The 251,082-nt window shown below is 34.4% G+C and overlaps 1 protein-coding gene across 1 annotated transcript; it reads left to right on the top strand.

Moving 5' to 3' along the window:
* The first annotated feature begins 61,506 nt into the window (after positions 1–61,506).
* On the top strand, positions 61,507–197,279 carry LOC129220858 (B-cell lymphoma/leukemia 11A-like). The gene is made up of 3 exons (XM_054855289.1): positions 61,507–61,927; positions 189,719–190,024; positions 195,109–197,279. Exons 1-3 carry the CDS (start codon positions 61,876–61,878, stop codon positions 197,277–197,279), a joined length of 2,529 nt encoding a protein of 842 aa, XP_054711264.1. The 5' UTR covers positions 61,507–61,875.
* The last annotated feature ends 53,803 nt before the right edge of the window (positions 197,280–251,082 follow it).

The following is a 251,082-nucleotide window of genomic DNA, read 5'->3' as shown; positions in this document are numbered from 1 at the left end:
TGACCACCATTGATTTGGATCAGTTTGATTCATTATCGATGAAAAATTATTGCGCTGCCACTATTATTATAAGACATAAGAACAATTCTAAAAATGTAGTTCATTCTTCCTCACGACCTCTTTTGTCGCAGAAATCGCGATCAGAACTGTGCAGTTCAAAAAACATTGAATGATTTTTAGGGATACTGATTTATCTTGTAAATAGAATTCACACACGCTTTTTAATCAATTCAAGAAAAATGAAAAGAGATTTGATTAGTGATATTTCACATTAATTGTTCACAGCGTGTATCCGCACGCCTAAACCTATCAGCAGCATTTCTGCCCGATCTACGTTCAGATCTTTCACCAACAGGCCCGGCTCCTGGGGTAGGCGACCTAAAAGTGTGTGCTTGGATATGCTAAACCCAGTTTAAAATTTAACTATAAATTCAATTTAATTTTAAGCACTTTACAATTATTTTTATTTTATTAATGTATTATTTTTTTATATTATTATTATTAGTCAATGGGAGGGAGTGACACTTGTCAATATCGCCTAGGACGGCAGAACTACTAGATCTGGCCCTGTTCATCTAAAAACTCCCTAGCCCACTGCTCTCTTCTTCGTAAATTATATTTAAGTGTTCTTAAAACACTTATTCTAAAATCAAAATCTTAATAAATGTGTGAAAATCAAACGCTAGAAGTGAGTGAGCAAAGATTTTATACCACGAAATGGCCGAAGCCGAATGATGACCGATGCCTATACGCTTGATCAAGATTCGCAAATTAGTTGATCGTTACTTCCAACGGAAAAAAACTCAAAACGCTCCTTTTGCGCCACGTATAAGCATTATATATATATATATATATATATATATATATATATATATATATATATAGAGAGAGAGAGAGAGAGAGAGAGAGAGAGAGAGAGAGAGAGAGAGAGAGAGAGAGGAAAAGGGGGGCACATGTGAACAAGTTTTTTCATTTCTTTATTTTTCAAAAAATATTATCAATTTCTCAACGCAAAAGTGTCCTCATGATTGAATAAACTTTTCTTTGTGTCATGCATTTTTTGAGGATTTTTCAAAAAAAGTATTTCTTTACTTTATGTTATTTTTAAAAAAACGTCTGCATTTGTTCACACGTACCCCTAGAGGGGGGGGGGGGCACATGTGAACAGGTCTGGGGCACACATGAACACGGGTAAAAAATGCAGGAGAAACATAATATTTTAAAGGAAAATTCTTCAATACGAAACATATACCTAAATGACAAATATATACGTTGAAGGGTTCGTCAGTTTGAATTGTGCAGTAATTCTTCCACTAAGAAAATATTTTTTCCGAAGCATATAACTGCTGATTGTCAAATTGTAAAGTCTCGCAGCCTGTTCTGATCACTGAATAGACTACAAAAATACTTATATGACTACATAATACAAAGTATTTTTTATTACGTAAGGTTTATTCTATACATATTTTGCCTTTCAGCTTCATACAATGTTTGATAGTGTATTTTAAAATGATTTTGAACTTCAGTTTTTAATTAAATGAAAATATTTTGGGTCTTTTTATTTCTTGTAAGTATCATATAACACTAAATTATTGTTTAACTATTTAGCAACCAAAAATATTGAAAAATAAAAATAATAAACATAAATAAATAAATATTTAATAATATTAACAGCAATTAACAATAAATTTACAAACTGATTATAGAAAAATAATAGTTATAAATATTTACACATTTTTTAACAATATTTTACACTAATAATAATATTACGGAGAGCTGCCATGGGAAATGTTCACTTGTGCACCTAGGTGTTGTGTTCACAAGTGCCCCATCGTCTACTTTAAAGCTAAATCGCAAAAATAAAGAATTTTTAACGCAATAAAAAAATTTAAACATTGTCATAGATTTACTTCAGTGTTCATACAAGGGTTCGTAATACTTAGATTTAGATTAACAATTAGTTTTTAAAATGTTATCACGTGAAGAATATTGCAGTGATAAAATTTTTCAACAACTTATAAAACAAAGAAGTTGCCACCACAGAAACATAAAATGACTCATCGCTCTAAATGTTTGTCCAAGAGGTACGACTGATGAGTGCTGTCCTAATTTGAGAATTTTTCCAGATTTTTTTCTTGAAGTGATCTTAGTAAAACATATACCACCATGTTCACATGTGCGTTGTGTTCACATGAGCCCTCATTTCCCCTGTAGATAAAAATATTTCAAATACGAGAGCATAGGGTTGCCTTAACAAAATTATTATAGGTTTGTCGTGATTTGAAGTTTCAATCATACAGCAATTCTTCATATTTTCTGCAAGTTCTCCAAAATTTCTGCAGAATGATTAAAATTAGTAATATATCTAATGTCCCCCAAATGACGCTCATTCGGCTCAAAACACGGCATTTTCGCACAAAAAAGATTTTGTGATGCTTTTACAAAATCGCTAATACTTCAAGTTTTTTCAACTATCGAAATATGTTGCTAATTTTAAGAAATCTGTTGCGAAAATCCAGTAATATGGGTTGTAAGCACAACAAATTCTTAAATAAGCAAACTTACTGTTTATCACGATAAAAAGTAACGTTTCATTTAAAGAAAATATTGCATCGAAATTTTTAAAAAAGAATTTTAAAAATGTAAATATTCTTTTCGAATCTTTTCTTAATTAAGAATTTGCCCACTCCCTTCTGTTTCAAACACATTTGGCAATTGAGTGAAGTACGGTCACACAAATTCATAATTAAAGCTTTCATAATTAAAGGGTGGTTTTTTAGAGGTATAGAACTTTAAATTGGCAACACTTTGATATGTGTGCCATTTTGATAGCTGTCACTTGTTTTGTGTTCAGTTCGGTTTGCCATTTCATCATGAATAGACAACAAGGCGGTGCAACATGCCACACAGCGCGTGTCACAATCGATTTATTGAAAGAAACGTTCGGTGAACGAATAATTTCGCGTAATGGACCCGTGAATTGGCCTGCAAGATCATGCGATTTAACGACGCTGGACTACTTTTTGTGGGGCTATGTGGAGTCTCTGATCTGCACCGATCAGCCACAGACGATTGACGCCTTGGAAGAGAACATTCGCCACCTAATTACTGACATACGGCCTCTATTGATGCAAAAAGTGAGAAAATTGGACTTTCCGATTAGACTTCCTCCGAGCCAGCCGAGGTGGCCACATGCCAGAAATCATACTTAAATAAAAATGGCAAAGAATCATCTTTCGAATAAAGCAACATTCATGGCAATTAACAACATTTAACTGTGTTTTATTTGAACCTAAAGTTCTCTACCTCTAAAAAAACACCCTTATTATTAGTTCAACTGAAAAGATGTCGGTTTGTCGCTTCAAGTACGCCCTTATGTTAGTTAAATTACCATAATTTATTGTACAATCATTCAGGAGCTGAACATAAAAACAAACTAAAAGTGAATGGTGTTCTTATAGTTACCAATGAATGTAAAACTATTTTTAAAGTGCACAAATTTGATCTGAACTATCCGGAGATCTGGATCAAAGAGGGCCGAATGACCGAGGTTCTACTTACTTAAATTTCTTATACATTAGTAGCTGACCCAGCAAACGTTGTTCGGCAACATACTTTTTGTGATTATTTTGGTTGTTAATTAAAAAATAATGAATGTATTATAAGTTTGTGGGCAGTAGCGAATACAGCCGGCGGGCAACCGGGCATTTGCCCGGTGGACCGGTCGTGCTTGGGGCCGATCAACTAACAGCAAAGTCTTTCGGGCCTGTCTACTAACAGCAAAATGAAAATTTCGCGCATGTGTTTAGAATAACGCAAATTCGCAAAACACAGCATCAGCTCCTCTTTACGCATAGGCTAGAGCTTGCGGGTGGAGGGAGGTAGAGCCGTCACCACAAGAAGGCGAGGGGGGAATTTCTGAAATATAGCTGCCCAGGGCCTGATTACCACACAGGCTAACTAGGCTTAGGCCTGGGGCCCCAGGTTCTTATGGGGGCCCCACATTTTTTAAAGAATTGTGCATAGCATTGCAACGATATGAAAAATACATGTATTTTTAAAAAATAAAAAATTATGACTTATTAATTGGAAAAAAACTTCTTTAAAGGGGAATTTTTAATCATTCCGCCAGGAACGAAGTTACTTGGTCACGATTATGAGGGGGCCCAAAGCGGATTTATAAATGCACATAAGTGATTTATACATAGTTGTGTGATTAGACAAAAAGGCCCCAAAAGTGCATTCGTGCTTTAAAAATTTAAATCAAACACTGCAGTCTTCAGGGGGCCTCCAAATTAATGTGGGCCTCACTTTTAGTTAGTCGGGCTTTGGGGCTGCCAATATATTTTTAGAAGTGTATTAAAAAAAATGAATAAATTAAAAAAAAAAAAAAACAGGGAAACCTTAGCGATCGTAAAAAGTTAAAATACTTTTGGTCTCTTTGACGCTTTTATTTATAATGACAATTCACAATTGCTTTAAAATGCAACCAGCGGCGGATACACCCGGCGGGCAACGGGCCGGTCATGTATCGGGCTGATCAGTTGCCCTGTCTACAAACAGTAAAATGTAAATACCGCTACGTAAATCCTCTAGCTTCAATCCCTCTTTACGCATGGGCTCAAGCCCGCGGATGGAAGGTGCAAGGCCGTCGCTAATGGGGCCGTGGGGGTGCTACCAGATTTTCAGAAATGGGTCGCCAATTTCATTTTAGTAATGCAATAAAAAACAGAAAAACAAGGGCAGTATTTAAAAGTTGCAACACTTTTGTCCATTTTTCAATGTTATCTATGAATTGCAATTCACATTACTTTACTTATGAAAGGCAATTCATATGAATTGTAGTTCATAACAATTGCAATAAAAGTGACAAAAAGTATTTCTTCAATAAAGGTTTAACAGAAAATGCAATCTTAAAACACAATTTGGAGCATCCAAAATTCTGCAATTTAAAGATTATTTAAGTAAAGACCTGCTAAACATTTCTAACATTTTCTTTTGCGAAAAATAAAATATTCAGTTTCTCTCACTCAATATCCCTCGAAGGGTTCAAGCCCACGGTTGAAGACCCTTCAGTTTAAAAATGATTATATAAAAAAAAAATATGATTCTCAGGGGCCGCCGACACACCGACCTTTTCTACCATTTACCTTTAATATTTTTTTAAAATAAAGAATATCATCCTGAAAATCAGAGTTATGTATATAGAAAAACACACAGGTCCCCGAAATATGGTTTAACTAGGAGAAAAATTAAAATATAGCGAGAGAGATTGGAAATATTGAAATTAATAGTCACACCAGTAGTTCCAAGTGTTTGAATGTAAAAATCGTGTATGAATTGAAAATTGAAACAAAACTTGATCAAGAGGTGAAAAAGGAATGATATTTAAAATAAAATAGAGTGAACAAAAGAACAAAGGTTATTAAGGTTATTTAAGGTCACCAAAGCACCAGATTAGTTCAAGAAAAGTTTTCTTTACCTGGTTCCGCAGATAGCTTACATTTCAAGCAAATAAGAATACTAGGCTGAAAATTTAAAATTTTATTATGGAAAATCTAAATGTAAATTTTTTTTGAAGGAGAACATTGTTGGAGGGTGTTTCATATTTTTATCAATAAAATAAATAAAAGAAGATTGGGACGTAGCCAAAAGGGGAGAAGAGAGGGATCTAAAAGCTTATATCTTCCTTTTTAGTCACCAAAGCTTGCCTAAAGTGCGTTTTTAAAACTTAGCTTTTTAAGGAATTCCTGGGAAAAACTCCCGAACTCCATTCCTTAGTTTAACGTCATTAAAGATGACCTACAACAGCGTATTTGGGATTTCAGCTTCGAAAAACTTCGAGGAGAGTATTTCCGTCGCAATCGACCAAGAAACGTTCCCACCCCATCATTAAAGAGCGTCAGAAATCAGTGTCGAAAACATTTCGGAGGCCCCTTAAGCATCTCCTTCCCATAATATCATCTAAGATCGTCTAAAATGATCTTCTTCGGGTTTCAATCTGAAAAAAAAAATGAGGAAAATCCCCAAATCCCTATTTTTCCCATAACATAATGACAGAAGATTTTTTGACCTATTCACAGAAGTTAAATTAAAACCTCAAATTTAAATCTAAACACCACACACCACTCTTCTTAGTAACATTATGAAAGATCGTTTATATCTCCGTTTTCGAATCTACAGCATCGAAAAATTTCAAAGAAAGTCCCCCTCCCCCTTCGTCAACATCAGTAAAGCACGTCACAAATCTCGTTTTTAGTGCTTCAATTTCGAAAAAATTTCAATTAGAGCAGCGCCATAACTCCTCCTCCTAAAATCATCGAAGGTCGGTAAAAGTTTCGTTTTTGAAACTAAACTTTTGAATAACTGTCGATGTCCTAGTTTTTATCAAAAAAAAAAAAAAGCTTACAATCACCTTTTTAAGATTTCAATTTCAAAAAAATTCTCGGTGGATGTTGCTCGATAATCTCTCCTTTCCCTAGCATCACTCAAAATCTTTTAAAACTTCGTTTTCAGAGCTAATATTTTGAAATTTTCCCGGACACCATCTTCTAAACATAATTGAAAATAATATATAAATGCAAGTTCGGAGTTTCACTTCCAAAAAATTGCCGGAGGAGGACCCTCAAACCTCCGCTCTCCCTAACATCACCAGAGATAATCTAATGTTGCGTTTTTAGGACTACAATTTGAAAAATTTTCCGGGAGAGAGACCCCAGGACCCTATATTTCTGACTCAATGTTAAACTTACAATTAGTTTTCTAATGCTAATATTTAATGACTCCCACATGCAAGAAAATCAATCTTCTCCCTATCTCTCTCCTTATTGATACATGTGTTTGACAAAATTAAGGGGTCACCTCCCTAATAACCTCCCTATTCTAACTGAAGTAATGTTAGGAGATATCATTACGGAAATAATCAATACAGCAGCATGCACTTAAAAATACTTAAATAGATTATTACAATAGCCTTTTTTTTTTACAAACAAAGGTTTAGCTTATCTTGTATAAATTGTTCACCATTAAAACACAGAAAAGAATTCCATCTATTACATTTTTTTTAAAGAAAGTATTTAATTTTTTTGAATAATTTCCTCATATTTAAGTGATATCGTTTCCCAATCATTTTTGTAAAAATTAGTATCTATATAAGCTATGGGGCCGCGACATCCCTTTATGCCAGGGCCGATTTCTTTAACCAATCCGCCACTGTGGGGATGAGATTTTTAAGAAAGAGGAATGAACCGCTGTAGGCGATGATCACCGACCATTCATTTTTTTAATACAATAATAGACACACACACAAACGCACACACACGAAAAAAAAAAATTTTGTATCTTTGAAGATTTGGCACGCACTGCTTTGTGATACAAAACAAATGCAATGTCAAAGTGACACAACGCTCCGGCAAAACGTCGGAAAACTCAATAATTTTAAAAAAAATTTGTTGCCATCTTCTGTTTGTCTACAAATAAAATATTTGTAATTAATTCAAGCAAGGCTTTTACAATGATTTTCAACAATAGTTTTTACAATAATTTTCAACAATGGTTTTTGCTATGATTTTCAACAATGGGTTTTACAATGATTTTCAACAATGGTTTTTACAATGATTTTCAAGAAAACAAAATCTCGATAGGGACAACCTGATTACCTAGCAGTATGAAATGTACTTAACGATCTATTCTCGTACCTACCAAATACACAAAAAAAATTCATAAAAATCGGTCGAGCTGTTTCGGAAGAGTTTAGACACTAACACTGTGTGACAGGAGATTTTTATATATTAGATTTATTTGAAAACGAAACGTCCTACATTTGGTTTTAAAATTTTCATTTGTGATGTTTATGTTCATTATTACAGTAGGTAAACTATGAAAACATACTATTCATCTATTTTGAAGTTTTAAAATACAGTAAGGTAGGTGAGTCAAAAGTGGCCAGTGTTCCCAGGATGGGAGGTCACAGGAGATCACTGTGACCTCCCGTATGTTATTCTATGAAATCTATATTATTGTGCACCAAAGGTGGCTGGTGCACCAAAAAAGGGGGAGGGGTCAAAAGAAGTGGGGGTGAGGGGTGTGGTCACTAATACAAATAGCTACCGTAGACTTTCTCCGTACAATTCAAAGTTCCATTTTTAAATGAGGTGTCCATATATTTATATTAGGGAATTTTTAGTTTTTACTTTCGTCAAATAAATCAATCCACTCTATAAAAATAATTTTTCAATCGATCATTTAATTTATAACTCTGAAATGTGAGCAGCCCCCCCCCCCCCCCGGACGAGTCGCCTATGTTGTACATTTTATCCAGGACCGGATTTAGGGGAGGGCAGGCGGGGCTACTGCCCCGGGGCCTCCACAACAAAGGGGCCCCCACAATAAATTTTTTACAAAATATCCTAACTTTCACGGGTTAGCAAATTTTACGTTTTTTCTCCCCCATGAATTATAATAATAATATAAAAAAAAATAAATAGCAGTAACTTCAGGATGTATTTACTATTAAACTGCTGATTGAAAATATCGGATATATACATATATATCAAAATGTTCGGATATAGATCAAAGTATCGGATATTTTCGAAAATATGATGATCTTTTCGAACCCTGATTAGGGGCCTCCACTCCTTCGTTACCCCGGGCCCTCCACACTTCCAAATCCGACCCCGATTTTATCTCATTCTAATAGCGTGACAGTTATGGAATTCGCTAAATTTTAAATGCAAAAAAAAAAAAAAAAAACTACTTGTAAAGCGCTTATTTTTGTGCAGATGGCAGCACTGTAGCAATGAAATTTGCACATTTTGAAATCAAGGGGCAGGGGGAAGAGATTTAATATTTAACATCTAAGATGGCCACCCATCAGTCAAAAAAAATCTATTTGTGATACATAGACAAGGGTTGCCTACGACGAGACTGGGTTCATGGCTCCACTATGCCATAGAAGTCTTTAGGGTGGGGTTAATTTAAAGGGATTTCTCATGATCTCATGTTTGGGGGTTCTCTCTTTCTTTTTTTTTATTTTTTGAGGGGGGCTGTTGCATCTAAGGGGGGTGAATCATTGAAGTTCGGGGGGGACACCTCATTTATTAATACTCAAATTCAGTAAAAATAAATAGAATATGCTTTAAAAGAATTTGTTATTCAAATGCTTTTGGTAGCAAAATAATCCATAATGGTTTGAAATCAAAATGCCAGTATAGAATATGAATGAAACTAAGTTGCTTCCTGGTTCATAGAACCTTCCAATCATTTCTCAAATTTGAATTTCATTTTGTAAAAAAATTTAAATGATCAAAATTTTAACTTAAATAAAATTATTCAAAATATTTTTTTGAAGAATAATTGGGCGATACGACTAACTTTCCATAGGTAGTTGTAAATAATTTACATACAATCAAGTGTGCTAACAGAATTTTTGACAGAAAATAGGCATGATATTCTTAAAAAGAATGAGGAAATACTTTCAAAGTTCAGAAAAAAACTTATTTATTACCAAACAACAATCAATAAAATAATTTTAGAAATCGCTTTTCCTTTTCTCTGTCCTTTTTTTTAACTGTTAATAAAAAATTTTGAAAAAAAAATAGAACCGACTTCAAAATTGCTCTAAAAAGTGAAAAATAATTTTATTCTTTAAACACCATCGATAATACTTTTAAACATAATTTTTGAAGTTGGCGCAAAAACGATCGATAAAATCATTCACAGCCATAACTCAAATACAAGTATAAATTTAACCAGGACCAGTTTCTTCACTATCACATACATTATGCATTGATGACAGCATATTTGAATAGCGATATAAATGTTTCGTTCCTAAGTTTGGATGATTTTTTGATAAAAATATAAACGAAGCATGGTTACAATGGATTTTACTTTTTGTTTTTGCGCCAACTTCAAAAATTATGTTTAAAAGTATTATCGATGGTGTTTAAAGAATAAAATTATTTTTCACTTTTTAGAGCAATTTTGAAGTCGGTTCTATTTTTTTTTTCAAAATTTTTTATTTCATTCTTTTTAGTGTAAATGTAGATATTTCAGTAAAAGTAAGAAGTTACCTAGTAAGAAGTGCGGCTCTATATCACTGTATTGCTTTAGAAAAGCCTTTATTCAAAATTATCATTACAATTACTATTAATGTTACAGTTATATGGCACCAAACTTTTATAACAATGAGTTTCATATTGTCGCGTAGATGAAGATAGCGAAGAAATGTGAAAGCCAAATGAAGCGAATACTAGTTAGTCTCAACTCGAGATCTTAATTCAGAACCACGAATGAACGTTACATCTCCTTATATACAACTTGAAAAAGTGCTGGAACTTTCCAGACTTGAAAAGATACAGAAATTAATAGAACATTCGAGAAAATACGGAAAACAGTAGAAACGAAATTTTAGTAAAATTCACTTTGTCCTAGTCGGGATTTGAACCCAGGTTGCTCGTGTGGGAGACGAGAATTCTACCACTGAGCCACCGTTATCCACGGATGACAAGTGCGAACTTTGCTACAATATCATTTTAATCATTTAATAGGGAAATTTACTGTTTTTTGCCCATAACTTTTTTTCTAAAGAACAAATATGGTCAAACAAAGTAATGGGACCTAAGTTGAGCCATCCTCTATCCATTAAAAAAAGAATCATCAAAATCGGTTCACTAGGTGAGACGCTATGAGTGGACAAACAAAAAAAAAAAACATACATACGGTATGAACTGATAACCGCCTCCTTTTTGAAGTCGGTTAAAAAGTAAAGTAGTAGTGTAAAGTTTTTTTTCTGTTTAAAAGTAAAAATAAACTCTTCATTTTATCTCTTGCAGACGTCAGAGATACATCCTATCTTCATGCATTTCATTAGTGTTTTTAAATTGCGTTGATATTAATTTATCTTTCAAAACATTTCTATTTCCACACTGTTAAAATAACATGTTTAGTTTTGTGTAGTAAGAAAAGATGGCAGCACTGTATGCTTTGGTTTCGTAGGTGTTTCAAGTTTTGCAGAATAGTGGTTTTTAGGGGTTTTTATCTTGGTATCTGGTGTTACAATTTATTTAAATATGTTAGAAAGACAAAAACAATATTTTATATATCAAGTATTTTTGTGCACCAAAAAATATTTAGTTATTATTATGCAATAATACAGTCGAACTCGCGTATCATGAACATTGATTTGTCGAAAAACTCGGATTTAAAGATTAAATCAGAAACACTTGGTTGATACTGTGCGAAGAGTCTATTCTATTTTCAGTCTCAGTCTGTGAGAGCAAAAACTCTTTTTTTTTTTTTTTTTCTTAATTCAAACCCCGGCTACAGCGACCAAATTTTTTGCTATTCATAAACTTACTGTTATCTTTTCAACTCAACGAATGCTTTCTTGAAAAAAAAAATCCTTGACATTCAGGAATAATACACGCAAAAGTTTGAAAAAATAGTCATAAATCTTGAGAGAAAATAATGACATTGACAGTCTTTTTTTTTTTTTTTGTCTTTGAAAAACAAACTAAAATTGTGTATTTTACTGACGCGAATGTTATTAATTCTGAGATACTTAGTACCAGTATCGAAGACATAGTAGCTGAAATTCAAGCTAAAGCAGAGGAAAACAATAGTGTAAGCGACGATGATAGCGAAAAATATGAAGAATTTCCAGTTGAATCACCTCCAACTATGAGCGCCGGCGTCGGCAGAAGGGTGCAAGGGGCAGAAGGGTGCACTTGCATTCGCCTGACTAATGAAAAAAAAATCAATTAAAAAATATTTTATTAAAAAAAATTTAATTTATTAATATGATTGAAAAAATGATTTTTAAAACGTAGGACAAACCACGAAGCACATCACGAAAAATATTAAAGTCTTGTTTATGTCCATGAGTGTCTTCATAAGGTGCAAGAAGATGCACTTTCACCCCCTAACTTTTAAAAATAAAATTGAGTAATTAAAAGGGACTAACTACAAAATACTTTCAAAACTACAAAACACATCATGAAAATTATTAATCTCATACTTACGTTAACTAGCGCTGAATTAAAAACTAAATTAAATTATTTTTAAAAAATAAATTTAAAATTAATTCTACAAATTAATACGATATATTTTATTACAAAACATTAACTTAAAAAAAATAATACTAATGGGGTTGTTTGCTTCAGTCAAAAGTAGTACTTTTAGTCACTGAAATTGATAGAATAAGCAAAGAAAGTAACATGGACCCAGAAAATTCTTTCGTTTTTCCAACAGTTATTTTTTAATTAATTTTTTTAAATGTCTGATTTTGCAAACAAGGCGTGATCTTCATGAAGTCATAAATGATGCACTTTGCCGCATCTTTCGACCGCGATTCCACGTTATGATAATCAAGAAGCGAACTAAAATTACTCTCTACGCTTGCTATTAACCATATCGTTGCCAATACACGTGAGTAAAGATGCGAATTAAATATTTTGCTCTGTGAATCTGAATGGCAACTCAGAATGGCATTTTATCCTTTGTGATGTCATCGGACAGAAGCATAAACAATAAAAGCCCACCGATATAAGTAATTTTTTAAAAATATTAAACTTTAACAAATTGTTTAAAAAATGGTTAGATCCATATGTTTTTAAGCATGTTCTTTCAGAAAAAAATACTTTTAAAATTTTGGAAACGACCCCATTAATAATAAGTAAAATTAAATTCGATCCTAGCAAAACAAAGTTTCAAAATGCTCCAAAATACAAAGTATATTACGAAAATAATTTATCTCCTATTTGTACCGAATTAAATATTTTTTAATATTTAAAAATTTCCTAAATAATTCGATAAAACGTGGAAAAGAAAGAGAATTACAAACCAACAATTGAGTTGTAGTAGTTGTAGTCATTTCTGGATATTGATACTTATTTCATTTGTTTTATCTGTTAGCTAAAAGTTTCTGGCTATTTGGCTCCAGATTTGTGAGATTGTGAATAAGTGTGGTTTTCTATTTCCAGCATTAAGAGATACAATGGGCCATACATGTGAACTTTGCTCGTCGCATGTGGTCCAAAGGCCGTAGGATGAACTTTATACTAATACGACATAATACGAACTGCTCTATAAGTTTGCTAAGTGTGTTGCACACTTGCCCTTCATTTCCGTACTTGTTGAAGACTCAAGTACATTTTTCATTTGAACCTCCATTGATGTAAGTAATTGTATTCAGTCTTAATCCATTATCTTAGTATTTACAAATTACAGACTTGGAAATTATTGAGAATTCAATTGTCACTTTGATGTCAGATTTATTCGCTCTGTGATTGGTAGATAACGAGTCAAGTGATTCATTACGACTTGATCATTGAATAATGAAATTCAAGGAACTCTGGTCTGGTACTTTTGTGATCTGCATATTTCGCATGTACAAATGAGTATTTATTTTTATTTATTTATTTAGTTCCCCCCCCCGCCCTCTAGCGGATAACCTTATTGTCCTTTTTTTTTGGCAATTTCTTTTGGATCGCATATTTGTACTTTATTAGTTTTTTATTTAACTTACAACACTTAGGTACAGTAATTTTGAATAATTATTCCTTAAAGCATATATCTGACTTAATAATAGTAAATGAGTTCATTTAAATATACTTTTCCTTTTCGTTTTGTATCATTCAAAAATAAATAAATTTTATCCATTTCTGGACTATTGTAAAACTTTAACAGAATATTTTATTTAACAACACAATTGAGTTTATTTCTTACTTATTTTTTTTTCATGATTGTTCCGTGTATTATAACAGCTCTTAAAAATTACGATTCATTTTTCCTTTTCTATAATATTTAATGTGAATAAAAATCAGAAAAAAGTAAGAATTTGAAAGATCAAATCGAAAATGTATGAAAAATTTAAAACTTTTAAAAACATTTTTTTTTTTTTTTTTTAAGAAACGAAGTTGAGTTAGTTTTATTACCTTTTCCTTCTAAACATTTTTAATCTGCTATTTTCAACGTTACTAGACAGTCAGTCGCAAGTTTGCAGTGGAATAACTTTAGTTACATATTTCGATCATAGATAGCAGCACTAAATATTCGGTGAACTGCTCTGCGCAGTAAAAAAAAAAAAAAAAAAAAGCCTTTTATGGGCCATCCCCCGAAAAAGTCAATCGCTTGTAAGTATTAAAATGATGTGGATGATTTAAGGGAAATGACGAATTTATTTTGCTTTTTTAGCAGAAACAATTTGCTCATTATTTATTGAAGTATTATTTTTAACTAGAAAGTCGCCCGTCAAGGTATGACGGGTGAAAATTACTTCTACATTCACTCGCACCGACTCCATGCGGCTTGGGTTTGTGTTTGTGTGTGTCATTTTTTAGAGGGGGGCTTGAGGAATGCTTTGCTTGAAAACCAGTTTATTTTTGCTTTACGAGTGTCAATGAGAAAAGTTACATTTTTGAGAAATTTACAGGTTTTTATGAACCTAGAACTATCTTTTCAGCATTTAAGAGGACTGCTTTGTGGTGCGTCAATTATAAGGGGATAGTTTAGTGGGTTTCAAAAGTTGGTTTGAAAAGCCTCAAGCAATGTACGTCCACTGCATGGCTTCAGGGCAGTAATCTGGGGTAGGCATTAGGAAGCAATGCCCTACCGTTTGTGACTGATATTCTACCTATAAAATTACAATTTATAAAAGGCAAATTTCGGGGGGGATTCCCAAAGTCCCTTTTTTGTAACGTCAACAAAGATACTTTGAAACTGCGTTTTAAGAGCTTTTAATTTCTAAAAATTTCAAGAGGAGAGCACCGAACTCCCCCTAAGGTTCTCTAAAGGCGGTCCAAAATTGCATTTTTAGGACTTCCAACTTCGAATAATTTCTTTGATAGGGCTCCGAATCCTACCACTTTCCCTGACGTTATGAAATACAGCCTATGGTAGGATTTAAATATCAAAAAAATTTCAAGAGAAAGCCTTGGAATCTGTCCTCTCTCTAACATCGCTAAGAGGCGCTCTCAAATTGAGTTTTCAGAACTTCAACTTCTAAAAATTTTGGGGAAATGCTTCGCATCCCTTTCTTTCTTCTAACGTCATCATAGATGGCCAACTGAGTTTTTAGGACTGATACTTCAAATTTTCCGGGGGGAGAACCCCCTAACCCTCTTTTACCTAACATCTTTGAAGATCGTCTAAAATTGCGGTTTTAGAAAATCAGTTCCAAAAAATTACTGTGGTAAATTCTTTGAACACCATCATTACCAAAGATGGTATCAAAATGCTATTTTTAGTACTAATGTTTCGAAACATTTCCATGGGAAGACCCCCAAACCTTCCCTCTCCCTACCATCACCAAAAATCGTCTGAAATTGTATTTTGGAACTTATTTCGAAAATTCCAAAGAATTCCGAATCCCATTCCTTCCCCCATCACAGATAGAATGTGTTTTCGAAAATATCATTTTCGAAAAATTTCCTGGCAGAGCCCCCTTTTCTTAATATTGTTGAACATGGTATGAAACTGCATTTTTGAAACTTTAATTTCGAAACATTTCTGGGATAATTTTCTTCAATTCCTATGTTTCTTGTGACGTTACCAAATGTATTCTTGAACCATGTTTGAGACTTCAAATTTGAAAAATTTACCTGGAAGATCATCTGAATCTCCCCTCTCGCAACCTCACCAAAGATCGTGTATGTGTTTTTCGAGCCAGTCTCAATAATTTCCTGAGGGGCCCTTGTTTCTGTGCGATGTTACTATACGTCTAAGATCATGCTGTTAAATGAAGGGCTTGCTGCTAAAAAAAGGTAGCTCCAAACTTCAGTTTTCAAAAGGTCCGCATTAAAGCTTGAAACACCAAATCACATTCTAATCTTTAAAAAAAATGTAAGACTTCTCATGTATAACTGTATTAAGAAGCGTAAAAGGGGAGTTATTAAAATATGCAAAAGAATGAAGAAGATTGGTGTTATGCAAACGTTTTAAAAACATTGAAATTGGAGCTACTCCCTTTTTCCTGTAAAGCCTTAAAATTCCCAAAGATTTTGGGGAGGGATGGGGGTCATTATGCGAACGCATAAAAGTGAAAATGCCATGTTGGCCAGCATCTCTTTATTCACAACCTCCACCAACATGTGGAATGGACACATGAAATATTTATTCCATTATTACACCGAGTTCACTTATTTAGTATCGTACATGCGTTAATAGTCAAAATAAAAATAAATGGAACCCAAAAAATCCAAGCGACGAAACTAATGAGACAAGAAGCGTGTTCCGTGGTATTAAAAAATGAAAATAACTAACCCCAAGCTTTTATCAAAGCAAACAAGCAAAAAAGAAACGAGGAGAGCCATCAAGAAACATTTCGTTTAAGGTGAGGAACTAGAATCATCACATCAGCTGTTCTCAGAAAACTACTGAAGCAGCGCACTACCGGCTGAAAAAATCAGCATCGTGGCCAGTGCACCAGCTTGTTCTAGCTGTCAGATCTCGCAAGCACGGGTAATTGAGTACGTCAAATCAGCCCAAAAGGCAACAAGTTTAATTTCTTTTCTTTTTTTTTCATCTACTATTACATTTTATTGCAGAGTAGAAGGCGGTTGTTATGTATTTTATGTAGGGACAAAATACAAAAGGCTGACCACTGAACCCAAACGATGGCCACCTCGGGCCATGGTCATTGGCCGCTGCGATGGATGGGGCTGACTCTTGAGATGGAATGTACACGAGACCGCTTTCTTATTTGTGATCATTAACATGCTTCGACCGAATTACTGTTTAGATACCAATTCGTTTTCTTGTTAGAAATGGATTCGTTCGTTTCGTTTCCACTGGAAGCGTTTTAAAGGAAAATCGAGAAGCCGGAAAGAAATATCTTCCTGAATTTGAAAATTTGAAGATCCATCCTAATCGTATAACGTAAAACATTTACAAAATATCAATGTAGTCAGGCCCGTCATTTTGGGGGAACAGGCAGGGATGGATGCGGAAGTGGGGGGGGGGGGTCATGGATGTTATAAACCCTCTGAAACCGTGGACAAAATTTGTCAAATATAAGAAATTCTGCCACCAAAGCTTAAGAAAAGAAACGAGCATTTCTTAAGTCGACAGAACCGTCAAGCTTAAGTAAAGATTTAAAGTTTTTTTTTTTTTTTTTTCAATCCAAATTTATCGATTAATTTAAACGATTTTCAAATTGGCAAATTTTCAAAATTGAGAAATTTGATAATAAAATTGATTAAGTTTACGCCTTATTTCTGCTAGATTCGAGGCTTTTCATTTACACTCGAAAAATTTTAGAAAATTTTTTGTACCTCAGTATAAATCTTGACAATGACCCTCCTAAAATGTTGGTCTGTATCCGCCTCTGCCCTTTGTACCACAACGTCCATAGTGAATTATAGAAGTGAATCAGTTAAGTAGTCTGAGGAGCTTTTCATTCTGATGGCGTCGTCCCTTTCTTAGATATCGATGGAATTATGCACCAAAATGTTTATTAAGACATTTAAGAAGATCACTTAGCTGCGTTTTTCCCACTAAAAGATTGCGTGAGGGTGAATGTTTTAGCAGGATAATGATTCTGAGCATTCTTCCAAAATCGTGATTTGTGAGCAGCATTTCTATATTTCTTTCATAGCTGGAACACTTTTTGGTGTCTAATTTTTCGTGGAACCCTTGGTTTTTCTTCAATATGGTAGTTTGAATGCAACATTCTGTGGGAATGATTTATTTGCAGCGAAAATAAACATTATTCCAAATAATGTGTCTTCGGAAAGTAACTTCAACAAAAAGGTATATTAAATTAAGCTCTCCTGACCCTGAGGGCCGACCTCATATTAAATCAAGTGTCGTTTCAATGAAAGTCTCATTCTTGAATGAATGCAAAAGAATGCAGCATTTGACTATTTATGAGTTTTTAATTCGCAATTCAGTTTGATTCTTTCTGTACTGTTCATTCGAAATACATTGACTAACAGCTTCGCACAAACCTTAGTTTTTATTTATTTATTTATTTATTTAAAGTAAACAATTTCATTAAAAGTAAAGAATTCAGACAAGATTCGTGGGTTTCGTGGAACACAATTTAAGAATCGCTGGTTTACAGCTTTAAAAAAAAAATCAGGCTACTGCATTGATTGCTTGTGCCATCGGGTTTCAATCCAACTCAATGGATCGGAAAAAAAGTCAGGACACTGAAGCAGGCCCCCGTCATTTCCAGGTCGGTGTGAGCAAAGAGTTTGTATTCAAAACATTTTGTAGGGGTTAAACAACAAAATGCTTACAAAAATGCAATGTTACTAAAATCAGGGGGTTAACCCTTCCCCCCCGCCCCCGATCGCTCAAATGGCGGGCCTGTATAAGCATTATTCCAGCGGTTCTCAACCTTTTTAAGGCTGTTGCCATAAGGAAGGAAATGTAAAGCATTTACCCCCTAGAGTGTTGATTCGAAAAATAATTTAGGTTTTGGATTTTTTCCTTTAAATTACGAAAAATTAATACTACTTCTAGCGTACTAATTTTAATATTTCAGACTAAGAAAACGTCTGTTATACAATCAAGTAGTAGTTAATGAGACGGTTGAGATTTCTTAGTTAAAACAATTAGTTTAAAACAGTTGTTTCGGCCAATGCAGATCGTAAGTTGAGCTCCAAGTAAATTATTTTTCCTTACCGGAATCGCTGCATTATTGATTGAATCTGTTTCGAGATCTTCAATCGGAATGGGCAAAAATATCCAATGCCACATTACTAGAGAGACTTATTAATTATGCGTCCAGACGAATGTTTTGCACTACTTAAAGCAAAAGGGTCTGCGTAACGCTACTTCAAGACGATTAATTTCAATAAAAGTTAAGAAAAACTGAATCGTGTCAAAACTTTAGTTTTCAAATTTTGTGGATTCCCGAATAATTTTTTATTTGTACAAACGAGTAAGTCTCATTTGTTCTAATCTTCTATTTTGCTAACTTAACAAATTAGTAAAATACTTCCGAAAAAAAATTTGCTTTCGGAAAAAGGTAGGACCAAAAAAACATATCCTAATCCTCTAAAGACTTTTGAGAGCTACTGTACCTATTAGGGGCCATTCATTAATTACATACGGGTCCCGAGGGGGAAGGGGGGTTGAAACAATCTCTACATACCCTTACTTTGCGGGGGGGGGGTCGAACCCATTCTTACGTAATATTTTCCAAGTTAATATACTTTATATTAGAAATTGCGCGGTCAAGTGGTTTGGCAGTGATCATGTTTCATTTGCGTCTGGAAAGTAAAAATCATACTAGAGTGAGCTGTTTTTTATTTGTTTTACAAATAATGAATTAGTGTAAAATATAATAAAAGAATCATACTATTATATGGCATGTTTTATTTTTAACTAGTATCGCATCATATGCAAAGAAATGTCGAAAAAACATTCAGTATAGATTCTAGGAAATATTTTACACAAAAAGGTTTAATTTAATAATATTTAGTGAATTCAACAACGGTTCCCCAGCGATGTAAATTCGTTATTTTTGAAAACCAAAATGGAATTTTACGTAAGGATCGAGGTGGGGGGTTGAGATTCTTACGTACACTTACATAAGGGGAAGGGGGTCAAAAATTGCCAAAATCATACTTACGTAATTAGTGAATGGTCCCTTACAGGCAAGTGGTTTCCTACGATGTCCTCTCGTTATTGAGACATACTGAATATTACTTGTACAAATAAAAAAAATATAATACATTAGTTGCTGACTATTGAAACCCAGGATCTGCAAGTTTTTTTTTTTTTTTTTTAATTGTAAGACGATATGTAATGTCTCAGTTGCAGACAATCAATGACCCTGTTGATGAAACATATGTTTCATACTTTTCAAGGCAACCTCCATGTTTCGGATAGCTTTGTCGACACACTTTAAGACCTTGAACAACACTGCGCATTTTCCGAAAAATTAATAAAATCATCAAAGACCTTTTTTATATTTTTATGCAGTTTGAATGGAACGCATTTTAAATATTAAAAAGTACATTGTTATAACTTCCATCTTACGAAATAAGAGGTTGATCCCGAAATTCGATTGTTCACAGCCTATGAGCCCACAGTTCAATACTACATTTTTCTTTGATTTCAATGTTCAAGTTTCTCGGCTAAACATTACCGAAAGAAAAGAAGTATACAATTTACCCACTGATTTTACCAATGCTTTTTTCTTGATCTATATTCGTACGAAAAATTCAATACAGAACTCAAGGTTGTGAAAATAAGAATTTTGGATTAAACCCCGTTTTTTCTGCCATTGAACAATAGATGCCTCAATTACCAAATCTATTAACTCCACTTTTTAAAAAAATCCTCATTTCTGCTTTAATAGAGCTTTATCAATGCTTAGCATGTTAATTTATATTAAAGTTTCGGTTCAATACATTTCTGACCATGTGATGGCAGAAAATGTAATTCGAGGGCCTATTTACTCCTATGGATAGTACCATCTTCTTCATAACTACTCTTCTTTTTGTTTTATGGAGTTAGTCGATTTGGCAATCCGATTTGACTGAGGCATCCATATATTACTGTACTGCTTTCGTAAGAAAGATAGACTAGATTTAAACAAAGAAGGGCGCCATTTGTAAACATCAGTTGTCAGTTTAGCTTGGACAAGAACATTCTAGTGCCGAGCAGATAGCGAATGAGAATACTATAGGTTTACTTTTGCATTTTATTCCAAAGAAAGTAGCAAACCTACTGGGAACCTGTTTGTTTACTTTCGATCTGTTTTATATTCTAAGTGTCAGGACTGAAAATCGAGCTCCATGCCTGCTCGCAAAACTAAAACATTGTTGATATGAAGAACAAAAATATTTCATTATAAAATAGAAACGAAAACAGGAAAATGAAAAATTATTAAAATAACGAAATTGAAAATTCCTTATTTAATGAGTTTTTCTTTTTCTTTTTTTTTTTTTTTTAATGAACGTAATATTCAACCATATGGCCATCGAACCGCGAGCAGTGCTGAGAAAAAAATTACTCTGTTTATAGCTTTATAGCTATAGAGAAAAAGTCAAAGTAATAACGAAGAATGCAAAGATTAATAAACGATCTTTGTTTTAGTATTTCTTACTGAAATTGGCTGTCGCTTGTTGGAGGTAATTGCACTTGATGGTTTGGTAAGTTTCTTAACTAGTTTTAAACCATTTAGATAAGTGTTTCGAACTATAAGCAGTTTCTGAGAAATGAAAAATAACTAAAAATGGCGCAAACGCAGCATTCTTTGTTACGTTAAATTTCATAATGTAAAAAACTTTTTTTCACCAATCTCAACTGTTGTTGGGAGAAAAAAACAAAGTTGTGCGTTCTCGAATAATTGCTAATTTAATTTAGGTTATTTTAACAAACATTTTCCGCCCTTTTACTGTCAGGAAATACTGAAAATGAAATCAGGGGCTCCCCGAACTTGAATTTTGGAAGGGAAAAAATTCTGTATTTGCCGATCTCCAAGTTTTGCCGAATCCTCATATAAATAATAGCCGATGATTGAGCAATCCGCGTGGTTCAACAATGAAACTCGCACCACGGCATGATAATTTGATAATATATTTTGGTAATGTTTAACATGCAGGGAAAGGCTTTATTGTGACAAGGCTGAACTCGATCCGGTAACTTAACTGTGTTACTGGTAAGATTGTGTCATTTCAGGGGAATGAAGAAACGAAAAAGCAGTCAACTATGAACGCTATCTACTGGAGTTTAGGGTTAATCCACTAGTGTTACCGTTAAAATTTCAACTACCAAAATATCACCAAACAGGCAATTGGCTTGTCCAAATGCAGAACAGTAGTAGCAATTTTCACCCGTCATACCTAGACGGGCGACTTTCTAGTGATAAAATACTAGTAATCGGTAATGCACACATAAGTCTATTCAGTGAAAAAAAAACATTCGGGCGTTTAAAAATTGCAATATTGCAATTATGTCTCTAAATTTGGAGAATCGTTGACTAAATTGGCCGAGTGAGGAGTTTTTCGGAAAGTCACGGTGACCTCTCGTGACCTTCCATCCGGGCGCCCCTGAGTGAAATGATGGCTTGCACTACTGTCGGCCATAATTCCCACCATACGTTCGTGAGTAATTCTGGAAAACTTAATTTTCGCTGTTTTTGGCATGACATAAAACGTTTCCAAACTATTGCAAGTTATTTTGCAAAATCTGTGGTCATGGGAGAGGTTTGCTGCGCTTTTAAAAGTTCCCAAATTTACACGCACGCCACTTTCAAAATTTTTGGTCGTGATTGCTCTGACATACTGGTCAGTCCCGCTTATAATATCAGTTTCAAAATATAATATTCGATTAAGAATAGGCTTATTCAGTAAGTTACCGCCCTATAGCAAGGGCTAAGGCAGAAATACATGAAATACCCCACCAGCTCAGTCAATTCCACCCGAGGACTGCAGTTTCGTGCTTATTAGCACTCATTAGCCTGGCATAGGAGTGACTGAGCTGGAGGTGGAAAACCTCTTAAGGAAACCAAGAGTGCCAAACAAACTGGTAGCTAACACAGAATTAGCACAGATTGGACGAATGACCGAAGCAATGGTTCGGTTCAACTCGAAGATTGAAGGCAAGGCAGGTATATTCAGTAAGTTACCGCCCTATAGCAAGGACTAAGGCAGAAATACATGAAATACACCACCAGCTCAGTCAATTCCAGCCGAGGACTGCAGTTTCGTGCTTATTAGCCAGAGTTTTCAACATAGTTAAGAAGTGCTCATTGCTTTAATTCATCTGATCGTGCTCTAACTCAGTGCTTCTCTACTTCTTTTGACCCACGGGCCGGTAAGAGCAAATGAAAAACATTGCGGACTAGTGAAATTTTAATTCTTTTCTTAAAAATAAATAAATAATAATAATAACTCTGGGGCCGTTAAAAACTTGTGAAAAAAATCTGCGCATTGATGAGTTTTTTTTTTTACAAAGTGGTATTAAAAAAAATAAAACAGTAAATATCTACCCTCTTTACTCGGCATCATAGAGATGGCACAAATATATTTACATTTAAAAACGAGTAATTATTTCAATAACCATCACAGTTAAGTTAATAAACATTTGTGAGAAATTATACATTTACTACAACATGATCCTTATCGAAAGTAAAGTGTAGAGGTACTTATGGATTATTTACATGAAGAGACAAAAATATTCTGGGATATTACAGTTACGGAAAAACATAATCGTTTCATAAACGTTCAAAATTTCAATCGAGAGTAACAATAAAATAAAATGCACATGACAGTTTAAAAACCTAAAATAAATTTCTAACGCTATCAAAATATTAACCGCTAACAGGAAATGATTCAAACTTTTGAATAAAAGAGCAAAAAAAAAAAAAAGACGCAGAGAGAGATCTTTTTTATTTTTTTCGCTTGCCCTCCTGTTATAATCCACGAAGCACAAGAATCATTTTTATTCAGATTCTCACTTGTTGATTATTGATAATCTTACTGTCGGGGTTTTTTTTTTTTTTTTTTGTGATTAAATGCTACTTATAGAGTACTCAAGAAAATAATGATAGATATTTTTAGTAGCGTTTTGAATGATGGAAACTTCACGACAGTAATGATAAACTGAAACTTAACGACAGTAACGGTAACTGGAAAGCACTAAACGTACTTTTAAACTGTGCTTTAAAAGTACGTTTTTACACGTTTTAAAAAGTAAGCGTTTATGTTTTAAAGCCCAAAAGCTACAAAGTGATCAAAAGCTGTACTTACCTGTTGTTTTGGAGATGAATTCTAGAAAAGTTGAGTTTTAATCCAATAGTGTACTTCATTCAATCTGAAAGACATAGATGCAACCTATCATTTGTCCGCCATATTGAAGAGGTTGAATGTATGTCAGTGCAGAAGCGCATGCGCCTGTAGTCATTTGGCGACTGCCTGCTGTTTTGGCACTCCTGCTCTATTTCCTGGACAGCATGGCATCCTTGGGCACCACACTTTCACCTTAGGGGGAAAATATTCACTCGTCTGTAACCCCTGATTATAACAGTGTATATATAAGATACATTCAAACATTTTATTTCCTACATGTTAATATTTTTAGGCATAACTTTGTTGTTAAAATCCTCACTAGCCTGATCCGATGTTAATTTTACAGGCCTATGATGCAAACCTGTACCTCAGTGCCAGACTAAAATATCGCTACTTTTCAGGAGGTAAGAAAAACATTCTGGAAACCAGTGCACCAGAACACACTGGAAAACCAGTGTTAAAAAAGCACGCGTCCTATCTATCAAGGATAGGACGCGCGCTCTTTTAACACTGGTAAATAATTACAAAGGATTTTTAAAATTTATTTAGAATAACGTTTGCATGGTTCGATGGGAATTAAGATTCTACATACAATGCAGTAATAAACAGAAAATCGTATTTTTTAATCGTATTTTCGTCAGTCTGACTCTCGGGTACAGAAGCGTCATAGTTATTATGAGAAATAATCCTTCACAGTTAATTATTTGTAAATTGCTTTAGTCATCTGTAATCATATTTATCTTTTACAGGGACGTGAAGTAAACCGGCCGGGACACCGGGAATTTATCTGAAAACTGGGACTGTCCCGTCTACACCGGGACGTCTGGAAAGTCTAATTCAGAAGAGCATTTGACTATGTGGGAAAATTTTCCTTAGCCAAACTTATAAACGCTTGTCTAAAAGCGCAATAATAAATCAGTAGTCTTTCACAAACGAAGTAACAAAATAATAAAAAAATTAAACGTGCGAAAGTTTTAAAAATGAAAGTAACTTTGAACTTAAATTGCAAAAACTTGTTTTGACACCCCATTCCCTTCCTCAGTGGCATCACTAAGGAAGGGGGGGGGGGCGGTCCGCCTCGAGTGTCACCCGTCTGGGGGTGATACCGAAAGTGGAATTGAAAGTTTTTGGAAAATATGAAGGGGTAAAATACATTTTTATGACGACAAGTTATAAAAATTTCCGGGGTGAACCCCCCGGACCACGCCATTTTCACCCCACATCATGGTGTGAATACTATACTCAGGATCAGGATCATATTGTCAATACTTAAACCAAGTAGTGACCTCTTATACCAACAAACTGGAATCCATTATCTTTCCCTGTATTTGAAATATTCAGAAGGCCATCAGTTTCATACACCCCCCTTACTTTTTTGACCTATCGAAGCCCACATGCTTCTAGGGCAAGTTATATAAAAAGCATTCATAGTTTTTATTTGTCTTTTGTACATTATCCCACTAAAATTTTGTTATAACACAAGTGTAGTTTTTCTGAAAATTGTACGAATTGCATGTTTACGTAGAATATAAAAACTTTTTTTTTTTTTGCGTTTGTAGGGGGTGGGGTGACACCACAAATTACCGCCCCGGGTGTCACCCATGCTAAGTAGGCCACTGCCTCCCTACATTACTTTTTGGAAAAGTCCATATTCGAGTGCTGTTTGCTCAAAGTGTTTTCGAAACTTTTGTATCTTTTTTTTCCAAATTAAAAGGAATTTTATAATTTCCACTGAAATTTTCTACATTATATTTGATTTTTATATCATCGTGAGACTTTTGAATGAGAAATTCAAACTCAAATCTCTAAGAAACCACTTTTAAGTTTTTCCCCTACCAAAAAGTAGAATAAAATCAGCGAAATTGTGAATTTAGTGTAATTTTTTTTTAACAGGAAAAGGTTATTGTTAAGAATTTGATACATTTCTCCCCGTATAGACTTTGCATTCAGCTTTACGGGAAAATTTGAATTCATTATAAATCCTGATCTAAATTTAAATAGAAAGGCGGAATGAGCCGAGAACGGAATGCATTTATCCATGTAAACGTTGAGCTTTTAATTTCAAAACATTCTGAGTGAGATGACCCGAACATTAACATCACCAAATATTGCTTAAAAATTCAGTTTTAAAATTTCAATTTTGAAAACTTTCCGGGAGAATATCCCCGAAAGCAGTCTCTCTTTCCTTTAAATTTAAAGATGGCCTAAATTTGCGTTATAAAGAATCCAGTTTGATGGGGGGGGGGGGGGGGAGACAGGACGAGAATCCTCCTAGGTAGTGTAAAACTGTGTTTTGTAGACTCTAATTTAGAAAAAAAAATATCCGGAGATCTTTTTCTGAAATCTCTAAAGGAATTTCAAGACTGAGTTCTTAGGATTTCATCAGTTCAAAAAAAAAAAAAAAAAAATGGGAGAACCTCCAAACCTTTTCGTTCCTCCTTAAGTCAATCAAAGAGAAGTCTGAAATAACATTTTGAAAACCTTTTACACTTTGACCCCACATCCCTTGCTCTGGGAGAAGCCTTCCTTGCCCTTACATTGCCAAAGACAGTCCAAATTTTTTCGTTTTTTTAATTATGATTATTAATTAGACTTTATTTTTAAAAAAATAATACAGAGGACAACCCTGAAAACTCCTCTCCGTTCTCCCCAAGCGTTGACAAAACTATATTAAAACGGCGTTTATAAAACTACGGTTCCAAAACATTTACGTAGGAGAACATCAGAGCCCCCCCCCCCCCCCTTGTCACTCAAGAAAGCCTTAAATAGTCTTCCACTTCCAAAAACAATTGGCCCTGCACTTATAAGCCCCAGTCGCCGCCTCTAGTTTTTAGTAAAGTTGAGAAGTGCTTTATTTTTCACCCAAAGGAAAAAGTTGCGAACGATTTTTTGATTTAATATACGGCTGAATTCTTTTTCGTTCGAAATGTTAATTATTTTAGATTCTAAATTTTTAGTTTTTTGACTAATGGAAGATCCAAAAATTAAGCGCTTTTATACGCACTTTTAAAACTCGTTTTTGCTTCACTTGTTTAATTGTTTTTTTTTTTTTTTTTACCTACTCAGGTAAGGAATTCTTCCATTCGATCATTCGTTTCCTATACGTTTATACGCTTAAATATTGAAAAAAAAAAAAAAAAAAAAAAAAAACTACTTGAGCTTGAACAGTTCCTGTTGTAACCATCATTTACATACTATAGTATTTATAATTTGAATGTAAATAATTCATAATTAAGTTAATGCTTAACCCCATCATCATATGTTGGAATTGAGAAACATATCACTTCCGAAAGAATGAAGTTCCCTTGAACTGCAATTCCTGCGACACCTAAAACCTAGGCAGGAAAGCCAGTTTTACAGAGTTTGTAAATAGAAAAAATTGTTACTTGTTTAACGTGGATTTTGATGGGATTCTCGACAAATATCGCCAAGCTAATACAACATTTGCACTTTCATTTTCAGCATCACATTTTTGGTAAGAAATTTCCAAATCCGTCGTCAAGCCTAGTAATTTCTCGATTATTTCAGCTCTTCTATCAGAGTCTCCGCCTCTTTCGGACCTCGAAAAATATGTAAAAAGAACAATCAAAAGACATAAGATAAAGTCATCTAATATTACGATTCCTCCTAATATAGGGCACCCGTGGTTTTGCTTATTTATTTATTTACTTATTTATTTTTTTTTTCTTCTGTAGATCGTTCTTTAATTTGAATAGTGTTTTTGCTCTTGCAAAATGCACTGACCAGCACAAGTTCTTTTTAAACAATATGGTGTCATTTTCTTGGAATTTTTGAAAACTGCAGGAGGACTTAAATTGCTCTTTTTGATCCAGGAAAGTTATTTTGTCCGTTTGAGTGCACTATGAAAAGTGCGTAGTTATCAAAAACATTCTGTTATTTTATTCTTTTTAATGTAAACTAGTGATACCCGCACGGCTTTGCCCGTAATAGAAAAATCAAAAGGTCTTTTGGTTCGCCTGTATATTTACAAATAATGTATGGTGAATTTTCTCGCTAGTTGGCTTGTACCCATCTTGCAGTTCCACGTTATGATAATTTCGTATCTCGCCAATTGGCTTGTGCCCATGTTACGGTTCCACGTTATGATAATTTCGTAATTTACTCGTCCATCTAATGGTTTTTTTTTCTTAAAATTGGAATAGAAAAAGAACCACATCGAATTTTCAAAAAATCGCTTCGAGGTGCACACCCCCATGCTACATACTAACTTTGTGCCAAATTTCATGAAAATCGGCTGAACGGTCTAGGCGCTATGCGCGTCACAGACATCCTCCGGACAGAGAGACTTTCAGTTTTATTATTAGTAAAGACGTATTTCAGAAATAAAATACTGTTACCATCACGAAGCTTCATCATTTCCTATAAATGCTCCGTGCTAAAAGGAAAAAACCTATATACGTGTCTTAAAACTTTAAGCAGCTGGCACTAAATATTAATCCTTGTTCCTCTTTAGGATTTATTTGTTTGCTAATTTAATTGCCTTTAATATTAAAACCATTTTAATATTAAAGGTTTCTCAAACTAATTTATGGTTAAAATATAGTTTCTTGTGATAAAGATCCTAATATGTCTGTTTCGCCCCGTTATCGATTATAAACAGCGAACACATTTCGTTCTTACTTCAGAGAAGACTAGGTTCAAAATTTCTATTATGATTACCATTAACATTACAGTTGCAAGGCAACAAAATGTGTAACAATAGGTATAATATTTAAACATTTAATGGGGAAATTACATGAAATTTACTGTTTTCCATCCTAACCGAAATAATAATTTGAACTTAGAATTTTAATTTTTCAACGTTAAGTTGTACCTTAAGATTAAGCAAATCATTTTATGAAATCCCAAAGTCTCCAAGTGGTCCAGTTGCTGAGATATAAGTAAAAGCAGGCCTCAGATTTTTCCGTGACAATCAGGCCAAGTATAATAAAAGTGCTTAAAAAATAAAATAATATAATTATTTACCAGTGCTAAAAGAGCGTGCGTCTAATCTTTTGCATGCGCCAGACAAAAGTTTTCCTCTCTCCTCTGTGATTATGTGACTTACGTTGCTCTGGCTCTGATGCACAGAGCCTTCCCATTAACTGCATTCGAGACATTGCCTTCCATTGAGATGTCTTAATTTAAGTTCATATAACGCAGTGTTTCCCTAATTTCGACCCAATGATATTTATTTTCTGCTTTGTGGTATAATCACAGAAAGTAGGCTGTTTTTCTTTTTTTTCCTCTCTGAAAATTCATATTTTAACTTGTTTTAAAAGCTTGCTCTCGAAAGGTCATTCAGAATTTCTACTGGCTCATTCGACTTGAAAATAACAGGAACAGCTACTGAAAATCGCAGATGGCTGAAAAGCTCTCTATTTAATTGTGGTATCCTTCTTCCTTTAATTCGAAGCTCTTTAACCGTCTACCACCCTAACTTCTTCAAAAATGACTACTATTCTCCCAGAAATGATCTATGACCGGTCCTCGGATTTCAGCCCGTCGAAACCGGTCGGATTTTTAACGGTACTTGCACACTGTTGCAAAAACTCTTCGCACAAATTCTGAAATTTTCCTCCACCCTCTGATTTGTCGGAGCAAGCGTTTCCAACGACCTTCAGCTAATTGGTAAGAAACACTTCCTCTTGCCTTTTCAAAAATGGAGAAACCATACTTTTCGCCATACTTCGTTTCACATGGAATGCCTAATCCCCTGTAACGAAAAGATAACCAGCCAGATATGATGCCCTTCGATGGCTGTATGTTCAAAAATAACCGTTCTCATGGTACATTGGTCAACTTAATTACGAACGAATTTGGGCAAGACTTCTAAATGCAATAGGAGCCATATTTAGGGCAGAAGGGAGATTTCTTGCTGATTTTATCGAAAATGCATCTTACGTTTATTGATGGCATCAGAGATAGTCAACTGATTATGACAATGAACTCAAAAGACATTGTATACAGTTTTGCAATAAGGGCTATCCATTGTCTGCCATTTAAAGCTTGAAATTAAGTGAAATCAATCAGTTTTCAGAAATAGCCACTCTTTGAAGTTTGTCTTTCAAGATGAGATGGAGATCTGTTTTATAAAAGAAGTGTTTTTATTTTTGTATAATCAAATAGTAGCAAGAACTCACTGCAAATAGTTTAGAAGTGGAGGAGACCAGGGCTAATAGTGGCATTTTAGACATTTTTCATATATTACCGTAAGATTTGAACTGAACTGAAACATTTAGTGTATCGTATCGTTAGAATAAATCTTGAGTAATATATTTATAAAACAACATTATTAACGATTCTCATAACGTAAATAAAATTTTGAGTAACCTTGAAGTTTGTTACAACTTGCCCCGTAGTGAGGCTAGCCAGACTTATCCGGCCATAGTGGGCCGGGGCAGATAGTGACACTCACAATATGCCTCCTTGACTTTGTCACAACTAGCCCCAACTTACACCATTTTGAACTTTGTTCATCTTGTATAATTACAAAACTGAGCGTATATACCTATGTATGTATGTATCTATGTATGTATGTATGTCAAAGCTTCTTCTCTTGAACGAAAGTCAACTGACCATCGAACCAGATATCGATGGATTCGTAATCTTCCCGTCTTTATGTTTGGCTATTTAACATAATCTTCCGATAATAATTAGCGGAGATATCAATTAAAAACTATTAATTATGAAACTTCCTCCATGCATTCAATGCTTCATCTCAACTTTCCGCAACAATGCTTTTATTAAAATTTATAGCGTGAAGAAAATCATTGAGACGAAATATCTGTTGCCATTTTTTGTCTCAAGTATGAGCAAATAAAATTCTGGGTTTTTGTTTTAATGGCTTCTCCTGTAATCGGGGATTTCAAAATGTTTACTTTTTGGTTATTTTTCCAAAATCTGCCGCAAAATTTTACTGGTTTTTTTTTTTTCCAAGCCTGATGGTTATTGAACACTCGTCACTTGACGTAACTTTTATTTTCGGGCGACGTAGCTAGTATTATTCAGATTTTCTTCAAGCTAAAATGAATCTCACGCGCAGAAGATGCTGGACTTAAAATCCTTCGGATTTTTTTTTTTTTTTTTTTTTTTACTTCAAACACTTATAACATTTTCCCCATAATCATTTTTCACCCTCCGAGGTTACAAAAACTAAAAAAAAAAAAAATAATAATAATTGGCAGTAGATGTAAATTCAGGTGGGCGTAAAAGTGAGTTTTTAATTAATATCTCCGTAAACTAGCTTTCTAGGCGAATGAGACAAAGATATGCGTGATCCTCGTAAAATTTCCAAAGTTTTTAATACTTTTGTTCGACCTTTAACTCGAGCCCGTTCTCGAGAGTTTTTTTATACGTAAGTGCGCAAAGTTCCTTATCCCATTTCACTCACTTAAAATCGAATTCCAAAAATCCTTTTTTAACACTCGCCTTTACGGTATAAAATAAACCTGTGTTTCAAATTTCAGCTTTCTAGCCTTAGTAGTTTTGACTGTGCACTGATTCTCTGTTAGGACAAACTACTTTGTATATATATATAGATAGATATACATGTGTGTGTGAACTTTCTTTTGTTACTTCACTTGGATGAACAACCAATTAATTACAGGTAACTTTTGGGAAACATTGTTACTTACAGAGTCATGAGTAATTCTTGTTTAGCTTAGCTCCTTAATTTCAGCTTTAGTACTAAAACAACTTAATCAGGCAAGACTGATCCCGGATTAAGAGGACATTTTAGACTTCATCTTGCATTAAAAGCATGAAGTAGCACTGTTCTGAGTATCTTAATTAATGGACTTTCGGGATAACGAGTGACCACTCACACAGTTTTGTATAATATTTTTGGTCAGAATTTTCATCGCACCAGTTAACTGCGGTTCTTAACATTATTCCTGCAGGATTTGATGCGCACTAGTCAACACAGAAATCCCAACTAGCACGAATCCGCTGCCTCTCTGACCATGAAGTTCGAGTTGTCCTCCAACGTTATAAGCATATGATTCCCAGATTCTAGTTTTAAGTTGCCTCTAAAGCAAATTAGTTCAATCTGGCAAAATTAAAAAAAAAGAAAGAAAACCTAGTTATAATTAAAAAATAAATGAATCTAAAGTCAATTCCTGCTTATATCAACAATTTATTTAAATTTTGCTTTAGTTTCTTTGGGGGCCTAAAGCGGGTAGGCATTCGTATGCCGCCGCATGGTGTGCAATCGGCAATACATAGGTATGTCGTGTTTAACCGAATACCCTCGAGTTTCAATCAGTCCCAGCGAAGCAGCAGTAAAGCGGCATTGCGTAGGCCAGGCTTAAAATTGGAAAAATGATACATTTCGAAAAAAAACTGAAGGTTCGTAACTTGTAATTAGTCGAAGATCAGTTTTTTTTTTTTTTTTTTTTGTCAATAATACTACATGATTCTGAAACCATTCACCTATAAACTGCGATGTTCTAATTCTGTCTTTCTTTTTTTTTTAATTTAATTTAAGGTTATAATTACTGAAATAAAAAACGTGCTTTCGGGCAAAGCGCGTGTGCCTGCTTTCTTTCTTTCTTTCTTTTTTTTTTGGCAAATGCACTGACTTAGATTTTCTTTTTAAATAGGACAAGTATAATTTTAAAAAGTTATTTTTATGATGGCAATTAGTTAATCTATTAGTTTAATCAATTATTCCTTTTTGATTTATCAACAAATGTGCTAGTAGTGTAAAAAGGAGAGTTGAACGCCAGGAGGCGCAATGCGCAATATTGCGCCTCCCACTCTTCCTCTTCCTCCCCCTCCCACCCCCTAACGATCTTCCTCCGACCTCCACTTCCTCCGACCTTGGGGTTGACCTTGGGTTGCGCGTGAAACTTGAAGAAGGTGATGAGGGTTTTCCCGCGTTTTTGAATATCTTCCCGCGTTTTTGGATTTCGTTTTAGGGAACGGCAACACTGTGTTGAAGGTAAGTTTTTGGATGGCAACGTCAAAGTTTTGGTTGTTATGACAACCAGAGTTTTTAGTTTTCAGTTGGCAACACTTGTTGCTATGTTTTTACTTTTCGATTTTTACTTTTAAGAACGTTCGTGGCGCCATCTATCGGAACTTTGAATATTTTTTTCCGGACTTAGAATATTTCCGCGAATTTAATTATTTTTATTTTACAGAGTGCCGGGAATCGAACACCCAAACTTTGAGTTAGCAAAAACGTATGCTAACCACTATGCTATATTTTCCATTACACTTTCACTCTTAATGTGAATCTGTACCATGACAACGAATATTACAATTAAATTAATTTTAAAACCATCAGTTAATTCACTCTTTAGTACTAATCATGGCATATCATTAACTGTATTTCAGCTCATAATTGAAACTATCATCATTATTATTATTTTTCATAATAACAAAGTTTTCACTTAAGTAAAGATTTATTTAAATACAACCCATTCGAGATTTTAGATTTGGTTCAATGCTTTGTGGACTTGAAATATATTTTAAACTTTGATTTTCTTTTTCATGCATTTCAAACTTTATCATTTTTATTTTTTCTAACTTGTTAAATTTTCTTAACTAATTTCTTTTTTCTTTGTCAAATTGACAAATATTTTTTCTAACTTGTAAAAATTTCGAAGAAATAATTTTCTTAACTAATTTTTTTTTAACTTTCATACAACAAAATATTTTTTCTTACTTGTTAAATTTTCGAAGAAATAATTAACTTAAATATTCTTTCACACATTTTGAACTTTAACGTTTTTTCCTGTCATTTAGCACTTTGATTTTTTTTTTCTCACTATTTTAGCGTTTTTCAATTATTTTCAGTCTTTAACTATTTTCTTAACTTTTTAGTCTTTAACTAATTTCAAGCATTTCAGACTTAGATTATTTTTTCGTGATTTCGATTTTTTTTTTTTTTTAGTATATTTTAGAGTTTGATCATTTTCTCGCTTGTTTTTACTTTATCGTTTTTTTCCGATATTTTTAAACTTAGAAATTTTTCACAAGTAGTGATAGGAATCGAACCTTCAAATTTTTCAAAACGTTATCATGTCTTCAATTTTTGCAATCATGTCAAACTTGCAATCAATTTACTCGTAGTAGTAATTAACACTTATCATTAACAAATTTTCTCAGATTTTAAAAAATCAACTTAATTAATTTTTTCCAGTAAGCAAATTGCGCACTCAAGTTACATTCCAACACTGCATATACGTTTCAAGAGTTTCATTGAATTTATCACATTCCATTTAATTAACTCTAATAATTACTTTTTCATTAATACTTAACTTAATCATTTTATCATACATTTATTCCAGTTACAAAATTATGCTTAAAAGTTATTTATTTTTCTTAGCACAAGAGATTTTAACATGTTCCTACTAAAATGCTTTTCACTCTAGTTTGAGTTTACTAAAATAGCAACTCATTTACGATTTAGATTCATTTAATCGTCTTTGATTCTTTTTCATTGTTAATATTTCAAATTATCACATACGTTATTATTTTTATACATTTATCCATTTAATTTTCCAAAATCTACAATCAATTTACTTTTCGTATTAATTAACACTTATCACTATCAAATATTTTCATGAATTTTAAAAATTATCTTCTTAAATAATTTTTTACTGTAACCAAATTTCCCACTCAAGTTATATTTTATCACTACATATGCTTTTCATGAGTTTCACTTAATTTATCGCATTTCATTTAATTAACTCTAATAATTATTTTTTATCATCGATATTTAAGTTAATCATATTTTCCTTTCTTTATTTTTTTTTTTTTTTTTTCATGCAAACACTCTTGATGGAATAAAACAAAATTTTCAACTTTCATGAATTAAATCCCCTCTGAATATTTTATTTTACTTTACCATACTTTACTATTTTACTTACTGCGTTTTACTATTTATCATTCATTACAGCTTTTCCAAAATATTACTTTACAACCAACCAATTTCATTAACAGAATTTTCATTACAATTTATAAATTTCACTTTTATTTAATTATTTTTACCTACGGTAAAATAAAACACATAACACAAAAATGTTAAACATCAATGAAGTACCCAAGAAATGTTAAAATTATAAGTCGAGTATCAAAACTTCATGTCAGCAAATTTTAAAAATAGACTTACCGAAAAATAACTTCTACTGAAATTCATTTCAAAACTTGGAATCAATTTACTCTTAGCATTAATAAACACTTATCATTAAGAAATTTTCATGGATTTTAAAAATCAACTTATTTAATTTTTTCCAGTAAGCAAATTTCGCACTCAAGTTACATTTTATCACTACATATGCTTTTCAAGAGTTTTATTGAATTTATCACATTTTATTTAATTATTTTTTGATTAGTATTAAACTTAGTCATTTTATCGCTTAGTATTTAACTTAATCATTTTCTTGCTTATTTTTACTTTATCGTTTTTTTTTCCCCGTTATTTTTAAACTTAGAAATTTTTCACAATTAGTAACAGGAATCGAACACACAAATTTTTCGAAACATTATCAAGTCTACAATTTTCATCCAACTAAGTTAATTTAAAAACTTGCAATCAATTTACTCTTAGTAGTAATTAACACTTATCATTAACAAATTTTCACGATTTTAAAAAAAATCAACTTATTTAATTTTTTTCCAGTAAGCAAATTTCGCACTCAAGTTACATTTCATCACTTTATACGCTTTTCAAGAGTTTCATTTAATTTATCACATTTTATTTAATCAACTCTATTAATTATTTTTTGATTAGTATTTAACTTAGTCATTTTATCGCATAGTGTTTTACTTTATTATTATTATTTTTTTTTTCATACAAGCACTCTTGTTAGAATAAAACAAAATTTTCAACCTTCATGAATTAGAATCACTTTGACTATTTCATTTTCCCAATAATATTTTACATTAACAACTAATTTCTTTAACAAAATCGATATCATTTATTTTAGTCTTTATCCTTTTCGAACGATACATTCAAATGGACAGCTATACGTTAAATTAAGAAACTTAATCTAAATTTTGACAAATTAAGTTATAGCTAAATACTGACTAAAATTAAATACAAAAGACTAACCTTTTTGGGGTGAAATCCCTCAAGTACCAGCTATCGCGAAGTTATTTAAAAACAGTGAATGAAATTGTAATAAGTGGATTGTTAATTATAACTCAATCTCACAAATTACAACTACACGCATGTTTTATTTGAAATCGCTGCATATCGCTGTTTGCCCATCGTCGATTTGCAGAAGGCATGTCGTGAAATCGCAAATCAACGCGGCTGTTGAAAAAAACTACCGTAATCCCAAAGAACTTCGCATCGTCCACACACACCGATGCGAATTGAGAAAATGACTTTATCAATATTGCTATCTACCCCTTTACCGATAACAGATAACAAACCCCACGTGCGAGTATTATTCACCACCTGGCCTAAGCCTTTCAAGTGATGTCACTGTTTCTGACCAATTAAAATTAGTTCACGTTTCTCAAATATCAAGCACATAGATCGACAATAGCCTGATGTAAGGTTTTCCAAACAAAATTTTAGATTTTAATTCGTAGTTTCGAATTAATTTCTTTTTCATTTCAAACTTATATAAAAAATTTCCAGCTTGGAAGAATATTTCTTTCAAAAACAGATTTTTGATTCAAAACAGTATTTTTTCAAACTTGTAATATTTTTCTACTTAGAAAATGAAACCAAAAATTTTTGTTTTCTTTAATCATATAAAATGTTTTTAAGAAATAATTTCTCAAACTTGTAATATTTTTCCACTAATTAAAAAAAATCAATTTTTTTTTTCAATCATATAAAAATAAATTTTTAATCTTACAACAATAAATTTTTCCGCAAAAATATTTTTTTCAAAACTAATAATAATAATAATACTTTTGTAACATTATTTTTTTTCTCTTCAATCTTTTTTTTTTTTTTTCAAAAATTTTCAAACTTACAAAATAAAATTTTTTCAACTGAATCTTCAAACGAAATGATTTAATTAAATTTAAAACTCAATATCACTTTACTCTTAGTATTAATAACCAATAGCACTTAACCATTTACTCTTTGCACTCTAAGTATTAATTAACACACACGCATTACAAATAATAATAATAATGTTTAAGATACTTACAAATCATCCACTCAAGCTTTCAAATATCCATCTAGCATGTTATTGTTCATTCGTGTGAGGGAACTTGTAATAAAACTTTACTTATCAACCGAAATTATAAGCGAAAATATCGCATTTTTTAGCACTTAATATAATCCTACAATTAACAAATTGGTTTTAACTTTGAATTTAAGAAAAATAAAAACTATTACACACTTAGTAACATATCTATCGATGTATATTATTTCATGACAAATCACAAATAGGTGAGGATCTTTTATCGATCATGTGACCAACTAAGTTAAGAAAGAGCGTTCTTATCTCATATGAGAATTTATAAGTCTTTAATATTTCTCTTTAATGTAAGTTTATTGATACGTACGAGTTTGTGTATGTGAATATAACTGTGTATTGTTTTAAAACCATTGTCATGTTTAAGCTTTACGGTTCTAATTTTGACTTTCCACTTAGCATTATTTGAAGTCCTTCGCATGTATTAAACTATAGAAATATCACAAAAATTATATTTTCATTCAGTCTTAATTACAAAACCAAACAATAAGATGAAGACAACACCGATAGTATAAAGATTACTTACAAGAAAGTGCATATAAAAAATATATGTAAGAGTGATTTCAAAGTATAATCCATCAACCATATTCAACAACTCAATAAAAACACAAGTCTCTTTTAAAATGATAAACACAATTTATTCACACACACACAGTAAAAGACAATTAAATAAACTTACATCTTTAAGTAAAACTCTTCAAAACTTTCAAGCATATTTTTAACATCGATTGCATCAAATAAATCAGACACATGACATTTTAAACATGGACTATCAACATTCAAAGTAACGAAGTCACGAGTCAAGTTTTCCCAATTAACATTAAAAAGAGCCTGTTCGAAAAAAGTGTCGAACTTTCGACCCCTTGTTAATGATTCACATTCATGCACTCTCATGTAAAAAATGAATCCATTTTTACAATCCACACATTCTTTTTAGAAAGGTAGTTTATGTTGCATATGAGCTAATCAAATAGTCACTTACGTAGAGAATCAGCCAGTTTACCAACTTCTTGTGATGTATATGTGCTGATTTTATCACATCGACAATCACAGGGATATTTTTTCTCAATTTCCGAAAGGATGTACTCTTTTAGAGTATAAGTCATAAGTTTGTCTTTGACACTACGTGAGATACAAGGGGACGTGTAACACAATTTGTCAATCTGGCTTTCCAAAAGTAGAACTCTATCAGGCATCAACTGGAACACTTCTCGTTTCAGTTTGAACAATCTTTGCACACTAACACAGATGTTACCATTCGCACTCGACTCTCCTTTTTTATAACAAAAGCGAAATCACGGTCTTCGATTAATTTTTGATTTATATTTGTACGTAGGCTTGAAATAAGTGATCTCCACACACCTGGTTCTAAGGAAATACCATCCATAGTTCGTCGAAGAATACCATCTTTCCCACACGTATATCTTCTAATATGCACGCGTGTACGTTTCCGAAAAGTATTAACCTAAAGTGAAAATACAATCACCCAAGTGTATCATATCATCAGGCTGTGGCGTTTGAACCATTCACTTTAACCAATGAGAAGTGTACATACATTGGTTTATAGTGGATGTTTGGAGAATCATTTTCAGGGTGATTCTGAGCTTTGAAAGAGATCGTGAAATTTTATTCTATGTACTTAGGATTTTTCTTCACCAGCTAGTGTTAAAACCTACTTTGATTTATTTTTTAAGTTCATAGGAAGTTGTTTTAGTATTGTGACTCCTAATCTTATGAGAGTTAAGAATGACTAACGCTGGTGAAAATCATTCTGAAACTTTGAAGCCTGAAGATGAACAGATGGGATGCAACGAACATGAAAATGAACATTGAGGCTTCGCCACAGCCTGATGATATGATACACTTGGGTGATTGTATTTTCACTTTAGGTTAATACTTTTCGGAAACGTACACGCGTGCATATTAGAAGATATACGTGTGGGAAAGATGGTATTCTTCGACCAACTATGGATGGTATTTCCTTAGAACCAGGTGTGTGGAGATCACTTATTTCAAGCCTACGTAAAAATATAAATCAAAAATTAATCGAAGACCGTGATTTCGCTTTTGGTATAAAAAAGGAGAGTCGAGTGCGAATGGTAACATCTGTGTTAGTGTGCAAAGATTGTTCAAACTGAAACGAGAAGTGTTCCAGTTGATGCCTGATAGAGTTCTACTTTTGGAAAGCCAGATTGACAAATTGTGTTACACGTCCCCTTGTATCTCACGTAGTGTCAAAGACAAACTTATGACTTATACTCTAAAAGAGTACATCCTTTCGGAAATTGAGAAAAAATATCCCTGTGATTGTCGATGTGATAAAATCAGCACATGTACATCACAAGAAGTTGGTAAACTGGCTGATTCTCTACGTAAGTGACTATTTGATTAGCTCATGCAACATAAACTACCTTTCTAAAAAGAATGTGTGGATTGTAAAAATGGATTCATTTTTTACATGAGAGTGCATGAATGTGAATCATTAACAAGGGGTCGAAAGTTCGACACTTTTTCGAACAGGCTCTTTTTAATGTTAATTGGGAAAACTTGACTCGTGACTTCGTTACTTTGAATGTTGATAGTCCATGTTTAAAATGTCATGTGTCTGATTTATTTGATGCAATCGATGTTAAAAATATGCTTGAAAGTTTTGAAGAGTTTTACTTAAAGATGTAAGTTTATTTAATTGTCTTTTACTGTGTGTGTGTGAATAAATTGTGTTTATCATTTTAAAAGAGACTTGTGTTTTTATTGAGTTGTTGAATATGGTTGATGGATTATACTTTGAAATCACTCTTACATATATTTTTTATATGCACTTTCTTGTAAGTAATCTTTATACTATCGGTGTTGTCTTCATCTTATTGTATGGTTTTGTAATTAAGACTGAATGAAAATATAATTTTTGTGATATTTCTATAGTTTAATACATGCGAAGGACTTCAAATAATGCTAAGTAGAAAGTCAAAATTAGAACCGTAAAGCTTAAACATGACAATGGTTTTAAAACAATACACAGTTATATTCACATACACAAACTCGTACGTATCAATAAACTTACACTAAAGAGAAATATTAAAGACTTATAAATTCTCATATGAGATAAGAACGCTCTTTCTTAACTTAGTTGGTCACATGATCGATAAAAGATCCTTACCTATTTGTGATTTGTCATGAAATAATATACATCGATAGATATGTTACTAAGTGTGTAATAGTTTTTATTTTTCTTAAATTCAAAGTTAAAACCAATTTGTTAATTGTAGGATTATATTAAGTGCTAAAAAATGCGATATTTTCGCTTATAATTTCGGTTGATAAGTAAAGTTTTATTACAAGTTCCCTCACACGAATGAACAATAACATGCTAGATGGATATTTGAAAGCTTGAGTGAATGATTTGTAAGTATCTTAAACATTATTATTATTATTTGTAATGCGTGTGTGTTAATTAATACTTAGAGTGCAAAGAGTAAATGGTTAAGTGCTATTGGTTATTAATACTAAGAGTAAAGTGATATTGAGTTTTAAATTTAATTAAATCATTTCGTTTGAAGATTCAGTTGAAAAAATTTTATTTTGTAAGTTTGAAAATTTTTGAAAAAAAAAAAAAAGATTGAAGAGAAAAAAAATAATGTTACAAAAGTATTATTATTATTATTAGTTTTGAAAAAAATATTTTTGCGGAAAAATTTATTGTTGTAAGATTAAAAATTTATTTTTATATGATTGAAAAAAAAATTGATTTTTTTTAATTAGTGGAAAAATATTACAAGTTTGAGAAATTATTTCTTAAAAACATTTTATATGATTAAAGAAAACAAAAATTTTTGATTTCATTTTCTAAGTAGAAAAATATTACAAGTTTGAAAAAATACTGTTTTGAATCAAAAATCTGTTTTTGAAAGAAATATTCTTCCAAGCTGGAAATTTTTTATATAAGTTTGAAATGAAAAAGAAATTAATTCGAAACTACGAATTAAAATCTAAAATTTTGTTTGGAAAACCTTACATCAGGCTATTGTCGATCTATGTGCTTGATATTTGAGAAACGTGAACTAATTTTAATTGGTCAGAAACAGTGACATCACTTGAAAGGCTTAGGCCAGGTGGTGAATAATACTCGCACGTGGGGTTTGTTATCTGTTATCGGTAAAGGGGTAGATAGCAATATTGATAAAGTCATTTTCTCAATTCGCATCGGTGTGTGTGGACGATGCGAAGTTCTTTGGGATTACGGTAGTTTTTTTCAACAGCCGCGTTGATTTGCGATTTCACGACATGCCTTCTGCAAATCGACGATGGGCAAACAGCGATATGCAGCGATTTCAAATAAAACATGCGTGTAGTTGTAATTTATGAGATTGAGTTATAATTAACAATCCACTTATTACAATTTCATTCACTGTTTTTAAATAACTTCGCGATAGCTGGTACTTGAGGGATTTCACCCCAAAAAGGTTAGTCTTTTGTACTTAATTTTAGTCAGTATTTAGCTATAACTTAATTTGTCAAAATTTAGATTAAGTTTCTTAATTTAACGTATAGCTGTCCATTTGAATGTATCGTTCGAAAAGGATAAAGACTAAAATAAATGATATCGATTTTGTTAAAGAAATTAGTTGTTAATGTAAAATATTATTGGGAAAATGAAATAGTCAAAGTGATTCTAATTCATGAAGGTTGAAAATTTTGTTTTATTCTAACAAGAGTGCTTGTATGAAAAAAAAAATAATAATAAAGTAAAACACTATGCGATAAAATGACTAAGTTAAATACTAATCAAAAAATAATTAATAGAGTTGATTAAATAAAATGTGATAAATTAAATGAAACTCTTGAAAAGCGTATAAAGTGATGAAATGTAACTTGAGTGCGAAATTTGCTTACTGGAAAAAAATTAAATAAGTTGATTTTTTTAAAATCGTAAAAATTTCTTAATGATAAGTGTTTATTAATGCTAAGAGTAAATTGATTCCAAGTTTTGAAATGAATTTCAGTAGAAGTTATTTTTCGGTAAGTCTATTTTTAAAATTTGCTGACATGAAGTTTTGATACTCGACTTATAATTTTAACATTTCTTGGGTACTTCATTGATGTTTAACATTTTTGTGTTATGTGTTTTATTTTACCGTAGGTAAAAATAATTAAATAAAAGTGAAATTTATAAATTGTAATGAAAATTCTGTTAATGAAATTGGTTGGTTGTAAAGTAATATTTTGGAAAAGCTGTAATGAATGATAAATAGTAAAACGCAGTAAGTAAAATAGTAAAGTATGGTAAAGTAAAATAAAATATTCAGAGGGGATTTAATTCATGAAAGTTGAAAATTTTGTTTTATTCCATCAAGAGTGTTTGCATGAAAAAAAAAAATAAAGAAAGGAAAATATGATTAACTTAAATATCGATGAAAAAAAATAATTATTAGAGTTAATTAAATGAAATGCGATAAATTAAGTGAAACTCATGAAAAGCATATGTAGTGATAAAATATAACTTGAGTGGGAAATTTGGTTACAGTAAAAAATTATTTAAGAAGATAATTTTTAAAATTCATGAAAATATTTGATAGTGATAAGTGTTAATTAATACGAAAAGTAAATTGATTGTAGATTTTGGAAAATTAAATGGATAAATGTATAAAAATAATAACGTATGGGATAATTTAAAATATTAACAATGAAAAAGAATCAAAGACGATTAAATGAATCTAAATCGTAAATGAGTTGCTATTTTAGTAAACTCAAACTAGAGTGAAAAGCATTTTAGTAGGAACATGTTAAAATCTCTTGTGCTAAGAAAAATAAATAACTTTTAAGCATAATTTTGTAACTGGAATAAATGTATGATAAAATGATTAAGTTAAGTATTAATGAAAAAGTAATTATTAGAGTTAATTAAATGGAATGTGATAAATTCAATGAAACTCTTGAAACGTATATGCAGTGTTGGAATGTAACTTGAGTGCGCAATTTGCTTACTGGAAAAAATTAATTAAGTTGATTTTTTAAAATCTGAGAAAATTTGTTAATGATAAGTGTTAATTACTACTACGAGTAAATTGATTGCAAGTTTGACATGATTGCAAAAATTGAAGACATGATAACGTTTTGAAAAATTTGAAGGTTCGATTCCTATCACTACTTGTGAAAAATTTCTAAGTTTAAAAATATCGGAAAAAAACGATAAAGTAAAAACAAGCGAGAAAATGATCAAACTCTAAAATATACTAAAAAAAAAAAAAATCGAAATCACGAAAAAATAATCTAAGTCTGAAATGCTTGAAATTAGTTAAAGACTAAAAAGTTAAGAAAATAGTTAAAGACTGAAAATAATTGAAAAACGCTAAAATAGTGAGAAAAAAAAAATCAAAGTGCTAAATGACAGGAAAAAACGTTAAAGTTCAAAATGTGTGAAAGAATATTTAAGTTAATTATTTCTTCGAAAATTTAACAAGTAAGAAAAAATATTTTGTTGTATGAAAGTTAAAAAAAAATTAGTTAAGAAAATTATTTCTTCGAAATTTTTACAAGTTAGAAAAAATATTTGTCAATTTGACAAAGAAAAAAGAAATTAGTTAAGAAAATTTAACAAGTTAGAAAAAATAAAAATGATAAAGTTTGAAATGCATGAAAAAGAAAATCAAAGTTTAAAATATATTTCAAGTCCACAAAGCATTGAACCAAATCTAAAATCTCGAATGGGTTGTATTTAAATAAATCTTTACTTAAGTGAAAACTTTGTTATTATGAAAAATAATAATAATGATGATAGTTTCAATTATGAGCTGAAATACAGTTAATGATATGCCATGATTAGTACTAAAGAGTGAATTAACTGATGGTTTTAAAATTAATTTAATTGTAATATTCGTTGTCATGGTACAGATTCACATTAAGAGTGAAAGTGTAATGGAAAATATAGCATAGTGGTTAGCATACGTTTTTGCTAACTCAAAGTTTGGGTGTTCGATTCCCGACACTCTGTAAAATAAAAATAATTAAATTCGCGGAAATATTCTAAGTCCGGAAAAAAATATTCAAAGTTCCGATAGATGGCGCCACGAACGTTCTTAAAAGTAAAAATCGAAAAGTAAAAACATAGCAACAAGTGTTGCCAACTGAAAACTAAAAACTCTGGTTGTCATAACAACCAAAACTTTGACGTTGCCATCCAAAAACTTACCTTCAACACAGTGTTGCCGTTCCCTAAAACGAAATCCAAAAACGCGGGAAAATATTCAAAACGCGGGAAAACCCTCATCACCTTCTTCAAGTTTCACGCGCAACCCAAGGTCAACCCCAAGGTCGGAGGAAGTGGAGGTCGGAGGAAGATCGTTAGGGGGTGGGAGGGGGAGGAAGAGGAAGAGTGGGAGGCGCAATATTGCGCATTGCGCCTCCTGGCGTTCAACTCTCCTTTTTACACTACTTGTGCTGACTTATGCTCCTCCAATTTAAATTGAAGATCTAACTTTTTTTTTAATTTTTATAATAGCAGTGAACTAGTCAGTTGATTCAATTATTCATTACTTCATACTTGACTGACAGATGTACCAAATCACAATTAGTCAAGCTTACCCGCTTTAGGCTTACTGGTAGAACAAAGCGGGTTTTTCAAGTGTTTATAATATTTGACAATAAATAAATATTGGGTTTGAAAAAATGCAAAAATCACTTCGTATTTTAAAGTTCACGATCCCCCCTAAGAAATAAAACCAAAATCGTTACGATAAAAAGCCAAAAACTATCCTTTTCGACCGTTCTTCGTACCTGTACCCGCTTTGGGCCATCCTTCCCTATACATATGACAGAATCACAATATTAAGTGATAAAATATAATTTTGATTTAATTAATGAATTGATATTTGAAAAAACTGTATTAACTTCAAGTGTCATCCACTACAAGTTTAAAAAAATGTGTTTGAACTTGAGTGGATGAATAAAAAGCATTTTGATAACGATTGAAGATATATATAAGGAGAGTGTGAACCAATAGTAGGAATTGAAAAAAAAAGGGGGGGAGGGGAACTCTATTCAATATAATATGGTACACAGATTTTTTTATATATTTTTTATGCACGTTGGTTGTTAGTGAGTAAGCCTTCGTTATCTTAAACAAACATTTGTAAACAAAATAATAATCATAATAATAATAAATTAACTAACTTGAATTCATTTTTTGACACTTAAATCGCAGTTTTTGTAAAAAAGGGGGGGGGAGAACGAGAGAGGAACCTTTTAGGGAAACAAACAATGAAACAAAAAACTTTCGGAGGCTCCACTCCAAATGTGTAGCACTTCAATACACTATAGGATTTTAAGTGCATGTTTTTTATTTTGTTGAGTCTGGTGATTGCAATACCGGTACACCGAGTGTCGGTATTTCCAACTATATACCGGTATTTGTTGAGGTAAAATCTGTACTTCTGAGCCAGAAGGACGTAAGTCACATTATGATAATTTTACAGGAAAGAGGAAAAACTTTTTTCTGGTCATGAAAAGGATGGGACATGCGCTCTTTTAACCCTGGTAACACATTGAAAAAGTTTTATTGATTTATTTATTTATTTTTAAAGAAATATGTTCACATGGCTCGATGCAGAATAGGCTTCTATACGTACATCAGCTATTGAGTTTATATTTTACAATGAGGGAACAATGGGAACAATGAGACACCATTGATTCTTTGCTCACTGCTCTCTGCTCCCATCATGGCACTTTTATATTAAAAGTAGAGAAATTATGCATCGAATTAAATTTAATTACAACTAGCCTGTTGAAGCAAATAAAAAAAAAAAAGTTTGAATGTCCTCTGCACCAACAAAATAATCTTTTTTTTTTTTTTTTTACTTTCTTCTATATCTAATAAATAGAAGAAAGGATTGGATTCGTGCAAATAAATAATTTAAATTAAAAATAAATTAATAAATAAACTTAAATAAACTTTTTTTTAAATTTAATTTTCCCCTCTTTTTTTATGGCACAACTTGCGCCATAATCCTCCTCCCCCCCCCCCCCCACCTGCAGGCACCCCTAATAGTTGTTTTTCCATAGTTAAGGACACATGTGATCGGCACCATAACGAATGCGAAAATTCGCGTTTTTCAAGTTCGATATTTGCTGTAGTACTCAAAAAAGGACTACTGGTTAAAACTACCTCAAACGATCGGTTTTTTTTTTCTTTTTTTTTCTTTTTTTTTATTTGTAGCACTTTACTTGCTTATTTTCTACTTACTTCTTTAAAGTTACCTATAAATATTAAAACATTGAAACTAGCTAAACGCGTCAGGTGGGAAAAAAAACCCGACAATGTAGTGTCTGCTTCAGGATCTAACATATCGAAAGTAATGTTTCATTCTCTTTCAATTTTCACGATGTCCTAATGCAATCAAAACTCGTTAACCCAAACACGCTTAAAACGGATACATACTGCAAAGACAAACTACATTTGCAATTCCGTCCTGTTGTTTGCTGTTTATTGTTTACCGGACAAGATAAACTACGGTCAGGACGAATTGATTTCAATGGCCGCTTCCAGTGGCACAACTGTAAAATATTTTTATGGGGCAAATTGGAAAAAAAATCATCTGATAGGACGCAGGGTCAGAGAGCCAAGACGGGTCCCTAGTCTGTTTTGTCACAGTCCCCCTGCTCCCCCCCCCTTCTCCCCAAAAAAAGGAAAAAAACGAAAAACAGGACAATTTACTCCATTTTAAATGCCGCAAAATACAAAAAGAGTAAATTTTAAAAACAATCATAATTTTAATTCGGGAATACCGCTTGGTAATTAATTCAAAAAAAAAAAAAAAAAAAAAACACTACAGAAATTCACGCATCAAAACCAAATTTTCATACATTGAAACTATGCACATTCACAATACTGAACTTAATTCGAAGCAAATTTCTTTGCTTTTTGATTTGCGAAATGATTTATAACCTCTACGAAGTTCAAGTTTCTTAAAGGCTTGTTCTCCAGTACTAAAACTTTGAGACTAGTTGCCCGTTGCAATGTGCTTTAGGAGCGCTATTTGAAAATCATCTTAGGATAAGAGTACGTATTTTATCAATGCACGTAGTATTTTCTCAATAATTAATCTTCGTTTATCATATAAGGTGTAAGCTTTAAAAGAAAATGTCTTTTTACAATGCTACATGTCTAACGTCTGAAGACAAGCCTTTGAAGAATCTTCGATCTTGCTTTCTTTTATTAACGATCAAATTTATGAAGAGTTCATTTTTAAGAATATTACATTTTATTTTAAAGTGATGGGGGGTGAGCAAAAATACATTGAGACAGGGCCCCAAAAGGGTAAACGTAACACTGACGTCAGTACTACTATTCGCAAATTTTAATTTAACACGCTCTCGTGATTTCTTATGATTGGTCTTTTTTTGGCAAGGGGGGGGGTGGGGGGACGGATCTAGTATATATATACATACAAAAGATTGCATACACGGAATGTTCGAAGTTTATTTCACCAAACTTTCACCCTCGTTATCATTAGTGAGTACAGAACATTTCTTAATTTGCGAACACTGAGGCTAAAAGAAAATAAAGAAAATTTTATCCTTTATGCTTTCGCTTGTTCAGAGATTTTTTTTTTTTTTGCTTGTTTGTTTTTCCGTCTTTTACTTCCTTTCTATTTTTTTTTCTTTTTCTCTCTTTCCTTCTTTTATTTTCTTTTTTTGTTTTGCGTTCGAGTCACCCCCCCCCCCCCTACGTCCCAGTCCTTAGTTTCCGACTAGGCTGACATGGCTTCTCGTCAGCCCTGATGGGACAAGGGGGGGGGGGGATCCGAAAATTTCGAAAGTTCTTGTTTTAAATACGCAATTTTAGACTTTCTTTGCTGATGTTAGGGGAAAGAAAGGTGCAAGGGGGGAACTCACAGCGGAAATTTATATAAATTGAAGCCCTAAAAACTCGATTATAGGGCATTTTTATTGACGGAGGGATAAGGGATGGAGCTCAGGGAGTGTCCCCGATCTTTTTTTTTTTAATAGATCGAAATCAGTTTCGCCTCCCCCTCCGTTTTTTTGAAATTGAAGTTCGAAAATGCAATTCTAGACAAACATTGAAGATTTTTCGTGAAAGGGGTTCTGGTGCTCTCCCCTGGAAAAGTTGTTAGTTTAAAAGAATTTATTTTCGCGAGTCCGTCGTAATCGCGAAAGTTAAAACCTCGCGAAGTATTTTTATTTCAACTTTTGATTTTGTTCATTAAAAATTCGCGAAATTTTCAGCTCGCAAATTCACCGTTATCTTCATTTTCGCGAAAATTACGGCTCACGAAAACAAGAAGTAGGGGAATGTGGCGCAAAGTGAAATAATTAAGATGACTGAGCTATTTCAAAATTAACCCTAGGGTGGTTCAAAAATACATGTAAAAAAAGAGTTTCTCCTAGATAATGGGACACCCCTCAATGTTTTTAGACTTGTGGAATATATGTATGCTGGAAGAACTTTAGCTTCCTACTTCAACTGAAAAATGGTGTTCAACCCCCTCCCCCAAACTTCATACCTATGGGGAGTGGGGTTAAAAAAATACATTGAACTGAAAAACAATGCTACATATTACAATATACACTATAGTAATATGCATATACATTGCATTAAAGTAATAATTTACAAAAAAAAAAACAGCTGGGGAAATTAAATATTTTTAAATTTGTAGCATTTTCTATACTACGGCTAATGTTAAATCAAGGGGTCATTGAGCACCCTCTTAAAATTTGAGTAAGAAGCTAAAACTTTTACAGCATAATACTATTAGTAAGTCTGAAAAATATGGCATGTCCTGGACTTGAGCTGGAAAAAAAAAATTTGAACCACCCTAATGAACACTAGGACTCGACCGATCATAGGCGGATTTAGGCCGAAAATTTTGGGGGTGCAACAATAAAAAGGATCTGGGGGGGAGGGTATTCTCGGAACAACAAAGCAGTGGCGAAATCAGAAAATATTTTAGGGCGGGGCGCACTTTTGTGTCTAAAAAACGCGATGTAAACCATACTTAGTAACATTAATGGATCGGCAATTCTTAATATTTCAAACTGCAGAAAAAATCTTAAACGAAAGTCGATGTTTTTAGAAGCAAAGGGTGAATAAAGCTTCTGGTTTGGAATGGGATTCACGCCCCAGAAAAAATTTGCAATAGTAGTTTTGAAAACGCAGTTTTACAGTTTTTGGTGATATTTTAGGGGAAAGAAAGGTACGTGGGGGCTCCAAGGCTATCTTTAGAAATTTAAGGGGGTCGAAAGCCCTTGTTCAAATATTTTCCAAAATTAAATTCTTAAACATATGAGTGTAAGACCATATTTGGTAACGTTAGAGATACTGCAGTTTTTCAAAACTGAATCTTCAAAAACGCAATTTTAAACGATTTTCGATGTTTTTAGGCGATTAGAGGATTTTGGAAATTTGGTGAAAGTAAAGCCGAAAAAACGAAATTTGAGATACTCTGTAATAACTTTGGCTGGAGAGAGGGCTTCGGAGAAGAAAAATTTTGGGGACTAATAGAAAAATGAAAACAAAAAGGGGGAAAGCGAATATGAAAGAAAGAGGATTGTGCAAGGAAGGGGGGGAGGCACACAATTCGCCGCCGAAAATCTGAAGCTATTGAAAAGTTTAATTGTCAATATTTTCTTTTTGAAAAAAAACTAAGGTTTTTTTTTTTCAATAATATTTATTTTTTTCTTCTTAAAATAATTGCGTTTTCCCAAAATGAGATCTTTTCTTCCCTTTAATAATAAAGAACTTTAAAAAAAAAACATCAGCTCGGCATTTTGTGGGGAGAATCACCAGTATTGTGCCCCCTCCCCCCTGAATGCACCACTGCAGCAAGAAGTCCGGGACTCCTCCTTCAAAAACTTTTGAAAATTTACTTTAAAAATGTTGGTTTTTAGTTGATTTCGGAGTAGATTTTATTGATAAAGTTTGTTGCAACAGTCATGTTCTTTTTTTTTTTTTTTTTTTTTTTGGACTTGATTAGCCATAGTTGGTTCAAAATAAAAGAAATTGTGTTAATATATACGAATAAATACCGAATTACAGAACATACAATTATACTATACAATAACACAGCACTGAACAATAAATTGTTTGAGAAATATTTTTATTTGCATGACATTTTTTTCTTATCAAATGTATAAAATTACTTCAATTCTTAATATGAGCACAGCTATATTTTTCTCGCACTAGCGATGTGTGGTGATACACTGGATTTGTTTTAAGTAAATTTACTGGTATAGCAGCTATGAAATTTTTTTTACCTCTGCGTTTCTGGGTGATATATACTAAATTATTTTTTTTTTTCAGAACGCAACCAAAATTTTTGGGAGTGCGGCGCACCCCCTGGCACCCCCGTAAATCCGCCTATGCGACCGATGCATCGGCCTGGCCGATGCATCGGCGCCGGTGGTTCAACAATTTAGCCATCGGCATCGGCGGCCGATGCTAACTTGCATGAAACATCGGCCCATCGGCCTTAAAAAACATCGAAAAGCCGATGGAATTGGCCGATGTTTTTGAAAAAAAAAAAAAAAAAAAGGACCTTTGTTTTACTTTTTAATACAAAGTAAAGGGAGTTATTATTTTCATATAAAATTGTTTACTTAAATTTCAGTATGAATTTCTATTTTAGTCACCCCTGAAAGAGTTTTTAACACTGCATTCAGGTACCAAACAAGTTAATTATTGCGCTGTTTCTTGCGGCTGGATGTGCGTATGTATCTCTCATAAGTCATAACTCAAAAATGGTAAGCTGTAGAAGGCAAAACATGCTTTTCGCATGTGGCGTGTGCGTACGTTCCAGTTGTGCACTTCCCTTTTTGTTTTCGATCGGATATTCTAAAAAGCCTATTAACTCATTTTTTGTGGCTATTAATTATTTATTTCAATGCAAAACTAATATAGTGTCTCAAACTGACGATCATTTGATGATATATTGCCCAATTAGAGACCATGGAAACAAATATAAGATGGCGAAACCGGTTTTGTTTCATTTTGTTAGATTCCCGTTGAACCGACGGTAATTTTTAATTTTTCGATATTTGTAATATGAATCACAGTAATGCAGTCTTTTCTGCATCGCTTCGGCGGAGCTACAAGTTTGGGGCCCGTCGAAATACATTTTGGGGCCCTATTTCTCTATCACAGAAGTTGTAAATCATTTATCATAAGCATTTTTGTAACTCCTACGGTGCCCCTATGGTTATGGGGCCTCTCGCGCAGTTGCAATATTTGCTATATTTTAAATCCGCCACTGCACGTCAAAACAAACTCGGGTGTAAGTTTTAAAAGTGTTTTCTGCTCAATGTATATGATTATTTTGAACTCTATTTTTTACGACTATTTTTTGTATTTCCGAGAACACTTGCGTGCCCCTCCTCCCACTCCCTCAATTTCTGAAATTAAACTCTAGCTGTACTTCTGAGTTGTTTAAAACTAACACCGTTTATAAAATTAGATTTTTTTTTCAAGCTTTATCTATTGTTTAGGAAGAATTTAGAGCATTAATGTAAGAAATTGATTAAACACGTTTTGAATGGTGACATAATTCAGAAATCGAAGGGACTTTTGAATTTTTTCTTCGGAAGTGCTGAAGTAGATTCAGAAACTCTTTCGAGGCGTTGGTGGTAGTGGTTCTGTACTAAAAAAAGCAAGCCGAAGTTGGGGCCAAAGTTTAATGTTTTGAGTTACTCCAAAATCAGAATGTAACCCCCCTAACCCACCCTCGTCGTTTCAAGCATTTCTTAAATATTTAACGATTATTTATTTTGGTCAAGAAATGTCATTTTGCGTATTTCTTATACTTGTTTCACCTATATCTCGTAATGCGCCATCTTTTTTTGCATCATTAATAGTGATCGATTTTTTTTTTTTTTTCTGTTGTAAGTAACTATTTTTATGTATTTATATAAAATCAATGAGTAAGTTATTTTCGTTTTCATCATATTTTTAATTAGAGACGTACCGAGTAGCACTTTGGCCGAGTAGCCGAGTACCGAGTACTCGGCCTTTCACTACTCGGCCGAGTACCGAGTTACCGAGTACTCGGCCTTTCACAACTCGGCCGAGTTACCAAGTACCAATTATGTTTTAACAAGAACCACCGACACACATGTGATGAATTTTGAACTTATTGGAATAGTAGTATAGACCTCCTTGTCCATATAATAGTTTTTAAAATTAAATTCCTGGTGAAATTTAATTATGCATTATATAAACAATTTTGTTTGTCAAAAATTTTGCCAAAAAATGATTTTTAAAATTAAAAATAAATAAATAAAAGGTATGATTAATCAAGTTGGAATTAAAACAAATTACAGTAAAATCCCTCTAATGTGGACACTAACAGGACAATTTTTTTTGTCCGCAATAGAGAGGTGTCTGCAGGACAGGGGTTTAATAATGTTATTTGCATTGGAACTGGGGAATTAAAAATTGTCCGCATAAGAGGGGTGTCCGTTAGGAGGGGTTTCACTGTATATCAATCAATTATAGTTCTAGTCCGCCAAACATAAATATTTTTTTAAAGGAGATAAAACAAATGTGCAAGAACACTGCAGACACATGTTCCCCCCCCCCCCCTTACAAGGAATGTCTTTTTCAGTGCATAACATGTGAGCTAGAGAAGGTAAAGACATTCAGCAAAAAAATCCAACTTTTGTCGGATGCCTTTAAATCCACGAGCTCCCATTTTGTGCATAGAAAAAGGAATTCCTTGTAACTTCCAAAACACGTATCTGCAGTGTTCCTACACTGTGCTTTTAACATTGTTTTATTTCCTTTAATTTTTTAAGCAAAGGTATTTTTATATTTTTTATAACTAATTTTTGTTTGTATCAAATATCCATTTTTAATATAAAAATTCCATATTTTCTATACTTGCCTTTTTTTGCATAATTTTTAATAAACAAGTTTAATAAACTTTGGGGACATTAAAAGAAAGATTTATATCATTGAAGCATAACAAACTTCATTATTCTCAAAATTTAAATTTGACTTATAAATTTTAATTGTAAATTATTGCAGAATATAATGCTTGCCTTTTTTTTAATATAAATTTTGGTATCTGTCTTGGACAATATTCAATTTTTTGCAACTACTCGGTATTGGCCGAGTATCTGATCAGAATTTGGCCGAGTACCGAGTACTCGGCAAATTGGCCGAGTATGCCGAGTACCGAGTAATTACCGAGTACTCGGTACGTCTCTATTTTTAATAATATGTTATAGAAAAGTTCAAGGATTTTCTATTATGCATTTTTTTAAATTTCAGAAAATTATTGTTAAATTAAAAAACTTAATTTGAACTTGTTTGTAGTATTGTAGTGCTTCATAAAAGATTAATTAATCAAATTGTTCAATATTACGTGTGCAAACTTCAGATCAAGTAGTATATAGGACTCGACCGATCCATCGGCCTGGCCGATGCATCGGCGCCGATGGTTCAACAATTTAGCCATCGGCATCGGCATCGGCGGCCGATGCTAACTTGCGGAAAACATCGGCCCATCGGCCTTAAAAAACATCGAAAAGCCGATGGAATTGGCCGATGGTATTTGAAAAAAAAAGGACCTTTGCTGTTTTACTTTTTAATACAAAGTAAATGGAGTCGTTGTTTTCATATAAAATTATTTACTTAAATTTCAGTATGAATTTCTATTTTTAGTCATCCCTAGAAGAGTTTTTAATACTACATTCAGGTACCAAACAAGTTAATTATTGCGTTGTTTCTTGCAGCAGGATGTACGTATGTATCTGTCATAAGTCATAACTCAAAAATGATAATCTGTAGAAGGTTAAAGTTTCGTATGTGGGGTCTGCGGACGTTCCAGTTGTGCACTTCCCTTTTTGTTTTCGATCGGGAGTTCTGAAAAGCCTGTTTACTAATTTTTTGTGGCTATTAATTACTTATTTCAATGTAAAACTAATATAGCGTCTCAGACTGACGATCATTTGGTGATATATTGCCGAATTGGAGACCATGGAAACAAATATGAGATGGCGAAACCGATTTTTGTGTCATTTTATTAAATTCCCGCTGAACCGACGGTATTTTTTAATTTTTCGATATTTGTAATATGAATCACAGTAATGCAGTCTGTTCTGTATCGCTTCGGCGGAGTTACAATCGAAATACATTTTGGGGATCACAGAAGTTGTAAAATATTTATCATTCGCATTTTTGTAACTCCTTCGGTGGCCCTATGGTTATGCGGCCTCTCGCGCAATTGCAACATTTGCTATATTTTAAATCCGCCATTGCACGTCAAAACAAACTCGGGTGCAAGTTTTGAAAGGGTTTTCTGCTCAATGTTTATGATTATTTTGAACTCTATTTTTACGAATATTTTTTGAATTTCCGTGAACACTTGCATGCCCCTCCTCCCACTCCCTCAATTTCTGAAATTAAACTCTAGTTGTACTTCTGAATTGTTTAAAACTAACACCATTCATAAAATTGGAGATTTTTTTTTTCTAACTTTATCTATTGTTTAGAAAGAATTTAGGGCATTAATGTAAGAAATCGATTAAAGACGTTTTGAATGGTGACATAATTCGGAAATCAAAGGGACTTTTGATTTTTTTTATTTTTTTTATTTTTTTTTATTTTTTTTTTTCAGAAGTGCTGAAGTAGATTCAGAAACTCTTCCGAGGCGTTGGTGGTAGCTGTTCTGTACTAAAAAAATGAGGAAGAGGTTGGGGCCGAAGTGTGATTTACTCCAAAATCAGAGGGTGACCCCCCTAACCCTACCTCGTCGTTTCAAGCATTTCTTAAATATTTAGCGATTATTTATTTTGGTCAAGAAATGTCATTTTGCGTATTTCTCATACTTGTTTCACCTATATTTCGTAAATTGCCATCTTTTTTGCATCATTAATACCGATTGATTTTTTTTTCTGTTGTAAGTAACTATTTTTATGTATTTATATAAAATCAATGAATAAGTTACTTTCGTTTTTTATAGAAAAGTTTCAAGGATTTTCTATTATGCAATTTTTCAAATTTCAGAAAATTATTGTTTAATTGAAAAATTCAATTTGAACTTGTTTGTAAAGCTTCATAAAAGATTACACAATCAAATTGTTCAATACTATGTGTGCAAACATCAGACCAAGTAGTATATGTATTCAGTTATTAACTTGGTGTAAATATTGAGTTTGTTTATTGTACCTGCGTTTTAAGAACCTTGCTCTTTTCATGGCTATTTTTTTTTTCAGCAAAATGTATGTCACTGTTACAGCTTTTATGAAAAATGCAAACTTTTCTATTCATAAATTTTAAATAAGTATAAAAATATTACTATTTTGATTTAATATTGTAATTTATCTGTTACCTTTTTTGTTTAATTTTATGACTAAAAATGTCTACATGCAATCTTTCCACTTTAATTGCGTAATTTGTTTACGGTTTCATAGTTCTGTTCTTAATTGTTTTTTTTTAATGATTAAACAACGTAATTTAATTTTTTTAACTATGTTTAGTATACCTAAATCCATACATTATTACAACATTACTGAAATCTTAGTTAAAAAACGAAAAAACAAATCAATTGGTTATTAAACAGTCTCTTTGTTTTCCTTCTTTTTTTGGCTATTGTTCTTTCTCTTTCATCATACAGCAGTCAAAAAAGGAGAAGCATAACTACACCCTATACAGATTGTACGTAGTACGATGCAAACGTTCGGGGACAAGCTGTATAATCGGGGTAAAGCTGTACTCAGAATAGTTCACATTACCGAAGCACATCCACCTTCAAAAGGTCGCCTTAAGGTACTATGTACTTCTGCCAGTGTTCATATAACTTTTGGAAACACTCCTGGAAGACATTTTTCGCTACCTTCTGTGATGCAGCTTTATCTTCTCCTGAAGAAAGAAAGCGGCGTCCATGCAAATGTTTTTTTTTTTGCTGGGAACAGGTAAAAGTCACACGGAGCTAAGTCCGACGAAACGTTACGTTATTTGTTTGTCATATCAGAGTATTCACCAATCGAACCGGGCATCTTCAACATGAAAGTCGCCTTCTTCCCCACGATGAAGTTAAAGCAGCAGCGCAAGAGGCTTACAGAAATTTGCGATAAATGTCTTCCAGAAGTCCTTCTAAAAGCTATACGAACGTTGGCAGAAGTGCATAGTCGTTCAAGGTGACTATTTTGTAGATAGATGTACTTCGGTAATGTGAGCTATTCAGGGTAAGGTTTTATACAACTTGTCCTCGCACTTTTAGATCATACTACGTACGTATAAGTTTTCAACTTACTATTTCATAACGTTTTTGAGTGACGCAAGTTTACGCGCATGAAGACATCAAAAGGGAGTTTGCGATAATTAACTAAGGAGGCGTTCAAAATGGATATTTCGGTCATCTATATGTTCTTAGCTACATATGCATGTACAGAAACGCCGAAAAAACTTGTGAAGTTTAAATTGGGAGATCATAAAATAGAAATTTAGGTCGAAATCTGATTTTCTTTTGTGATTAAAATTCCTTATTCGTAGAAAGGAAGTAAAGTGAAATGAATCAATGATCCTTTAAATCTCTAACAATTTTAGCAATTCATTTCTGTTAGATTTTTTTTTTTTTTTTTTTGCCATCGACCAACGGCATCGACCATCGGCCATTTGGAGGAAAACAATCGGCCATCTTTGAACAATCGGCCAACAATCGGCATCGGCCCATCGGCCAAAAAATGCCATCGGTCGAGCCCTAATGAACGCATTGGTAATTTATTTTGAAAATTACAGTGCATAAAGAAAGAACATTGCATTTTATAATAAAACTAGCAATGAAACAGTACTTTTTATTTTTGGCAGTAAATTTGATCCTTCAAAAAAAAAAAAAAGTGGAAAATGTTCACTTTTTTTTTGATGGGGAAAAGTGAAAAATGAAATATTTTTCTAATAAAATATTTCCTATCAAATTATGGAAAAAATTTTTGATCAAGCGAATAATTAAATAAAAGGTTGAACGAACAAATGAAAATAAAAAAAAAACTGTAACCCTCTTCCTCCAATCAACTCTAATTTGAATTCTGAAACTTTGAATTCAAATTATGTTTTTCGCAATCACGAGTTGCGACAAGACCCGACTCATTAGAGTTATTGTTTCTAGAAAAGGCTCCCCCCCCCAAGCATGTCCCTCCTCCTGGGTGGTTATGTGTGTATAGTTGTGTGTGTGCAGGCTTACGTGTGTGCACGTAGGCCTGTGTATGTGTGTAAAGGCGCGCGCGCGTAGGCGAGGGTGTATGAGCATACGTGTGTAGGACATGGACGCCACCACCCAGCAAAAGTGGATTCCGGAGGACAGTGTTCAGGACCAGCCGCGCCGCCGCCAGTGGGCGGTGGTGCTGCTGGTCCAAACTGAAAAAGGAACCACAACGTCAAGGACTGTCAAATGAGAACAATAAGCAATCGTGATTGCTCAATAATGAAACAATAAACAAATATTTAAATAAATTAATTAATTAATACATGAGGAAAAATTAAATGTAGGAGTAAAAGAATGATTGAATAAGAAAATAAGTTAATGAATAAATAAATAAGTGAATTACTAAATTAAAGAATGTGAATGAATTAATTAATAAATGAAAACACTTAAGTGATTTAGTAAATGATTGCCTGAGTAAATGAAATAAACTATTTTACTTTGCCCCGCAAGTACTTGACTAATTGTAAAAAAAATATTTAAAATACAAATATGCTGATTATTATCTTAACAAATACTGCACCCAATATTAGAAGGTCTCAATTAATATTAAAAATATTAACAACAAGAACTTTATCATTTTATAGTAACAAAGATAATTTTTGACTTGCACCAAAATATTACAATAAGCGTATCATTTTTTAAATTGCCTGTATTGTCAAATACTTTAATCTTCGGCTGTATTTTTTTCCTGACTGGAGTAGGCTACATGTGATACTATACGGTTAAAATATGACTCGATAGGTGGTAATAATGTAATAGTAAATATTTCACTATTTCACTTTGTTCCGCTATTTTACTTTGCCTCACATTCCCCTACATGATTTTAGATTAAATAGATGACTGTCCAGAAATAATGTCATGCTTTGAGGGGGAGGGGGCTTCATGAAGTTGTATTAATAAGAAAAGAGGGGTAGCAAAAACACATCAAGCATATTTTAAGAAAATATATTTGTGAAAAATAGAGTGACATGTGAAAAAAGAGGAAAGGGGATCAAACATATTGAAAAAAAAAGGGAGGGGGTAAATCATTTTTGGACAGCTCCTAAAAAGCCACACTGAGATAACAAGCAGTAGGGGAACGTGAGGCAAAGTAAAATAGTTAAAATGACTGAGCGTTTTCAAAATGAACGAATTGGAAACTGGTTTTGAAAATTACAGAAGAAAGAACATGGTATTTTTTTTAAAAAGTCTTGCATTGAAACATTACTTTCGTTTTTGGCAGTAAATTTGCGTCTTCAAAAAAAAAAAAGAAAAATTTTTTTTTTCATGGGGGCAATGTGAAAAAAAAAAAAAAAAAAATTCTAATGAAATATTTTCTATTCGATCATAAAAAATATTTTCAGTTAAATGAATCAGTAATTAAAAGGTTTAATCAATAAATGAGAAGAAAAGAATGAGAACAAAAGAAAAGTTAAATAAATCAATTAATATATGAAGAAAAATAAATTAGTGGGCAAATGAGTGAATGAATAAGAAAATAAGTGAATTAATGAACAAATAAGTGAATTAATGAACAAATAAGTGAATTAATGAACAAATAAGTGAATTAATAAATGCAAAAATTTAAACGAATGAATTAATCAATGAATAAGAAAATGATTCAGTAAATGATTGAGTGAGCAAACAAACTATTTCACTTTGCCCCATCCACTTTGCCCCGCATGTAATAAATATTTAAAATGCAAATAAGCTTAATTAACTAAACAAATACTTCACCGATTATTAGAAGGCCTCAATTTATATTTAAAATTTTAAAATTTTAATAAAAATAACTTTATCATTATATATATATATATATATATATATATATATATATATATATATTTTTTTTTTGACTTACAACAAAATATTACACTATAAATGTCAATTTTTAGAAATTGCCTGCATTATCATATGCTTTAATCTTCGGTGGTGTTTTTTTTTTTTTTTTTTTTTTTTGCCTGTAATGTAATAGATTGCATGTGATTCTAGTATATAGTTAAAATATTACCCCAGATAGGTGTCAGGTAAATATTTCACCCACTAGCGCAGCCAGAAATGCCTTTTGGAGGGGTTTTTTGATCAAAAAATACCTTCTGGGGGGGGGGTATCAATAATACCTTCTGGGTTGTTTTTTTTTTGATCAAATATACCTTCTGGAGGGTTTTTTTTTTTTTTTTTCAATCAAAAATATCTTCTGAAAAGAATTTTTCATCAAAAATACCTTCTGAAGTTTTTTTTTTTTTGGGGGGGGGGGGGGGGGATCAAAACATTTCTTTCATGTGCAAAACTACTGTATTAGAATTTGCATTTATGTTAAACCAATGGCTCTGGGGGTGTTTTCACCCCAATACCCCCCCCCCCCCCATCTCTGTGCAACTGATTGCACCATTTCATTTTGCCTCCCATTCCCCTATTTTTAAATAATTACTTTCAAAACAACTTTTTATTCACTTACTTATTTATTTATTTTTGTAAAAATGTTACATGATAATTTTCGCTTCTATGTCGTATGCTGGTGTTTTCGCGAATTTATACTCAACTTTCGATTTTGATGTGAGACATTTATTTCCCTTCGGTATTTAAAAAAATTCTTGATCACAAGAAAAAAAAAGCTTAAAAATAAGAAAAGTAAAATATGAGAGGTGTTACTGAAGCAAGTAAAGTGGAACCGGTGAAAGTTTATTATTGTTGAGATCTTTTCCACGTGCTGAGAAGAAAAAGAAGAAAAAACGCGCGCCAGGAAATGATTGAAAGCTGATAGTTTCGTAAGCTCCCGCCTTCGATCTCAGCAGCCTATGAATGCGAGAAAGAGGCGGAGATACGGGGAAATGTCTCCGCCTAATCTGGCCGTGTGTTTGTATCGTGTTTTTTTTTTTTTTTTTAAAGTTACAAGATGCATTTGGTTTTGATAAACATTTTAGAGCATGGAGTAGAGTTAATTGCTCAGCTATTTATCCGAAAATTTATTCATTGAACCAGCCTTGATGTTTTGAGGAGTGATTGAAATTAGCGCTTTATTTCACATAAATATTTTTATCAATTCATTTTTTAAGGTTTTTCTTTTTTTTTTCTTTTCTTTTGTCAATTAGTGATCGAAAATAGAAAAAAAAAGCTAAAGATGGTTTAAAACGGTTGAAAGGTTCAAAAATATATTTTTTAATTTATTCATTTTTGCCAACAACCGTTCAAAACTGCTAGTTTATTTACATTTTTTATTCGTACATCATTTATTGCTGTTGCATTCAGAAATAATCTTTTTAAGGGGAAAAAATTAAATACTCATATGCAGGGGAAAAACTTAAATAATGATATACATATTTTATAACATCTAAAGGCATATCTAAAAAGATTTATTTTCTTACAAAAATACATAAGCTTATAATATCTTTAAAAAATTCAACTTTTGACGACCTGTCAAATTGAACATTAAGATTACAAAATGCTAGTGTGCAATGTTTTTAGTGATCTTTGAAAATGAAATCAAAGAAGTATATTCTTGTTTTTGTGAAATCGAATGTCAAAACGCTACATATGTAATGTTTGGCAGCGAAAAGCAAGTTCTATACAAAAAATAGCGATCACTTTTAGGGGACGGGGGGAGGGGAGAATAGAATTTCTCCGAAGTGCCACAGGTAAGAAAATAACTGCTAAAGACAGGGGTGTCCATCTTCCAAGAGCAATGGCACCCCAACTTCAAATACTATGGAACACCATCCGCAAAAACGATCCCCCCCCCCCCCGCTAAAAGAAAGAGCAACCCTCTAAAAGAAACTAAGACCTCCTAAATGAACCCCTCTAAAAATATTTCATTTACGCAGAAAGCTGTTTGTTTTAGCTGGTACATTCTACGGCAGGAATGTTCTCCCCGCCCTAAGACCGATGGAGCACCCCCCCCCCCTCCCAGGAGGAAAAAAAATTCGGCGCTACAACCAAAACGAAAATTTTTCAATGGTCAAGGATAATATCCTTAAAAACTCTGTCCTAAAAATTTCAATAGACCACCTTGTGTTATGCCCCCCCCCCCCCCCAGTGGACATCGTTGTTTATGATAAACATATTTTTAAAAGCATGAAAAGGTTTTTTTTAAAGAAAATTAAGAAATTTATTGTTTCGTTTATGTTTTTCGTCGACACAAAATTCTGATGAAATTAATTTCCTCTTCAGACCAAAACAGAAAATAATTACAGCAGGCATTTAAAAAATGGACAGCCTTACGCCATCCCCGTGATGTAAGATGAGGCAACTCGCCTCTTCCCCTCCGCTTCCCGTCGTGCACTTCCTCCGAGTGACGTCAGAGGGGGTGAGTCCCACTGCTAAGTGACTGAGTCGGATCACTATCAACAGACAGACAGGCCTGCGATCGCCGCGGGAGAAGGCAACACGCGCCCGGCGAGCAACGCGTCTGGGTACGGCAGAAGAGAAAAAAGTTGTTCCATCCCTCATAACCATTTCTACCTCAAGCAGCGGGCTTCTGTTTTTGTCCGTTATAAAGAAGAGTGTTGGTTCTATCGAAAGGAATTGGACCCGCATCTGTCATGACTCTGTCCGTGTGACATCGCAGCCGAAGAAAAGCAGGTGCAGACGATAAAAATTTTCCTACCCAGCATGCCGTAGCGGCAGCCATGTTTTCGGGCCTCTTTGTTAATGGAAATGAGTTAGACATGTGTACGTAGGGATTGTTGACTTTTTTGTTCCTTTTTTTTCTGTTCGGTTTTATACCTAGAAACGTATGAAAGCGGAGCCTGGAAAAATATTGATGAAATGTCCCGAAGAAAACAAGAGAAGCCGCAGCCGAGGAAAAACTTGATCAGAGGTACGATTTTATTTTTATATTGTTATTTTTCCCTCGCCCCATGGTGGAGGCAAAACTTTTTTTGCAGGACGTTTTGCGTTCTACGCGCGCGCTCTCTGCTCCCCGTTTTTAAATGCCTATTCATTGGCGCTCAAAACATATGGTATCAATTGTTTTCTTGGATGGATTTGTAGGCAAACACTGATGATGAGATGAAAGAACATCATCCAGAAAATAATTTTAAAAAAAGTTTATATTCTTACCGTTTCGTTTTCTTCGCGCGCACAAATAAATAAAGATATTTTGTGTATACTATTTTGCTAATTATTAGCGCTTTGTTATAATGTGCTCGTATCTAATGCAGTTTGTACATTTCAGTTCTTTTTTTTTCACTGGTTGAAACAAAAACATGTTTCAAATATGAGTAATTTGTGTAATACTATCAATATTTTTTATTATTTAATAAATTACCCATATGTTTTTGCGTGTTGAAATAGAAAAATATTTAGGAACGTTTTGTTTTGTTTATCATCAATATTTTGTTATTATTTATCATACCTTATTTTTAATTTGTTCCGGCTAAAAACATTCAACAAAACTAGATTGCTATTTATATCCAATATTAATTATTTTTTTAAAAAAAAGTTATTTTAAGCACTTAAATTTTTTAGTTTTTTTCCAATAAGGTTTAAAGCTCTCCAATGATTGCGATTAAAATTCTTTTTTCAGTAAAATTACCAAATTTAACATATTCACCCCAAGGAAGTAGGCGCGTAATTCAGGGAAGGGGATCAATCGCCCCCCCCCCCCCCCACCCGCTTTGAGAGAATAATATAAGTATTTAAGTGCAAGTGGGCGTGGTTTTGCTATGTTTTAGGTACAGTTGACATTTAGTATGTAGCCCTTGCCCCTTCCTCCCTGAAATAAATTGAAATGAGTGACCTGCAAGAAAATATTTTCCCATTTAGGAACATTTAAAATTTACTGAATAATTAAAGCGGATCAACCTGTTCAATCGTTGCCAATTGTAAAACTACAGGAGAATTATTATTTTTTTAATTTCTTAGACAAAAAAAAAGTTCAATTTTTTTTTTTTTTTTTTTTAATTTCAACGTGAGAGCTAAAAGGTTTTCCAACTGCTGAAAAATTTAAGTGTAAAGAAAAATTTATCTATATTTTCGGTGCATGTTCTACTTCAAAAGTTGTTCAAAAGCTAACCGGATTTACTTTCGTCTTAACTTTCTTTGTTGAGCTCCCCCCCCCCCCGCTCCCCTCTCTCTTTTTAGCTAATCAAAATTGGGCAAAATATCGTTCAAGCTAAAGTAAAATGTGATAATTTGGCTCATTGTTCGCTAAAGCTCTTTCGACTATTTATTTATTTTTATCCGAATTCGGCTGTTTTCTTTAAAGTTGGGGGGGGGGGGGGGACAGATCGACAAATGTATTTCCTCAGCTAATGTGCCTACTTCGATTTTTTTTTTTTTTCATTTGTTGAACTAATTGATTTATTTTCAACTCCCTTTTGTTTTAGCTATGTATTTTGTACAAGAAATTAATCTTATATCATGCTTTTATTAATTTTATATTTTTAGTTTTTATTTCTCCTTTTTTTTCAGAAGCTTTTTTAGAAAAGCGGGCTAAAAATATGATTATAAAAATTTCTAGTTTTAATTTATTAAAAATAAAATTATTATTACATATCGTCTTTTCATTAAAAGAAAAAAAAACTAATCAATTTTTCTTTCTTTCAATTGTTTCGAAATTTAGAAGAAATAATCCATGTTTTTTTCTTTTTTAATATTTTTTCTTTTTTCAGCACTAATTTTCTTGTTTCATTTTTTTTTCTTTTCTGTTCTTTTATTCCTTCCCATTTTTTCCATTGAGTCTTTATTGAAAGAAACAATTAAAATTGCATGACTATTTGTAAAACAAAATTAGGATAGCGTTTTTTGTTGAAAGTAATAATTATTTGAAATCAAGTGTTATGCAATACGTTATTCTTCTCAATTAAAAAGAAAACGAAAAAGAAATCTAAACGTTAAGAATTTTATGTATCTCATTTCGTTTGCTCAATCTCCAATCATTTCATTATCCATTGGAATATTTTCCTTTGCATGTATTATTTACAAGTTCATATTATTTTAACTTTCACGGAAGTTAGAAAATTGCTATTGCATATTGTTTGTTTTGATTGTTTAAAAAGCAACGTTTGTTTTGATTATTTTCAAGCACATAATTTCTAGTTCTGATAATAATATTTTTTAATACTACGATCAAAATAAGCTGACAGCCTGCCTTTATCAGGAGTCATTCCTATGATGAGAAAACTTAGTCCTTTTTTTTTAATCTCATTCCTTTTAGCAATATTTATTATTCAGAGGTGCCCCCCCCCCTAAGAGCAAGTGCGCATCCTCCCCAATACCACGAAGCCCAGCCCCCTTAAAAAATACCCTTTAAAACACCCCTCCCTAAAAAAATTTAATGGCTCAGTCTGTGCCATGACCCTCCCCCCTCCTCCCGCCCTAGATGGGCACCCCTGTATTATTATTATTATTACTTAGTTTTACGTCATCCAACTTGGAAAGTGTTGTATATTCGATACTACCGTTGTATCAAATACTTTCCAGGGGAAAGGGAGCAGCGAGTATGATTTCATTGTCTATTGTCTTTTTAATTAAATTAAAAAATATGATACAGCTTTCAAAATAATGTAATTATTCGTATTTCTCATAGTAATTTTGAAAAACCTGCGATATTGTCGTCATTGTTGTTGATTTGATCCATTTATTATTTTATTTACTTTTATTATTATTATTTTCAAGTCTTTTTATTTCTTGACTAGTGGTACCCGCACGGCTTTGCCCGTAATAGAAAAATTAAAAGGTCTTTTGGTTCGCCTGTATATTTACAAATAATGTATGGTGAATTTTCTTGTCAATTGGCTTGTGCCCATGTTACGGTTCCACGTAATGATAATTTCGTAATTTACTCGTCCATCTTATGAGAATTTTGTTCTTAAAATTGGAATAGAAAAAGAACCACATCGAACTTTCGAAAAATCGCTTCGAAGTGCACACCCCCATACTACAAACTAACTTTGTGCCAAATTTCATGAAAATCGGCCGAACGGTCTAGGCGCTATGCGCGTCACAGAGATCCTGACAGGCAGAGGGACTTTCAGCTTTATTATTAGTAAAGATTTAATTTTTTGAATTCTTTTTGTAAATTTTCTTTCTTCAAATAAGTTATATTCATGGTACTCATTGTTAATGTCTTGGAATTAAATTTATTTAATGGCAGTTCAAAAAAAGAGAAAAAAATTATAAAATACGTTTCGACCGAATTTCAGAAGTAATTGTTTTTATCAAAGTAAACGTATCAAACTTTTGTATTATGATGACCATAAAAACCATGAACCACAGCGCAGTGAGAAGTTCTAGTGCAGGAGCGTGCACAGAAATTTTGTGGCCCGTCACAAATGACTTTTACCCCTTCATATATATAAGGGTAATCAATATGAGCCCCTTCATATTGTTTACCCTTACGTCTTTACAAAAAAATTTACCTCGCATTTCAAAAATCTTGGGCCCCCTTCATCCTCGGGCAGCACTCCCCTGTTCTAGAGGGAAACAGCCCTTCAATACGATTTTACACTATGCTAGAATTCACAATTTGGTCAAAGAACTGTGGGAAGTACCCAATACCCCCACCCCCCTCCCTCCGTCCAGCTCAAAATGGAAGTTCGGACAGTTCCGTCATTTAGGCAACCCCAACTCCCCTCTCCCAGCGAATCGTGTAAACAGTGTAATTATTTATGCATCCCCCCCCCCTCACTAGAAAAATCTAAAATGACAAACCTAATGAGGGACATTTTTTCAGATTTGAACTTTTTCACGGTTTGTTCAGAAAAGAGGTCGCGTATATAAAACACTTTCTCTAAATAAAGATCTCTTTTTTGTGGAGACTTTGGAAAGGAAAAGTGTTTCTGACGCTGTATTACATTGAGTTACCTTTATAGCTGTATTGCGATGCAAGGGTGCTCATATAGGGGAGCAAGTGGGGGCTCAAGTCCCCCCCCCCCTCCCTAGAAATGAGAACTTCCTTGCTTTTAGTGCTTTTTTCTTTGCAAAAATGTATAAAAATTTCTTTTCCAGCCATTAATGAATAAGTTATGAAAAATGTCAAATTTTAATGTCTCTAATGTGTACTGAAATTGGTTTCCACGGGGAAAATGTTCTGTTAAACCATGGGGAAAACACAAAGTTAGAAATTGGTGAAACGACCATCAGTTAATCAATTTTTTTCTTCTAATTTGTTGTGTGTGTGTGTGTGTGTGTGTTTTTTTTTTTTTTAATTATTTCTTTGGTTTCATTTTGAATGTTTCCTATTTTGGAGGGAGGGCAGCTGCTCTTCCTTGCCCCCCCCCCCCTCTTGATAGGTCCATGCCCCGTCCACCAGACATTCGGTTCTTTTTGTTTTTGTTTTCTTAAATTTAAAACGTTTACTAAGAGGCCAAAATCTTACTCTGTGTATATTATATATATTCCAGCTCAGAATTTCTCAACCTTTGGTGTCTATCGCTCTAAAAACAATGTCAAAATTTTAAGATGATCCATGTGTGTTAGGGAGGGGGAGAGAGGAATGATATAACATACATTAATTTGTTTGTATTCAAATCTTTGGATCGAAAAAAAAAAAAAAAAAAACAAATATTGTTTCTTTGTACCGCAGCGTCTTATCAATATTTCTCAAACTGATGGAGCAATTGCCCCTTTCTGCATCCACCCTCCTCGAATAACGGCCAGATTACATTTTTAAAATTAACCACTACGCTGCTGTTAGGCTCCAGTTTAACGATTATAGATATAACAATAGCTAGATGGTAAGGAGTGCAATATTTCGGTTTCAAACATATCGTTCAATACAGCCTCAATGTCACTTCCAGGAAGAAAAAATAAAGAATTTTTACCCGATAACATCACACACGGAAATGCCGGAGTATTTTCTCCTCATCTAAACTTAAAACAAGTGCATGACTGCCTTAATCCGGAAAGGTGAAGACATCCAACTTTTCATTCATTAAGTGGATAAAAGCCTTCCGGGTACTTCGTGTGGCAAAATTAAATTGCCACGGCTGCTGCAGAACAATTAATAAGTACGAGATGTGTGTGTGCGCGCATTTGCATTTCTGAAGCCCTCCGCAACGTCACGTAACAACGATTCGAAAAGCGAGGGGGGGGGGGGCAGCAAGGATAGGAATATTTCCAAAACAGGTAAAGGGGATTAAGGCCCCGCGACTTCTGCATGAGAGGGGGTAGGGAAATTTACATGAAAATGCTTTTCGTGTGTCGCCATCCCACTGCACGGTGCTGGAATGAATTTGAAAATTTTAGTTGCAAGTTAAACATGATTATAAAAGCTGCTGAGGCGAGGAGTGATGTTGTTCACCGTCGTGTTTGTGTCATCTTTTTTTTTAAACTGTCAATTATTTTAAATAATCAAATTTTTCTTTTTGAAATTTTAAATGAGGCAGTGAGAAGCAAAGGGGTGTAAGTGCCAAAATTCAAAAAAATAGAGATGACCAGTACAACTGGCAGGGTTCGCTGATATATATCGGTCGATATGTATCATGATATATGTCACGATATATAGCCGATATTTATTTTGAAAATATCATGATATTTTCGATATTTATTTTTCAACTATGGTATTTTTTTAAAAAAAGTATGTTAATCATAGTAATATTGTTCATTTATTATTAAAAATAACCAAAAACTTATTTACTATATTTTTATAATGTATAATACATCACTCATATAACAAAGTAATATAATATTCCTATTTTACTTGTGTTTTATATGGATAAAATTATTAGTAATTTAACAATTTTAATTCATATTAAAAGTGCTTAATTAAATTTTAAACATTGCTCAGAAAAAAAGAAAATGTCTTGTGACTGTCACCGACTAATGCATATTATTTATTTCTGAATCATATAGCTGTAAAAGTAGCTAACAGAAGAAAAATGAGTACAACAGCTAATGCTAAACTGATTCCATTAAAATTGATAGAAATGTAAACTAAAATATTAGATATAAGTAATTAAAGAAACATTAATTTTTTGTCTACATATTGTACTATAATGTAATAAAATAAAGAGTGATTTGAGGATGCAATTTTCTTGAAGACTTGAGTTTGTGCTGATTGAAAATAACGGATAGATATCAAAATATCCGCTATTTATCAAAATATCGGATATTTTCGATATTTTCGAAAGTATCATGATATTTTCGAACCCTGACAACTAGTATCCCTGGTAGGTGCTGAATACAGCATAATTTAGGGAGAAAATTCAATGGAAGCCTATACCTAGAATCTGAACTTTAAATGTGTTATAACTCATAATTTTAAAAAGTCCACTTGCATCCCTTTGCTTCTCATTGCCTCATATGTGAAGATCATTTACATTTTGCTAGCAATAGCGGTGAATATCTAAGTGTTACAAGCAAAGTTGCTTATTTATCCTTCTTCTGCTTTTAGAGGTGGCCATTTTTTTAAATACAACCATCAGATCGAACGAGGTCATAAGAAGAGTCCGACAATTCCCGTTTGCCATGTCGCCCAGACGACTAAAAATAAAATCAGGACGACTAGTTTTTCCGAACAAGAATGTTTCAGAAGTCACGTGACACTGAATTTACCTATAAACTCTGAAAAATATTTTTTCCTGGCGCCTAATATGTCACCTGGCGCCTAAGTTTTTCATTTTTTGTCGATCTTTCTTTACAAGTGTAACCTTTAAGCACAAATATGGGCTTTGGAGCAATCCCCTTCATAATATCCCTACATTAAAGTCCCCAATACTCACTTTTTAGGCTATCTTTGCTGGATTTAAAGAAGGGCTGAGGGGTCTTGATTCCCATTTCCCACCTCCTCGATCCACGCTTGAGAGCTTCAATAACAGCCCCTAAATATTTCTTCTAAATGTTGTAAAAATTCAACTTAGCAGCAAAAGAAAGAAATCGGATGAGTTCAGGGGGGGGGGTAATTAACTTACCATCTCCCAGAGTCCTTGGTTTTAACATATATTGCCATTCCTAACATAATAGTTTATATACATGTAAGGACTTTTATGCCTCTTCCCCCAGAGGGTCAATTCTGGCTGTGCTAGTAAGCTCAACCATTTTATTGATTTTATACGGGTGAAAATGTAGTTCAGGGTTGAGCATGGTGAATACAACTTGTTCAAATAGAAGTTGTTCCGAAGTAAGAATAATAAATAAATGGTATATAAATGCTTAACAAAAAATTCTCGGGGAAAACATTACTAGTCATCCTAGAAAATTCAAACCGGGTCCATTATTGCTCGACTTCCGAAAAACAGTAAATAAGACAAACGATTAATCTTAAGTTAGAGACTTTTAAGTGCGGTTTGCTTGCTTATGAATCTTGCATTTTGAAATCATCATTCAAATTTTAACATGAAATATCATATTTTTCATTTAATTTTAAAGCATTCTATCAACATTTCCTCTGTCCAATTAAATCGCAATCGATTTTAATTTCCTGTATCGAGAGTCGCATTTTTCATTCTCTCTGCTCTTCCTCTTCAAAGGGACGAGATGCGCATGCGCAGATACTCATCCCCTTTGACACGGGATTAAGAATGTTTCACTGCTCCTCAGACTCAGCAATACAGTCAGTATAGGCAACAGTCTCCGCATGTCTCTGGAAATTAATTTTATGCAAATACCGCTTGGTGCTAGCCGGCTTTATTTCGAATTACGCATGAGCGCACTCCCGGTTCGAGTGGACATTTTATTTTATGAATTTATCGTCTGTCGTTTTGATATTTTAACAAGTGGATATGAGAAGAGCGTAGATGGGATGAACTTGTATCTTCGAGAGAGGAACCAAATTTTCTAATCGGAAATAGAAAATTGGGTCAAAATTTTTCAGTGTTTTTTTGTTGTAAAATGTAGTTTCTGCACAATTGATTGACTTTCACCAGCATTCAGATTACTCTTTCCCTGTAGCCGATGAAAACTACCAACACGGATTATTCGTCTTAATTTGCACTATACGTACTTCCACTAACTAAAATTGATAATTTCTTATGGCTATGCCATTGATATTGCTTAAGAGAATGTATAAGGATTGTGTAAAGTTAATTAACATGATGTGTTTCCAGAATCCGAACAAGTTACTCTTAAGTCATTAAAAAACTCAAATGTTAAGAAAAATTTTTTTAATGGACTTCACAACATCAAAAACAAGCATTAAAAAAACGAATGAATATTAATAACGACTTTAAAGTTTCATACTCTCTGTCTTTCTCTTAATTCAAGATTTCAAGTATCAAAACGCAAGATAACAACGAAGACTGAACCAAATAAATTTTCTAAAATTAAACTAACGGGCAAGTTAATGGCTTTTTCTCTAGAATCATCTACAATTTAAGTTAAAGTTACCCAGGTATTGGAACAGATTGCGACGGTATCGGAAGTAGGGTGGATCCGCAGGGATCATGGCAACTAATGCCCCCCTCCCACCCCCATCTTTTTTTTTTTTTTTTTTTTTTCAAATTTTCCAAATTAAAAGTTAGGAACATAACGAAGGTAGTTGTTGAAGATGACTATTTAAAATTACTTAATTGTATTGCGTTTTTCTTAATATTTCAATGAAAGCAGCTTTCTTTATTTACTAAATTCCCCGTTGAGAAAGCAAATAACGAAACTTGTGCTCCATTCGGAAAAAACAACGCAGGGATGGGCTTCTGGCAATTTTAAATTGGCTTTAAACATCATCTCGTTGAAAATTAATAAAAATTAATCAATTTATCGAAACCAAAAGTCAACTTTGGCAACGATGTTTTTTTTTTTTTTTTTTTTTTGATTTTAATTCCATAATTAGCAGTAAAGTGACTTTTTGCCTTGTTGGTACGATGGATAGAAATATGTGTATGGATTAAGTTTTTTCTGTACTAATTAACAAGTAAAATAAATACCGAATTGAACCGAAAAATCAAACAAATTTTAGTCAATCAGTAAACAAAGTCGAGAAGAACTGAAGTGAAATGTATTTCCGTGACTGCGTCATAGAATTCTTAAAAACGATGTATTTTATTCACTTCCTGTTAGCTTTGGCGTTTGATAGGTGGATATTTAGTTGACAAACGCTTCAGCCTTAGTTCAACAATTTCTATCGGACGTGTGAAAGTCCACAGGCTTATTTTTTCGCCTTATTCTCTGTCATGTTTCTTTTTTCCTTTTAATATTTGCCGATAAGAACACCTCTGATAACTCGTTTCAAAGGTTAGTGGCTATCCGACCGCAAAACGGAAAAACTAAATAAATAAGAATAGAAAGAAGAGCGTAGTAATAAAAAGGTGTGATAAAGAAGTTTCGTCCTACACTGCTTGCCCAAGCTAGGGAAACAATGGACTTTATTTTCAAGCACGTGTTCGGATATTTAAAAAAAAAAAAGAAAGAAAGGAAGAAAGCTAAGAGAAAGAATAAAATAAAAAGGAGAGTTTAACAACGTGTCACGTACAATGCCATGTCATACCCGCCACCTCTATCTGACTTGGTCAAAATTCACCTGAAACGAGCCTGAAACCGCTCTTATCCATGAAGTGGATATTTCTTTTTTTTTTTTTTGGTAACAGCACAGTCATGTGATCCTGTCACGCCTTCGTCATCATTTCTTAAGCAATAAGCTGCTACGGCAGAATTCGTTATGAAATAAGTGAATCATTTTTAGTGGTCAGTTTATTTGCTGTTGAATTCGATCAGACAATTGTTGCTCAGTCTGTTAAAGAATGAGGGAATCTTTCCCCCCCCCCCCCCCTTCCATCTTGTGTGTTTTTTTTTTTTTTCTATTGGTTAACTTATTATTGCCATGCTCCAAACAATAGGGAATTTTTAATATTCGGTATATTGCTACTGTTTTCATTCCAATAAATAATAATAATAATAATAATAAAAGGTTGGTTTATTGATGCGAAATTAGTTGTATAACTGGACTCTCTCTCTCTCTGTCTAGCTCAGATTATAACCCTTGGTTGCTTCTTTCACTTAATAATTGTATTTGTAACCTACAGAAATGATTAAGAGTGGTTGGTGATATTGTAATTTCCGAAAGTTTGAAGTTAAGAAAACAGGAGAGAGGCCTGAAATAAGGAGTATTCTTTGACAATTAATCAATCGAATTGTGAATGGCTCAATTATCAGATTGAACCTCTAAACATGAACCTAGCTTCAGGGCCTGATTACTGAATAGGCCAACTAGACCGTGGCCTAGGCCCCCCGATATTTAGGGGCTCCCGAATGGCTGAAATTGCTTTAGTCTAGGGCTAAAATTGTTTCAGTCAACGGTTAAAGTTGTTAAGTTTAAATACAGGGGGCCCCAAAAAAGTATTTGACCTAGGGCCCTTTGATATCTTAATCAGGCCCTGCCTAGCTCGTCGTTGTCGATTCAGGATTCCACTACTTCACATTGACGTTCCTCTACTGACTATTTACGACTGCACCCCTTTCAGTTTTGCTTAGCTCCTTCTTGGCTACCTTTTGCCTTTTTTGGACAAAGTGTCCCAGCAAGGAGGACTCTTGCTAGCTGCGGCAGAACTCTTTTCAAACTTGCGCTCATCATGTAGCAAGCCTTCTAATAAGAATATTTTTGGTCCTCTCAATCAGCATTTTCGTTATTTTTCTTACATGTACTTTCATGGATCCACATACTTTACGAGAGCCGCTGCCGGATCGTGCCACGTGCCTCTCCTATTTTTGTGAATAGATATACAAAAAATTTTGTTTTAATCACTTTCTTCCCTCATGACGGGTCCCTTTTTAGTCCTGGACCATTGCTGTGGTACCGCTGGTTCATCTCATATGAGGCCATTGGACCTTAAATGAAAAAAAAAATGTTTCATTAAAAAAATTGAGATACGTCCTTCTTGTTGAGGACGACAGTATATATCACCTCTAAACAGTTCTGGAACAGGTATTATAAAAGCCGAAAACAAGATCATTGACGATAGAATAGTACAGGTCCATGTCTTCCGAGTCTTTTGGGTGGCCACAGATTTATTCCGAGTTTATGATCACCGCTGTAAATAAGCACTCTTGACTCCAATCCAGCTCAAATGCCGAAAAGAAAAGCATTCTGTTTCTCCGTTGCGTTTTGCTGGTTATGTCGTTGACTCAACGGTGAAGTCTAATTGTGTATGTGTGTTTGCTTGTGTCGCGCTGGGGTGTTCCGCAAGCCTCCAAATAAACCGACGGATGCTGAGGAAAACGATTGGGCAAGAGCTTCTGATGTGGGCAGCTGGCCAACATTTTCTAGCGGCTAAATCTTACGTGTTCCTCTCGCCATCCGCCTCTTGCTATTCTTAGCTACCTTTTGCCTTTCAGGCCAAAGTGTCCGAGCAAGGAGGGCTCTTGCTTGCTGCTACCGCACTCTTCTCAAATTCGCACTGTTCCAGAAGCAGGCCTTCTAGGGACTTGGCGCGCTTGAGGATTCGACCTTGTGTCCATTCTGCCTCCAGCTGGATGTTGGTGGTGCAATCGATTACTCTTATGCCCTGCTACTAAATGTCGAATTGTTGGCGAGGAATGTCCTTGCAGAATTTGTACTGAGTGATATTTCAGTTTCCAATTTGATAGCGTTTGATTTGGTGATAATCCAGGAGTTCATTAAGTCAATCGTAAAACTGCTTGCTCTGTAATCATGTTCACCTTATTCATTCCATATCAAAATCGATTAGTTTATTACCTGCTGCCATATTCTGCTACTAAATTAAATTGTTGGCAAAGCCTGTGCCTGCAGTGATATTGCAGTTTTCTATTTGATAGTGCTTGATTTGGTGATAATGCAGGAGTTCATTAAATCAATTGTAAAACTGCTTGCTCTGTAATCATGTTCACCTTGTTCATTCCATATCAAAATCGATTAGTTATTACCTGTTGCCATATTCTGCTACTAAATTAAATTGTTGGCAAAGCCTGTGCCTGCAGTGATATTGCAGTTTTCTATTTGATAGTGCTTGATTTGGTGATAATGCAGGAGTTCATTAAATCAATTGTAAAACTGCTTGCTCTGTAATCATGTTCACCTTGTTCATTCCATATCAAAATCGATTAGTTATTACCTGCTACCATATTCTGCTACTAAATCAAATTGTTGGCAAAGCCTGTGCTTGCAGTGATATTGCAATTTTCTCTTTGATAGCGTTTGATTTGGTGATAATCCAGGAGTTTATTAAGTCAATCATGAAACTGCTTACTCTTCAATTATGTCAACCCTGTTTATTCCATAACAAAATTGTTACCTGCTTTATTTTTTGCTACTAAACTAAATGTCGAAGTGTTGGCGAAGCATGTCCTTGCAGTATTAGTACCGATATTGCAGTTTCCAATTAGATAGCGTTTGATTTAGTGATAGTTCGTCTAGTCTCCAAATCATGAAACTGAGACCCTGTAATTCTGATTACCATGTTTATTCCATTACAAAATCGATTAATTGTTTTGTAGTCAATGCTGAATTGCTTGAGAGACATGTTGCACGTATTGGAAAAAAATATTGCTGTTTTTCATTTGATCCGAAATGCTATATTAACAGGGAAATAGATTGCATTTTGTGCCCTGTTAAAAATATTGCATCACTGCAGACACTTATTCTTGAAATTTCATGTGTTGACTGATGTTGTAGTTAGTTTTCTGAAAACTATTGATTTGTTATTGCAGGTTTTCATTTGGAGAATCACAAAACTACTTGTTTTGAAATATTGCTTGAAATACTTTACTAAATTATTGAACCAAGCTGGGCAATTACATAGTTGCTTTTTCTGCAGGTTTAGCTAGATTGTTTTTTTTCATAACGAAATCGATAACATTTTACTTTTCTCGAATGTTCAGCTTGCTAAACACTTTATTCCAATTTGGTTTCATGCACCATCTTCAGCTTACCGTGGATAACGTAGTTGAACATTGCACTGTATTGATGGAGACACAAGTCACTGCAAAATTTTGTATGCCGAGTAAAATTGCAATTTTTTAGTTGTTTTTCTTTGCTTTAGTAGCAGAGTTAATCTGGGCAATGACAGCTACGTATTTTAAAATGTTTCCTAGAGAATGTTTGTTCCATTTCGAGTCTTTATAACATAATATGTATCGGAATGACGTAATCACTAAAATGTAACACAAATATTATGAGATAAAACTTTTAAATATGAGCAGTAATATGTATGTATTCATACAAGGCCGTATCCAGAGGGGGGGGGGCCTGACGGGCCCGGGCTGTTTTGCCGAATGTTTTGTACCGTAAAACAGAAGAAGTTTTTTTTTTTCTTTTTTTTAAATTCCTATTGCCAGAAAAGGAAAATAACAGTTTTTTTTTTTTTTTTTTTTAATTCTTAATTTTGCTACTATTTAAAATTTATAATATTTTGAAGAAATACAGAAAAAACAGTTCTAGTTCTCATTAGCTGCAAGGCACACTTGAAATTTAGACCTTTAATTAGGAGTTCCTGCTCTCTTTCCCAATTCAATTCAGGGCAGTCCAGGGTCAAAGCAGGCCCTTTGTCAGTTCGGTAGACTTTTCAAGTCTACCGAACTGACTTTTGTGCACTTCCTCCTCCAGAGGCGTGCACAGAAATTTTGGGGCTGTCACAAATGCTTTTTTTGGGCCCCCTCCATATTGTTTACCCATATTTTCAGCCGTAAGTATAAAAATATTGGGCCCCATTTAAGCTCGGGCCCGGGCCAACAGGTGTCCCTTCTCCCCTCTGTGCACGACCCTGCCCTCCTTCCCCTAAAACTCTTATAAAATTTACACTGTACTGATTTCGAGCCGGGAACTCCCCAAAGGTTTGGACCCTAGTTTCCGATTAGGCGAGTATCTTGTTACCAAGATGTGCCAAATTCAGCTCCTTGATACATCCTGAGTAAAAAATGCAAAAATCACGATTCTCGCGTTTTTGTAGCATAATTTTCAAGATCATTTTTGTGACTGATATGTTTCTTGTCTTGCATTTATTTAATGCCGAATTCAGTATTCAGTCTTTTTTTTTTTCATATTTTTGTAGTCTCAATTACCTAATATAAGGCTCAAAATATAGATTTTTTTTTTCAAAAATTTCTCGGGGGAAAACCCCCCGGACCCCCTGAAATTATGGATGTTCTACATCCGACTTAAAGCGACACTCTCCTGTTATCCTTACTACTACAAGGTGAATAGAAAAATAATAAGAAATTAAAATAACAACAGTCCAAACAGTGGAATCATTAAAAATCGAGAAAAAGTCTTCTATGTTAACATTTTTATGCGTTTGGTGTGTCTATATATACTATATATGTGTGTGTGTGTGTGTTAGGGCAATGTGCTAATCCGCCCCCCCCCCCCCCCCCCCCCGAAAAAAAATTCTGGATACGGCCTTGTATTCATATGTATTTATATTTGCCTTAAATTTTCCCCTGTGCGCTGATGGTAAGTTTTTTTGAGCGGTTCAAAATTGAACAAAAAATTGTTCTAATCAAAAAGTGAGCTATCGGACTGAGGATCTTTCGTCAAAAAAGAAAAGTTTGTTCGAATCGGACAATTCACTCAAGTCTATTGGTAGGAAAGGAGGCAGAAAGATAGACACAATTTTTGGATATTTATATAATTTTTCGGGAAAATAGGCTAAAAAGAATCTCCTCCCCCATGTTTCTCATGAAGAACTTAGGATTAAAGAGCTATTAAACTGAGGAAACATTCATGTGTAAACGATGGATAGAAAAATCTCAGGACATACGTAATAATAAATGCTCTATATAATTGAAAAATTTACTTAAAGGACAAGTCAAACAATAGTGTCCAGTGTTTTCAAAAATGTTCATCAACTTTTGCAAGGTACATTTTCAAGCATTCGAGGGTTAAATTTGATATGAAAAAAAAAAGGAGAGGGGTTTGGGGGGGGGGGGGGGTTCTGGTTAATGTCAACCAAATAAACATTTTCCAAGCCGTCTCATCTCGAGGGCTCAAAATTTGCATTTTTGAACACCATCGCCCCTCAAAAGACCACGCCCGGGAAACCTTTCCCGGCCAATCCTCGACAACCCCTCCCAGCTGCGGACCTTAAGGACTGTCACCGGGCAACTTTCCACGATACTGCAGCGAACCTCTAAAAAAAGCCACCACTCACCGAGAGAAGGAAAAAAAAAAAGTCCACCATCCTCCCCAAGAAAGGAAACTGGAACCTGGCTGTAATGTCAATGTCTTTCGGTCCCTTTTTCTCCCATGACCTTAAACATCCCCTTCTTACATACGACGGGGGACTCGAGTTTTTTTCACATACTAATCCAGCCATCTCTGCCGTTCCCCCCAAAGTGCTTTTTTAACTCCAGGGGGGGAGGAGGACCTCTTGGGATGGCTCTCTCTCTTGCTCTTCTGGCCATCTGGTCGAGGGCCCCAATCTAGGGATGCTGCGGCCGGACGTAGGGTTGCCGACACGTCTGAGATAGTTTATCCCACGGAGTGTTTTACCGTGGACGCGCGTTGCCAACTGTTCTGATGAAAATATTAAATAGATGCGTATTGTGTACGCTGTAAAATAGCAACGTAAACAAAAGCAAAACTAAAGGGGTTTATAGTAATCACTTTTACTAACACTATTTTCGTTGACTTTTTACCACGTACATTCCTATCAAAGTTTTTCGATAGCGTTCGTTTTGTTTCAACAGAACAGTGTTATTTTCTATAGGAAGCTTCAGGTTTTGACCAGGCAACAGGTTATTTAGCTGGGAAAGAACTCGAAAATTGATTACTTCAGTTAATCTGGATAGGAGGATGACAAATTCCATATACTATTTTGAAATGAATAGTTTTAAATAAAATAATTAATTAACAAACTGTTAATAATTAAGTAGTGAAAAAAAAGAAGAAAAAAATCATTTTTTTAAAAACCATTTTTTCTTTTAGTCATTTTTTATAACAAATCAATTAAAATGTTTCAAATGCTTCAATTAGATCTCTGAATAAAGTGAACTTAATTTTCCTTGCTTGTGGCTCTTCCTTCATATAATATTTTCTACTTGCATTTCTGTGCAGAAAGTTTGTCTTTTAAAACTTTCGATGCAGACGCGTCATTTCAAATTTTTCCATGGTTAGGGGGTCAAAGGGTGTATACTCAATGTATTGCATCAAAAGGCGACATAAACCAAGCCCGTACATATGGAGATACATTGGTTTCTCAAAGTCGAGGTGGGATGGGAGGGGGGGGGGGGGCATGGCTTCCCAAAGTCCCCCGCACCTACCGTTTACACGAGGGGGGGGGGGAGAATTAGCCCCTCATGCCCAGCTGTTTCAGCTCCATAATTTAGTTTCAAATAATTAATTCAGAATGATCCAAAAAGTTTTTCACATAAACTTTGCATATAAGTTTTACATGATATTTTAATGAAAATTCTTTTTTAAATCATAGATGAAAGAACAAATTAATGATTAAGTATATGCACTTATGTTTTAAAACTTGTGCAATTCCTTTTTTTAAATTCATATTTTTAATATAATGCGTTCTGTAACTACAAAAAAAAAATTGTCGCTTATTGCATTTAAGTCAATTATTGTGCTAATTACTGCACTTTCTTTTTCACGTATGCATAAATGTCGAAAAAATTGATGACTATTATGGAAAAAAAACTTCATTCGTACAAATTGAATTTTTTGATGAAGAATTCCAATTTCTATGTAACTATATTAGAATGAGCTGCATAAATAAGTTACGTATATATTTATACTTGAATGCTGAATGCTCACACTGAATAAATATTTAATATTAAACCTAACTTTGACACATTTTTTTTTTTTTTCTGTTTTTGATATTTTCTCACAAAATAGTTCCTCAAAAAATTTAGTTTTGGACACTTTCGGACAGTTTTGTAAACAAGGGTTTTGTACAGGGCGATTAAAAACGTGGTTTTTACTGTATTGTCCAAAACCTTGCCATGCCTGACCTAAACCTTTCATGCATTTGTCGAGTCAAACAGCTAATTGTACGCCGACGCTGACAACATTAAGGCCGCCAAAAATTTAATCTTATTAGTGTCAACAATAACTTCAAATTCAAAGAAATATTCTTTAAACATAACTATTACTTCATTAGTTATTTTTAAAAGAGAGAAAACTTCAAAAATTCTTGTGAAACTTTCCATGCTTTAATCTAAAAGCTTTCAAGCTTTTTATTTGATATTTATGTTGTGTGTTCTTCTTTAATGATGAAAACATTATCGATTAAGCGGACTTTATTAGGGTAAGAATAATGAAGCCTGCATTTCAACACAATGTAATTAAAATGGAAATATTTAAAACAGTTCGCGTAGTTTAATATTTGTTTGCTGGAAAGTTCTGATGATAATTTAATTATAACAAACTCGAAATTAAGAGCTCGTGCTTCAACGCAATTTAGCATATTTAATTTTCAAAACTGGCTGGAACTAATCCGTTGGCTTAATTTAAAAGTCTGTCGTGTTATAATATTTATTTAATCCTTTGTGGAAATTTAATAATGTTGCAGCACGTAGAAAGATAACAGTTAATCCCAAGTTTTTCAAATACAAGGTAATCAAAAAGTTCTTCACACCATAAAAATTTAGAAGTTTGCTTTAAGAAGTTTTAAAAAAGTGTTAAGTAACTTAATATTTTTGTGACAAATTTATTTGCTAGGTTTTTTTTTTTTTTTTTTTTTTTTTTTTTTTTTTTTTATGTCATTGAATTTGCTTATCGTCATTTTTAAAAAAAATAAAATATATGAATTTATATACAGTCGACTCCCGCTACAACGCGATTCGACTTACGCGAAATGGCTATAACGCGAATTTTTCACGTGTTACGAATTTTAGAGCTAACGCGAATGTTTCGTCTATAATACGAATTTTTTAGAAAGAAGTATCGGCTTCGTTATTAGCCACTAAATATTGATTTCGTGAATACTATTACATCCCTTTAGGCATCACTTACAGCGAAAGTTTACACATCAAACTAGTCTACGCATCGCGTTGTTAGTCACTCAGCATCATTCATTTATTTAATTTTTTTCGTTTGAAATATTAAAGTTGATGAAATATAATGGTATCTTAGTGGCACCTTCACCTAAACTTTGTGAATATGGGAAGAAAAACAAAGTTTCTGATTTTAAAAAAGGGGGTGGGGGGGGGGGAGTTAACGTTCTCGAAATGCTTGAACTACTACAAAACGTCGACGGTAGCGCGACAATAAATATGAGTGAATCTTACATCCGTACTAATAAATATGTTACTGTATAATATACAGTATTACTGTATAATGTACAGTGCAACATTTTATTATTCTACATACTGTGCATACCGTGTTGTTTTATTTTGTGTCTTTCCCTTCCGTTGATCATTCATTTTGTGCATATAGTATTTCATCTTGAATAAAACAGTTTTTTATTTTTTAAATACAGTAAAAGTTCGGATTTTATGTAAGAAACTGTAGTGTATAGTTGAGGAATGCTTTAAAGCAGTTTGAGAGTGTTCATAAGTGTCTAAAAGAATTTTGTATGCTTCTGAAAAATTTGTATACACATATTTTTCCACAACGCGAAATTTCGACTTACGCGAGGAGTCTTAACGCATCCCTCGCGTAAGTCGGGACTCGACTGTACATTCATATATTTGTTTAAGAAAAAATAGCCAATCAGAAGTGACTCTACATCTGCTTTTTAATCGTTGCCAAGAGCAAAAAGAAATAACAGTAATTGCAAAGTTGATTGTCAATAATGTTAAGAAATTAATTTAATCGATGAGTTCGAAAACCAATCATCTCCTTTACGGTAACACGCAGAAGTTGACTGATTTTTGGATTCACCGATACCATTTCAATGCTGAATTAGAGCAAGGAAAGAATTTTGGATTTTTGGCTTTTGAAACTTTTCAAATAAGTAAGAGATGTTCGAGGCTTTCCTCCATTCAAGTATAGTCGATTAAAAAGCTTCTTTCTCTTCTTTTTTTTTTTTTTTTTTTTGGAGTTGGAAACATAGCAGGTGAGTACTTATTTCTGATTGAGTAAATTAATTTTTTCTGTGATTGTAATCATGGACGAAGTAGCGCAGCGATGGGGTAATGAAACCAATGAGCGGAAAATTAAGGGTTAGCACCCCCCCCCCTCGGGATAAGCACCCCCCCTCCCCCCCGAGGCATTGGTTTCAGCATAAATGTGTATTCTAATACAGTAATTTAGACATGTGAAAGGAGTTTTTTGATCAAGAAACCCCCAAGAAATTATTTTTGATCGAAAAATTCCTTCCAGAAGGTATTTTTGATTTTAAAAAACCCTCTAGAAGATTTTTTGATCAAAAAATCCCCTCCGGCTACGCTAGTGCATAGACTATAATACTGGTGTATACCTGTATCATAAGCCTATGATTGTGATAAAAATGGACTATAAAAAGAGAATTGCGTAACAATTCACGGGGTGATGAGCGATAGCGAATTGGGGACTCTTAGTGTTAAAAAAATTGACAAATAAATCCAAATGAAACCAAATCTCAAACGCATTTCGAGAGAGAGAGAGGAAGAAAAGAATCTACTCGTTTCTAGTCTTCCATGCTCTTATAATCTTTCCTGCTACGAGTTTCAGCTAACAAGTGAGAGAACCCTGCACAGATGATAAACAACATTCGCTGGTTACCCATCCCGCCAACAAAAAACTTCTAAATGGAGAAAACAGCTGACTCGGCCATAGGCCAAACGCTTTTTTTAAGCTTGGTCCTCATAGCAGATTTCCTGCGGTTTTTGGTGGGGGAAGATTTTTTTTTATGTGTGTTTTTAGCTCCTGAATTGATGGTTTTCTTGAGGAGGAGGTCCCCATTTTTCCCCATTCTAATTTTCCGCTCATTTGTATAGGGATTTTTCTCCTCTTCCCCCCTGCATTGTATCTATGCGTTAAGTTTCTCACCGGGTTACCTGCGCTCGATTTATTAATTTTCGTTAAATTCATGCGTTGTTGAAGATGAACATTCGTTGATGGTAGCGTCGGTTGCACAGGGATGCTGTCTATTGTCCTGTTTATGTACTGCACATCTGGGCAAAAAAAAAAAAAAAAAAAACTTTCAACTTCATGTCTATTTATATGTTTTCTTAGAGAGGGCAAAGTTATATCTGTAATACAGTAGACCCTCGTTCCATGCGGGGTTTACGTTCCACGGAAATGCCACGTAAATCGAAACCGCGTAAAGTGAGACCTAATACTAGTGTTAAAATAGGGGTTTGGTTCCGTAGATAACAAAATACTTCACTCTAGTAATGACTAATTGTATAATAAATTTAATGTGTACTTATATCGACTTTTATGCACAACATGCATAAAGAAAACATAAATTAATTTCGTGTCCTGTTTATAAAGAGGAGCTGGCTATGATAGCCTTTTGGCAGTCATTAAGAATTTTGCTCTATAATTCTTTGCAGAGCTTTAACGCATCCATGATCACTTGCGTCGTTTCCATGATAGAATCTTCCTTCACTAACAAATCAGAAAGATCATTCCTATTGTCTAGGAATGGCTAAAAATTTTCAATGTGAAAGTTTTTGGTTGTGCGTCACCGACGTCGGTATCCTCGTTGGTTTTGGCCTCCTTTGTCACTCCTAAAAGTTATTCTTCCAGTGAGTTCTGAACTGTGTGATTTTAATAACTTTACTTCTGGAAAGAGGTCTGGAACTAATCGCATAAAATGTCTCCAGTGACCCAAGCTCGATTATTAGCACGCCGAAATGCAGTTGATTACGCGTAATCTGCAATTTTTAGGAGTTTGGATTCTGACAGAGAGGAAAATTTTATCTGTTTGCAATGCCACATTCTCGTAAAACCGAAACTCATCCGCGTAAAATAAAATAAAGGTGTCAAATCTTAAACCGCGTAAAATAAACCCCTGTAAAACGAGGGTCTACAGTATATTGGTTAGTAGATTTGACAAAAAAAAAAAAAAAAGATAATTTAATTAGTTTTCGGTTGGTTTTCATGCTGCGTATTTTTCAAAATGATCTCTAAAGAAAAAAAGTCAGTATCGATCAGTTAAAAAACCCGGGAACAAAATGTAATTGCATGCGTAAAAATGCATCATGGATTGAGCAATATGCCATCGTGGCTCATCGATGGCTACTGAGATCCGGAGCTTGGGGCTTTGTTTATGGATTCATCGATAAATTGTTGATAGCTTGTCTATCGATTATGATGTCACATTTTTGCAATTTGGCGACCGTTTGATGGTTGAAATACGAAAAATTGGTGATAATATCTACTTCGAGTCTTACAAGTTAGTAGCTATCGTTTCTCGGACACTCATAAATGGACGCATTTATCAATCTTGATTTTGTTCCATAGCGGTCGATATTGAACAATTATTAAATGACGTCAGATCGTCAGAACCAACATAAACGATAATGGACGGCCGAAAAAGGAAACCAGAAACAGCAGTTCAGCCACATTTCCTGCTCTTCCTCCCCAACATACATCTCTTTCCCTCAAATCTCTTCTCCCACTTTAGTTTCTTCGATCTCTAGTTTACTTTTCTCTTCGCGGCCTTGAAATTCGGTCTCGCTCTGATGACCAATAGAAAGTTTGGGATTGCGACGGAGAAAACTCTCTCCACAATAAACCGTACGTTCGAAAATGTATCCGCATGCCTGCTTATTGACATTGTAAACGATGCGTGACTGCAAACTGCCGAAACGTCTTGCTGCAATCGAACTCGGTAAATTTTCTTTACAGATCGGTGTCGTGTGTCACTGTTTTAAAAGTTCTGTCGCCACTGGCATTTCCAACTCTCAGAGGATAAGTGCTTAACCAAGGGCAACTACTGAAACTGCCCAAGTGAATAAAATGCAATTTACGAATGCTTCTCTGTTACAAAAGGCGAACGTCAGTAGTTGAATGCCAATATTTATAGACTGGAGGCTGGAGAGCATCCATTTAAACCGTTGGTGTATCCACCGTGGTGGTCGGGGGTGACCCCGCCCCCCAAATTCAATGGCGCAAATCCCCCCGACCAAAAAAAAAAAAGTTTTCTCAACCCCTTTTCCCTTTTTTATTTTTAGCTCTTTTTTTTTATTTCATTCATTTTTTGAAAATATTTTTTATTTATTCATTTACTTATTTTTAATTATTATTATTATTATTTTATTAATGGCATACACACACGCGCTCGCAAACTAAATAAATAAATGAAATACATGAAAACAGGATAAAATAAAATAAAAAAAAAATTTTAAATTAAAAATAAATTAAGGAATAAATTTAAATAAATAAATTTAAACAATTTCCCTAAAAATATTTATGACGCAACTTGTGCCATAATCCCCCCTGTAGGCACCCCATGCTGGTGGTCAATGCCAGACTTGATTTGATTGTACTGTCGCGCCCGTTAGTAGCGAAGTCGTATGGAGGGGCGCCCCGATGGGAGGGTTGAGGCCACTGTGACCTCCCAAAAATTTCTTATTCGGCAAATTTTGTCTGACGATTCTGCAAAATTGTCACCATGTCACAAAATTTGGAGTACTATTCAGCAAATTAAGAGTTTCTGCCTTCCCAAAAATGTAAGTTACGTTCTGGGCGCCCCTTTTCGTATATAGCAAATTAAAAAGAAGCTATGACGGTATTATGTCTGCAATTATTAATGACCTTAATCTACACTATATAATTACCCTTGAAAACTTTCCAGAAACCACATCAAAATTTTCTCCTTATTATTGAAATAGTAAACCCAGAATTCTGAAATGCTCGTTTTTATATATGTATCGCCTGCGACTTCTAAAACGTAAATTAACTAATAATGAATATTTAATGAAAATTTAAATGTAATATTTAAAAATAAATCGTCTGCTTTGCAAGTGATATAAAAAATAATGAGATATTTTTTTTAAGAAAGTGAATGCATAAATGCGGCATTCTCAAATCATCATCCTTAAAAATCATACGCAAAAGATGTTATCCTTCTCAAACTGTGGAAATACTCAACTTGTTGACAACGGAAAAAAAAGCAATTAAAATTTTGGAGTATCTAGTTCCGTAATTTCTGGAAACTAAACAATATTTTCAAAATTACATTAAATCAATTTCAGCGACTAGCTGAAAATATAAACTACTAATACCATCAAATATTCGACTTAAGCTATATGCAATTTTTAACAGTAGAAAATTTCCAGTCTTTATTCATACAATGTGGAAAAAGAAATTAAAAAAAGATAATTGGTTTGAAAAGTTTTCGAAGAAAACTCATCGAGTCAGCCTAAAATAATATACTACAGATAGAGTGAGAGAGAAAGAGAGGAAAAAAAGAGTAATTTTAAAAACACGCGAGCAGAATTCAACTGTAAAAAAAAAAGAAGAAAAAGCAGAAGTGTTAAGTATATATATTTGTTACTGCAGTATTTAAAGTTATTATGTATTTTTCGTTGAATTGGATTCATTATTTAAAATTTAATGTTTATGTATTTTTCAACAATCGCTTTCGAATATATGAAAGAAATTATTGCTGTCATTCAATGGTGGTTTTTAGGAAATACCAGTGGTGGTTTGGACGAGTTAAAAATTGCAGTTCGTAACAGAATTCCGATTACTTGTTTTCGCACTTTCGGAAGGAAAAGCAGAAAACGATTTATATTTCTATTTTGACATGTTACTAGTACACTCAGATTGTCATATTTACTCATTTAAAGTTGGTTTTACATGAATTTAAATCGGAAGAGAGTTTATCAAAAAAAAAAAAAAATATTGTAAATAAAATCATGGATGCTGCAGCGAAACTCATCTTTTTCACTTCAAGTTGCATCAAGAACTATCGTATTCCCGATTCATTATTCAGATTCAGAGCAAATATTCAATGTGATATCAATACAAGCACTCCCCTCCATACATTTATCCTTGAAATCGTCAATAAATATTTCAAAAGCTTCATTCAAATATGACTATAGGTCACTATGTGATCCACTTTTATCAATGCCCAGTCCCCTTCGAAGATTAACAATAAAAAAAAACACTCGCCGCTCCCCCTTTTGGAACGGCTGGAGGCGATTTCTTTGAAACCACAGTGACGTCACGCTCCCCCCCCCCCCTGTAGTTCCTCTTTAATTCTTATTTTTTTGAACATCATCATAACCGCCATTATGATATTAACCTCGAACCCAGAGAGAGGCCCTTCACAAAAGCAAGCGGGTAGTTAGTAGCCTTGAACCCGGAGGGTGAAGGGAATGGTCCGGTAGGCGACATGACTGGACTCCTCGCAGACCCTGGACGTATCTTTTGGCTATTTAACGCCTCGTTTGGCGACTCACACAAAGTATTTCTGTTGGCCAACATATTCTTTATTATTTCGGTTTTTTTTTTTTTTTTTTTTTTTTTTTTTTTTTTTTCACTACTGGTATGTACAGGGAGAGGAGAAGGGGGAGGGCGAAGTTTCCCAATCCTCAGGACACCACATAATGAGTATCAGAATATGATTTTCTTCGAATGCTGTTTGATTGCATTAATTTGATTGCTTTCTTTATGAGAAAGTTTTTGTAGAAGTATTAAATTTGATGTATACTTTTTATAGAGAAAATTCAGTTATAGGTATGCAGATACAATGTTGTTTTCTTCATCTCCATCTAACATCATTGCTTTTGAATAAGTCAATGTGCCCCAATATCCACTTTGGTAAAATCGGCGCCTCTGGGTGGGGGTTATAACAGGGACGGATCTAGAGGGGGACCATGGGAGCCATGGCCCCTCCCAAAGCCTTGTGATTGTAGGATTTTTTTTTAAAGAAAAATAAAAAAAAAACGAATATTATGAGAAAATAACAAAATTTAAGACATGTTTTTTACATCAAAAGAAATTTCGGCCTTATTTGGCAGAGAAATTATATCCCTCTCCTTGAAAAAGAACTATCATTCCCAAAATTTTGCTCCTTCGTTTACATCATATCTTGATTCCAACTTTAGACACTTGAACGTTCTCTAAACGCTGTTGTCCTCAGAGTCACCTATTGCTCACGAGACCAAAGAGAGCCTAAATTTGCGTATTTATGGCTTTAATTTCGAAATTTTTCGGAGGGAGAGCTCACGAATCCTCCATCGCTTTCTCTAATACGCACAAAGAAAGCTTAAAATTAGATTTTTAGAGCCTCTTAGGTAAAATATTTCTAGGAAGGAGGGATTCCACACACACACTCACTCTCCCTTTAGAATCATTCATTTTAATAAAGTTTCTCGAGAGTTTATTCAAAAATTTTGGGTGGCCCCTCCCAAAATGATCGGCTAGATCCGCCACTGGGCTATGAAGAAACCTTTTATTGTTATGGAACGTGGACCTGGTACCTAAGCAAATGAGAACAGAAATTTTGACAGTTTTGCAGGCGTTGTATGAAAGTGTATTTTTAAAGACTAAAAAGATGTTTGCGAACTATCTAAAATTAAAATTGTTAGTCGAGAAAGTGTAATTTAGAAGCTATTCCATTGCTATAAAACGTAGTCTGTTGCAAGCATGGATCCAGGAGTTGAGTCATGGTCCTCCCTTAGGGCCACCAAAGGTCGATTGAAACTGCATTTTTGCGGGACTTCAATTTCGAGGAAATACTTCTGCAGAGTCCCAGATCCCTATTTGTGTCCGAATATTAAGCTTGCTACACTTTCTGATTTATGGGCTCGCATAAAAAAAATAAATAAATAAATAAAATAAAACCCTCCAAAACCAGATGCTTTATCACCCATAACTGTTGCCTAAATAACTTCTTTATTTAGGCAACAGTTATATGGATATGGGATATGGTTATGGGATAATTTGAAAAACACGGAAATATGTTTCAAGACTGTAGAGATGTTTATTGAAAGTGTAAGAACAATTGAAACTGTCTAAGAACATAAATCAGTACATAATTACCGATGCAGTAGGATGTTTTTACTGTTCTGAAGATTGATAATTTGCTTTTTGCTTTATTAAAAATTGAATATATTGAATTTTCAAACATCGTGCGTACTTTTTTCTCCCATCAAATCAAGTGTTATGTTTCTGTTGTTTTGCAATTTGTTGAAATTCCTTTTTTTTTCCCTTACTCATTAAAAATTCACGTGCCTCCCCCATGCTTCGCTTATGAATTTGACAGTTCAAGTGTTCTTGAAATTTTCTTTATACTTTTTCCGAGCTTAAAACATTTTTCCCTTTGTTCCAAACCATCTTCCTGAATGCATTTTAAAATTTCCTGTGTGTTTACTAGCTTTAACATTCTCTCTAACTTAATGCTTTTAAGAACTTTTAGAATTCCCTGCATTTTTGCACAATACAAAATTTTGCACCTCCATAGCGACATGTCCGCCATTTACAGGGTTAGGAAGCAGGGGCGGATACAAGGGGAGGGTCATTGGGTCATTAACCCCCACCTCCACCCCCCTAAATCGTTGACGGTAGTATCCGTCCACATTGTGTTCAAACACTTTATGAATAAAAGTCAAAGATTTCAGTAGTCTTTTCAATTTATAAAATATTTTTGAAAGTAACTATTTGAAATACTACTTCTTTTCATTGCTTATGAAGTTAATTTCTAACGTGCCGTATTAGATGCTTTATCGCTGCCGATTTTTTTATTGGCACCCAAGCAGTTTCAGAAACTTTTTGTACCCAATCGTATGGGGGGGGGGGCAGTATCGTTTGGGGAGGGGCAGTAGGTTCCTTCTTTAGCATGCCCACTTCCTAAAATGGTAGTCTGTATCCACCCCTGTTAGGAAGGGGCAATTGACCTCCCCTGATTTGGAGAATTCAATCCATTTCCTTGTATGTGAGTGCGGTTTTGTTGTTTTTCGATGTAATACGCATTGAGTTTGTGTACACTTTGAACCCCCCCCCCCCCGCCCCCAACTCGCTGGAATGTTTTGAAATGACGGGCGTGCGTAGCAACCATCTGCGACACCTCCCACGAATTACGATTCTGTATTTGTCAGCAACACGCCTGTCCTTTCCAGAAAATTCTTCAAAGTAGCCGATCCTCACCGACACGTAATCGGAGCACATTGTCCAAAGAATCTCCGTTAACAAACAGCATTATCAACGAACCTTTTCTACTTCGCTGTCTGTCTGTCCGCATTCTGAGCGTTACGTCACACGTACAAATACTTGCTCCGCACACAATAAACAAGAAGAAGAAAAAAAAAAACGTCCAGAATAGGCCATTGAAATTTCCTTTATATTTCATTTTTTATCAATTCCTACTATCTGCCATTGTGCGAAAAGGTGGTCAGAGTCCATCGGTGCGAGTGGGAGAAGGGGGGGGGGGGGGGCGCACAACGGCAGACGACGCCCCGCAATGTCCCGGATGGCGACGGGCAAGAAGTGGCCCCCCAAACGATGGGCCTCTCGTTCAGGGACGTAGGGGAGATTTGACCTATACGCTCCCGCAAACAGCTCGCCAGCGTGGGATGTAAGGGAGTGTTTTTTCCTGTGCGATGGGACCCGACGCTTGACAGTGTCGGTCTGTGATGCGATGGACCCTGCTCTGCGCTCCCCCCCCCCCCCCCCACTCTTGAAATTAAGATATAGAGATGGATGCGCGGAAGTCCTCCTTAATGAGCGGATTTTGTGAATTCGTGAGCTTTGGCAGCTGTTTACATGCTTACAAATACTGTTGAAGAACTTATTTTCGGCGCGAATGAAGATATCTGCTGAAAGTTTCATGAATGTGAACAGAAACCGAAAGTTGATAAGTCCACTGTGAAAAATTTCTTGAGGGTGAAATTTTCGCGACTGCGACGGTCTCACGAAAATAAGTTCTTCTACTGAAATCGGCTGAGTACTACAATTGTGGTAACTGCAAATTTAGAAATCATACAACGTTTCTCTTTTAATGAAAATTTTTGTTCGAAAGAAGACATAAATACTTCTAATTGAGTAAGATTTCAAAATGGTAGTTCAATAACATTTATACCGGGGACGGATACATACTCCCATTTTCGGTTGGCCAAGCTGAAGAATGACCCCCTCCTCCCTCATGCGAACGAACCAGATTTTTGTTTTTTTTTTTCTAAATTGTCAGTAAAAAGCACTAAATCAGCCAGCAATATTGCACGTAATTGGGCAAAAACGTTACTCATTTTATAAGCAGTAAAAAAAAAAAGTAATATTTCAATTCTTTACTTTTAAAATCTTTTAATCAATTAAAAAGATTACTGCGATTGTTTACATTTTATTCATAAATTGTTTGAGCACAATGTGGATGCATAATAGTGCCGATGGTGGTGGTGGGGAGGGGGGGGGTATGACTCCCATAACTCTCTCTTTGTATCCGCTCCTGATTTGAGCCAAGCCTTCGCATCCCCTCAAAATCGTGAAAAAAACATTAATTTGTTAAGTTCTCGAAGCATTATGAAAAAAAAACTGAATTGTAGTTACCTATTTGTAGCATTGTCCCACGAAATGGACAGTATACCTTCGGGACTTATTTTCATTTGAATTATTTTTACAGCTTCATTTTTGCCAATGAACTCGTCTTCATTTTCGCTATGTGTTATTCTTAAAAAAGTCATCTTCATTTTTTTCGAAACCCATTCTTGAAATTAAGAAACCATGGTGAATTCGCGAGATTCCTATTTAATAAACAAATTTCGTGAATTCGTTCACTTCAGCAGGTGTGCTACTAGTTTCGTTGATATCTTTTTGAAGGAAAACCTCATGCTGGGTACTTATTTTTGCATTCAAATTGAATTGTTTTCTTGACATCTTCATTTTTACGAACGAATTCGTCTTCATTTCTCAATGAGCGCTTTAAAAAATTCATCTTTTTTCCTCGAACGCTTTACTCTCTCTCTCTTTCTTCTTCAAATTAAGATAAAGAGATGAATTCGCGTAAGTCTTAAATGAACGAATTTTATGAATTTGTTTACTTTGGCAGCTGTTCCAAAAGATTCGTTTGTGTGTTTCCAAACAAACAGTTCTTAAGGAACTTTTTCTTTTTTCAACATCTTCATTTTTTAATAAGTTCTTACAGTCTAAATTATTTTCATTTCTCTCGAATGATTTTTTCCTGAGGACGAAGTCTTCATTATTTCCACGAACTTTTCATTTATTCAAGTACTCATCCTCATTCTCTCAATAAGTATTATTAGAAATTCATCTTCATTTTTCTTGAACGAAGTCTTTTTACCGATGTATCCATCCCCCCCCCCCCCACCTCCCCGTGAAGTTTTCTGAAAAATTGATCTTAAAAAATGGACTTTCTCAAAGAATTATTCTTTGAAAACATCTTAATTTTTCTTAAATGAACTGCCGATTACTTTGAGGAAATTATTGGTAGTAATTCTTTTTGTTTCTTGACTAAAAAACTTAAGTCTTCATTTTCCCTTAGTAATCTGTAGTTCTGCATTAGTGACCAGTTTTCATCTTTTCCAATCTTCCGTTGGTGTTTCTTCTTCATCTTCCTCTAGCCAATAATCAGGCTCGTCATTTGGGGGGGGGGGGATCCAACATCCACACCCTCCTATACCGCCGTAGATTTAAATTGAAAAAAAAAAAAAAACATGAATAAAATGCACAAAAATGGAGACAGTATGCACTCCCCCCCCCCCCCGCCACTCTGGAAAAAAAATTGGACGGACAATTACAAAAATAGTTTTAACAACTCGCCTTTCATTTTTTTTTTTTTTTTTAATTGGGATTGTCCACAAATGATGTTCAAAGAGGGGGCCTTCATGTAATTGTGACAGTTTTACTAGGGGGAGGGGGGAGTAACAAGAGATGTGACATAATGCATTTTGATTCAAATCGAAACTATTTTAGGGAGAATGTTTATAATATAGCCTGACATATGGCAGGGGTGGAGGTCAAATATGTTGTAAAAAAATGTGACATCATTTCTGAACATCCCCACAAGGAACTCTTCTTATCGTAACACCTTTCTCTCTACATATATCGCTTTCATCACCCCCTCACCCCTTTCTAAAACACTCGTTTTTATACGTGAAATACACCGCCAGTTTAGTCATTTCCAGCCGAGGACTGCAGTTTCGTGCTTATTAGCACTCATCAGCCCGGCATAGGAAAGTGACTGAGCTGGAGATGGAAAACCTCTTAAGGAAGCCAGGAGTGCGAAACTGGCTAATGGGGGGTAATTTACTGAATATACTCGTTTTTATGTTTTTGAATCTACTCGTTTTTATATCTCACTTTTTCGGCAACCATTTAGGTTCCTTATTTATTTATTTTTTCACTTATTTTATCAATGGATTGCGAGCATCGAAAACTATTGAAAACTCATCCCAACAATTCTTAATGTTTTTGAATTACTAGAAAGCTTTGTTCCGATCGGTCATAATTAGTGGCGATACCAGCGCTGTGCCGCTGAGGCAATCTTAAAGCTAAATTGATGTCTTCACTGCGCCTCCCTCTTCTTAATACGAGGAAAATGGTTTCTGAGAACGTAAACAATTTCATAAGTTTGAACAATATTTACTTAGAATAAAAAACGGGTGCTTTAAAGGTACATAAACTGTAGTACTTTCGCGCTCGTTCGTTTATTTACAGTAAAAAAGAACGTTACTACTCATAAAGCTGTCAGACTGGCTATAATGAGTGGTTAAGTGAGTCGAGAAATCGACTCTGATTCATGACTTCTCCGTCTTTACGTATCGTTTAATTGACTACTACTTGGATGCATTCTGCACCTTTAAAAAAAAAAAAGTCAAAATTGTTTTTAACTAGTGTTGTTTACAAGTCATTGTTTCAAAGTGAAAAAAAAAGTAAATAAAAAAAAAATTCGATAATAATAATAATAAGTATAGAAAGTCACTCGTCAAGGTATATGACGGGTAAAAAATGCTTCTACTCTTCTACATTTGAACGAATTGTATCACAAATTGTACGCCATTGCCTCCTTGGTGATATTTTGATAGTTGAAATTTTAACCATAACTCCAGTGGACGAACCCTAAACTTCAGTGGATAGCGTTAATTTTCAACCACTTTTTCGTTTCTTCATTGCCCTGAAATGACAGTCTTAACAGTAAAACAGTTAAGTGACCAGATCCAATTCAGCCTTAGCACAATAAAGCCTTTCACTGCATGCGTTAAACATTACCAAAACATATTATCAAATTATGATGCCGTGGTGCGAGTTTCATTGTTGAAACTGGCGGGTTACTCGATCATTGGCTATATTTTATGTAAGGATAGTACAATAAATAGATGGCACAACACTAAAGAAGGTGACACTGTAATGATTTACAACGCGATCGATGATATCTCCCTCTTGAGCAACAAAAATAACATTATTATTTTTATTAAATTTAAAATAGTGAGAAGAAAAATAAGGCATTCCTTAATCATGAACTTCACGCCAAAGGTTATCAGTAGCAAGATTTTCCATACTTTTTTTCGGTTACCTTGACCAGTATAGAATTATATTATCCGCAAACAAAATCAGTTGCTTTTTACTTTTATGGCAATTAATTTGTTTTACTTTTCACGTTAAAAGTTGACAAATGCCGAAAACCTTGTCTGCTAAGAATCGATAAAACTTCCACTGCCAGTGTTATCTCTTCTTGCATAGTGCGGACTGGTTCATTTTGTACATTATGGTCCATGGTATTTCAATTTCTGACGTTTGGATGTACCTTTATCTGAGCGTCACTTTCAATTTACAGCCTTTTTTGCTCCAAAAAAAAAAAAAAAAAGTTTATCTTGTTCGTGGCTAGTATTACAATTCAGGATTAGGTTCTCAGATGTTCATATCTTGCTACGGTACTTCAGAAGAAAAAAGAAGTCATGTCCTTGGAATAGTCTTAATGGTATGATTGCGAAAGCTTTGAGAAGAATCAATTGATAAGATCAGGTCTTCTGACCATGAAAAAAAGGGTGGGATTGAAAGTCTCATCGAAATTTTTTGAAGAAGGAATTATTAAAAAACAGTTAAACCCCGATTTTACTATTCTCGACAGACTTGGTTTAAAAAACGTAAAATATGGGAAATAGGAATTATTAAAAAACAGGGAAAGGAATTATTAAAAAACAGTGAAACCCCGATTTTACTATTCTCCAGAGACTGGCTTTAAAAAACGTAAAATATGAGAAATACACAGAAAGAAAAAATCGAACGGAAAAAAACTAAAGGTAGAAAAGATGACTCTTTCAATGGGTATCACATCTATATTTTATACAAAAAAGAAATTTATTGTACATGCCATTTTAAAACAATTGAGTAACGAATGCTGGTGTTTAGGTTGAAAATTGTCCCTAATAGTGGATTGTTTTTTAGTCGTTGAGTTCAAAGTGCTAGACTGAAGACAGGAGTTCGTGGAATGCATTTCTGTTTTCATAATTAACTTTCAACAAGGTGGATTAGCATTAAAATGCACAAAAGGATAAATGTTGCTCATTTTACACCATTTGCCTCTTTTTCTTTTATTTTCCACAAAAACGTAAAGTGCGGGAAATTCCATAAAAAAACAAACTTACAATCCGGGTTAAATTAACATTATTATTGTACAGAAAAACTGGGACCTGAGAGAGGGGGGACGTAAAATGTGGGAAAAACGTAGATTAGAGGGACGTAAAATCGAGGTTTCACTGTATCTGTTGTTTCTTGCTAATTCCTCCCAAACTATTTTCCTCTCCTTGCTTCAATGAAAGAAAGAGTATATAATAATGTTTGCTTTTTAAAATAAATTTTCCGCATGATTTAAAGCTTGATAACTCGAGCGTGCTGAAGGGATGTTTATATTTACACTTCGGCATATGCGAAATTTTGTTGGTATTTTTCGTATTTCTTCGAAATTTCGTGTTGTGTCAACAGTTTAAAATACAATCCTTCTAACTTTACGTACAACAATACGTTCGAGATTTTACGGCTAAGTAAATGTTTAGTTTACCATCTTAAGTTTTAAATCGAAGCGCAATGCCATGATTCATTGCTATGCCATTCATTTGCTATTTGATAGCTGCGAATAAAATTAGACTGAAAAATACTTTTAAGAAAAACTCAGTCATGTTTTGACTTGGGAATTGAAGTTTTGAATTTTTGCAACCTTTTCTAAGTTTTTTTTTTTTTTTTTTGGTTCATAACTCTTAGATTTAGTCGACAGATATCCTTCTTTTTAGTAAGTTCTTTTGATACATGATTTTATGTACGAATTCGTTTCTTCAGCCTCATTTTTGTTCACTTTTGTGTTTAGTCGGGAGATAATTGCGTCATTTTGTTGTGTTTAGTCGAGTAATCGCTTTGTTGACATTCAGCTTTCTTAAGTACCTATATTAGGCCCCCCCCCCCCCCCCCACACACCGTTGGATTTGGTTTAAAAACGTGCTTTTTCATAACATTTAGTAGGCATTCACTTCGTTGATAAATTTGTTTTGTTTACAAACAATTATGTTGATAAAGCTTGACCACGGAGCAGGGTTGTTTGGCTTAAACCACGTTGGTTTAAGCCAAGCGTTTTTTTTTTTTTTTTAAAACCATGTGGGGTTTTTTTTTTTTTTTCAAAAAAAATTTTTTTTTTTTTTTTTTTGAAAGCTTTGTTTTTCCCAAGTGTCTTCATGAATTTCACATATTGTTGCAATGAGTAAAATGTAATTGATGCGAAGTATTTAGCAAAGCTTTATTGATAAATTATAGCTTTAATAAATTTAAAAACTTATGTATTTTAAGGTAATGCAAGTTTGCGAAATAGTTTTTTTTTTTTTTTTTTTTTTTTTTTGTTATTTTCTTTTTTTAAATCAATGCACCTTTCCTATAAGGTGCATAAATATACAAGGGAGACCCAGTAAGTTTTTCGAAAGTTACATGGAGAAAAAATCGAAGTAGCTCTTTTTTTATTTATTCAATTATTATTATTTTTTCAGTCTTTTGCACTTCAAAATAGTCCGAAAAGCATATTTCAATCAAAACTTCATTTACTACCTAATTTGCTTGATTGCTTAAGATTTATTGTGATAGATTATGTACCATTGAAGCGATGCACAGTGTATATAAATTTTAACGCTAAAATATTTAAATGACAAGAGAAAAAAAAGTCCAAGAACAGTTAGAGTAGGCATAAAGTTCTGCTTATACCTGCACACTTTTTGCATCCCCGACAGAAGGTGCAGTAGAAAATACATAAAGAAAAGAAAATACATAAAGTTATGAAAACAGAAAATATTCATGTAACTCAGTGCTCTTATGGAAAAAGAAAAAAACATGCCAAATTTTCACCTTTCAATTTTTTTTTCTCCCGAATATAAAACATGTCTCATGTATGAATGGTGGAAGATTCAATAAACATTAATTTTTATGAGTCTTCATTATTAAAATATGTTGAGTATTTTCATACTGAGGCTTTTTTTTTCTTTTATAAAAACAAAATGTATTCCTAAATGTATTAAACCAGGAGAAATAATGTCTTTAACGGAAAACATAATTATTTTCTTAAAACCTACTTGTCCTGTTTCTATAATTGTTGTCACTGATACATTAGGTAAATAAATTACATGATTTGTAGGTTTTTTTTATTATCTTTAAACAAAATATGCATTGATCTTTTGATTTTTAAAGTCCTGTAATGTACATCAGGCTTGTGATTTCATTTGTAGATACTGCAAAATACTTTAAATGTTTAAGAATGCGTTATTTTAACTTTATTTAATTTTTTTTCTTTATCGTAAATAGCTATGATTATGATGAAATTAATTTACAAGAATTTATTCTTGGTTATTTGTAGTAGTTAATAATGTCTGAACTATCACAGTAAATTAATTCTTTGATTATTTATACCAAGGCTCATTTACGTACTGCATTTTTTATAATAGTTGAAGATTTTCACACTATTTTCTCCTGTAGAAATCTCTACGTATGAGGAAATGAAATTGCAAGATTTTACTCTTAATTATTTAATTACAAAGAAATTAAGTATAAATATGAATGTTTAACATTCCTTAACAATTAATTGATAAAATCTTCATGATTTTCTGAAATTAAAATTGTTTTTCTTACAAATTAGTGAAAAAACTAAATAAAACCGGTTTAAACTAAAAAAAACCGTTTTTTTTTTTTTGTTTTTTTTTTCAAAAAAAAAGTTTTTTTTTTTTACCAACCCTGCCACGGAGAGGTGGCGGATGACTTTGAAACGATAACATCATTTGTAATAGGTTGTTTGTTATTATATAGAGTCAGCGAGAAAACGCCTCTTATCTCAACGTTTTCTAGCTGATTCTACTTATTAATAATGATGCAAATCATGTTCCCGCTTCAAGGTCATCCACCATCTCTCCGTGGTCAAGCTTCAACAAATTTCGCTGTTAAACAATATAATAATGCAATGCTTATATACCTAAAAATGTATACATTTCATCTCTAAATCTTAGACTGATTTACTTTGCATTCGCTGCATTGACACATCTTGTGTCTTTTCATGTTGTCGATTTATTTCATCATCAATCACTTAGTGACTATCATATGTACTTATTAGACTGAAGCTGATATTTAATCTACTGTATAATCACATTATTTCATCGGCAGGTATTTCCTCCTTCCCATTAGTGTTTGACAGATTTTTTTCTCTCATTTCAAGTATTTTAATGACTTGTTTACGGCATATCATGTTCGGTTGCCAGATTATTTCACCGATACGTCTTTGTCAGTCGGTGCTTTTTTTTTTAGTCACACCACATCCAATTGTTTACTAGTTCATTTATTTGTTTTGCCAGTTAATATTTATTTTACAAGAAGCTCCTGGCATTGTTTTTTACTATGCGAAGATTTTCCTTCGGTTATTTGAAGTTGTATCGACGCTTCTTTTCAAGGGGGAGAAACGCTGGAAGTACTTTAAGTGCCGCGTCTTGAGTCATGACCAGTGCCCGACAAATCCTTGGCGACTAAAAAAATGACCTTGGCGACTAATTTCTTAGAACAAGAATCTTTCAGAAACCATATTACCGTGAATTTTCATATGAGCTAGCTCTGGAATATAATTTGTCGGGTGCTGAAATTTTCTTCCTGGCGCCTACACTGTTAAAATTTTAGGAAACTTTTACGGTAAATATTTTACAGTACAGAAAAAGTTTACAGTAAATTTTACCAAAATAAAATTAATAAATAAACGATTGCAACGTCAATTGATAGTCCATACGGGACTTACAGTGCGAAGCAGATAACACCGTATTTCCCCTCCCTTGGTGTGTCCAACTCGTATGGTGGGTAGCATAGCCGCCTGCCAATCCGAAGATCTCAATATCGAAATTGGTGCTCGCTGGTTTATTGGTGTGCGATTTTTGTACTCTTATTTATTCTGCCGCAAAATTCTGCAGTAAAATAGAATTTTACGGTAAAAGTTACTGGCAACAAGGATGCCAGTAACTTTTACCGTAAAACTTCAGGATTTTTTTTAAGCGCATAAATTTACAGTTTATGTTGCACTCTAGCCTTGATCCATATTCTCGTTAGAAAGCAGAGTAACATTTATGGAAATTCCCGCGCCATGTGAGCATTGCCTTTTTCCTCACTCTCTCTCATCCCCAACGACCACCATAATTAGCCAACGATCGACTGTGGGCGGAGTCATTGACCCTCAAGAGAAATCATTTGCAATTACCCAGTCCTTCCATTTAATAAACGCTTCACGCTGGCCTGAGCTAAACACCTCACAACACACTCTTTAGCGTTATGTGTCACACACGCAGGGGAGACAATGCAGTTTCCACTCAATGTGCCGGACACTGTGCTCGCTGAAGCGTACGATTTAAGGTCATGGTGGTATTTAACGGTTCTGAAGAGGCTAACCTTGACTCAGTTCTTATTGAGGCTGAAAAATACCTCTTAGGAGACACTTTTGACAGGACCCTGTGTAGTAAATGGCAGTTTCGAAAGATGGTGGAACGGCTTTTTGCTGAGCTTCGTTTAAGATGGGAAGTAATTTCAGAAATCCTCACATTTAGCGCTAAAAAAGAGAGAGATTTGAAGAAAAAAACACATGCACATAACACATTGTATACGAGGAGCTTTTATAACTTTCTGAGGGAAGCGTACTAACCGCCTTAAACATCAATTTTTAATCGCATTGAAGTGCCCCCCCCCCCCCCAGACGTGTTTATGTTTCGAGATTTCGGAACATTTTGGGTTGCCATTTCCGAAAATTTTGAACTAACAACGCATTCTAAAACTAAAAAATTGTTTTTAAAAAAATCTTTTAAAATGTTTTTTCAATGATTTTTGATTGCATACTTAAAGAGTTTTTACGACGAAGGGGGGGGGGGGGAGGGTTTCGAGCTTCGTCATAGTTTTCGGAAATTTCACTCTGTCTTCAGAAAATTTTACTACTTGAGTTTGAGTCCCCTATTCCCCCCTCCCTCCACCTCCACCTTTCATTGCATAGGAGGAGGGACTAAAACTTACATATGAATATTTTTCAAGCCAAAAAAAATTTCCCCCCTTGAACCAAACTAAACCTTAAGAAAAATTTAATCTAGCCCAGTTTTGATGAAAATGATCCTGCCTTTTAAGCATTAATCCTCTGACGGTAAAAAAGAACGGACGATCAAAAACCGCTGCTTTTGGAGTTGCAATTATAAAATATTTATGTGACAAAAAGTACTTAAAAAGGCGTAAATTTTCCTCTTTACAAAGTTGTTCCCACAATCTCGTTCATTCAGCCCTTTGGGTAAGCATTACATGATTTGTTCCAGAGGACAGGTGTGCCCACATAATTACAAACCTCCTTTTTTCCTTTCTCTCTTTTGCTGAAGCTCAAAGACCTCTATAATGACCTTACGTTCCCGATGCTTTTATATCTATAAATATAGGCTAGATTTCAGGAATGGGCAAGCGTGGTGGTTGGACCCTGAGCTGTATTCAGCTGTTCTTTGTCCAATCGCAATCGGAAAACAACCCTCAGCGGTCGCTAAGTCAACAGGTGAGCAAGACTTTTCTAGGAGACATATAATGACCAAATCTTCTTCCATATGTGACCACGAACATCGTGAATATGAATTTCGAGGCATCACGATTTCTTCGTTTTCAGCACATTGTGGGTGCACTTAGGATAGATGAAGTAAAAAATTAGTAGAAGGCTGTGTGGAAAAAAACGTAGTTTAAACCATCGAATTTCAATGCTTTTTTAAATAATTATTGTTTAAGGAGGGAAACCGGTTTAGGAGACCGACATTTTTGTGTTTTTCGTGAGAAATAATCAGAATTTCTTTAAACTTGGAAGATATTTTATTCATCTTTTGAAGTACACCTTATAATTTTTTGAAGTCATTTCCACCCAGAATTAGTGCTAACATTTTACGACGTTAAAAAAAAAAAAAAAGTGAATTCCCCCCTTAATTCATCATGTCTTGAACAAATGAAAATTTTAAAATGATTTTTTGCACCTCAACCCTAATGTTTTTGAGTCAAACTAAATTAGTTTTCTGAGGTACAAAAATAAATGTTTAAAAATAACAATAATAATAAAATAAAATGAATAAATAAATTTAAATTGAAGTACAAAGTATTTAGTACGTTATTGTAGTACAGTTTCAGTATTTCTAATGTAAGCGAGACATCTTTATTAATGTAACATAAAAATTAGCATAATCGAATCACATAAGGCTCATAAATATTATATATACTCTAACTTTTACATATTTTTAAGACAGAAATTACTTGCAAAACAGTTTAAAACAGCAAATTAAAAGTTTTGTCAACTTCAGACTCATTACTCATATTTTGTATTTAACGTCACATAACTAAACAATATTTCAGTTATCATCATATGATGTAATGACCAAAGAATGTTTTCTGGGTTAAAAAGGAACTTAGGGAATCAAAAAGATATTTAAAATCAAATGTTTTCTTCAAAAATTTAAGAGCCTAAACGATTTAAAAAAAAAAAAAGGAAAGGAAAAAAGAAAGAAAAATAAAAAGTTTATGTGCAGAAACCTTTTTTTTTTTCTTTTGCAGTAAAAATAAATTTCTATCGTAACTTTGCTGCATGTGAAACTGAAAACATTGTAATCTAACGATAAAATTAAGTACATACTACTTTCATTTAGTGCTACATTAGTACCTTCAAGATAATTCAAAAGAATAATTTCAAAACTCGGATTACTATTTTTAATTACTAATTGAAATCATTTTGTGCAATTGATTGTCCACCAAAAGAGCAGTTAACTCTTTTTCACCCTTCTCTAAATTTTCCAACGTGTTTTCCCACACAAAAAATGTATGTGAGGGAAACAAAATTGAAAGACAATGTAGTTAAAATTCACCAATATATAAATTAAACTATTCGTCATCTGTTAAGCCCCTTGTATTTTCAGAAAATAATGAAAAGTGTCGAATCATAGTCGAAATCCACCAATTACTTTTTCAAAAAATCCCGTGTGAAGATAAACTAACATAGATCAAACCAAGAGAACATAGTTCAAAAAGACAATTTACTTTTTTTAATGGTCGAATTTCAGGACTGAATGCGAAACTGGTACTCCTAGTAGACAGTCGTCAGTTACGTACACGCACTTTAAACAAAAAAAAAGGGGGGGGGGGGTGTTTCTCGGTATTGGAATTACGTGTTAGGAAAACCTACAGACAAAGACATCTAACGTACCGTATCTAACCCTCGCAGCTAAATAACGTAATTTTTTTCAGGACGTTGGTAGGCGCGCGTGGTGTTGCCTCAAACGGAAGTTGACATCCCCCCTGTCTGTGAGTATGTGTGACATCCTCCGCTGGGGAAGAGACAAGGGATGGATGGCAAGTTTCCAGCTCGCTGAGGCACGCGTTTCACCTGCCCCTTACATAAACTCTGCTTTTTTTTCTTCTCTCTTTTTCTCTCCGCATCGCTAAGAGGAACAAAACTTACAAAACATATCCTACTTCAACGGTACAGTCAACCCTCGGCATATCGATTCCTCATATATGAATCTTATCTCATACTATACGTCTTTTTATTTATTTGTTTATTCATTTGGGTGGGGGGGAGGGGAGAATCTAAGAAAATCTGTGGATGTAGAATAAAACTGAAATTTTTATCGAGTTGGCTCTGCATGGACTATGGGTAGATCTTTGTTGAATGTTTTTTAACAGAAAACTGAAAAGTCTTCTGATAGAATTGGAGAAGTTGTTCAATTGGAGTCTTTGAAATTGCTGAGATCTATGGAGTCTATATAGAATACAGTCAAACCTCGATTTTACATACAGGAAATATATAGAAAAAAAAATCAAATGTAAAAACTAAAAGTAGTGAAGGCTACTCTTTCAAAACGTACTATACAGCGAAACCCCGATTTTACGTTTCTTAAGGGACTGGGTTTTAAAACGTAAAATACGGGAAATACATAGAAAAAAAAACTAAAGTAATAAAGATGACTCTTTCAAAAAGTATAGTATCTATATGTTACAAGAAGAACATTATTATACATTGCATTTTAAGATCATTTTAACAAATTTAGTTGCGAATCCTGGTGTTATGGTGAAAATAGTCCGTAATAGTGGGTTTATTTTTAGTCATTGAGTTTAAAGTGAATGCAGCATCTTCTAGGAACGGAATACTTTGACCAGACAGAAGGCAGGAGTCTGTGGAATGCATTTCTGTTTTCCTAATTATATTCCAATAACGTGTATTAGCATAAAAAAGCACAAAAGGAAAAATGTTGCTCATTTTAGAAAAAAAAAATGCAGGAAAATACAAAAAATGTGGGAAAGTCCATAAAAAACAAGCTTACAATCGGGGTTAAATTTCCATTATTATTATACAGAAAAACTGGGAAATGGAGGGGGGGTCGTAAAATGTGTGAAAAACGTAGATTCGAGAGACGTAAAATCGGGGTTTCACTGTTGTATTTTGCTCAACAGTTCGTCCTTCAATTCACGCAATCCTAAGTTTCAGATGAGTGTTTATGATCAGCTAAAATAAAATAAATGATGGCCTGATGGGAACGGAAGCAAAGTGAGATTGTTGATTGTTGCCGTCACAGCTTTTAAAAACTATCTGTTTTAATCCATTAGAAAGAGTTTTTTTTTTCTTTTTCTTTTTTATTCTTTTAATTTCTCATTTTGCTAAACAAGGAAAAGTAAAAAAAAAGTCTAAGATAGTAATCATGCAAAAAATGCCTTTTTACTTTTTATAGATCCTATTTGGAAGGATTACAATAAATTCCCAATCATTACAATTTGCGACTATCTACTGAATATGATTATGAGTATCAGTTTGCGATAGCGATTTCGAAAAGAGGATTACGATTATGATTTGGATTATTACACGTTGTAAATGATCCAATACGATAGGGATTACAACAGTTTTTGTTTTGGCAGCCGTATAATTTGAGTGACTTAGGTTTTGATTACACTTTGAAACATAAGCTCGGTTGGTATTTTAAAAATAGGCATTTTTTTAAAAACATAATTTTTTAGTGCAAAGAATTTTCGATCGTTTTTATGTATTATTTTCCACAGTTTTAAGTGCTGTTACTTAATATCTTTCTTGACGACTTTGAATAAAAGTGCTTGATATTTTTTCGAAGAACAAGTTTCATTTGTCTTTGCCCCGATGTTCTTATTGTTTGCTTCTCTCTTGATCCCTTTAAAAAAATATCTATAAGTCACATTGATATAACTTTTGGCTGATGGATATAAGTGAGCAAGGGCAGTAAATTATGAAACAGTATACATAAAGACTTTTTTCGTCTTAAATGGAAATAAACTTTGTTGTTTCTCTTTTTGCAAACAAGATTCATTCATTATCTTTCCTCTTCCTCCCTTTTAGGAGTTAATTGTCATCCCTCGATAGACTGATGACAATTTGAGGTCTAGCTATGTGTTCTCTTTGTCCTGTTTTGTCTTTTTCCTCAAATTCAGTAATTACTATTTCACAACTCTTCGTACTGGATTTTTAGTAACCGAGTTATACTGGATTTTAGGGGTCGTACCCAAATGACGTTACACTTTGAGGGGAAAGGGGGTTTATGGAATTGCGGCAGTGTTTAACTAAGGGAAGGGTGAGGGAAACAAGAAATGTAACATCACACATTCTGGTTGAAATGATAGCGTGAGATATGGGATAGAGTGAAGTGAAGTGTGACTCTTTGTAACAAAGGGGGGAGGGGAGCCAAATATGTTCAAAAAAAAAATTGTGACATCATTTATGGACAGCCCCTTGGGGAAATGATTTATGATGTTTGTGTTTTTCAAAGACGTTTTTGCGCCGTTTAAATACAAAATCTAAGTTCACAGTTTTAAAGAATTTTATTTTCAGTTTGTTTCATAACACCCGAAACAAAATCAAGAAAAAAAAAAGCAACGGATTAATTACCGGTCAGAAGGTTTCTTTATATTCTCACATGACTTGACTAAGAGTTCTTGAAGGATTAACTCCCTCTCACTGTGCTCCTGTCTAAATAAATGCAGTCGAATCTCGTTTTAGCGAAAATTCTGTCATAACGAAGACTCCTGAGAGCCCTAAATTATATTTACATGGCGATCAGTGTAATTTAGATTTAATGAAATTCCGCTACAGCGAAATGATTTCTTTAGTTCCTTCAACTTCGTTCAAACCGGATTCGATATACAGTCGTGTCCGTTTATAGCGAAGTGATGGCCATAACGCAATAGCTCCTACTCCCCTTATTGTTTTGTGTGAATAATTTACTTTTTTTAAGGAAATTACTCCAAAAATGAAATTTTTATTCCTTCCCTTTGACTTAGATTCCAACGGCCATAATTTTTCTCAAGCCCCCGAACTACTGTCCCGAGGCCAGAGATGTTTGCCGTTTCTTCAAATGCCTCCCAAGTCGCTTTAGCAGTTACACACCAGTGCTTCGTAATTTAATCCTCGTTGCATCACTGCTGATATCCGCCCTTTGCTCAGGATCCAGTATCTCCAGCAGTCTCCGCTGGCCGAATATTATTATCCCCTTGACTCACCGTCGTCGCGCGGTTTTTCAGTCTCTGGACCGCAGTGTAGAGGTACCGCGCCGAGTACCACAAGAATGAATAAAAAGAAGCAAAGATAAAAAGATGAAATAAACCAAAGAGACTCGGCGAGAGAGCGGTCCCACGTCTTGCGGACCACGTGGTCTCGCTGCCAGTGGCCAGTGTCGTGAGCCGCGAAGGTCGAGATGACCCTCAGAGCCGGAGCCCATGAAGGTCATCTCTGCTCCGAATGGGCCCTGTTATGGGTGAGGTTAACCGGCTTCGACTGGGGCCCCAACCCACATTGCCCTTTTGACCAGTCGTGCGGTTTGTTGTTTTGAGGTGCAAGGGGCCGCTTGTGGCTGCTCTCGATGGATTCTGAACAGCTAATAGATTCGGAGAAATCGTTGGGGAACAAAAAAGCAGTTCTGTAGAAGCGTTTTATTTTTCCTCTTGGATTCACTGACAAAACCTGAACTGAATAGATCTAATGCTCATCTTGATGGTGACATATCAAATGTATTATTCTCCAGGGAGTGAAAATAAAAACAGTAAAATCTCATTACAGCGAATTAAATGAAAAGTCCTGTTTGCATTGCCATCACCTTGCTTGAATTTTATTACAACCAACATATTTTGTGGGCCTTTTTAATTTGTTGTAACGGGCAGGGGGCCCACGACCAAATAACTTTTCGCTGCCCTGTATATTCAAACTTTTAAATTTTAGCCATTGGAATAAACAATTTTAGCCTTTGACTAAAACAACCTTTGCCATTTTGGGGCTCCTAGACCATGGCCTAGTCAGCCTATTCAGTAATCAGGCCCTGGTAATGGGGTGTAAATTCACTAGCACGACCAGAATTGCCTTCTACAGAGGTTTTTTTTCTTTTTGATAAAAACAGCCCTTACATGTGTTGTGTATAAACTGCTGTGTTAGGATTCGCAATATTTTTTACCAAGGTCTCTGTGGGATGTCCCACACCCCCAAACCACCCTTCACTGTGTAAATATAAATTATATTACAGTACGAAAATAATTCGTACTTTTAGCTAATATTAAATTATTTTCTTTCAGCTTAAAAAACCTGAACACTTGTACGAATGTGCCATTTTTTAAAACTTCTTGTTTCCTTATCAGTTGCTTTACAATCATCTGTGATTTTCTGCGTGTATTGTCAATCAATCCCCATATAAATAATAGCCGATGATAAAGTAACCAGCGTGTTTCACCAATGAAACTCGAGCCACGGCATGATAATTTCATTATATGATTTGGTAGTGTTTAACATGCAGGGGAAGGTCTCATTGTGACAAGGCTGAACTCGATCCGGTCACTTAACTGTTTTACTAGTAATACAGTCATTTCAGGGGAATGAAGAAACGTAAAAATGGTCAGCAATGACCGCTATCTACTAGAATTAAGGGTTAATCCACCGGAGTTAGGGTTAATGCTTAAACTATCAAAATATCACTAAGCAGGCAATGGCTGTGTTTAAATGTAGAAGCAAATTTTCACCCGTCATACCATGACGGGCGATTTTCTAGTATTGTAATAAGCAATTACATCGGCTGATCAGTCAGTTAATAAACACAATGCAATCTGTGAAAATCTTCTAAGTACAGTAAAATCCCTCTAATGCGGACACTAACGGCACAATTTTTTTTGTCCGCGATAGAGAGGTGTCCGCAGGACAGGGGTTTAATAATGTTATTTGCATTGGAACTGGGGAATTAAAAATTGTCCGCATAAGAGGGGTGTCCGTTAGGAGGGGTTTTATAACAAACTTCTGACAAAGAAAAACGACAGAAAATAAAATTTGCTAAAACATTTCGCAAATGCATTACGTTCTAACGTTTTACATTATCTCAGTTCAGTATAATCCTTTTAAGTTTTACTTCGAAAAATTAAGGGGATTATAATTTTTTAAAGTGCCAAAAAGAGGGGGGGGGGGATGAAGCAAATAGATTCAGAAACATTAATGTGAAATTAAATACTATAGTGTGTCCGTAAGCTTAAAAGATTGTGCTTTAATAGCAAAATGTTGTAGTAGTGCTTTTACTTCGACTTTTTCCAGGGATGGGGTGGGGGCATGGGCAAAGGTATATATACTCAATAAACTATACTTGAAAGACATCAAAACCCTTGCCCACTTGCATGTAAATGCATTAATTTCTCAAAGACAGGCGTGCAATTGTCCCCCCTCCCCCACCCGTTAATCCCACAAAATAACGGACCTGGGTTTTCGAAATTTACTGTTGATCCATCATCGGAATGTGAACCGGCGTTTCCGCGAACTGTATGAGTAAAATGCCAAATTTTAAAAATTTGAAATTTCACAAAATTGTATTCCGAAAAAAAGTGTTCCGAATAATTATCTGCTAAGGTTCAAAAATATTCGAAATTGTGAAAAATGAATCAATAAGGTTCTAATTGCAGGATGGGGTCTTGATGATCCGAGCCTCCCATCAGATGATGCAATCACTCCTCGCAAACTTGGTAATTATTTTCATTATCGGGGCTACTTCAAACGGTAATGAGTCTTTTTGAGTCATCGAACAGGCCCTGCCGACCAATCACAGCGACAGACATTACCAATCTCTCTTCGGCAACACTTCGCTGACCTCTTTTGCAAGAGCTTTTGTGACATCAGCGCTCCCTTATTTACGAGGAATTGTTACGGCAAAAGAACGGTTTCGATTATTGTTTTTTTTTCATATTTTATTTCATGTGCGTTTTTCGGTGCTGGTTGGGTTGTTTCTTCCATTTGACCTCGGCGGACCCCGGTTTGACCAAGACGACGGTTGGCGCCATTGTCACATGACCCTCAGATTTTTTTTCTTCTGATGTCCCCCCCCCCCCTCTTTCCGAGAGCGGATGTCGTTAAAACCATTTGCTGACCTTAACGACAGCATTTTTTTCACTCGTTCTTCGTATTTTTTGTTCTGCAAATGCATCTGGTGTGACTTTTTCGTCATCAGTGGTCAAATAACCTCAACGGGAAATTTTATGACGACTCTTTAGAACAGCGTTTCTTAAATTCTGTTCCGCGGAACCTAGGGGTTCCATGGCGATCAATCAAAGGTTCCACGAAACTCTCATTCTTTATTTTAATTTCTTTTTCGAAAACTTAAAAAATGTATCAAAATAGTGAATTTTTAAAACGAAATTTAAATTTTAACCTTTAAAGTTTTGTTTGTGTTCACAAAACTTTGTTTCCCAATTTTATTTTTTGTTATTTTTTGAAATTACGTTCTGACATTACAAAATTTTAGTTGAAATAATTTTCACTTTGACTGTTTATAAAACATTTCAAGAATGTTGCTTCAAAGTAGACTACTTACGAAAAAAACAGGAGTTCCTCGAAAAAAAGTTCCACTCATTAAAAAAATTCAGAAACGCTGCTCTAGATTCTAAAAGCGCAACAGATTATCGTTCGTTGCTCATTTTTAGTAATAGATTTCGTAGATACATCTTTCTGCTCGTCATTATTATTCGATTTTAACTTTCTGTGTAAAATAATAGATTAAAAAGAGAGAGAGAAAAAAAAAACCGGAAGTATTTTTTTTTTTGACATTTCGAAGTTGTAAAGATTCAAATAACGGGAGATTGCAAGGGGGGGGGGGGGGACGAAGGAAAATAATCTGAAATAAAAGTCGAAGATTATTTGATTTGTCTTACTATCAAAAATAAGCTTTAAAATGTTTGGAAGTTATGGCTTTTGTGTTATATATCCATTGTTGCCTAAAAACTGTAAAAATTTCTGTTGTTTCATATTACACGTAATTAAGATGATAAGAAGTATTAAACAGCTCAAAATGCAAAGCAGAAAAAGTTTTGAAAATTCACATCAAAAAAATGTACCATCTTCCAATTTTCTTAACAACTTTCTGATTTATCTTGTATTTAATTTTATAATAAATCCTACATTAGATCATGTTTTATGTTTTTGCATCAGAGACGCAGTGAAGGGGTGTGGGGAGAGGGAACCCCTCTGAGCTTTTGCGGTTAAAACACATTGCGGTTAAAATGCAAATTAGGACTTTTATGCACCCCCCCCCCCCCCAGAAGGTAAATTCTGTCGGCCACAGTACTCTGCAATAACTAACTAAAAAGAGCTGCTCTAAGATTCTTTTTCCCGAGATTTATCAAAGTGCTCGAATTTAAAGACTCATGACACATTTTTCGAGACAATTCCTTTTTCTATTTCTTGTTTTTGCTCATCGAAAGATGTGAGAAATTTATCTTTTTTTTAACAACGACCCTCTTTCCTTTGATCGAAGAAAACAGGGCCTGGAGTCGGAGAGTATATGACCGACTCCGACTCTTAGAATTTTAAAGCTACTCTGACTCCTTTGTCCCAAAATCAGTCTGACTCCGCAGCACTGAAAAAAAAGTAAAAATTAAAAAGTAATAATAGTTTTTTTTTTTTTTTTTTGCCTTTTTTTTTTTTATTTATTGGCTAGTGAAGCCATTTACTTTGAGCCCTGAGGATTAACTTTGCACTGTTTCATTAATTTAGGTATTTATTTATTTATTTATTTTTGTAGGCGCGTAATAATATAATATTTGACTAAAAAAACGCATGGTCAATGCTTTACTCTACTGTCCAAGTTTTATGTAATCAATTTTTACTTTTTATTCGGCATACCTAAACGATGCACAACTAAATGTGAAAACCCAACCATTATGTAGCAGATGTTTGGTATTTACTATTGTCTTGAACACAAATTTGAAGTTGTCGAAATCTCATGTACTACAACGTTCTATGCAGTATAATTAATTATAGAATTTCGGTTGTGTTGTGAAGTAAAAATGGAGAGTTGTTAAACATTTAGAAATGTTATTTTTCCGGTTCAAATTTGTACAGCGTTTAAAAAAAAGTGGCTGGGCATTTTTAAATCAGGTTGATAATCCATTTTAAATGGTTTTTGTGATTATTATTTCTTACACTGCTAAGGATTAACTTCCCTAACCTTCTCCTTCCCTAAAAAATTCTGGTAGCGCCCCTGAAACTAGGGCCGACGAGATGACATGTCAACCTTTTCGGAAACTATTGACCCGGCCCTTGAGGGCTTGGAGTTCAAATAGTATAAATTTTATTAGTTTCATGGGAGGGGTAGGAGGACCCGGCAACGACATGACAAGAGCCTACCTTGGCTCTCGGCGGCCCTGCCTGAAAATATTCATATTTATCTGCATTGACAATAAAATCGTGATATAATACCATTCACAATATAGTAATTCCAACATTTCTACGCAGAAATTCCTTCTAGCTTCGAATACAGTTTTCTTCCCATTTTGATCGTTTTGCTTCAACTTTCATCAATAAAACCAAAAGTAATCAAGTTTCAGTTTTGATTGGCTTCTACCCTGAGATCCTCTTTTTATCGTTTCTGAAAATCCTCACTAATTTTGCTAACAAAGATCAAGATTAGCGGTCGTCACACGTCATGTCGCGAATCCAAAAAAGGAAAAAAAGGGGCGATTAAAAATATAAATATCATTCGCCACTCTCTTCCTCCAACCCCGGTGCAATCAGCAACTTTAAGTTGTCATTCCTCTCATAAATAAAATCATATTCTATTTGTAAAGATCACCACTTGGTTATTTTATTAACGTTCATACCACTAATTTGTTGCAGCCTTTATTTAAATTGATATATTTTGTTTTGTAGCAATTTAAAAGCTACTTTGTTGTTTAGTTTTTTTTTTTTTTTTTTTTTTTGTTTACAAAACATGTGGCGACTAAAAAAAGGGAAGGCGACTAATATGTTTTTTCTCGAAAAATTTCCCAATCTCGATCTTTACCTGCCATGTACCCCCTTATGCACTACGTCGTAAGTTTTACGAGCTAACTCGTCTGCACCTAACCAAGGGATATTCCCATTTGAGTCACTCCAGACAGACGAACAAGTGTCCACCAGATGCGTCCCGAAAAGCGACCTCCTCCCCACGTTCGATAAAAAAAAAAACCGAAGAGTTGCCCCACCGTGAGCGACCTTGAGGGTCCAATCAGGTCATTGCCCTCGCTTGACCCCTCCTCGAGGGGGAACCCCTAGGTCCGTTGACCCTCACTGGTCATTCCTGCACTTGTCGCTCTAACCCCGCATGCCAATGAAGTGGACCCCGGGCAAACCCAGAGCATCACGTGACGCCGCCGTGGGCCGACCCCTGACCCCATGCGTTGGCAGCGAGACACCGCTTCTGCTTGTTTATTTTCTTTGCTGCACCCTAATGGGTCCTTTAAAAGAGATGGACACGGACGAAAATAACAGAGCAGTGCTTTAAATTATTCCATTTTTTTTCTTCTTATTTTCATTCTTGACTTAATTGATATGCTGTGTAAGATTTTGCTTTCAGCTAGCCTGCCTGTAGTAGTGTCTAAAAAAAAGCGTTGGTGACGATTCCTTTACATGAACTTTCAATATACAGTGAAACCTATGTAAGTTGACCACTTGAGGCACAGTACTCTAGTACTTATAGAGCGACGGAATAAATAAAAAAAAATATTTCCTACACCATGCATCCCTTTTATAACTATTTAATTACTTTTTTTAAGTTTTCACTTTTTTTATCGCTTCTTTAGAATAGTAAGTAAATATGTTAATTTAATTAAAGAAATTATTTGGACGAACGCTTTATATTGCATTCATTCAGGGGAGGGATCCAGGGGGTCCGGACCCCTCCCATGGGTCTTGCTTTTTTTCCCCCGATTGATTATGATTCTATGTATTTTGTGCCTAAAATAATTTCAAACAAAAGGTAACAATAATTTCAGTTTTAATAAGTGAAAAATAAAATCCTCATGTTAAAAGATTTTTAAAATATTGAGCACTTTCCCTATAACAAATTGCCTATAACAAGCAGAATGGTGATTATAAATGAATATACTGTAATAACCATGTTTTTAATTTTGTAATAACAGATCACATTAAGTGACATTTTATGAACGTCTTTAATCATATGGTGCTTCTGCAACGATGAATTTGCTTTGCTGAATTATTTTTTTTTAATTATGAGAAAAGTTAATGCGTATATTATTTTGCTTTCTGGTAATGTATTTAAGTATAGTTCATTAATAATTGCTAATTATTTATTCAATAGTTTATTTTTTACTGTTTTTCGTTCTCGAGAAATGATAAAATCGAGTCAATATGTTTGACGGCGTATTGGGGTATGATATGAGAATGAGTCTTTCGATCTTAGACCCTCCCCTTGCAAAATTCCCGTGTGCGCCACTGGTTTCAGTTCATATTGCAGAACCTAAGAATATGCTTAATGGCTGTATGCGCAAAACTATCTCGATGAGAAAATTCTGGTTGCACTAGTGGTTGTGCCTAAGGGTCAATTGAGGAAGTCTCTGGAATTTGCTATAGCTGTGAGTCTAATGAGAGTGTTACTCATGGAATTTACAGCGTCTCTCGATCTATTATGGATGATATTTGCTGCACCTTTAGTGCCTGTGGAGCTACTGGTTCTATTGAGGACTATACCCATGGAATTAGTCTTTATCTTTCGATTATGGAGGACACTTATGTAACTTTGTGCAATACATCGGGACCACTGATGATGATACTTACGGAATATTTTGCATCTCTGGGTCTGTTAAGGACAGTACCCAAGGAATTTAGTCTGTTTATAGATCGATTATGGATGACACTTAGTGCAGTGCCTTTCGGAGCTATATTGAGGATGATACTTTTGGACCTGGTTGTATCTTTAATTCTGTTAGGAACAATACTCGTGTCAACACAATTATTGTGTCTACTAATTTATTAAGGGTAATACCGTACTTATCAAACATCTAGCGCTATTGAGGCCGACACTTTTGGAATTTGCTGTATCGGTAGGTCTATCGAGGACGATATTCATGCAATCTAAGGTGTCTTTCGATCTTAAGGATGATATTCGTGGAACTTGTAGTGCGACCGAGGATGATATGAATTTGTTGTATCGATAAGGTCAATCGTGGACGATATTCATGAACTCGAAAAGATGATAATTATGAAACTTGCTGTGCTTATGGGGCTATTAAGGATCATATATTTTTTAAATTTGTTGTTATCGGTAGGTCTATCGAGGACGATATTCATGGAATCTTTCGATCTGAAGGATGATATTTGTGGAACTTGTAGCACTACAGAGGGTGATATACTTTTAGAGTTTGTTGTACCAGTATGTCTATCGAGAATGATATTCATGGAATCTATAAAGGGTTATATAGAACTTACTATGCTTATGGAGCTATTTAGCCTCCAACTTTTGAAACTTGTCGATTGTCGTATCGGTAGGTTATCGAGGAGATTTTCACGTAATCTAGAGAGTTTTTCAAGCTTACGGATGATTGGAACTTGCAGTTCTTATTGGGCTGCTGATAATGATACTTTTGAAGTTCGTAATGTCTTATGGGTCTTTTTAGGATGATACATTTAGTTGACATGGATGGAGAATGATACATTCATTCGTTGAGTCTATGAATTCATTGAAGACGTTACTTGTAGAATCAGTCATTGAAAAATTAAACATAAAAAACGTAATTTAATTTCTTTAGCATTGAAGGCAACTCGGGGACAAGCATTTTCTAGGAAAATATTTTTATCAAGCAGTTCAAAAATGTAAATTTGCTTCGTGTCATAATAACCACTGGCGTCTCCAAGCAACAACGCTCTATGACTACATGAATTTCAATTGAGCCAAGCTTTTTCCACTATGAACTACCAAACATTGTTATGCGAAAGAATGTCTCTCGCGTTTCAAACGCCCCTCTTTCGGCACTCGTTCACGTTTATTAACTGCAAAAATAAAGTGCATTATGCGCCTTGCTGTCTTCCTGCTTTGATGTATTTTTACGCCGCCGTTTCAGTCGCTGCAACAATAGCACCCCCTATCTCTATTTTAAAACGCGGACACGAGTTTTAACATTGACTCTCTCCATTCATGGTCTCTCTTTAGGCAGTGCCACTGTAAAATCCAAATTGATCTCTACGTTACCCTGAGTTGTGTGGTGTCCTCTACCTACTTCCCACCTTCCATCCCATCCCCAACATCCATACTCAGCAACCAACCTCCACACACCCCTTGCTCCCGAGTCCACATGCAAATGTGCCTCGCCCGCTCTCCAAGCTACATCCATTTTTAATAGCCGTCGTCTCTAGAGCTTTCTCGACGCAGGTCCATTCAATACGCCATATTTGTACTCAAACAGCAGAGGTTTTAAATCTTTTCACTAAAAAATTCCTGTAGCTATAACTAACTATACTGTAAAATCCCGTTTCAAGGAATACCAACACAATGGCTGCCGCTTATATGAATCATGTTTGTTACGAACAGTTTTGATTCCATAAAGCGGCTGATCCAATAAAGCGTTTAATTCAATAAAGCAGGATTTTGAACTGTTTTCGACAATTTGATTCATTAAAGCGGTTAATTCAATAAAGCAGGATTTTGAACTGTTTTTGACAATTTGATTCATTAAAGCGGTTAATTCCGTTAACCACTGATTCAATTAACCGGGCGTCCCTGTACAGCGCAATATCCGTTTCAACGAAATAAATTTTCAGTCCCGATTAAATTTTCTTTGCTTTGCTTGAATTCCATTAAAACGAAATTCTCGTTATAAAGAACAAAAATTGCGGCCCTTGAAGTTCGTTGTAACGGGATTTCACTGCAGTTGTCGCAAACCTAACTTGGCGGCGTCGTAATGCTGTGATCAGGATCTGTGTAGCCTTCACAATGCTACAAGGTTAATTCTTCCCAAAATATAGGCTCAGAAAAAGAAAATAAATTCGTGAAAGTGTTAGTGAGATTTGAATCCTAAAATCGAAATAAGTGGTCGTCAGTCGTATTTTGCTACTAAAAATTCAAGTTTGACCTTCCCCGACTCCAGTCGTCATTTTAGACGTCAAACTTTATCCCAAAAAATTGATTTGTTGTAAGTTTAAGCAATTTTTTACTAGCTTTATATGTGTTAGACTGAAAATTTTGCTTAAATTATCTGAATTATTTTAAAATTACGATTAAGCAGAACATTTTGGCAGCTGAAACATAAAAAGCAAGGTGCCAATCACGCCTTACTTTTACATGCTACTTTCGAACTTCGTTTAAAATCTCTCAAACGAGGGAATGTTAATTTACTTCCGTTTGCTCCTTCAATATTTCTATATACAACAATATTTCTCCTCAATTTAACTAAAACGCTATTTTTAAAGTATTTGCCATCTATCAAAAATAAGAAAATATTCATAAAATAAATAAAAACTACACTAGCGCCTGTTTGTAGCGAAGTTGAAGGGACCAAATAAATATTGCGCTATAGAGGTAATTTCGTAATAAAAAGATAAATAATAAACAGTTCAACTTAAAGGTGAACTGGAGCTATAACGTACTGTTCATAAATTCGCCATAAACGTGTGCCACTGAAATAATAATGATTAAATAAATAAATGTGTGCAAAAAAGTTTCAAATAAAAATCGTATGTCAAGAACAATTTTCATTTATGCATAAAATAGTAAACAAAGTTCAATCTGAAAATAATAAACAAAAATCTTATACGGAAGAATAAAATTGCATCAAAATAAATGCATTACTGAAAGAAATTAATTTACAGCGTAGAAAAATTCTTACACCAATTACATGGAAGGTTTTATCACATTCATCATATTTAATTACTCCCTTTAATAACGGAGTAGAAGTGATGTATGTCCAAAAGTTATACGAGTAAATTAGAAAAAAAAAATCTTGGAATATTTTTAGTTTATTATAGGGAACTAGAGAAATAATTCCAAAATTCCACAATGCGAGAAAAAAAAACAGCACTCTAAGACTACTGAACGACTTGACCGTTCTTTCAGAACACAATTGAACCCTGCAATATATATTCTTAGAGTGTATATTATTTTTTAAATATACTTTTAAAGGTAGCATCTTTAGGCTTCAACCTTACCATTTACTATTTAATTAATGACTGGCCATTTAGCTGGCCCCTATCTTAGGTTCCACATACGTTTCTAAAACTTTGTAAAGAATAAATATCGCTCAAAATCAACGAAATCCCGCTTTTGCAAATACGCTGCTTCCTGCGTTAAACCTCGCTTGCGAAACGTCAAGACTGAAAAATATAATTTCTCCCGCTGTTTATTGAATACAAATATGCCTTATTTGTGGGAGTGAAAATTTAAATTGATTAAAAAAAATTGGGAGGCATATGATTGTTTTTTTTTTGGTGAGTTTTCAAAAAAAAGAAAAAATCCATAAGTATCTAGACCCAACTCCCTACTTAAAATTAGTTGCCCATCCCCTGCTGTAAAGATATCGCAATAGTGAAATAAATGTTAAGTCTAAGCGGGCCCGTCAATTCAAAATTTTCCGGGGGGGGGGGGGGAATCAAAAGCTTTATACTCAATGCATGTTATTTCGAAAAACAAGAAAAACCACGTGCACATGTATAAAAATACATTGATTTCTTAAAGTCGGGGGGGGGGGGTCACTTACCCCATCTTGACCCCCTTAAATGACGGGCCTGAGTCTAAGTAGAATTAACAGAATGAGTAACCAGAAAGTAAAGAATTTTTGTCCGTTCTGTATAGTCTTAGTTTAATAACAGAGTTGATACATTTTAATGACTATAGTTATGATAATTTTCTTCCTTTATGCTGCATTATATAGATATGTATAAAACAATTTATTTTACTAAAAATGTTTTGAAACATTAAATAAATAAAAAATGTATAATGAGTGGTAATCGAGGTGACATTGTTTTCCATTTTAACAAAGAATAAATTGAATTTAGGTGCTTCACGTTTGAAGTGTACAAGGTTTAATGAATTCAATTTATAAAAATCGTTTTTACCAAAAAAAAAAATAATAATAAAAATTAAAAAATGTAGAAAAAAAGCATATTGTCGCTTCTCAAGAGTAGGTCATCTTCAAAAAATGTTATAATATTAACGAACGTTATGAATTATACGCTAAAACTTAAACGTTTGCGATACTCGAAAAATCCTTGTGCGTTTACTTTTGAGCTACAAAATAGTCGCCTGAGCCGTTTTAGAAAATGAACCATATCCATAGAATTAACTGTAAGAAATTCATCAGTCCTCAAATCCCGGTATACATTCAATGAATGTGTTCATGTTATACGACGAAACACAAATGTGAAAAGGATAATGAAGCAGTTTCGTCTTTCAAAATGAAATATTTTAAAACACGCAAAACACTGGAACATAAGTTACTTGAGCCCCGAAAACTCGGCCTGATGAGGACCAAAAAGTGACCGATTTTGTGAACAAGCCGGGGGGTTATCGGGAATGTTTGCGCTACAGGGTTTTCGTGTGTGGTTTCCTCGTCTCGCCAGGGTGTGACCGAGTTTTCTGGATTCGGCTGCGTAGTCGAGTGCCGAGTTTTCGAGACTCTACTGTATTGTGTTTTCCGATAGCTGTGCTGGGCAAAACCGGAATCGAGTTTGTCAGTAGCTGTATCTGTGACAGAACTTAGCGCTTGTTTTAATAGTTACACTATGCAAGTGCTAAGTTCTATCTATGTTAAAACCATGTCAGTGTTTAGAGCAGTCTTATAATTAGTGGTAAATCCATATCTTTTTGTATCTTAGCCATCGCATTAGTTGTCAATTAATATTGAGCGTGTCAGCATGTTTTAAATTATCATTATTGTTTTAAGAATTTGCAATAGACTAAGCCAAAATTCTTGGAGGAGAAAAAGAATGTGTGCTTCATTTTTGTCTCTGCTCTTCCTTTTCCATTTATCCGCAATTCTCATCCCATCATTTACTGAGTAAATATGTGTCTGCTTTTTGGGTTTTTCAATAGCTGTACCTGTGGCAGAATTACGCACTTGCTTAATATCTAATTAATCAAATGCTAAGATCTGTCACTGATACAGCTATTGATAACCCCCCCCCCCCAAAAAAAAGATAAATTTATTCCGTTCCATAAATGATTGGATGATATTGCGGATAAATGAACGTGGCATGGAAGAACAGAGACAATGGAGCACGTATTCTTCTTTCCCACCAAGCATTTTGGCGTAGTCTATTGCAAATTCTCAAAACAATAATAATAATTTTAAACATGCTGACTCACTTAATTTTAATTGACAACTAATGGGGTGGATAAGAAACAAAATGATATGGATTTACCATTAATTATGGGGCTGCTCCAAGCATTGATTTAATTTATTAGTTTTAGTTCACTATAAGAGCGGGCACGTTGTAACGGAATTCCATTGTAATGGAATTCAAGCAATGTAATAGAAATAAAATCGGGCCTAAAAATTTATTTTGATAAAAATATTTTGTTGTATTGGTATTCGTTGTAACGGGATTTCCCTGAATATCCAAATCAAACCATTATGCACTCCTATACTTCAAATGATTCTTTGGTATTGGAAATCAAAACGTAGTTAAATTTTAAAAAATCTATACTGTTTTTTTTTTTAAATATTACTTTAGGACGTAAAGTGTCCTGAAACAGTTCTCACGGAATTGCACCACTTGTATTCTGAGTAACTCAAAATACTTTTTATTTTATCATTTATTATTTTTATTTTATTTTTATTTATTTATTTTACAAAATAAATCAAGTTTCCTCAGTTTAGATTGAGTATTCGGACAATAGTTTTCTAAGCTTTACGAAGGTAAAATCACAAAAACCCCACAAAATGCCTTTTTTTCTCAAGTCTTGCCTTTCCATGTTTACGGTCTGGTTAAATGTAAATGTGATTGGGGGAGGGAGCATTTGTCGAGACCAAAAAAATGTTTCCTCTGCAGCCAGTGTTCCATCTTATATAGTTCAGATAGTACTCGGCAATAAATAGATCTGAACGCAGCAGAAAATTTTCCCTTTTACATTGAGTCCGGGTCACATAAGAATAATGTCCGTAGTAACTCAAAATATTTGCATCTGAACAGTGGTAACTTTCCATCTTTGATAGGAAGTAGTTAACCCAAGAGATATCCCAAGACATTGATTGCATTAGGCACAAAATGGCTGGCTTGTGAGCTCATATTCAAAGCAGTTTTAGCTGTCGCTGGACCCATCCCCCCTCTATCGACCCTCCCTCATCGATCTGCGCTTACCTCTTTCCTGCCTCTAATGATCCCGGCTTCTGCTCTCCATCCTCATCTGCATGTCCTCCCCCGTCCTCCCACGCACCCTTGCTGGACCTTTGCAGACGGATGCAAAGAGAGAAGCTTTTTAAATGGCGGAGGAGGGTAACTGTTGGGGAATTTGTGTGCGGATTGAGTTCTGACAACTCGGCCCCCTTTGAAATGGGAGAGGGTTAAGTCGCTGCGCGGAATGTGTCCTATAAATCGAGCTGGTATCCATAACTATGGCAAATGGCCTGAGCAGGAATTCCAAATTGTTGGAGAGGTGGTAATAACGTTCGTGCCGAGAATCTGCGAATTTGCATGGAAATAATGTTCAGTGCCTTGAGCCATTAGTTCCATCTTGTTATACTTAGTATAACGCTCTCCCTATGGTTTACTTAGCGCTTTGTTTGTCTTTCTCAACACTCAGTTAACAAATTCATTTGGATAAGGTCAATAAGAGTGTTAATTCGGTGCCCATTCTATAGCGCATGGTAGCTTACGGTACTGATTATTTGTGGTATGGTTTAAATGTCTTCCAGCTCTTTTAATTTTAGGTTCTTGACTCTTGGAAAGTCAAAGACTTTATCCATATAATTTATAAACCGAGAATGAATATGCTTTGTTCAGCTTGATTGAAAATTTCCCTCGTCAATTGTCTTTCTACTAACTCTAGCGTAATGATGTTCTTTCAAGCATAAAATATATTTGGCACAGAAAACTGGTTCCGATTCCATCGAACTCGCGCATATTTTGGAAAGTAACAAATGAAATGAATTTGAACCCTTTTAGCCCTGTGACTCCCAGTTGAAGTAATTTTCTATCTGACAGGATTCTACCGAAACCTTGAACAACTTTTGAATTCTACTCTAAAATGCATTTTCTAATACACGCTTATTTTGTGTGTATAGAATTTTCTTACGGGGAGAGGGAAGTAAAAGTCTGAATTTTGTCCTGGTTGGGTGTGTGGTCATAACGCCTTGTCAGTGTGTATAATACAACGGGTTTAGGGAAAAAAAGTGATGCGTTTTCATGTTAACTGCAAAGCATACGATAGTTTTTGTATGAAAAAGCTTCTCACACAAGGCAGCGTTGAAACTTTTATTCCTACACTATACGAATTAAAAATGATTACATAACCCTTTTGCAGAACTTTTCTGATGTATTATCTATATCAGCAAATGTTGAAAACCTAAAATTATATGCAATTTTCAAATAATGGAAATTTACTGATCAAATTGCATAAATTTATTATCAAATGTCAGGAATGTAATATGTAATTGTGGTTCCGTTCTGAGGTAAAATTTTTTTTTTATTTTATCTCAGAACGGAGGTTTCGTATCTCAAGAAATTTGAACAATGGGTCGCTGCAACTAGAAATAAAGTTATGTTGCTGTAACAAATCTGGAAAAATGTTGAATGCATGGTATTATTTTATTATGTAAAGAACAATGACCGTTGTGACATATATGACGGATTACTGGTGTCCAATAAAGGTAAACTTATGCCTTGTTTTGTATTCACCCATTAAATATTTGCTTCAATAATTACGTCATTTTGGCATCAACGGTAAGTCATTCCACTGAAATATTTCGCAGCGGGAAAATTTGATATGACGTAATTTATAAAGCGGATTTTTACCATTCTTAGTCTAGTTATAAGGCTCTCAGAATCCTATTCAGTAGATTACTATTTCCTGAACAGCGTATCAGTTTAAGAACCTATCTAATAAAACTCAGTTTCCAATCTTTTAATCTATATCTGCTTTACGAATACTCCAAGTTGAATTACCAATCCATTCCACCTTTAAATTTCCAATGCCCTGCCTATTAAACTCCTTTGCATCTTGTGGATATAGTAATCTGGTGACCTAGTTGGAGCAGCCTCGTATTTAAACCCAAGCTGCACTCTTCTAAACTGATATACCGTTGAACTATACACTGTGAGCGGACAAGTCGTGAAATTAATTTTGAATCCAATGCAAATGCAACACTCGACTGTTTTAATGGTGGCATATCCCTTGAAACCATTGTCAACATAACTCGGTACATTGGCGTGGACGCACTAGTCCCGTATACGTAACTAATCCTTCATGTCTATTTCAGCAACGGTAGTAAATGGAAGTCCTCCAATAGGGGCTTTGGGAAAATCCTCTTCAAAAGAGATCCATCCACAGTTCCCAATTCCTAGTGGACCCTCACGAGAGTGGCATCGGTTCTCTAGAGAGACAAAGGCTAACAAATCCAAACCGCCGTTATCCTTTCATCAGTTCGTTATATTCCTTTGACCGGTTGTCAGTGGGGGAGGGCAGGGGCAGACGAAAGGGTTACATTTGCATTCGATTTGCATCTTCGCTACCAGGTATGAGCCTACTCTAAATATTTAACATTCTTCGCAGCTTATGAGAGAGAGACCGATGCTGTCAATGAGTTGGATTTTAATCTGTGCGTCAGGGCGCATTGTTTCGATTTGGCTCTGTGTTATGCGATAAAGCATCCAGTGTCCCATATACACACGCACTCGATTTTAAAATGCTGAATAGAAGATTTTCCGCGGCCAGTAGATTGGCTCCCGAAATGAGACACTGGCATATGCTGCGGGACAGTGTTGTTTATTAGTCCGAACTTTCGTGATAATAGTGAGGGCTGGGTTTTAGAACCCGCCCGGAAATCATTAATTATTGATACTTTGTTCCGATGATACTTTAGGAGAAAATATGTTAAATAAATGTGTGTCTGCAGTGTAGCGCTGGCAAGCACTTTTGCTAGAAAATTTATTGGTGTCGTTGTATGTATGCCTATCGACCGTCGAACGTGATGTCGATTGCGGTTTATATTTGGATAGTCCAAATTTTTCAATAATTTTGAAAGTATTTCTATATGTTGAATATTACCTTCAATGCATGCCAGATTTGATAATTTTTTTAGATATGAGTATTTTTACGTGACTTAATTAGGCAGCATAAGAAAGAAAAAAGAGTTATAATAAATTAATGAATTGTTGAAAAAAAAACTGGCTTTGCGTTTCCTAGAATAATACAAATAGTGTTTTCAATTTCTGGTATTTTTTATAGAAAGTAAGAGCAGAAGGAAATTAAGACATAATTTAATAGTATAACTGAACATTAGCGTCGTACACAAATTTATATATAGTCAGAAATATTTTGTGTATTTTTTAGCATTCGTGGAGGGCAATTTTTTAAAAATTGAAACCGAAACATTTCTGACCTAATAACAAAATTACTTTATCTCGGTTCCTTTTATGTTTAATCATATGAACGTCCTTTTAGTGACTAAAAAGGAACTAAAAGGAACCGAGATAAAGTCATCTTGTTATTAGGTCAGAAATGTTTCGGTTTCAATTTTTAAAGAATTGCCCTCCACGAATACTAAAAAATACACAAAATATTTCTGACAATATATAAACTTGTGTAAGACGCTAATGTTCAGTCATACTATTAAATTATGTCTTAATTTCTTTCTGCTCTTGCTTTCTATAAAAAAATACCAGAAATTGAAAACACTATTTGTATTATTCTAGGAAACGCAAAGCTAGGTTTTTTTTTTTTTTCCAACAATTCATAAATTTATTATAACTCTTTTTTTTTCTTATGCTGCCTAATTAGTCACGTAAAAATACTCCTTATATCTAAAAAAATTGATATAAGGAGTATTTTTACTTGATTCCAGTTGAATAGTTTGATTATTTTTCATAAAAACGATAGATCTGTTTCGCCAATTCATATTCTGTCCAAGGCAACATTTTATTTTGAAACTAGATATAACCATATGATTAGACAATTTTTAAAATAGCCAAGCACTGTTAAGGAAGCAGAAAATAACATTTGTAGTATTAACTACTTGACTTTTTTTTCTCTTATTTCTCATCCGACTGTGTTCAAGCAAAGACGGCGTAGAGCTAAGTTTCGAAGTTCCGCTTGTTTTAATGGGGGTTTTTAGAGCAAAAAAAAAAAAAAAAAGAGGACTTAGATATACATTTAGGGTGAAGGTATAATCTATATGGAGAGAGGAGGGGGGGAAGACTTAATTTTCAGCAAAAGGTTAACTCTTTTACGTAAATCGCCTATATTCCGTACAATCTGTGAAAACTTGCATAAAATTGTAAATAATTACAGGAACTGAGCTCGCTTAAGGTCCCACGCTTAGAAGTAGTGTGTTTTATGATAAAAGCAAACATGCATCTTCCTTCGAGCCGTAATATTATCGAAGAAGAAGTCACGCTTACGATTACTATAAAAACGATGCGATAAACATTCAAAATCGATATAAACTGGACTGCATTTCTCTTTCTCAAGATTCATCACCTCCTATACTGCGTGAGGAAGACTCACCGCGCATCACAAAGGAGGGAGGTTTGAGAAGCATCCCAGCCGGTATTGAAAAGACGGAAATTCAAGAGCACCATCTAGGCGTCTGAAAATCCTGTAATCAATCCAAAGCGTAGTTCGGTTGCTTTTGCTGCTATCTCTAATGAGCGTCTGTCTCCTCCTCCTCCTCCTTATTGGGGAAGGGGTCAAGCTCTTTCAACCGGGATAACTGCCGCGTCACGATTCTCTCGTTTTGGGAAATCGTTGCAGAATTTGAAGCAAATGCCTCCTCCTCCTACTCCTTCTCTCTTTGTCTTTTGCAAAGTGACCCTCTTGTGATCTCCTTGCCTGGGATTTACAAAATCGTGCTTAACCCGTCACTTTTGTGGGTGCCCAGAGCCAATGCGTGCCGGAGTTATATCTGGAATTCCGCACTGGGGTTTGGGGTGAATTTGCTGGACGGTGCTTTTCGTCGTTGTGCCTCCAAAACCAGCTGTGTGAATTTGTTCAAATTGTTCAGGAAGAAGTCAAAAGTTATCATTTGGAATTTTCTTAATTTGAAACTTTGAATCCAATTTTAACTTTCGTGGTTAACCCTTTTAGACCCATACAAAGGTCACTCACTCGCAGCCAGGGGCGCCCCCATGAGAGGTCACTATAATCATCCAAAAACTTCTCTATTCGACAAATTTTTTCTGGTGATTCGGTAAAATTATCATGATTCGGAAAAATTTGAAGTTCCATTCAGCAAATGGAGAATTTTTGCCCTTCCAAAAATTTGAGTTCAATATGATTTATAAAATTAATTCGTATTTGATATTTGTAAAATAAATTTTTAACATAGGGGTTGTAATATACTGAATCAGCTTTGACGTTTATTTAAAAAATATTTTCATTTATTCTCACATGGGGGGTTTAGAGCCGCAGTTCGCTTCCTAAACAAATAGCAGATTTCGAGGTTTTTTGGTCTGAGATTCAATAAACACATAGTGGATTTTCGAGCCCAATCCACTATGTGTTTGTGGATTTTGCGTGGCTGCACGTTGAACCTCCCCCCCCCCCCAAAAAAAAAATTGTATCGCAAAATAATAATAATAATAATAATAATAAATTATCATAAAAATAAATTAAAAAAAAAAAAAACAAGAAAAAAGCAAACTGTGTTGAAATTTAAAATTTATTCTTTTGAACAGCTCTTCTTAACGTAGGTAATTGCATAAAATCCTAGGATACTATGATGATAAAACAAAAAATAGTTATGAATAAATTAAAGCAAGACATGAAAATTCTCTAAAATTTTAACTTTTTTAATTAACGCACATCAAATACTCTTCTGTGCGACTCACCCGATGTTCTATTCGTCAAACAGCTATTATATTACAAATGGTCATTGTTGGTGACTATTTTCAATGAAGTCCCTTAAAGTTTCATTTATTCTACAATGTTAATTCCGCTGTGGAGAAGATTTTATTGACCTAATTCATTTGTTTCCGCCCTTAAATTAAAAGTTGTGTGACAAAGTCTAATTAACCAGAAAGTAGTGCAACTAGTTTTAGGAGAAAAATATGACAGAGCACAAAGCAACTTTCTAAATGTCGTTTCAATTTAAAACACTTTGCTCTTGTTGTAAAAGACACATAACGAGTTTTTTTAATGCAAAAAAAGTAAAAAAGAAAAATTAATTTGAATTTTGACGTCTTGAATTCAAATTATGTTTTTCGCAATCACGAGTGTGTGTGTATGTAGGCGTGTGTGTTTGTGTGTAGGGGTTATGTGTATGTGTGTAGGCATGTGTGTTTGTGTCTGTGTGCTGGCATAAGTGTGTCGGTAGTTGTGTGTATGAATGTGTGTGGGGGGGGGGGTATGTGTATGTGTGTGTAGGCATGTGTTTGTGTCTGTGTGCAGGCATGAATGTGTACGTAGTTGTGTGTATGTTTTTGTGTGTGTGTATGTGTAGGTGTCTGTATGTATATGCGTGTGTGTATGTGTAGGTGTCTGTATGTATGCGTGTGTGTATGTATTTGTGTGTGTTTATGTATTTGTGTGTATGTGTGTGTGTGTGTTCATGTATTTGTGTGTATGTGTGCGTGTGTAGTTGTGTGTATGTGTGCGTGTGTAGTTGTGTATGTATGCGCGTGTGTGTAGGACATGGATGCAACCTGGAGACGGCTTTCGCTAGAAGAGCAGCATCGTGAGGAGCCGGTCGACGGTGATGGTGCGGAGGGTGGCAGTGGGAAAATAAAATGATAGCACGCCAAAAAGTCAGTCAAGTGAAAGCAATAAGCAATCGTGATTGCTCAAAAAAACAACTTACCATCCCCATCATTAGTACGACAGTTAACTCAATTTGTAATTTTATTTAAACTGTAATTTTATTTTTAAATTAGAACTTGTGCTACAGCTTGTGATTAGTTTTTAGTTTAATTAACTTTATATTGTTATAGTCTAATATTTTTAATATTTTAATAAAGAATGAAATGCCAATTGTTGTTAGATCATTTAAGTTATTGAGAGTAGATGGCATTTCACACACTGCAAAATAATTTCAGTAATGTGTGCATGGACTGCTTTTCTTTTTTTTAATTCATTTGTTTTTAGTAACAAACTTATGGACTGCTTTAACTTTTAAAAGTTAATGCGTAAACAAAGTGAATTATTAGAAGAATGAAAATAGTTGTCAGAAATAATTAAAAAAAAAAGAAGAAGAAGACACATTGTTTTTCTGATAGTATTGAGTTAAATGATTTAACATTGAGTGATTGCGCATCAAAAATGTTTCATTGAATATTTTGTATTGTTTACTTTTTTTTTTCTTTCGGCGATAAAATTTATCTGTTCGTAAACGTTAATGAAAGGATTTTTACCCTTGACAAGTAATTTTCCACTGACGATTTAGCGCAACCCGTATCGGTGAATATCAACATTCGATTCTCGTTACAACGGATTTTTCTAGACTTATTTTAAAATTCGTTAGTTTAAAATGTTCATTAATGTAAGCGTTTATAACGTAAACTCAAAAAAAAAAAAAAAAAAATATGACGAATGAAATATTTCAAATGGCTTTTCTGTTCTTCAATTGCACATGGTTTGACTAGAAGATGAAGTCTTAAAAGCAAAAGTTTTGCATTCAGGAATTATTGTAATTTAAAAATGTTCATCAAATTTGATCTCTGAGTGTTGAAACGAATAGGTAAACTAAGTGACCCAATTGCATTATTTAAATATATTATCGGACACATGATTATTATCATAGAAAATAGTAATCAAGCTCATCGCAATGATCAATTGAAAATTGAAACTAAAGCGGGGAAAATTTTTTTTTAAATAAATTTATTTAACCTTGAAACATAGAGTAATAAAATTGTTGCAAAACATTCGTTGTTTAAAAAAAGTCTTTGTAACAACATTAGCTCTCCAAGTATAATTTCATTCTATATAAATGCTAAGGGCTGTTACCACTATCATCGTCTATCTCCCATTTTCGTAACGCAGCTTGTTCCAAAGTTGTATAATCGTATGTTTTTCAAAAAGTTCCATTATATCCGTATAGCCGTGTAAACTCTGGGGTACCTGTTACCAAAATAACTGCCTTTAGAGTCCACTTTGCATGAGACCCGTGTGGTTTGCAGAGTCCACCCCTCAGCTCCCCATTTCTCTCCCCACGGCTAGCGGTACTTTCCCGTAAACAACCCCCCACCCCCCGACCGCCTTGCAGGGGAAGATATAGGTTACCTCCCCCTTACCAAATCTCCTTCCCATCTCCGAAGATTTACCAGGAGTACACTGACCTCACTGGGACTGGACCCTGAATTATGAGTCTCACAACAGTTCGTTCTAAAAGAGGGGTTGGTGAAATTTTGATGGTGGATAAAACCTGTGCAATGGAGGCATGGTAGAACGGAGTTACTGTTCCAAATTAAGTTTGTTTTTTTTTTTCCCCTCTTGCTATTCATACTAAAGTTGAGCGCCGTGGTAGATTTCCTGGATTATCTGGAAATAACAGGAAGTTTTGTAGCTTTGATTGGAATATGATTGAGGCGGGGTAAGGGTCGTCCAATCTAAGGCAGAACTAGCTTCTGGTTTTAGATGGGTCAACAGGACCGCCGAGAACCAAGACGGGCCCCTTGTTAATTTAGTTGCCGGGCCCGCCTCACCGCCCCCATAAAACTTGCCAAATTTATACTACTACCATTCCAAGCCAGGCCCCTCAAGGGATGGGTCCCTAATTTCCAACTAGGCTGACATGGCCTCTCGCAGGCCGTGCGGGGGAAGGAGGAGGGGTCATTATTAAAATATGAGCACATAAATCAGTAGAGGCATAAGAGTTATATATTCGGACACAAGTAGGGTGTGGCTGATGCTTTTTCCCCAATAATTTCTCCTTATATCCACGCTCGGACCCTTAGTATAAGCTGGCCTCAAAACAAAGTTCCAAATGCTTAATCTCAATTATTTTTTAATTGTGTTCTGATTAAATTCTCTGTTTCTCTACATTATGACTAATGATAATTCCTTTGTGTGTTCAATAATACGTTGTGCATTTAAATAAAAATGACCATGACATCGAATTTCAAGAAAATAATAATCACGTGACTATCACATAAAATCTTTAACCTGACAATATCTCGGATAACTTGCTCTCGTTTGGGCCCTGAGAAGGTCCCCAAAATTTTCTAAGACATGATTCGCTTTTTCTTAATTGCGCCCTGCTGAGATCCCACCCTGGAAGCGAGCTGCACCAATGTATGCACATTTTGCAGCACAATAATAATGCACATCAAAATATAACAAGAAAAAAAAAAGAAAAATTAGGAAAGGATTTTTAACGAAATGGAAAACATATAAAAGGAGTGGAGCTGCGTGTTACCGGGGGTTATTTTCTTTTTAGGTAAATAGCCCGCGGTTTGAAAGAATTATCTATATATACATGAAATGATTCTGTGATTTGTTGTTTTCTCTCTTTTTTTTTTTTTTTTTTTTGCCTTAATAAAGCCCACCACATTTTGAAGCTATTTATATACAATTTCTTAGTGTATTAGATCTTTCGCATTCTGCTTTTTTTTTTTTTGAAGCATAATAGATGTCAGGAATCAAAATTAAAATGTTGACATCAGTAAGATTTCCAGACAAGTGTTCTGTTACCCTCCCCCATGTTCTCGCGCTGATTGAACAGAAATAAGTTCTTCCTCTTTTCATCACTTTCAAGACGCATCTTCGAACTGTGACTCTTTTTTGACACCGAGCTTGGTTTTCCGTCTCATGTCTACTTCTGTTTCCTTTTTTTTTTCCCCTCACTAACTACTAAAATAATTCCACAAAAAAAAAAAAAAAAAAAATGTCCACAGAACTCCTCTATCATAGAATCATAATGCACAAATTTTTTTTCCAAACAAATTTTTAAAAAATGGGGGAGGAAGAGCATCCACGGCCTCCGACAGGATCATACCCCCTTGTTCAGTGTTTTAAAGAACTCATTTTGGAACCCCGAAGGGTCTTCGTCGACCACTTTGGGAAACTCAGCTTTAAAGAAAGACCGGTAAAAAAGGGAAAAACTGTAAATGGCGTCTGGCCGAACTTCCGGTTTCCAGAAGGAAGACCGGAAGCAGATGGCAAGGCCACCTGAAAGCAGAAGACCACCGCAACCAGCCATTGTTACGTCACCAGCGACACCGTTTTCTTGCGCAAGGGGGCTCACAGAAAAAAGGAAAACTCTAATAGAATAATCTCCAGCGATCGTGTGGAAGGCTCTGCGGACTTCCCAGCCTTTTCGAGAGAGAGAGAGAGCGGGATTGGAACATTTCCCCTCTTCTGACGCAACAGGTGCGTAGGAATTGATAAAAAAAAATTGTCCGGTTGTGGTGATTTTTTTATTCAAAAAATTCCCTTAACGCATCTTTTTGGGGGGAGTGTGAAAAAGAGACCCGCTGCTGGAAAAGACCCCCCCCCCCCCCCTTCTCCTGCTTTCTCCCCGAAAGGAAGGATTCGAGTTGCGTGGGAAAGCTTCCAAAACGGGATCGATGGAAAACTTCTGTGTTCTAGGGAAATGTTCGAAATTCGAAAATTTTCTCCCCTCGTTCCGCGGAAGTGATTTCTGGTCAGGTGTTGCCTGAGGGCCGTGGCGATTTCAACTGCTGATGCAGATGGTTGGAGCTGATGTCACAAGGAATTGGAAATTTCAGTTTATTCAAATCAAACATGTGCCTAAACTATTGTGCTCCTCTATCGATCATCTTTATTGTCGTTTACAATCAATAAATAGACATGCATTGATTACTTCTGCCGCCATGGGGGAGGGGGGGGGGGAGGCTCAGAACTGCCATAGAGGTTGATTTAGTCGCATCAGCCAAATCAAAGTTCAAATGGAGAAACCCTATTTTGACCGCTATTCAACTTTTTACACAATTTGAAGTTTCCCCCAATCCAACAACAAACAAACATTAACTAATTAGTGAATAAATACAATAAACAAATGGATATTTTATGCTCCTGAGAAGATTCTTATTTGTCTTTCTCCAATAATTTCACAGGTTGTTTAAAGTTCAGAGTGACTGCGAAAAATATACGGCATGTCTGCGATGCTTTGAGCAATTAATTATAATACAAACGTACTACAATAGGAAGTGTTTTTATAGAATCGTACTAAAGTTTTCATAAAATTTTACGAGTATTAACTTTCTTTACTTAATACTAATAGTCATTGAGTACATTAAAAATAAGTAAAAGCAAATAATACTTTAATTAGAGATTTATCACTAAAATTTAAGTTTAAAATTTAGTAAAAATTCTAATGTAAAATTTCCTTGTAAAATATGTCATGTTTTAAAAACAAACACAATAAAATTTGATCATCCCCCCCCCCCGAAAGTAATAAATGCGCAATTTTCGTCTTTCAGCTGTTGATAAGTTTTATTTATTAGAGTCATTCTTCGTCATTCCGTTGCCAAATTTATTTATCGTCACCTCAGTGTAACAGTAATACATCTAAGCCTAGAAACAACAGTTAGATATCCTAATATTATTGTTCTGAGGCGGCGTTATAACCCCTAAAAGAAATTTTGTTACCTAACACTAGTTGTTACAGTAAAAACAACTTCCATCATTGGTTGATTTCGGAAATATACTATCATAAATTTCAATCATTTATAATTTTTGCAAAATCCAACATCTACTAAAAACACATAAACCTACCCAAGTGTTTTCCCAAACTTTTCACATCGATAGAATCACTTAAAAATTTTCAGCTCTTGCTTCTTTATTCTTTTTTTTTTTTTCATCGGCAATAAATACTTTCAACGGAGTGAAATTCACGCCGAAATATTGTGTTATTGGATGTTAGAACATATAATATATTCTTTTAGATAAATTTTAATTACCAAAAGGCAAAAAATAAATAAATAAACAAATAAATGTTTTACAATAAGATAACAAACTAAAATTGATTGTTTTAGGATTTTGTAAATTTTTTTTATTTCAAAATTTATTTATTTTATTTTGTTAATTTTTATTTATCTATTTTATTTTATTTTTTACTAATTTATTCAATTGGATTTTCTAATTTTTATTTATTTATTTATTTTAATCTTTAGTTATTTTATTTTATTTTAAAATTTGTATTATTTTTTTTTTTTTTTTTGCTATTCACTGGAAGAGGTTGATTGAGAGGGATGATTTATCCCTAAAAATAGTGTTTAAAAACCTAAAACACGTTTACCTTAGTGTTTTTTTATAGTAAAATGCATTTTTTTTTTTCGAATTTTTTAATTAAAATTTATAATGAAACAGGAATTGCACCCTCTGATGCCGCAAAAACCCAATATTTAGGGGTACATTTCATACTGTTAAAAATGTTTATTGCTGATAAAACACACACTCACAACACACACGGATTCAATATTTCTGAATGCTCTATCGATGCGCAAAGTTTCATTCCGATCGATTTGTGACTTTTGGGTAGTGTTACCAACTTGTAAGTTCAAAGAATTCTGTTTATCAAAGACAAAATCAAAAAAAAAAAAAGAAAATCATATTGATGAAATTTTTTTTTTCTTTCCCGTGTGGTTACCAAAATAAATAATAATTAAAACAATAATAAATGATTTTCCTGGAAAGCGAAATGCAGAATTATTACAATATCTGGCTTAAAACTTGTAAAGTTAACCTTGCTTTTGAGAAAATTCCTTTTGTCAAGCAGACATACAATCAGCTCGTACTAAAATGACCTCTCGTCCTTTAATCTATCTGTCAAAGAGAATTTTTCTTGTTTTTGGGGAAGCCATAAATGTTGCGTCTGGTTTCCGTGGCTTTGTGAAAATTTCGTAAGAATGGATTTCATTTCTACTGCTTCTTCCTTTCATTTCGCAAATTTAACTGGAGTACTTAATGAAAACAATCAATAACGATTCCTGCCTAGGTTGACCAGTTCAATGGGCTTATTGTCGAACAAAATCTAAATTCGTAATTTCCTATTCGTTTATCAACCTATTTTTTAATAATTTCTATGTCTAATGGTCATCTACTATTGTCTCAAAATCATCCTTTTGTCATGAGATGAAATCAAGTTTAACCTTTAAATTTTACTTAATCTTTAATGTCAAAAAAATCTAAATTCGTATTTTTTTTTTTTTTTTTTGTGAAACTATTTTTTTATAATTTCTATCTCTAATGATCATCTACTTGTCATAAAATCATCCTCTTGTCATGAGATGAAGAGAAGTTTAACATTTAAATTTTACTTTATCTATAATGTTTAAAAACATTTTAATCCGTAATTTTCTATTTGTTCATCAACCTATGTTTTAATGATTGCTACATCTAATGATCGTCGTAAAATCTTCCTCTTCTCATGAGATGAGATGAAGTTTAACATTTAATTTTTATTCATCTTTAAGGTTAAAAAAAATCTAAATTCGTTTTTCTCTATTCCTTTCTCAACCTATTTTTTAATAACTTATAAGTCTAATGATCATCTAATATTGTTATAAAATCATCCTCTTATCATGAGGTGAGGTGAAGTTTTAACATTTAAAAATTACTCTACCTTTAATGTTAAAATCTAAATTCGTAGTTTTCTATTCGTTCATTGACCTATTTCTACGTTTAATGGTCACCTACTATTGTCGTAAAATCATCCTCTTGTCGTCAGATGAAGTGAAGTTTAACATTTAAATTATACTTTACCTTTTATGTTAAAATCTGAATTCATCGTTTTCTATTCGTTCATCAACCAATTTTTTTAAACGTTTGTATTTCTAATGAACGGTCAGTTAATTTCTCCACAGCATAAAATCCTCCTCTAGTCATGAGATTAACTGAAGATGGAGTATTAGAACTTTACTCTACGATTCTTTATCAACACTCACAAACCCATAGGACAGCGATCAACGACTGACCGATCGCGGACGGTCAAAAACCTGACCGACATTTTTGTTTTTTAAATGTATAAATTATATCAATAAATTACTCGAAAAATTTTTTTCTCCAGGAACAGGAGTTTTAGTTCAAAAATAAGCGTTCTACAGTAATAAAATCTTCTTCATTGTCGAGTTTGTGATACATACTCCATAATCCGTCGAGCCATATTTTACGGAACACGATTTTAAGCGCAACAATCTGAAACCAGTGAACCTGATAATCCAAAAAACTGAACGCCGTTAAGGGAATATGTTTAGCATTATCGAAAAGCGCACATAATTTTAGCAATTTCCACAAGACTAGATTCCTGGTGAACTCGCGTCACCCGCCTGTAAGCTTTCGATGACTATCAGTGGCCATTGTCTTATCAAAGCGGAAAATCCTAATAGCTGGCTTCTTAGTGGCCCGGCACGTGCCAGGTATTATGGGGATGATGGCCACTTGCTTGTTATTAAGAAAAGTGGCGAAAATCACGTCTGCTTATGTTCCTAAAGTTTTGACTTCAGGCGGTTTCCGAAATGCCCGGCGGTTATACTTGCGGAAGTTGCTTTTTCAACTAGACTTTTGGGAAAAGACAACTTTAAGACGCTCTGTTTTTCCGCTCGGATTGTAGAAATCCTATGCGTGCAGGGAATTTTTAAAAATCTTCTTAGTGTTGGGTTTTCGAGGGGGAGGGGGGGGGGGGAATTCTCCTTTTACAAGGTCATTTTTCGTATCAGTTATGACAAATACATTTGGATGCACGCGTTTGTTGTAAAAGCAAATCATGTGTTATCCTGTCTCACGCCCTCATATTCCCACGTCCTTAAATATTTTGAATTTCTCAAAAGGCCCGTGTTTTGTTTGATAAAATGTATCTGAAAGTGCAGTTAACTGGAATAGCTTCTGAATATTAAATTAACTTCAAGTTAATAAAAGAAAAACGATGAAAAGGTTTTATATTATTTGTTAAAACTTTTCTTTCAGTTGAAGCATTGTTTTAATTTTTTACAACGAACTTCAAGGGACTGCAAATTTTGTTCGTTGTAATGGAATTCAAATAATGTAATGGCAGTTATATTGGGACTGAAAATGTAGTTCGTTGAAACGGAAATTTCGTTGTATTGGTATTCGTTGTAGCGGAATTTAACTATTAATTCAAGTTCATTGCTAAGATTAATTGAAAGTTGAAATTTTAATGGAGTGAAACTTGCATTTAAATATTTAGTTAAGAGAGCTTCTGTTCGGATCCTTGGTGACTGTTTTGCATGATAGATAACGTTCAAGATATCTGAAGGATTAAATCTCGAAAGAGGTTTTTAACATTTTATTGAAAAAAAAAATTAACTGTGAGATCCGACCACTTGTGAATCCAGTTTTGTATGTTTCTTCTCTAAATGTGGATAGCGGGTGCTGTTTTTGTGACATCAGTTTTCTGCGCAGATGATCTTGTTTGTTGCTTCATCTGTATAGTTTTAAAGATTTTTTTTTTCGTTTGTTTTTTCCCTCCTTTTTTTATGTTACAATCAAAATATTTAACCTCAGAGAATATATTAAATTAGTTATTAATTCTTATAACTATCATTGCCCAATTTATTCAGTAAAGACTTGTTAGTGTCAAAAAATAACTATGTTGAATTTCGTAAACTGGTTTCCACTGCCAACAATAACACCTTGATTTATCTCTTTTTAATTACTAACTATGTACTCCTTTATTCATTTTTCCTTTATTTATTAGGATATTTCCCTTAGACGTTATAGTTATTATCAGTTACTAGACTTTTCCCCTTTAGAAATTTTCTTTTAGTCATGCGAGTTTTTTTCTTAAGTCCTCAAATATGTTCATTATAAGAGTTTTAAATAATGCATTTCATAAAATATTCCAATTATTTAAAGTCCGAAGGGTTTTTTTCCCTATATCATTAGAATTTTTCTTGTAGTTATTAGAATTTAGACCGTTATTTTTAAGAATTGTTCCTTAGTCATTAAAATTTAACTTTTAGTTCCTAGGATTTTTTATTCAATCAATATCAATAATTAGTAAGTGTACTGTATTCTTGATTCAAGATTACTTTGTATCTTCAGTTAATTTACTTATTGGGATCTTTTCCTTTAATGATTTGAATTTTAGTCTCAATCGTTAGAGTTACTCACTTAGTCTCCATACTTTCCCTTCGCTTTTAAGATATTTTGTTAAGTCATCTACGTTTTGTCTTAAGTTAGTTAGGTGTTCCCTCGACTATTATTTTGTTTCCCTTAGTCATCAGAATTTTTGACTTAATCATTGCAGTTTCCCATTTCTCGTTTAGATATCTTACTAAATGACAAGGATATCTAGTTCAGAGTTTTAACAGGTCCTTAAAACATATTGACATATATTTAAAAACCGTAGGAAAAAATTAATATGAAGCACTGGAAGCTGTAAGAAGCACAATTGAAGGTCAACAGTCCAAATATAAACAGTAAGGAAAAGCAAAATTGATCCGAAAATTCAGGAAGAAAAAATTAAGATTTACGTAAAATATGACAGAAATGTTTAAAAGTTTTCGATGAAGACTTGAATATGTTAAAAATTAGCAAATTTTACCCCCTTCCCCCCATAGCCGTTTCGAGAAATATATGAAATTATTTTTAGCTTCTGCTGAAGATGTTTCAGTTTTTCGCCTATTCATGCTTTAGTTCTGCTAATGCTTTGAAAATTTAGTTTGAGAAATGAAAAAGAAGCGGTATTTCTCATTCACCTTAAAAATCTGATTTATTTCGAACTTTATTTCGATTTAATTACGCATTCCATCCAATCAATCGAAATGCGAACTGTGAAAACGAAAATGTTAATTTCATCACAGGCGTCCTACAACGAGGGGAATAGTCATATTGCTTGCCTATTCTCCAAGAAAATTTAATAACATTTCATATGCGTTGTATCATGACGACGTACACTTCACAAAAGTTTTTGAGACTAATTTGCCACTCTGCATAATAAATAAGCCATAGAAACATCCCAACAGAAGCAGCAGCCTCTTCATCTTTTATTCAATTGAATAATATGCGTTCCGATTTTAATCTTTTCAATTTACAGCCACAGCAGTGTTTGTGAAGACAGCTTTACTCTTTTATTCGCCGATTTGTGGAGATCCATTTGTCATTTTGTCGCAGGCAACCGAACGCCATTTGTAAACTGGACCTCTGGAACAATCAGGCGGGATCACATTCGTGTTCAGGAATTGCACACTCTCAAGTTCGTGACTACTCCTAGTCACACGCCTGTCATTAGAGTGCTGTTGAAACCGGTTGTTTCGGGGGGATCTTCTGCATAAAATGAGGTGCGATTATGCGTCTTGCGGTGCTGAGACTTAATATGGTTCTTGAATGTATCGCCGAGTTGGTGTGGATTGGGAAAGAGATATGGGATTTCGACAGCAGCTTTTAAGAGTACCGAAGTCCTTAGCCTAAAAAATAATTTAGGTTATTCTCCCGAAAATAGTATAAATCATGTTCGACATCTTTGAATTTTTGATCAATTTTAATAATTGTCACCAATTAAACATATTTTCAGTTGATCCTCCATCGAATTGTGCATAACCAAGTATCAATGGTTTGTACTAAAGTAATTTCTGAACAGTTTGAAAGCATTTTGACCACTCTGTTACCCATGAAAGAGTACTGGTCCACGTCTTCAAAAAAAAAAAAAAAAGCTTTCAAAGGAAAAAAAAAGGGAGGGGGGTCGTCAGACGTTGTAAAACTGAAAAGTCAGAAAATTGTGTCTTAATTTACGGAAATCACCTTCAATCGTCAGTATATCGAATACGATCGCCAAGTAAAAATGCGATGCATTGAATATCTTTTGATGCATCAAAAGTTTTGTCGATAATTTATTTTTTGTATACAACATTGTATTATGAAAGTAATCCATTACCAACTTTTCATAGTTGTCTCACTCATTGAATCAGGGAAGGAGGGGGGGGGGGATTTAAAAATGTTTTTATTGATTTATTTAAATTTATTTATTGAATTACTTTTAATTCAAATTTTTTATTCTGTTTTTACTTCAGTTTATTTTTGTTTTATTTTATTTTATTTTTTTTTTCTATTTTATTTTTGTTTCTATTTATTTTATTTATTTATTTATTTTGTGCGTAAGTAAAATAAAAAATAGGGCTAAAAATAAAAACGGGTAAAAGGGTTGCGAAAAATTTGAAGGGGGGGAGGAATTCGCACCATTGAACTTGAGGGGTTGGGCACCCCTGCTTTGAACCATTTATGTCCAAAGCCAAAGTTGGCCTGTGTACAAAGGCCAACAAAAGCAGCAAATCCACCAATCCCACACTTGACCTCAACTGATATCTGGTAAGAATGCCCCAACGAGTTGTTCGATTGTGCGTCGATACGATCTTAACCATTAGCTGCAAATCGTTAATGTAAATTAGCAGACTAAACACTAATGACTCTAACATGATATGATAATGCGGGGACACTCCATTGGTCGTAGGAACGGTTCACCCTTTCCCGCCGTTGTTTACTCCGCCCCCTCGCGTGTTCGATCCCCCCCTCCGGATGCCCCCTCGCATTTGCTTTTAATGTAGAACGTGGGAGTTAATGGGAGTGCGGAGTAGACTCGAAGGATAAATTGTGGAGACTATCCCCTCGGATGTTTGGAATCCACGTTCAGCTGTATGCAGACGAGATTGATTCTCTCTTGGTCCGATGAATTCGGGGTTGTCGGGTGCTTTAGATGGAAATGGTGTTTCCAAGTATTTCTACGAAACCGATTTTTGAGTTTGACCTCTAGTTCGACATGGTTTCTAAAGCTGCTGTGTGTGGGAATTTTACTCTGTACTGGGAGAAGAGCGATGCAAGGAGAGAGATAGAGGTCGCCACTCGCCACTAATTAACTAACTGGCGACTATAGTAGAAAAAGGGCTGCTTAAAATTTTAGTTTATTTCAATATTAATTACACAAGATCAATTAATAATTAAACTGCATAAAACTACTATCAGCTTCAAACTATACAGCACACAATGTATGACACTATTTTTTTGAGTTCATAAAAATGAGAATTTCTTTATCAAATGATCATAATAAAATTATCTGCTTCAATTAAATGAAATTTAAAATTTTCAAAGCTAAATTATCAGCTCACTTGAAAGATTTCACCATAAAAATAAGTAAAGAAATATTTTGGCTAAAAATTAATTTACTAACTATATCACACATGGTTTATTAAAGCAATACTAACGTAAGATAGAAAAATATTAAAATTCAGAACAAGAGTACTTTAAAATTAGTTTTTCTTTACAAGTGCCAGAAGAAAAAAAAAATTTTTCTTTTATTTTGAAAATAAAGTTTCTTGCTTAATAAAGATTAATCAAAGGTGGTATATTTTCCCAAAATTCTCGTTTTTAATGTTAATGATGTAATCTATCTTCTTTACGTTTGATAAAATTATTCTAAGAATTTATTTATGCTAGTTTAAATACATTTAAACTTTTAACAACTGTTTTGTTTTCTGTTAGTTTCATCCGGTTCCTTCCATTTCTCCCATTCATTCAGTTTGTTACTGTTTTCCCCAGTTTCTTTCATTGTCCTGGAAGAAACTTTTTTTTTCCGGAAGAAACTCAACCCTGTATTACATAACAACTGAAAACAACTCCTCCAGTTCTCCCTCGAATGATAACAAGACCTTCTCGGTTTTGGTGAGAGATGTGGAGTGACTTTCCAACGAAATCCAACCAAGAAACCCGGAACAACAGCTGACTTGATTGAAATTTTGACAAAATACAGTAACACCATCAAAATCAACATTTTGTGTACATAATTAAGGTTGATTGCAATTTGAAGAAAAACATATAAATCTTTACTAATAATAAAGCTGAAAGTCTCTCTGTCCGGATCTCTCTGTCTGTCAGGATCTCTTATCTGTCCGGATCTCTGTCTGTCAGGATCTCTGTGACGAGCATAGCGCCCAGACCGTTAGGTCGACTTCCATGAAATTTGGCACAAATGTAGTTTGTAGCATGGTGATGTGCACCTCGAATCGATTTTTCGAAAATTCAATGTGGTTCTTTTTCCATTCCAATTTTAAGAACAAAATTATCATAAGATAACAAATAAATTACGAAATTATCATAACGTGGAACCGTAACATGGGCACAAGCCAATTGGCGAGAAAATTCACCATACGTTATTTGTAAATATACAGGCGAACCAAAAGACCTTTTAATTTCTCTATTACGGGCAAAGCCGTGCGGGTACCACTAGTGTATGCATACAATTAAAAATGGAAAAGCAAAAAATAATAATAGCAATAAAATACTGAGTGTTATAATAATAAAATAGAGAAACTGAAAAACACCGCCGCCGTAGATGCGAGTTGTGATAAGACGGCACAGAAAGTACACAAATGAAATATGAAGAAAATATAACAGGATCAATTTAACTTTAAGCAGAAACGCATGGGGATTAAAAATAGAACCCGCAGCGGGGTAACAGAATGAATGGTGATAAACTCCCAAAATCCCTATTGCAAGGAAACACGGCAAACCTGTTTTGTTACAAGCCTCAAAGTTTAAGCAGGAAAGCTCTGATACAGGCGTGAAACTGCATCGAGTATTAAAAATTGTTAAATTATTTTTATTCAATGAATATCTTTTATATATATATATATATATATATATATATATATATATATATATATATATATATATATATATATATATATATATATATATATATATATAGTACGTTACTTTTAAAATCTGTATGTTTTAAACTATTGGTTATTTAAATGAAGTAGCATTATTATTGTTTTTCACTTCAATTTAAATTAATTTGGTAACTAATCTCTCTCCTTTTCGTTGCGTGTGGGTTTTTTTTTTTTTCACTTCAAAAGTGCTATGCCGATTTCTATTTGTTTATTTATTTATTTTTTAAAGTATCGAGAGTTTTAAAAACCTTATATCTAATGTATGCAATAAGAAATCTACTAATCGTTTTTTTTTTTTCAATATTAATTTTAACTGTACCTTGTAAAAAAAATGTCCTCAAATTTTACAGTAAAAAATACTAGCCTCTACTTTTGCCTGTACTTTTGACCGACAAATTTTGCAGTAAAATTCTGCGGTTAGAAAAAAAAAAAAAAAACAGCAGGATTGCTGTGGCTAGTTGCGCTATTTATAAAGAACGAGATGAAGTAGTATATTAATCAAACCTGCTTTCTCATTGTTTGTACAACGGTGCGCTTATTCCCTATACACTGTAAAAAAAAATCCGTAAAATTTACGGTTTTTTACCGGCAGCTGAGTTGGTTGTGCAAAACCGTAAAAGTTGCGGAGAATACCCGTCAACATAACGGTCTTTTACCATACAAGGACAAATTTACGGTTTTAAACCGTTCATAACTGAAGCGTAGAACGGAAAAAAACCGTTTTTCAACGAAACGGGTTTAAACCGTCAAATCTACGGGAAAAACCAGTTGAAATTACGGGTATTTTTTACAGTGTATTTCTCTTCTTCCTTTGAATTTTAGCTTTATTAATGAGTTAAAAATTGTTCTTTTAACTCATTGTTTGAACTGATGTTGAACTATTTTTGAACTGATCTTGATCACTGTTCACTTATATTCATCATTTTGAGTATTAATTGTGGCTTAATACTATTTGATTTGATTTCTTGTTCATCAATACATTTTAATATTTCAACATACTGAGACGAGGCTGATTGTTCATGACTTAACAAATGATGTCATTTTCGAAAAAATATACTATCTTTACGATTTCTTTAAAAAAATGAACTTTTATATTTATTAAATTGTTAAATTTCTTTTGAATAACATTGTGTTTCCTTTCTTTATTTTTAGGTAAGGAACTTTATTTTCACACACTTGGACGATTTTACAACTTGATTGAAATTATAAAAGGTACATTTTAGTATTTAAATATTTTGAAAAAAATACTTGAAAACTATCTGAAAGCATGATATTGAATGCGTATGCTTCTTGCATACTTGTATGAATAAGAAATGATTTGTGTGGGCATTTTGTGCAGAAAAAGTAATTGGTACCACATTGTAATAAAATACTGCAGTATGCAATACTTTTTTTAACCACCCATTTTTTGATTAGATGATTTTGAAGCAATTCTTCACTTTTTTTTTTTTTTTTTTTGCTTAGTTTTGTTTCTGTTTTGATTGTACACTACTTTATGTCGATTTAAAAATTTAAAAAAGAGAGAAAAAAATTCTGCTTAGGGCATTACAAAAAGAAACTTCTTCTTTAAGGAAATTTTTAATGAGCAAATTTTAATACCTAAAATCTTCGCACTTCTTTTCAATAATTGTTGGTAAACAGTGTATACTCGTATGTAGATTCACTCATGTCAACTTTGTAAGCGAAAAGTTGGAAGTAACTATACGTGTATAAGCCGAATCACGTTTGTTCAGCTTACGTCCCCCCCCCCCCCCCGCTTCTTGTTGAACCTTCACTGATAACTATGGAATCCAAAAGTATATATACAATACTGATAAAGAAGCATTGTAGGAATAAAGTGACTGGATTACACTCTATAAATTAAGAGAGGGGCTAAACAGCTATCTACATTTTTTTCAGCAACAAATTTTAATTTTCAAATACAAGCAAAGCCTTTTTAGCACTCGAAGAAACTCAGAGGACAATTATTTATTGTCTTTAAAGATCTTGAATATCTCGATTTAGTAATACTTTTTTTTTTCCTCCTAATTTGCACGTGTTTTAAAACAACCCCTTCATCGCCAAAATTCTGTCAAAAAAGCCTTATAAAATAAAACCAGAAATTGATCCTTAATTTAAATATTTCTATGAATCACCAAATTAAATGACACCAGTATAATTCATTTAAGCAATGAGGCATTATTTTTCACAATCGGGCTGCTGTAATTTGTTGGGGGGGGGGGGAGCCGACCAATATTTATATATGATTTTTTACTGTAAAAATAATGCAAATGTAACGTTAATTGATTTCAAACCACATTTTCTTTCGTTAAGTCCCCCCCCCCCTCCACAAACAGCGGGGTGAGTTAACCCCAAGCATTCTTTCCCTCAGCACTGGTCGCAATCACATTAATAAACACAGCATACTTTTACTTTTGATTCTTTCCGCATGTTCAGATTATTTGCGTGGACAAATACTGTTACTTTATAAATAAAACGAGTCCGTTGCCTATATTGTTGCTGATACGTTATCAGGATTCGCAAACAGTGTTTCAGTAAATTCTTCGAAAAATAAAAACGGAACAAGGTTATTGCATGAGAAAGTCGAGTGTTACTCGATTGTGTGCAAAACAAAATGTTTGCTGATTTTTTGGAATGGAATTGCTGTCAAGGTAATTGAAGGTTTTTATACACAATGTTTGACAAATGTTAGAGCATAACGTTTTCTCAAGGACACATTTGAAGACGTTCAGAAATTACGCGTTCTCTACCTGTAGCTGGATGTCAATGATGATGGCGATAACAATGAATGAACAAGGGAGGGGTGATGTAATATAAATATTACGTATTTTTAATTTCTATAGTGAATCCTGCTGCAGATTGTGATTAGAAATTTTAAAGACTTTTCTGTCAAGTTTTTTGGAGAGCTAAAATAATAGTCATTCTCTCTGAGTAACTTCAATCCATATATATATTTTTCACTGTCCCACTCTAAATTTTATTATTATTATTGCATTTATTAACACAAAGCTGAAGGGACAAAAAAGAAAAAAAATCAAGCACCTAAAGTCTTATATAGTTATTCAAAATTAAGAAATATTAACTATAAAAACCATTTAAAATAAATTATTAACCTAATTCAAAGTTATCCTACCATTTTAGGTAAATTTGAACCGCTTGAGAAATGTGATTTTAAAGGAAATATTTTAAAAACTAGAATGCCACATAAAACCAGAATGTTTTTTTTTTTTTTTCAAATTTTTAAAAATTCTCCATTTTTATTTTGTAGCTTCACGCGATTTTATATAATTTATCATATTGCATAAAATACCGCAATATTCCCTGGGTTCAAAATTTGGATCTTCACCGTTTCTAGCTCCTGTAGAGATCTTTCCGCCTCACACCGTCAAGGGCGGATCCATTATCTGGTTTTGATGGGAGTCATTTCCGAAAAAGGGTGGGGGGGGGGGGGGGGCAAAATACTCTTTTTGTCCTAAATTGAATGTTTGGATCGAATTTTTCGAATAACAATCTTAAAAACGTAGCTATAGACCATCTTTGACCACTTAAGGGGGGGGGGGGCATCCTCCATGACCCTCTCTGAATCCTGCACACCTCGTAGGGCTGGGGATGGAGAATTTCTTTTCTGAATTATCATAAATTCAAAAGTCTCATTTTAAATAATTGTTTTACAAAAAACTGTCAATACATTTGATTGGACATTTTATCAGGAATGGCATTATGTGGTGTTTACTTTTTTAATTGATACACGCTGCAACACCATCATGCATTCATGCACTGAACTGTAAACGGGTTTAGCTGGAAGTGTTTTTATCAACTGCAATAATCTGGGGCGCCCCGATCCGAACTTAACTTTTTTTTGGGGGGGGGGGGGTGAAATTCTCAATTTGCCAAATGGATTCCAAAATTTTGCCGATTGGAACTAGAAAATTTTCCATATTGAACTCCAATTTTCGCCAAATGATGATGATTTTGCCCACTCCAAATTTTGCCGCATCACTGGTCAAAATGTTCCGAATAAGTACATTTTTGGCAAGTCACAGTGACATTTCATCGGGGCGTCTCTGGCAATAATAGTGATTTATAGCAATCAAAACACAAAAATACATCAGCTGCGATTTAAAAAAATTATTTAATAAAATGTTTAATCATAACAACCGTAATTTACTTTTGTGAGAACTGCTGTTTCTTTATATAAATATTTTATTTCATTTAAATGGAGTTCATGTTTTTGCCACCCCCTGGAAAAATTTGAAATGACTTACTTCGTTTTCCCCCTCGAAAAAATGCGCCCTGAAACAATTGTTTATCTAGTACTCCAAAGACTATAGAGTTTTGAGGAAACGCAACGGCGTTTGATAACAATTCATAGTCCAAACATCGATGGCCAACCAGATGGCGGCGCCCCTCCCTGGTTGAGTGAGTGACTTTCCAAATAATAAGCCGCGGATTGTTCTTCCTGGTTTTCTTGGCCGCCGCGTGCTCCCTTCTGCCTTTTCCTAAATGGCAGATCACTTCCGGGAGAAGAAACGGACCCATTATGTGGCCACCCTGGCTTTTGTCCGGCACTTTTTGCCCGCCGGAAATCAGGCTTTTTGTCCCCTCCCCGCTGTGACACATGAGACGTTTGTCTCATATTGTTGCAGAGGAACAGCCTTGTTCCGTTATTTAATGTATTCCATATACATGGACATGCGCACAAAGGATATATATATATATATATATATATATATATATATATATATATATATATATATATATATCAGAGTTAAAACCAAATTATTGAATGGGGCAATTTTTTGCGCAAGAGAGAAGTAGCAGTATTATTAGACCAATGTACTTATTTATTTCTTTAGTTACTTTGTCTTTATTACACTAAAATTATGCTAAGTATTTCAGAATTTATCAAACGGTTTGAATTCTAATCAAACATTAATTCCATTTTCATGTGTCACGTAATTTTTCTTTTCTTTTTTAAATTAATTTATTTTCTTTATCCAAGAGTGAAATCTTGTTTTCCAGTCTGTTTCCGATTATTATTATTAATAATAGAAAGTTGTTCGTAAAGGTATGACGGGTGGAAATTGCTTCTGCTCTTCTACATTTGAACGAAACCATTGCCTGTTTGGTGATATTTTGATAGTTGAAAATTTAATCCTAACACCAGTAGATTTACCTTAAACTCCAGTAGATTGCGTTAATTGTTTTCGTTTCTTCATCCCCCTGAAATGACACAGTCTTGCCAGTAAAACTTAAGTTTACCAGATCGAGTTCTGCCTTGTCACAATAAAGCCTTTCCCTGCATGTTAAACATTACCAAAACATATTATCAAATTATCATGCCGTGGCACGAGTTTCATTGTTGAAGCACGCAGGTTACTCGATCATCGGTTATTATTTATATGAGGATCATCATTATTATTTACAAATAATGGATAATGGAATGATGTTTACAAAATGTCGCGGAAAAGCTCTTTTGGAAATCTAAATCCATATATTTTATGCAAGCTCGTAACTAGAATTCGTGTTGATGTTTTATTTTTTAATCATTAAAATGAGGAAAGTGATTTCTTTCAAATGTTGCGATTAATATTTAAAACAAAAGAAGAATACATTATATGCACATTTTGTATGTATACTATAAACTCGTCTGTAACGACAACGACATCACCTGTAGCACTTCGCTTTGTTTTTTCATCCTTTCATCCGCAATTTTTATTTTTCAATTTGTCGCCCTCTCCCCCTAAGTAAAATTTCAAGAACTTAACCAGTAAGCCATAAACGTTTTAGAACTGTTCTATGTACTCGACTCACAACCGACTTTTTTAACTAGAAGAAAAGATTCGTCTTAAAGTATGTGCCCATCAGCCGTTTACTAGATATCAACAGACTTAAACCTGGAAGTTTAATACCTTGGTGAGGTATGGTTGCGTGTAGAGCTGGATGACATTTGTCAAAAGTGAAACTTTCGGAAGCAATTCTTTAAGTATCGCCAAATATAAGCCGGGGAAAAAATGAAAATAACACTCGTTGCCAGATAATCATAATCAACGGCTTTTGAAGTTGTCTGCATTTGTATCAAAATATTTTGATGAAAGACAAAATTATAAGTGAAATTAAAAGCGACATGGCATTTGGCGTTTATTCAATATGTTATGACAGCCGAATTTTACCAGCAAACCATTCATAGTCTTCAAGGTTGACCAGACACGATGCATGGACACATATTTCGTAAGAATTCGAGGATTGTACGAAATAGACTACAATGGATAACCAAACTGAGGTATGTATTCTTTTGACAAGAGTCAATCATTTGAAATTGCTTTAGGAGGCCTGTACGTAGCTCGCGGAAATGAGTGGACACCTCCGCAGTATTGAGCTGACGTTCTAAAGGACACCAAATGTCTCAGAACTTCCCCGCAATCCAGAAATCCAGACAAATCAAGGAATCATTTCTCAGCCTTTTGGCTAAGATCAAAATATAGACAGGCCAAAGAATTTCACTGTAGTTTATTGGTATTCTCGCTGTGAATTCACAGATCTCCGTAATTGAAAATAATCTGGGCGGGAGGAAGGTACAATAAAGCAAATAACATAATGAGTTTGTGACTTCACTTCAGCAGTTGCTAATGCTGCTGTTCCATTTACGTCAACATTTTAGTTTAGTCCAAAATAGCTGTGTACTTTTAATGAAATATTAGTGCATTGTAAATTTTTTGTGAATTGGGGAAAAAAATTAATGTAGTAAGCAGCTGTAAAGAATTTTTATGAAGTATCGCGGATAAAATTAGACTTCGAATGTAGATTCATAGTGCATGGCGAAAACTAAAAGTTTGAAATAGTGTACTAATATATCACTACATTTTCATTCTCTCAAAAATCTGGATTCCCTGCTTCAACCATAAGACTTGGAGAGGATTCTCCCCTCTATCACTTAAAAATTTGAATTTTATCACCTATATTTATGTATCGAAAATAAATAATTTATAGTTTGGGAGATTCATTGAAAATACTTAATAGTGTACACTAGAATAAAAAAAATCTCTTGACATATCTCCGAACCGTAGACCTTTGTATAATGTTTCATAGCTCGATGCGTATCTTTTTGAACCTCTTGGCGTACCCCTGGTATAACAAGGGAGAAAAAACATTTTAATGGGAATGTTTGACAATTACGAACCCTCATCAAAACTTCGGGATTACTTTGAAACCCATCCGGAGAACGAGTCTTTAAATCATGCCCTCTGCAAGCCCGACTAAATCCTCCTCTTGCCCGCAAGCATCGCGTTTACATCTCGACTTTATTAGGGAGTCATTTGTTTACATAATGTGACAAATACCGCGCTCGTAAAAGCGCCACTAATGGCCACCTACCGCAAAATTTTATGTTCCGTAACAGCAGAAGCCCGAAGAAAACTCCCCATAATGGATATGTCCATTCTCTGTGTTCCCATCCAGGAGAGACCATGCTCTCGCAAATCGAGTCCTCATTGGCCCCTTGCGCGGGAAAAGTCACGGGGTGCGGTGTGTGATTGTATTTGGCCAAATGTGTTTTATGATGTCACACGAATGGGGGGAGGGAGAAAAAGTGTAGGTTACTTACACCAGCAAATAAAGCTCAGCATCCTGTTGACCCCCCCCCCCCCCCCCCCCAACTCTCCCCAGCTTCAGAAGAGTACAAATTCGATCCTTTTCTTGCATTTTGTTTTGGTGAGTTTCGAGAAGTTCCCGATGTTTGTTGAGTCCCATTGTTGGCCGCATTCTGAATGCAGTGGTGATATTTATAGGACGTAGTTATGGCAACTTAAATGCTTCGCAGTTTTCTAAACTCGCCATCTGCGAACCAATTGTCGGGATAATAATTGATATTTTCTTTTCCCTTTCCCTTATTATAAGTTATACAAACTGACTTGACTGTGTCAATTTCTCTAGAACAGCATTTTCATGGAAATATAAAGCATAAAATTGACAGTAATAATTTTAATGAGGACATTTCACGAACTCGTAAAACTAAATGAGTTTCAGTTAAACTTCGGATCAGAGTCAAATCCAGAAGTGTTTTCTAAGCGTGTGTGTTCCTTTCTTTCTTTCATTAATTTACGTACTCGAGATCTTCTTTTCTTTCTCTCTCTCTCTTTTTTTCTTTTCGGAATCATTTTCCACGACTGAGCAATTAATGTTGTAGAATTTGTTTTTTCCTATGAAATCACTAACTTAAAACTTTTTTTTTTTTTTTAATTTTTTTAGCATGGTGCAAAATTAACCACATGAAATTGACATGCTGGAGCTGGAGAAATAAGTAATTTTAAGGGAGAATTATTTGTCGGTTCAAGTTCGATTTATTGCGGAGTTTTTAAACAAATTTTATCTAGCTCAGACGTTCAAACTGTAACATTTGAAAATATTAGAGAATTTTTCCTAATCCATACTAGTTAGAGAGGACAAAAAAGAAAAAGAAAAGAAAGAAAAAATAGAATACAGTGTGGATAAAATTCTAATCTACAATCTGCCACCCCATAATTCTCTTCTACCTCTCCACTAATCAATTTCCTATTTTTCGCATTCTGGATATGTCCAAGCATCTTCTCTCTTTATTTTATTCATTATTATTTTTTAAAATTTTATTCGTATTTACTCTTTATTTTACCTACAATTATTACTCAATATTTATCTATTATCAAGGTGATGCAATTATCTATGGACAAATAGTCTCCCGGTCCGCCATTTTCTCCAGTTTTGTGAAATAAAAGCGAATAAATAAATAAGTTAAAAAATGAAAAGAAGAAGGGAGAAAGATCTTTAAAAGCTCGCCGCCCCGGCCCCGACAATTTTCTTACAACATAAATCAATTGATTTATAGAGCCTTGGGGGTTTTTCGCTGAGGAATTAACGAAGATGAATCAGAAACGAAAATGACATTTTTCACGGCATCATTCACCGTTTCGGACTGCTTGGTGTGTGTCAAACTTTTAGCAGTTCAACGATCATTCATTTTCGCCGTTTTGTATTTTGGTTTTCTTTTCTCGACTCGGAAATCTGTAAAAAAATTATTTTGAGGTCAATGGTAGAGCGTAAAGATGCTTTATAAAGTTTATTCTACAACGATCAGTTCCTTTCTTTAACTTTTACAGATAAGAAGTGTTTGTAGCTTTTTATTTGATCCTAATGTTATCGATTAACGATTTTCAAGTAAATAGAAAAGACCTGATTGATACGTTATCGATTTTACATTCATACTTTTATTGTTCTGTAGCAGCGACCTCAAATGAGATATTAACCGTCCCCAGCGGTCGGTGACTAAAAAATAACATTAAAAGAAAATAATAAATGAAGCAAAATAATGGAAAAATAAAGGGCTCTAAGGAACGATAGAAAGATATGCTAGGAAACATTTATTAAATCGAAAAAATAAAAAATACATATTCCAAAAATAGAATGCAAGACTGTTATAGGCATAGCACAATGCAAATCCCCGACAAAGTTTTAGCAGAGTTAATTACGTTTTATTATTAGCACTTCTGTATTCTCTACCTCAGGCCAAACTCACGTAATTCCAAAAATGACGACCTTCAGGTTATTTCTGTATTGCATTGTATGTGGAATCTTATTCCACATTGAGCCATAACACAAATTCTATTTAAATTTAAAAAAAAAATCTTTTATGTAAATTTACTAGCGTTATAAAAGCTTGAGTCCTTACCCTTTGTATGCACCTTGCACCACCAGGCAAACGATTTTACACAACAATGTGAGTAACGTTAGTCTAGAGGCTTGCCAGACGTCCCGATTTGATCGAGACATTCCGGTTTTTTGAACAAAATCCCGATGTCCTGGAAAAAGATAAATTTGATTACAATTAACCAAAGAGGTCCAAAAACAATTAACTGTGAATAATTATTTAGGATAATTACTTTATCATTTGTAACATTGACTTGTAAAATTAATACCAGATTAGATTGTGAGGATTTTTACAACAAGATTAAAACCAAAAAAGTCCTAGAAAATGAAAAGTTTTTCCAAATATTGTTCACTTTTTTAATCTTCATTCAAATTGTTTTTTCTAACTAAAATTAATTGTAAATATTTATATTGAAGAAGTGACATGTCCAAGTTCTATCTGCTTATGTGAATTTTTATTGCCCCTGTTTTAGGTTCATAATTAGTAACCATTAATTCATAGCATTGAAAATAAACTGCCCTATAAAACACTCCAAAAATCAGTCACATGTGTGTACCCTTTTGAATACCAGCGACGCTGGGGGGGGGGGGAGTATTCCTGTGGCCCGGTTGAACATTTCAAAAATCTGGCAAGCCTACGTCAGTCTGGCTTTCAGGTGCAGAATTTAAGTTTTAATTGTTCTCTGAAATTCAGATATGTCCTGGCTACTGGCCATATATATTTCAAGACCGAATTCAAGAACCCCGTGTGCCTGCAAAGCTCTGTGTAGGAGGCGACAAAAGACGAACAAATGCTCCGCTACTGCGTCGCTCAGGTGCAAGAGGGAAGTTCTCGGAGGTATAGGAAGACAGTGCGCGTTATATGTCACAACCCCCAAATTTAGACCGTAGCGCTGGACAGGGCTGCGGAGCGACGAACGACTATTTTTGTGGTTGCGCCCGGGTCTAAAATTAGTGGACGTCGCGGCTGAGGACCGCGGTGGTCCTCCCCCCCCCCCCATGACCTTATGTAGGCAGGTAGGCAGGGTGTGTAAGGGATATCCGGGCTATTTTTAAAAACCATCCGCTCCCGCTGCTGCTCTCCTTCGGCGCTGTCTTGTTCTCCGCAGAAGACCGTCGGATGCATTTGGACAATAGCGAGATATGTCGTCTTTTTAGCTTTTGGACGGGTGGGGGAGTCGTACTAATTTTAGAGGGCCCCGGGGAACGGGGTAAATGACACCCTTTGCTGACTTAAATATTCGAAAGGAGGGTGATGTAACCAGATATGAGACTCACGGAGGCACAATCAGGTGAGTTTCCTTTGCAACTTCGTGTCTTGTGTGCATGCGATGCACAGGTAACCAGAAGCTTGACTCATAATATGAACTAAAATCGCAAGAGCTTCCTCTGCAATAATGCTTCAGGCCTTGTGTGCTACTGCAGTGCACACTGCACACATTGGCACACACTGGAATTTCTCAAAAGGGGGTGGTGGTGGGGGGGGAGTCCAGAATCGAAGGTCCGCCCTTCTCATATCATACTCCAACACGCATCCAAACATATTCTTTTGATTTTATTGACTGTCGGGAACAAAAAATATTTTAAAAAAAAAATTATTGAGTAATTTTATTAGCGTTAATTAATAAAATTAATTTATGAATAACAAATAATTAAAGTACCAGAAAGCATAAGAATGAATGTATATGTTCTTTTCTTATAGTAAAAAATAAAAACAGCGAAGCAAAATTATCATTCTAGAACAATTTCACAAAAAGTTTGATTTGCAGGAAAAGAAAGAGACAAAATAAATTTTATATTTTTAAATTTATTCAGTCTGAAATTTTTGTTACCATTGCTTGGAATTTTTTTACGTGCATAGGATTATAGTCAATTAAAAAACCCAAGGACCATGGAAGGAGTCCGAACCCAATGGACCCTCCCCTTGTGTTGTGTGAGAAACTGTTGCACAGGTATTCGCAGATACAGAACGTAAATTAACATTTGTCAGATTGTGATGGATCGGGAAAGGAATCAATTAATTGAGGATCGGGAAGAGGAAGGAGAGTCTCTTGCAGCGACTGCATTCGCTAGGTTTATATTTAATGTCATTTACGTAAATCCGATACTAACATCATTAAAAAGTGTTATAAATGTACTCGTGTGTGTTGGCAAGCGTCAATATGGTAGTACAAATTTACTGGTTTACTTTCGATTTGTCAATTTCGTTTAATTTTAAAAGTAATGAATTTTTTCTGCAACATAGGGATGTTTTTTTTTTTTTTTTTTTTTTCTGAAATGCAATGCCTCAAAAGAGCCGAGTATAAAATAAAGTAAATCCACAACCTCGAATTTATTTAATTTCACTCCAAAACCAAACGTTCATTATTTTTCTGCCTGACTGGGCCCAGTAGAACTGGATCCTTGAACCTTTCTCATGACACTTGCTGAAATTGACTGGACACAATGTACTAAATTCCAACCTTTCTGTTGAAACAATTTTTCTAGAAAATCTCTGAAAGTAAAAACTTAATGTAGTGAACTTTGAATAAATATCGCCCTACGTAATTAAATTTAAACGATGAAATCATATATATTTTCGTTTTTTTTTCTAATTGGGAAATTTTATATTCTGTATCGAGTGGGAAACAAATTAAATCTGTAGCTTCTGAACTTTTTTCAAAAACTTTGTATGTTCTACATAACATTGTCATGGTACTATTCAAAATTAATTCGTATTTAACTTTTTAAACTTGGCCATCCTACAAAAATGATTGATTTTTGATACTCCCGTATTAAGCCTTTGCAATTATGATTGCTTTGTCCTTTTGTAATGGAAGCAATTTTTGAATAAAAATTCTCCCTATTTCAGTGATTGCTAGAAATTTCTGTTGCAATGTCTGCACCATGACGATGAATTGCACAGATCTTATCAATAGTCGAATATAGGGCAACAGATGCTGAATGGTGAAAACGAGGGTAAACAGCAGGATGAGGGCATTTGAATCTCCAATGAGATTTCTAATCAATTTATCCACTTCACTGTTGCACGAAAGTTATGGTTGAACTGCAAACCATCTATAAATTATTTATTTAACACATTTTCATTTCTTATTCGAAAAATTCTGATGTTCCTCGCTTTCGGAATAATTTTCTCATGTAATGTATAAATCCAGAAGTTCCCGAGCTTTTGCACCCTTTGCAGAATTGAAACGTTCACAGTGCACCCTAGTCCACATTTTTATGCAGATACAGTAGACTCTCGAAAATCCGAGTCTCAAAAGTCCGAGGTTTCGCTTAATTCGAGGTGCTTGGTTGATAATTCTAGGGTATACTTTTTTACGAATAAAAAATACTTTAATCTGAAAATTGAAATGTTTTGCTATGTAGAACTTTCCTATTAACATACAATAAGGTAATAACATGATATTTAAAGGTTTATTTCTATAACAGTCGCCAAGAAATATTCATGACTGTTAAAGATGTTTTAAGAGATGCGTTGGAGAAAGTAAGAAGTTGGTTGATACTAAAAAATAACCTGAAACTAAAGCATTGTTCTGCCTCAAAGAACGAAAAAACATCTCTTTTAGAATATCCGATTGCAATTAAAAAGGGAAGTGCAAAACTAGACGCTGTACGATTCGTATACGAAATGTTCTCCTTCTATGACTAACGTTTTTGAATAATGTGAGATACATACGCACGCTCACACATAGACACAAATGTCACGACATAGCTCATGAAAATTTATTCGAGGACAATCAAAGGACATTTTTTGGTTGCCTGCAAATTTACTCACAAGCACGTGTAGACATCAAGAAAAAAAAAACAATCAAAACTCGTTTAGGTTCAATTAAAACATAAATTTATCTTGAAATTTGAGTGATAAATTTTTTGAGGAGACAATATTTCCTTTTCATAGCGTAAGAAGTAAACAGTTCATGTCCTTATGTAGTTAAAAGATTTTTTCCGATTATCCGAATTTTCAGTAATCCGAGGTGGCGCAAGCCCCAAATTACCTCGGATTTTCGAGACTCTACTGTATATTGATATCGCGAACACTTCTCGACACCTCTTATCTCCTGTATTGTAAGTACAGATGTACCCCACTTTGGGAACACCTGTACTTGCTGTACAATAATTTTTAACTGAAAATTCGGTTTATTGCTTAATTTCTCACAAAAATAAGTGCAAGAGCCCTGTACTGCCGTGCTAAGCACAAAAGTCGGTTCTGGAGCTGAGTTCAAAATAGAAAAACTGCGTTTTGTAAAGTTTTGCGCTTCCATATACTTGATACAGATGCCAATTTTTCAAAAAAAAAAATTGAATATTTTCCTTTCACAAATAACCACAAAACCGCTGTTAATGATGTATCAACTTTCCTACCTGGCCTACAAGCCTGGAGAGTAAAGGAAGACCTTTTAATACAATCAGATTCATTATGTTTTGCTGAATTTTCATCAACTATAAAATTATTTTAATAAATACGTAACTGGTAAACCAAATGTCAACCGAAATAATTTCCAAGCTTCCAACACCTGTTTCGCCAATGACCATTCTTCTTTCCTGTAACAAAATACATCATCGACATGTTCTTAATTGTGATTCGATGACGCCCGAGTAGTCAAGAAAAAGAATCAATGAACGGTCTTCAATCATACAAGAAACGGATCTCTTTTCTTATTCCTACTCATAATGGCTTAATGCGCAAGCTCACGCCCTTCCTCCAAAGATACAAAAGTCTATTCCATGTAATTTGTTTTTGAGTGGACTCAATGATCTCAGAGATCTTTTTCCTTTCCGTGGATGAATCAGAATAGGCGTTATGTAGTTGAGTGAAAAGACCATTCCAACCTTGCTGGATGTTGTTTTCTTCGCAGTAATCTAGTCGGGTCTGCCCAATATTCGGAAGTACGTAATGCATCTTCATGGTTTGGAAGATAATGTACTCCCTAAAACTCATGGACTGGCTACTTCCTTATTTCGAGTGCTAGAATCTCACTAATATAAACAAGTTAATACAGTGAAATTCCGTTACAACGAATACCAATACAGCGAAATTTCCGTTTTAACGAAATAAATTTTCGGTCCCGATTTAATATCCAACACATTGTTTGCATTCCGTTACAACGAAATTTCCGATAAAGCGACAAAATTTGCGGTCCCTTGAAGTTCGTTGTAACAGGATTTCACTGTAGTGTCTTTTCGTGAACAATTTACATTGTCGCCTTAAAAGTAATGGTTTATGATCTTGAGACGATAGAAAGAAACCTTTTGTAAAAATTTCAACAATGATTTATGTTATTTTGAGGAAAAATGTTTCATTTGTCTGGTTTTTTTTTTCCTTTTTTTTTGCAGTTTTATTAATTTTGCTTATAAATGGCGCAAGCAATTGCACATTTGCTTCCCACCTGCTCTATAGGGACACCTGTGAAGGATTTTTAAAATATCGTAAAGCAAAAAAAAAAAAAAAAGAAAAATATGTTATTGAAAAATTTAAAAAGAATCCACCAAAGAAAAAACTAGTTAAACGTATGAACAATTTCGCTCTTAGAAATTGGTCGTAATTTCTGAAAAAAAAAAAAAAGAAGGGAAAAAAAATCTTTCGAACCCCCTCCCCTTCTCCCCAGCCCCCCAACTCATTATGACTTCTCTACATTTCACTCATCATCATCTTCTCGTATTTGTCAGCTTTTTCGCCAATACTCTTATTTTTTTTCAGCTTAAAAATAAAACACAAGATAAACGTATAGTGTAACTACTACGATAACATAGAGCTCTTGAACAAAAGGGCATTTTTTTTTCTTTTTTTTTTTTTTTTGAATAAATTTCGCAACTTATTTTTGTTTTAAGTTTAACTGAACGTAAAATAATTAAATATATGTTTTGTGTCTTTCTCAGCTGACTCATAACTTTTTTTTCTCAACTCGAAAACAAAATCGTAGAAAAAGTTTTTTTCCTTAATTTGATTTAATTGAATTACGGGTATTCGTTAAGAATTATTTGAACGATATTGAAAAGTTTTACAAAGAGTTCATTAAAAAATAATTCTATTTTCCTTTTTTTATGAACTAATTATCTTTTTTCTAATTGATAAAAAGTTTTAAAAGCGAATTATTTTTTAGAATTATTTTTATTTTTTTTAGAAAAATATCAATATTTTTTTTCTGCATCTACATTTTTTTGCTTGAGTAGTAATTCTTCATTTAATATATTTTTTTTATTTTATTTTAGCGTATCAGACGAACCAACACCTGTTTTTTTTTTTTTTTTTTCAAACAAAAACATGTGGTTTTTTTTTTTTTTTAATTTTAATTTTTTTTTTCTTTGAGAAAGGATTGGGAAAAGGGTTGGACTCTAGAAATAAAGTTTTGAGAACTTAAAAAAATCCTCTTGAAAAACGTAATTAACAAACGTTGTTATTTCCTGAAAAAATACGACATTTATATTTAATAATCAAGTTTATAAAGGGTGTGTTTCACAGATTTACTTCATCGTCTTACCGTTCCGATAGAAAAAAATAGTTTATACTTATAATGAATCAATTTCCTCTTATCGTTATTTTTTTCTTTCCTGTGCGTTTGCTCTGTATTGGGGAACTCTCTTTCATTACGTGGAGTGTGTATTGTCGTCAAAACTGGAAGCTATTTAATATAATGTACAGTAAATCCTGTAAAGTTGACCACCCTTGTAAGTTGACCACCTGTCTGAGTTCACCGCTATTTTCAGGCACAGAATTAGATCTATATCATTTAATTCAACCTCTATAAGTTGACCACCTGTTTAAGTTGACCACTAAAGTAGTGCACCACAAGTGGTCAACTTACACAGGTTTCATGTATCTCGTGGAAAAGTGTCCGTTCCTGTGCTAAGGAATGTTATTTAAATATTGTTTATGGAAATCTTCAAAATTTAATTGCATTGTATAGAAATAAAGAATCTATATTCTTCATAAAGATCAAGCGATGAAACGGTGTCCCCGCCGTTTCGCCGACACGGTATCCCCCCCCTGTTTTCCCATTTAATCTTACCTCTTGAGGTATTTAAAGGGGGGAGAAAATTTTAGTGTCGGCGAAACGTTAAATAAACCGATGAAACACACACAAGGATCTAGCCTATTTGGAATCTTTGTGGGAAGCTTTGTGCAACAATGGGGTCGTTTCCAAAATTTTAAAAGTATTTTTTTCTGAAAGAGCATGCTTAAAAACATAGGATCAGAACATTTTTTAAATAATTTGTTTAAGTTTAATATTTTTAAAAAATTACTTAAATTGGCGCACTTTCAATGTTTATGCTTCTGTCCGATGACATCATAAATGATGAAATCCCATTCTGTGTTGCCATTCACAGAGCAAAATATTTAATTCACATCTTTACTCACGTGCATTGGCAACGATATGGTTGATATCAAGCGTAGAGCGCAATTTTAATTCGCTTATTGATTATCATAACGTGGAAACGCAGTAGAAAGATTCGCCAAAGAGCATCATTTGTGACGTCATCAAGACCACGCCTTGTTTGAAAGATCGGACATTTTAAACAATTAGTTAAAAAATAACTGTTGGGAAAATGAAAGCATTTTCTGGGTCCATGTTATTATTATTATTTTATTTATTTATTTATTTATTTATTTGCTTATTCTATCGATTTCAGTGACAAAAAGTATTATTTTGACTAAAGGAAACAACCCTATTGATGCAGCTGTCAAAATGGGTACTACAATATATACGTACAACCCATGAGTGAACCAATTTGCAATTTGAATTGCGAGCACGTGTTTCAGACTTCAGAGTTGCAACAATTCGCTTGCGATGAAGAACTTGTATGCAGTAGAACTATCCAAACTCCTATACTATTCGAATCTCTGTTTATCCGAACCCCTTTAGAATTTCCAAGAAAAAAAAAGGCGAAAACGTACTGCGATTCAAACAGTTTACTTTGACTGAACAAGCAATGTATTTCATTTGAAGTACGGTATGTACATTCTGCACTAATTTACAGGACTTGTAAGTATGCTTAACATGTGAAAGTGTTACCTTTTCATTTGATTAATTAAAAACTCTTTTTCTTTTGAAATGTTTTTTTTTTCTCCCCATTTTTTTCCGAATTTTTGATTATCCGAATGAGGGGAGGGGGGGGGGGGTGAACCTTACTGATTTGAATAATTGGAGCTCTACTGTACATGTTGTAGCTTTGTTTAAGTTTCTGCTTTTCCGAAGTTTTGCTTAAACATATAGTCATTGTGTGTTTAAAAGTAAATTATAAATGATCGCAAATAGAAATATCAGTTCGTATGCAGGGAATAAAAGTAAAAAAATGGAAGCAAAGTAGGTTGTGAAGTATGTTCGATTAAGAAATGAACTCAAAATAAACAAAAATTATCTTGTTCAGAACATTGTGTATGCAACCGAAAACCGAGATGAAATTACTCGCGTGTTTATCGAAAAATCGGACTGTGACAGGGAACATATTCAGGGGCCGTTAAAGGGGGTTGCGGGAAATGAGATTGTAAGAGGGTGGCGGAAATTCTGACGCATCAAGAGGCTTTGCGATTTACCAGATACTTGGCAACTTTTATCATGCTTTACTACGTTCGAAGATGCTGTTTTTAACGCTAAATGTTTGATGATAAAAACTGTGATTAAATAAATAAAACTTATCTATATTTTGTTTTTTAATGTTCAACAGAAGAAAACATTTAAAACATCTTTGGGTTGCCCATAAATGGTGTCCTACATTTGTTCAACATATTTTTTACATGTTTTATTTCTCCCTATCCCCCTTTGTTACTATGTGTCGCAATTCACCTTTCCCTCTCCCCTTCCCTTGTCACATGTCACGCTATATTACATAAACAAATTGCTACAAAAAATAAAGGATGTCACACTTCTTTTTATCCCCCCCCCCTTCAAAGTGTAACATCATTTGTGAACGATAAGATATTTTATACTTAAGCTTACAATATTGTTGCTTTGGGTGTTGAACTATGGTCTTTCTCTCTTTTGTTTATATATATTTTAAGTCAAGGCATGGCCTCAAAAGATAGACGTTTTGTGATTATTTGAAGAAAGAAAGCTAGAAATTTTCCTGACATAAGAAAATAACGCCTCTTAGCACCTCATAACATACAGTTACGGTCACAGTAAATTTAACTTCAAGAGTTACGTAGCAGCATTCTCTGCCAAGCTTAGCTAATTTGCTAATAGGTACAGTAGGGTGGTTCAAAAAAACTTTTTTTCAGCTAGAGTCCATGACACCCCCTAATTTTTTTAGATTTACTAACAGTATTATGCTGTAAAAGTTTTTGCTTCTTACTCAAATTTTAAGAGCCGTAGCATAGAAAATGTCACAAATTTAGTAACATTTAATTTCACTAGCTGTTTTTTTTTTTTTTTTTTTGTAAATAATTATTTTATTGCAATGTATATGCATAATACTCATGTATATTTCAATATGTAGCGTTGTTTTTTCATTTCAATGTTTTTTCAACACCCCTCCCCATACTGATGAAGTTTGGGTTAGGTGGTTGAGCACCCTCTTTCCGTTGAAGTAGGAAGTTAAAATTCTTCCAGTATATTGCTATCCACAAGTCTAAAAATATTGAGGGGTATCCTGTTATCTAGGAGAATTTTTTTTACATGTATTTTTGAACCACCCTAAGGTACAGTGAAAATCCATATACAACGGTTAGAACAATACTTGTTGTACAGAATAGCTGTCACTGGATATTTTTGAAAAGGCAAAAATTACCAATAAAAACAGAAAACCAGGTCATTCTCTGCAGCATCGGAGATTTCGTATCTCATATTACTTTTGTATCATTAAGCTTTTTGGCACACTTTAAAACCACCGGTCTGAAAAGCCAGTTGGACTAAAAGCCTTGTTCCTGTTGTGACACTTGTCGGACACCGCGTGGCTGTCCCAGGAATTCTTTCTCCGTCCCCAAAATGCAGACGAAAAGTTGAATGACCCCACTCTTCTGGTAACACGATACCCCTTTTACATATCTTAATTCGTCCACTGTCACCCCCCATAACGGCTGGACTCGAGATCGTAAACATCCAGTATCGCCAGGTCCGTCCCCCTGCTGACCCCGAAACGCGCGTCTTTGGTCATTCACCCCCAGAGCTTCCTAATCTCTGCTTTCACCCTCTTGTCTCCCTCCTTTCCGACCCCTGACCCTGTTTTCGGAGGGTATCCCCGTGGACCCTCTTGGCTCCCCTTCGTCCGATTTATTTCTCACGTTTTCCTGGGATGTAAACACGAAGGTCCTGAAACACGATCCCCGAGTTCCAAGACTCCTTTCTTGACGTCGGACCACGTGTGTTGGTGGACGCTCTGTTGCCGAACCAGGAAAAGAAAAAGCCAGAAAAAAATAAGCAAAAAGATGTGGAGGCATGGTATACATTTCAGAAAGGTCACGAACCCCTTAGCTTCTTTCCCTGGAAAAAGTCTGGCGAGCGGAAGAAGTTTGTGGACAAGATATATGTGTCTGCAGCACCACACACATGGGCCTCTTCCACTACTTGGAAGAAGTGTTCCACTGCGTTATCCCACTAATGGAAGAAGGTTTGTCCATGAGGGACTCCTTGCTTTGATATGGCCACATGTATGAGCAATGTCTTGTGATGTGTTTATTAAAAACTCTTCCATAATCCATATGACGAATATCATGCATGACCAGTGCTGATTCAACAAATACTTTGGGCCCAATATTTGTTTGTACGCACTTTTGAATATACTTACTCTGTCTTGGTGTCAGTTTGGTTGGGTGGGACAAGTTTTTTAATCGTTGCCAGAAACGAAAATTAGTAAGTAGTAATTTCAAGAAATTGTTAAAAAAGGTAAATTGATTTCAAGACTGAACCTAAGAATTGTGGATTATGAACTTTAAAACTTTTCAAATTTTGCAAATAATCCAGGATGTAAATCACTGCGGCAAAAACTGATGACCAGCAACTTTTGAACTGTCAGAGATTTGCAAAGGTTTCAGATTTGCGAATCCCAAACCAAATTCATTTTCTACATGTTTAGTAAAACATTCTACTTAAAATATTTTTTCACCAAGTAAAATCTAAACTACCCATCTCACTGATGTACTAATTTCTTTCGCAACGCTGTGCTACACGCTAGCGCAGCCAAAATTTTCAACAGGGAGGTGGGGGTTAGGGAACGTGACTAACCGCCATAGTTTTCTCCTGCGTGATTGGTCGTAACTGTCCTAACATACTTTAATGTATATTATCATACTAGGATTAACCATATGACTTTAAATCAAGGGATTTGGGAGTTAACTAAAATTAGCCCTTCCCACATTGTTCCTTTGCTGTAACAAAAAAAAAAAAAAAAAACCTCTAATTTGCAACTTTTCAACTAACTACTACAACAAACTAACAACTACTAAATATTAGTTAAATTAGTTTTAACAATGATCTTTCTTACTTTTTAATTTTTTCTTTTAAATGTTTATAATTTTAGTGTTTTGGATGTTACGGATCTACCATGTTCATGGAATTTTATAAAACTATTAAAAGTCTTATCGCACAAAGTATTGTGCAAAAATTACTCATTAACAATTCATTCAGTTTAACTTTTAGGGAAATGAGCATTTACGAATAACTTAGAAAATAAATCAATTTTTAATCTCCTTTAAATCCGATGGGAATCTAGGAAATTGTCCTTGCATTACTTCCTGGCAGATGGATGGTTTTGAGAATACTAGAACCGAAGAACTGTCAATTTAAAATTTAACTGTTGCACTTAAAATTTTTTACACTTCTTCGTAAACATGTAATTGAAAATTTATCGTTGAAAATTCATTTCCAGAGTCGCGGAGATTCATAACGTTCGAAATGTATTTAATTACTATAAAAGAGAAGCAATAACGTATTATAATCGAATATTTTGTATTAAGTTTAATTCGAAAGCTATAAACCGAAAAATCTTTAGAATTTGTTGCTGTTATCTTTCTCTTCTTACGCAAGCTGTTCATAGAATGTTTTTTAAAAATATTTTGAACTCGTTTATTTTCAATGCTTAAGAATTTTCTGTGTCTATAAGTTTCTCCTATTCAAATAAGTTTTTTTCCCCTGACTCTATTTATTTGAATAGATTTTCAATGGTTTTTTTTTTTTTTTTTTTTCATTAAATGTGTTTAAACATCTCAGGCTTTTGGTGTGAAGTGTTTTTTTTTTTTTTTTTTCAATTTACTTCTGTTCCTGTGGGGCTTTTTTTTTTAATTTACATAATTCAGATTTTTTTTGAACTTTTATTTCATTTCACCTTGTTTATGTATTTCACGTTTAATTTTCTTCTTTTTGCGTTGAAAAATAGAAATATTTTTGAAATTTATAACAAATCGCTTGAACTCTTGGTAGAGGAGGCAACTAAAAGAATGTATACCTGTTTTGGAACGCTGTCATAGTTTACGCCCTGAGTTGTTTACGCTCGCGTGGATGCCCCTTTCTTCCAAATTTCTGCAGAAAAAAACTTCCTTAACTTTACTACGCGGTGACCGTAACTAAGCCTTGTCCTTTGCATGCACTGCCCAAATAATAAACACAACGCTTTCCTCTTTCTATTCTACAGTGGATAATGCTAAATTTCTAACAAAACAGAGCAGACATCTGTCTAAAGCGGCGAATTTTAGCTCATATGTATTTTTATTCTAGAGAATAAAGTAACAGTTAATTATCTACTTTCTCGACATCTTTTTATTGTTTTCGTGTCATAGTTATTAATTTTTATGAAGATATGGGGTGCCAACAGTGACATAGTTATAAAATTTTTATGGGGAGGGGGTCATATGAAAATTTTCGAATTCAAAGGCCGAAAATTTCAAATTTAGACCCTTTCATGTGTGTTCATACAAGTAATTTTGTTGCCTGGGTAGGAAAGGGGGGGGGGGCTCGCCCCTTGACTACGCCACTGGGTATCATTGCCTTGAGAGATGGGATTCTTTATGAACATATAATAAATACAGCGCAAGAAATATTAACATTACAAAGAGAGGAAATAACATTCAGGGCTCCGGTGGGGATCGAACCCACGACCTCCGGCGTTTGAAGTGAAGCTTCTACCTCAGAGCCACGAAGGCCCCTCATCTTTTTCTTGTGATTAAATTATACAATAATTAGGGTTCGCCGATATATATCAGTGGATATATATTACGATATTTATTTTGAAAATATCATGATATATTTTGATATTTTCGACATTTATATTTTTGAAACTACGGTAGTTTCAATATAAAAATCATACTAATCCTTGTAATTTTGGTTATTTTTAATAAATAACCAAAAAGTTATGTACTACCTATAGTTTTATGAAATGTATTAATACCTCATTAATATAACAAAGAAACATATTATTTTTTAATTGTATTTTATATTCAGAAAAGTATTAGTAATGTAACAAGTTTTATTCATATTAAAAGTGCCTAATTAAATATTTAACATTGCTCAGAAGAAAGAAAATGTCTTTTGACTATGCACCGACTAATGCATAATATTTATTTCTGAATCATTTAACTAAATGTAGTTAACAAAAGAAAAATGAGTAAAACAGCTAATGCTAAATTAACTCCATTAAAATTGATAGAAATGTAAAATGAAATATTAGATATAAACAATGAAAGAAACCTTAATTTTAAGTCTATATAAATTGTTATTATAACATAAGAAAATAAAGAGTGATTTGAGGATGCATTTACTATTTGGAAGACTTGAGTTTGTGCTAATTGAAAATATCGGATACATATCAAAATATCCGATGTATATCAAAATATCGGATATTTTCAATATTTTCGAAAATATCATGATATTTTCGAACCTTGACAATAGTACTTATTTCAATCCTCCTCATGAAAGTCGAAATCTTTTCAAACTTTAGAACATTGGTCTATTGCCCGTATGCAAGCACCGACTAAGATATAGGGAGGCCCTAGGCCAAACAATTTTTGGGGAGTCTCTCTGTAGTCAAATCTTACAATTTTAGTCATTGCATCGCTAAAATAATTTCAGTCATTTGGGACCTCTAAAAAGTGGAACCCCTTGGCTACTCCCTAGATCTCCTATCCAGTATCAGGCCCTGCCTGTCGACTACATCCGGCCCGCGAAGCCGATCCGTGTGGCCCGCTGCTTTGTTCAATATTACAAATCGAAAAGCACAATTAGTGCCACTGTCAAAAATTTGAAGCCAAATACTCAGAAATATGTTCCCCGAAAACAGACTTAATTTTTAAAATAAGAGGCACGTAAAATTCCAACGATTCTTGGTTTGTAATTCCCCCCCCCCCCATCTTTTCCCATGTTATTTCGATTTTTTTTAAAAGTAATTTTATGTTTCATGTGTGTTTTGACCCGAGATAATCATTTTAAATTTGAGATGCGGCCCTCGGTTAAAAAAAGGTTAGGCATCACTGCATTAGAATACTTCTAAGTTTAAAAGCAAATTATTTGATGAAGCACTGCAAATAAATAAATAAGTAATAATAAGCGCTTTAAAAGGTGCTTGTAAGGTATTAATTCAATGTTGAAAGACAAGCAATTTTGATTTTTTTAAAAGTATTATTTATGTATTTATTTTTTATCAAAAAAAGAAAGAAAAAGAGCGGCATAACTCTAGTCAGCCTATGAGTGACTAAATTCAACCCTAATAATGGAATTTCTTGAGCTCGCTCGAATATGCAATATGCTGTGCGTTTTTGAGCGGGAATTTACTATAGTGTCAACAAAGTTACATTTATTGAAATTTAAATAGTAATTTCAGAAATTTATAATTTGTGAGCAGTAAACCTACACGGAATTTGCCGACTTTTATATACAAATGCACTTTAATTGCAGAATAATTCAGTTTAATAATCAATACAATATATTCCAAACGCATTATGTTTATGATGAGGAGCGCAGTCGATTCATCTCTACCTAATTTTCCAAATACAAAAAGCTTTCTTGACAACTCTTCAATCTTGTTAATTTTTAATTTAATAAATTTCGAGATTCTTCAACCGCCATCATGAATAATACAAAAATATCAGAAATAAATGTCATTCATTATCATTTTACCTTAGCATTGAAAACTAAGATAATATTTTCTTCACTTTTTTTCCCCCCCAACTTCAATCCTTTCCGCATCATCATTCAGCGCCATCTCTTGTTACAATTTTAAACTAAGGAATGAATTTAGGAAAGGTACAATGGAACCATTAGAAAAAAATGTTTACAAGTTTTTTTTTCACTGAAAAATTTAGCAGTAGTTATTTTTATATAGCTAATTCCATTAGTATTTTTTTAAACAGTGGTATACATTTTTCTGTATTAAAATTCTTGCAACTGAACTCGTTGTATAATTTTCTTCTTCTTTATTTATTTATTTATTTTTTGCTCGTGTGCAATTCTAAATGCACAATTAATTTCTTCATTAATTTTTCTATCATTATGAGAGCTTCAAATTGGCCAATAATGCTACAGATTTTTACAGAGAGTGGGAAATTTTATTTGAATTTCGTTTACCGAAATGAAAGTTAAACATTGTCTTCTCAAATGAAGCATTAGTCTCAAAATTTTTTAAACCTAAATGAAGAATACACCAGTTATCTTTCTCTTCTAGGCTGGTTTTTCAAAAGTCGTTTATATTCTGCTGAAAATGTACGGAAATCAGTACTATCGTAGCCTGCGGTACTATGTTCAGTGTCGCAGGGTTTTAAGTAATAGTGGGGGTACTTTAGCTAAAAACAGAAGAAGGGTTTAAAAACGATGAAAATGTGCTTTATTGTTGTTTTCTAATGAAAAAAAAAAAAAACTTGAAGGAAACTATCAAATGTTCTTTTGTTGTCATTTATACGATTATAAATGTGTACAATAAAAAAAAATTCACATGAAATGTACAGGAAAAATAGGGAAAATGTAAGTGGAGTGAGGTGTTTCTTTAGCACCCAATTCTCGCCTACTGTCAATTTTCTTGATCTGAAACGTTTTAGCTTAAAATCCGAGTTGCCTACTCCCTCTCCCAAGAGCGAGAACCCCCCCCCCCCCCCCCCCTTCAAAAAAGAGAGATAAATACATATTGAAAAAACATTCCTCCCTAAAAATTTCAACGGCTTAGTCTGCTCCATGACTCTTCTTGGTGGGCTTAAATTATACCCTTTTCTTTCAATAATACGATTCCCGTGACACGAGAGTAAAAATTGTTTCGTCGTTTTCTTTATTACTTGTGCACCTCGAAGCGATTTTTCGAAAATTCGATGTGGTTCTTTTTCCATTCCAATTTTAAGAACAAAATTATCATAAGATGAACGAGTAAATTGTAAAATTATCATAACGTGGAACCGTAGCATGGGAATAAGCCAGTTGGCGAGATACGAAATTATCATAACGTGGAACCGTAACATTGGTACAAGCCAATTGGCGAGAAAATTCACCATACATTATTTGTAAATATACAGGCGAACCAAAAGATCTTTTAATTTTTCTATTACGGGCAAAGCCGTGCGGGTATCACTAGTCATTAATAAAACAAAAAGATTTTCCTACTGTTTCATTCAGATGAGCAATGTAAGATTTTTAAATAAAAATATTTTATCATTTTGTACAAGAGCATGAAAATATTCTTGCGACGCCGCCGCTCAAGTCTGCCTTAAAGATTAGTACGCAGAATCTAGGCAGTAATTGTTATCTTGAAACGGTAAAAGTTACATTCTTGTTGCTCCGGTTTAGTCATTAACGCCATAAACATTGTAATGGGAAGTTGCGGCAGATATTTAGTTTCCCGTTTGAGGGCGCTATTCCAACTTTAATTGCAAAGCTGTTTCCACATTCTGTCGTTAAATCTATTCATTTGTTTCCACAAAATCATCTCCCTTTAAGACATGATTACCCCAATTAGTGTTATTCTAAGTAGTTTATTGATTGCTTTTGCAGACGGGTGAGATTTGAGGATGTTTCATGAAGTCTTACTTTGAAATTTAATTTTAATCTTCCACTTCATTATTCAAAGTGATTACTTCATCTTCATTCATTTTTCTTATCGACATACTTTATACATACCTATATCCATTTACATACTAACATCATATCAGTATTGAGCAACTGAAAATATTGTTCATCTGTTTAAAAAAAAAAGAAAGAGAGAGAGAGAGAAACATGAATTTTCTTCCAGAACTAAACGAGCCTACTTTCCCGTACACCAACATAGACTTTCTAGTATCTGATCAACATTTTCTTAATTAGTTAAGATTGTAAATTATGTCAAACAGACCTTTCTAAGAGCAAAAGATACCTCTCTCATCTGATGGAGAAGATACGTAAAAAATAAATAAACAATGCAGCTAATATATATTTTTTTTCTGTCAAAAAAAATAAAGCACTCCGAATTTTCTTTTATTTCCCGTTGCCGAATATTAAAATAAATATATATATACTTTAGAAAATAAATAAATAAAAAAAGAAACGTCCTCTAAAGTAGATAATTTTTATCAATAATAGAATCGTTTGCACATTTTTTTCTTTCTTTAAAAAACTAAAGTGCTCCGAATTTTCTTTTTCCCCGGTTGCCAAAAATAAAATAACTAAATTAAAACTTTTAAATGGAAATAAAAACAAATCATCTCAACAACCGTTAGTTCACAGTAAACACCAGGGCTGTAAGCAGTCGGAGTCGACGACTTTAAAATTCCAAAAGTCGGAGTCAGTCATTTTGTCTGCCAGTCTGCATTTCTGCCAAGGCTGGGTGGAGTTGGGAGTCAGACAGATTTAAGGGTACAGAAGTCGGAGTCGTACTGATTTTGGGGTAAAGGAGTCGGAGTCGAGATTCGAAGGCATTGAAACTTAAGTCGGATTCTGTTATTTTCACTCCGAGTCTGTTAGTGTGTATTTCTGTCAATGCTGCGGAGCCAGAATCGAAGTCGTGGAGTGGGAATCGACTGATTTTGGGGGTACAGGAATCGAAGCCGAAGTCGGGAGTTGGTTACTTTCTAACCGACTCCACAGCACTATTAACAACATTTATGCTTCGAATTCTTTTTATTTTGATTGATTCATCTCGGGAGCTACAATTCCTTACCCTGGGTGGCAATTTCGGGGGGGGGGGGGGTGAATTCATCCATTTCTGTGTTTCCCCCCCTTGAAACTCGATGTGAAAACATGGAAGTTGGGGAAGGTGGCAGTTTCAAGCATTTGCTCCCGATCGGAAAAAAATAAAGATCCGGCATTGCAAGGATGCGCTACGAGAAAAAGATAAGTTTCAATTTAACGAAAAGAATGTCTGATGGTGCTATGGTTAAATATACATTTTAAAAACACTTCAAAAAATTAATAAATAATTAAGTACAATATTTTGTTATTTATTACTCTTTGAGCTTCTTATCCAGATAAAAGCATGGTAATTTCAATTTACAACACGTGCATCGCAAATCACGTGAACTTGATAACGGTTTCGGGCACCCAAATTCGTCTCCGATATCACTTTCTTTAATTGCTTTTGTTGCACTGTTAACCTTAATGCCGCAATCTTGAGCTTTGTTTGTTCTTGAACGTTCTGGAATGTACGACACGTGCCCGAACTCTCCATCGAAAACTAATGTCTCGATAAATCCTTTTGAAATAGCGGAGTGGACACTGCCTCACAGACTACCCTCGCGACCCCCTTGACCTTTAAATCTCTCTGTACCACTCGGGCAGCTAGTTTTTGGATGATTTAAATGTGTGACATTCAACGATGGTGGTCATTTCATTCGACTTCGTGGTGGCGATCTCGATAAATTGCTTCCAGGATATACTTTACTACGCAATGCTGATACGTATGTGAACGATGTACTTTTATTTTTTATAGGTGAATATAATTGTCTCCTATATATTTTCAGTTTTTGTGCTTTGCTTTCATTTGCATAAAGATGTTTTTGTGCATATAAAAAATGTCACGAATAATTTTCATAGATCCGAGAAGAATGTGTTGTTCATTTCGATGGGCAAATGCATTCATTTAAAATGGTTTATTACTATGTATGTTTTTAGAGAAGAATTCGTAACTCAACATATTTTTCGTCGTAAACAAATTATAAAAATTTGAATTAGGGTAGTCCTTTCTTTTATAAATATTTTTATTGACTGCATTTTTTGTGAAAATGTGTGTAAATACTTAATATTTTCTTTCTGTTAAGCACGAAACCTTAAAATGTATCTTTGATGCAGTACTACAATAATATTTTTCACTGTATCGCGCTTAAAATCATACCAGATCCTTTTATAATCCACCTTCATTTCAAGAATCGTTTTATGATTTTAGTACTTACTAATATTCTCTTTCTTGTTTGAATCCTATGGTACACTGAAAATGGTCATGGTGTCCATACAGAATGTGTCTAATAACTACAGAAATTTATTTTGAGTCGAAGGAAGTAAAGTTAGAAAGTCTATAGATTTATAGAAGTGTTTGATTAAAGGGTCATTTCACGGCTTTTTGACATTTATGTAGAGTCCGTAACGTGACCTTTTTTGTCATAGCTTTTTAATTTACTGTTTGATTTGCAAATTATTTTAATTTGAGTTGGTGTGTTGGTAGGAAAAGCTCAAAATAAAATAATAAGCTAATCAAACAATAAATTAAGAAGTTATGGCGAAATAAGGTCACGTTACGGACTCTACATAAATGTCTAAATGACCCTAAAGCAATGTAATCAGCCTCATACCCTTATTATATGAAGACTTGTTTAAAAGCAATTCCTTATTTAAAAAAAAAAAAAAAAAAAAAAAAAAAAAAAAAAAAAACAGTGCGGGAGCCGTCTATTCTTCATAACTTATTTTCGTACTTGTCTGAATTCCGACTCATGTGTGAAAATTCACATAAAAAAATAGCCCCTGGAACCTAATTCCGGCCCTGGAAGCTGATTTGTGTGGCCCGTGTTTTGTTTAATGTTACAAATCGATTTAAATATTTTGAAATTTTACGTGTTTTCTGCCCCGTGAGAATAATTTTAATATGAGGTACGGCCCCTGGGGTAGGAAAGTTTGGGGCACCACTCTATAACATTTTGCCAAATCTTTGGTCCTTGGGGCATAGGCGGATTTACGGGGGTGCCAGGGGGTGCGCCGCACCCCCAAAATTTTTGGTTGGGTTTTGAAAAAAAATTAGTTAACTGTATTGCACTCAGAAACGCAGTTGGGGGAAAAAAATTCATAGCTGCTATACTAGTAAAGTTACTTGAATCCAGTCTATCACCGCACGTCACTAGTGCAAGAAAAACATAACTGTGCTCATATTAAGAATTAAAGTATTTTTATCCATTTCGAAAAAAAAAAACCTAATAAATAATTTCATGCAAATAAAGAAACTTCTCAAACAATTTATTATTCAGTGCTGTGTTATTGTATAGAATAATTGCATGTTCTGTAATTGGGTATTTATTCGTATATCAATACAAATTCTTCTATTTTAAAACAACAATGGCTAATAAAGTATAAAAAAAAAATATGGCTATTGCAAGAAACTTGATCAATAAAATCTACACCGAAATCAACCGAAAACCAACAATTTTAAGGTAAATAATTTTTGAAGGAGGACTTCCGGACATTTTAATGCAGTTGTGCATCCAGGGGGGAAGGGGCACAAGACTGGTGACCCTCCCCATAAAATGCTGAGTAGATGTTTTTGAAAAATATTCTTTATTATTGAAGAGAAGAAAAGATCTCATTTTGGGAAACGCAGTTATTTTACGAAAAAAAAAGAATGTAGGGAAAAAAATCTTAATTTCTCTTTCAAAAAGAAATATTGACACATAAATTTTTCAACAACTTCAGATTATTGGCAGCGAATTGTGTGCGTTCTCGCACAATCCTCTTTCTTTCATATCGCCCCCTCCCCTCTTTTTTTTTTTTTTTTTTTCTATTTCGTTTTCATTTTTTCTATTAGTCCTCAAAATGTTTCTTCTCCAAAGCCATTTTCTCCACTTAAAGTTATTACAGAGTACCTCAAATTTTTCGTTTCTTGGGCTTCACTTTCGCAAAATTTCCAAGGAAGATCTTCTAATCACCTAAATACATCGAAAATCGTTTAAAATTGCGTTTTTGGAGCTTCAGTTTTGAAAAACTGCAGTGTCCCTAACGTTACCAAATATGGTCTTACACTCATGTGTTTAAGACTCTAGTTTTGGAAAATATTCGAACAAGGGCCTCTGACCCCCCCCCCCCCCTCTCTATTATCATCAAAGAGTGTTAATATTTTGCTTCTGAAAACTACTATTTCGAAAAATTTAAGTGGGAGAACTTTTTTTTTTAATACCATGGATTATTGCAGAAGAACTTCATTTTTAGGACTTCAATTTCGAAAATTTTCCAGGGGAGAGTTCCAGAACACACCGTCCGGTAACAGCATCAAAAATTGTCCTCCGTAGTATTTTTGGAACTTTAATTATGAAAAGTTAAAGAGGTAGCGTGGGGGAGGGGAGAGGGTTACGCATTTCTATCTGCTTTTCAAAAAATTGATTGGAGACAGTCTATGAGTCTCATTCATAACCCAAACTATAAATATGGACTATAATCACATTTATAAGACTAAAATTTCTAAAAATAGCCTTGGAGCCACACGTACCTTTCTTGCCTCTAAAATATCACCAAGATGTGTAAAACTGCGTTTTCAAAACTACTATTTCAAATTTTTCCTGGGGCGTGAATCCCATTCCAAACCAGTAGCTAGATTCACCCACTGCTTCAAATATCGACTTTCGTTTAAGACTTTTTCTGCAGTTTGAAATGTTAAGAATTGCTCATCCCCTAATCTTACATTGCGTTTTTTAGACTTAAAAGTGTGTTCCGTCCTAAAATTATTTTCTGATTTTGCCACTGCCTTGCTATTCCGGGACCCCCCCCCCCCCTCCTCTGATCCCTGTTATTGTTGCACCCCCAAATATTTCGGCCTAAATCCGCCTATGCCTTGGGGTGCAATGACCAGAAAGTTTTCGTGATTTAGTACTCCCGAGAATCCTTGGTTTTAAGAAGCTATATTGCCTGTTCTATGTTAATAGTATATTTACATGTAAGGACTGTTATGACCCCCCCCCTGAAGTAAATTATGGTTGCGTTAGTGCTTGGTCATAATTAGTAAAGAAATATATTGCGCGACCATGTGAGTCGTAATGTTCCTTTTGTTTGATGACGACCAAGACCAAGGTTGTTTATTTTAACCACCTTGGGTTCCGATCTATTTCCTTTTTGAAAACCTTTCTGCAGTAGTTACAAGTAACACATTATATGAATGAATTAATATTTTTTAATGCACCCTCTCCCCTTGTTTAGTTTGTTTAATCAATGAAACTTTTCCCACAAGCAACTTATCAACATACTTTCTCTTTCTTGAGCACCGTTTGTTAAAATCAATTGAGGCAGGGATGAAAGTGGTCTTTTTAAAGTTTCGAGTAAAACGCGTTTAAAGATACATCCTAGGTAGGCTTTCATTCAATTTTTTTTTTTTTCTAAATCGTGCTGTATAGTAGCACCTACCAGGACTACCAGTACTATCTCTTGCCTAAATCAGAGAAGAGGTTCTTCTACCATTTGTACTGATTGTCTCCAAAATTTAAACGTTTGCCCTTACATCCCTTTGCTTCTCACTGCCTCAATTGTCACTACAAGAAGAATAGGATACATTAAATTTTCAAAACAACAAGATTTTTTCTGGAAAATTTTAAAAACATTCCATTAACTGGAATATGATCTTCTGGAGTATTCTCTCTGCCAACGGTTTGTGTTCCCAGAATGATAAGCTCGTGAGATGACCGTGGCAACCGCAACGGACGTGCGTGCTGGAAGATGGCAAGCGGGCAAACAAATTTATCTCCTGATGGCCAACGTCTTCCACGTAACGTGTTCGCCTTCCTTATCTTCCACCCTCGTTGCAGATTACGCGTATCTTGCAGCCAGGTGCTCTATATGGCACAGGGCTCCCTGCAGCCCTTTTGTGTTAGCCTCTTATTTGGGTAGTGGTAAGGTCAGGTTATCAACATTCGTGGTTACAGCAACAGGAAAAAAGGTCAATCCTGGACGGAGCCCTCTGTCATCGGCAGGACTTTAAACCGACACAGTCAGAAACACATGCACTAATCTGACGACATTTTCGTCATATTTGACAATATTGTTTTGTGAAAAATGTTCCGCGTAAACGTTTCGTCAAATTAAATCAAAAGTTTTGAAAGTTCTGATCATGAGTTTCTGCCGCAAGGAGGAAAGAATTGTTGTAAATGACAAAATTCAGCTTACGATTGAAAATCCCCAAAAATGAGCAATGGGATTTTGAGCGTGTAAGAAGAACGAATTGCCAGTGTTGAATGCTTTGTTAATAGAAATTTTCTATCGCTTTAGCTAGTTTCATGTAAACCGTAAAAATTTCTTGTAATAGAAAGATATAATTATTTCAAATTGGTTTTAAAAATTAATTTTCAATAGAACTCTCAGAAAATCTAAATGAACCCAATAAATGTTCATGAGTATCTGGACGGGAAAGTTTGAAAAATGGGTACTTTTACACTTCTGAAAACACACTTCGCCAAACAGGGCTGCGTAAATGTGCAAAAAGGATTAAGTAAAAATTGTTAATTAAGAATGATGGATGATAATTTAATATTTGTTCATACATTAACTGTTAGATAAACATTTTCGAAGCTATTTATAAAACCACTTGGTTGTTTATCAGGCAAGGAAAACTTGAAGGATATAGCAGTTGTCTCTTTTAATATACTTTATAATATTTTTAGAGTTGAGTTGACGAATCTCAAATTAATCCGTTAAATTCTGTTATCTATCCATGCATACTAGAAACTTTAAAAGGATGCATAGTTTAGCTGTTAAGTTGTGCGGAGGAACGATAAAAAAAATCATTTTAAAATATATTTTGGAAGTATGCTGAAAGTGTCTAGAATGGAAATAACTGTTTCGAAAAAGGACACGAGATGCCTTGCGGCCGGTAGCTTTCTCAAAATAGCACCGTTTAACTGCGCTAAACGGCAAACGAATCACCCATAAAATCGTTCTTTGTTCACTCAAATACCATAGAGACTCCTATTGTCGCGAGTCAAGTGGAAGGCAAAAGTCAGGCCGAAAGCCGGACGATGGGCAGTTGCCTTGGAGGAGTTAACGAACCCCTCCCGATAACCTGTGTCCGCCCATCCCCTTGCCCATTGTCCAGTAATGGCTGGATAAACGTGTCTACAAAGTTGTCGCGTTTGGCGGAGGAAAGACCACCTGCGTTGTGTGAAGAAGAAGCAAGCCCGCAAGGTGGACAGGTCACTTGGTGAGGCTACCTTGATTGGCGTTCTATCGCCTGGCATATGGTTTTTGAATGAACCATATCAGTTGGGGCTCCATACTCCAAGCTGTGTTTTGTTTCCGAAGCTTCAGAGGATTAGAGGAATAATACAACCTGTGTAATATAACAAAAAGAGCAGGATTTAAACAGTATAAAAAATGTAAAAAGAAATGTTAAGAACATAACTTGATCGAGTTCAGTTTAATATAAATCGGAGTCGGTTGAATAATTACGCCCCCCCCCCCCAGCACTTCCATGCTTTGTGTTATTAAAATACTTAAATTCTTGAGACTTATTTTTTCCTGCTTTGATCGCTCTCTTAAGCAGTTGTTCTCAGCCTTTTCACTACGCAAAACCACTTGAAACTTCCGAATCTTAAGCCCACATACGATATAATATTTTCACCACAACTGTTATTGGAAATGGGATTAATCCAAAAGTTGTCTTTAATAAATTTAATTACAACTGTAAAAAAGATAGAGACTAATTTTCACTTGCTGAATACTTAAAAATTGTTCGAGAACCACTAGTGGTCCGCGGACCATAGGTTGAGAATCACTGCTTTAGAAGTTGTAGTTTAGTAAACAGTTTTGACATCCTTAAACAATCAATAAATATTAGAAGCAGGAAATTTTTGCTTGAAGAAACATTCTATGCTAACTTAAAAATCATTTTTTTCTTGGAACATTTTTAATTGTTTTAATGAAAGAGGTTTACCGAAAAGTACGTATAAGTAATCAAGAAGATTTCTTCATTAATCTCTACATAAATAAGCTAAAATTCCAAAGAAAATTAAAGACATGTGTTCTGAAGTGACCAGGATTTATTTCTTCTGTGCAAAAATATCGAGTTATGCTAAGCTGGTTTTGATTTTGTTGAATTAATGCAAACCATAGAAGGCAATTTCACTTATGAAGAAGAAATAGGCACGTTTAAAAAAATAATTAATCTAAACCCTCTTAATACGCTTACTCAAATATGATGGGTAAAAAAATGTTTATGATTGGGTTATTATTTCATGTAGTACAGTGCATGCCGGTTAATTGAATCAGTGGTTAATGGAATCAACAACTTTAATGAATCAAATTGTCACAAACAGAGTAAAATCCAGCTTTAGTGAATCAGCCACTTAATTGAATCAGCCACTTTATAGCGTCAAAACTGTTTGAAAACAAACGTGATTCATATAAGCGGCGGCCGCTGTACTCTTCTCATGTTTGACGTTCCCATAATTCTTGCAGCTAAACTCAACACAAATAGTAAATTTTTAAGTTCTAGGCGCTAAGCCACAGGTAAGCAAACACTCAAGAATAAGGTTAGTTACAGCAACCCTCTTACCCTTTTCGGGGTGTCAAAAATTGATGACTGTTTTCATATTCGTAAACGGCCACTTACCCTCGTCCGCCCACCGTTCAGCAAACAATAGAAATGCTTTTATTCAACTGTTCTTTTCGGAATTTATTATTTTTCCCACAATGTCAAAAATTATGACCTGTGTGAAGAGGGGGGAAGCAGAGAATGTACCCATTTTACAACGTCCAGAAGAAAAACCTTTAGAACCTGCTTCCGAACCTCTCGTTTTTCGCCCCAAAGCGATTATATCGGCTAGCCTTGGGAAAAGAGTGAAAGTTGAAAAAAAAAAAAGGCTATAAAATGTGCTGGCCGTATTTAGAAGTTGATGGGAGACAAAGAAGTGGCCCAATTATCTTTGAAATGCCAAAAAATGAACTCTAAAGAAATGGAAGGAGCATTTATGCTTCAAATGGATTAGTTTCATTTTTCCTTTGTCTGAGAAATGTTCAATTTTTTCTATCAACTCTAACTTGACAGCAGTTGAGAATTTACTACATCATTTACCAAAATATATAAATCAATTAAATATTTATAATAAGTAAGTAAATAATGGTATGCCGAGCAATGTTGACAGCAAGGGCGCCCCCATGGGAGGTCACTTTGACCTCCCGAAACCTTCCCTATTCGGTAAATTTTGTCTGTTAGTCGGTAAAGTTGGAGACGGTATTTCAATTTTCCATTTTTTTAAATTATTTTTTACAATGATGTCTAATGTCTCTTCTCATAAAATGTAGATATGTGTTAGCGCTTGTATTTAATCATTCGGCAAAATTCGGAGTTTCATTCGGAGAAATGGGAACTTCCCTTTCCAAAAGTTTCAGTTGTAGGCGCCCCTAGTTGACGCACTTGTATAAATTTGTTTAAAATATCAAATTACTAAAGATAATTCTTACATGAAATAAAAGAAATTAGAGCCGTTTAATTCTTCCTCAGTCCAAAATAAAATTGGTTACCCAACTAACGGTTTCTAAGAATGGTGCAACTTCATTTTGTTTGTAATCATACCTGAAAAGAATTGCACAATAAGTGTCGATTGTGTAACGAAACTCGACCGTTTTTATGCTGAACAAATTGGAAATTATGTATGGCGGCTTTTGCAACTTTCGAGAAAAGATCGCTAACACTGACGGTTGGTAAGAAAAGTTTTTAAGTTCTCGACTCCTATTTTCGATTGTATGTCTATAAAATCTGTATTTAAAGATGAATTATCGCTCGGTTGGAAAAAGAGTGCCACAATACGAAATTTTTTATTTTATTTTTTCGCTTAAAGGACTTCAAATGGTGTTATCTTCTTTCTTTGGAAAATATTGACAGATTTTTTTTGTTCTAATATTAACCACTGGAGAGCAAACAAATTTACCTTTCTGACAGCAAATTTCCCGAAGAGTTAAACTTCCAACGCTCCATCTGTAAACTTTCATTTCTTCGTATTGTGGCAGTCTTCTTCCAAATGAGCGATATGTTCACCATTTCACAGTGGCGCACACAGAAATTTTGTAAGGGGAGGGTCCAAGGTCAAAAGCCTTATTCTCCTATCATACCCCAATATGCCGTCAAATATATTGGCTTGATTTTATCGATTCCCGGGAATGAAAAATAGTAACAAATAAACTATTGAAATTGAATTAACATTGTTTAATGAAATATACTTAAGTAAATAACCAGAGAGCAAAATAATTTATGCTGTTACTTTTCTTATAATTAAAAAATGGATTCAAGTTCATAGAATCTCATTTCATTCTGTAATTACAAAACTAAAAACATAGTTTTATTACAGTGTACTCGTTTATAATCATCATTCTGCGTCTTATAGACAATTTGTTATAGAAATAATGCATAACATTTTAAAAAATCTTTTAACATGAGGATTTTATTATTTCACTTATAACAACTGAAAGTACTGTTACCTTTGTTTGAAATTATTCTACGTACAAAATACATAGAATCATAATCAATCGGTAAAAAAGCAAGACCTATGGGAGGGGTCCGGACCCCCTGGACCCCTCCGTTGTGTGCGCCACTGCCATTTCAACTATATCGTAAAAAAGTAATGCGTTGGGGGAATCGGGGTACGTTGGTCTTCTTATATTTTTCAATTTTTATCTCATTAAGAATTTGAACGAGCAGCTTGGTTTTCTGCCATGAGTTTGTTTCTTATCATCACAGACTTTTTTTTTTTTTGAAAATGTTCAATTCATTAACTTTTTTTTATATTAATATTTAAACAGATCTTTGAGAAGTGTACCAACGTGCCCTAGGCCTTGGGCTCGTTTGTCCGCCCAGTCGTACCTAACGTGTCAAAGGTCAATTCTTAATATTCAATTAATAATCGGAAATTTATATTTAGTAGTCAATAACTATTGAAGAGTTCACTGGTTTCTGTCTAAATTGGCCCGAAGAAAATGCATCAATTAGATTAGAATTTATATAGCATTCATTTTTTCCCTTCTACTTTAACGTCAAGTTCCTTTGAACTGTACAAAATTGATTCGGAAACTGTTCTGAGCAAAAAATAAAGGTAGGACTAAAATGTCATGCAAAAATCCTCCTGGGGGATTTTTTTTTTTTGTACGAATCCGATAATTATATCTCGGAATTTATTAAAAAAGGTACATGCAAATTTCCCTTTCTCATAAGCCTTCTTTCAAAATTCATTTAAAAATATTTATTAAATCACTTTCGCGATATTTTTGCGGCGAAGACCTATCGTAAAAAAGATGGTCAAAAATCATGTTTTTATTATTATTATTATTATTATTATTATTTTTAGTTTTTTTTTTTTTTTTTCTTTTTCAAGGTAAAGTAAACTGAAAAATAATAAAACATAGAATTTAAATCATACCGTACAAAAACAAATTCGCATTGATCAATGACGCTAAACATATTTTTGTGTTTTTCACTATTTACTACGTTTTTCTGCTTTCGGTGGGGGGTGATTATGAGAAAGGAGAGGGGAGCTGTCAATGGGGCATTGATGTGCTTCCAAAAAATACAACTTTCGGCTATATTTAATCGCTTTGTTGTAGAAATGCCTCCGACCCCCCCCCCCCCTCCGGATCCGCGCCTAGCTCTTGTTTGGATATGTCAATCCAGCTACAGAGCATATCAAACCTACTCTTCGCTTTTTTATCATGATGGAGAGAGTTTCGCCAAATTCGTCGCCAAGAGGCTGAACCGGTCGCATCGAAACGCTGACCCCCAGGAGGGGGAGGGAGGGGGGAGACCAGTGCGCGGTCAGAAGATCTGCAAAACCACGGGTCAAATCATCGCGCGACGTGCCTCCCGTGGGACCTGTGATCGTTCTTTCGTTTTTTAGGTGTCTCTTTGTGCGACTCTTTTTTTTTTTTTCTTCCCTTGAAAATATATCTCTGGATTTATGGATTTATTTCTTGGAATAAAATCTTGCGGATGAACATTGTACGTCGATTGTTTCGCGTGCTGGTGTGATGCATCTAGCGAAATGGATAAAAGTAAGTTTTTTTGTTGATGTTTTGAAACGTTGTGATTTTTTAATGAAAATCGAAGAGTTTCATTTTCTTTGTGTCTGCATTTGAAAATTTGACATCAGATAATATTTTTTAAATTGTTGTTTCTGTGAGGAAAATGCTTTAGCAAATCGTAATGTAATTCAAAATGTAGCGTACATTATATTAAATTTAAAAAATTAACTTCGTTTTTTTAAGAGTAATTTAGAAATAATATATTTGCCAATGTAGAATAATGTAGTTTTTTTCCTAAGTAGTTATTTCTAAAATTACTACGCTTGTTTAACTTTTCTTAAAAAGGTTCTAATTAATCGTCTATTCCAGTATTCACCTTTTTTTCCTTTCCTTCTTTTCTTTTCATATTTTTCTTTCTCCCCCCCCCCCCCCGGCCTCCCTTGCCTCTCTCTTTGTAAGAGTTTCTTTGTAATAGTAGCAACAATAAATCCATTTCTGACCCTAAATTTGGGGTCTGCCTATTCAGTCACATTCTGCCCTTCAAGTCATTTATGTTAAAGATATGCGCAGATTTTTTTTTTTTTTTTTTTTTTTTTTTTTGACAATGAAAATTATTTCTTTAAGTTGACATTTTATTGTTTTTATTTATTTTGGTAAGTGCATTAATTCATTTAAAAAATATTTTTGGCAACAGGGGAAAAAGAAACGATTTTTTTTTTTGATATGATGTATTTATTTTAATGAACTTATTATTATTATTTTTTCGTTTTGAAAGCTCTTAAAGATTTTTTTTTTAATGGAAAGAAGTGTATTAGCTGCTTTGCTTAAAAGGTGCTGCTATTTTATTTGTTCGGTTTTTTTTTTTTTTTATAGAAAAGTAAGAAATATTTTATTCCTGGAAATCAATTTAAAATATTTAAAAAATATGTTTGAAAAAATTTGCGATTTTTGCTATTTTTGAGAATATTGATCAGGTACTAGAAAGTAGTATGGGTATACGTCAAAGTAGGCTCGTGTAGTTCTAGACAGAACTTCTTGTTCTTTGGAAGGTACTATACTTTGAAAATGTACGGATTTTCTTGTCAGAAGAGCACTAAATTTTACCTGGAACTGGACATAACTCTGACTTGATCGGGCCTACCAAAAGAAACCTAGTGGAGTTTTCGCATTTTTCCCTACTTTCGCAAATCTTGATTGAAACTTCGAGAACATTAACTGAAAGGGGGGGGGGGAGGATACCTTCCTCCGGGGTGTCTCCCATCAACTTGACTTAACCACCCATCAAATCAAAATGCCAAACAGCATGATTAAACAACTGCTAATCAACTGACCTTTCGGATTCAAAGCTGATAATTGGCAAATGTCGCACCGGCACCTGCAGGGTGACCATATTTCTGATGCACTCACTGACTGATGGAGTGGTCGTTTTTGCCCCGGAACCCAACAAAGGCGGCGTGTTTAGAAAAAGTGCGTTGACACTGCGCGCAGAAGAGACAACGAGGAGTTTAAAAGCCTGAAGGAGTACACCTGGGCGTGCTTTTTTTTATGGCTAGTTCACAGAAGACGCTGATGGACCGGACGTGGTGGCCCTTTTCAAGAAAATTCGCAAGCCCTGAATCGTGGATTATTTTAATTAGTTGCGAAGGTGGCTGTTTTCCATCTTCATTTTGCAGTAAATCGCCCTTGTTATCTTTGTGACCTAAGAAGCGTTATCATGAAGGGTTTTTTTTCTTTCTTTCTTTTTTGAATCTGAGGTATTTTAACTTCAAAATTGATTTGGGTGAAAGAGAAGATATATAAGCTTAATATTATTTTTAAAATTAACTTATTCATTTGTTTTGTTTAATTATTTATTTTTTATTGTTTAATTATTTATTTTTTATTATTTAATTATTTTATCATTTATTTCTTTGTTTTTTATCATTTATTTTATTTATTTTTATTATTTATTTATTTATTTACTTTTATTATTTATTTATCTACTTTTATTATTTATTTATTTATTGAGTGTGCTCTCCTCTTTTTCAGCTTTGAATTTAACTTCTTGCAAGTATTCTGAAGTCAATTAGATGTTTAAATTTTAATATCATTCAATGTAAATAGGAATCTTTACTAATAATAAAGCTGAAAGTCTCTCTGTCTGTCAGGATCTCTATGACGCGCATAGCGCCTAGACCGTTCGGCCGATTTTCATGAAATTTGGCACAAAGTTAGTTTGTAGCATGGGGGTGTGCATCTCGAAGCGATTTTTCGAAAATTCGATGTGGTTCTTTTTCTATTCCGATTTTAAGAACAAAATTATCATAAGATAGACGAGTAAATTACGAAATTATCATAACGTGGAACCGTATCATGGGCACAAGCCAATTGGCGAGAAAATTCACCATACATTTTTTGTAAATATACAGGCGAACCAAAAAACTTTTTAATTTTTCTATTACGGACAACGCTGTACGGGTACCACTAGTAAGAAATAAAATAGTCGAGCCGGATTATAGAAAAGACATGGCGATTTTGTAGCAAAATTCCTTTTAGCTTCAATCCTCTTCACGTTTTACTATGTATTATTTAACTTTTCACACCGAATGAAATTTTATTTGGTTACTTCGACTTCGCTATAAAACGGCGCGGTTGTAATACGCTTGCGGAAAAAGACAGGGTTGGCAAAAACCCGTGTTTTTTTTAAAAAAAGCCCATGGACACAGGGTTTTTTGGGGTTTTTTAAATAAAACCCAAAAAAACCCAACTAAGCTGTTTTTTTTTTTTAAATGTGGGTTTTTTTTTTTTTTTTTTTTTTGTCTTTTTAAAGGAAAATGTGGGGTACTTGTAGCATATTGTAGCGTTAGTATATGGACAAAGGGCAAAAATTGTCTTAGGGTTAAAAAAGCTGGAAAACTCGTTAAAATTCAGCGTTTTCTGAAGAAAAGTATAAAAGACAACAAAACCCAAGAATGGTGAAGTTTCATATTTTTGATTCCACGATTATCAACAGTTAAGGCAAAAATACTTCTGGAGCGATAAAATCTATTGTTCGTTTTTAATCACTACATTTTTTTTTCTTTTTTTGCATTTTACTTTATTGTATTTCATTTTGTCATGCAAAACTACTGTATAACCTCAAGTAGTTAAAGTCCTTTTTTACTGAAGTCCAGCTTAATCAAGACATTCCTTTGAATTTTATGTTGCCTGTTTTTCTATTTCTGTATACAGAGTAACAAGTATTAAACTTTTTCGTAAGATAATGAAATAATACTATACATGCTATTCTGTTTTTTGTCCGACCATTTGTAAAACTTGTTAATTTCTAAAAAATATACCTTGTTTATTCGAGATTTGTGACGTGTTGGTTTGCAGAAAATAATTCAAATGCAAGCCTTTTAGAAGAGTAGTTTCCTCTGTACAATCTACAAATATTGAAAAAATCAGACGTGACAGGACTTAGTCAAGATAATTTGAGCTATTTATTGACCAGTCAAAGAAAAAAGTTAAATATATTTATTTAAAATCTTTGAAGTATTTTTTAATGCCGTTAAGAGTTAAGAAATACTATTAAATTTCAAAATCCATTTTTTATGTCCATTGTCTGTGGTGAAGACCAAATAAAAAAGAAGTTTAAATTGTAAAAGTACTTTAATTATTTTTTTTAAAAACTTCTCAGAAAATTTTAAAAAACCCAAAAGTGGTCTAAATAATGGGTTTTTTTAAATGAGTTTTTTCAAAAAACACCCATTGGGTTCAACCCAATTGGATCCAATCGGGCCAACCCTGGGAAAAGAAGTCATAAAAACAACAAGGATTAGACAGAAAAGCTACTAAATATTATATGTATTGTGGGGTGGGGGCGGTAGAGAAAGAAAAAAAAGTCCTGACTGTAGTCACTACTATAACAAAAAGTAGTGACTAAATTAAAAAAGTGTCCACTAACCGTGACAACTGACTAAAAATTTGGATCTTCATGTTGAATAAGGACAAAAAAATTTAATAGATAAAAATGGTTAAAAAAATCAACTCCAGTGTCAAAGTCGATGTCAGGGGGAAAGTTTATAATGACTAAAAATGGGCAAAATAAGAGAAATTTAGAAGTCTCAAAAGGATTACCAAATTTTATAACCAATGATTATTTTTTTAAATTATATGATTTAAATCGTTGACGCCCTGGTTCCGATTTGAAAAAAAAAAGGGTTCTTTACCTCGAAATACGTGTATGTAATGATTTAAAATTTTTGTTCTTCATTGTCTTTTTTCTAAAATCTCATTTTTATAATGGAATGTTTTACATTGAATAAAATTCCACTAAAAACTTAATATCATTCCGTTTGTAGCTCAATGCATAACCTTTTATTTTTACGGTACAGTGCTGCTTACACTAATATGAAATAAAGATCAATCTCAGCTAGCTTTTAACTACAATTTAATAGAAACATCACTTAAAGCCATGTATAAGAAGTTAAAGTTACAAAACAAAGAAGATAATTCTATCCACTGTGAGACAATCAAAAAGAATTAGTGATGCAAAAAATTTCTACTTTTCCTAATAGACTTCCCCCTCCGCTGGACTCACTGCTTACTGAAAATCAGTTATTTAATCAACAGTATAGACAAAATACTGTTAACTAATATCAGTTGCGGACAATAATCAACTGCCACTTTTTATATATAGAATCAACTGCGCATATTACCGTACTAAAAACTAACTTGTGTTTTTATTACATTTATTTCTTTTTATTTAGTTACTAACTGCTTCGCCCGGCTTTGCACGGTCTTACCCCGAAAATAAAAGTTCAAGTGACGCGTGTTCAACAATCAGGCTTGGAAAAAAAAAAAAACTTTTAAAATTTCCCGACATTGTTCAACAGTGACCGTGATCAACACTGAAATTCTAATTAAAGGCTTACCTACATTTTAGTATGAAATAAGTTGAAAACAGTTATAATTCACGTTCTAATTTCCTTGGAACGCTGGAACAAATTTTATCTGATGCAGAAAAATCAGGGGTTTCTATGGATATTTTATTCTAATTTATATGCCCTCATATTTTCGAAAAACGTCATTTTCGGGTCCTAAAATTGAAATTCGAACGGTTCAAACCTTTTTGGCGTTCGACCCCCCCCCCCCCCCCCCATGTTCCTTCTTTGGTGCCCAGGCACTTCTCTGCCAAATTTGATTGAGATCCAACGTAAACTGTGGATTTTATAAGGAACATACATACACACACCCATACACATATATTCTTTGTTTCATTAATATAGATTTACTTATGCTTTCTTCTAGATTGAATTCGTAGGTATTTCTGTAACATAAAAACAATTCCAGAGCACGTAGTTTTCTGTGTTGTATTGCAGAAGTAGTGCCAGGGGGAGTACCAACCGGCTGGGGGGGGGAATCACTGCGTAGACTACGCCACAAGGGCGCCCATATAGGGGAAAGGGGGGGGGGCTTCAGCCCCCCCCCCCTTTGAAATTAGAACTTCTTTGCTTTTAGTACTTTTTTTCTTTGCAAAAATGTAAAAGCATTTCTTTCCAGCTTTTTAATTCCAGCAATTAATGAATAAGTTATTAAAAATGTCAAATTTTAATAACTCTAATCTGTACTGAAATCTGTTTCTATAGGGATAATATCCTGTTAAACCATGGGGGAAATATCTGAGCCCCCCTTAATATTTTGCATATGGGCGCCCTTGCTGCGCCATTGATTTGGGGGGTGGGTAGCAGGGCTGTGGATTCGGAGGGAAACTGACCAGTTCCCAACTCTTTAAATTTTAGACCCTTCGACTCTGACTCCTTTATCTCAAAATCAGAGTCCGACTCTGCAGGTTTTTAGGGGTATTTTCTCTATTTATCTGGAGGGGAGATGCCATTGCTCTTGAGGGGATAGGCACCCCGCAAGAGGCACCTACGCCTGCACGCGAGATCAATGAGAGTTGCTGATGAGGGAGGGGAGTCTGTAAAAAATCAGGAATGAGCAGTGTTTAAGGAGTATTCCTTTTTTTAAGGATAAGCTCCCCCCTCCCTTCCCCTTTTTTTTTCTAAAGGAAAGAAAAATTTGTCAAGCTGTATGAAGAAAACTTTGTTACTGAATTTGAAACGTTGGGGTGAATGATTGTGTGCTGTGGGATGAGAGAAAATATAGCGAATCTTGCGTAGGATTGTCTAATAGCGTTTGAAGGTGAGAAAAACATTACATGTGTAGGGTGGAACCGTGGTGGCCTGATCTGTAAGGTGTTGGACTTGTAATTGGACGATCTCTGGTTCGATGCCTGCCTGTCGAAGATCCTCCGTGTTCGTTCTTGGTGACTTGGGCTCGTTAAATATGTTCGTGGTCACAAAATCGTCCCAAGTTACCATTCCCTCAGGGGTGCCTAGGGGTTGAGGGTCAATCCCCCAAAACCTTTGCTTTTAACGCATATTGCCAATTCTAATATGACAGTTCCTCTCTATATGAAGACTGTCATGACTCTCCCCCCTCCCCCGGGAAAAGGTACATTCTTACTGCGTTAGTGGCTCCCGAAGTTGGAAAATTTATTACTTATTTAATTTATTTATTTTATTATTATTATTATTTTATTTATTTATTTATTTTTAAGTATTGCACACTACAAAGAAAATCCAATTACTGTGACAAAAATAACATAAAAATAGCAATTAAAACAAATTATACATTTGAAGTATTAAAACATCTAGATTTAAAATTGTAAAATGACACGTTAAAAATATCTAAATTACGACAATCAATGTTTAAAAGTTTGTAAATTTTTAAAAGACAAAAGTTATCAACGTAGTTAAAATCTGGTAATTTTTTTTTTAAACATGAACGACTTCTAAGAGTCTTATTTGGGACAGCAAGTTGAATCGAATTAACAATATCAGAGAAGTCAATTAAATTATTTAGTACCTTATAGAAAAGAAGACACAAAAGTTCACGGCGTGATTTTTGAAAATCGTCTAATAAATCTTCTAAAATTTGAACGTTGTCATTCACGTTATGGGAAAAACAGTTTGAAAAAAAGATAAAAATAATAATGTTTAAATCTGAAGTTTTTTTTTTTTTTAAATAAATTTTCTCTGTTAGTAGACTTTTAAAGCATCCTTTACGTTGTTATGATTTATTTACTTTCGACACTGAGCAGAAACTTCATTTTTTTATATACAAATACCGTTACAACGAACTTCAAGGGACTGCAAATTTTGTTTGTTGTAAGGGGTATTTCGTTGTAACGGGGTTCAGGCAATGTAATGGAAATACAAACGGGACTGAACCTATATTTCGTTGAAACGGATATTTCGTTGTATTGCTATTCGTTGTAACAGGATTTCACAGCACCTAATGCAACTTCTGCCTAAATGCGAAAAGTAGTTTTACTGTACGGATATGATGTATTTTACTGAGCTTAGGCGGGGAAAAAAGAAAAAAACACCAACAAGAAACATCCGATTAGCCTTTCCATTTATTGTTTTACGTTTGATATGTTTTTGACGTACTTGAAGTTCCCGCATTTTATTAAAACGCGTCTTTAGGTGGATGCCACAGAAAAAAGTTGCAAAAGGCAACGCAACGCCAATTTTCCGAATGCTCTTGATATCGCTGGGAAGAAAACAGGGCAATAAATTGAGATCAGGTTGCGTTTCAAACAGCACTCATCCGAAGCAAAGAGTGCAATATCTAGCCACAAAATGGCATTTGCATAGATCTTTGCATTGCAGTTTAATTGATGTGGCCTGGTATGGATGGACTATAACTCTTCAATTAAAATGCCTGACCCAAAGCTTGTTCCTCGAACAAATTCAACTTGAAGGCTTTCTGCCGGGCCCTCCTGCTACGCTTGCTAATGAGCAGAAAAAGGGCCATCCTTGACCACGGGTGGGCCCCTCTCAGGGGGCCCACACGAGGCCGTCGACCACTCCAAATAGTGTTCCTTTCTCAGAGGTTATGGCTATTAAATGTAAACCGATGTTTCTTAAAGAGGGCGATTTGAAGGCTAACTGCATATTGCTTTGGTTGCGTTCATCTCTTGAACTGGGATGACTGGTCAAATTACTGTCACTTTCAGGTGTTTTTTAGCGAAAATATTTTCGAAGCTTGAGAAATCAGATAAATTTATGCGTGTTTGCGTGCAATAAATGCTACATTTTGCGCCTTTTCTTGTTCATGGTGTCTTAACCTCTTACCTCTTCCCTTTTGATTTGATGAATCATGTATCATTAGCTGATTTTCATTTCCTATATTTATGATTATTACTGTTTTTTAATTTCTGAAGAGAACTTAAAAATGTTTATAGAGAGCTTATTAACGTCAAAATCTCTCCCCTCCTTATTTTTGTCATTTGTCAATATGATCAATAGGAAACGGAAGGAGGGGGGGGGGATCTTTTTTGCAGGGCATAGGATGAGTTAGGATTTTTCTCTGTTTGAGGTGAAGAATGTTTTTCTGTATTTCACATTTATGTCTGAAGAAGTGCTTTTTAGTTTATGATTGTAATTCATTCTGCCAAAAGATAAAACTTTAATCAGCAGTATGAAAGAATTCATACTTTTGGCATAAATGCTGGAGGAGGAAACAAAAAAGAAGAAATAACCAAAATTTTCATATTAATACCTTAATGTTAGAATATGTATTACCTATACAAGTTAATGTGTAACATTGTTTTTTTTTTTTTTTTAACTTATTAGGAGAAAGATAGAAAGTAAAAACTTGCGCAAAGAACGTATTTCATCTCATGAAACAACATCAGAAAAAGTACTAAGAAGATTTAGTGGATTATCTTTATTTTTTCGAAAGATTATAGAAATACTTGAAGATTAGAGGATTAACACCTTTCTCTAAGCCTTTAGCTTAAATTAGCAAGCAAGACTAATAGCTAAAATCAACTGGTTTGCAAAGTATTTTGAAATCACGGTCGAACCGAACGAAAATGCTTGAATTTGAATCAAGAAGCCTTTCTAAAAATATCCTGTTTCCTAAAATGTAAGCAAAAAATAGTCTGTCCCTGTTGTCTGACTTTATGAGAACGTCTGGGAATCCTAGTAACCACGCTGTTTCATTCTTTCAATGGGAAGTCTCCAAAATATAACTGCAACAAGTTTTTAGGAAAGTTTTTAAATTTTTAACTTTCGTACTTGTCCAGGGCCGTATCCAAGCGCCTCAACACATTTTATGCCAGTCATTTCCAATCCTTTATAGAATTTTAAGGGATTCGTGGGCGTTCCTTACTTGTTTTAGGGAACTTCAAAGAATGAAGAATGCACTAAAGAAAGAATAAAAAATAAAAATCATAATCAAAATGAAATAATATAAGAAGTCGCAATTATTTGTAAATTTGTTTTATTTCCTTATAAGCTGTAGCTGCTTCAAATCATTAAATTTTGAACTATTTCCAAATTATCTATGGCGCACCCCCTAAAGTGCTACGGAGCTCCCTCCCCCTCCCCCCAATAGAGATACTCTTTAAAAAACCCAATAGAGACCCCTATAGAAGTTTCAATGACGCAGCCTTGCGCCATGCCGCTTCTCCTCGCAAGCTTCCCTGGCTCAGGTTATGCGCTTAATATAAGTCATATTTGGATTTTTAGCCTGCCCTGACTGAATGTTCTCGTGCTTAAATTCGGACTGGATTATATAAGGAAATAATAGTATGATTCAAAAAAAAAAAAAAAAACTCGAATAGTATCTAAAGAAAATAAAACCTTAAACTTCATCTAACCATCATTTGTCCCGTATATTCTGGGATATAATCCACAGATAACATCTACTTGTAGGTTTGGTATCTTATTTTTATGCATTTCTCAGTGCTGATTTAGACTTTACAATTGATCTCATGTCGGTTTTTCTTGCGGACTATTTCTGGGGTCTTCAATCTGCTTCGCCGATTTCTAAGAAAAAATTTCGATGCTGGGGAAATAGCTAAAAATTCCGCTTGAATTAGATTGTTGCACAATTTTTCATTGTCGAAGGAATTCGACTGTTAAGAAGCTATAAGGCGGTGATTGGCTGCACAGTTAATTTGATTTTCGCGCTCAAAAATTACAATGGGTGCCAAAATGTCGACAAGAGCTAGAACAAGACAAATAGAAAATAAAAGAACGGAACTTCAAGAATTCAAATCTGAAGGACAAATTTTAGCCTGCATTCTCTTTTGCTTGTGAGGAAATCTGATTCACTACCGAATTCGTTTCTTCAGTGTTCTCGTTAAAAATACCCAACCACCTGAAGGAGTACATAAGCAAACCCCCTGCGGAATCTCGGGAAACACACCGCAGGGAGTGATGCGGTCACACCTCAATGGTAGGTACTTCTCGCTAACGAAATCAGAGACCAGTTCTACGGCTGCTGTGTTTTTTATTTCATTTCGCCATTCATAAAGCGGCTGCATCTGGGCCTTCTTTAATATATACCTTTCTTTCTCTCTCCACTTTAAATAAACGTCTGAGAAGGTTCAACGAGTACGACGGGTCGCGCGCAAGTTGAAAAGAAAAAAACCCTGCTCGCGGCCAGAGATTTTACGGAATTTATTTGTATACAGGCGTTTCGAAAAGTTAATTTCGGTAAAATGTGTCTTCAAAGTTGAAAGACACTGTGTTTTTTCTTTTATTATTATTTATTGAATTGAAGGGCTCGGGGCAGAAATGTGACAATTCATCACAAGGAGTGACTTTTCGATCACAATTTTTGTTCCTCATAACTAAAATTGAAATAAACATGACAAAGTCATTTGCAGAAAAACATGTCTGATTTTAGTATTGCAGAATATAGAATGTATAATATCTTTGCAAAATTCTACAAATATAAGTTGAAAATTGCCCTACTGAAAAATTCACATTATGTGGCCTATTATCACATTCTTGCCCTAAACCCTTCAATTGTCAAAAGAATTTTTAAAAAAATAACTTGAAATAATTCATTAATTGCAAAATATTATTGAATCAATAATGGTTAGGAAACTTAACTCTACATGTTTCACCACAAATCACATTTTTCATCGCATCAAATCACACAAGGTTAGTGGCTTCCTGGACCGTGCCTTTAATTAAGGCAATTCAAGACGTCAATGAATGACAGCTATTTTAAGACTAAAAGAACGAGACCCTTCATCAGTGCTAAAAAAAGAGATACCAGTTACCGTGAACCTCCCTTTTTATTGCTCTGAATTTATGATTTGCACTGCTGTATTTTTTTTTTTTAAATATGCATCTATCCTGCCCTCACGGGAAAGATAGACTGTTGGGGTAAACCTAACCTAGTAGCATTGTGAAGGCTACGCAGATCCTAATCAAATCATTACAAAGCTGCCAGGTTAGGTTTGCCTCAACTATAGATGTAAACAAAGAAATTCGCCGTTTAGAGACCTCAATCACATGTTTGGCTTGGACAAGAGCAAATTGGTACCAAGCAGACAGCGAAGGAAAATACTGTTGGTTTACTTGTTTTTTTTTTCCCCCAGAGAAAATCTCCATAAGTGGCAAACCTTCTGGCAACCTGTTTGTTTGCTTTCGGTCTATCTTTTCCATGAACACATTATAATTATTCTATTCCTATTTGTAGAATTAAAAATTTTTGTTGAATTATGCAATTTGATTTTTATGATGATTCATCATGCAGAAGCTGTGCTTTGTGCTTTTTTGATGTTTCGACTTGTTACACTTACTCGTCTTGTAAGGTTTTCCTTTTTTTTTCTCATTCCAGGTGAACCCGATTTCGTCCAAGACATCTTAACATGCGGCGTGTGCAAGAAGACTTTCCCTCTGTCGGAGATCGTCCGCTTCATCCAGCACAAAGTCCAGTCATGCAACAAAGAGAACTGCATCGGGATCTTCGAGGACAGCGAGGACAGCCAAGAAGATCCTGCTGTCCTGGCTGCACCTACGATAAAAAAGGAAAATTCCGATAGCGTCCTCGCGGAAGAAACACTCGTGTCTTCCTCTTCGCTCGTCAAAAAGACACTCATAGCCAAAGATACCTCAGCTGCTACTGTCAATGGCAGCGCACTGGGTAAGTAGTTCACCTATTTTATTTATGAAGCCCGTTCACGTTCATCAAAAGACTGGTTCATTGGAGGTACATCAACCGGGGGTGACTGACATATGCGATTTGCCCACTTTTCAAATGCTAGTTTGTATCATTTCCGAAGCTTGACAACAATCCTCATGATTAAACCATTCAGTGCAGTTCTTCTTCAATCTAAACGAAAAAATAAGTTATCCAGTTTTGGAAATAATACAAACTAACCTACATTTGAAAAGTTGGCAAATTCACCCCGTATATATGGAAAAGCAACTCCGGTTGACGGTACCGTAAAACCTGTAAAGTTGACTACTCTTGTAACTTTACCACCTAAGTTGACCACCGATACAATTTTTCTTTTTCATCACCCTCCATAAGCAGACTGCTAAAGATACCAACAAACCCTGATAAGAAATTTCCTCATAGCAAGGCAAAAATAGGATCTTTACGAGTGTAATTTTTGACCTGCTATATGCGTGCGAGTTAGAGAGCGAGTGAGTGATCATTTCAAAACCACATAACCATCTAAGATGGTAGTGGTTCTCAACGGGATGAACTCATCGCCTTTTGAGGTTTTCATGGATGCAGGAACACCCCTATGCCCCCAAGGAGGTGAAAAATATGGGTCAACTGCAGGTTCCAATGCGAATGAGGATTTTATCTGAATCGCGAGCCACCAGCTTTATTAAGCCTCCTGTACAACGGCTCATTCTGTTTAGTATCATGTAAACGCGCCCAGAACAAAAAATGGAACTTTTCTGTCGAAGTCTACCTTTTAGCGTGAAGCTATAGGATTACTGTTGATGCATAGCGCGTTGGTGAAAAGTGGTTAGGTTCTCTTTTTTTGGATTGAATGATTCTTCCAATGAACAATCTAATGATTCTTTAGAAATGATCCTTCCTTTTTTTTTTTTTTGACAACGAACTGAAAATTAATAGAACATCTGATCGACAGGAACATTAACTTCAATAGATTGCTATGGATAAGAAATTTTTAATTGCTTATGTTTTGTAAAAAAAATATAGTGATAAACGTAAACAATTAAAGTTTTAGGTTTTAATTTTTTTTTCCAAGGCTTTAATGATTTTAATTGATCTATTAAAAGTAATATTTGATTTCAATAATTTTTTAACCTCGGAAAGCCGTAAAATCTAAATCTGACTAGTTCTGCCTTTTTCTTATAGCCAGTACGCAACCTTTCTTTTTCACTTTTGATTTTGTCCCGAAGGTTAATCTTTATTTCCCTACTTCTGCAGAGGTGAAGGAATGTTTTCAACTTATGGTTTTCTTCACAGAAACTCAAAAAATCAAATACGAATGGAAAAAGCTGCCATACTGGCATTTTTGTTTAGGACTTTAAATAAACAAATTTTAGTTATTGATATAGTCTGAGCGTGAGATTGCATTTCTGAAAAGCTTTATTTCTAAAATCTTTGTTTTAAAATTTGTAAATAAGGAAGTTATTATATACTTTGTGAATTCGGCTATGCTTCAGAAGTTATCCACTTTAGACAACATGCTTTTTAGAATAGTTATTTGCATGCCAAACAAAAGTATATCAATGTGTATTTACCAAATATCTACAGGGTGGAAGGAAATATTCCATGACAGAGGAATAAAATTGTTATTGTTATATTTAACCATTACTTTAGAGAACAATACACATTTGAATTTTTTTTAAGAATATTTTATATAGATAAATAAATAATTGATAAATATAGAGATTTTGATAAATACAATGAAGAAAAAATATGCGTTATAATTCTTTTCTTGATATATATTCATATAGATGGATGAAGATTGTAAATTGTGTAGAGAAATAGAAATAAAGTTGTGAGATTAACTCTACAGCACTTTTTTTCAGTTCAAAGCGCCCCTGCAGATGTCTCAGGTCTACTGTCCTAAAACTTCTAAATCAGACCCTGACCATAACTATAAAACCGAGGTCCGGTATAATACCCCAGTGCAATGAAAACAATAGTAAAAAAGCATTTTACAATTGCAATAATTTATACTCCCGTCTATATACTTTACATTGATAGTCTTCATTGCATTTTAAAAACGGGGAAACTGGGCTGAATTTTCTTCTGCCTTAGCGTGGGTACGATTAAGGGATGACCAAGAATCATGCTCTTCATCTAAAGTTTCCGTCCAAGCCAAAGTTTGATGGATTGTGTATTATTTGCGCTCTGCCACCAGCAGTGGAACTTCCTATTCAACAATTCAATATACCATCTTCGCTTTGGGGATATATGGTGAAATGGGGGGGGGAGCATCTCATTTTACAACGGTGACAACGATGCCGCGAGTACTGACCTGCCGCCATAGTTGGTCACAATCGATTGAAACCTGCAAAATACTACCTAAATGAATAAATACCATTGTGCAACAAAGATATGCAACGTACATAAAGAACAGATTAGCAATTGATTACAGACACGAGTTTCGGTGTCACATAGAAACCCTTTTTCAATGTAGAAAATGTGAGCTGTGGGATGTAAAGTCATGATATGCTTTTCTTGGATGTCTTAACATCCCAAAGTTGGATGGTACGAAAATCATGCAGAAAAATAAATATATGTACAGAAGAAAACGTAAATACCCATGAGAAAATAAGATTTGGATGCATCATGTAAAGTTTTTTTGGTGGGTGGGGTCCACAAAGTTGGTAAATTTTGAGGTGGGGCTTCGTGGGGGTCTGAACTCATAGAACCTCTGATCTAGAACAAAAATGCAAATTCTAGAATAAAAGAACATAATCTAGAAAAGAAATTTAAAAAATTAGAATTACTTTTTAAAAAACGTTCAATCTAGAACAAATACCCAACCTTTTTGGTTGTCTATTGAGAAGATCTTAAAATGGGCATTATTTGATTGGGAAAGTGTTGATTGTATTAGTAAATAGGAGGGGCTCGTCAAAATTTCTTTTAAACTTAATTGAAGTTTTGTATATTTAATTTTGATCTGAGTTTGTGTAGTTTACATTTAGCATTTATAGAGAGGGTTTATGCAAAATGTTTAAAGACGTGTTTTCAATGACTTTTGTTTTATGGCAAAGTTTAAGCTATTTCTTGGAGTACATAAAATGCACCGCCAGTTCAGTCATTCCAGCCGAGGAGTGCAGTTTCGTGCTAATTAACACTCATCAGCTCGGCATAGGAAGTGACTGAGCTAGAGGTGAAAAACCTCCTAAGAAAGTCAAGAGTGCCAAAAAAAAAAAAAAAAAAAATTAGCTAATAAAGAATTGAGCATTGACCAGACGAGTGACCGAACACAAAACTGCAGTCCTCGGCTGGAATGACTGAGCTGGCGGTGTATTTCATGTATTTCTGCCTTAGCCATGGCTGTAGGGCGGTAACTTACTGAAAATATTTCTTGGAGGTTTAAAAAAACGGAAATCATCATAACCCTCGCAGTGTTTTCGTGCTCCGATTCGGTGGCAAAAAATGTCTGCCCGGTTTACCAGTTTAACAGAAGACCTGCCAGATCTCTGATCCTTCAGCAGGGCGGAAATGAAAATAGAAATCGTTTTTTCTTCATTAAGATCAGTTTTGCAGATGCGAGAAGCTTAGATAGGGGAACGGCGGGTGTAGGATTTGTGTCTAGGGGGCGGACTGGTCCGAGCTAGACATTGATGGATGCGTTTTGATGACCAGGAATTCTCTACACTTTCATTTTCGGGATCAGGGTTTACTTTTTTTCTCTCTCCCCTCCTATTTCATTTCATTTTTAGTTCACTTCATGCTCCCTCCGTGCTTATTTGATAGCTGGAGTCATCCATTTCCGGTCCCAGGAAAAGCATTTCTTACTCCTGAGTCTCAATGTGAGTCAAAAACAAGCCCACGATTGAGTACAGAAATAAAAGAACTTTTAAAATTTCATTGTTCATTAAAAATCACTGAAAGCACAAAAACTCTTCACTATATTCAAGTGCATTCTATAAACTATGTTAACGTTATAAATGTCAACCTATTTCTCCACTCCATGTCCTTGCAAAATCCGAGGAACTTCTTAAAATACTGTAACTTCACAATAAGTGTTATTAATACATTGTACTTCTTGTACTGGGAAGACATACATTGTACTGGCAACTTCACGATAAATGTTAGTAATACATTGTACACCAGATACACTGCAGTCCAGGGTCCCCCGCACCTACCACTATACGTGGTTCAACCGGTTGGATGGGACCCTGAAGACAGCTCTGTTTTTTGAATCCAGAGCACGTTTAACGCTCCCTAGTCACCATTCATGAATACGGAGGATCTTCGACCGGCTGGCATCGAACACGGGAACCTCCAGTTTAAGAGTCCGACGGTTACCGATCAGGCACCAGAGATACTGATATATAAAGCTGAGTGTTTTTTCACCACGTGAAAATACTCCTCATCATCTTTTAAGGGAGTAAAATGCACAAAAATAGTGAAGTCCATATTAATTAATTTCATGAAAATTTAATTTCCCTGAGATAAAATGTATGGTAGCAAGGAAAGAAGAATTGTGTACCATTTTGATTTTTAACATTAAAAATGTTACTGTTTTTTGTGTTGAAGAAAACAAGACAACAATCAAAAGAAATAATATTTTTATGATTTCATACATTTGAGCTTTCCCCCACTTCTCATAAGGGCAGAAAGGATTAAAATATACTTAATAACCCACTATAAACTCTCTTGTATACTAAAATGTTATAGCACATTTTTGCTAACCTTCAACTTTGTTTCATCTAAATTTCATGTTTCTATTCAGTAAGTTACCGCCCTATAGCCAGAGCTAGGACAGAAATGCATGAAATACACCGCCAGCTCAGTCAATTCCAGCCGAGGACTGCAGTTTCGTACTTATTAGCACTCATCAGCCCGGCATAGGAATGACTGAGCTGGAGGCGGAAAACCTTTTAAGGAAGCCAAGAGTGCCAAAAAAACTGATAGCTAATACAGAATTAGCACTGACTTGCAGTCCTCGGCTGAAATTGACTGAGCTGGTGGTGTATTTCATGTAAATTTCATGTTGTTCGAGATAGATCATTTTGTTCAAGAATTTTATTGGATGCATTTTTTTCATTTTACAGAACCACAAAGTTACGTATGTTCGACCTGCAAGCAGAGCTTATCTTCAGCATGGGCGTTGATTCAACACGTCCAAAACCTCCATGGTCTTAGCATATGCTTGGATTCCAGTTCGCCTTCCGATGAGAAGCCTGTGGAAGTCTCATCCGCCCTTAACCAATCCTTCGGCCTTAGAGCTCCTCTTCTGGAACGCCAAATGGACCCTTCACCTATTTATCCCCGTAATTCTAGTCAGGATTTGCGCCTAGATCTCATTGGCAAGTCTTCCAGCAACCTCACCAACGGATCGACTCTTAGTTCCACACCACCACCCCTACTAGAACCCCCTCAAATATCCCTCGGTGAACCAATGCAAGACTTCTATTCCCAAAGGCTTCGAGTTCTTGCTGGAGCCACAAGTCCTAACGCTACATCTACGCCCAGGAACCTCCTACAACCCAATTTCAAAGCTATTCTGAACAATAAAACAAGCCCTCGTCCAACCACTCCTCAAGATTCTTCTTCCAGTACTCCTGAAAAAGCACAAACCACTACCCTCAATTCCTCCGCTTCATCTACAACTAGTGATCAAACATCAACGCCAAAGGCCAAAAATAGACTTTGCGAATACTGCGGCAAGTCTTTTCAATTCAAAAGCAATCTCATTGTTCATCGACGATCGCACACAGGCGAGAGACCGTTCAAGTGCCACATTTGCAATCATGCTTGCACTCAAGCAAGCAAGCTCAAGAGACACATGAAGACACACGAGGGTAAAAACGCAGCTATTGATAAATCTAAGAAATCTGTGGGGGAAAAGGAATCAAGCTGTGATGGGGGAGGCTCAAAATTTGTCGGTGATGATTGTAAAAAGGATGAAAATAACAAAAGCGAGAAACAGACGAATGGCGGTGGAGAATATGGGTCCGACGAGCACGACGAAGATGACGTTGACGAAGAAGATTATGAAGTTGAAGAAGTAGATGAAGAGGAGGAAGATGTAAATGTTGACGGCCTTGATGAAGATGGTTTGTCTGAGAACGGAAGTGGAAGACTTGTTATTGACCATCCGGTGAATGATGACGCCATGGTTGCTGAGGACCTATCGAAGAAGCCTCTCAATAACGGAATTTCACCCAAACAAAACGGTAACGCAAAAGGAAAAGAGGACAAAATTGAAAATTACGACAGAAGATTGGTGAAACATTCTGTGATTAGTGAAATCATGGAAAAAATTGGGTTCGGACACATTGCACCTTACAACGAGGCGTATAGACAGGCGTTGAAGGAGAGTTCATTCTGTAACTCTTTGAAGCATGAAAGGTATTCCTCAGGAACTGATGGTAGTGCTTCCAATGATGCTGGGAGCCACCACAGTTACGACATGATAAATTACCATCATCCCGACAGACCACCTAGAGAAGGCACACGCAGTGCGGGACAGTCGCCGCTCAGTTTTGGTTCAGGTCTTTTGGACAGTTTTGATCAGAATTCCAACTCCAAACGCATGCGGTTAGACGAACATTGGAACGACAAAGAGCGAGAAGGAAGCCTTCTGTACGCCGGTGTGTGGTTCCCCCGCATGGAAACATCTACACCAACGTACAGGGACCTTTACGGCCTCGATGGCCATTACAACCATCACCGCTACAAGTCATCCACAGAAAGTGCCTTGAATTCCTTCGACAACGGCAGGAACAGTTCGAGCCCTCGGCCCGGACCGAGTAACGCGCTTTGCCTCGCCAACCACCTCAACAAACCCAAAGATCAGCAGCAGCAGCAGCGCAAGAACGACACTTGCGAATATTGTGGCAAAGTCTTCAAGAACTGCTCAAACCTCACTGTGCATCGACGCTCTCACACGGGCGAGAAGCCCTACAAGTGTGAACTGTGTAGCTACGCCTGCGCCCAGAGCTCCAAGCTGACGAGGCACATGAAGACGCATGGGCGTCTTGGGAAAGACGTTTACAGGTGTCGGTTCTGTGACATGCCTTTCTCGGTGCCCAGCACGCTGGAGAAGCACATGCGAAAGTGTGTCGTCAGCCAGAGCGGGAATTCTCCGTACCTCATGTCCGAGAGAGACCTCATGTCCGACAGGGACCGCATGTCCGAGAAAGACAATATGTCCGAGAGAGATTCGGACTCCAAAGAGATGACAACGTTGAACGGACCTCTGGCCATCATGCCCCCATAAGATCTTGTCAGATCTTAAGTCATCAGACTTGGAGCAAGAAATGTTCCTCCTGGCGAGCTCTCTCGATGCTCATATGTTGGATGGAATTCGTGATCGTACTTTCTCTCAATTCTACTCAGGAACCGACACGGCACTTTTTTCAGTAGGGAACTTTGACGGGTTAATGGATGTTAAAAACAATCCATTTTTGCAGCTTAATAAATTTAAATGAATGGTGAAGTGCGATTGGCGAGAAAACGAATTTATGACTACTCCTGTTTCTTACTTTTCTGAATGAGTGCCATTTTAAAACAAAACAATTATAGCACATTGAACTTCAGAAATTATAATCGAAATACTTTGAGTAAATTATAACACCTAAACACCTAAAGTATTTTATTTTATTTTCCTTTACCTGCTTCCATTTTATTATAATAAGAAAATAGATTCTCCTTATAATTAATTCAATGACTTTTTTCTTTTTTTTAATTCACTACCAAAGAATGATTTCCACATAATCTCTTAGATTTCACCCTTTTTTCCCCTTCGTTTTCATCAATTTTTACAAATCAAAAACGTCAACTTATAAATAAGGTTTATACCAGTTTTATATTAAATCATTAAACATTGCCAGTGAAAATTCTTTAAAATATTTCCTTATAAATATGAATTGAGCCTACTTTTTATTCATCTTCATTTTGAAAAGAAAGCAAAAATGTTTTTTTTTTCTGCCTTCAAAAATCAATAAAATCTGCCACTTGAAATTGTAAATAACTAAAAGTACTTTGAAAGAAAAAGAAATAGTTTAAAAATAAGTATTGCATTTTAATTGAATTTCTGAATGGCACTCGTTGTTCCGAATTATGCTTCTCCATCTCCCCTTTTCTTTCTTTTCTCTTTTCTTTTTTAAACTTCCTTTCTCTTTTTTTTTTCTTTTTGGTGTGTGTGCGTGCTTGTGTGTGAGTGTTTAAAAAAGGAAGTGCGCCAGGAGATCAATTCTTGCTCCAAGTTTATTTGTTGATTACTTTTAATATGCTCAAATAATTACGTTATTTTGGTAGACTAATATTATTTTTAAACGAGAGAAATGACTTTTTTTTCTGTTTAAACTGTTAAACACATCAAGGGCATGTACTTTGAACAGTTTGAGAGATATTATTGTAAAAATAGAGTAACCTATATATATATAATAATGACTGTGGTGCCAAAAAAACAAATGTTTGTTATAATTACGGTGGACATTTGCAATGAGATCAATTTTGTGAATTGCTTATCCTTCGATTTTGTTCTGGGATTATGAGTTAAGCGTTCACCAAACCCGATGCTTTTTGTTTGTAAATTAGTGATTCATCGATAATGTATTATTTTTAGAACTTTTATAATGTCACCAATGTTCATTTCGAAAAGCTGTGTTTGATTTTATGTTTTTATGTATATTTTCTTCATTTTGTGTTTGCTTGTTTATACAGAGAAGGAAATTTATTTACTACTTTTTAGTACTTAACTATGCGAAGTTCTCGGCAGAATTGCAACAATTTTATGTTTCAAAATTAGCTTTAAAAGAAAAATTTCGAACCGTATTTCATTGTTTATTGTTATAAAAATAATAACAGTTTGAAAAGAATTAGTTAATTCCATTGATTTTATTTCCTAACTTATTTCGTAGGTCTTTTGGATGTTTCTTTACACAATTTAACTTTTCAAAACAACATACCTATTTCTATTTAAATCAATTTCAAAACATTTTTATGCCTTAATTTCATCTTTACGATTTTAAGCAATATTCCACTCCAAAATTTTATTTTATTTTTAATCATTCATGCCCTTTTCTCATTCAAAGCTTTTAAATTTAAAATATTTGTGTTTCATACGAAACTTTTTCTATCGTTTTCCGAAATACTTACATATTACACCATTTCATAACCATATACCACTCAATGCATAAAAATGCAATATATAATTTTTTTATCTCAAAATTTATACTCATATCACAATTTTGACGCTTTGAAAATCTGTTTTTGTTCTGGACTTTCGTTTTTTTTTTTTTTTTTTTAAATCTTTCTTTCGCATGTTGCCATCACAAAAATGCAAAGTTGCAGTTTGAAAATCTATGCACATCAGTTTATTCATCTTTTAAACTTTTGGCGAGCTTTATTTGCGGTTCCACGCAAAGCAATGTGATATCATTCACATAAAAACCTCATTCTATCTCAGATTTACATAATCTAAAACACGAACGATTACTTGCTGCTGCATACAATTTTCTCAAGAGCTGAAGTCTCACTCGGGAAAGAGGGAGAAAAAAAAGCAACCAGGTCAAGACGAGATGCCAATTTAGGAAAAAGTATAGATATCTAAATGTATGTACAAAAGAAAACTCCGATATTTTTTATTTCTGTCGATTTGATGTGTACTTGTTTAGTGAGTGTTTGTACGGCGGAATAATGTCATTTTCAGTTGCTGTAAGCAAAGAAATATATACATTTGAATCATGGTAAAACCGATACAGCAGTAACTCTGAGTCAAACTCAGTTGTATTTATGAAAATCTTATTCCGGATTACTCATTAGGTGTAGATGAGTTGTAGCAAATTTGTTATTTGATTATATAAAAGCCTTCCGCCAAATTATCGCTCAAATCATTTTTCTGAAGAAAAAAAGGATCGCATAAGAGCAACATTTTAAAACTTGCGAATATTATCATCATTTTCTAAAGTTATTGAATTAATTTGGACAGTTTAAAGTTTTTATACACAATATGTACTTGAAATATAATTGATTTTCGAACAATACGTATCATACTGGGGGTTTTTTTCCTAAACAATTTGGTTGCTTTATTTATCTTAACGAAAAAAAAAAAATATGCACTGGAAGTGACTAAATTATTCATTAGTGCACATTTAAAAACAAAACAAAATATATATATATGTACTAATAATTTTCTCACAATTTTAAGAAGTATTCTTAGAACTAAGACTACCTCCTAAGATGCTAGAAATTATTTTACAACTTATTTCGAAATTACATAAAAACATGCCCAATATTTCTTGAATTCGCTTATATTTGAGTATCAGAGAAACAATAAACGGGTTGTAGCTCAAGTATTGTAAAAAAAATATAGTAATGCGCACTTTTGTATGAAAGCTTTGGTAACATATTTAGGATGCTAATATTGTGATATTGTACAATAACTTGGAGAATTGGCGTCTTAAATACGTAGCACCATTTTCCATACTTCAGTGCCATGTCTTAATATATTTGTAAACTGACTTTTTATACTGTAAAGAATGTTTTTCGTTCTAAAGGCTTAATGTTTTTAGTACTGCGGAAGGCTTAAAAAGAAGATTAACAACGCTGTTTGTAGATTGGTTGAAGAACAGATATTTATGATGAAAAAATGTTTTTAACCCCCCTGCACTGTGTGTTAAGAGGAATAAAAGTTTGTAGTATTCACCACAACCCTAAAAATCCCACCCCTTGTGAACGTATATTGCTGTTTTGTACTTATCCAAGTGCCTGTGCAAAAAAAGATGAATAGTAACGTTTTGTGGTATCACGTGATCGTGACGTTGTCCAATCATGTAATCGTAACTTAGCAGTGAATTTGACTGCTTTCAAATATCAGTATTCACGCATGATAAAAATAAGTACGTATCTCTCTTTTTTATTCTTGTCGATTTCAAAGAATTGTGAATTAAAAAGCTGATTTTATGCAATCGATGTTTTTATATTAATGTCCGATTCTATAGAAAGCATGAAGGTCGAAACCACTTTTATTTCTAGTATTCTAACTCTAAAATTTTTCTGTTTTGTTCAGTTTGTAAGCCAAAATGTATTTACTTTTTAGTCTGACCTTTTGCTGTTTTTATCCCCTTTTTAGTAATTTTATTATCGATACAATGTTAACACTGCTTGTGTTTTCCATTGCAAGAGTTTTCCATTGCAAAACTCAGCTTTTTAATTCATATGCTTTTGTAAAGTTAAACTGGAAATTGTTACGACTTCTTCACTTGTTTATAGAATGAAGTCTTCGCTTTTTTTCTATACAATCACAGAAAATACCTCATGTATGTACATCAGAAAGAAAGAGATATTCATTAGATTTAATGATTTGGGATTGTTTGTGTATGGTGGAAGATGCCATTCTTAATTATATTTAGATAAAATAGAGATTATTTTTCCTGTGATGATGAATGGGCAGATTAAGTATGAAACGATATTTTTATATCTGAGCTGCTAAAATCGTTAATTTAAATTTCGGCGCTGCAGCAATAAGTTTTATCGTTAACTTAGTGCATTATGTTAATTCACTCGCAGACTTAAGTGTTAGAATTGAGTTTGCAATATCTTGATCGTAAAGCCTGTAATGATTTTAGTATATTCACCAATACTCATAACTCAATCAAGTCATAATTATAATCACAAATTATCCAATATAGTCGACGCATACAATAAATGGACAATTCCACGGAAACAGAGACGTAACATTATTGCACAAAACACCTTAAAAAGATTCGAAATATGTTAGATTCTGGATTCATTACATGAACTTTTTGAAGAATACGATCTCTGCTTCTATATAATACAATTTAATTTTGATTAAGGTTTTCATAAACAATATTTAAATAATGTTTTTGCTCAGCAACGAACATATAAGCTACGTCCGTTACTGAGCTAAACAATATTACTTAACTAATGTTTCTGAAACTCTATAGAATGCTTATTGCATTATATAGAATTAGAGTCTGTGTTCTTCACTAAGTTCATCGCAATGAAGCATGAATCTAACATATCGGGAGTCTTTGTTGAACAACAAACGAGAAATTCGTTAAAATGGAATTGCCCAAATATATCCCTTACTACCATACTTTCTACCGTTTTAGTTAAAGCACTGAGTCTTATAATAAGTAACGACACGTCCGCCATCTTGGGGCTAAGGCCGCTCTCTTCCTATGTCTATTATGATGAAAGCCTGTTTTGCTGATTGATTGTGGATAAACATGGAGTTAATAAGAAACCACGATCAAGAAGGAAAACACGTTCAAACATATGAAGAAAGCATCACCTAGCTCCAAGATGGCGGGCGTGTCGCAACTTATTCTACGATTCAGTTCCTTAGTTTTAGTAAGAAGCTTAGTATACACATTAAAAAAATAAAAAAAACTCGAACTTTCAACTTGTTAAAAAGTCATTAACCATTTTTGAAATGATTTCAATCCCCCTCGTGTATCGGCATCTTCCACTTGCTCTTTCTGATGTTGGAAAATGAAACATATCTGTGAAAATTTTACCTGCCACTATTGAAAATGAATGCTCTATGCAAAAGAATATTCTTTGTTAACTTCGTTATAAATGTTCACACAATAACCTCAGATTAACTCAAGGGAAAATTTACTCATGAATTCTGCGAATGTGTTTGGGCTTTTTTCAAACATTTTCGAGGCAAAGTGATTTCATGAAGAAAAACAAAATGTACAGAAACCTCATTTTAAAGTCGCAATTCAAATGTCATTTTATGTGCCTTTTTCTGCAACTGAACGTAAACAATAGGTTGTAAAAGAATAAATCAAGCTTCATTCAGGAAAAGCTGAATTACTACTTTAGTACTCAATAAGTAATTAATTGAAAAATGTAGACATTCCTGTCTAGAAATTACGGGGGAAAAGGAAAAATTCCGTTTCTTAATAATTTTTATGTTTGCTTATAATTTTACATTTAATTGTAATTTTACTGCAAATTTCGGTGATTAATAAAAGTAAAAATATTCACGAAAAATAGTCAAAATATGTTTCAAAATAATTTAAGTATCTGCTAATAACATTTAACTGTAATTTTATTCTTTTCATAATTTCGTAGACGTGTTTGGATTTTTTTGGGGGTAATCTGTAAAAAAAGTAATAACATTTTAATGTTTTTAATCTGTTATATATATTCGTTTATTTTTAATGCAACATTCTGAAACTATGGAATAATTTTTCTTCCAAAGTCTACGCATTCTACTAGAATATTGTTCTTATTGCAATGCTTGTTGAGTTTCAACATGCGCGAAAGTTACCACTTTTTCGATGGTACGAGCAAGAAAAACTACCTCGACTGGTTCTTCAGAATGATTTCTTTTTGCCTCTAGTCTTCATAAATGCAGAATTGTAAAACATCTCTACCTCTCTCTGCTTGTAGCTTAACACGTTATTAGTTCTATACATTTTTATCGAAGTGAAACCACAAAAAGAAACCAAAAAATACCTCTTGCTAAGAAAATGCGAACTGCTTTTCCTCACAGACGGGTAATTGTGAGCATTAAAAAGCGGGAAATTTTCTTCGCTGTGCATCTTGAATCCATGTGTGTGGTTGGTTCTATGTTTGAATCTTTACAACCGATATTTAATGACGAGTTATGTAAAACGATTGTTTGAGTAAATATTGTGGATTTTACAAGTCTGGTAGTTACATCTCATCGACAGTTTTAGCTCACACTTTGAAATTATAAATAAGTATTTTTTATCTTAGATCTATTGAAATGTATTTCTTCTGTACGCAAAGCGTACAAAAGCCTCATTGTGTAATAATAAATGCGAAAGAATTGTCTTACAATCGCTGTATATACCTCAGGCAGTGTTTACCTCACTTCCAAAGTGGCCTGATTGTTTAAAAAACGAAAATTCTTATGCACACATATACGTATACCTCTTTTATCTTTTATACCCACATAGGAAAACATAATCTGTAGAAAAATGTAATATGGAACAGTGGTTACATGTACAGTGATTCTTTTGGCGTTTTGCCATTTTGTTTTCCCTGTGTCTTACTTTCAGACTATAGCCTTCTGGGATTCGCTATTCAAAAAAATATAGGAGGCGCTGCAGTCTCTGGCTAATGGCCGCTGAAAGAGGTAAAACAAACAAATCAAGTAACTTATACTTATAACCTATTTTTAAACTTAGTGAATGACCGTGATTTTTCTTCGTGTTCATGGAGTTTCTCATTTTTCGTCTTTTGAGGTGGATTTCTTAAGTCTCGTGGATATTTTGGCCCATCTGGAAAGATATTGGAAGTCATGGAACAGATTGTTTTACCTCTTGGGCGAATTTTCTAAAATCACTACAAAATGGCGTATTTAAGCTCCAAAACTGCGAATTGTCATATTGTCAGAACCAGTATTACAACTTGGCCAATTAAATTGTTTCAGTAATCAAGTGCAAGATATTATATTGAGAGACAAAACCATAGGCAATGTCCAATCAATGATGTGCCAAATGTGATTCCTAAATTTTGATCTTCCATTGAATAAAATATTTTTATTCGTAAAAGAAATGGTTCTGTTGAGAATACATTAAAGTTGAGATAGTTATTTAGTTAAATCGTCTTCCACGAAAATTTATTTTAGTAACTTAACAACAAAGGATCTAATATTAATTACAATAAAACCTTTAATCGTCATCGAAAAGTTGACAGCAAAAATTATATGCCAGAGATGCCAATCCTGAAATTTTTTCATGATACTATTAAATGTACCAGAAACCAGAAGGCTATACTTGTAACTGGAAAGTGTACGGATAAAACTGGGACAATATTGAATTTAATTTGCTGACAACTTAAAAAAAAAATTCCGATTGTTATTTGTCCTTTTCATAGTTTCAACAAAAAACTATGTAAATAAACAAAGTCAAAATTTATCTCTTATATGCTTCATGTACAAACAATATCTAAAAATAGTCTATGGAATGTGTTTTCATAAGAGAAATTATCTTTGAATGTGAGCCTACTTAACGATTTGGACGTAGCAATCAGTAATTATAATTTTATTTCAAAAAGAAAAAATAATATAAGTTTAAAACTGCAGATTATATTTACCAGAAATAGCGTATAAGTCTTTTGTGAACGCTTGTTTATTAAAGTTGCTCGCTTCGAAATCTACCTCACTGCATAACTATTAATTTTAATTCATATTGATAGTTATCTTTAGAACATGATTATCAGAGTTAATATGAAAATATTCATACACTTATTTCTAATTACGAGGATTCAAAACTCCATAAAGACAGATTACTGAAAATTGTTCGCAAAAATTACAGTTAATTGCGTAGGATACGATATAAAATTAAACTGATTGCGTATAAAACTAATTGCGTATATAAATAAGATTTTTTAAAAAATATATTTCTTTTAGTTTCTTTAGTTTAAAGACATTTTAAATGTTGCTTTTGCAATCTACAATCTTAGCAGAAGAATAAGAGTCCCCCCCCCCCTTCTTCCTTTCTTTTTCTAAAAAGGTTTTTTCATTTTTTTCTTATTTAATTCAAAAATCCTTTCATCTAATGGTTAAGCTCTGTTCTAACATCTGCACTTCAAACATACGTTTTGTTTGCTATTTGTCACAGTTTTATCCTCTACCCTGCCAAGAAACGTACGAATGATTTCCATCTTAATGTAACAGCTGGTTTTAAAGCTGCATGGTTTTAGAGAAAATTTTCTACTGTATTAAAATAACATACCATTAAAGTTTCTGACTTCGATTGTTGTATTAATTTAGTGCTTTCATTTACTACCCATGTATATTAATCGATTTTTTTTTTTTTTTTTGCTTATATATACATGTTAATTTACTCTTAAATGCCTGTTTTATAAAAAAAAAAATATCTTTGAAATTTCCATTCACTGCATATTCTAAAATCATCGGTTAGCCATTACCTTGATCAGTGGATCAGTTCTTCTTTTGTCATATGATTTCATCCATTGTTCGTTACCTCGAAGTAGTTTTGTAACAGCTGTAAAGCCATTCTTTTCTAATCCAAAGCAAAATTTTAAAATGTTATGTAATTTAGTTTTCATGTACATAAAATGTTAATTGTCATGTCCTCTCCGTTGGAAAGAGAACGCCAGCCAAGCTGCCAGTTTGCCACTGTGTACAAGCATCGCCGAATGCCGGTGAAATTTTTTTCATTTAATTTTCATTCTGTGTTGTCTCTTTACGTTTTCAGTCTAAGTGTGTGTGTGTTACTGTAAATATTAGCATATACCTCAAAGGTACGACAAGGTCAGGTTGTATTCGTTATTACTGAAGCTTGCTTACCGTTTTGGGGTTGATTTTAAAATTTGACATCTAATATTTTTTTCACTTACTAAGGATTGTAAAATGCACCGTTTATTTCACTGCGTCCTCCTTGCTTAACACCGATACCGTCGCTACTACCTTTTTTCTTTACTTTTATGAAGAAAAACATATCTAAGTTATAAAATGCTTAGTAATTTAAACAATCAGAAATTGGTTCGGAGAACATAGGTATCTTTTTATTCATTTTTTTTAACCTTCTGCATTTTTTCGATCGTATGGTTAAACACTGCTTTAAATTACTGCGGGCTTAGTATAATTGGTAATAAGTTTCTGATACACTATGTTTTTTTATGAAAACAAAAAGTTAGGTTAAGACATACATTGAAGGTTTTTTTTTTTTTTAATAGCAGCTCTTACAACGTAGTATTTTTTAATTATTGCTAAATTTCAATCTTTTTCTTTCTTCAACATATGTATTTGCCCTAATTAAAGAATAATTGTAGGAGAGAAAAACCTGAAGGTATCAAACTTTTATTTAAATTAACATAAACTTCTTCTTTTTACAGCATTAACTATAAAAATTTTCTAAACTTATGTGTCATCTATTTTATTAAACTAAATTTGCTCATTACCCCCGGCAACTTTAAATTTTTTAAAAATGTGCGTAAAGATAATTTTACCTAATTTGTAATTATTTCAATCATGATTGTATTTCTCAAGTTTTCTCAGTTATTTTAACAGATAATGATTATATTTCTCAACTATTTAAATCCCCTCCCCCTCTTCCTGTATTTCACTGAATCACGCATTCTACAAAAAAAAAAAAAAAAAAGCTTTATAATATCACTCAATTAGTTGTATGCGAAATTGCCAACTCCGAATAGCTGCAATTAAAAAAAAAAAAAGCAACAATATTTTTCACCACTTTTTAAGTTTTTTTTTTTTTTTTGAATTTGTACATTGTTTTGAAACGATACAGTAAAAAGTAAGATAGAATGAAACGATAATTTTCTTGCAGACGATATACGTATTTTGTTTTACCTGTGATTTTTGCCTGTTATCCCGTTGTACCTCATGCACGTCCGTACGGAAATGACAGTGCATGTACAATCCTTCGTATAGTAATCGTTATCTTGTTCTTTGAATTTACTAAGTGCCGTTAGATGTTGATTGTTTTTCAAATTGCACTCATTAAGTCGTTTGCCTTTTTCCTACTTGTGTTTTAACCATTTAGATATTGGATTTGTAACACTAGGTTCATTGCCTTAGCAATTATTCTTTGTTCTGTGTTTCTATTTTGCCAGTATTAGTATTATTCTTCTTGCGTTGTACTTCTCACTTGCATTGATTGTATATTGATATGTTGTGAAAACAGAACTTTATTTATGAATGGAGATTTATAAATTAAATGCTTGTAAATCGAAAAATACTGTGTCCTTGTTTTAATGCTATCGAAAAGTTGCATCCGTCAATTCCACACATTCAAAAGTTACACTAAAACTTCATTTGCATGACACTGAAAGTAATTAAAAGTAATAAAGTAATAGTTTTCAATAAGTAAAAAATTATTCTTTTTTCCTAAAAACAGCTTTTTTTAAAAAAATTGATCTCTAATAAAGTACTTTACAAACATAAAAAAAGTTATTTTGCAAAGCACACCGAAATATTTTAGTAAACTTTAAAATTAATTATGGTTTCAATATACTCATTTATAAAGTATGTACTGAATATCAATTACCCTGAATATTGAAAACGTAAATTGCACTGTAATGTAAAATTATAATGTACTATTATCTGTACGATAATACATTTAATCACATTTCAACTTTAAAAATAAAAAATACATTTTTATATATAATTTCCTTTGCTTACTATGTTGGTATATCAATAATAGTTTCTGCATCAATAATTGCTGCAAGTAAATTTTTTAATTAAAAAGGAAAAATATAGCATTTTATAAATAATTTTAATTATTAATTACAGCTTAGCTATGAAAATGCAAAGCACGCTTTAATGCTGAATAATTCAAATCTAAGGTTTCAAAAATACTAATAATCCCAAATTACCAACGTAAACGATTACGTATTTTGACCGAACATGGCAAAAACAAATTTCAAGTAACTGACGATCCCACCTTAACATCATGCATTTTACACCATTTAAACATGAGTTCCAACAAATGAATATTTTAGCAGAAATCTGAAAAAATAAATTAAAAAAACTCCGAAAAATCTTTAACGGTCTTACCCTCAAATGTTTTTTTTTTTTTTTGAAAATGCACATGTAATTTCTATTGTTTACACACAGCACAATAGTTGCAATAGATTCAAAGCGTACTGCGTACTCTATAAGATATGGAATATCAAAATACACACGGTAATACTCGACAATATTCATTTAATGAATGAACTCCCTATTTGAAGGCAATTTTAACGTTGAAAATCACGGCAATATGTAATAGCCTAAAGAGGAATTTTTAAATTAGACATTTGTGGATATACAACTTTTCAAAAGGATAACAGATTTGTTTTAAGTTGCAAATTTTCGATGTATGTGTGACCATAACATTAGAGGTTGTTTTGGCCACTATCAGGACCGCCGAGCGACCATCTCAGCCTAGCCGTAAACTAGGGGCCTGGCTACGAATCCAAATAGTGTAATTTTATGAGGTGAAGGGATTCCGCTTTGGCCCTAGTCGACCCTGGCAACTATTTAATTGCTTTTAAACCAAATCATTTGACTTGAGAGAAAAGAAAAACTTCCGCAACAATGAATATTTCAATGAACTATTTTTTTTTCTTTCAATCTTTGAGATTTTTAAGAAGTTTGACTTTCGAATAGTTCAATGGAAAAACGTCTTCTGCTTTACTTCTTAATTTCAGATTTTTAAAATTATGTTCTAAGTTAAGTTTTTAAGTATTTATCTGATTTCTTTTTTAAATTGAAAAGTTACGTTTTTCATCGCAAAACGATATGTGAAACTGAATTTTACTATTAACTCGGAGATAATTTGTCGGATGCCTCACAATTTTCCCTTGCTCTTAACACTTTACAATTTTTGTCGAACTCTGTTTCTCATACTCATTCCAATGTTTACATAATTGAGATGACACCAGATTGACACAAAATTGAATCAACACCATTGTCATATCAATTCCCATATCACGCCAACCATGTTCACTCAATCTTCAATGAAAAGTAGTTTCTTTGGTTAGTGAGTTCACAGTCAAGAGATTACACATTAGCTTCCTTTCGTTCCCAACAACCCAATTATTCTGGTCATCTAGGATTTCCGTTTTCACCACCACCTTGAGCCGACTGACCTCACATTTAGCAGCTGCGAACTTTCGTTTTGTGGCCGACCCAGAATTAAGGTCAGACCACATCCTACGCCCGATGTCCACTTTGACCCGGACGAGGGGGTTCCGCGCCCAGTCGAAAAATACACCTTTGGGAGGATACGAGTGCGTGGGCGGGAAAAGAAGCTGAAGTTGGGAAGAAAAAAAGGAACGCCTCTGCGAAAATAGGGTGAGGTGCTCTAAAAGATAGGGATGGGCTGCCGCTCAGTTTTAGACGGCGACTTGTAGGACTTCAGCTAAAAAATTTTACAAAAAAAAAAAAAACTTCTGAAAATTAAAGTACGACGCTCAGTATCTCCTTTTGTTTACACATTTACTTTAACCCAACTCTTTTCGATATTCAACCTGTAGCACGATTATTTTTAACTAGAAATCGCTTGTCAAGGTATGACGAGTGAAAATTGCTTCTACATTTGACCGAAGGCATTATCTGTTTGGTGATATTTTGATAGTTGAAATTGTAATCCTAACTCCAATGGATTAACCCTAAACTCCAGTAGGTAGCGTTCATTGTTGACCACTTTTTCGTTTCTTCATTCTTCTGAAATGACAGTCTTACCAGTAAAACAGTTAAGTGACCGGATCGAGTTCAACCTTGTCACAATAAAGCCTTTCCCTGCGCAAGTTAAACATTACCAACACACATTAACAAATTATCATGTCGTAGCGCGAGTTTCGTTGTTTAAACACGAGGGTTACTCGATCATCGGCTATTATTTATATGAGGATTCCTAACATGGCGTAATTCCATTTTCTCAAAGATGTGAAAATTTCTGGAATGAATTTATGCAAAGGAAATATGTGTAAAGTTTTCGATCATTATGGATAAGAGATCGTGTCATGTAGATTAAAAAACATTATGCCACGTCAAAAGCTGCAGGTTTCATAGCTGCTTTTAGGTCAATCGGCAGGGAAAAAAAGTTTCCTATTTAGAACAGGTGAAAGAAAAATCAGCAAAACATCAAAAAATCAATCTCAAAGTTTGTTGGAAACTAGGGGTGCTCCCCCCCCCCAAGATCAAGGGCCCACCCCCTCCTAAATATCACAAAGACACCCCCTAAAGCAAGAGTCCCCCCCAATCAGAAATATACCCTCAAAACATCCCCCTTAAAAGTTTCAATGGCGCAGTCTGCGCCATGTCCCCCCCCCCCCTAGGTGGGCACCAACTGAAGAAACAATCAGTCCTTGTGTTTCTTTGAAAAATCAAAAAATAATAAAGCTTGCGCTTGTTTCACACTGAAAACGACAGACGGAAATTTTCTCTTAAAGCGGACTTTATTGGTTCACCACAATTTAATTGACACGCCCTCGTGTTGCTAATTGCTCACTCATTGGTTGCCACTTATTTCACCATTAAAAATTATTTTCACTCGAATGACTATGATTTGTTGATTGTAGTACGACTGGATGAGAAATTGATCAATCTTCACTGTTGGCGTGGTTGAAAAGATGCAGTTGATTGCAGGGGCGGATCCAAAATTTTTTGCAAGGTGGGTCAAGTTTCAATAAACAGACCTCCATCGTAAAAAAGTATCAGTAAGCAGGTGTGCCCATCCCTCTAAAAGTGATGGAGCACCTCTCATATGCTATGGAGCTCCCCCACCCCAACTTAGACAAAAAAACCCTTTCAAATTGCCACCTCCCCCTCCAGCTAAAACTTTCAATGGCGCAACCTGCACCATGGATCATATTCCTTCAAATTCTCATCAAAAGTCACAATTCTTCAGGCAGACAGGTTGGTTACGATGGAAAAAGCACGCGCGCACACACACACATGTGGTTTGAGATGGAAGAGTACTCTGAAAAAACGTTAAGCTTATTAGAGATGATTATTCGTTTGAAAATGAACAAAAACTCAAAATAACAACAGCCCAGTAAACTAGCCCAGTCATTCCTTTGAATTATGATGCGCTGAAAAGAAATACCTTGCAGAATCAAGTTAAAAAAAAAAGGTTAACATTGATTCCACGTACTATTTTTTTGAATCTGAAAAATTGAACTTCAAAAATGATCATAATAAAATTCTTGTCACGGGGGTGTGGGGTCAGTGGAGCCTTTGACCCTGTTGATTGTAGCAATAGTTCTTTGTTCCCTGTCTGAAAATAAGTATTATTAATAAACTATCCTTGGGTTAAAAAAAAAACCGTTATTGTTAAACTTGTCCATATCTTTGGCGACGAAAAAAATGCCCACACCTAGCGATCATTCCCCAAATGTGTGGCTCGTTTGAAGATCTTTGTCTCTTACTTATGTCGGTGCCAAGAGATAGATGGACAACCAACGCTGATCGCGGGGGTGGGGAGGTTGAATCGACTCGGTGTCTTAAAGGTCCATCTACACTTTTGAAAGCTGTCCGATTTGGGAAGGGGAGGTTAGTGTAAAAGCGAATAAACTGGGGCTGACACTGCGACAGGAGGGAGACGGAGAAAAATGCATTTATCACTCTGCTATTTCTGTCCATGCTGCTGACATTGATGTAGTAGGTGTAAATTTCTCGTAGCTTTCACTTGATAAATATTCGTATGATTTTTGTTTGTTCATACAAAGATTTCAATTTTATAATTACTCGAACGTATTGGCAATTAGAGGGAAACTAGTCAATTATTTCGATGAGTTAAACTAAGCATATATCATCAGGGCCGACGAAAGGCCATGTCTGCCTAACTGCAAAACTGGGAGTCCTTCCCTTTGGGGACCACACTTTGAATCGGAGTATTATAAATTTTATAAGTTTTACGGGGTGGAGGGGGTTTGGTGATCAAACTGGAAAGGGGCCCGTCTTTGCGGCGGCCCTGCATAGCATATTCCGCTTATTACCTTTCCGAAAAATGATTTTCCTGAGCTTTTTAACTTTTTGAGAAAGTCGAACAATCCACTAATCTTCTGCCGAAGTCTTAACTGAAATGTCTACAAAACATTATCGCGAGGTATGTTCTTGTCAAACTTACAATAGTGAAATTCAGAAGGTATTTTAATTAATTTTCGGAGATTAAAGTATAAAATCTATGAGAAAAAATTTTATGAGCTCATTTATTTTATCAAAACATTTACTTGCTTCAGTGGCTTAGCTAAGGGGGAAAAATCGGAGAGGATATGGTTAGTTTTAGTCCGTTTCTGGGGTCAAAAAAGAAAATTCTCTGAGTTTCAAGTTTATATATATCTCCAAATCTCCCCACTCCCTGGATAAGCTCCTGATTTGCTTATTTACTCAAAAGCGCAGTTAAAACAGAAGACAGTAATTGTGTAATCACGTTTACCTTTTAACAATTGTAAGAAATGGAAATAAAATGATTACAACGGAAATATAGTCAGAATAATATGTTAGCAACTTACAAGCGTATTCAATTGCTTACCATTTTGCAAGGGAACAAGAAAGCCCGAATAGATTTAGGGGCACGTTCAACTCTAACACAATTGATCGAATTTGAGTCAATCGAATTCTATCTGCCACTAGCATAGCCAGAAATTTCCTTTGCCCTACCCAGATGAAAATTTCTCGTTAAGCTACGCGTGGATGGAATTTGATCGAATCAAAAACAATCGAGGTGAATATGCCCCTTATGCTGTGGATCTCACATTATTTTAAATTGCAATGGGATGAAACACTTGCATGCCATTTGAATTTGATTTGCATATCTCTGCATCATAACATTTTATTACTCTATTTAAACAATAAGTTGCCCGTAATTGTTCAATGTAATTTTTTAGTACGATCAGCAACAAGCAAAACAAAACTTATTTGGTTATTTTTGAAAAAAAAAATATTTCATTCCATAATTTTGATAAAAATATACGCTATCTTATAACGCAAAACGTATTTTTCCCCCTTCAATTACAACACGGAACAAATAACTAATCTTTAATATTTTTTAAAGCCGACTCAAATGAATTTTAGCTAGTTGGACAACTTTAGATTAAGTCATCTTTCAAGCCAAAAAAAAAAAAACATCCAAGCCGCACATTTAACTTGATTGTGTTCGTTTCAATCAAATTTGATTTATCAGTAGCGTAGCGAGAAATTTCCTTCTAGATGGAGCAAAGGAAATTTCTGGCTGCGTTAATGGTAAATACAATTGATCGTATTCAATTCGATTGAATTCTATTAGAGTTGAATGTGTCTGTAAATCATAATCGGTTCATCGGTTTAGGAGCTACGATACCACAAACAGACACACAGATACATACCGCACCCGACAAGGAAATTAACAACTCAAAATTTAGGGAAAACATACTAGATATTGATTAAAAATATAAATTTAAAGCTCTTTCTTACCACAACGAAGTTAGCTTATTGGAGCGTATATAGTGACGTCAAACGATAAAATCAAATATGACACATCTTTAAAATTTCATAATTTAGAAGATACATTTTCGACTTTTAAGCCTGTATCATTAATTTAGACAACAAAACCTAACCAGTAAACATCATAATATATATATATTTTTACTGGTATTGACCAATTTTAAGACGAAATCGCTTAAATTTACTGTTGCGTAAAACCTTGATTTTCTCCAACGCTGTTTTCATTTTTTTTCTCTCTCTTTGAGTTGTGGCATTTTCTTTAACGGGGCGCGGTTTTAGAGCAGTAATACTATGGTAAATGTTATACGATATGTTAAGCTTACACCCCCCCCCCCCCGCCCTCTTTTTTGCGACTTGAGTTAAAATGTACTACAGTAGAGAACCAGTTTTCCGGGAAGTTCGGGACTATAGCTATCCCAGATATCTGAATTTCCCAGTTTTCTGGATCGCTAAAAAGAGCTTTTGGCCGATTGTTTATAAAATTTAAATTACTATAATAAATAGTAATACGTATTAAAATAAGAAGAAAACAGTTCAGAAATGCTTATCAATATCGAAACATTAAAAACTACCAGTGAGAGAATAATTTAAACACCAAAAACCTTAAATTATTTAATAAGACCTGAAACCCTCACATTCATTTTGAAAGGGAAGAAAAACATCAATTTTCGATGTTTTAAAATGAAAGAGAATGAAGGGAAGGGCAAGAAACAAGTTTTTGAACGTAAATACTATAGTGTATGAGAGAATTTGTTTTCATGAACGCGTTTTTTTTTTTTTTTTTTTTTTCACTTTTTTGTAAACGTTTGGCGATAGCGATTATTGATAATTATTGTTTTTGCCCCATTAAGTTAATACCAATTGAAATTTAATTTATGAGTTCCTGCAGCCTTATTACAGTCTTGCGATTAACGATTTCTAGATTCCACCATCAACTATCCGGAAAATTCGAGAATCGCGGCGTTTCACGCGCTTTTGCGACGTCACTTCCGCTCTAAACGGTTTTAATTAAAGGCCCTTCAATAAAATATTGCAGTATAATGTGACAGTATTCATTTCTTTAGGTTTCAGTTGGAATAAAACGCAAAAATTTCAGACTTACGTTCGTACTTTTTAGTTCAAGAAAATATTCCGGAAATTCATTTTTGTAAACATTTTCCCGAGTTATAGATAAATAATATGGTATTTATTAAGAAACCGCTCATTTTCTTTTAGGTATTTCAAAAAAAAAAAAAAAAAAGCTTACGTTAGTTTTTCAAAAATTGCCCAAAATGCGTATTTTTAAAAAATGGCGGGAAAATCGGTAAAAAGTTGCCGGTTTTCTGGTTTCTCGGTTCCCGGATAAAAGGTTCTGCGCTGTACTGCATCTGTTCGTATCAAATAAGGTTTCATAGTAACTTATCCATCACTGCTTTGAAGCTACGCCTCTGTGTCATGTGTTTCATTTTTTCCCCGGTTATTTTTTCGGAAAATATCTTTTTTTTCTGCACTAACAAGCATTGTAATTGTAATTTAATTATTTTCTTTCATTCAGCATTTCTCCATGAATTACATACCTGTGGGATTGTATTTTTAGTTGCTTGTTCAAAAGTTTAGAACTAAAAGTAAAATTTTGCTAAAATGTTTTAAATCCATTAACAAAAACTTTTCGAACGTGTTGCTCAAGAGAAAGTTGTTTTTTCGCAGTGTTAAGTAATTTTTTTTCATCCTCAGTTATTTTCTTATAAAACATATAATAGTAGAGTGATTTACCAAAATTTATTAATATTGAATAGCCCATGCTTCTACGCAACAAATGATGTCTTATTCGGATTATTTTATGTAACCATTTTTAAACCAGTGTAACTTGATTTCAATACGGCGAGTTGGGGCTAGTAGGCGAACTTTTTTCGGGGTAAGTGTGCGAATTCGCATTCTTGCCCCAAGTTAAGTTTTTAAAGTCAAAACATTAAACAATTGAAATTTAAATTCTGTAAATTGTCAATTTAATGAAATAACTGCATTAGTTACACTATTCTTGAGCTTACCATTTCTTATAGACATGCTTATACAATTGCCAACGTACGTGCTCTTCTTTCCGGAAATGAGAAAATACGAGAGAAAAAACAACAACGGGAAAACCGCACCAGATGTAATGCTGCATGTATAATGCGTTCCCTAGGCGGGGGGACAGCTGAAATGTTTCCAGGTTTCTTAAAGGATTTTGCTAAAAACATTAGAAGTTCAAAGAAAAACCTCTGATTCTCTTACTAGACATTTAAGACTCCCAAGTCAAATTTGGTGGGCTTGATTTTTGTAAGGAAACTACTACACTACTAAAAATAATAATAACACTACTCTCTTTCCCACCACATTGTAACCATAAGTTGCTGCCTCTTGATAAAAGTCTACATGGTCCATTGAAAGCTATGTTAAATCCGCCTGTGATTCTTGGATGGTGAATAATACGGGAAAGCCAATGACGATTTACGACGTACCAACGGTGGTAACAGTTGCTTTTCCACAAGAAGCAAGCCCCATAAATACAGTGAAACCTCCCTTAACGGACACTCCCGAATAACGGACACCTCTAATTAACGGACATTTTTGCAAGTCCCAGTCCCTCAATATAGGCCATTCCATGTAATTCACTCTGAATAACGGACACTCCGAATAACGGACAGTTATTTCACAAAAAATTTCCCTTGCGATCGTAGCACTTCCGTTTTTTTTTTTTTTCCTTTTCACAGAATATCTTAGTAACTGCTTGCCTTACAAAGATTTTCATCCTCCACAACTGATATTCCCCCTCCTCCCCCCATTATTTACTTATCACTGTTTCTTGGAATTAAAAGGGTAACTATTCAAAAGTTAAGATAAAAAAGAGGAAACTGGTCGCATTTTTTAACTGGGGCTCTCAGGAGATGCAATTGAGCAGACCGGCGCCGGTAGTAGTCGGCTTTATGGCGCCGTGGTTTCGTTGGATTGTTTAATTTTTAGATATGAAAAAGATTTGCCCATATTCAAGGTCATATTGACAACTGTCAATCATGCAATAGTGATACTCGAGATAAAATAAATAAATTAACCATAAAAAAAGTGTGTGGGGGGGAGGGGGGTTGCTCCGCCGGAATCGCCGCCGTTGGTAATGCAAAAAAGAGATGTCAAACTGTTTTAAATGATTATTTTAATTGATTAAATGCTTTTTAAGACAAGTGTGCTGTCAGTATACCTTTATTTTAAAAAAGCAGATTAATTACACTTGACGTAAAATGTAGTAAACCTTTCGCAATTGTTTCGATTGTGTTCTACAAAGGAAACAACAGCCCATTTTGAAAAAGGTAAATTAAGTAGTTCCTCCTAATAGCGGACACCTCCCAATAACGGACAAAACTTCTAGTCCCTTGACTGTCCGCTATTCGGAGGTTTCACTGTATTATGAATGGTTTCAAAAGAACAGGTGTGTTTCCCTGCAATTCAAACATTTTTCAGAACTGTGACTTTATGCCAAATTATATCACTGATCGGTCGGACTCCCAATATTCTGGATGAGTGAATCTGTTTGTCCCAGCAGGCAACCACGTTGGAAGAAAATAATAAAAGTGGAAAGTGGATGTAACTGTCCTACAGCAGATTCAGTTGCTATTTCATTCAATAATTCAGATTTAGAGTTTCTTACTGAAGATAGTGCTATGCCTCAGCTGAACCCGCATACGTTTCTGAGCATTACTTCAGATCTTGTACGACCTTATTCTAAAGCTAGAGAGGGTCAAATCAAAAAAGGATAGAAACGAAAGAGGTCTACAGAAAATACTCTTTAACACTCCAGTCATAAAGGCTCTTCAAGAAGAAATAATCTTAGCATAAAAACGAAAATCCACCACAAAAAGTCCCCAAAACATACTAGAAATCTCTGAATCAAAGAAAAAAGGAATGTATACCCAAAAGAAACATAAAAAAGAAGAACGAAGGCAAATAAAATAGTTAATTTCGATTTATGTTTGCATTTTTCAGCATTTACTTCTAAAATTAGTTAAACCTTTTATATGGTCTAACATAACTAGTTTTAAAGCAATTACAATATTAATTTCGCTTTATTTCACTCATTGGTAAGTTTTACTTCCTTATTTAAAGCATCATTGAATCTTTATGTGAAATTTTCTTTGTCTATTATGAGTTTTTCTTAATTCGCTAACTTACCCCATACAGCTCGCCAACTTACCCCGTGACGGGGCAAGTGTGCGAACTCTACGAAGGTTCACAAAAAAGTATGTAAGAAATAAACAAAGCATAGTACTGTCAAAACAAAAATACGACTTTGTTGCTAATACCATACAGATTATCCAAGCAATAAAGAAACATTTTCTACTTGATTAACAACCTTTAAAAAAATAAAGTTTAAAAAGTTCCTCAACTATCCCCGGTCTCCCCCACTATAACTTTACTTTAAAGCGAAACTTCAAACTGGAATGAGCTATGGACTGGAATGTTCTAAGCGTGGCTTTCTATCAGAAAGTGAGAGTGTTCTGTCTTTGTTATTAGTGAGAGAATTATAATTTAGTCGCCAAAACTGGACTCCAAGTTAAAAGAGAAGAGACATAATTACATTTCTTCTGTAACAAAGGAGGGTAATGTTGTGCAGAAAAGTATAAGTATTCGCGCACACCAAACACGCTTTATATGTTGATACAACTTCCGTTATTACCTAAAAACGTTTTCTGACGACTACATACTATATATTATGAGTTTACGACTGGCCAAACTACGGAGGGTTTTTTTTTTTGCATTCAACCCATTCCCAGGGAAGTGGGGGAACCCCAAAAGAATTGGATTTTTGCGTTCAAATGATTTGTAATGCTTACATCACTAGCGCAGCCAGAAACACCTTCTGGAGGGTTTTTTTTTTTTTTTTTTTTTTTTTTTTGATGATGAAAAATACCTTCTGGAGGTTTTTTTTTTTTTTTTTTTTTTTTGATCAAAAGTACTTTTCGATGGGGATTTTTTGATCAAAAATATCTTCAAAAGTTTTTTTTTTCTTTGATCAAAACAGCCCTTTTATATGCATAAACTGCTTGTATTAGAATTTGCATTTATGTTAAAACCAATGGCTCTGGAAGTCCTCCCCCCCCCCTCACTGCGCCACAGGTTTACAATATATGGCTTTTGATATACATTATGTCATTTGTGATACTGTTTCAGATGTTAATCATTTACCTAAATAAATATTCCAAAAATTATTGAATTTTTTAAAAACCTTAAATGGCTAAATTTTGTGATACACACAAGAACTATAGTGTTGAGGTCACATACACCCCACTTCACCACTTGGATTACAAAAAAAAAAAAAAAAAAAACTAGTTAAAGTTAGGATCAGATAAGATTTTTGCTATAGCGTCTACAACTGAGTCCAGGGGCATTACTCTGGATCTCTCTAGAATGAAGCCGGTAGAGAGAAAACCAGTTTTTTCTCCCGCGTGACGTCACTACTCGTGAGCTAGAATTTTGCACTACGCTCTAAAGCACGTTTACGCGTCGGTACCTTGTTTGACTAGCGAGTAGTTCTAGACTGGTAAAAAGCCGGTGAGTTCGCCTTTTCGGCAGAGAGAATTGTTTGTTTACGCTGATTTCTCGCTTTGACTGACTCGATTTTGATGAAAATTACTAAGCAAAGTACTCTGCGTCATGATTTTTAAAGCTTTTTAAAACTTGAACTTCAGTCTATAATTCCAAATAGTCAGTTATTTATAATTGACTTTTAACCCACAAGAATTTTCTTTAGCTTTATATGACAAATATAAACAAATAGCTAAATAAAATACTATCAAATTCAAACCTTAATGGAAATAAAATTGGGTACCTTTTAAGCACTTTTACCACCTAAGTTATGTAATTGTAAATAGATTGAAAGCCACTGTTGTTCGTCTATGAAGTAGTTTAATAAATATATCCTGACTTAAGCTACAAATTTAAAACTGATAACATTAATTGACTCTTAGAAATTGAGTGCATTCAAAAACGGTAGTAATATTAAAAAATAATTTATCTTTTGCAAGGATTTCACTTTTTTTTTTTTTTTTTTATCACCTCCTGCAGCGTTTAGTTTTTCAACTAATCGTGCCTAGTTTCTCTGTCGATCTAATGCTTAATATTTTGCAGTTAATTTATTCGCATTTAAGTAGTGGTTGTTTTCCATTTCTGACTCTAATAACTTTAAACTGATGTTTCTTGATTCCCATGTCCGTAATTAAGCAGCGGGTTTTAGGGTTCCAGCCCCCTAAAAAAAATTTCAAAACAAAGCAAAAATATGGTTTTTATAAAACTTTTGCTGAAAACTTCTTTTTATTGTTTCATTTTTTATTTTTATTATTTTTTTAACTCCATTAAAAAAATATATATTTTTTAACGATACAAACTAAGTGCTTTTTCTGCAGTCTTTATTTTTATTATTATCATTGTGAATATCATTTCTTTTAAAACATTAGTTCTCTTCAGGTTTGAATACCTGACGCTAACAAAAACGTCAAAGCTTTTTTAATTTACAAGAGCCAAACTCTACATTTTACATTTTTTAAAAGTGTCAAACAGTATGAATTTAAGAAATATCAGTTTGAGTGCGTATACAGGAGTACACGAATCTATTTCATTTCTCCCCCCCCCCTTTTTTGAGTTTTTAAATAGACATCGAACATTTAATGGGGGTGGTTACATAATTGTTTTTTCATTTAATGGAAAAGTCCCCTTTTATATTTGCTTATACTGGTACCCTTACCCTCATTTAAATAACACATTGTAACAAAAACCAATATAATATGCGAACAAAATCAAATTTTATAAGTCTAGTATAGGTTTCACGAGAAATGTGTTGGTAAAACCCTCCCTGATACAAAAATCTGGTGACGGCATTGTTGATTCTGACATTTCTTTCAGTCCCTTTTTATGATAAAAGTGTAGCTGATTCACTGGGGGAGGTGATATACAAACATTTTTTTGAAGGGGCCCCCGGAAGTTGAAAAGTGCCTCCCCTCCCCCTCGTCCTTACACTGTTTCACTAACAAGTTTTCATGACTTTACTTTTTAGATGATTTTGAAGATCCCCTTAAGACCGATTAATATACTACATAAATATTATTATTCACAGGCTTATTCACCCCCTGTTCAAAACATATTTTTGAACAGGGGCGTAAAATATCTTCAACATTTCGAAAAAATTAAATGCTAAACCCTGGATACTTTCGCCGAGATGCTATAAAATGAGCGGTTTTAATAAAGAACATTGTTTTAATGATTATAACATAAGGGCATGGTTATTAAATAGGCTTGCTAGACCTCCCAGTTTGCCCGGGACGGTTCCGGTTTTCAGACAAAATTCCGGCATTCCGGTCGGTTTACTTCACGTCCTGATAAAAGATAAATTTGTTTATAAATCACCAAAAAGGTTTAAAAATAATTGAGTGTGAAGGATTATTTAGAAAGATTACTTTATCATTTGTAACATTGACTTATAAAATTAGAGCCGGATTAGTTTGTGAAAATTTTTACAACATGATGTAAACCAAAAAAGTCTTATAAAATGAAAAGTATATCTAAATAATGTTCAATTTTTTATTTCTCATTCAAAGTGTTTTTCTATCTCAAATAAATTGCAAATATTTACATCTCGGAAACGAAATGTTCAAAGTATATATGCTACTGTCATTTTTTATTACATCTGTTTTATGTTCATAGTTAGTAACCATTTATTCATAGCACTGAGAATAAAATGCCGTACACTCCGAAAATCATCCACAGGTGTGTACCCTTTTGAATACTTGACACGGGGGGGGGGGGACCATCCATTTCGGTGTCCCGGTTGAACATTTCAGAAATCTGGAAAGATTATTATTAAATAAACTCATACCTCATTTTCATACCTCATTTGAGTTTTTTTAAATTAGTTTATATTTCAACTATAAAATATTATGAAATTGTAAAAATCATAGCTGTATAACATATAAGCTTAATTGAAGAATTCAGAAACTATTTGTTTGCAAATTTCAAAGCAGTTGCTGATTTGTTCTTAAAGCCATGATACAGTTGAGATATTTTGATACTACATACCGTTTGCATTAACATTATGGTTTTTCCAAGAAATTACCATGTGATTTCTTTCATTTTGCATTTTTTATAAGCTGAGAAATAAATCAAGCATTTCGCAAATAGCTTCGGATTAATATGGCTCTTCTAGGTACTTCTACACATATTTTTAAAAATGTAAATTTTTGATCCCATCAACAAAAAATTACTGGACAAACCGCGATGTTACCTTTCCTTGAGTTCGCAAACGGTGAATTAAGTATGTATTTTATTATTCCTAACGACTCCAGGATTACTTCTTTAGCAAAGAAAAATGCTTTCATGCGAATATGCTTTGTTTAGTGTGCTCTTTGTAAAAAACTAAAAAAAATTTTGCATGTCACAAAGGAGTCAACTAAAAAATAGTAAATGAAAAATTAATTTATCCCTGTGTAAGGGGTTATGCTCCCCCCCCCCCCCGCTTTCTTATTAAAATGCGCCTTTGTGATTCACCCATTACAGAGAAATAAAGTCGAGTTAAACTAATAAAACATGTGTAGCTGTTTGGATAAACGCTAGTGAGGTGAGATATGGAGTCATTTGATTGGTCAATCGTTTCCCCGTCTCGAGTTGCAGGGCGAAGGGGAGAAATTCCTCACTAGGAGGTTTGAGCGTAGCACGAAATGTGGCAACCGACTATTTTCTCACCGATCCTCCCTTGTCGTGAGGGAGAAATAGACGTCACTTGAAGTTCTAGAGACATCCAGAGTAACGCTCCAGTTACCTCTGCTTCACAATTTTTCGAAAAAAAAAACAAACAAAAAAAAAAAAAAAGATTGCGCCATACACAGTGGCGGATACAGGCTACAATTTTAGGGGGGGGGGGCATGCAGAATAATGACCCCCCCCTTTCGAACGAACCTACATTTTGTGGCACAAAAATTTTTTTTTTAAATTCTTGGGTGTCAATATAAAGCACGAAATCGGTCAGGAATAAGGCTTCTAATCGGCACAAACGTTGCAAATTAATTTCATATAAGCAATGAAGGAAGAAATTTCAAAAATTTACTTTCAAAAATAATTAATGAACAGAAACGAACGGGAATTGTTTACATTTTATTATTCATGCAGTGTTTGAACGCAATTTTGACGGATATTATTGTCGACTTAGAGGGGGTCATGACCCCCATGACCCTCCTCTTGTATCCGCCACTGGCCAAACAGTTGCTTTCTTTAAATTTATCATCTTTTCGAGTTCTGATGCCCAAATCCAAGAAGAAAAACTTGTTTTGTTCTTTGGTACCTCAACCAAACATCCCAGTTTTGTCCATATCGTTAACTGTATTTTATTACTGATTTTTCCATATTACAATGACACACAAAAGAAACATGACCTAGTAAAAGTGATGGGCAGTTAATAAAGACACAAGCCTGAGTCATCGCATTTAATAGAGGAGAGGCAAAAGAGATCTAACTTGTTAACATACTTTTTAGCACAGAACCGCAAATTCCAAAATGCAAGAATCACTTGGATAACGTAACTTCCGCTCCGCTAGTAAATTGTTCTGCTTCGAACTAGTATATTTTTGAAGATGATTTTAGGAAAAGCAGGGAGCATGGGCGTGCACAATTTTGGGGCTCGTCACAAATGACTTTTTCGCCCCCCCCCTCCATCCACATTGTTTACCCCAATATTTCACGCCTGGTTTTAAAATATTGGGCCCCCTTCAGGCTCGGGCCTGGGCCAACAGGTATCCTTTCTCCCCTACCCCTGTGCACGCCCCTGGGGGAGGGGGGGGGATTGTCTTCAAATTCTGATTTTAGGAAACACGAAGTTTTTGAATGATGCTTGAGTCATTTGAATTCAAATTTTATTTAGAAAACATCATTTATTTTTTCAATAGTGTATGTTTATAGAAAGAATGCGCTGAAAGGAATCAACAAGACATTTAAAAAAGAACTATGTGTTCGTTAGCGTGCTGTGTTTTTTAACTATTCTTAAAAGTACAAGATCAAATCTCAACATGAGGCTAATTAAAGTTAGTCAAAATTTACCAGGAAAGAAATTCCACATTGGAAAGGAAAGAGCTAACGATCGAAATTGTGCAAAATTGCATTTTTTTTCAAAACCACACTAAAATCATCATTTAAAAAAAAAAAAAATTCCATTTGAATGAAACATTCATAATTTGTGAAAGAAGATACATTTCAGGTATTAATATAAAAATATATTCAATCATATAGGATACCTTTGAACCACACCGGTTAACTTTTCTTGTTTGGAACCATGAAGAATCGATTTGGAACTACTACCACTTTTAAATGTTGATTTGAAGTTATTGAATCTCGTCTCATATTGTAACATTGTATGCAAAATAATACATTGTAGAAATCTAGAGATCAGTGACTAAGTAGCGTACACAGATTTCGGTGTGCCCCCCCCCCCCCGTACAAGATTCATAAGTGCGCCTGCGTTCCCCAAGTGCAAAATTCACAAATGCGCCTGCGCCCCCCCCCCCTCCATGAGATTTTTTTAAACTTTAACTTAGTCTTGTTTTTTCGGAGCGTGCGCCCTTATACCTCTTGCCCCCAAAGGATGCGAAGGTTGGGGCGTTCTATGCTATCCGAACAATCGAGAGTTTTTAAACATTTAGAAAATTTTATTTTTCTGGTTCAAAGTTGGACTACTTCTATTAAAGTGATTTATTTTACTTCACGTTTCTCACATGGTCCGAAAGAGCTCAATAATTCCTTTTAAACGGTTAAATAGCGTTTTATTCTAATGGAAACCATAACTATTAAAATATTAATCGGGCCATCGAAAATAAATAAATTAGGGATCAAAGTTACTAAGAATACCAATTTATATATTACGGGACGCGGGAGCGTCCCGCGCCGCCAAGGAAACCAAACGACAGCAGCCAACAGAAGCAAATCCACCGCCAAAGACGAAAGGAAATAAAAACGACCAAGAACAAGATTACACGACAGAACGAATTCAGGTTTGTTGGGTTTTTCACCCCTATGTATCTCAGCCCCATGAAGAACCCCGGAGTTGATTTTTGGTACACTCAATCTCTAGTGGCCCCTGACGCCGTAAACCAAAATACAATCTCCTGGACCATCAGGGGGAGGAGGTATTAAAGTTATAAAATCGCTGTTCAAAAAAGTTTTCGCTTTCTTTGAAGGGCCCAGACGAAAAAAGGAATCAATCTGAAATTTCGCACACACATTCCTTGTGCGCTACTGATGTGCCTTTTGTGCCATTTGACCCCCCACCCCTTCCCCCCTCGTTTTTACCCCTCAAATTGTACTTTCCCGGGGTTCTATCACAGCCCCCCGGGGGGCTACGGTAATGATTTTTTGTATACATATTCTTGGGGGGCCATTGAGTACATATACCAAAATTCAACCCCCAGGGACATCATGGGCCGGAGTAATTGAAGTTTGAAAATCACTAATTTTCCCTAAATTATTATGTACTTACTCGCAGCTCATAGGGTTTGTTTATCTCGAACTGCAATTACAAGGTTAGAACAGATCTAACAGTTATTCCAAAGTTGTCTTAGGAAATGAAATTCAATCAAGACTAAAACATACCCAACAGTTGCAACTAGATGTTAAATCGCGGATATCACAAATTTGCCACAGCGACTGCGCATGCGCGCAGACTTAGCTCATTGGGCTTTCTGTTTTCAGATTCTATGTTGTTTGTTTATACTTAAGCAGAGAAACAAATTAATGAATAAGATTAGAATGCTGTCCTCCCCCCCCCCCCCCCAGTTTCGCCGGTACAAAATTTCTTTTCTTCCTGTTTTTCAGTTTTAATATATTTATGGAGGGAAGAAATTTTAAATGTCTTCGCGAAACTGGGGTTAAATCATTAACAATATTTTACGTGACAAATTATATGAAACTGTACGCATATAAATACGGCACATATAACTTTTTAATTGAAAGCGAAAAATAGCACTTTTTATTGGTTTGCTTATTTTCTAAATTAATGGATTTTTCACAAACAACATATAATGAATTGAAAATATATGAAATACGTGTGTGGATATTCGTGCTTTGCAGTAATTTGTTAGCTGTAAAATTTTTTGCAATTAATTTAAGCAAGACTTTTAATGAGCTTAGTCCGCGCGCAACATGCGCATTCGCTATGGCAAATTTGGGATATCCGCGATTTGACATCGAGTAAAGTTGTATAGATCTTCTGACACATTCAAATTTAAAATATTTAATGGCTTAGTTTTTTTTTTTTTTTTTGCTTGGTAATAACATGCGTTATTTCGTTTTTAAATGAACTTTTAAACAAAACTAGGTATTAAACAAGACAAAGACTTCTATCAAGAAAAAGATAAATCACCAAACAATTAAAATTATCCCATAAAACGTAAAATAATCCACGATATAAGAAAAAATGTAATTAATTAAAAAGTGAAAAGCTAGATTAAAATAGCCCTCAAGCTGCAAAACATTTAAAGAAACCTTCATGAAAATGTAAAATAATCTGTCAAATAAAGAAACTGTAATAGAATTTATTGCGAAGTTGTAAAATACTCGGAAGCAATATAATTTAAAATATAATATTTTATTATCCAAGAAGTTTTCTTTGCAACAGAGAGAGGATACAAGAATTGTAAAAAAATTTAAACCGCCCAATTCTCGCAAAATGAACATAGAATCTTAATAGTCAGAAAATAACTTGACATAAAATTAGGCTAGCCGTTATTGTTCCTTAAAAACACAAAACAGCGTTGTTTCAACTGAAATTTTTTTGACTTGATGTTCTCAATTCTAAAAATACAGACAAAGTAATAATATCAATGCAAAAAGATGTGATATCTCATCAAAAACAACCCTGTTGTAAAAATTTCCCCGCCAAGAAAACCTTTAACTTTTCCGCACAAAAGAAAAAAACCTGCATCCTAAACCCAAAAACTCTCAGCCATAAAAAGTTATGATATCTAGTTTGCCCGCCAAGTATCTGCCAAACTATCATCCTCCCTCTTCTCCTTTTTCATCACAGCTACTTCTATTATAACCTCTTCCCACCTTCAACTCCTCAGAAATATGGATAGATCTTTTAAATTGTTTATCTTGTTTGGCGGGAAGCTTTTCAAAGTGAAGTGGTTGCTTGGTGAGCAAAAAGCTTCCCGCCAAACAAGATAAACAATTTAAAAGATCTAGCCATATTTCTGAGGAGTTGAAGGTGGGAGGAGGTTCTAATAGAAGTAGCTGTGATGAAAAAGGAGAAGAGGGAGGATGATAGTTTGGCAGATACTTGGCGGGCAAACTAGATATCATAACTTTTTATGGCTGAGGGTTTTTGGGTTTAGGATGCAGGTTTTCTTTTTTCGTGCGGAAAAGTTAAAGGTTTTCTTGGCGGGGAAATTTTTACAACAGGGTTGTTTTTGATGAGATATATTATACAGTAGAAATACTTTTATCCGAACTCTGACTATCCGAATCGCTTCCAGACTTTCAGAAAACAAAATTAATTCGGAAACGTAATGCGACTTGCGAATTAGATTCTGTCTTACACCCGCTATTGTTTTTCCCTCCACGAAGCTAGTGCAGGGGCAGCATGAACATAGGCGGATTTAAGACTGAGTTCCTGGGGGGGGGGGGGGGGCAGGATTTTTTTTTTCCGGCAACATTTTAAATTGTCCCCCTCCCCCATGTTTTGGTCTGTTTTCCTGTGATGCATAAGGCTATGCTTTACTTTTTTGTGTGTGTGTGTCGTTTTCATTAATGTGTGTTTTCATGCTGTCCTTTTTGAATTGACCTTAAAAGAGGTGACTGGTATCAAGAGAGTGACGCAAGGCTCCCTTTTAAATAGGATATAGAATATCTCCAATTTTAGAGGTCCGGGGGTTTCTCCCCGGAGGAAATTTTGTAAAATGGATGTAAAATTCTGCATTTTGAAGCATTATAAGGGTTAATTGGACAGACAAAAATCTCGGGGAAAAAATAGACAAATAACTTTTCTAAAAAAGTTTTATGATTTAAATGTGCTTTGTGATGTAAGTTAATACTTTAAAAGAAATGCTGTACAGATTTAGAAAATATGTAACATGAGAGTAACATACTACTTATTAGAACAATTCATAATGTATACACTTGATACAAAATAAAATAGAAGCACACTTTGCTTAGGAGTCTCAAAGACTTGTCTAATTATTTTCAAGGTTTGGTTGGTTACATTTGGTGTTTTGACAAAAGAGCCCTAGTAGGCTATGCTGTGCCAAACCTTTTCAAAGATTTTGGAACATTTAATGATTTAAGGCACCTCATTTGCACTTTCCAGTCTCTGAAATTGAGTACTAGATTATACAGTTGCACAGTATTATTCAAACAGTAAAAAAAAAAATAATTAAAAAAAACAGCTATTTTAAGTTTAAAAGAAAAAATAAACTATAGAATTTTCTCATTACAACAACCTTTTTTTTAAAATTATAAGCAGCGCAAGAAACAAAAAGGAATAGAGGTAGTGTATCATTTTTTTCTGGGCTAAACAGATTAAAAATATGCAGTAGAAGCAAGATAAAAGCAATCAATACAAAAGAATTCCCAAAATACCACAAATTGATTAAATAAATAGCAAGATATAAAACATGTGAGTCACAAAAAGTTATTTCAAGTAATATGTTACAAACGGTAAGAACCATGATTTTTACACTTTTGATGCAGGATGTAGCAAGGTGCTGAATTTGACATATTTTGGCATTCCTCCCCCTACCATTTGTTAGAAATTTTAAAATTTAAGGTTTGTAGCCACACGTTTCCAAATATTCACGGTTTTCAAGCACTTGAAGATGAAATTAGTTTTTTCAAGCACTTTCCATTTTTTAAAGAACAAATCATGCAATTTTTTGCGAGTTACGGATCCACTTCAAAGCAATGGCCCGAAGCTGTAGCTTGTTTATCTTTGAGGCAAATCCAGCCCTATATGTAATTCCCTCTTACCTGCAGATTTTTGTAATTTTTACGAAAATTCATCAGTTTTTTACGGTTAAAGGATTTTTACAATTTTACCAATCTGAACGTGTGAATCCAGAAGGTTCTTCAAAATCTTTCGTCTGTAACAACACAAAATATCTAGTTTTTGAAGTCATGCAAATTGAAAATAAACATTCTGAAAAGAAAGAAAACAAATCATAACAAGTAGAACGGGGGATTGCCTTTGTTTTAGAGGTTCTAATTCAAAAATAATCGTCAATTATTATAAGTGTTGCAGCTGAATGCATAGCTCGTTTAGCCTGTATTTTCATTCATAATCATATACTTGCCCAAATGGTTTTCAGACCAAAATAGTGAATTTAGGCATATTTTCAGCACCCCAGTGCCAGCTGTACTATTTGTATTTAATGTTATTTTTTTCTTTTCTCCCATCATTCGCTATTCTCTTCATTTTCATTGCACTATGTACTCAAAAAAGAAAAAAATGATATTTTTTTTTATAAAGATTTTGGAAGATGTGTTGTTACTATTTAAAGTCCTCCCAAAACTGAGGGGCATTGCCCTCTATGCCCCCCCCCTATAAGTACACCCATGCCCTTCTGAACTAGTCAAAAAAGAAAAATAATGTTTTTTTTTTAATTTTTGGAAGATGTGTTGTTATTACATAAAGTCCTCTCAAAACTGGGGGGGGGGCATTGCCCCCCTCTGCCCCCCCATAAATCCGCCCATGAGCATGAACATTATTAGGATGAATCATAGGGCTTCTAATGTGCAGCTATTGTTGCGCTTGATGTAAAAATGTTGCCTTTCATTTCCATTGATTAAAAGCTATTTTAATTTTAAAATAGTTCTTTTTTCTCCCATTTTAAACGTTCATACAGGAACAAAATAAAATTGACCTTTTTAAAGAGGAAATCCAACTATCCGAATTTTCGATTATCTGAATGGGGTCGGATTCTAAATGATTCGGATAATTGTAGTTCCACTGTAGTTCAGATAGGGTTTGACAAGAGAAGTATGAGAATCAGAACATGCAGAAATGAATGAAAAATTACAAAGTTGAAAGCGCTGAATTCACGGGAGATGGTCATTTTTGGTTTGAGAAATTCATTGAGTGTTTGACCAATTCATTGACTACCTTAAAACTCAGGAAGAAAAAAAAGAAAAATGGCGAGATGAAACTTAATTCAGAACAAGCAATACAATCAATCATGTGAAAGTCAAACATCAATAATGCAATCATATTACAATTGTTGAAGACTTTGTCTTGTAAGCAACAGTGCAAAAAGCAATCAACGATATACATTGTAGAATTTTAACTTGATCAGAGAAATCAAAATCGAATACTTTACACGCATATAGAAAGCTATTCTTGACAAAGGGCTTTTGTTTAAGTAATTTACACGAATGACGCATTACTGAAAGTAGATTTTCAACTTTTTAAACACAATCATTTTCATTTAACATGATGATTAATATAAAAGATCTAATATAAATGGATTCAGTGATAATTTCTGTACAAAAGTTATAATTTCTGTATAAAAATTATTCAGGTTGATACGATTAATGTACTTACCGCGGGGTGTTTTTCTGTTTCTTCGAACAAGCCTCATACGAATGTCGGAATGAAGCAGTGCACCACTCACAATAATGTATAGCAGTCCATAATTTATGAAATACTAGGTTCAGTTTAAAACGAAATGAGAACAAGGTAAGTAGTTAACATTATACTTATAGTTAACATTAAATCTATATCAAATCCTGTGCTTCTTAAAAATCTGAACTACGAATCTGACTTAAGTCTATTGAAGCAATTTTTGACTACAAGAAAAGAAACAAATCACTCTGTTGCCATTTGAGCTACAATTACAGGAAAACGGCTATTTAAGTGAAAATAAGGGGAAAAACGGAAGTGTTGTCGTTTTTTTTTTTTTTTTTTTTTTTTTGGCAACCCTTTTAAGTTTTTAACAAATTCTTATTTTGAACCAATCTTGTAATTACCCACATTATCAACAACCTTTATCTATTAAGTGAGCAATTTTCATTCTTGAATCAATAAAAATCAATAGGATTTGGATCAAAATGTCTGGTAATGGCTTTTTGGATATCAAGCAAACTTGCCGCTTTCTTTTCACACAGAAACTGGAATAAAGGGAAATCAGATGACGGAATGTCGGGCGAGTTGATTCCCTGCGATTGTAAACAGAAAAAGCGTGGTTCTGAAACAGGACTATACAAGATCACTCTACTCCAAACGAATCCTGGAAGAAAGCAATGAGTTGCTTCATCCACATACTCACCCGACATTGCATTATCTGATTTCCCTTTATTCCGATCGCTAGTGACAAAAAAACTTGAAAAATTGACTGATATCCACAGTAACGTCTCCAGATATTTTGATTCATCTCCAACTGACTTATATTGAACCGGGGTCGGAAACTTGTATATTAGAGTGTAAAAAAATTGTCTATAACGAGAGAAAATGAGAAAAAGTCGTTAAAAACTTATTTTAAAAAAAAAAAGAAGAAAAAACTACTTTCCGGTTCCCTTTATTCTATCAGCAAGCAACAATAATGATCTGCAATTTTATTTCAAACTAAAAGTTGTTTTCTTTTAAATTCATGCTAGACTGTTGTTGCAAATATCAAGCATATTTTAATGCTCCTATAACTTTCTTCTTTTTTGGACACTACAGTCCCCCCCCCCCCCCCAGTCGATCATTTGTTTGCTGTTGCATCTTTTGTTATTAAAACAAGATTGTGTGTGTGTGTGTGTGTGACAATTACACATTCCTGATTTTGCTCTGTTTGGAAAAAATATGCGAAAAACGTTGTCGAAATGCTTTTGGTATCTGATGGCGTTAATACTTGGCGATTTTGTTGAAAGAAGTACAAAACTTGCTCCACTTTTAGTAGATTTCTTGGTAACCCGAAGTCAAGACAGATATCAAAATTTACAGTGCCTTATAAACGTGGGTCTGAACGTCCACTGGCAGTCTTTTCGATCTGATACTTGGGTCCATTATGTCTACGAAGTCGCGATTCAAAATAAATGACTCTGTAGCTCTGAAATCTTTTTTTTTCCCTCTCTCTCTTTTAATCCCCCTCCCCTCGCTTCGTTTCGTTTTCTCTTCAGTCCCTTTGCGATTGCCCTTGCTTCTATTCTTTGTTTTACAACAGTACTGCCCAACCTACGGCCCATAAGTCATATACGGCCTACAAGACCTGTGTGGTCCGTTGTTTTGATCAATCCTATATAATAAAAACCCCTGTAGTAGTCACAATGTTACTAAATTCGGAATCGAATGTTCAGAATTTGGTTTCTGGAAATGCAAACTTTGCGATAATAACCTCAGCAGCAAGTAAATACAACAATAATTCTTAATTTGTAATTTTCTTTCCTTTCCCGGGTTATCTGGAGGAAAAATTAATCTACGTTTTTATGTTCTGATCACAAGAATCATCTAGTTTAAGGTGCGGTCATAAAAAAAGGTTGCGTGTCACTACTACAATAATCTTCTACGACACTTTATGTAATAACGCATGAACTTTGTTTTTTAAATTAGCACAAAAAAAAATCTCCAATGTCACCAGAATTTTCAGTTACGCTGAATTAAAGAACACAATGAATGCAAACTCATTCGATCGGAAACGATTGAAAACTGTTCATATAACTAAGGAAACTTCGTGTTAAATGGATGTATTTGAGTCAGTTTTAAGCAACGGCGGATATAGACTGTGAATTCTCGGGGCACTACAATACCAGGGGTCCGGAGGGTATTCCCTGGACAAACAAGGAGTCGGGGGCATCCCGAAAATTTTATAAATTTTCCCTTAAAATGCTGATTTTCAGTTGATTTCAGTGCAGATTTAAATGATGAAATATATTACATTAATCATGAGGGGGAGGGGGGGGGTCTGACTTTATTAGCAATGGTTATTTAAAAGTAAAAGACATTGTAGTGATATTTCCATTAATACTTAATTACAAGTTATTCTATAATTCTATAATATAGTACTAGTACCGAATAATAAAAAATGGGGTTGTTTCCTTCAGTCGAAAGTACTACTTATAATCACTGAAATTGGTAGATTAAGTAAAAAGGAAAAACATGACCCAGAAAATACTTTTATTTTCCCATCATTTAATTTTTAATTATTTTCTTAAAATGTTGATTTTAAAACCAAAATGTTTCATCGTGTGACGTCAGAAGTGATAGAGCCATCTTGAATCGGACGCGTGGTTGTCTTTTCTGGCAAGATATCGCCTTTTATTTTTTTCGTCGCGAGTAAGTTATTGGCGGAAAAAAAATATTAGTTAAATAAAATATTCATTTAGTGAAGTTTGACTGTGTCCTGGAACTTTATTCTTGTAACTCTAGCCATTTACTCACTTGTGACGTCCGCTGCTGCACAAATGAAAACATCAGCTGAATGTCGTTTAAGACTATTTTTTAAAACAGATAATAAGTCAAAATCAAGAAAAAAGTAACTTACCCCATGTTTTATATATATATATATATATATATATATATATATATATATATATATATATATATATATATATATATATATATATATATATATATATATATTAGGGTGGTCCTTATTTATATGGGAAATTTTTTTTTTCCGGAATTCAACAAGTGACGCCTCCTAGTTTTGTGGCACTATAATAAAAAGTAACGTGTGCAAAATTTGAACTCGATCGATCAATAATAACACGTGCCCCTAGGCCGTTGAACTTGAACACTTTTGATAATTTTCCCTCAAATCTTCCGATTTTTTACTTCAGACCCTACATCGTTTCTCCTAGGTTTGCAAAATATTTTTACAGTGAGGTAGCACTAAAATTAACCTTTTTAATTACTTTATATCATCTAAAGATTTTACTTTGAATAAGAATGAAATAATGCTTTTTAAACTTTCCTTAATCGTACGCTTTTCTCAATGTATCTCGATAGTGTGTATCTTTTTTCCGATAGTCTTGGACGATCTGTAAAATAAATTGCTTTGTGACTCATATTTGGTAAATTAGTTGTGAAATTACTTCGATTAATATTGTGCTCCTCTTTCAGTTCTATCATTCACAATTTTCAGTATTTTAATAATCTCTCTTCCCTTTAAATAGCTTAAACATTTTGCCGTGAATCAGGATCAAATAGGAAAAAATCTTTTAGCATTTGCAACTTATCAAACAATTTTATTGACTCGTAATTGATTCTATACAGAGGAAGATCTTTACTAAGAAAGTATTCTAAATCATCTACTGTTATCTGAAATTTGTTAAACAGTCATCAGACACGTCTTCCTTACCACAAGCATTTTTTGGACTAGTCTTTTCCTATCTTCAAAGTTAATTCCTTCATCCAATACGGACAAAGCTACTAGTTTATCCCCTAAATACTATAAGTGATTTATGAATTTTCCAATCACTGCTTCCGCTGCATGTTTGTCATCCTTTCGTCAGTGCCAGTTTTTCAGACATATTATATTATTTAAAGGAGCCTCGTTTGGGTTGCTGCAAGAAACCATATCTTCATACAGCATTTAATTGTAAAACAGCTTTGTAAAACAGCATTGAAGGTCTTTCTTTTCCTGTAAGGTCAATTTAAACTGTTTCCTAAATATAAAAATTTTCAAACAAAAATTCCTTTTGCCAACCATGTGACTCAGGGATAAGCTCCAGGTTGCCGAAAACATATCCCAGTAGGAGGAAATTCACCAGGAAATATTATTACAAGTTATGAGAATTCTCTGTAATCTTTCTAAATTCCGCTTTTAACGAACAATAATATGTCATCCTTTTCGTCTTTTAGAATTTAAGTAGTATGTGTACTTGATTGAAATGTTATAAGTTCTGAATGATGGAGATCTTTCAACAAAATTTTGAAGCGCTTAAATAATTGAATATCTGATTTAGAACTAAGAAAGGCGAGAACTTCTTTAAGGACACACTCTGCAGTACGATTTCAAGTGCATGATGATGGCAATCCAAATGTAATATATCACCGTTCAGTGTTTGCTCTAAAAAATTGCATGCTTGCATGCACAATTTATACGGTTGGTATTGCAAGTCATTGTATCAAACACTACAGCTAGAACAGTTAGCAATAAAGAACTATTATCTAAGATATCATATACAACTGAAGAAATATCTAAGGAATTCCGAGTAGCTGTTCAATATTGGGACCTGAAGCTATCACGGTAATCCTGTCGGAGTTCTTTTTCCAGTTACATCTGGATGTAGCTTTGTATCCTAGTGAATAACTACAAAATCTAAATTTAAATTCATGAAATTTAATTTTACCTCTCGAAGATTTTCTTTTGCTCTCTTAAGGAATGTACGATTGATCACTAGGTCATTTGGATTTAAATTTACTGCATCTACGTAGGCTGTAAATAAATGAACAACATCTTTATCCCTAATATGGCATTTGTCTAATAGTGATGAAAGGCGAGGAGATATCAATAGTTGTCAAGCTTTTTTACATTGTGGTAGACCAGCTGTAGAAAGCAAAAGTTCAACAGGTTAGGATAGATACCCATTTCGGTTTCTAAATCTTGTGAATCGCAAGAATTTGATGATAATAAAGGACTATTTACTGAAATAGAAGAAAATTAAAGTATAGATTTCTACATTATTCCGAATTGGATATTTTTTTTAATTTATATTTTAGCTATGGAAAAAACAGTATATTTTTATGTTTGCAGTAATAGAGGATTTTTCGAAATTTATATTTTAAAAATTAAAAATTGCATAAGCATTTAGGTATGTTTATAACTAAAGAATAGCGAATTAATATATAATTACAATTACTTATATTTATAGCATTGAAACCTTGAGACTCTATTTGACAGACCTATTACATACACAGGGAATTCTGTAAATCAACACCCTGAAAGCCTGGAGGAGGCAATTTGTTGTTGTCAAAGATCGTTCATTAATGGCCTAGATCATTCATTAATGGATTATAGAATCCTTTGTATCCATACCTGGGAAGAAACGTTCCGCTGCCGCTTGGTTGGAACAAGCGCAGAATAGCGGTACGCTTGACCCAAGGCCATTGGTGTACGTTTTATTCTCTGTAATATGTTAAATTTTACAAAATGAAAGTGAGAGAATGGTTGATCTGGAAGTAGCAGCACCTATTGAGGTTTAAAATTACTTTAAATATAAAACGTTAGAATATTTTTACATAAAAATGAGAAAATCTGCAATTTTTTCTTCGAAACTCAAAAAAGAAGGCCCTAGGGGCACGTGTTAATATTCATGGATTGACTTTAAATTTTGCAAGGATCATTTATTTGTACAATGGAACAAATTGAGGGGGCGTCGCGTAAAATATCTGCAACTTCAAAAATAAGGACCACCCTATATATATATATATATATATATATATATATATATATATATATATATATATATATATATATATATATTGTAACGGATTCGGTGCGACTTCCACTTTCTTGAAATGAAGACACAGTTCTTGATAAAAACACAGGAAATTTATTTACACTATGTACAGGAAAGATCTTCAACCACTGCTAAATTATTCATCAGCAATTAAGCAATTATCACACAACACCGTAAACTCAACGTTTACACACGTATTTACTTCCAAATACGAAAACAACACAGCGAAATGCCTCGCTATAAACAGAGCAAATACACTCTCAGTTCGAAATCCTCAATCGAAACTAACTGTTTATCCATCGCTAACGGCTTAAATACACCGAAAAGAAATCTCTCAAATATTCCAGAAAATGCTACGACGTTCTATAACTACACTTCCATTGATAAAATCAGTGAATGGAATAAGAAAAAAAAGAATAGGGGGTTGTATACTTGAGCCATATGTTAAGGGGTTGTATATTCATTACGGGAAACTATTTACAGGTTACGTTACTACAATAATTACTATTTACAGGATTTGTAACATTGCCCCCTTCCTAAGGACTGCACGTCCCGGGCAGTACAATCCCCAGAAAGGGTGCCAAACTTCTATCACAAGTTCACAATTACACACATTAAATAATAACTAACAGATACAGAAAACACAATAATAACAAGAAATATTACTAAACATTAAAAGCAAAAATTATCTACAACTTTTATGTTATCAACCATGGTTGTTTACGTAATACTCATGAACTATGGCCATAGTATGGGGCTAACCGATCATAATGTACAACCCTAGGTTTTGCATTAGGTGATTTTTGGATCCTCACTACGACGTCATTTAGTCGGTTAAGGACTTTGTAGGGTCCATCCCAATGCGACTGCAATTTGGGTGACAGACCTTTCCGTCGGATGGGATTCCATAACCAAACCTTGTCGCCTTCGTTGAATTCATGTCCAGTAGACCTTGTGTCGTATCGGGTCTTCATCTTCTCCGCCGCGATGTTGATTCGCTCTCGTGCGAAGTTATGAACGTCTTCCAACCGGGCCTGGAGATCCTGGATGTACTCTTCAGGCGATGCAGGCGGACGACCGAAGACGAGATCACAAGGTAGCCGAAGCTCTCGTCCGAAGAGCATCTGAGATGGGGCAAATCCAGTAGTCTCGTGGACAGCACTGCGGTAGGCCAGCAGGAACAAAGGTAGCTTCTTGTCCCAATCCTGTTGATTTCTGGAAACCATAAGCGAGAGATTGTTCAGGATTGTGCGGTTAAATCTCTCCACCATGCCGTCCGATTGTGGGTGTAGTGGTGTTGTCCTAGTTTTCTCAATTCCGAAAATTTGACATAGGCCCTTAAACACAGCAGAGATGAAATTCCTCCCTTGATCGGAATGAATCTGCAAAGGTGTTCCGTATCTCGAGATCCAATGCTGGACTAGAGTCTCTGCTACGGTAGTAGCTTCTTGATCTGGAATGGGATATGCTTCCGGCCATTTGGTGAAGTAGTCGATGGAAACAAGAATGTATTTGTTCCCATCAGCAGTTCTTGGTAGAGGACCCAGGATGTCGATCCCAATTCGTTCGAAAGGAGCTCCAACGTTGTACAGATGTAGTTTCCCTCTGCTTCTTTTCTTCGGTCCTTTACGAGCAGAACAGGCGTCACAAGAATGGCACCACTTCTCCACGTCATCCTTCGCCTTACTCCAGAAGAAGCGCTCCCGAACTTTATTGAGGGTTTTCAAGACACCAAAATGTCCTCCAGTCGCACTACTATGTATTTCTTTCAGAACATCTGAAATCCTTGATCGGGGAAGTAGTAACTGCCACCTAGATGTTTTGCCGTCGTCCGATTCCCATTTCCGGTGTAGCACGCCGTTCCGTAAATGGAGTGAGTTCCATAAAGCCCAGTATCTTTTTGTTGCAGGACTGAAGATGGAAACGTCCTGCCAGCTAGGGCGTCGACTGTCACTTTCCATGAACTCTAAAATTGGTTTTATGTCGGGGTCTTCAAGTTGATCTTTTCGAACTTGGTCATCACTCCATGGATCAGGTTCTGATGATGTTGGAGTCTGGTTCTGATGATAGGCGGTAGGGCTAGTCGTTCCATACTGTTTCTCGATTCGGGAACAATAGTGGCAGTTCTCAGGACAGGGTCTCCTTGATAAAGCGTCAGCATTACCGTGAGATAACCCTTTTCGATGCTTGATCTCCATGTCATATTCCTGGAGCCGCTGTATCCATCTGGCTATCTGGCCTTCCGGATTTTTGAAGTTCAAAAGCCAAGTTAATGAGGCATGATCTGTCCGAAGCAGAAATTTTCGGCCGTAGAGGTAATGATGGAAGTGTTCTACAGCTTTCACTATGGCCACTAACTCCTTTCTGGTGACGCAGTAATTTCGCTCCGACTTTGATAAGCATTTGCTCCAGTAAGCGATGACATGTTCATTTCCGTCAATTTCTTGGGATAAAACAGCTCCGATGCCCTCGTGGCTCGCATCAGTGTCTAGGATGAAGGATTTTCCAGGCTGAGGGTAAGAGAGAATAGGCGTTGATGTTAAAGCCTCCTTCAGTCGTAGAAATGCATCTTCGCATTCTTTGGACCATTCAAACTTTTGCTTGCTCTCCGTCAGCTTATGCAAAGGTCGTGCAATGTTGGAAAAACCCTTCACAAACTTCCTGTAGTACGTGCAGAGCCCCAGGAAACTTCGCAGCTGATGGATGTTTTCGGGACAACTCCAACTCTTGACCGCAGATACCTTTTCTGGATCGGTTTGTACACCTTCAGAAGAGATGATGTGACCAAGGTAGTTCACTTCCCGGCGGAACAAATTACATTTGGACGGGCTTAACTTAAGATTGGCTTCCTTAAGCTTTTGCAGCACCTTCCTAAGATTTGCCAGATGTTCTTCGAAACTGCGTCCCACGATGATGATATCGTCTAAGTAGACCAGACAGGATTCGTAGGAAAGTCCTCTTAACACTGTCTCCATAAGACGCTCGAAAGTAGCTGGTGCATTGCAGAGGCCGAAGGGCATCACTTTAAACTGCCATAAGCCTTGTCCAGTTGTAAACGCTGTCTTTTCTCGGTCATCAGGGTGTATCTCAACCTGCCAGTAGCCGCTCTTCAAGTCCAGGGTCGAAAACCACTTGTGTCCGGAAAGAGTGTCCAAGGTGTCGTCTATCCGTGGAAGAGGGTAACTGTCTTTCTTGGTGATTTCATTCAGCCGTCGGTAATCGACACAAAATCTGGTGGAGCCATCTTTCTTTCGGACCAGGACGATGGGAGACGCCCAAGGACTGGATGAGGGTTCGATTACATCGTTCTCCTTCATCTCTTTCAGGAGGGTCTCAACCTCTTCCTTCTTAGCAAACGGTAGTCGTCTTGGATGCTGTTTAATAGGGGGGTGTTCTCCAGTGTAAATCCTATGCTGCGTTAAATTCGTACGGCCAACATCCTCCGATGTAGATGAAAACAGATGCTTGAAGTCATCCACCAATTGTTCCGCAGCAGTTCTTTGATCTTTCGATAGCGGCGCACTCCCAATTAACTCCGATGTCAAGGACTCGGAAGACACAGTCTCGGGGGAATTGATTCTTCTAATGATGCAGTTTACTGGAGTACAAGTTGCCAACACTTCACCTTTTCGGATGTTCCTTGGCCTTTCACTCACGTTGGCGACTCTCACAGGAATTACATCCTTAGAAAGGTCCACAAGCGTAGATGCTACCAGCACTCCTTTTAGGCTATTGCTTAGGTTAGGGTATTCAATGAGTCCAAATCGAAAACTATTGCTTTCTTCAAGGGAGCCAGGTATTAATGATTCTGACCTTGAGGGAATCGATAAATCTGTTTGGGCTATTATTTGATGAGCGGATTTTACCTCACTTTCTGCAGGGAAAACGGCTATGTCTTCTCTCATCGAGTGCAGCTCATTAGTCTTGAAGTCGAGAGTGAAGTCATATTTCTTCAAAAAGTCCAATCCGAGAATGAAGGGGTCCGTGATATTAGCGACGAATGCCGTATGATGGTAGGTGGCATTCCCAAACACTATTTCCAAGTCCACTTTACCGTCAATCTCGATTTTGTCACCTGTCACAGTCTGGAGACTTACGCGTGGCGATGTCCACAGCAGTTTGAATCCAAATTCACGAGCCACATCTGTCCTAATGATTGTCACATTGGCTCCAGTGTCGACAATCAGTCTGCAGGGGTTCCCATTTACATGTGCGTAAATGAAAAGTCCATCACTGCCACTACTAGAAGAGGAAATCTGCAGAGCTCTAGTGGTGGTGATTTCCTTCCCTCGCGTAGCTTGGCGAGCCGGACAATTCCTTCGCAGGTGTCCTTCACTACCGCATTTCCAGCACTTCTGCTCTTGTTTCTTTTGGGCTGTTATGCTGCTCAGATGTCTTGTCAAGTCACCGAGTTGTCTCTCAAGTTCAGCGAGATGGGACGACCTGGAATCAGACTCATCAGCTTCCTGAGTCCGGATTAGATGGCGATCCACACGGGTTACTTCTTGGGCGGCCTCGTATCTCATCGCATACACAACAGCAGAATTCAGGTCTTTAACATCCGCCATCCGTAGAGCTTTCTGGATTTCCGGATCTCGAACCCCGTCGATGTAGTAGTTGAGTGCCAGGTTGTCTCGAACATCAGCAGGGCAGTCGTAAAAAGCAAGATGAGACAGTCTCTCGATGTCCGCCGCAAGCTCTTGCAGGGTTTCCCCGGTTTTCTGGAAACGGGACTTCAACTGGAGTCGGCTGAAATCTTTCTGGCACTTCTCACCGAAGCGAAGCTCCAACGCAGATGTGAGGGCGGCGAAATCCAGGCGCTGGCGGTCCGGAAGGGTCTGGAGAATGTCCGCTGCGTCACCTCTCAGGGATGCTGCAAGATGGCAGGCCTTGGTAGCAGAGTCCCATCCGTTCGCTTCCGCCACTATCATGAATTGAGTTTTGTAAACCTGCCACGAAGTTTTCCCATCAAATGTGGCAAGTTTAATGGACGGTCGAGCAACCGATGTGGGAGTGCCAAACTGTACAGAGCTGCTTTCCGCGGTCGCCAATCTTCTTTCCAGGTCTTTAAAGATGTCTTCTTTAAGTTGATGAAATTTTCTATCTTCTTCTTCCAGTTTATTTTCTACAGCATTGCATCGGCCTTCAACGGAACTTAATTTTTCTTCAAATTTCTCTTCGATTTTATTTTCCACTGCGATGAATCGGCCTTCAACTGCCTCAAACTTTCCTTCAATAGCGTCAACTCGATGCTCTATCTCATTAAATTTATTTTCCATCACAGTCTTTACCGAAGTAAGATCGTTTTTAATTTCCTCTTGGTTAGAAACTAGGTCATTTTTCAGCACCGTTAAATCACTTTTCAATTGGTTTTGATTAGCCGCCATATCATTTTTTAATTGTTCTTGATTAGCTGCCATATCATTTTTTAATTGTTCTTGATTAGCCGCCATATCATTTTTTAATTGTTCTTGATTAGTCGCCATATCATTTTTTAATTGTTCTTGATTTGCAGTAAAACTTGCAGTCAAATCACTTTTTAATTGGTCTTGATTAGCCGCCAATTCATTTTTAACAGAGTTGATTGCATCAAGAAGTTGTTTTAATTGTTCATCCATTGCGCGAGTAATCACCATAAAATTAAAGTCCAAATTCAAAAAGTTTGGAAAAAATGTCCAAAGTCACACTTACTCCAAGAAAGTCCAGAAGAAGCCCCACGTTGGGCGCCAAATTGTAACGGATTCGGTGCGACTTCCACTTTCTTGAAATGAAAACACAGTTCTTGATAAAAACACAGGAAATTTATTTACACTATGTACAGGAAAGATCTTCAACAATTGCTAAATTATTCATCAGCAATTAAGCAATTATCACACAACACCGTAAACTCAACGTTTACACACGTATTTACTTCCAAATACGAAAACAACACAGCGAAATGCCTCGCTATAAACAGAGCAAATACACACTCTCAGTTCGAAATCCTCAATCGAAACTAACTGTTTATCCATCGCTAACGGCTTAAATACACCGAAAAGAAATCTCTCAAATATTCCAGAAAATGCTACGACGTTCTACAACTACACTTCCATTGATAAAATCAGTGAATGGAATAAGAAAAAAAAGAATAGGGGGCTGTATACTTGAGCCATATGTTAAGGGGTTGTATATTCATTACGGGAAACTATTTACAGGTTACGTTACTACAATAATTACTATTTACAGGATTTGTAACAATATATATATATATATATATATATATATATATATATATATATATATATATATATATATATATATATATATATATATATATATATATATATATATATATATATATTTAGATTTAGATTCTTAATCTTAATACGGATAGCACAATCATATTGCTCTCGCTGTGGCGATGTGTGGAAATATACGCGGGTCACACAATAAACTGCACATTATTTTTTGTTTTTCTTTCAAGTAAAATCATTTGCATTGTATAGCTATTAAAAAATGTTATCTTTCAAACTATTTTTCTTGATGAAATATGTTGAATTTTGATTTTTTTCAAAATCCAACTCAAAAGCTTAAAGTCAATCAAAGTCAAAGTCAAAGAAGCCTGGGGGTTGCATCGCTTGTCCCCAAAGCGATGCAACCCCCCGGCGATCCCGTACATCTACCTATGACTTTTAATTTGCTAATGACTGACAAAAAAATAAATAAATAAAGAGACAATTTTGTGTTTTTAAGGTTTGTTTGATTGTTAATTAAATTGATTCATAATCATTACCTACCTCAAAATATGCTAATGAGAAAGAATTGAATCCAGAGTCTGATTAATTTTATGTGAAAGGTAAAATTATTTTTCCAGAAAAGCAGTGAAGGAACGTTACGGTGCGTTCCGGTACTAATTCACCTTTACCTGATTACCCACCTGCTTTTGCATAAACTAGCTAAGAAGGGCAATTTTGAGTCTGTCTGTAGTACAAAAAATTTCAAGTACGCCTAAATAGTATAGTCCGAAACAAGCTATCAAATTCTCTAGTACTCTTCTTTATTCTTTCTTTGCCATTTATTTCAAAATAATGCCAATGAAATAGCTTTCAAATGGAATAATTTATTGGGTCAAATAGCCCTATCTAAAATGTTTAAAAGAGTTTAACTTACTAACCTAACTCTTTTCCCAAAGTTCATTGCTCCGATCTTTATTAATACTCGACGCAAACCGCTGAAAAAAACTGAGAGAAAAATTCTATTTCATCTACTTTTTCTTAATCTTTACCTACTTTTTCCTCCATGTAGCCTGAGGACAAATGATTTTTTTCTTTCAGTCGTCAAAATGCAGGTCTCCACCTCCTAAAACCCCCAAACGGGAGTGTTATATAGTTATGTGAAAGATTACCCAGGGGAAATTACTTGCGGTAGCTGTAGTGTTTGTTTTCAAGTTCTGTTTAATTTCTTTGACTGTTGTGTTTTTTTTTCCCCTCTCCACTTTTAACGTTTTCTCCTCTTTCAGGATTTTGAGTTAAGGGGGCACGTATTCCAAAACCCTCCGGCGACAAAATAGGGGAGAGGGAAAGAGAATTAAAATGCGAAGGAAGTAGGAGGCTGTTTTCTATAACATGGAGTTTTTTAAACCGTGTGAATGATGACGATCTCTTGGACAATATTTTCAACGCATGTGCAGAATTTTTAAAATTTTCTTAAAAACCTGCAAAATTTGAAAAAAAAAAAAAAAGGAGAAAAGAAAAAGTCACACACACATATATACAATATAGAAAAATATCTGTATTTAAAATAAAAATTTAACAGCGCGAAAAATGAAGAGAAAAACACAATTAAAAATGTTTAAATATTACATTTGAAGGTCTTGTTTTTTAAGTGTAAAATTTAACTTGCTAAATGTTAAAAAACAAAATAATCGCTTCCATTTACAACGAAGTCATTAAAATCCAATGGAAATTTCATTATAGCTACATTTTCAGTATCAAAATTAATGAATAATACACAGTAAAACGTGAAAATTAGTGGATTGGATACCAAACACGTTTTGAAAAAATTATAAGGTTTTAGACAGTAACTGTTTTCTGTTCTATTGGACAAAAATGTACGAGTAAATATGCTTTGCTGTTTCTGTGTACCATTAGACATTATTGGTTTTTTTTTTTTTTTTAATTATTTTTTTTATTTATTTTTTTTAATTGAAAAAAAAATCGTTATGCAGTTTTAACTGTATGCACGTTATGCAATTTTAAAAAGTTTGTTATCCTATCCAAAAGGTCTGCTGCAATTAGCCCTGAAAATGGAAGATTGGAGAGCTTACTACTAGGGGGTATTGTACTTGTATTGCAGATATCGTTTCAATTGGTGCGCTCTCTTCTGTGTCAGACAGTGGTGGCCATAGCTCTTCCGGGGCTCTAGGCAATATATTTCTGTGGAACCCCTCTCCTTTTTTTTAAAGAGTTGGCGAATTATTACTATAAATAAAGTATATGATCTGTGATTATTGCATATTAATATTATTTATTTATTGAAAGTATTGCATGCTACAGAAAGAATCCTGTTGTAGTGGCAACAAAAATATAAAAATATCAATTAAAACAAATTATACATTTAAAATATTAAAACATGAAGACTTAAAATTGTAAAATAACAAGTTAAAAATATCTAAATCATGACAATGAATGTTAAAAAGTTTGTAAAATTTTGAAAGACAAAAATTATCAACATAGTTCCGTCTGATTTAAAAAAAAGAAAAAAGAAAAACGACTCCTGAGAGTCCTACTTGGACAGCAAGTTGTATCGAATTGACGATATCTGAGCAGTCAATTAAATTATGTAGAACCTTATAGAAAAAAAGAAGACAGAACAGTTCACGGTGTGATTTAAAAGTGGGAACATTATAAATCTATATACATAAATGGCTACTTCTGTGTGTATGTATGCTCGAGGTAAACTTCAAAACTACTGGACGGATTTTAACAATTTTTTCACCATAGATAGCTACATTATCAGGAAGCAACTTAAGCTACAAATTATTACTAAAAAACTTAGTTTAAAACAGTTATGAAATGGGAAGATTGGGCGCCGTCGATTTGGCGCCGGGAACATTGGGCGCCGACCACCTTGAGCGCCGAGCACTTCGGGCGCCAGGAGCATTGGACGCCGGGCATATCGGGCGCCGAGCATTTGGAGCGACGAGCACATTGTGCCCAATGTTCCCGTTACCCGACCAAGGTTGTGGAGTCGGACTCATTTTGGGGTAAAGGAATCGGAGTCGGAGGCGTTAGAAAACATGCCGACTCCGACTCCTGACTTCTTTTTTTCTTTCATTTTCACTGACTCTCCTTGCATTTTTTAAGAACTGCCTACCAATTGGTTTGATTACATATATAACGAGCTGATGTGTACATTACATGACTTCCTTTTACACCAATTTAATGTTCTCCCATTATTGGCCATGTTTCCCCATTATTGGCAATTTTAATGTGATTCAATTGTTAACTCTCCAAATGTCACCAACAGTGGCCAAATTGAAACCAGATTTAAAAGAAAAAAAACCGCCAAATTTGTCTCTAAGTGGGCGACAAAACTTGGCGACCAAAAGACTGGCGATATATCGCCAAGTGTCCGCTAAATCATAACACCACTTGAGTTTGCATCGAAATTAACAACGGTTTCTCCCCAAAAAGGTGCAAAAGACCCCTTTAGAAGCACCCGAATGCAACCAAAAGGGGAGGTGCACAACTAGACCCCACTAGGAGTGTAGACCAGATTTCAGCTTTCTATGACATACCGTTCTTGAGTTATGCGGCATACATACGCACATACGCACATACATACGTACATACAGACGTCACGAGAAAACTCGTTGCAATTAACTCGGGAATCGTCAAAATGGATATTTCGGGTGTCTATACTTTCTTAGGTCTATATGCACGTGTGGTCGCGTCGAAAATAAAACTCAACATTCATTCGGGGGTGAGCAAAATGAAAACTAAGGTCAATTTTTGAGTGAAATTTTTTTCGCGAATACAATAGTTTTTTTTTTTTTTTTTTTGTATAAGGAAATAATAATGAGAAAATAACTGCCATTATGGCAATCAGCTGGCTTGAGTGTTTACCGAACTTTCTGTAGCCGTCTTCTAGTTTGCTTGCCTTTTAACTTAACTAATAGCAACTGTCAGCAAACAGTTTTATTGCTTAAATGATTACTTATAAAAAACATTTTCAACTAATCATTTTCAAATAAAGATAGAAATATAGTGTTTTGTTCGATCTCAGTTATAAAATAGTAAAAGGAATGTAATAATTCATAAGTCGAGGTCCATAGCTCGGGTGGATCGAAACTTTTGAGAGTATATTCAGTAAATTACCAACCGTTAGCTAGGGCTAAAGCAGAAATACGTGAAATACACCGCCAGCTCAGTCATTTCCAGCCGAGGACTGCAGTTTCGTGCTTATTAGCACTCATCAGCCCGGCATAGGAAAGTGACTGAGCTGGAGATGGAAAACCTCTTAAGGAAGCCAAGAGTGCGAAACAAACTGAGCTAATATAGAATTAGCAGACCAGACGAGTGACCGAAGCAATGGTTCGGTTCAACTCGAAGATTGAACGCGAGGCAAGGTATATTCAGTAACAGTCCTCGGCTGGAAATGACTGAGCTGGCGGTGTATTTCACGTTTGAGAGTGTTCGGCTAATTCAAATAAGTTCTGGTGCAAAAGCACGAATTCAAAAGATCCGATAAAATATCGAATGTTTTTTTTATTTTATTTATTTATTTATTTATTTTTTTAATTAAGACTTTCTATAAGCTTGATTCTCACTAAAGTGTATGGAACAAAATAAATGTAAATGGTTTCTTGGTTACAACACCCAATAATTGCAGTTAATCTAAAAATCTTCGTATTACGGTTAATTCTAAAGTAGCCAGTAAAATTTAAATTAAATATTTAGCGAAGAAAAAATATAGGTATAGTAAAAGCTATTCGTACAAAGCTGTATACCGCCGCATTTTGTGTAAAATTTGCTCCTGACATCTGTGTACCCGGCCTATCCCCGCAATGTAGTGCCCTATTTTCGTTGAAATTTTATTGATGAAATATAATTTAAAATATATTCGGGAAAATTTTCAGAATGAAAGTATTTATATTTTTTATAAACTCTGAAATCAACTTGGCGTATCACCTACCAGATGAGTGTCACACGGGGCAAACCACCCCCTCTCAAGAAAAAGAACTTAGAAAAAAGGTTTTTTTTTTTTTTTTTTTTTTTTTTTTTTTCACTAAGTTACAGCTTTCAACAATTGAAAGCACACGATTTGATCAATATCTATTTGTTAAACATTAAAAAGGGCCAAATTTCAAGTAATCCTTTTCAGTTTTTTTAAGAAAGGGGATTTTTAAGTCATCTCATTTTAAACGCGTAACTATTGGAATATTTGATTTTAAATTGATATTCTAACGTTGCACAGTGGTTCAAGGGCGGAAAAAATAGCCATTTTTAAGTTTTAAGATTAAAAATTTTTCATGCCGTAATTACTTAGCCCTTGAGTTGTAGTAACTTACTCCATAAGAGTTTTTTGAAAAAAAAAAAAATTCGTTTTTGCAAAAAAAAAAAAAAAAGCCGAGATTGTTGAACAATTATGTTTTTACTTTTCCGGACGTACGACTTATACTTCTTTTTTAATTCATTCGTTCAATAAGGAGGACTAAAATTTAATAAAAGTCATTTCTGATTGGTTTTTCACACTTATAGGATGCATATTACATCGTAATTAAAAATTAAATATTCATCGAATTTGAAAACTACCTGAAATGAAAAAACATTATTTTCTTAAAAATATAATGAAAAGTATTGTAGAATATACTTTTATCGGCGGCTTCCGGTGGGCTAAAATTTACATATATCAATAGTTTAATCCTTCCTGTAAATAAACAACAACATTTTAGCTGCGACCACCTGCGACTGCAGTCGTGTCAGATGTTTTTGTTTGATCTTCGCTATTTACGAATACCAATATAATAAGTTAGAAAATAACTCGTAACGGTATGACGGGGGTAATTTTTTTATTTTTTTTTATCAAAGAAATTGGTCATCAAATTTGACATGCTCCAGACTAACGTCTGTCACAGTTTCACTACTTTGCAGGAGAACCTAAAAACGTTTGTTTATTGTTTCCGAAAGTTGGGGCTTTTGAAACATTCATCAATAAATATAGAGGATTTTTTTTTTAAACAGATTTACGTTGTTATGGCTCAATGCGGCACATTATCCTACATGCAATGCAGTAGTAATCTGAAAATAACAATTTTCGGAACCGTTTGGCATTAAAGAAGATACATATGAGAAAGAAATTTTTAAAACTCATACAGAATTCTATATAAAAAGTTAAATAACCATTCTGTTCATAAAACAATGAAATTAGAAAATCATTAAACGTTTGAAATTTCTGATTTCTTTTCCGAAATCATTCTAGTATAAAGCTGTACTTAGTTTGTCAACATTGCCAGAAAATATTGTTCGAGGGTATCAATTGCAATAAATAAACCTTGCGTGTGGCATACGACTGATTTAGTTTATATTTTTCACTAAAAACAGAAATGAGTTTGAACTACAGAGAAACCCCGATTTCACGTTTCTCAGAGGCCTAAATCAAACATAAAATACATAAAATGTGGGAAAACGTCAATTAAAATCCAAAAACATAAAATATGGGAAAACGTAAAATACAAAAAATATATAAAAAGCAAAAATCAGATAAGGAAACAAAAATAGTAATGAGCCATTGAATCCAAAGTAAATACAGCATCTTCCAGGATTGGAACACTTTGCAAAGTTTTTTTCCTGGTCTTTACGATAAAGAAAATATAGTTTTCACTATTATTAAACTCTTAAATGCAGTATAGAAAGAAGAGACAAGTTGTGTTTCCTCTTCTTGTTCATCTTCAGTTCATAAGGTCAGCTATAGATGGAGCAGAAGCGTTTCTGTTTTCATGGATTAACTTTCAACAGAGTGGATTATGTTTAAAAATGCACAGAGGGAAACACTTTTCTTAATTTTAAAACATTTTTTCTCTTTTTTTTAACTGCCAAGGGAAAAAAGGTAAAATGCGGGAAATTCACAAGTAGCAAACTTTCCATCTGGATTAAATTAATATTATTTGTGTACGGAAAAACTGGAACCTGATGATAAAAAACGTAAAATGTGGGGGAAACGTAGATTCGAGGGACGTAAAATCGGGGTTTCGCAGTGAATACGATCATGAAGCATGAAGATAAATATTACCATGCAACAATTTTAACAATTTTTCAAAGCATTTTTTGAGAATATTCAAAGTTCTTGAATTTTTTCCGCTTTTTTGTCGTTTTGAACCACTGTGCGTTGTATGCATCTTAGGTTTACAATAAAATACAAAATGTGAAATTTTCATAAAAAGGCATTAATATTTCAGTCTCTGTTTAGAGGTTCCCCACTCCCTTTCCCTAAAGGGGGAAAGGGAATTGAAAAAATTCAATGAAATAAAAAATAAAAAAAATTCGGAGTTGGAGTCGGGCGTTTCAAAATCCAGAAGTCGGAGTCGACCATTTTCCTTCCGACTCCGCAACTCTGCACCCGATATGCCCGGCGTCCGATGTTCCCGGCACCCAATGTTCCGGCGCCCAATATACCCGGCACCCAATGTTCTTGGAACATTTGGCTCGGCGCCAAATGTTCCCGGCGCCCAAAATGCTCGGGGCCCAATGCTCCCGGCGTCCAATCTTCTTAGACCGTGGGCTCGATCCGAGTCGGTCGAACATCCACCGTCTTCATTAATGGCGACTATGGGCCGTTAAGTATGCACGTGGTCAACCAAGTGAAACGATACTTCTGGTGGTAAAGGGGGGAACAGCGATTGCTCGGCTTCTGGTCTGGAGTGTGAAGGTCCGTGGAACTGGTTACCACAATTTTAGGAGCACCAAAGAAGGTTAATTTTCTTTCTTTCTTTCCTTTGTTTTAAACTACTACTTTTGAAATGTACAGATTCTCTTATGAGAGGAGGTACCAAATTTTACCAGAAACTGCGCATCACTTAATCGGGCCCTGGGTAAAAACTCTAACTCGCCCCCCTCCCCCCCATCCCCCAATATCACCAAAATTCGTCTGAAACTGAAACTGCGTTTTTTAAAATATCAATTTCGAAAAATTTCAGGGGTAGAGCCCGGACCTCCTAATCGAATATCCTCTACTTGTGTTTTAGGAGTTTCAATTTCAAAAAAATGACCAGGAGAAAGCCCTTGAACCTCTCTTCCCCTGGCATTTTTAAAGATTCTCTAAAACTGCGTTTTTGAAACCACAATTTCGAGGTATTTCCGAAGGCGAACCCCAAACTCCCCTTCTCCGAACAATTATTACTCTTACGGTTAGATTCATTTTGCTAATGCTTCCGTCTGGTGATGACATCTTTCTAAATTTTCGCTCTCCATTTATGCGTAAAAAATTAAGGAGGTGCCAAACTTTTACATTCCCCTAGGTTTTTGGCCTTGCAATTCTTTTATTCCTCTTTTCTCCTTCCCTTTTCAAAAACTCTTGTCAAACTTGCAAAGGTGTATGTGGAGAAGGGGGATACACTGAGTGAGAAGGAAAAGAGCAGTATTATCTATTATCTGCATATTTCCTTTTTTTTTTTTTTTTTTTTTTGCCTCAGCTTTATACAAACTTGTTTGTTTGG

This window comes from Uloborus diversus, chromosome 4 (assembly GCF_026930045.1).
Source record: "Uloborus diversus isolate 005 chromosome 4, Udiv.v.3.1, whole genome shotgun sequence".
Classification (NCBI taxonomy): Eukaryota; Metazoa; Arthropoda; class Arachnida; order Araneae; family Uloboridae; genus Uloborus; species Uloborus diversus.
Note: the sequence above shows the minus strand (reverse complement) of the source record. Positions and strands in the feature narration are given on the sequence as shown.

Coding starts and splice junctions, on each gene's coding strand:
- LOC129220858 (XM_054855289.1), top strand. CDS start 61,876: ATGTCCCGAAGAAAACAAGAGAAGCCGCAGCCGAGGAAAAACTTGATC. Junction 61,928..189,718: donor GAGGAAAAACTTGATCAGAG/GTACGATTTTAT, acceptor TTCTCATTCCAG/GTGAACCCGATTTCGTCCAA. Junction 190,025..195,108: donor TGTCAATGGCAGCGCACTGG/GTAAGTAGTTCA, acceptor TTCATTTTACAG/AACCACAAAGTTACGTATGT.